Consider the following 223214-nt stretch of genomic DNA (forward strand, 5'->3'; position numbering starts at 1 on the left):
GTAAATAAATAGTTTTATCTTCTTCACTTTCCTTCGAGGAAAATTTATTTTTTCCCGAACCTGGGGGGGAAGGGGTAGCTGTGCCTTCTCTCAGAGGATATATTTCTAAATTTGGCCAAACCGGAACACACTGCTTGATGAACTGATTTTTTTTGGCCACTGTGATCTTTTTGTTACAACTATTTACCACACTCAGTATCATGCCCAGACACCCAAAATTAAGGATTAATTTCAGACATCAAGACAAGCCTTTTCGTAGAAAAGCTGATCAGGCAGACAAGTTCATTCCTGGCAGATACGGGGTGTTTATCTCTCCACATAAGTAGATCTCTGTTTACTCTGCTCATAGAAACTGCTCTGATCAGGCACTGCCTGACTGCACTTCCTCTGTCTCCAGCAGACTCGATTTCATCACAGATTTACTGTAAATGAATCACTAAACCAAGGGGTTTTTTTTACTTTAAGCCTCATGGTGTGGTGCCATGCACACACACAACGCGACCAAAGGCTCTGGAAAGCCTGGCCCAGCTCTGAATTCACCACCAAACCCTAAATCCTGCACTAGGTCAGAACACAGAACACGCAGACCCAGGGAGGGAGGGGTTGCTTTCTTCCTTCCTGATCTCTTTGCGACCTCTCCTTTTGACAGGCACAAACTCTGTCACCTGAGCCTCTTGAAACCATGGAGTCCCAGACTGCTTGGGTTGGGAGGGGCCTTAAATCCCATCCAGTGCCAGCCCTGCCATGGCAGGGACACCTCCCACTGTCCCAGGCTGCTCCAAGCCCCAGTGTCCAGCCTGGCCTTGGGCACTGCCAGGGATTCAGGGGCAGCCCCAGCTGCTCTGGGCACCCTGTGCCAGGGCCTGCCCACCCTCCCAGGGAACAATTCCTGCCCAATCTCCCATCCAGCCCTGCCCTCTGGCACTGGGAAGCCATTCCCTGGCTCCTGGCCCTGAGTCCCGTTTGCTGCTGTGCTGGGAGTGGGGACGAGAACCTGCAGAGGATCCAGAGGGGCCCAGACCCTGCTGGGGCACCTTTGTATTAGCTGCTAGACAAACACAACTATTTCCCATTTTTTTGCTGGATATCAATGCTGACTGACCCTCCTGTGCCTGCAAACTCTTCCCCTGTGCTGCCACATGGAAATGCCAAGTGTGGCAGCTCCAACTTCCCAGTCAAAACTCAAACGTCTTCCCTGGGGTGACATATCTTCCTTAACCCTCTGTACCTGTACCTTTAGCTATGACACCTTCCAGGCCCTAAAGGGGCTCCAGGAGAGCTGGAGAGGAACAAGGCATGGGGGGGACAGGACAGAGGGAATGGCTTCCCACTGCCAGAGGGCAAGGTAGGACAGGAAATTGGGACCAAAATGTTTCTCTGAATTGGAGATGCCTCTTTACACATCTAAATAATTTTCCATCTACCTCCAAGAGGCCCCACATGGCCCATGAGGGTCCAGCTCATCCCAGCGCATCAGCAGAGCCACCACAGCAACGTTTGCAGCGGGAGGGTTTGCAGCTGACCAGACCAATATGGGTTTCTGTGAGAATTTTTTTCCTTCTCATGTCAGGCCCGCATCAAACAACTCAATTCTGTTTTTCTTCCAGGAAGAAGATGGAAAATCCAAGCAGCAAACACCAGGAGTGGCAAGGAATGAGGTAAGAGTTTGAAGAGCTCTTGGTACAGGCAGTCTGGAATTCGTTCAAGGATTTCTGAAGTGCGATGTGAACAGAACAGGGGATCCTTCCTGCTCTTCTTCATTGTTTCAGTTTCCTGACTGAGCTGCCTGTGGTTTTTTACACGAATAGAGGGATAACTGAGGAACACAAGGCAGGGGGCTGATTTCTCTCCCAGACCGCTGTGGTCCTAGAATTGTTCACATCCCGATCACAGCCTGGTGTGGAACTGGCCCTGGGTCTGGAAATGGATTCATTTCCCCTCTGTGTTATTTTTGGACACCTTCCTTATTTTTTGTAAATTCCATTTTTTTCCCCCCCAAGATTCTGTGCCAGAAATTTGGCTGCAGGAAAATCACGGGATCATTTGTCCCTCACTGTCTGATTTGACATCGACTTTGCTTCCTTCTCCCAAAGCTCAAAGATGAGAAAGCCAATACGCAGAACTATCCCTGACCTCCTGTAGGTTCTGCAGATTTCCTGGGTTATTGATATTATTTTCTTTATGATTGGATATTGCATTAGCTTCAGCTCTCTTCCCTCTGCCTTCATTAAATCACTTTACCCTCCATTCTCCCCAGTCTTCTTAAGCTCCCACTTTCAAGAAATCATCCCTCATCCACTGATGGTGAAAACCACATCTTCCATTAACCTTTTCTCACTGTGACCTCCCTCCTACCAGACAGGACTCCAGGAGAGTAATTTCTTGGGCTTTGACTTATTAGGAAGCTCCAGATAAGACAGAGCTGGGGCCAAAGCTCTGTCTGGGGCGAAACCAAAACCCTGCCCAAGTTTCCCCTCTGGTCTGGCAAAGGGCAAACAGACATGATGAGTTCTGGGATTTCGGTAACAAAGCATGTCCTTTAGCAGAAGGGAGGAGGGAAGCCCCACTGCTTAAGTCATAAGTCGAGTTTCTTTAATTTCAAGTTCCTCCACGTTTCCTTTGTCAATCAAAATCTCATTAATTAAGGTGCCCCTCAAATTAAAGTGCCCTCTGACTGCTCTGGTTTAATGTTCCTACTCAGCAAAGGCAGAGGTGTCACAGCCTGCCTTGGCCGCCTGTCCCTGAGTCACCCTGACCGCTGGAATTCCTCGCCTGCCCTCAGACGGGCGATTGAAGGATCTCTGTCAGCACAGGCCCGGCTCCAGGGAAATCCCGCAGGTTTCAGCAGAGCCTTGGGAGAGGTGTCACCCTTCCCAGCAGGGTTCGAGGTCGGGCAGGCTGGGTGCAGACAGGCTCAGGCTACAACTGCCTGACTCATCCCCCTCCACCCCATTTAATGCTGACAATCAATCAATCAATCAACCAACCAACCAACCCGCCGGCTTGTCAGTGTTTCCTGCTGCTCCCCTTTTTTGATGCCCCTTGCTGGCGTTCATCCTTCGCGTCAGCGTTAAACGCTGTGCCCGAGGTTCTCACCTGCCTCGTTGCTGCCCCGCCCTGCAAAGGCAGGAGCTGAGTCCTGGGAGCCCGGGCCAGGAGAGAGGCAGAAATCTCTGCCTCGATCGAGGAGGAGCTGAACTGCAGCGAAATCCAGTGATTCATCCATTCGGGAATCAGCGCTGCCCAGCCCTTACCGACTGACCTTGGGCTCTTGCTGTACCTGCCGCTTTTCTTTGGTCAGAAATCCCGTGGCAGCCGTGCAGGCTCTGCTCAGGGACCCCTCAGGCGGCCAAGCATCATCTGAATTCATTAAAGATGTTTTAAGTACTGTAACCTTGCTCGGTTTGCTCTGTTGGCAGTCCTGCCAGCCACAGACCTGCTGACATCATCATCTCATCATCATCATCGCACCAGATTTCCTTTGTGATGTGTTTAAGAGACAGTATTTCGACTGTGTTCAGGAGTCACGCAAAATACCCCTCTGCTTTATCCACTTTTAACCAAAGCAGTGTCGAGGCTCTTAAATCACCAGATCCCCGCCAGTGAATGATTTAGACACAATGACATCGTTACATCGCTTTCCAGTCTTTGGAAGGACGCAGCCTTGCTCACATTGGCATCAGGTGCAGGTTTGGGTTACTGTCACCACAGGCTGCAGGTGTGGGTTACTGTCACTACAGGCTGCAGGTGTGAGTTACTGTCACCATGGCCTGCAGGTTTGGGTTACTGTCACCATGGCCTGCAGGTTTGGGTTACTGTCACCACGGGCTGCAGGTTTGGGTTACTGTCACTACAGGCTGCAGGTTTGGGTTACTGTCACTACAGGCTGCAGGTGTGGGTTACTGTCACCACGGGCTGCAGGTTTGGGTTACTGTCACCACAGGCTGCAGGTGTGAGTTACTGTCACCACGGGCTGCAGGTTTGGGTTACTGTCACTACAGGCTGCAGGTTTGGGTTACTGTCACCACGGGCTGCAGGTTTGGGTTACTGTCACTACAGGCTGCAGGTTTGGGTTACTGTCACCATGGCCTGCAGGTTTGAGTTACTGTCACCACGGGCTGCAGGTTTGGGTTACTGTCACCACGGGCTGCAGGTTTGGGTTACTGTCACCACGGGCTGCTGCCACGCCTGGTGCAGCCGGAGAAACCCAGCAACTCCAACCAGTTCATGGCGAGATGTCCTCACATCAACCACAGGGACAAGGACAGGAATAGGGATAAGGGCTGGGGCAGGGACTGGGACAGGAAGCGGGGGCAGAAAGGGAGAGAAGCAGAGGCAGGAGCCGGGGCTGGAGAAGAGGAAGGGGCCGGGACAGCTACCCGGACAGGACAGGGGAAGGACCAGGGGCGGGAGAGGGAGCAGAAGGAGCCGAGGCCGGGACAGCGACGAGGACAGAGGCAGGAGAAGGGGCAGGACAGGGGTGAGGGCACCCCGAGGCACCGCGGCACACGCCACCCCGACACGGGGCACGGCTCAGGCCGCAGCCGCCGGAACCTCCGGCCGGGCCCAGCCCCTCGGGGGCGGTGCGAGGGGCGGTGCGAGGGGCGGTGCGAGGGGCGGTGCGAGGGGCGGTGTGAGGGGCGGTGTGAGGGGCGGTGCGAGGGGCGGTGCGAGGGGCGGTGTGAGGGGCGGTGCGAGGGGCGGTGCGAGGGGCGGTGTGAGAGGCCGGCCGGGAGCGTGTGGCCGCCGCAGCCCAGCGCAGCCCGGCCGGGGGAGCCGCGGCCGCTGCGGGCCCGAGCGGGGCCGGCGCTGCCTCTCGGGCCATGCGGGGCCGGGCGCCGCTCCGCTCGCTCCTGCTGCTGTTCCTGCTGCTGTTCCTGCTGCTGCTCATGCTGGGCTCGGCGCGGGCCACGGCCGCAGGTGGGTGCGGGGCCCGGGGGTGGATGCCGGCCTGGGGGCGATGCGGGCTTTGAGGGTTGCGGGGGCCCGGGTGGCTGCGGGCTTTGGGTATTTGCGGGTTTGGTGCGTGCGGGGTTTGTGTGGCCGCGCGGTGCCCGGGGCCGGCGGCTCCTGCGCCTTCACCCCCGGGTTTCCGGGCTCCGAGGCGGCCGCAGCCCCTGGGGCCGGGCCGGGGATGGGTCGGGTCTGTCCCGGGTCTGTCCTGCCCCGCCCGGGGATGCTGCTCCCAAAACCCCGCTGTGGGCTGGGCTGGCCCGGCTGCGGCTGGAAGCCGGGTCAGGCTGCAGGAGATCCATCCGGTGTTCGTGGTGTGGCTGAGGTTTGTGAGCTGGCACCGGTTCATTCATTAAAGGCCGTCTAAATGTGTGGATGGGCGCAAGTCTGGATTTAGGCTTGGTGGAAATGCTTTGCCTTGGCGGGGAGGTTTGCTCTGCAGGCTGAGTCTGCGCTAGGGCTCAGTGACCTCCAGGTGTGCCCCAGGGGAGCCCCTCTGCTCTGGAGCCAGGCTGGGAGAGCTGGGGGTGCTCACCTGGAGAAGAGAAGGCTCCAGGGAGAGCTCAGAGCCCCTTGCAGGGCCAAAGGGCCTCCAGGAGAGCTGCAGAGGGACTGGGGACAAGGCATGGAGGGCCAGGAGCCAGGGAATGGCTTCCCAGTGCCAGAGGGCAGGGCTGGATGGGAGATTGGGCAGGAATTGTTCCCTGGGAGGGTGGGCAGGCCCTGGCACAGGGTGCCCAGAGCAGCTGGGGCTGCCCCTGGATCCCTGGCAGTGCCCAAGGCCAGGCTGGACATTGGGGCTGGAGCAGCCTGGGACAGTGGGAGGTGTCCCTGCCATGGCAGGGGTGGCACTGGGTGGGCTTTAAGGTCCCTCCCAACCCAAACCATTCTGGGATTGAATGAGGTGTGCACAGAACGTGGTGCTCACTCAGGCACTTGGGTTCTCCATGAGTTCAGCATGTCCCATGTCCTGGTGGTGGCCAAGGTTTGGCTGGCCAGCCTGGCACTGGTGAGCCCTGTGGGGCTCTCTGGCTGTTCCAGACCTGCTTGACTGGACCGAGGCAAACCAGGGCAGGGCCTCCTGCAGTCAGCATTGCCCAGTTTCATCCCATCAGCAGCCATGGGACTTCCCAGGGAGCTCTTGGAAACACAGAATCCCAGTTTGGTTTGGGGGGGACCTTACAGCTCCTCTCATTCCACCCCCTGCCATGGACAGGAACCTTCCACTATCCCAGGTTACAAGATGAGAAGCCACTTTGGTGCACTAGAGCAGCAAAAGGCCACACCAAATTGCCCAAACCACAGATTCCTTTTTTGCCCATGTAGCAGAACGGTTGTTTGGGGCTGATACAGGGGAAGAGATCGGGAATCCCTGAGAAGCAGCAGGAGCTGGGACACCGGTAGGTCACCCAAGCCAAGCTGCTTTCACTGGCTGTGACTTGTGGCTTCACACTCTGTTGTGTGAAAGCTCTGACTTGTTTATGAAATGTCAGGAAGTCTCTGCAGCAGGAAAAAACAATCTGAGCCTTCTTAGGCTGCTGCTCTGAAAGAAACAGAGAAACAGTGAGAACCCCTTCCAGGCAGAAAGGAAGGATGGGACCTCTCTGCCTTCCCGGCCTGAGGGAGTTTGGGTTTCCGAGGATACTTGGATCTGTGGGTGCTCTGTTAGGAGTGTTCATTTTGTTGTTTTGGGTCATGCAAACTGGAGATCAGTAGGAAGCTGTGTGATTTCAGCAGTTGCAGTTACTGCCCTGTGAGGGAGGGACCTGACAGAAATTCAGATTTCCCTTGGTGTGTTGTGAAAGCAGCTCCTCAGCCTCGTGGCACCCTCGTGTTCAGCTGCAGAGACAGAGGGCTGATAAGCCCTGCAGTGTCTTTGATAAGATCTGCAGTGTTTTGATGCTGGCAGGGTAAATGATGCGTTTCTGAATGCAAAATAATCAGTGTGCAGTCATGGGATCCCAGACTGGGCTGGGTTGGAAGGGACCTCAAAGCCCATCCAGTGCCACCCCTGCCGTGGCAGGAACACCTTCCACTGTGCCAGGCTGCTCCAAGCCCCAATGTCCAGCCTGGCCTTGGGCACTGCCAGGGATCCAGGGGCAGCCCCAGCTGCTCTGGGCACCCTGTGCCAGGGCCTGCCCACCCTCATAAGGAGGAATTCCTTCTCTACATCTCATCTCATCTCATCTCATCTCATCTCATCTCATCTCATCTCATCTCATCTCATCTCATCCTGTGTTTCATTGCTGTTTTCTTTCTTTATTTTTATTTATATATGTATTTATTTATGTTTTCTTTTATTTATTTTTAAGTGTGATGGGATTTGCTGCCTCTGCTGGTTTGTTCTGAGGGGTTCCTGGGATTCTGTAGAATGAGTGTGTCAGATGTTTGAGGGCACAGATGGTGTGAGATACCTCACCACGTGCCAGACCAGCACTGAATCCGTGTGACTGGAAAGTGAAAACTTCTCATGAATGAAGAGAAGGCTCCTTAGGGGCCTTCAAAATACCTTCGAGATGAATGGTTGAGGAAGCTGTAAGGAATCTCCAGCAGATTTGCAAAGCTGAATGAGCCACTTGTGGCCTAAGGCAATGTGTTTGTTCTGAGAGCACTGCTCAAGAGCTGAGACTAAGAAATTATTAACAGGCGTAATTAAACCTTTGAGAGAAACACAGACTGGCTTGGGTTGGGAAGGACGCTTAAGGTCACCCTGTTTCACCCCCTGCTGTGGGCAGGGACACCTTCCACTGTCCCAGGGAGCTCCAACCTGGCCTTGGATACTTCCAGGAATGGGGCAGCCGCAGCTTTTCTTGGAAAGCTCGAACTCAACTCATTATTTGGTGTTTTGGACTTAAGGTTTAATGCAGCTTGATGTAGAAATCAAAAAACCCCAAACTTTTTAATATGACCCCAAATTCCCAGGGAAACCTGGGCCAGAATTTGACTCAAGTGCTTGATATTCTGATCTCATCAATGTAAAAATTAACAAATTGTGTCTTAGGAGACTCTGTTCTTCAGAACAAAAAATGAACTGATGTGATATGGGATATCTTGTCATGGTTGTCTTTGTCAGGCCAGGCTGGATGGGGCTTGATCCCTGGAAGGTGTCCCTGCCTATGGCAGGGGTGGCACTGGGTGGTCTGAAAGTCTTTTCCAACCCATTGATTCTGTGATTCTCATGGTGTGAGGGAATCACTCCACAAAAGCACATCAAGTGCAGAAGGAAAACCTTCCTCCCTCTTGGCACAGGCCCCAGTGAAGCTGCTGCCCATCAAGGCAGATCCCTGGAGGTTCCAGGACGTGTCTGGAGAGAGCCCTGAGCAGAAAGGGCTGCTGGAGCTGGCCCTGCTTGGAGCCTTGGCCTTGTCCTCCAGAGGTTTTGGTTCTCCAGCTCCCCTCTCCTCCAGTTCCTCCCTCCCTTCTCCTCAGCCATTCTTTCTCTCCACTGCCCCCATTTCCCTCCCAGCTCTTTGCCTGTGACTTGGCTTCCTCCCCCCGTCCATGCCGTGGGTGAGTCTGTCCCTTTCTGGCCACGTTCCAGCCCCAGCAGCTTCCTCCTCCTTCTGCCTGGGCTCTCAGAGCTGTGGTTTTTCTGTTGTTCAGAGACAACTCTTCCCTCTTGGTTTGCACCGTCACCTCCTTCCCGGGAGCTCGAGGCCGATTGTGGCCCCTGTGCACAGCCCGGGGCTCCTGGAGTGACTCCGTTTGGGGGCCATCCCCACACACAGAGCTTCTGCCCTTTCCTGCCTCGTGAAATTGGTTCCAAAGTTGGCAGAACGCGAGGTTTGGGAGGGGATGTGGCACTACGTGTTCCTGAAGGGTTTTTTCCAGCTGGCTCCTGGAAAGTTTCACCAGAGTGACCTCAGCATTCTCAGTTAGCAGGAGGCAGGTGGGTGGGAAAAGTGCTCTGGGTTGTGCACAGAGGCAAATGTGAGGTGCAGAGGATTGAAACAGATAAGCTGCTGTAATCACCAGTGGTCAGAGAAGGGTCTGGAAAACTTGTCCTGTGAGGAGCAGTCTGGAGCAAAGGAGGCTCGGGGGGACCTTGTGGCTCTGCACAAGTCCCTGACAGGAGGGGGCAGCCGGGGGGGTCGGGCTCTGCTGCTGTGTCCCAAGGGAAAGGAGGAGAGGAAATGGCCTCAAATGGCACCAGGGGAGGCTCAGGTTGGAGATTGGAAACAATTTTTCCCTGCCAGAGTGGTGAGGCCTTGGGATGAGCTGCCCAGGGAGTGGTGCAGTCACTGTCTCTGGGAGTGCTCAGGAGGAGTCTGGATGTGGCCCTTGGGGACAGGCTTTGGGGTGCTGCTGCTGGGGTGGCACTGTGTTACAGCACGGATACTATAACACGCCTATATCAAACCAGGAGGCCCGTGGAAAGGAAATATATACGTGGACAGATTGTTGGTAGATGTTTCAGAGATGTTTATTTCCCCAGCCCATGGCCGGGGCTCTGCCGAGGAACCTTCACAGTCCGGGCTCAGGGTCCCTGCCCGCGCAGGGAACACAAACCAACCCATGGGAACGGGGCTGCCCAGGGGCAGGGAAAGCCCGTGTGTCTGTGCCCTCAGGGCCCCTCTGCCAGGGCTGCATGGCGGGGGGAGACCCCAACAGCACTGGGTGATCCTGAAGGGCTCTTCCCACCTTGGTGATTCTGAAATTCTGGGACCTTCATTTATGGCTTCATGGGTGGCTGGGTGGGGCTTACGGTTTTGCAGTGAGCTTGGTACTTGGAGCTTTATGTTCTCTAGGGAATGAATCGAAACAGGAAGTTGGAATTCATGGATACAGAGAATTCCACACTGGTTGGGGTTGGGAGGGACCTCAAAGCCCACCCAGTGCCACCCCTGCCATGGCAGGGACACCTCCCACTGTCCCAGGCTGCTCCAAGCCCCAATGTCCAGCCTGGCCTTGGACACTGCCAGGGATCCAGGGGCAGCCCCAGCTACTCTGGGCAATTTTTCCCAGGCCCTCACTGCTTGAATGTGCCAGAGCTCCTGGAAACAGAAGGAGGAGGAGGGGGAATGGTTTTACCTGCAAAGCAGTGAAAATGTAATGTATGGTGATGGAATTTAGAGACCAAAATTTGGTTACTGTGCACTTGAATGTTTCAATAATTATTTTTATTCCTCTTCTTCCTTTAGAACCCTCTCCCCATTTACCAGCACCAAAAGATGTGGCGGTTTATTCCTACAACTTCCAGAGTTTGCTGAGGTGGTCTCCTGTTCCAGTGGAGAATAGCTCGGTGTTATACACAGCCCATTACAGAACGTGAGTAAACAGCTCTAAAACCAACTCATTTTGTTCTTATCCAGGATAGCAACTGGTTTTAAAAACCCCAAACCCCTGAAAAGGAATAAGCACAGAACGAAAGAACGTTTTTTATCGCAGATGTTTTTATGCATCTCCAAGAGCAGCTCCTGCTGACTGACATCCCTTAGCCTGTGATGTGTCCTCTGAGCTGAGGAGAGATTCAAGCCCTGAGCACACCCAGAAATGTTGCACAGTTCTCTGAATAATTTTAGCCTTTCCTGATTGTCTCTGGCCAGTTTAAATTTCCCCAGATCCCGAGGGGATGGAGGAGCTGGAGGGCCCTGGGGTTAAACCCGTGTGAAGCCACAGTTTTGTAACACATGCTTATCTTACCAAAACTGAGTGGGAGGGGGGCGTTCCAGGTTTATTTAACTGGTTTATTTGTGTTTGTCCTGCTCTGCAGAGGGTTCTATGAGGAGTGGAGTGAGATGGGCTGTGCCCAGACCCCCCAGACCCAGTGCGAGTTCCCCCCGCAGATCCAGAGGCGGCGCTGGACGATCCTGCTGCGCGTGAGGGCCGAGCTGGGCCCCCTCACCTCGGCCTGGGTGCACACACCTCCCTTCGTGGCAGAGAGGAACAGTGGGTGCTCTTTGGGATGTCAGCCTCTCTCAGAGGGGATTTCTCTGGGAAAAACCATGTTGCCTGTGTAGACTTCCTTGGCTCTGTTGTGTGGAGCCCCAGTGAGAGGATTCAGGTGTTCTGTCCACAAAGGCTCCAAGGCCTCCCCAGGGTTTGGTTCTGCTCTGCTCTCTCAGGTGTCACCAGGAAAACCCCTGAGCCTCCTGGGGTGGTTGAGCCTTCAAAGAGCTACAATGTTCTTTTGCTGGAGGGTTTTCCATGTTCTCATTTCCCCGCTTAGCTCTGCCCACACACACACACACAAACCCTTGGGTTTGTGGCAGTCTGAGCAAAACCTGCTCTTTCTGCTGGACAGCTCCCTTTTCTGAGAAGGATAAATTGTCCTGCGAAATATAAATTGTCCTGGTAAATATAAATGGTTCAGATAAGTATAAATTGTCTACACTACAATGTTGAAGTGTCAAGGCCACACTTTAAATCACAGAATGGTTTGGGTTGGGAGGGACCTCAAAGCCCATCCAGTGCCACCCCTGCCATGGCAGGGACACCTCCCACTGTCCCAGGCTGCTCCAAGCCCCAGTGTCCAGCCTGGCCTTGGGCACTGCCAGGGATGGGGAGTCCACAACCCCTCTGCTGTGAACAAGTGTGGTGGTGTTGTTCTAAGATCTGCTCTTCGCCTTGCTATGCTTGGTTTTATGATTAGAAAAAAGTCAATGTTCAGGTTAAAAAGTACCTTTGAAATGGGAACTAAGCAGAAGAAGGGATTTGTGGACTCTTCAGTTCCTGATCTCCCAGACCTGCTGAGGGGCAGTGATGGTCCAGGCTCCAGAATCTGATGCTTCCCTGGTTCTAAATCCTGGATTTTCTCTGGCAGCAGAGTGAGGAAATGCCTGAATCCTGCACTGAACACTGATGTGTCCACAGCCTGTGGTGCAGGATTGGGAGTGAGATCCTCTGGGGGATGGGACAGCACTGAGCTGATGGAAATGTGTGACAAAGCAGAGGCTTGGGGTGGGAGAGGAGGAACATTCCGGGGTAATTATTGTGTCACTCCCATGGAAATCAGTTCCCAAATACCAATCCATGGGTTCCTCCTTTGGTGTTTGGATCAGAGTCACTGGATTTGAGGCATGATGAGGAAGAATTGGTGCACGCAAGGAGTTATTTTTGCTGTTAATGAGAACTTCTGGCAGTGCTCTATTGGTATTTTTCATGATTTACACCTTGGAGCACTTCACTAAAGGAGGTCAGCGTGTTTATCCTAAGGGAATCGTGGAGACATCAAAGCAAGGAGGGGAGAACTCGTTATTCCTCTTCCGATCTAGGGATCAAATAGTGGGGTTTTAGGGAGCATGGAATGTGTGGCAGGCTGATCAAAGGAAAAGAAAAGATAACAATTTTATGGCCAGTAACTGCAGATGAACTCAGACACTTCTGAGCATTAACTGTTGGTTAATATTGATAGAATTTCCAGGGAAAGATAAGCAAGCATTGTAAGCGCATTAAGGAGATGGGGAAATGCTTTCCCTTTCTTGAGCAAAAGCTGTCGATGTTTGGGGTGTGTGGTGAGAGTGTCCAGGGCAGGGAAGGGGCTGGAGCCCCAGGAGCAGCTGAGGGAGCTGGGAAAGGGGCTCAGCCTGGAGCAAAGGAGGCTCAGGGGGGACCTTGTGGCTCTGCACAAGTCCCTGACAGGAGGGGGCAGCCGGGGGGGTCGGGCTCTGCTGCCAGGGAACAGGGACAGGAGGAGAGGGAACGGCCTCAGGCTGGGCCAGGGGAGGCTCAGGGTGGACAGCAGCAGGAATTTCCCCATGGAAAGGGAGCTCAGGCCTTGGAAAGAGCTGCCCAGGGAGTTTTGGAGTGCCCATCCCTGGAGGTGTCCCAGGAAGGGCTGGAGGTGGCACTCAGGGCTCTGGGCTGGGGACAAGGTGGGCATTGGGCACAGCTGGGCCTGGCTGGGCTGGGAGGGCTTTTCCAGCCTCAGGGATCCCAGGATGGGTGGAGCTGGAGGCCGTTGTGCACTGCAGGGTTTCCCTGCCCTCTCTGTTTTTTTTCAGCCACGCTGGGCCCCCCCAAGGTGAACAGTGTGAGTGTCAGCCCTGACTCGCTGCTCATCAGCATCAGCCCCCCTTTCACCCCTGAAACCGAGGACATTCTCCACTATCACGTGTCCTACTGGGAGAACACAACAAGTCCTACAGAAAAAGTAAGAATCCTCTCGTATGTGTTCTTTGTGCCTGGGGACTGAGGGATGGGAGTCAGTGCCTCTTGGCAGGACAGCAGCTGGGGGCGGAGAATCTGCGTTTTGGTCCGGCGAGCGTCATCATGGCCTTGGCACAAGCAGCGCTGCTCTACCAAACTTAGAAACTTCTTTCCTCTGTATGGAAAGGGATTAAATCCCTCTGCAGATCCAGGGAGAGAAGTGGTGCCAAAGGTGACTTTTGATTCCAGAGTTTTCTCAGGCAATTTGGAAAACTCTGTAATCTCTCTCCTACTTTGCTGTGCTGGCAGCTGCAGGAGCAGCTGCTGGGGCATGATAGGCCTGGTTCCAGGGCAGGGAGAGCAGGAGTTGTTAGGAACATGCTGGGATGAGGTGCTCCTGTTCATCCTGAGGCTCAGAGGTTTTGGGATCATCGTGTGCTCCTGCTTCTGCCTGGGGCCCTGGGGAACTGTGCTTGGACAGGCCAGAGGTGCAGGAGAGGTATTAAGTCAGACTTAAAAAAAAAAGAGGAAGAAGCTTCCAAATGACGTGAATCTGAAGTCAAATGTTTAAAAAACAGAAGCAAAAAAAATTGTTTCTTTAAAACCCCCTTTTGCTTCAAAGTCCTTGGTAAATCGCCTCCACTTCCTTCCTGCCTTGCACCAACGTGTGTTTTTCTCACACACAGGATACCCTTCAGCTGAGAGCCAGGAGAGGAGTCAAACTGGTTTCATTTTCCCCTCCCCTTCCCTGGGTTTTGCTCCCTGCCTGAGCCGCTGCAGAAACTGCATCAAAACTCCCAGGAAAACTGAAATATTCCACAGCTTCTGTTATTTGGGAAAGCTGGTTGAGGAAAAACAAAATTTGAGCTTCTTGAATGAGCAACTTAAATGGGGGAGGAGTATTTGTGTTGAAAACTGGTCTGGTTTTTAAAGTAACACCTTTTTGTGTGTGTCTGTTTCTGTTCAACAGAAGCTAAGTGAAAGCAAGACACTATTCCAGATTGGAAATCTAAAGGAATCAACACTTTATTGCTTCAGCATTCAAGTGCAGTTGGAGATCTACTCGGGTCACTTCTTGGAAGGACAGCAGAGTGCCCCAGAGTGTCACAGAACTGCCCTCAGTGGTATGGAATGGGAATGTTATTTTTGTACTGAGTGGGATGGGGTAGGACACGAGTCCTGGATCAGCTGAGCTGGTCCCTTCCACACCCAGCTAGTCAGGAATGCTGAGAGCACCATGGGAGTTCACACTTGGCATTAGTGGCAAAATAATCAGGAATTTTCAGCCAGGGATGGAGGGTCTGTGTGGTACTTGGCCCCTTCTCTTTTCCTTCATAATCCTGCTGTAAAACAGGATAAAGGAATGTGGGCCCCTCTGGAATCCAAGATGATCTGAGGGCTGGAGCCAGGCTGGGAGAGCTGGGGGTGCTCACCTGGAGAGGAGAAGGCTCCAGGGAGAGCTCAGAGCCCCTTGCAGGGCCTAAAGGGGCTCCAGGAGAGCTGCAGAGGGACTGGGGACAAGGCATGGAGGGCCAGGAGCCAGGGAATGGCTTCCCAGTGCCAGAGGGCAGGGCTGGATGGGAGATTGGGCAGGAATTGTTCCCTGGGAGGGTGGGCAGGCCCTGGCACAGGGTGCCCAGAGCAGCTGGGGCTGCCCCTGGATCCCTGGCAGTGCCCAAGGCCAGGCTGGACATTGGGGCTTGGAGCAGCCTGGGCCAGTGGGAGGTGTCCCTGCCCATGGCAGGGGTGGCACTGGATGGGCTTTGAGGTCCCTGCCTGCCCAAACCAGTCCATGATTCCATAAATATGAACCTGCCATATGTATTTGGATTTTTTTCTTTCTTTTCCAGAGGCAACCCGAGCTGGAAAGATCATCCTCCTGTTTGCCATGGGGTTAGTTGTTCTAAATCTGGTGGCAACTGGATTGCTGTTTCTGTGGAGACACCACCAAAAAATCAAACATTGGTCTCAGCCACCTCTGCAAATCCCATCACACTTCGAGGAGGTGCGTGGGGACCTTGGGGTTTCTCCTGTAAAAGAGAAACTTGGGGGGAAACATCACCCAAAAGAGCTGTTGCTGAACAGCAATGGAGATAAGCAAGTGATGTCTCAAAACTGTGGCTTTTCTGATTTTAATCTCCCTCTTCATTCCTCTTTTGCTGAACTGAAGGGTCTTTCCTGTGCCCTGGGACACAAACCTGGCTGTGCATTCCTGGAAAAACCTGAGCCTGACTGAGCCCGTTGCTGTTCCTCTTTCTTTGCTCCTCTCAGGCCTCAAACTGGGGCTCAGTGGGAGCCAAGAGGTTTTGTGGAACAAGGACTGGAGCCAGGTCTGAGCAGGAATCAGATATGGAAAAGTAAACCTGGATTAGTTTTAATTAACAAACCCTGATTATTGGTTTTGATGCCTCAGGCTGATCTCAGGGGGACGTTCCTGGGCATTTCCTCTTTTGTTTTAGCAGAATTCAGATGAAAAACTCATCCCAGGGCATTTTCCTGCTGGTAGCTCAGACATTTCTGTGCTCAACCACGAGGTTTCAGTCCTGCTCTTCTTCCCCTTTCGGTCCTTACACAAGGAGCAGCCCTTAAGCCAGGCTTTGATTTCAAAGTTCTTATTCTGCAAAAGATTGTGGGTTTTTTAAAGCTTTTATTTGTGAGCAGCTGTTGGAAGTGGATTTATTTTGTCTCCCTCTGAGCACTCTGGGAGTCCTGTGGTTCTGGGAGTGGATTTCCAGCTTTTTGTAGCCATGGGGATGAATGAACCCAGAGTAAAGAATTTCCTGTCTTCGTGCTGCCTCAGCTGACATTTCATAGGGGTCACTTGTCAAGTGAAGTGTGTCTCATTTATGGGAAAAAATCTGTGTACATTGTCTTAAAATGGTAAAAAAATCCTTGTGCAGGGCATTAAAAGAATTTAAAAAAATCCTTGTACAGTGTATTAAAGTAGTAAAAAAAACCCCTCCCTGTAAGTATATTAAAATAGTAAAATATCCTTGTACAGGATATTAAAATAGTAAAAAAAAACCCCTCCCTATAAGAATATTAAAATAGTAAAATATCCTTTTACAGGGTATTAAAATATTAAAAAATCTTTGTACAGGGTATTAAAACAGTAAAAAAAAAATCCTTGTAGAGGGTATTAATATAGTAAAAAAAAAAATCTTGTGCAGGGTATTAAAATAACAAATAAAAAATCCTTGTGCAGGGTATTAAAATAGTAAAAAAAATCCTTGTGCAGGGTATTGAAAGAGTAAAAAAAAATTGTACAGTAATAGTAATAATAGTAATAATAATAAATAATATATATAAAAATATGTATTTGTTTATATATATAAATAAATAATAATAGTAATAATCATAATAATAAAAATCCTTGTACAGGATATTAAAACAATAAAAACCTCCTTGTACAGGGTATTAAAATAGTAAAAAAAAATGTGTAGAGTGTTAAAATAATTTTAAAATCCTTGTACAAGGTATTATTATAAGAATTAAAAAATAAGTGTGCAGGGTATTAAAAGAATAAAAAAATCATTGAAAGTGTATTAAAATAGTAAAATATCCTTGTACAGAGTATTAAAATAGTAAAAAAATCGTATAGGGTAATAAAAATAATTTTAAAATCCTTGTACAGGGTATTAAAGTAATAAAAAACTCCTTGTACATGGTGTTGAAATAGTAAAAAAATACTCCTTCTACGGGGTATTAATATAGTACAAAACTCTTGTATAGTGTGTTAAAATAGTAAAAACAATATCCATGTACAGGGTATTGAAATAGTAAAAAAAAATTTGTGCAGGGTATTAGAATAATTAAAAAATAATTGTGCAGGGCATTAAAAGAGTTAAAAAATCTTTGTAAGTGTATTAAAATAATAGAAAAATCCTTGTACAGGGTACTAGAATAATTTAATTGTACAGGGTACTAAAATAATCTTTAAAAAGTTGTGCCGGGTATTCAAGTAGTAAAACAATCCTTGTATAGGGCTTTAAAATGGTAAACAATTCCTTGTACTTTAAAAAATAATTGTCCAGGGTATTAAAATAAATAATAAATAAATGTTTTAAAAGATGATTTGCGAGGTATTAAAGTGGTGCAGCATTTCATGTCCAGGAGCTGCAGGCACTGAGCTCCTCCTGGAGGCACAGGATTAGTGTGGACCAGGAATGTGCAGCACCAGTGGATCCCCCGGCACAGGCTGGCCTGGGGCAGGGCTCTGCTCAGGGGCCGAGGGAAGGAAGGGAAGTGGCAGAATGGATAACAAGTGTATTTCTGGAAGGGAGCAGCCAGCCTGGGGCCTCTCCTGGCAGCCCCCACGGGGGAATGCCCAGTCACCCGAGGCAGGGCTGGGGGAACCCCGGTGGGTTGGCAGGACAGTCCTGGGCTTCCCTCATCCCAGCAGGCTCTGAGCTCTCAGGGTCTCACTTACAGGGAGCAGAAGGGCCAAGCTGAGGTTTGCTGGTGGCTGCAATTGGCTGAAGTGGATCTGTTTGGGGTTTTGGAAGAATAATCCCGTGGCTCATTAGCCTTGCTGTGCCTGCAGAGAAAGTGGGGCCTTAATGGAAATTCACCCTGATTTTTTTCTAAAGCTCCTTGCTTTGATTACTGTCTTTTATTTGATTTATTACCCTTGGAAAGGTGCTGAGTTAATTTTGGGGGGAAGGGGAGCACAGGGGGAGTCAAGGGAAGCCGTAAGTGCCAGGGCAGAATGTCAGGGAGGATCACTGGTGACAGAGGAAGCTGCAGCTGCCATTTGCCTGGCACTGATCACACCAGGGCCTTGGATCCCGTTTGCTCCATCACTCACTTGCTGGGTTCCTGCAGCTGGAGGATCTCCCAGCTGGGAGATCAGGGAGTGGTTTGTTCTTAACTCAAAGGAATTTGCTTGAACTGACGTGGAAAGATTGGCTGAAATTTATTACAAAAAAAAAAAACCCAAACACCCAACCAGGAACTGCAGCTGCTTTAACTCACTTGAAGGCATGTTGGAATAATTTATTTCTTTCCCCCCCCCAGAAATAATGCATTTTTAACCTTCTCCTTGTTTAGTGCAGTTTCAAGGAAGCCCAGGATGGAATATCCAGGGAGCTGCTCCTGCTGTGGATTCTGGGCTGGAGCAACTTGTTGGCTCTGGAATTTCTAACAGGGACTTGATCTGGTGTTTTCTGGTTTTTTTTCCAGTTCCTGAGGGACTCTGGCTTGGCTGGCTTGGAGGAGCTGCACAGTCCTGCTGAGGATGAGCCCCAGGCTGTTGAGGTTGGAGAAGGAGGTGGCCCGGAGAGTGAGGGTCCATCACCCCACCCCCAGGGACAGGGAAGCCACTGAAGGACCAGCCCAGTGAGTGTCACCTGCTCCAGGACTATCCAGAAGCTGCTCCTGTGGTGTGGCTGCTGGCAGGACAATCCTGAATCCCCTGGGATGTGCTCCAGGGGCTTCTGCCAAGCTCCCTCCATTCCTCGCTCTGCCAAAGGCACTGGGAAGAGGGAACGTGGAAGGGAAAGGAAAGGAACACTAAACTGCCTGAAGACAGGTGGATAAACGGGGTGAATTCCCACCCCAGGCTGGAAGTCTGGAGGAATAACAGCACTTTATTGATTAGGATAACCTGGGATTTTTCAGGGAGTGAAGAGCTGGAATGTGAATTCCACTTCTACTGGTTTTGTTTTTGTTGGCAATAATACTCCATTATACCCACCCCAGTCTGCTTTCCTGAATCATTTTAAGTGCAGGACAAACGAAAATTTGTGAGTACTCTCCTCAGGATGAACCTGTGCCAAGAACCCCTCCCAGAGAGGCCTGCTTGTCTCTGCCTCCTCCCACCCACCCTCCTGGAAGCATTAATCTGCTCCTGCAGCCAGGCCAGGGCCCTGCACACCACAAAGGACCTGTAATTAATTTTGCTCTGAGGTTTTACAGCATGTATCAGTCACTGTCAGACACTAAAACTTCTTGTGGACCACCAGCAGAAGAAAAGTTACCTGAGAGTTCTGGTTTTAGTGCCTTAAAGTAGAAGAGCCCAAGTTAAACACATCAGCCCCTGTGGGGTCTGCAAAGTGTCCAATAAAGCACAAAGAACAAGTGAACCTCTTCTTTACTAAAAAGATGGGGTTATATGATTTTTTTTTTCTGGGTTTGATACGAATTGTTTAAAAAAAAACCAACACGAAATGGTTTTTTTCTTTGGAAGTGCCTGGTTGGGAGTGCCCTGGCAGAGCTGAGGTGCCTCTGTCTCAGCCTTTCCAGGAACCCCCCAGGCCAGCAGCTGCCAACAGCTTCATCAGGTGCTTCCTTGTAGACTGGATCTAATCCCTTGGGATTAGACAAGCTGCTGACACAGGGAGCTTCAGGAAGCCTGACTCATGTGGGAACTGTCACGTCAGCACCAGCTCTGCTTTCATCACCCACGCTCCGAGGCTGGGCTGCGAGCAAAGGGGGACCCACAGCTCACAGAAGGGACAACCTCATGCACACAGAGGACAGAAATAAGGTTAAAACACCTCCTGGAATATCTGTATGTATTCCTGAATAAACCCTACTCTGCACTCGTGTCAGGGCTTGTGGTGTTAAATACTTGTAAACAAACAATTAAAAAGCATTTACTGGGAGTAACTGCAGGGTTGTTGTCACTGAGCCCTCCCTGTCCCCTTGGCTTGTGCTGGAGCTGCCAGAGGTGTAAAAGTGCCCTCTGGCACTGGGAAGCCATTCCCTGGCTCCTGTCCCTCCAGCCCTTGTCCCCAGTCCCTCTGCAGCTCTCCTGGAGCCCCTTTAGGCCCTGCAAGGGGCTCGGAGCTCTCCCTGGATCCTTCTCCTCTCCAGGTGAGCACCCCCAGCTCTCCCAGCCTGGCTTGTGTGTTCAAGTTCCAAGTGCAGGTACAAGATCCTGGCACTGGGATTAGTTATAGGGATTAGTTACAGGCCACACTCCTTCCTGACTTTCCCAACAAACATTCCCAAGCTCCTGGGCAAGAAACCTGACAGGCCTGAAGCCAAACCTGGCTTTACTGCGTGGTGCAAGCCTTGTGCAAAGGTGAGTTCCTGTACAACTACCCTGTGAATTCACTGTTCTGAGCACCTAAGACCACTTTTACTGCAGTTCTCTGGAATTCCAGCCAGTGAGCAGCCCGTGGCTCCTGTGGGATGAAGCCACTCCAGCCAGGGCACAAGGGCAGCTCCAGACCTGGCCCCATCTCCTGCCCCTGGAGCAGTTCCCAGCAGGAGCAGGTGATGACAAACAGTTTCCAGTCAGCAGCACAGCATTTCCACTCAGCACTCTGAGAGCCCTGAGGCAGCAGCTTTGAAATGGGGAAGTTGTAAAAGCCTTGGGACCCACAGGAGAGTCAAATGCTGTAAAAACCACAGAGACCTCACAAGAAGGACTCAGCCACAGCAAATGGATCCACAGGAACACTCCAGGGATATGAAACAGCCTTGGCCTCTCTTTCTGTTTCACTCCACTGAGATGAAATTGAATTTCAACAACTCATTAATGGAAAGAGCCATAAAATGTAAGAGATAAATACATTTCAACTGGGGCAATAGCAGCCCTAAAGCTGGTTATGAATCACTCCTAGAATTTATTGAACCTTAAAATTATTACAAGGTAGGACTGTGAACAATAAATCCATCCATATCCCACTTCCTTTTAAGCAGAGAGGGAACAGGTCAGGAGAAGTCACTTACCAGCAAACAGCTTCCCCTGCAGCCAATGACACTTGCCTGAGTAGCAAGAAGTTGCTCTGACTCATTTATCCTTTACACCAAGTACAAGTGGCATCAGTTTGTTGGAGTTTTTTATTCTAATATCAGGAAATACATTAAATAACAACTGGCATCTCTTACACTGAGCAGCATGAAATTAATTCCAAGGACTGTGGTGCCAGCAAATGTCCTTTGTGCCAGAGCCATCACAAGTCAGGGACACTTTGCTTTGCCATGCACAACCTGCTGAGTGTAGGGACTTGCTGAAAAACCCATAACCTTTTACCCAAAAAAAAAAAAAAAAAGCTACTTTTTATTTACCTGAACAATATAAAATTCTTAAAATCAGCTCTTATCCCAGCACGGCCCCTGGTCCAGGGATGGCCTCTGTCCTGTTTGCTCACTAATTGTTCACTGAAGCCTCGGACACAGGTGAAGGTTTGGAAGATGAAACTGATGGAAAGCCATGGATTTGAAGGAGAAAGCCTGGAGATTCCAGCAGGAAAGCCTGCCATTCCCTTTGAAATATACACAGTCCTATGTACATATTCACAAGTGTGTCCTGGGAAAAGAGGAGCTTCAGACAGAGCCTGGAATTGTCTCAGTTCCAACAGTTTGGGAAGCAAACCAAGAACAAAGGACTGTGAATTTATCTACATACAAGAACCACATGGCAACTATGGACCAGACCAGGAGTGAGCTCAGCCCCACAGCTCTTCTGTTCTCCCAAACTTGTAGATCAGAGTGCTAAGGGGGGGAAAAAAAAGAAATAAAAATCAGACCACACATGAAGTAACTTTAACAGTATCCTTAAATCTTATCCTGTGCAAATCAACAGCCCAGCCCTGAACTTTCAGTCAGGTCAGCATTTGGGTACAGTGTTTGTATTTGGTTTCCTGTGCATGGCTGGAACTGTGGGAGCAACTGAAGCTCAAATAAAAAATAACCAGTTTCACAGCCCTTCTGAAGGAAAAGCCTGGTATTTATGAAATTCAAGGAGTTCAGAGCAGCAGGTCTCACCCTGGCACCTGGGAATGAGCCCAACATGACAGGATTGCTGGGATAAAACCTAAACAATTCCATTTTTATGAGCAAATCAGAAAGAATATTGAGTCTGTAGTAGAGAATCAGATCCAAATTACAAATTGACTTCCAAAATTCCACATGTTGTGGCTGCCCCATCCCTGGCAGTGCCCAAGGCCAGGTTGGACAGGGTTTGGACCCATCTGGGAGGGTGGAAGGTGTCCCTGCCCATGGGGGACTGGATGGGATTATGGTCCCTTCCAACCCGAACTTTCTGGGATTCTAAATCAAACTAAAAATTTCAGGCACAAAATCTGCCTTCAGCAGTTTTCAATCCCAGAGGAGATTTAGGAGCTGCTGTTTCCTGCAGGAACATCACCCCTTTCCCAGAGCCCATCAATCCAGTCACTGCAAAGCATCTGGTGTGGGGCTGGGAGGAAAAGGATCAGCCAGTAGAAAGAAGAAAGGAGGTGAGATGAAACTTTCCAGTGACTGATCTTGGAGCTGACTCTTTAACACTTTAACACTTTCAGTGTCTTTTATTAATAAAATCCATGGATTGCAAAATGCATTCCACAACTAAAAAGAGTTATTACAGACACCAAATCCATTTCCCAGTGTTACAGGATAGATTTAACAATATTATTTGAAATTAATCCAGTGTGCTGCCACAAAACACACCACCATGCTCTTAGGAAAAGGAATTACCACCCTTTATAGCTGAGAGCTCAGCCAGTGAAAGGAGATACAGGCAACATCAACTACCAGAGAACTGAGCTATTGGTGTGAAATACTCTGGAAAAGGGGAACTGAATCCCCCACCTGGCTCTGCTGGGATGGAAGCTGAGGGATGTAAGACAGAGGTGAATGGTTGCCATTATCCAAAGACACTGGCAATACCTCATCCAGAAAACTCTGTACATCCCTGGCCATCACATTCCAGAGCTGCACATCCGGAGGGAGCAGAGAGCTGGACTGACAGGAGTGTGAGGGAGTGAGGAGCCCGGGCAGGGGCAAATCAAACCTTGTTTCTAAGCTCTGCAGCAAAGGGAGGAGAAGAGAGAGCTGCTTTTCCAGGAGTATCAATGTATGGAAACAGGAAAGTCCCTTTGGAAGGAGGGGGATTTGCCCAGGTAACTTACCTGAAAAATATCAATGCATTCTGGAAAAACACTGCTAATCCAGGGTACACGTTAGTGTCTGCAGAGGAGGAACAGAGGAAACAGTCAGTTCTTTAGTTCTGGCAGCTGGATTTGACAGGATATTCCAGTTACTGGGAGGTGGGTTTGACAGGCTATTCCAGTTATTGGGAGGTGGGTTTGACAGGCTATTCCAGTTACTGGGAGCTGGATTTGACAGGATATTCCAGTTACTGGGAGGTGGGTTTGACAGGATATTCCAGTTACTGGGAGCTGGATTTGACAGGCTATTCCAGTTACAGGGAAGTGGATTTAACACACTATTCCAGTTTCAATCCCAGACTAAAACCTGGATGGTGTGGCTCGGATTTTCCAGAGACCACAGGCTTCCATCCCTGTGGATTTCCTGTCAAAAGCTGGCAGGGAAAGTACTCTCCTAGAGGAGATAACCCAGCTTACTCTGTGTAACATATGCTCCAAAGAGGATCCACATGGAAGCAATGAGGGATCCAAACATCAACATGAAGCCGATGAAGAGCCAGATCCGAGCCCCTGCAGGGAAGAGGGAAATGTGGATTATTATCCATAGGCATGGGCAATCCAGCTGCTCCTCTGGGAGCATGGAATACCTGATCTCACTAAAGGCACAAGTGGAAAGGGTTAAACCCTGGATCAAGGACAAAATAATCCACCTGCCCAGTCACTGGGAAGGAAAAACATTCCTGTGCAAAGGTTCTCTAGAGCTGGATCATGAATGGCACACAAAAAAGCACCACAGGCCACTTCAATATCAGTACATCCCACCAAATTTACAAACCCCATGGACAAGGCTGCTGGGATCCATGTGGGAAATAGGAAGGGAATTATGAATAGAAGAAGGGAAAGGACAGCAGGTCCAAGGACACCCACAGCAGTGACACAGAGGAAATGGACACATTCCTAGGGAATGTCTGCTCCAGAGCACCCCCAGGCTGGAACTGATTTCTCCCAGCAGCTACCCAGGGTTTGCAGGGGAAATTTGGGAAGCCAAGACTTCCAGCAGTTTAATTTTTCCAAGTTCCCCTTTTTAACAAAGCCAGCACTTATCTGCAAGGGTTAATTCTGTAAAGGAATTAATTCACAACAGTCCTCTCCTACTCCTTATCTCCTGATTATTTCTTTCACCACCACTTGGAAAAAAAAAAAACCCAGCAGGTAAATGATGAGTCCTTCACCTGAGCAGGATTTGTAGAGTTAATTTACCTGTTCTTCCTAAGCATCCATCACTGTAGCTGTCTCCTCTCACCTGTGCATTTGATACAGCATTTATCCTGGAGACAAAAAAAAAAAGAGATACACTTCAGATTACAGAAAATCAGTTTAGAGTTCTACGTAAAACCCCAGATTTTTTTTTTTAAAGAAGTGACAAATTCTGAGAAATTCCTTGGCATCCTGAATAGTTACAGATCCCAAACCCTCCTTTTTTCTTGCCAGCATTGGATGATTCAATAAAAGTTGTTACTTCTATTTATGTCTCCATGACAAAAGCCAGGCTACTCTTACCCCTCCCATTTGAGGAAGTTTTGGGCAAGGAACAGCTGCAAAAGTTGTTTAAAAACGGGGGAAAGGTAGTCAATTGTTTCATATTGAGGCAAGTATTGGATTCTCCAGCCCTGGAAGTGTCCCAGGCCAGGCTGGACATTGGGGCTTGGAGCATCCTGGGACAGTGGGAGGTGTCCCTGCCATGGCAGGAGTGGCACTGGATGGGCTTTGAGGTCCCTCCCAACCCAAACCATTCCCCGATTCTCTGATTTATCCATACTGGACACATTGTCAGTAAACCCTGGGTTAGTTTCCTGTGTTCATGTGATGAGAGCTCCCTGTGTCCAACACTCACATGAAGAAGGCCAGCGTGGAGAAGACCCCACAGGTGTGGAAGGCGTGGTTCAGCTGCTCCGGCTTGGGATAAACCACGGCAGCATCGATCATGATCCACCAGCCTGTGAAAAACTGGGCACAAACACAGGGGATGAGGCTGGGAGGGCACAGGGACAGGCAGGGAAGCCAGGCCAGTGGTCCTGGACAGCACTGGGTTTAACTGGCTTCCAACAAGCACCAGCTCTTCTGGAAAGTGATTTAAGTGTCTTTGATTGGCAATGTCTGCACAAACCTCAATGTTCCTGTTTTCAGAGCAGTGTTTGAGAATCAGTCACACTTTCAGTTCAAATTAAGGAGCAGGGTATGGATAAATGTATGCCCAGAGAAGCTGTGGCTGCCCCATCTCTGGAAGTGGATACTGGGCAGGAATTGTTCCCTGGGAGGGTGGGCAGGCCCTGGCACAGGGTGCCCAGAGCAGCTGGGGCTGCCCCTGGATCCCTGGCAGTGCCCAAGGCCAGGCTGGACATTGGGGCTTGGAGCAGCCTGGGACAGTGGGAGGTGTCCCTGCCATGGCAGGGGTGGCACTGGGTGGGCTTTGAGCTCCCTCCCAACCCAAACCCCTCTGGGATTCTGTGAAGTTCCCTGTGCAATTTCTGTGAAATTCCCTGTTCCTTGTTCCCCTTAAGAACAAGAACCCAGACTCTGAAGACACACGAGACACAGATGATGCAGAACAGATCAGCTCCAACAGATCCAATTCTGCAGGAAATCCATGAGGAATTTTTTTCAAGAAAAGAGAGCAGAAATGGTTCGCAATCAGCAACGTCACAGGACTTGTGCCAACGCTGCTGGCAGTCCCACAGTGACCCTTGGAGGGAACAGGCTGGACTGGGGGCAGTTAAGAGGGAGAACTGACAGAACTGGAGGCAGGAGTGAGACTGCTGGTGGATTCCCAGCCCGTGTGCCCGGCTCACCAGCACCCCGGCCACGATGGAGGCGATGGCGTTGCGGCGCTCGCTCCAGTCGATGCACTCGCACTCCGGCCAGCGGAAATTGTCCAGGAACCCTGCCATGGCCACGGCTCACACTGCCCTGAGCTCTTCCATCAACAGCCCTGCCTGAGTGCCTGAAACACAGCCAAGGATGATGTCAGCATCCACCAGGAACATGTCGAGATGTTGGACAACTCCCATGAGTTACAGTCTGCGGGGTTTTACAGGATTCGGGTTTTTATCGAGAACCTTCCCGTGGAATCTCCCCTGCCCATGGCAGGAGAGGGAATGAGATCGTTTCGAAGTCCTCCCAACCCAAACCATTCCATGACAAACTCTGCTGATGCTGTATTGAGCTATATCCATGAAACAACCTCCCTTACACAGCATGACAATAGAAAACCACCACACAACCCAAAAGCTTATGGCAGAACTTGGTCTTCGAGTCATGTCAAGGAATCTCAATTAAATACTAATATTTCCAGTCTCCAATCTAACAGATAATGTAATTCAGTGCCTTTTTGAACACAGAGAAAAAGAGCCCAACTCAGCAAATCAACTGATTCTGAGGGTAAAGAAGGTCTTGCTGCACAGAGGGAAGGTCACAGGGAAACCTTCAATATGGGAAGAGGAAAGCAAAGTTAATTAACTGACTCACAACTGCTCTTAGCACCATTCTAATTTGGTTTAGTGTTGTCAACTCCTGCATTTCCCAACCTGCCATAACTCATCTCCAGCCACTTGGTAAAGACCAACAAAAATGTCCTTCACGATTGTGTTACAGCACAGACTGATGGAGAACATTTCCTGGTTAATAACAGCAGTGAGAAGTAAAATAAAAAGCCATAAATAAACAGTTTGTCCATGCTACAAACACAGGTCACCTCTTGTGAACAAGAGCAAAAAGTTTGTCCTCCAGAATCCAGCTCCAGAAACCCACACTTGAGATGCCACTTCAAACATCAAAATCAATCATCCAATTCCAAAGTTATTTTAATTTGTGCAGCACCTGGGCTCAGCCATCTGGTTATTCTCCTAAATGACACCTTTCCCTGGCAATGTCAGATCCCTGCTCTTCCCACAGACTTCACAGGGAATTGCAGCGCTGTGCTCACATGGAATTCCAGGATCACCAGGGCTGGAAGAGCCCTCCAGGATCACCCAGTGCCACCCCAGCAGCACCAGCAGCACCCCAAAGCCTGTCCCCAAGGGCCACATCCAGACTCCTCCTGAGCACTCCCAGAGACAGTGACTGCACCACTCCCTGGGCAGCTCATCCCAAGGCCTCACCACTCTGGCAGGGAAATTTTCTTTTTAATCTCTAATCTGAGCCTGAGGCCGTTCCCTCTCCTCCTGTCCCTGTTCCCTGGCAGCAGAGCCCGACCCCCCCGGCTGCCCCCTCCTGTCAGGGACTTGTGCAGAGCCACAAGGTCCCCCCTGAGCCTCCTTTGCTCCAGGCTGAGCCCCTTTCCCAGCTCCCTCAGCCGAATTACAACTGCACCTAAAGCCCTTCCTCATTTTCCACTCTTAAATGGGTCCAGCTGGACTTTCCTTGTTCCTCTTCAGACCATGGCTGTGTCTGTCCCTCTCCCTGCAGCAATTCCTGCTTTGCCCTCCCAGTTCCTCACCCACCCCCACTGGAACTCGGTCATGGTTCCTGTTGCTGTCCCCACTATGGAGCTGAGGGGCCTCACCCCGGGGTGGCTGCAGGCAAACATGGAATCATGGAATGGTTTGGGTTGGGAGAGACCTCAAAGCCCACCCAGTGCCACCCCTGCCATGGCAGGGACACCTTCCACTGTCCCAGGCTGCTCCAAGCCCCAGTGTCCAACCTGGCCTTGGACACTGCCAGGGATCCAGGGGCAGCCCCAGCTGCTCTGGGCAATGTGAACACAGTGCAGAGACAACCCAAGAGGGGTGGGCCAAAAGGTACTCAATAAATCCAGCTAAAAAATCCTGGATTTAATGCCAGAGGGAAGGAACGCACTGATACAGGGGAGGGAAGAGACCCTCCCAAGGGACCTCAACAGAACATCCCTGGGGGAAAAAAAGGACTTGAGCCAACAATGGACACCTGCAGTCAGAGAGCCAAAGGTGTCCTGGGCTGGGAACAAGAAGTAGGAAAGGGATGGTGCCCCTGTGCTCAGGTGAGAGCCCACCTGCAGAGCTGCCCCAGCCCTGGGGCCCAGCACAGGGAGGACGTGGAGCTGCTGGAGAGAGGCCAGAGGAGGCTCCAGGATGAGCAGAGGGATGGAGCAGCTCTGCTGGGAGGAAAGGCTGCCAGAGCTGGGATTGTTCAGCCTGGAGAGGAGAAGCTTTGGGGTGAGCTCAGTGTGGCCTTGCAGGGCCTGAAGGAGCTGCAGGAAAGCTGGAGAGAGACTGGGGACAAGGCATGGAGGGCCAGGAGCCAGGGAATGGCTTCCCAGTGCCAGAGGGCAGGGCTGGATGGGAGATTGGGCAGGAATTGTTCCCTGGGAGGGTGGGTAGGCCCTGGCACAGGGTGCCCAGAGCAGCTGGGGCTGCCCCTGGATCCCTGGCAGTGCCCAAGGCCAGGCTGGACATTGGGGCTTGGAGCAGCCTGGGACAGTGGGAGGTGTCCCTGCCCATGGCAGGGGTGGCACCGGACAATCCTTACAGTTCCTCCCAACCCAAACATTCCATGATCCGTAATTCTCAACACCCTGAGGAAAAAAAGTAAGAAAATAATAAGTTGCATTTAAACAAACCAGCCCCCCTGCGAAGCTGAGGCTCCATGGACAGCACAAGAGCCAGGCTGAAGTTTGTCCCCACCAGGACTAACAGGGACAGTTTTCAGCCCAGGTCCATCCTGCTGCACAGACACTGCTGGTGGAGGCTGACGCTTTCAGCTGGAACTCCCCACCTGGATAAAGGTGCAGAACTCACCCTCTGGTTTAAACTCTTACTTCCCAGGGAGGAAACAGGTACAGCCTTTGGCACTCCCCGTCCTTCAATGCCCTTCCCACCATCAGCCTCCTCCCCTTTTCCAAGGGCAGACAGGAACACTCCTCACTCGTGTCCAGCAAACAAAAACACATCTGCAGCAACAAACTGAAGACTCTGAGCAAACTGAGCACAACTGGAGCCGTAACAATCATCCTTGGCAGATGCCAGCATTGAGAATAAACCCACTGTTCTGTTACACAGACAGAAAACACAACAGCAGCTCAACATCTGCACCTGAAAATCAGCTTTTCTCTCCCAAGATGAGCTGATTTCACTTGAACAAAACACTGAAAGCAGTTGCAAGGAAATACAGAATGTCTGCAGAAATAAAAATGCCTTAACCTGGAATATCACTGGGTTAGTAACGAACAGAACCTCCTGCTCCCGAGGAAGAGAGGAAAAGACAGAAGGAGAAAGGGAAGAAATTTAAAGTCATAAGAATACTCAAGTTTTCCTTGAGGAAGACACACCTTCCACAAGCAACTCATTAGAATATCCTTTAAGTCACACATTTCTCCACATGCACAGAGGATGAAAAGTACATCAGAAGTTTTTGTGAACATTTCTGTTACACCCACTGTAATCTTTCCACTTGTTTCAGTAATTTCCTGCAATTTCACTTTCAGTTCTCCCTATTCCGCAGCCCTGGGTTCAGTTGTCCAATTTTTAAGTATTACAGAAAGACAAGAGCAGAGAAAGGAAGTTTTAAATTAATTTATACAAAAACAAGGCTGTGTGGCAAACTTATTAAAAAGCGATGTTATTATATTTACACTCCTTATGAGGCCCCCTCCCTGGCAGTGCCCAAGGCCAGGCTGGACATTGGGGCTTGGAGCAGCCTGGGACAGTGGGAGGTGTCCCTGCCCATGGCAGGGCTGGCACTGGATGGGCTTTGGGGTCCCTCCAACCCAACCCATCCCATGACTTATCCCTGTCCAGGAATGCGCTGCTCAGCCCCAGAGCTGCTCTCAGCGAGGCTTCTTTAAGAGCGCTGTTAAAGTTTGGAGATTTGAGGCGGCAGGGATAAAGCCCCCGGATTTCGCAATTCTCCAGAGGCCCGCTGGACTCCGTCTGCACCGCGTGCATCGCCGCTGGGCGACGGAACCGGCGATGACGGGGCACGATCAGCCACGACCCCGCGCTGCAGCTAAAGCCCCGCCAGTAATCGGCCCGACCAAACAAATTGCTATTTAGACAAAATAAGCAATTTTGTTCTTTAATTTCACCTACAGACCCCAAACTCTCCGCGGGGCACCGGCGGTGCGTCCCAAGGGCCGGACAATCCGTGACACACCGGGACGTGCCGGTGTCCCTGGGGACCGGCCCGGGGGTCCCTCACGGTCCGGGTCCGGGTCCCGCTCCCGCTCTCGCTCTCGCTCCCCATGCCGCCCCCCATGCCGCCCCCCATGCCGCTCCCCATGCCGCTCCCCATCCCGCTCCAGCCCCCGGTGCCGGTGCCGCCCCGCCCCGGCCCGGCCGCACGTACCCGCTCCTGGGCGAGACGCTTCCGCCTGCGGGCACCGAGTCCCCTGACTGACGCGCCCTCCAGCCAATCAGAACCGAGCGCTGCGCGTCAGCCGTGGGCCGGGTGAGGACGAAGCGCTGCTATTGGTTAAAGCGGAGGCTTCCGCCCAAGCTCCGCCCCACTCCGCTCGGGCGGGGCGGGAAGGGGCGGAGCCAAGGCGCTCCCGCGTTTCCCCTCAGGCCCCGCCCCTCTTCCCCTCACGGCCGGAGTCCCGCCCGCCATGGCGCGGCCCCTCACAGCCCCCTCACAGCCCCCTCACGGCCGGAGTCCCGCCCGCCATGGCGCGGCCCCTCACAGCCCCCTCACAGCCCCCTCACGGCCCCCTCACAGCCCCCTCACGGCCGGAGTCCCGCCCGCCATGGCGCGGCCCCTCACAGCCCCCTCACAGCCCCCTCACGGCCCCCTCACGGCCCCCTCACAGCCCCCTCACGGCCCCCTCACGGCCGGAGCCCCGCCCGCCATGGCGCGGCCCCTCACAGCCCCCTCACAGCCCCCTCACGGCCCCCTCACGGCCCCCTCACAGCCCCCTCACGGCCCCCTCACAGCCCAGAGCCTCCCCCCACACGGCCATAAATCACCGCCGTCCTTCTCCGCTGCCCCACCAGAACAGCACAACATTGTCAAGCAGGTCCCGCGTTGGAATAAACTTCACCCCGAAATGCTCTCAAGCGTCAGTCCCGTGTCCGGTTTAATGAAACCATACGGAATTAATAAACATAGATAAATTCTAATTCATAGGATGAATCACGGAATGGTCTGCGTTGGAAGGCAACCTAGTGGACAAGCAATATGGAGGTAACACGTCAATAAATCATTGCGGAACATACTCCATCTAAAACAGCAAAACGAGTGACAGGAGACAGATGTTGAATACAAGCCCTGGACAAACGAAAGGAAAAGAACTGGATCGAAGTCAGCATTTTGAGGATTAGAGGACACATCTCACAGATATGGAGTTGAAACAATCAGATTGGTTTGGGTGGGAAGGGAGCTCAAAGCCCACCCAGTGCCAGCCCTGCCATGGCAGGGACACCTCCCACTGTCCCAGGCTGCTCCAAGCCCCAATGTCCAGCCTGGCCTTGGGCACTGCCAGGGATCCAGGGGCATCATAAAGAATGTCCGTATAAATAATATCAACGTGCCAGTGCCATGTGGGGCACAAAGTGAGACAAGGAGCACTCTCAGAGAGGCCCAGAGAGATGCAACCAAATGGCCACAGAATATTAATTTTCTCCTGAAAAGACAACTGTGGCCACATGAAATCCCAGTAAAAGTTACACTCAAAGTCCTCTCTTCTTAGCCCCACTCCTTTTTTAAGCTTCACTTACATGTACGCACTGTGTCCCATCAAGTCCAGAGACACCATACACCCTGTTCCCTCAGAGTGGCACCTTCTCCCACCAAGAAAAAAGATTTATCATTTATGTGTTTCTTTTACAAGATGCCCTGCTCTTGCTTCTCCTTTCATTCCTTCTCCTCAGAGCCTTCTCTGAACCTCCATGTTCATCCCGAGATGTTACTACTCTGAAACAGAGAAATCCTCAGAACTCAACGGTGCCTACAGAAGGAAAGAACTTCTTTCCAATACCTGGTTTAAATATCTCCCTCAGCTTTAAGCCATTCCCACTTGTCCTGTTGGGCAAGAAGCTGATTCCTCACCCTGAGGAAAACTGATACCTCAAATACTGTATCTTAATAATAAATAAATAAATGCCATCTTTTATCCTCATATTAAGATGTCACTTAAGCCTTTCAAGCCACAAGGCATGTGGTCATTAGACCAACAAAGAGGAAGTTCTGGGAATAAGCAACATGGGTTTTGGATCTGGGGTCAGCAATGATTGCACCCCTTTTCCAGTCATAAAATAACATTTATCGAATTCAAATTAACAGTCCAGTGTCAGCCAGAAAAATTCCTTCTGAAGGCCATTCTCTCCTGGGTTTTCTGTATGCAGTAGTTGGTATTCCTAGGAACACTTCCTCTGGAAGTATTGACTAAATACTGCTCTTAAGATTTTGTGAGCTCAGAGCAACAAAATTATAGAGCAGCCCTGAAAAGCTGAACTCCCCCACACACCTGGGGAAAATAAAAGTGGGAATTATTTTTTCCATCATCACTGTAAATGTAGCACGAGTGGATTTTTGTGCCTGGCAGTTTTGGATTACATCAGTGCAAGGCTGATTTAAAGTGCCTCAGTCAGGTCACACCTGCCCCATTTCAACCCAACTGGTTTTAATAGGAACATAAAAATCCCCGTCTGCTGATTCACCCTTTATGGCACCTCCAGTATTGAAACTGCTGATGCTTCTTTGTGAGCTAAAGTAGGTCCCATTTATTGCAGCCTGGTTTCTGTTTACCCTTGTGCCGTGAGTTCAATCTGCTCTTGAAATCTCCCACTGGATTGGTTTGAACAGCAATGCAGATCCAATTCCTGCAGATCGTAATGAGAATCAAAATGTGGGGTTTTCAAGAGTATTATGTCAAAGGACCTTCAGAAATGTATCATTAATTAAGTTCTCATTATGAACAAGAGTAAATTATGGAAATAAACAGACATTCATACACAGAGCTGCTGGAGCCAGGCTGGCAGAGCTGGGGGTGCTCACCTGGGGAAGAGAAGGCTTTGGGAGAGCTCAGAGCCCCTTGCAGGGCCTAAAGGGGCTCCAGGAGAGCTGGAGAGGGACTGGGGACAAGGCATGGAGGGCCAGGAGCCAGGGAATGGCTTCCCAGTGCCAGAGGGCAGGGCTGGATGGGAGATTGGGCAGGAATTGTTCCCTGGGAGGGTGGGCAGGCCCTGGCACAGGGTGCCCAGAGCAGCTGGGGCTGCCCCTGGATCCCTGGCAGTGCCCAAGGCCAGGCTGGACATTGGGGCTTGGAGCAGCCTGGGACAGTGGGAGGTGTCCCTGCCATGGCAGGGGGCGTTCACCAATAAATAAATTTCCAAGACCTCCTTCTGCTCCTTCTGTGTTAAAGATGCAAAAATGGACTTGTGCACGTGTACAGTCCAAGTCCAGACATCCAGAATCCTCCCTTCATAGCCACTGAATTTAGCCTTAAAGAGGTGAATGTCCTTTTAAAAAGCATGCAGAGAACCTGCCAAAAATTCATGAGCTCTAAGTATTTAAAGAGGAGTGCAAAGGTGAAACAGAGCACAGCAAGAGGTTTGCCTCCACTTTATCTTTAATGTGTTTTTCTTATGCCCCGGTTTCCCCTTTGAAGTGATAAGAGACTGTAAAAGTGATTATGCTCTTTGCTGAAGTGAAGCATTAATCTGGATTTCAGCAGAAGGAAAACGACCTGCAAGAGAAGAACTGATTTGCTGCTGCTGTGGTTTAACCCAGCCAGCAGCTGCTCAGTGGTGGGGAAGTGTGAGGGGCAAAAAAGGTGCTGTGCAAGCCCTGCCCAGCAATAAAAACATGGAATGAGCAGCACTGCCTCCAGCTCAAATCCAACACATAGCTCCAGACTAACTATGAGAAAAATTAACTCCACCACAGCACAAGCTGGCACATTTAATTTAATAATATTTAAAAATAACTCAATTATTTATAATGCAAACATCCATCACACAACCAAATTTCCATTAACTGGGGTGACAGTGTGGATTTGACATTTTCAGTGAACCTGAAATTTGTCTAGTGCTACATTTCATTAATAAAGTGCATTCAAAACCTTGACAAGAGGAATTAGCATGAAATTACTTCAGTTTAAGTTTTAACCACTTAAAGAGAGAAGACTTCCACCCAAACCTTTTACCCTCTTCCCCCTCGTTTTCCTTCGTGTCTGAATCAGAAACCTTTTCCATGACAGCCTCGTAAGTCTTTTGTGCTCGGAGGATTTCCTTGTCCGTGCTGAAATGCACCATTTGCCTGCTCAGAATGGGCACGACCAGGTTGAAGTTGTCGACTCTCTTGTTTAATTTCCTGATGTCTTCTGCAAACTGCTCGCAAATCCGACCCCACTGCTTCTGCTCCGACAGCGTCATCGGCTCCCCGAGCTTCCTCCTGGAGGCCACGATGCTCTTCCTCAGCAGCTCAATGGTCTCCCGGATTTCCTTCTGCAGCAGGATCCACTCCGGCTGGTACCCATTGTCAATGAGGATCCTGTTCAGGTTGTGGGTCATGGGGTCGATGTGGGGGCTGTCCGAGAACTTCTGCAAAGGTTTCCCTTTGCCACTGAGGTTGTCGAAGTCTCCTTTGGCCATGGATTCCTGGATGAGGTCCTCAACCAGCCGTTCCACCGCCTGAGTTATCTTCACTTTCTTGCTCTGCCTCACATCCTTGGCTCTGCTCAGGTCGCTGCCGGCGTAGGGGTTCTCGAGCCTCTGCTGCCGGTACTGCAGCACCTGCTCGGTGGCACGGTCCACGCGGAACTGCATGTACTGCTTCTCCCTCTGGCTCGGCGTGCCGATGCCCACGCCCTCAAAGCTCAGGTAGTGTCTGTGCTGCAGGGATTTGGATTTGAACTGGTCTTCCTCCTCCTCGCCGGGATCCGATATCTGTTTGGCTGCCAGGTTGTTGAGCACAACCCTGTAGGCCTCCTCCACCCTTATGAAGGCCTTGGAATCGGCCATGCCGGAGCTGCTGTCCGGGTGGTATTTTTTGGCAAGATTTCGATAGGAGTTTCTGACATCATCGAGGGAACATCCTTCCTCGAGCCCCAGAATTTTGTAAGAGTCCTTGATGTCATTTTTGGGTTTGTAACCCGACAACATCCTGCAGAGAAACGGCTTCAGCTTCCTCGGCATCATGGCTCCCCGTCCCATGAAACAATGTCCCATGTTGTTACTCAGCATGACACAAAGCCACTGGGGATTTCTTCAGATGCAGCTACATCATAAACAACCTACAGACACATTTGTACAAAACCATGTTAAACACCCTTTTCTTTAAATAACTTCCAGGGCATAAGTCTTATCTTTAGCCTGATATATTAAAGAAATCCCTACTAAAATTCAGCAGTATTTTTTTCTTTTATAGACCAATATTGAAATCACAGAATCCCAGAGTAGTTTGGGTTGGAAAGGACCTTAAAGCCCACCCAGTGCCACCCCTGCCATGGCAGGGACACCTCCCACTGTGCCAGGCTGCTCCAAGCCCCAATGTCCAGCCTGGCCTTGGGCACTGCCAGGGATCCAGGGGCAGCCCCAGCTGCTCTGGGCACCCTGTGCCAGGGCCTGCCCACCCTCCCAGGGAACAATTCCTGCCCAATCTCCCATCCAGCCCTGCCCTCCTTAAGCTTAAAGCCATTAATTTACATTTCTAATTAATTACTATTGAAGTTGTAGTATTACAATGTAAATGAAATTTAATTCACAATTTACTTTTTTCCTGGTATGACAACAACAACACAGGTTTGTTTTGCACTGAAGAATTCCCAGGAAGCATTTTTTATTGCCTTTATTTTTTTATTATTTATTGTATTGCCTTTACTGCCTTTCAGCAAACTCATGCCAGTGTAAACTGGAAATAAGCTTGATGCTGAGCAGTAACTGCTGAAATAAATGCCTCCTTTCTCCTCTGCACCTACATTCAGCAACAGCTCAATGCCCTACTCCCATGGATCAATGCCTCAAGATTAACGACCTGGTACATTTGCAAAGGAGGTCATCCCAGCCCATTTTTGGTATTTCACAGCAACATCTGGATCCCCCCTCAGGTTACAGATTCACTTAGGTCAGCCTTTGTATCCCAGCAGTGGCCAAACTCCTTCGCTGGTGCCACACAGGGGCGTAAACCTGGAACTCAGAACAGATCAATAGCAGTCAGTACGTCCCTCTGCAGCAATTCCAGTGATTCTGGGTTATCTGGGGACACAGCAAAGGCAACACCTCAGCAGATGACAAAGTCAGTCTTTATGTAAAATCAAAGTGGAAGAATATAACACAAACTGGACACACCAGTTACACATCAGCCAACCTCTCTTCATTCCTGGGAATCCTTAGGGAAATGCTGGATCAGTGGAGCTCGACTCACAGAGGGCAACATCTTTTTTGCTCACTCCATTTCCAAACAAAAAACTAGGTCAAATCAACTCCTCAAGGTTAATTAAAGAATAAGCAGCATTTATGTCTTCTGCACACACCAAATTGCCCTTCTGCCCTAACACAGAGAAGGAAAAGGACAAGTACTTGGGACTGAATCAATTCTCAATGTTTTCAGCTGGCTTTGATCCATGTAAGGTTTTAAATCATCAGCTTGTGATAATGGAGCTCATTAACACTTTTTATCTATGATGCAGTGATTTCATTCCATCTGGGTGATGGACAAAGATAACAACTGATTTTCATACAGCCATAAAACCCCGTGTAACTACTACTTAAACAGAAGTATCAATAAATGCACTTCTTAAATTTAATTTTTGCTCAGAAAGCGACTTTCTCATAACTCGGTAGCCTCGATTTTAATAAACTTGTTCTTAAAGAACCATATGTAGAACCCTCAAGCCGCCGGGGGGGCCGGCTGGGAAAGGGGGGGTTACTCTCTGGCAGTGTGAACTGAGCGATCACCGCTGGGATTTGGGAAGGGGGGACGGACTGGGCCCCCCAGGAGCCGCCCCCTCTCCCGCCCTCCCTGCTCCGTAGGGCTCCCGCACCTGCGACCCCGGCCCGGCCCTGCCTCACCTGGTGCCGCCGCCCGGGCCTCGGGAACGGGCCGGGAACGGCGCCCGGCAGGAAGAGGAGGGGCCCGCGGGAAGAGGAGGGGACGGGCCGCGGCTTTGACCCTGCGCTCAAGGACGGAGGGAGGGCGGGAGAGAGGGGGGAAAGGGGGGACAATGGAGGAGGAGAAGGAATGAGGCAAGACGGGAGGGCCGGGGGAACGGGGAGTGAGGGAGATAGGGAAGTAGGGAAGACGGGCGGGGAGAGAGAGAGGGGAAAAAGGCAGGGAAGTGGGGGGGGAGAGAAGGTCTCGCCTGTCCCCGCTCACCGCCGGGGGGCGCCGGAGCGCCGCCGCAGCCGCGAGGGGCGGGAGCCGCGAGGGGCGGGAGCCGTGAGGGGCGGGAGCCGTGAGGGGCGGGAGCCGCGAGGGGCGGGAGCCGTGAGGGGAGGGAAGAAGCTGTGGTGGGGCGGTGAGGGGAGGTGCTCTGGTGGAGCTGGTCATGGTCACCACGGCGCAGGTGGGCTGGGGAGCTCTGCACCAAGGCAGCAGGGAGTGGGACACAAGACAAATCTCTCCCGGTTAATGCTGCGCTCTGTGATTGGAGTACTTGCTGTGAGAGCAGTGAGGACATGTCTCATCTCCGCCAAGCTTTCCAAATTGCTGCAAAGCGGGGGTTGATATCCAGCAGTTCCTGCTCCAAAATGAGACCTTTTCGTTCCGTTGCAGCTCCACAGGTCACGTTTTATCTCCCTGTGTATGAACCCAGGGGCTGACAAAAGTCAGGCTGGCCTGCACATGGAGCTGCCCCTGTTCTTTCAAACAGGAAAATGTTCCATGAAATAAGGAGGGCACAAAGTGGTTGTTGTTCCTGTGCTGTCCTTGGGTTATCCCTGTTACAGAACGCTGCTTCATGTGCCTTTCCTGCTGGAGGTGTCTGTCTTCAATGTCCTAGTGGGAAGAGGACAAAGAGTGGGAAGATGAACTAAAGAAAAAACAGGTGTGCCCAGGGGCAGATGACACCGAGGTCTCCCAAGGGGATAACAAGAGTGATTTGGAGCTGTTCCAAAGGGAAAATGACACTGAGCTCTCCCAAGGGGAAAAGCAGAATGACTGAGCCATCCCAGGGCCAAGACAAGCAAAAGAAAAACTGTCCCAAGGGGAGAGTGACAGGAACGAGGAGCTGTCCCAAGGGGTAACAGCAGCGACAATAAGCTTTCCCAAGACGAAAGCAAATATACACAGAGCTGTCTTTTGGGGAAGACTATAATGTCCAAGACATGTCCCCATGGGAAGTAGATGAGTGTTGCAGCGGGGATACTGCAACACGCATATATCAAACCAGGAGTCCCGTGAAAAAGAAATAAATATATACGGACGGATTCTTGCTAGATGTTTCAGAGATGTTTATTTCCCCAGCCGCATGGCCGGGCTCTGCTGAGGGACTCTCACAGTCGGGGCCCGAGCTGCTTTGCCCGCGCAGGGGAACACAAACCAACCCATGGGGAACGAGGCTGAGCAGGGGCAGGGAAACCCCGTGCCTCCCTCAGGGCTACAGGGCGCGGGGGAGGGACCCCAACATCTCACCCGTTTTATTTTAATAAAAGGAGAATGAAGACAATTGGATAAACATAACAAGAACAGTTTCAAAACAAAACAAGCCACCCTCCTGAGTCTTTAAATGTCCAAACAAATTCTGTGGAACATCTCAGGGCTGACAGAAGGGAGACAGAACTCTCTGGACATGCCTGTGGGGAAACTGAGGCAGGAGAGGGTTTAATTTCTTTCCTCCCCCTTTTCATCCCCCCATCGGCATCGGAAAGGGATTTTTGGGGAAACAATTGGCAAAGGCAGGGGTTTGTGAGGGAAACCATGGATGAAAAAACGGATTGGGAATAAACTGGGGATAGGGTAAACTTAGGAAAGGGTTCATATTGGGTATAGGGTAAAAGGGGAAATTAGGCTGTGGGTAGGGAAATTGCTGGAATGGATATTGTTTATAATTTTGTGCATAACGGCTGCCTTTGACGGGAATACCTCCAGGCCCAGTAACATTCGCTGCTTGTAAACCCTTCTTTCCTTGCACTATATCAAATTGAACAACTTCCCCATCTCCTACACTTTGCAGGTAATTTTTAGGGTTATTCCTTTTAATGGCAGTTCTATGGATGAATAAATCTTCCCCTGTATCATCTCGTGTTATAAATCCATAGTTGTTTTTCACATTGTACCATTTCACAGTTCCTGTGACTTTCGTTGCTAGAACGTCTCCTATCACGTGCTTGCATGTTCGTCGTGGGTGCCGGTCCCGCGTGGCCGCCGCCTCGCCGACTCCGACGTCTCGGTCAGGCCCCCGCGCCGCGGCCGCTCTGCGCTCTCTGCACGGCCCCGCTCCGGCGCGTGTCTGGGCTCTGCGCGGCTCCGCTCCGCAAACTCCACGCTGCTTTGAGAGCGGCCCCGTTTCGGCTCGGCGCTGCACTGCACAGCTTCTCGTGTCGCTGTGGAAACCGCCGCTTCTCCCTGCATAGGGCTCTCTGAGCCGTATGCACAGAGCGGGCTTCCACGCTGACCTCCGCTTCCTGGCTGCTCGTGGCCCACGGCACCCATGGCGCCTGCGGCATCGCTCCCTCACTCGCGGCCGCGTAGCCGGGGACCCCGAGACAGGGATGGGGTCCGCGATAAGGCGCGCGCTCCCGAGGGGGCCGGGCGCATCCAGCGCAGGCACCTCCGCTGGCACAGCTGCAGTCATACACTCCTGGGGTGGCCGCCACGCGGTCTCGGCCACGGGAGAAGTATGATCTTCTGCTTTAGGGGTAATGGGATCATACAGATGCTCCTGAAGAGCGTCACTGATTATAAAGGATCCACGGAGAGCTTCTATCGCTAGTCCATCCCTTAGCTTATCACAGATCTCGTTCCAGAAACACTCCTGAGAATATCCAGGAGGTTTGATATCAAAAAGTAAGTCTCGAGAAATATAGGGGAACTCTTTGAAAAGCCAGATAAAAAAGTGTTCAAGATCTCCCGGTTCCAATACTTTTTTGTTTTGTTGTTCAAGGATCCCTTTTACTTCTAGATACATTTTTTTCTGTGGCTCAGAGAGCCCCATTTCCCACGATTCTTCCATAGTCCAGATATGCAATAGCAAAACAAAACCAAGAAGAGGAATCCAAAGTTTCCAGGGTTTACTCACACAAATCAGTCACGGGGATCGTTCTGCTCGCAATCTTCCACCATATGTTGCAGCGGGGATACTGCAACACGCATATATCAAACCAGGAGTCCCGTGAAAAAGAAATAAATATATACGGACGGATTCTTGCTAGATGTTTCAGAGATGTTTATTTCCCCAGCCGCATGGCCGGGCTCTGCTGAGGGACTCTCACAGTCGGGGCCCGAGCTGCTTTGCCCGCGCAGGGGAACACAAACCAACCCATGGGGAACGAGGCTGAGCAGGGGCAGGGAAACCCCGTGCCTCCCTCAGGGCTACATGGCAGGGGAGGGACCCCAACAGATGAGGACAAAGGGCTCTCCCAATGCGAAGAAGATGAGGATGCAGAGCTCTCCCAGGGGGCAGATGACAGTTCCCAATATCCCAGTGGGAGGTAAACAGCATCCAGGGAGCTGCTTCCTGTCAGGAGGAAACAGCACCCTGGATCTGTTGCCCACCGACCACAAACACAAACCAACAGAGAGTCAGTTTATGCGGTGCTTTATTCAGGGCCCGGGGACCTGGGGACTAGTGTCCCAAATCAGGCTTCCCAAAGGCCTATCGTTTCACTCAGCTCTTTATACAGTTTCAAACATTGGCACACATACAAGATTTAATCTTCAAAGTAAAACATACATCACAAGGATTAACAATTGATAATCATACCCTAAGCCATATCTCTTCATGGTTGTCTAGTCTTAGATAATGCTCAACGAGCTCCTACCACTGAAATCCCCCTTGCATGCAACATATATCAACCCAGAACAATTTACTCTTAGACAGGTTCACCATGCCCAGCGAATTCACTATTCCTAACCTCCCCACCCAGTACATTCCATTCCTGTTTCCCCAGAGAACTATTTCTACACCTGAGGCCTTAAAGCCTAGCAGAGCCTTAGCCTTACTACTTCTAAAATCCAATATCCTATCCTTTTTGTAACAGATCTGTTTGCGCTAGAGGATGACAGAAATTATTGAGAAGATGGACGAGGAGAAGGGGACCCCTAATTCTCCTTTTGTTCTTTTCCAGAACAAAGGAGACTCCCGCAAGGGGAAATTGTTCTTGGTGGAGCTGTCCTGCAGGGCTCCAGCCCAGACGAGAGGCTTGGGGGATGTCTGGTGTGGTCCCACCTGCAGGTTGGCACGTCAAAGCAGTGTCGGGAGTGGGAAAATTTGAGACAAAATAGATTATCCAGAAGCACACTTGATCTGTCTCCTCTCACTCACCAGACCTGGAGGAGGTGCTGGATAAATGATGCGCGGCAAGGCGATGGAATCAGGAGTAACTCTGGTTTTACTCCTTGTGTGCCGCAGTGCAGCCTCGGAAAGGAGAGGGGCTTTGTGCACACGGGCACACGCGGCCGGAGCGTGTGACCCCGCGGGAGTCCCACACGGATCCTGAAGCCTTGTGCCCAGCTGTTGAGTTTTTCCCTGATGTTGCTCAGTTTTGCTTCAATGTTTCCAAAGTAAAGATCACAGGAAACAAATGTAAAAGTTTAAAAAGACAAGAACAACAACTGACAAAAGTGTGTAAGTATTTCATAGCATCATTTTTCTTTTACTAAATCTTTTGTCAGTAGAGATGTTGCTCTGAACTACCTCTTTATGACTTTTGACCCACATGTATTTCTAATTACACCTTTCTAGTATTGGTTATTAATTCTGAACCCCACGTACAACAGACGAGTGCCATCGATAGTAGTTTTCTCTCCCAAATAGGCTACAGCACTCGTTTCTTTCTCCCGAAGAGGCTGAACCCCGTGTGTTTCGCGTCCCATCGCACAGCCCGGCGCCGGTATCTGCACAGGGCATTTGGGCCCTGGGGCAGCCGTGTGGCGATGCTGCCGCAGCCGAGCCCAGCCCTTCGGGCCGCTGTCCGTGTGCATTTGGAAGCGCACGGACACAATTCCAGCCCCGTCTGGCTCTGTGCTTCGTGTTTGTGTTGCCTGTGCGGGCGGAGCGGGGCCGGCGGCAGCCGCGCTCCCCTCAGAGCCCCTGAGGGCGGCAGCAATGGCGGCGCCGCCCCCTCAGCGCCCGGGCCCGGCCCCGGCGGGCGGGGAGCGCTCGGCAGCGCCCTGGTGGCAGCGGGGCCCGAGCCCCGGCCCCGGGCTCTGTCCCCGAGGCGCCGCACGGGCGAGGGGAGACCTGGAGGAGTCGGTGCCTGAGGCATTGCCCCGACCCTGGGGCGGCACCTGGCCCCTGCCCTTGTGGGACCGCGCCAGCTTCTCGCGCTCCCACTTCTCAAGCTTGTCCAGGTGCCTGTGGATGGCCCCGGCCTTGCGCGGTGCCCCTGCCCCGCTCAGCTTCCCGTCCCCTGCAAAGGCGCCGAGGGCGCGCTCGGAGCCGCCGGCTGCCATTGCTAAAGGCGCTGACGAGCCCCGGAGCCCAGGCAGAGCCCTGAGGGACAGCCCTGGTCCCCGGCCTCCCGCGGGACGCGGAGCCACTGCCCACGAGTCCCTGGCACGTCCGTGCGGCCGATTCCTCGTGCCCTGCACAGCGCAGCCTGCAAACGCCGGGCTCTGCAGTCTGGGGCTGGGGCTGTCGTGCGGGAGCGTGGCCAAAGGCCCTCAGGGCTCTGGGCACAGCCGGGCCGCAAGGCCACGAGTCCGGGGCTGTTCCAAGCCAGTTCCTCTCTGCCCCGCTGTTGTTGCGGTGCCGGGGATGGCTCTTTGTGACCCAGGCGTGTGGTGTCAGGGCCCTTTGTGATGTGGGACATGGTGGTGGCCAGAGACCCTTGTGACATCAGAGAGCCCGGCCCTGGCTGAGGGTATCTAAGGGACGCAGAGCCCTGCGGTGCCCATCACAGGAGAGCCGTTCTCTGCAGAGGAAGCAGCTCCCTGTGCTCGTCTGCTCTAGAGAGCAACGGAGATTATTGAGAACATGGAGAAGAAGCGGAACCCCAACTCCCAGCCCGCCCAAGGCCAACTGCTGAGCCTGCGGAGGAGGCCAGGAGTGAGGGATGAGGCAGGAAGGAGAGGCCAGTGGACGGAGAGGGCCAGGATCTTTGCTCTGCCAAGGGAGCCCTTTCCGTCCCACGCCGCCTCCTCCTCACCGACGCACATCAAGCTGCCGCCAGTGCACCTCGGGCAGCCAAAGGTGGGACCCAGAAAGCTCCAACAGCTCAAGGTCCCACAGGTGGAGCTGGGGCAGCCGCGGGCAGCGCCGCAGGGCAGCCGGGGCCAGGCCCTGTCCCTCCGTGGGGACACGCTGCCACCGCTGCTGCCTCTGCCACAGCTGGCACCGCTGCCACCACGGCCCTGCCTGGTGAGCCCCAGGGACACTCGGAGCCGGGACACAGAGCTGGGGAGTGCAGGGGAGCCTCAGCCCCGCAGCCCCTGTCCTTGGCAGCCATACACGCCCGTGCCCAGGGTGTTCTTGCCCCCGCTCAGGGTGGCCCAGGAGGGCACAGCCCGAGTGTCCCCGAGCTCGCAGCTGCTGCCTGTGCCGCCCATTCCCTCGGGGGCTCCTGCCATGGAGTGCAGCGTGAGGGGCACGGCTCTGGAGAAACAGGATTCCCAAAGGGAAAATGACAGCGAGCTGTCCCAAGGGGAAAACAGCAGTGAGCAGGAGCTGTCCCCAGTGTCAGAAGACAGCGAGCGCTTCCCAGGGGACGGCACGAGTGACGAGGAGCTGTCCGAAGTGGAAGAGAACTTCGAAGTCATTACAGGGCGCAGCACAAGCGATGAGGAGCTTTCTGAAGTGGAAGAGCCCATTGAGGTCATTCCAGGGGACAGCCTGAGTGACGAGGAGCTGTCTGAAGTACAAGATGACATCGAGCTCTTCCCGGGGGACAGCAACACTGACCTGGAGCTGTCTGAAGTACAAGATGACATCGAGCTCTTCCCAGGGGACAGCAACACTGACCTGGAGCTGTCCGAAATGGAAGAGGCCATTGAGGCCATTCCACAGGACAGCACAAGTGACCAGGAGCTGTCCCCAGTGGAAGAGGCCATTGAATTCTCTCCAGGGGACAGCACGAGTGATGAGGAGCTGTCCGAAATGGAAGAGGCCATTGAATTCTCTCCAGGGGACAGCACAAGTGACGAGGAGCTGTCCGAAATGGAAGAGGCCATTGAGGCCATTCCACAGGACAGCATAAGTGACCAGGAGCTGTGCACAGTGGAAGAGGCCATTGAATTCTCTCCAGGGGACAGCACGAGTGATGAGGAGCTGTCCCCAGAGAAAGAAGCCATCGAGGCCATTCCAGGGGACAGCACAAGTGACCAGGAGCTGTGCCCAGTGGAAGAGGCCATCGAAGTCGTTACAGGGGGCAGCAAAAGTGACCAGGAGCTATGCGAAGTGGAAGAGGCCATTGAGGCCATTCCAGAGGACAGCACAAGTGACCAGGAGCTGTCCGAAATGGAAGAGGCCTTTGAGTTCTCTCCAGGGGACAGCACAAGTGACAAGGAGCTGTCCGAAGTGGAAGAGGCCATTGAGGCCATTCCACAGGACAGCACAAGTGACCGGGATTTGTCCCAATGGGAAGAGGCCATCGAGGTCACTCCAGAGGACAGCACGAGTGACGAGGAGCTGTCCGAAATGGAAGAGTCCATTGAGGTCATTTCAGAGGACAGCACAAGTGACCAGGAGCTGTCCGAAATGGAAGAGGCCATCGAGGTCATTTCAGAGGACAGCACAAGTGACCAGGAGCTGTCCGAAATGGAAGAGGCCATCGAGGTCATTTCAGAGGACAGCACAAGTGACCAGGAGCTGTCCGAAATGGAAGAGGCCTTTGAGTTCTCTCCAGGGGACAGCCCGAGTGACAAGGAGCTGTCCGAAATGGAAGAGGCCATGGAGGTCATTCCAGGGGACAGCCCGAGTGACGAGGAGCTGTCTGAAGTACAAGATGACAGCGAGCTCTTCCCAGGGGACAGCAACACTGACCTGGAGCTGTCTGAAGTGGAAGAGGCCATTGAGGCCACTCCAGGGGACAGGACAAGTTACCAGGAGCTGTCTGAAGCGGAAGAGGCCATTGAATTCTCTCCAGGGGACAGCACGAGTGATGCGGAGCTGTCCGAAATGGAAGAGGTCGTCGAGGTCATTCCACAGGACAGCACAAGTTACCAGGAGCTGTGCCCAGTGGAAGCGGCCATTGAATTCTCTCCAGGGGACAGCACGAGTGATGAGGAGCTGTCCCCAGAGAAAGAAGCCATCGAGGCCATTCCAGGGGACAGCACAAGTGACCAGGAGCTGTGCCCAGTGGAAGAGGCCATCGAAGTCTTTACAGGGGGCAGCAAAAGTGACCTGGAGCTCTCTGAAGTGGAAGAGGCCTTTGAGTTCTCTCCAGGGGACAGCACAAGTGACGAGGAGCTGTCTGAAGTGGAAGAGACCATCGAGGTCATCCCACAGGACAGCATGAGTGACGAGGAGCTGTCCGAAATGGAAGAGGCCATCGAGGTCATTCCACAGGACAGCACAAGTGACGAGGAGCTGTCCGAAATGGAAGAGGTCATCGAGGTCATTCCAGAGGACAGCACAAGTGACCGGGATTTGTCCCAATGGGAAGAGGCCATCGAGGTCATTCCAGGGGACAGCCCGAGTGACCCAGCACTGTCCCCAGTGGACGAGGCCATCCCCGACATGGACCGAGAGCTTTCCCGGTGGGCAGCTGCTGCCCCTGCTGGAGCTGCAGAGGAGGAGGAGCCCCCCAAGCCTCTCGCTCCGGAGGAGGAAAAGGCACCAACTCCTTCTGTAATGAGTGAGGAGCGGCCATCAATAGGGACACAGAGCGCAGCCAGCGTCCCCTTCCCCACCCCGGCCAGCAGCCAGGCTTCAGTGTACCAGGAGCAGAACATCACCGGGGAGATGCTGAGCCAGGCGCTGCTGGAGATGCTGGAGCTGAGGCAGCAGCGGGAGGAAGAGTATGCCCTGCAGCAATGGATGGCTGTAGGAGCAACAGGTACAGGCCAAGGGGAAGAGAGCCCGGTGCCTGCCCCGCACAGCTCCCCCAGCCCCTCGCCCGCCCCGCTGGGAGCCCAGGCCCTCAGGGAGCAGCAGGAGGGGACAGCAGCAGGGTCAGTGCTGGCAGTGCAGGAGAGGATGGAGGACTCGGATGAGGAAATGAAATATTGGCAGTTCCTGGATGAGCTGGAGCCTTTCCTGGTGAGAGACCCGGAGCTGTCCGAGGGGGAAGGTGAGGAAAAGGCAAAGCTGTCCCTGGGAGAAATTAACAACTCCCAAGAAATGTCCCAGGGGAAAGAGTGCCCTGAGCAGGAGCTGTCCCAGGAGGTGTCCGACTGGGAAGAACACTTGGAGCAAGGGCTGTCCCAAGGAGATGTCAAAAGCTGTGAAGAACTTTCCAACTGGGAAGAACACATTGGCCAAGACCTTTCGCAAGGGGAAACCCGCATTGGCCAAGACGTGTCCAGAGGGAACGGCAGCAGACCCTCAGCACAGTCCAGCTGGGAAGATGACAGCGACAAGGAGCTCATGCAGGAGATCTGGGAAGAGGAGGCCGAGCACGGCATCGGGACCAAGCCCTTGCACCCAGAGGACGACGAGCGGGACGAGCTGAGTGTCCTGGAGCTGCCCCCAGAAGAGCAAAAGCGGGGAGTTTTTGCAGCACTGGGGCTGCCAGTGCCTGTCCCCTGTGAGGCCTGGGTTGAGGGCCCGGCACCGGAGCCGTGCAGCCCAGGGCCGCTCTGTGCCTCGCCCGCGGCCCTGCAAGGCCAAGGCCCCGTGGGACACGCGGCTTCTCCTGCCCTCGAGGAGCCGGTGCCAGAGGCAGGGACAGAGAGCCCGGTGCCTGCCCCCAGGAAACGTCCCTCCCGCTTCAGGCGGGCGCTGCGGGCGCTGCGGGCGCTGTTCCGGTGCCCCTGCCTGGCGCCACAGCCCCAGGACTGAAACAGACAAGGAGGAAGATGAAGAAGATGAAGACAATGAGGAAGAAGACAAGACGAAGACGAAGAATCGGATGAAGAAGACGAGGACAACAAGGAAGGAGACGAAGAAGATGAAGAAGACGAAGAAGACGGAGAAGACAGAAGGGACTTATTTAACAATACATAGAAAGAGAATAGTAATAAGGATTTGAAAATACATAGAAGAAGAAGAGGAATGGGAATAGGAATAGGAATAAGAATAAGAATTTAGTTAGAATAAGAAGAAGAGTAATAGGAATAAGAATAAGAATTTAGAAATATATAGAAGAAGCAGAGAAGAAGAGGAGTAGTAAGAAGAAGAATAAGAAGAATAATTTAAGAATACAAAAGTGAAGATAAAATGTAATTGATAAGTAAAATTAGGAAATAGTTTCTTTTATTACATATTGCATCTTTATATTCCAGTCTGTGAAATAAAAACATGAATATCCACTTTGTTGTAATTGCAGTACATTATAATTTCCCAGGAAACAACCAAAGAAAGACAGGACACTGTTCCATTGCTGGAGAATTTGTGTATTTTCTAAGAAAGCGTGCAAGGCACGAGAAAAGAGTGGCCGGGTTTCACTTCTCGTCTCTCAGAGGGGCTGATGCATTTTCACACTCGGCCCCAGGGAGTCCCTGCGAGCAGCGGCTGCTCAGCCCCAGCGGCAGCGGGAGAGCTCCCGGCCGGGCCGGCAGGGCAGGGCCGTCCCTGCTCGCCCAAGGCGAACGAAAGCCGCCCGCGGAGCCCGGCTGGCAGAGAGCTGTGCTGGAAACGCCTTTGCAGCGGGGCTGCGCAGCCGGGACAGCGGAGCCGCCCCAGCCGCGCTCCGGCGCTGAGCACGGCCAGGGAGCCGAGCGGCCTTAGGAAGGCAGCGCGGGGGTGGCGTGGGCAGGGAGGAGCGGCTGCTGCTGCCCAGGCTCGCCGTGCCTGTGAAGTGCTGGGAAGGCTCTTCTCACCATTCGCACTTCTCTTCTGCACACAAAGAATCCACCGGAAGGAACTTGCAGGTGCCCCTGTGCCTAAAGCCTCGCCCCTCTGCTCCCCTGTCCTGGCCCAGGGCCCGCTCAGCAGAAAGCAGCTGTGGGGTCACTTCTGGAGCCCGTCCGACTTCTCCAGCCACAGAACGGGTGGCGTTGGCAGGGGCCTCGAAGCTCATGTGGTTCCAGCTGATTATCTCCGGCTCTGTGTCTCCCCCTCTCTGACAGGTGTTTGCTCTTTCTTTCTCCCTCCCTCCCTCCCTGCCGCTTCTTGAGAAATCAAGTCTGTGTGGTTGAGTAAGATCCCAGTGTTGCCGTCCTCTGGTCTCATTTGCCCTTAAGTGGGGCAGAGGCATCTGTCCCTCATCGGCTTGTGACACGTGGGCAGGGACACCTCCCACTGTCCCAGGTGGCTCCAAGCCCCAATGTCCAAGTTTTCTGTTGTTTTAGGATAACTTGCACAGAATCCCGGAATCCCTGAGGCTGGAAAATCCCTCCCAGCCCATGGAGGCCCAGCTGTGCCCGATGCCCGCCTTGTCCCCAGCCCAGAGCACCGAGTGCCACGTCCAGGGGCTCCTGGGACACCTCCAGGGATGGGCACTCCTCTTCAGCCCCTGCAGCAGCTCCGTGTCTGGCAGGAGGGTCAGGTCCTTCCCAGCCTTTGGGGCGCCGGTGACGTCCCGGTGAGGCTGCGCTCGGTGCGGCCCCGCGGCGCTGCCGGGTCCCGCTGTGCCCTTTGGCTGCGGGGCCGTGTCCCTGCATCCCTGCAGGTCCCTGAGCACGGGGCACGCGCGGTCGGTGGCTGCTGGTGGCCGCGCTGGTGGCCGTGTCCCCGCTGCTGGCAGGAGCCACCGAGGGTGCTGCCGGCAGCTTGGGGGCACCTGGCCTTGGTGGCCCTCCTGTGGCACCCCGAGGGGGGCAATGACACCCTCGCAGATTCGTGCCAGGGACGAGAACTGGTCTTGGAAACAAAGGCCTCGTGTTGGCATGAGGTGTTTGCTGGGTTTTTCATCACTTTTAGTTTTGAGTTGTGATTTTTGTTGTTCAGGGAACCAGCAGGGCCAGATAATCTTCTCTTTGTTCAGGAATGCTCCTCAGGAATGAATATCACTGTGTCTCTCCCTTTTTTCTTAGGAGATACAACCCAGCCTCTGTGCCTGAGCTGGTAGAATGTGATACGGGTTATGTTCTAGGCCAAAGTTTGATTCTAGCATTCTTATGGTAATTATTTCAATTTAATATCAATTTCTTGTTGCTCCGAGGGGCCATTGCTTAACATGGAGGGTGATAACCCTTTGAAAACGCAGCCTGAGAATAAATCGTAAACCCAAACCTCAGCTGTCTTCCAGCCCCACTGAGAGAGAGAAACATCAGGGAGGTGAGTGGCTACCAGATTTTGGGGAAATCTCCACCTTTGGGTTGTTTAGCCCAAGGGGGGACCTCATTGCTCCCCACAACTCCACTGCCAGGAGGGGCAGTGAGGTGGGGTCAAGCTCTTCTGCTGTGTCCCAAGAGGAAATGGCCTCAAATGGCACCAGGGGAGGCTCAGGTTGGAGATTGGAAACAATTTTTCCCTGCCAGAGTGGTGAGGCCTTGGGATGAGCTGCCCAGGGAGTGGTGCAGTCACTGTCTCTGGGAGTGCTCAGGAGGAGTCTGGATGCGGCCCCTGGGGACAGGCTTTGGGGTGCTGCTGGTGCTGCTGGGGTGGCACTGGGTGATCCTGAAGGCCTCTTCCAACCCTGATGAATCCATGACTCACATGAGTGTTTGGGACTGGATGTTCACCCATTTCTTCTGTGTACAGCAACAACCAAGTGTTTCCCTCCTCCCTTCCCGATATCCAACAGCAGAGAGTCCCTAGGCCAGCGTTCCTCTCTCTGGGAGCACCAGGAAGGAAGTTTGAGGACTTATCCAGCCCTGAGAGGGGAAGGCAGGAATTCTTTTTTTTCTTTCTTTTCCACACCAAAGGAGACTCCTGCAATGGGAAGAGGAATTGTTCTTGGTGGAGCTGCCCTGCAGGGCTCCAGCCCAGAGGAGAGGCTTGGGGAAGAACACGGTGAGGCGTACCAAGAGCTGTGGGAATGGGAAGAACGTGTGACAGCCCAAGAGGTGTCCCAGTGGGAAGCAAATGAGAGAGGGCAGCAGGAGTTGGAACGGGAAGAGGATGAGAGATGCCACGAGCTGTCCCTACAGAGAGATGTGAGAGCCCCAGAGGATTCCCAATGGGACGATGTCCGAGAGCTGTCCCAGAGGGAAGAGCGAGTGAGCAGCCAGGAGCTGTCCCCATGGGGCCCTGACATCAGCTCCAAGATCTGGGACAGACCCTTGAGCCCTGTGAGTGAGGAGGAGCCCCAGCCTTGTCCCCCCGAGGGGCCCGGCTCTCCCAGCCCCGTGGGCACAGCGGTGGCGGCAGAGGCAGCGCCTGCCCTGCCCAGCGCCTCTCCTGCCCCGGGCAGTGCCACGGAGGCCGAGCCGGCAGCTGCTGCCCCGGCCGGAGCTGCAGAGGAGGAGGAGGAGCCCCAGAGCGCAGCCAGCGTCCCCTTCACCACCCCGGCCAGCAGCCAGGCTTCAGTGTACCAGGAGCAGAACATCACCGGGGAGATGCTGAGCCAGGCGCTGCTGGAGATGCTGGAGCTGAGGCAGCAGCGGGAGGAAGAGTATGCCCTGCAGCAATGGATGGCTGTAGAAGCAACAGGTACAGGCCAAGGGGAAGAGAGCCCGGTGCCTGCCCCGCACAGCTCCCCCAGCCCCTCGCCCACCCCGCTGGGAGCCCAGGCCCTCAGGGAGCAGCAGGAGGGGACAGCAGCAGGGTCAGTGCTGGCAGTGCAGGAGAGGATGGAGGACTCGGAGGAGGAAATGAAATACTGGCAGTTCCTGGATGAGCTGGAGTCACTCACAGGACAGAGCACTTCCTCCAGAGAGGGGATCCCAGTGCTCGCCACCTGTGAGGCCTCGGCTGAGTGCCCGGCACTGGAGCCGTGCAGCCAAGGGCCGGTGCCTGCCCCGCACAGCTCCCCCAGCCCCTCGCCCGCCCCGCTGGGAGCCCAGGCCCTGCGCGGGCAGCCGGCTGCCCCCAGGAAACGTCCCTCCCGCTTCAGGCGGGCGCTGCGGGGGCTGTGCCCGTGTCCCTGCCCGGTGCCACAGCCGCAGGAGTAGCACAGACAGGGCACCCGCAGCAGGGATCGCTCCCAGAGCCTCCCTCCCTGCGGGGCTGCGGCACACCCGGGGCTGCCGGCACCACTGGGAGCTGGGTCACAAACAGCAACAGGAACGACGAGGACGAAGAAGACGAAGATGGAGAAGACAAACGCTAAGAAGACGATGAAGATATTGAAGAAGAGCAATAGGAATAAGAATTTAGGACGAAGACATGGACAAGAAGAAAGGGTACCCCAGCTCCCAGCTTCTGGAATCCAATGTTGTGGCATGGTCACTAGTTTGGTTGCAGCAGGAATCTGCACAAGGAGGCATTTTTACTGTGACAACAGGAGCAACTCTGATTTTGCTCCTTGCGTGCTGCCATGCAGCCTCGGAAAGGAGAGATGCTTTTGAGCACGTGGGAATCCTCCACTTGTTCCACATGGACTCTGAAGCTTTGTACCCAGCTGTTGGTGTTTTCCCGACCTTGCTCATTTCAGCTTCAACGTTTGCAAAAGAAAGCAGATCACAGGGAACAAGAAATTTAAACGTTTTAAAAAGCAAGAGCAACAAGTGACAGAACTGCAGAAGAAAGATTTTTTAATAGAATAGTTGTTCTCTTTTTGTATCTCTTGTCAGTGGAGATGCTGCTCCTAACTACCTCTCTATGACTTTTGAGCCACGTGTATTTCTAATTACACCTTTCTAGTATTGGTTATTAATTCTGAACCCCACGTACAACAGACGAGTGCCATCGATAGTAGTTTTCTCTCCCAAATAGGCTACAGCACTCGTTTCTTTCTCCCGAAGAGGCTGAACCCCGTGTGTTTCGCGTCCCATCGCACAGCCCGGCGCCGGTATCTGCACAGGGCATTTGGGCCCTGGGGCAGCCGTGTGGCGATGCTGCCGCAGCCGAGCCCAGCCCTTCGGGCCGCTGTCCGTGTGCATTTGGAAGCGCACGGACACAATTCCAGCCCCGTCTGGCTCTGTGCTTCGTGTTTGTGTTGCCTGTGCGGGCGGAGCGGGGCCGGCGGCAGCCGCGCTCCCCTCAGAGCCCCTGAGGGCGGCAGCAATGGCGGCGCCGCCCCCTCAGCGCCCGGGCCCGGCCCCGGCGGGCGGGGAGCGCTCGGCAGCGCCCTGGTGGCAGCGGGGCCCGAGCCCCGGCCCCGGGCTCTGTCCCCGAGGCGCCGCACGGGCGAGGGGAGACCTGGAGGAGTCGGTGCCTGAGGCATTGCCCCGACCCTGGGGCGGCACCTGGCCCCTGCCCTTGTGGGACCGCGCCAGCTTCTCGCGCTCCCACTTCTCAAGCTTGTCCAGGTGCCTGTGGATGGCCCCGGCCTTGCGCGGTGCCCCTGCCCCGCTCAGCTTCCCGTCCCCTGCAAAGGCGCCGAGGGCGCGCTCGGAGCCGCCGGCTGCCATTGCTAAAGGCGCTGACGAGCCCCGGAGCCCAGGCAGAGCCCTGAGGGACAGCCCTGGTCCCCGGCCTCCCGCGGGACGCGGAGCCACTGCCCACGAGTCCCTGGCACGTCCGTGCGGCCGATTCCTCGTGCCCTGCACAGCGCAGCCTGCAAACGCCGGGCTCTGCAGCCTGGGGCTGGGGCTGTCGTGCGGGAGCGTGGCCAAAGGCCCTCAGGGCTCTGGGCACAGCCGGGGCCGCAAGGCCACGAGTCCGGGGCTGTTCCAAGCCAGTTCCTCTCTGCCCCGCTGTTGTTGCGGTGCCGGGGATGGCTCTTTGTGACCCAGGCGTGTGGTGTCAGGGCCCTTTGTGATGTGGGACATGGTGGTGGCCAGAGACCCTTGTGACATCAGAGAGCCCGGCCCTGGCTGAGGGTATCTAAGGGACGCAGAGCCCTGCGGTGCCCATCACAGGAGAGCCGTTCTCTGCGGAGGAAGCAGCTCCCTGTGCTCGTCTGCTCTAGAGAGCAACGGAGATTATTGAGAACATGGAGAAGAAGCGGAACCCCAACTCCCAGCCTGCCGAAGGCCAACTGCTGAGCCTGCGGAGGAGGCCAGGAGTGAGGGATGAGGCAGGAAGGAGAGGCCAGTGGACGGAGAGGGCCAGGATCTTTGCTCTGCCAAGGGAGCCCTTTCCGTCCCACGCCGCCTCCTCCTCACCGACGCACATCAAGCTGCCGCCAGTGCACCTCGGGCAGCCAAAGGTGGGACCCAGAAAGCTCCAACACCTCAAGGTCCCAAAGGTGGAGCTGGGGCAGCCGCGGGCAGCGCCGCAGGGCAGCCGGGGCCAGGCCCTGTCCCTCCGTGGGGACACGCTGCCACCGCTGCTGCCTCTGCCACAGCTGGCACCGCTGCCACCACGGCCCTGCCTGGTGAGCCCCAGGGACACTCGGAGCCGGGACACAGAGCTGGGGAGTGCAGGGGAGCCTCAGCCCTGCAGCCCCTGTCCTTGGCAGCCATACACGCCCGTGCCCAGGGTGTTCTTGCCCCCGCTCAGGGTGGCCCAGGAGGGCACAGCCCGAGTGTCCCCGAGCTCGCAGCTGCTGCCTGTGCCGCCCATTCCCTCGGGGGCTCCTGCCATGGAGTGCAGTGTCAGGGGCACGGCTCTGGAGAAACAGGATTCCCAAAGGGAAAATGACAGCGAGCTGTCCCAAGGGGAAAACAGCAGTGAGCAGGAGCTGTCCCCAGTGTCAGAAGACAGCGAGCGCTTCCCAGGGGACGGCACGAGTGACGAGGAGCTGTCCGAAGTGGAAGAGAACTTCGAAGTCATTACAGGGCGCAGCACAAGCGATGAGGAGCTTTCTGAAGTGGAAGAGCCCATTGAGGTCATTCCAGGGGACAGCCTGAGTGACGAGGAGCTGTCTGAAGTACAAGATGACATCGAGCTCTTCCCGGGGGACAGCAACACTGACCTGGAGCTGTCTGAAGTACAAGATGACATCGAGCTCTTCCCAGGGGACAGCAACACTGACCTGGAGCTGTCCGAAATGGAAGAGGCCATTGAGGCCATTCCACAGGACAGCACAAGTGACCAGGAGCTGTCCCCAGTGGAAGAGGCCATTGAATTCTCTCCAGGGGACAGCACGAGTGATGAGGAGCTGTCCGAAATGGAAGAGGCCATTGAATTCTCTCCAGGGGACAGCACAAGTGACGAGGAGCTGTCCGAAATGGAAGAGGCCATTGAGGCCATTCCACAGGACAGCATAAGTGACCAGGAGCTGTGCACAGTGGAAGAGGCCATTGAATTCTCTCCAGGGGACAGCACAAGTGATGAGGAGCTGTCCCCAGAGAAAGAAGCCATCGAGGCCATTCCAGGGGACAGCACAAGTGACCAGGAGCTGTGCCCAGTGGAAGAGGCCATCGAAGTCGTTACAGGGGGCAGCAAAAGTGACCAGGAGCTATGCGAAGGGGAAGAGGCCATTGAGGCCATTCCAGAGGACAGCACAAGTGACCAGGAGCTGTCCGAAATGGAAGAGGCCTTTGAGTTCTCTCCAGGGGACAGCACAAGTGACAAGGAGCTGTCCGAAGTGGAAGAGGCCATTGAGGCCATTCCACAGGACAGCACAAGTGACCGGGATTTGTCCCAATGGGAAGAGGCCATCGAGGTCACTCCAGAGGACAGCACGAGTGACGAGGAGCTGTCCGAAATGGAAGAGTCCATTGAGGTCATTCCAGAGGACAGCACAAGTGACCAGGAGCTGTCCGAAATGGAAGAGGCCATCGAGGTCATTTCAGAGGACAGCACAAGTGACCAGGAGCTGTCCGAAATGGAAGAGGCCATCGAGGTCATTTCAGAGGACAGCACAAGTGACCAGGAGCTGTCCGAAATGGAAGAGGCCTTTGAGTTCTCTCCAGGGGACAGCCCGAGTGACAAGGAGCTGTCCGAAATGGAAGAGGCCATGGAGGTCATTCCAGGGGACAGCCCGAGTGACGAGGAGCTGTCTGAAGTACAAGATGACAGCGAGCTCTTCCCAGGGGACAGCAACACTGACCTGGAGCTGTCTGAAGTGGAAGAGGCCATTGAGGCCACTCCAGGGGACAGGACAAGTTACCAGGAGCTGTCTGAAGCGGAAGAGGCCATTGAATTCTCTCCAGGGGACAGCACGAGTGATGCGGAGCTGTCCGAAATGGAAGAGGTCGTCGAGGTCATTCCACAGGACAGCACAAGTTACCAGGAGCTGTGCCCAGTGGAAGCGGCCATTGAATTCTCTCCAGGGGACAGCACGAGTGATGAGGAGCTGTCCCCAGAGAAAGAAGCCATCGAGGCCATTCCAGGGGACAGCACAAGTGACCAGGAGCTGTGCCCAGTGGAAGAGGCCATCGAAGTCTTTACAGGGGGCAGCAAAAGTGACCTGGAGCTCTCTGAAGTGGAAGAGGCCTTTGAGTTCTCTCCAGGGGACAGCACGAGTGACGAGGAGCTGTCTGAAGTGGAAGAGACCATCGAGGTCATCCCACAGGACAGCATGAGTGACGAGGAGCTGTCCGAAATGGAAGAGGCCATCGAGGTCATTCCACAGGACAGCACAAGTGACGAGGAGCTGTCCGAAATGGAAGAGGTCATCGAGGTCATTCCAGAGGACAGCACAAGTGACCGGGATTTGTCCCAATGGGAAGAGGCCATCGAGGTCATTCCAGGGGACAGCCCGAGTGACCCAGCACTGTCCCCAGTGGACGAGGCCATCCCCGACATGGACCGAGAGCTTTCCCGGTGGGCAGCTGCTGCCCCTGCTGGAGCTGCAGAGGAGGAGGAGCCCCCCAAGCCTCTCGCTCCGGAGGAGGAAAAGGCACCAACTCCTTCTGTAATGAGTGAGGAGCGGCCATCAATAGGGACACAGAGCGCAGCCAGCGTCCCCTTCCCCACCCCGGCCAGCAGCCAGGCTTCAGTGTACCAGGAGCAGAACATCACCGGGGAGATGCTGAGCCAGGCGCTGCTGGAGATGCTGGAGCTGAGGCAGCAGCGGGAGGAAGAGTATGCCCTGCAGCAATGGATGGCTGTAGGAGCAACAGGTACAGGCCAAGGGGAAGAGAGCCCGGTGCCTGCCCCGCACAGCTCCCCCAGCCCCTCGCCCGCCCCGCTGGGAGCCCAGGCCCTCAGGGAGCAGCAGGAGGGGACAGCAGCAGGGTCAGTGCTGGCAGTGCAGGAGAGGATGGAGGACTCGGATGAGGAAATGAAATATTGGCAGTTCCTGGATGAGCTGGAGCCTTTCCTGGTGAGAGACCCGGAGCTGTCCGAGGGGGAAGGTGAGGAAAAGGCAAAGCTGTCCCTGGGAGAAATTAACAACTCCCAAGAAATGTCCCAGGGGAAAGAGTGCCCTGAGCAGGAGCTGTCCCAGGAGGTGTCCGACTGGGAAGAACACTTGGAGCAAGGGCTGTCCCAAGGAGATGTCAAAAGCTGTGAAGAACTTTCCAACTGGGAAGAACACATTGGCCAAGACCTTTCGCAAGGGGAAACCCGCATTGGCCAAGACGTGTCCAGAGGGAACGGCAGCAGACCCTCAGCACAGTCCAGCTGGGAAGATGACAGCGACAAGGAGCTCATGCAGGAGATCTGGGAAGAGGAGGCCGAGCACGGCATCGGGACCAAGCCCTTGCACCCAGAGGACGACGAGCGGGACGAGCTGAGTGTCCTGGAGCTGCCCCCAGAAGAGCAAAAGCGGGGAGTTTTTGCAGCACTGGGGCTGCCAGTGCCTGTCCCCTGTGAGGCCTGGGTTGAGGGCCCGGCACCGGAGCCGTGCAGCCCAGGGCCGCTCTGTGCCTCGCCCGCGGCCCTGCAAGGCCAAGGCCCCGTGGGACACGCGGCTTCTCCTGCCCTCGAGGAGCCGGTGCCAGAGGCAGGGACAGAGAGCCCGGTGCCTGCCCCCAGGAAACGTCCCTCCCGCTTCAGGCGGGCGCTGCGGGCGCTGCGGGCGCTGTTCCGGTGCCCCTGCCTGGCGCCACAGCCCCAGGACTGAAACAGACAAGGAGGAAGATGAAGAAGATGAAGACAATGAGGAAGAAGACAAGACGAAGACGAAGAATCGGATGAAGAAGACGAGGACAACAAGGAAGGAGACGAAGAAGATGAAGAAGACGAAGAAGACGGAGAAGACAGAAGGGACTTATTTAACAATACATAGAAAGAGAATAGTAATAAGGATTTGAAAATACATAGAAGAAGAAGAGGAATGGGAATAGGAATAGGAATAAGAATAAGAATTTAGTTAGAATAAGAAGAAGAGTAATAGGAATAAGAATAAGAATTTAGAAATATATAGAAGAAGCAGAGAAGAAGAGGAGTAGTAAGAAGAAGAATAAGAAGAATAATTTAAGAATACAAAAGTGAAGATAAAATGTAATTGATAAGTAAAATTAGGAAATAGTTTCTTTTATTACATATTGCATCTTTATATTCCAGTCTGTGAAATAAAAACATGAATATCCACTTTGTTGTAATTGCAGTACATTATAATTTCCCAGGAAACAACCAAAGAAAGACAGGACACTGTTCCATTGCTGGAGAATTTGTGTATTTTCTAAGAAAGCGTGCAAGGCACGAGAAAAGAGTGGCCGGGTTTCACTTCTCGTCTCTCAGAGGGGCTGATGCATTTTCACACTCGGCCCCAGGGAGTCCCTGCGAGCAGCGGCTGCTCAGCCCCAGCGGCAGCGGGAGAGCTCCCGGCCGGGCCGGCAGGGCAGGGCCGTCCCTGCTCGCCCAAGGCGAACGAAAGCCGCCCGCGGAGCCCGGCTGGCAGAGAGCTGTGCTGGAAACGCCTTTGCAGCGGGGCTGCGCAGCCGGGACAGCGGAGCCGCCCCAGCCGCGCTCCGGCGCTGAGCACGGCCAGGGAGCCGAGCGGCCTTAGGAAGGCAGCGCGGGGGTGGCGTGGGCAGGGAGGAGCGGCTGCTGCTGCCCAGGCTCGCTGTGCCTGTGAAGTGCTGGGAAGGCTCTTCTCACCATTCGCACTTCTCTTCTGCACACAAAGAATCCACCGGAAGGAACTTGCAGGTGCCCCTGTGCCTAAAGCCTCGCCCCTCTGCTCCCCTGTCCTGGCCCAGGGCCCGCTCAGCAGAAAGCAGCTGTGGGGTCACTTCTGGAGCCCGTCCGACTTCTCCAGCCACAGAACGGGTGGCGTTGGCAGGGGCCTCGAAGCTCATGTGGTTCCAGCTGATTATCTCCGGCTCTGTGTCTCCCCCTCTCTGACAGGTGTTTGCTCTTTCTTTCTCCCTCCCTCCCTCCCTGCCGCTTCTTGAGAAATCAAGTCTGTGTGGTTGAGTAAGATCCCAGTGTTGCCGTCCTCTGGTCTCATTTGCCCTTAAGTGGGGCAGAGGCATCTGTCCCTCATCGGCTTGTGACACGTGGGCAGGGACACCTCCCACTGTCCCAGGTGGCTCCAAGCCCCAATGTCCAAGTTTTCTGTTGTTTTAGGATAACTTGCACAGAATCCCGGAATCCCTGAGGCTGGAAAATCCCTCCCAGCCCATGGAGGCCCAGCTGTGCCCGATGCCCGCCTTGTCCCCAGCCCAGAGCACCGAGTGCCACGTCCAGGGGCTCCTGGGACACCTCCAGGGATGGGCACTCCTCTTCAGCCCCTGCAGCAGCTCCGTGTCTGGCAGGAGGGTCAGGTCCTTCCCAGCCTTTGGGGCGCCGGTGACGTCCCGGTGAGGCTGCGCTCGGTGCGGCCCCGCGGCGCTGCCGGGTCCCGCTGTGCCCTTTGGCTGCGGGGCCGTGTCCCTGCATCCCTGCAGGTCCCTGAGCACGGGGCACGCGCGGTCGGTGGCTGCTGGTGGCCGCGCTGGTGGCCGTGTCCCCGCTGCTGGCAGGAGCCACCGAGGGTGCTGCCGGCAGCTTGGGGGCACCTGGCCTTGGTGGCCCTCCTGTGGCACCCCGAGGGGGGCAATGACACCCTCGCAGATTCGTGCCAGGGACGAGAACTGGTCTTGGAAACAAAGGCCTCGTGTTGGCATGAGGTGTTTGCTGGGTTTTTCATCACTTTTAGTTATGAGTTGTGATTTTTGTTGTTCAGGGAACCAGCAGGGCCAGATAATCTTCTCTTTGTTCAGGAATGCTCCTCAGGAATGAATATCACTGTGTCTCTCCCTTTTTTCTTAGGAGATACAACCCAGCCTCTGTGCCTGAGCTGGTAGAATGTGATACGGGTTATGTTCTAGGCCAAAGTTTGATTCTAGCATTCTTATGGTAATTATTTCAATTTAATATCAATTTCTTGTTGCTCCGAGGGGCCATTGCTTAACATGGAGGGTGATAACCCTTTGAAAACGCAGCCTGAGAATAAATCGTAAACCCAAACCTCAGCTGTCTTCCAGCCCCACTGAGAGAGAGAAACATCAGGGAGGTGAGTGGCTACCAGATTTTGGGGAAATCTCCACCTTTGGGTTGTTTAGCCCAAGGGGGGACCTCATTGCTCCCCACAACTCCACTGCCAGGAGGGGCAGTGAGGTGGGGTCAAGCTCTTCTGCTGTGTCCCAAGAGGAAATGGCCTCAAATGGCACCAGGGGAGGCTCAGGTTGGAGATTGGAAACAATTTTTCCCTGCCAGAGTGGTGAGGCCTTGGGATGAGCTGCCCAGGGAGTGGTGCAGTCACTGTCTCTGGGAGTGCTCAGGAGGAGTCTGGATGCGGCCCCTGGGGACAGGCTTTGGGGTGCTGCTGGTGCTGCTGGGGTGGCACTGGGTGATCCTGAAGGCCTCTTCCAACCCTGATGAATCCATGACTCACATGAGTGTTTGGGACTGGATGTTCACCCATTTCTTCTGTGTACAGCAACAACCAAGTGTTTCCCTCCTCCCTTCCCGATATCCAACAGCAGAGAGTCCCTAGGCCAGCGTTCCTCTCTCTGGGAGCACCAGGAAGGAAGTTTGAGGACTTATCCAGCCCTGAGAGGGGAAGGCAGGAATTCTTTTTTTTCTTTCTTTTCCACACCAAAGGAGACTCCTGCAATGGGAAGAGGAATTGTTCTTGGTGGAGCTGCCCTGCAGGGCTCCAGCCCAGAGGAGAGGCTTGGGGAAGAACACGGTGAGGCGTACCAAGAGCTGTGGGAATGGGAAGAACGTGTGACAGCCCAAGAGGTGTCCCAGTGGGAAGCAAATGAGAGAGGGCAGCAGGAGTTGGAACGGGAAGAGGATGAGAGATGCCACGAGCTGTCCCTACAGAGAGATGTGAGAGCCCCAGAGGATTCCCAATGGGACGATGTCCGAGAGCTGTCCCAGAGGGAAGAGCGAGTGAGCAGCCAGGAGCTGTCCCCATGGGGCCCTGACATCAGCTCCAAGATCTGGGACAGACCCTTGAGCCCTGTGAGTGAGGAGGAGCCCCAGCCTTGTCCCCCCGAGGGGCCCGGCTCTCCCAGCCCCGTGGGCACAGCGGTGGCGGCAGAGGCAGCGCCTGCCCTGCCCAGCGCCTCTCCTGCCCCGGGCAGTGCCACGGAGGCCGAGCCGGCAGCTGCTGCCCCGGCCGGAGCTGCAGAGGAGGAGGAGGAGCCCCAGAGCGCAGCCAGCGTCCCCTTCACCACCCCGGCCAGCAGCCAGGCTTCAGTGTACCAGGAGCAGAACATCACCGGGGAGATGCTGAGCCAGGCGCTGCTGGAGATGCTGGAGCTGAGGCAGCAGCGGGAGGAAGAGTATGCCCTGCAGCAATGGATGGCTGTAGAAGCAACAGGTACAGGCCAAGGGGAAGAGAGCCCGGTGCCTGCCCCGCACAGCTCCCCCAGCCCCTCGCCCGCCCCGCTGGGAGCCCAGGCCCTCAGGGAGCAGCAGGAGGGGACAGCAGCAGGGTCAGTGCTGGCAGTGCAGGAGAGGATGGAGGACTCGGAGGAGGAAATGAAATACTGGCAGTTCCTGGATGAGCTGGAGTCACTCACAGGACAGAGCACTTCCTCCAGAGAGGGGATCCCAGTGCTCGCCACCTGTGAGGCCTCGGCTGAGTGCCCGGCACTGGAGCCGTGCAGCCAAGGGCCGGTGCCTGCCCCGCACAGCTCCCCCAGCCCCTCGCCCGCCCCGCTGGGAGCCCAGGCCCTGCGCGGGCAGCCGGCTGCCCCCAGGAAACGTCCCTCCCGCTTCAGGCGGGCGCTGCGGGGGCTGTGCCCGTGTCCCTGCCCGGTGCCACAGCCGCAGGAGTAGCACAGACAGGGCACCCGCAGCAGGGATCGCTCCCAGAGCCTCCCTCCCTGCGGGGCTGCGGCACACCCGGGGCTGCCGGCACCACTGGGAGCTGGGTCACAAACAGCAACAGGAACGACGAGGACGAAGAAGACGAAGATGGAGAAGACAAACGCTAAGAAGACGATGAAGATATTGAAGAAGAGCAATAGGAATAAGAATTTAGGACGAAGACATGGACAAGAAGAAAGGGTACCCCAGCTCCCAGCTTCTGGAATCCAATGTTGTGGCATGGTCACTAGTTTGGTTGCAGCAGGAATCTGCACAAGGAGGCATTTTTACTGTGACAACAGGAGCAACTCTGATTTTGCTCCTTGCGTGCTGCCATGCAGCCTCGGAAAGGAGAGATGCTTTTGAGCACGTGGGAATCCTCCACTTGTTCCACATGGACTCTGAAGCTTTGTACCCAGCTGTTGGTGTTTTCCCGACCTTGCTCATTTCAGCTTCAACGTTTGCAAAAGAAAGCAGATCACAGGGAACAAGAAATTTAAACGTTTTAAAAAGCAAGAGCAACAAGTGACAGAACTGCAGAAGAAAGATTTTTTAATAGAATAGTTGTTCTCTTTTTGTATCTCTTGTCAGTGGAGATGCTGCTCCTAACTACCTCTCTATGACTTTTGAGCCACGTGTATTTCTAATTACACCTTTCTAGTATTGGTTATTAATTCTGAACCCCACGTACAACAGACGAGTGCCATCGATAGTAGTTTTCTCTCCCAAATAGGCTACAGCACTCGTTTCTTTCTCCCGAAGAGGCTGAACCCCGTGTGTTTCGCGTCCCATCGCACAGCCCGGCGCCGGTATCTGCACAGGGCATTTGGGCCCTGGGGCAGCCGTGTGGCGATGCTGCCGCAGCCGAGCCCAGCCCTTCGGGCCGCTGTCCGTGTGCATTTGGAAGCGCACGGACACAATTCCAGCCCCGTCTGGCTCTGTGCTTCGTGTTTGTGTTGCCTGTGCGGGCGGAGCGGGGCCGGCGGCAGCCGCGCTCCCCTCAGAGCCCCTGAGGGCGGCAGCAATGGCGGCGCCGCCCCCTCAGCGCCCGGGCCCGGCCCCGGCGGGCGGGGAGCGCTCGGCAGCGCCCTGGTGGCAGCGGGGCCCGAGCCCCGGCCCCGGGCTCTGTCCCCGAGGCGCCGCACGGGCGAGGGGAGACCTGGAGGAGTCGGTGCCTGAGGCATTGCCCCGACCCTGGGGCGGCACCTGGCCCCTGCCCTTGTGGGACCGCGCCAGCTTCTCGCGCTCCCACTTCTCAAGCTTGTCCAGGTGCCTGTGGATGGCCCCGGCCTTGCGCGGTGCCCCTGCCCCGCTCAGCTTCCCGTCCCCTGCAAAGGCGCCGAGGGCGCGCTCGGAGCCGCCGGCTGCCATTGCTAAAGGCGCTGACGAGCCCCGGAGCCCAGGCAGAGCCCTGAGGGACAGCCCTGGTCCCCGGCCTCCCGCGGGACGCGGAGCCACTGCCCACGAGTCCCTGGCACGTCCGTGCGGCCGATTCCTCGTGCCCTGCACAGCGCAGCCTGCAAACGCCGGGCTCTGCAGTCTGGGGCTGGGGCTGTCGTGCGGGAGCGTGGCCAAAGGCCCTCAGGGCTCTGGGCACAGCCGGGGCCGCAAGGCCACGAGTCCGGGGCTGTTCCAAGCCAGTTCCTCTCTGCCCCGCTGTTGTTGCGGTGCCGGGGATGGCTCTTTGTGACCCAGGCGTGTGGTGTCAGGGCCCTTTGTGATGTGGGACATGGTGGTGGCCAGAGACCCTTGTGACATCAGAGAGCCCGGCCCTGGCTGAGGGTATCTAAGGGACGCAGAGCCCTGCGGTGCCCATCACAGGAGAGCCGTTCTCTGCGGAGGAAGCAGCTCCCTGTGCTCGTCTGCTCTAGAGAGCAACGGAGATTATTGAGAACATGGAGAAGAAGCGGAACCCCAACTCCCAGCCTGCCGAAGGCCAACTGCTGAGCCTGCGGAGGAGGCCAGGAGTGAGGGATGAGGCAGGAAGGAGAGGCCAGTGGACGGAGAGGGCCAGGATCTTTGCTCTGCCAAGGGAGCCCTTTCCGTCCCACGCCGCCTCCTCCTCACCGACGCACATCAAGCTGCCGCCAGTGCACCTCGGGCAGCCAAAGGTGGGACCCAGAAAGCTCCAACACCTCAAGGTCCCAAAGGTGGAGCTGGGGCAGCCGCGGGCAGCGCCGCAGGGCAGCCGGGGCCAGGCCCTGTCCCTCCGTGGGGACACGCTGCCACCGCTGCTGCCTCTGCCACAGCTGGCACCGCTGCCACCGCTGCCGCCTCTGCCACAGCTGGCACCGCTGCCACCACGGCCCTGCCTGGTGAGCCCCAGGGACACTCGGAGCCGGGACACAGAGCTGGGGAGTGCAGGGGAGCCTCAGCCCTGCAGCCCCTGTCCTTGGCAGCCATACACGCCCGTGCCCAGGGTGTTCTTGCCCCCGCTCAGGGTGGCCCAGGAGGGCACAGCCCGAGTGTCCCCGAGCTCGCAGCTGCTGCCTGTGCCGCCCATTCCCTCGGGGGCTCCTGCCATGGAGTGCAGTGTCAGGGGCACGGCTCTGGAGAAACAGGATTCCCAAAGGGAAAATGACAGCGAGCTGTCCCAAGGGGAAAACAGCAGTGAGCAGGAGCTGTCCCCAGTGTCAGAAGACAGCGAGCGCTTCCCAGGGGACGGCACGAGTGACGAGGAGCTGTCCGAAGTGGAAGAGAACTTCGAAGTCATTACAGGGCGCAGCACAAGCGATGAGGAGCTTTCTGAAGTGGAAGAGCCCATTGAGGTCATTCCAGGGGACAGCCTGAGTGACGAGGAGCTGTCTGAAGTACAAGATGACATCGAGCTCTTCCCGGGGGACAGCAACACTGACCTGGAGCTGTCTGAAGTACAAGATGACATCGAGCTCTTCCCAGGGGACAGCAACACTGACCTGGAGCTGTCCGAAATGGAAGAGGCCATTGAGGCCATTCCACAGGACAGCACAAGTGACCAGGAGCTGTCCCCAGTGGAAGAGGCCATTGAATTCTCTCCAGGGGACAGCACGAGTGATGAGGAGCTGTCCGAAATGGAAGAGGCCATTGAATTCTCTCCAGGGGACAGCACAAGTGACGAGGAGCTGTCCGAAATGGAAGAGGCCATTGAGGCCATTCCACAGGACAGCATAAGTGACCAGGAGCTGTGCACAGTGGAAGAGGCCATTGAATTCTCTCCAGGGGACAGCACAAGTGATGAGGAGCTGTCCCCAGAGAAAGAAGCCATCGAGGCCATTCCAGGGGACAGCACAAGTGACCAGGAGCTGTGCCCAGTGGAAGAGGCCATCGAAGTCGTTACAGGGGGCAGCAAAAGTGACCAGGAGCTATGCGAAGGGGAAGAGGCCATTGAGGCCATTCCAGAGGACAGCACAAGTGACCAGGAGCTGTCCGAAATGGAAGAGGCCTTTGAGTTCTCTCCAGGGGACAGCACAAGTGACAAGGAGCTGTCCGAAGTGGAAGAGGCCATTGAGGCCATTCCACAGGACAGCACAAGTGACCGGGATTTGTCCCAATGGGAAGAGGCCATCGAGGTCACTCCAGAGGACAGCACGAGTGACGAGGAGCTGTCCGAAATGGAAGAGTCCATTGAGGTCATTCCAGAGGACAGCACAAGTGACCAGGAGCTGTCCGAAATGGAAGAGGCCATCGAGGTCATTTCAGAGGACAGCACAAGTGACCAGGAGCTGTCCGAAATGGAAGAGGCCATCGAGGTCATTTCAGAGGACAGCACAAGTGACCAGGAGCTGTCCGAAATGGAAGAGGCCTTTGAGTTCTCTCCAGGGGACAGCCCGAGTGACAAGGAGCTGTCCGAAATGGAAGAGGCCATGGAGGTCATTCCAGGGGACAGCCCGAGTGACGAGGAGCTGTCTGAAGTACAAGATGACAGCGAGCTCTTCCCAGGGGACAGCAACACTGACCTGGAGCTGTCTGAAGTGGAAGAGGCCATTGAGGCCACTCCAGGGGACAGGACAAGTTACCAGGAGCTGTCTGAAGCGGAAGAGGCCATTGAATTCTCTCCAGGGGACAGCACGAGTGATGCGGAGCTGTCCGAAATGGAAGAGGTCGTCGAGGTCATTCCACAGGACAGCACAAGTTACCAGGAGCTGTGCCCAGTGGAAGCGGCCATTGAATTCTCTCCAGGGGACAGCACGAGTGATGAGGAGCTGTCCCCAGAGAAAGAAGCCATCGAGGCCATTCCAGGGGACAGCACAAGTGACCAGGAGCTGTGCCCAGTGGAAGAGGCCATCGAAGTCTTTACAGGGGGCAGCAAAAGTGACCTGGAGCTCTCTGAAGTGGAAGAGGCCTTTGAGTTCTCTCCAGGGGACAGCACAAGTGACGAGGAGCTGTCTGAAGTGGAAGAGACCATCGAGGTCATCCCACAGGACAGCACGAGTGACGAGGAGCTGTCCGAAATGGAAGAGGCCATCGAGGTCATTCCACAGGACAGCACAAGTGACGAGGAGCTGTCCGAAATGGAAGAGGTCATCGAGGTCATTCCAGAGGACAGCACAAGTGACCGGGATTTGTCCCAATGGGAAGAGGCCATCGAGGTCATTCCAGGGGACAGCCCGAGTGACCCAGCACTGTCCCCAGTGGACGAGGCCATCCCCGACATGGACCGAGAGCTTTCCTGGTGGGCAGCTGCTGCCCCTGCTGGAGCTGCAGAGGAGGAGGAGCCCCCCAAGCCTCTCGCTCCGGAGGAGGAAAAGGCACCAACTCCTTCTGTAATGAGTGAGGAGCGGCCATCAATAGGGACACAGAGCGCAGCCAGCGTCCCCTTCCCCACCCCGGCCAGCAGCCAGGCTTCAGTGTACCAGGAGCAGAACATCACCGGGGAGATGCTGAGCCAGGCGCTGCTGGAGATGCTGGAGCTGAGGCAGCAGCGGGAGGAAGAGTATGCCCTGCAGCAATGGATGGCTGTAGGAGCAACAGGTACAGGCCAAGGGGAAGAGAGCCCGGTGCCTGCCCCGCACAGCTCCCCCAGCCCCTCGCCCGCCCCGCTGGGAGCCCAGGCCCTCAGGGAGCAGCAGGAGGGGACAGCAGCAGGGTCAGTGCTGGCAGTGCAGGAGAGGATGGAGGACTCGGAGGAGGAAATGAAATATTGGCAGTTCCTGGATGATCTGGAGCCTTTCCTGGTGAGAGACCCGGAGCTGTCCGAGGGGGAAGGTGAGGAAAAGGCAAAGCTGTCCCTGGGAGAAATTAACAACTCCCAAGAAATGTCCCAGGGGAAAGAGTGCCCTGAGCAGGAGCTGTCCCAGGAGGTGTCCGACTGGGAAGAACACTTGGAGCAAGGGCTGTCCCAAGGAGATGTCAAAAGATGTGAAGAACTTTCCAACTGGGAAGAGCACATTGGCCAAGACCTTTCGCAAGGGGAAACCCACATTGGCCAAGACGTGTCCAGAGGGAACGGCAGCAGACCCTCAGCACAGTCCAGCTGGGAAGATGACAGCGACAAGGAGCTCGTGCAGGAGATCTGGGAAGAGGAGGCCGAGCACGGCATCGGGACCAAGCCCTTGCACCCAGAGGACGACGAGCGGGACGAGCTGAGTGTCCTGGAGCTGCCCCCAGAAGAGCAAAAGCGGGGAGTTTTTGCAGCACTGGGGCTGCCAGTGCCTGTCCCCTGTGAGGCCTGGGTTGAGGGCCGGGCACCGGAGCCGTGCAGCCCAGGGCCGCTCTGTGCCTCGCCCGCGGCCCTGCAAGGCCAAGGCCCCGTGGGACACGCGGCTTCTCCTGCCCTCGAGGAGCCGGTGCCAGAGGCAGGGACAGAGAGCCCGGTGCCTGCCCCCAGGAAACGTCCCTCCCGCTTCAGGCGGGCGCTGCGGGCGCTGCGGGCGCTGTTCCGGTGCCCCTGCCTGGCGCCACAGCCCCAGGACTGAAACAGACAAGGAGGAAGATGAAGAAGATGAAGACAATGAGGAAGAAGACAAGACGAAGACGAAGAATCGGATGAAGAAGATGAGGACAACAAGGAAGGAGACGAAGAAGATGAAGAAGACGAAGAAGACGGAGAAGACAGAAGGGACTTATTTAACAATACATAGAAAGAGAATAGTAATAAGGATTTGAAAATACATAGAAGAAGAAGAGGAATGGGAATAGGAATAGGAATAAGAATAAGAATTTAGAAATATATAGAAGAAGCAGAGAAGAAGAGGAGTAGTAAGAAGAAGAATAAGAAGAATAATTTAAGAATACAAAAGTGAAGATAAAATGTAATTGATAAGTAAAATTAGGAAATAGTTTCTTTTATTACATATTGCATCTTTATATTCCAGTCTGTGAAATAAAAACATGAATATCCACTTTGTTGTAATTGCAGTACATTATAATTTCCCAGGAAACAACCAAAGAAAGACAGGACACTGTTCCATTGCTGGAGAATTTGTGTATTTTCTAAGAAAGCGTGCAAGGCACGAGAAAAGAGTGGCCGGGTTTCACTTCTCGTCTCTCAGAGGGGCTGATGCATTTTCACACTCGGCCCCAGGGAGTCCCTGCGAGCAGCGGCTGCTCAGCCCCAGCGGCAGCGGGAGAGCTCCCGGCCGGGCCGGCAGGGCAGGGCCGTCCCTGCTCGCCCAAGGCGAACGAAAGCCGCCCGCGGAGCCCGGCTGGCAGAGAGCTGTGCTGGAAACGCCTTTGCAGCGGGGCTGCGCAGCCGGGACAGCGGAGCCGCCCCAGCCGCGCTCCGGCGCTGAGCACGGCCAGGGAGCCGAGCGGCCTTAGGAAGGCAGCGCGGGGGTGGCGTGGGCAGGGAGGAGCGGCTGCTGCTGCCCAGGCTCGCCGTGCCTGTGAAGTGCTGGGAAGGCTCTTCTCACCATTCGCACTTCTCTTCTGCACACAAAGAATCCACCGGAAGGAACTTGCAGGTGCCCCTGTGCCTAAAGCCTCGCCCCTCTGCTCCCCTGTCCTGGCCCAGGGCCCGCTCAGCAGAAAGCAGCTGTGGGGTCACTTCTGGAGCCTGTCCGACTTCTCCAGCCACAGAACGGGTGGCGTTGGCAGGGGCCTCGAAGCTCATGTAGTTCCAGCTGATTATCTCCGGCTCTGTGTCTCCCCCTCTCTGACAGGTGTTTGCTCTTTCTTTCTCCCTCCCTCCCTCCCTGCCGCTTCTTGAGAAATCAAGTCTGTGTGGTTGAGTAAGATCCCAGTGTTGCCGTCCTCTGGTCTCATTTGCCCTTAAGTGGGGCAGAGGCATCTGTCCCTCATCGGCTTGTGACACGTGGGCAGGGACACCTCCCACTGTCCCAGGTGGCTCCAAGCCCCAATGTCCAAGTTTTCTGTTGTTTTAGGATAACTTGCACAGAATCCCGGAATCCCTGAGGCTGGAAAATCCCTCCCAGCCCATGGAGGCCCAGCTGTGCCCGATGCCCGCCTTGTCCCCAGCCCAGAGCACCGAGTGCCACGTCCAGGGGCTCCTGGGACACCTCCAGGGATGGGCACTCCTCTTCAGCCCCTGCAGCAGCTCCGTGTCTGGCAGGAGGGTCAGGTCCTTCCCAGCCTTTGGGGCGCCGGTGACGTCCCGGTGAGGCTGCGCTCGGTGCGGCCCCGCGGCGCTGCCGGGTCCCGCTGTGCCCTTTGGCTGCGGGGCCGTGTCCCTGCATCCCTGCAGGTCCCTGAGCACGGGGCACGCGCGGTCGGTGGCTGCTGGTGGCCGCGCTGGTGGCCGTGTCCCCGCTGCTGGCAGGAGCCACCGAGGGTGCTGCCGGCAGCTTGGGGGCACCTGGCCTTGGTGGCCCTCCTGTGGCACCCCGAGGGGGGCAATGACACCCTCGCAGATTCGTGCCAGGGACGAGAACTGGTCTTGGAAACAAAGGCCTCGTGTTGGCATGAGGTGTTTGCTGGGTTTTTCATCACTTTTAGTTATGAGTTGTGATTTTTGTTGTTCAGGGAACCAGCAGGGCCAGATAATCTTCTCTTTGTTCAGGAATGCTCCTCAGGAATGAATATCACTGTGTCTCTCCCTTTTTTCTTAGGAGATACAACCCAGCCTCTGTGCCTGAGCTGGTAGAATGTGATACGGGTTATGTTCTAGGCCAAAGTTTGATTCTAGCATTCTTATGGTAGTTATTTCAATTTAATATCAATTTCTTGTTGCTCCGAGGGGCCATTGCTTAACATGGAGGGTGATAACCCTTTGAAAACGCAGCCTGAGAATAAATCGTAAACCCAAACCTCAGCTGTCTTCCAGCCCCACTGAGAGAGAGAAACATCAGGGAGGTGAGTGGCTACCAGATTTTGGGGAAATCTCCACCTTTGGGTTGTTTAGCCCAAGGGGGGACCTCATTGCTCCCCACAACTCCACTGCCAGGAGGGGCAGTGAGGTGGGGTCAAGCTCTTCTGCTGTGTCCCAAGAGGAAATGGCCTCAAATGGCACCAGGGGAGGCTCAGGTTGGAGATTGGAAACAATTTTTCCCTGCCAGAGTGGTGAGGCCTTGGGATGAGCTGCCCAGGGAGTGGTGCAGTCACTGTCTCTGGGAGTGCTCAGGAGGAGTCTGGATGCGGCCCCTGGGGACAGGCTTTGGGGTGCTGCTGGTGCTGCTGGGGTGGCACTGGGTGATCCTGAAGGCCTCTTCCAACCCTGATGAATCCATGACTCACATGAGTGTTTGGGACTGGATGTTCACCCATTTCTTCTGTGTACAGCAACAACCAAGTGTTTCCCTCCTCCCTTCCCGATATCCAACAGCAGAGAGTCCCTAGGCCAGCGTTCCTCTCTCTGGGAGCACCAGGAAGGAAGTTTGAGGACTTATCCAGCCCTGAGAGGGGAAGGCAGGAATTCTTTTTTTTCTTTCTTTTCCACACCAAAGGAGACTCCTGCAATGGGAAGAGGAATTGTTCTTGGTGGAGCTGCCCTGCAGGGCTCCAGCCCAGAGGAGAGGCTTGGGGAAGAACACGGTGAGGCGTACCAAGAGCTGTGGGAATGGGAAGAACGTGTGACAGCCCAAGAGGTGTCCCAGTGGGAAGCAAATGAGAGAGGGCAGCAGGAGTTGGAACGGGAAGAGGATGAGAGATGCCACGAGCTGTCCCTACAGAGAGATGTGAGAGCCCCAGAGGATTCCCAATGGGACGATGTCCGAGAGCTGTCCCAGAGGGAAGAGCGAGTGAGCAGCCAGGAGCTGTCCCCATGGGGCCCTGACATCAGCTCCAAGATCTGGGACAGACCCTTGAGCCCTGTGAGTGAGGAGGAGCCCCAGCCTTGTCCCCCCGAGGGGCCCGGCTCTCCCAGCCCCGTGGGCACAGCGGTGGCGGCAGAGGCAGCGCCCGCCCTGCCCAGCGCCTCTCCTGCCCCGGGCAGTGCCACGGAGGCCGAGCCGGCAGCTGCTGCCCCGGCCGGAGCTGCAGAGGAGGAGGAGGAGCCCCAGAGCGCAGCCAGCGTCCCCTTCACCACCCCGGCCAGCAGCCAGGCTTCAGTGTACCAGGAGCAGAACATCACCGGGGAGATGCTGAGCCAGGCGCTGCTGGAGATGCTGGAGCTGAGGCAGCAGCGGGAGGAAGAGTATGCCCTGCAGCAATGGATGGCTGTAGAAGCAACAGGTACAGGCCAAGGGGAAGAGAGCCCGGTGCCTGCCCCGCACAGCTCCCCCAGCCCCTCGCCCGCCCCGCTGGGAGCCCAGGCCCTCAGGGAGCAGCAGGAGGGGACAGCAGCAGGGTCAGTGCTGGCAGTGCAGGAGAGGATGGAGGACTCGGAGGAGGAAATGAAATACTGGCAGTTCCTGGATGAGCTGGAGTCACTCACAGGACAGAGCACTTCCTCCAGAGAGGGGATCCCAGTGCTCACCACCTGTGAGGCCTCGGCTGAGTGCCCGGCACTGGAGCCGTGCAGCCAAGGGCCGGTGCCTGCCCCGCACAGCTCCCCCAGCCCCTCGCCCGCCCCGCTGGGAGCCCAGGCCCTGCGCGGGCAGCCGGCTGCCCCCAGGAAACGTCCCTCCCGCTTCAGGCGGGCGCTGCGGGGGCTGTGCCCGTGTCCCTGCCCGGTGCCACAGCCGCAGGAGTAGCACAGACAGGGCACCCGCAGCAGGGATCGCTCCCAGAGCCTCCCTCCCTGCGGGGCTGCGGCACACCCGGGGCTGCCGGCACCACTGGGAGCTGGGTCACAAACAGCAACAGGAACGACGAGGACGAAGAAGACGAAGATGGAGAAGACAAACGCTAAGAAGACGATGAAGATATTGAAGAAGAGCAATAGGAATAAGAATTTAGGACGAAGACATGGACAAGAAGAAAGGGTACCCCAGCTCCCAGCTTCTGGAATCCAATGTTGTGGCATGGTCACTAGTTTGGTTGCAGCAGGAATCTGCACAAGGAGGCATTTTTACTGTGACAACAGGAGCAACTCTGATTTTGCTCCTTGCGTGCTGCCATGCAGCCTCGGAAAGGAGAGATGCTTTTGAGCACGTGGGAATCCTCCACTTGTTCCACATGGACTCTGAAGCTTTGTACCCAGCTGTTGGTGTTTTCCCGACCTTGCTCATTTCAGCTTCAACGTTTGCAAAAGAAAGCAGATCACAGGGAACAAGAAATTTAAACGTTTTAAAAAGCAAGAGCAACAAGTGACAGAACTGCAGAAGAAAGATTTTTTAATAGAATAGTTGTTCTCTTTTTGTATCTCTTGTCAGTGGAGATGCTGCTCCTAACTACCTCTCTATGACTTTTGAGCCACGTGTATTTCTAATTACACCTTTCTAGTATTGGTTATTAATTCTGAACCCCACGTACAACAGACGAGTGCCATCGATAGTAGTTTTCTCTCCCAAATAGGCTACAGCACTCGTTTCTTTCTCCCGAAGAGGCTGAACCCCGTGTGTTTCGCGTCCCATCGCACAGCCCGGCGCCGGTATCTGCACAGGGCATTTGGGCCCTGGGGCAGCCGTGTGGCGATGCTGCCGCAGCCGAGCCCAGCCCTTCGGGCCGCTGTCCGTGTGCATTTGGAAGCGCACGGACACAATTCCAGCCCCGTCTGGCTCTGTGCTTCGTGTTTGTGTTGCCTGTGCGGGCGGAGCGGGGCCGGCGGCAGCCGCGCTCCCCTCAGAGCCCCTGAGGGCGGCAGCAATGGCGGCGCCGCCCCCTCAGCGCCCGGGCCCGGCCCCGGCGGGCGGGGAGCGCTCGGCAGCGCCCTGGTGGCAGCGGGGCCCGAGCCCCGGCCCCGGGCTCTGTCCCCGAGGCGCCGCACGGGCGAGGGGAGACCTGGAGGAGTCGGTGCCTGAGGCATTGCCCCGACCCTGGGGCGGCACCTGGCCCCTGCCCTTGTGGGACCGCGCCAGCTTCTCGCGCTCCCACTTCTCAAGCTTGTCCAGGTGCCTGTGGATGGCCCCGGCCTTGCGCGGTGCCCCTGCCCCGCTCAGCTTCCCGTCCCCTGCAAAGGCGCCGAGGGCGCGCTCGGAGCCGCCGGCTGCCATTGCTAAAGGCGCTGACGAGCCCCGGAGCCCAGGCAGAGCCCTGAGGGACAGCCCTGGTCCCCGGCCTCCCGCGGGACGCGGAGCCACTGCCCACGAGTCCCTGGCACGTCCGTGCGGCCGATTCCTCGTGCCCTGCACAGCGCAGCCTGCAAACGCCGGGCTCTGCAGTCTGGGGCTGGGGCTGTCGTGCGGGAGCGTGGCCAAAGGCCCTCAGGGCTCTGGGCACAGCCGGGGCCGCAAGGCCACGAGTCCGGGGCTGTTCCAAGCCAGTTCCTCTCTGCCCCGCTGTTGTTGCGGTGCCGGGGATGGCTCTTTGTGACCCAGGCGTGTGGTGTCAGGGCCCTTTGTGATGTGGGACATGGTGGTGGCCAGAGACCCTTGTGACATCAGAGAGCCCGGCCCTGGCTGAGGGTATCTAAGGGACGCAGAGCCCTGCGGTGCCCATCACAGGAGAGCCGTTCTCTGCGGAGGAAGCAGCTCCCTGTGCTCGTCTGCTCTAGAGAGCAACGGAGATTATTGAGAACATGGAGAAGAAGCGGAACCCCAACTCCCAGCCCGCCCAAGGCCAACTGCTGAGCCTGCGGAGGAGGCCAGGAGTGAGGGATGAGGCAGGAAGGAGAGGCCAGTGGACGGAGAGGGCCAGGATCTTTGCTCTGCCAAGGGAGCCCTTTCCGTCCCACGCCGCCTCCTCCTCACCGACGCACATCAAGCTGCCGCCAGTGCACCTCGGGCAGCCAAAGGTGGGACCCAGAAAGCTCCAACACCTCAAGGTCCCAAAGGTGGAGCTGGGGCAGCCGCGGGCAGCGCCGCAGGGCAGCCGGGGCCAGGCCCTGTCCCTCCGTGGGGACACGCTGCCACCGCTGCTGCCTCTGCCACAGCTGGCACCGCTGCCACCACGGCCCTGCCTGGTGAGCCCCAGGGACACTCGGAGCCGGGACACAGAGCTGGGGAGTGCAGGGGAGCCTCAGCCCTGCAGCCCCTGTCCTTGGCAGCCATACACGCCCGTGCCCAGGGTGTTCTTGCCCCCGCTCAGGGTGGCCCAGGAGGGCACAGCCCGAGTGTCCCCGAGCTCGCAGCTGCTGCCTGTGCCGCCCATTCCCTCGGGGGCTCCTGCCATGGAGTGCAGTGTCAGGGGCACGGCTCTGGAGAAACAGGATTCCCAAAGGGAAAATGACAGCGAGCTGTCCCAAGGGGAAAACAGCAGTGAGCAGGAGCTGTCCCCAGTGTCAGAAGACAGCGAGCGCTTCCCAGGGGACGGCACGAGTGACGAGGAGCTGTCCGAAGTGGAAGAGAACTTCGAAGTCATTACAGGGCGCAGCACAAGCGATGAGGAGCTTTCTGAAGTGGAAGAGCCCATTGAGGTCATTCCAGGGGACAGCCTGAGTGACGAGGAGCTGTCTGAAGTACAAGATGACATCGAGCTCTTCCCGGGGGACAGCAACACTGACCTGGAGCTGTCTGAAGTACAAGATGACATCGAGCTCTTCCCAGGGGACAGCAACACTGACCTGGAGCTGTCCGAAATGGAAGAGGCCATTGAGGCCATTCCACAGGACAGCACAAGTGACCAGGAGCTGTCCCCAGTGGAAGAGGCCATTGAATTCTCTCCAGGGGACAGCACGAGTGATGAGGAGCTGTCCGAAATGGAAGAGGCCATTGAATTCTCTCCAGGGGACAGCACAAGTGACGAGGAGCTGTCCGAAATGGAAGAGGCCATTGAGGCCATTCCACAGGACAGCATAAGTGACCAGGAGCTGTGCACAGTGGAAGAGGCCATTGAATTCTCTCCAGGGGACAGCACAAGTGATGAGGAGCTGTCCCCAGAGAAAGAAGCCATCGAGGCCATTCCAGGGGACAGCACAAGTGACCAGGAGCTGTGCCCAGTGGAAGAGGCCATCGAAGTCGTTACAGGGGGCAGCAAAAGTGACCAGGAGCTATGCGAAGGGGAAGAGGCCATTGAGGCCATTCCAGAGGACAGCACAAGTGACCAGGAGCTGTCCGAAATGGAAGAGGCCTTTGAGTTCTCTCCAGGGGACAGCACAAGTGACAAGGAGCTGTCCGAAGTGGAAGAGGCCATTGAGGCCATTCCACAGGACAGCACAAGTGACCGGGATTTGTCCCAATGGGAAGAGGCCATCGAGGTCACTCCAGAGGACAGCACGAGTGACGAGGAGCTGTCCGAAATGGAAGAGTCCATTGAGGTCATTCCAGAGGACAGCACAAGTGACCAGGAGCTGTCCAAAATGGAAGAGGCCATCGAGGTCATTTCAGAGGATAGCACAAGTGACCAGGAGCTGTCCGAAATGGAAGAGGCCTTTGAGTTCTCTCCAGGGGACAGCCCGAGTGACAAGGAGCTGTCCGAAATGGAAGAGGCCATGGAGGTCATTCCAGGGGACAGCCCGAGTGACGAGGAGCTGTCTGAAGTACAAGATGACAGCGAGCTCTTCCCAGGGGACAGCAACACTGACCTGGAGCTGTCTGAAGTGGAAGAGGCCATTGAGGCCACTCCAGGGGACAGGACAAGTTACCAGGAGCTGTCTGAAGCGGAAGAGGCCATTGAATTCTCTCCAGGGGACAGCACGAGTGATGCGGAGCTGTCCGAAATGGAAGAGGTCGTCGAGGTCATTCCACAGGACAGCACAAGTGACGAGGAGCTGTGCCCAGTGGAAGCGGCCATTGAATTCTCTCCAGGGGACAGCACGAGTGATGAGGAGCTGTCCCCAGAGAAAGAAGCCATCGAGGCCATTCCAGGGGACAGCACAAGTGACCAGGAGCTGTGCCCAGTGGAAGAGGCCATCGAAGTCTTTACAGGGGGCAGCAAAAGTGACCTGGAGCTCTCTGAAGTGGAAGAGGCCTTTGAGTTCTCTCCAGGGGACAGCACAAGTGACGAGGAGCTGTCTGAAGTGGAAGAGACCATCGAGGTCATCCCACAGGACAGCATGAGTGACGAGGAGCTGTCCGAAATGGAAGAGGCCATCGAGGTCATTCCACAGGACAGCACAAGTGACGAGGAGCTGTCCGAAATGGAAGAGGTCATCGAGGTCATTCCAGAGGACAGCACAAGTGACCGGGATTTGTCCCAATGGGAAGAGGCCATCGAGGTCATTCCAGGGGACAGCCCGAGTGACCCAGCACTGTCCCCAGTGGACGAGGCCATCCCCGACATGGACCGAGAGCTTTCCCGGTGGGCAGCTGCTGCCCCTGCTGGAGCTGCAGAGGAGGAGGAGCCCCCCAAGCCTCTCGCTCCGGAGGAGGAAAAGGCACCAACTCCTTCTGTAATGAGTGAGGAGCGGCCATCAATAGGGACACAGAGCGCAGCCAGCGTCCCCTTCCCCACCCCGGCCAGCAGCCAGGCTTCAGTGTACCAGGAGCAGAACATCACCGGGGAGATGCTGAGCCAGGCGCTGCTGGAGATGCTGGAGCTGAGGCAGCAGCGGGAGGAAGAGTATGCCCTGCAGCAATGGATGGCTGTAGGAGCAACAGGTACAGGCCAAGGGGAAGAGAGCCCGGTGCCTGCCCCGCACAGCTCCCCCAGCCCCTCGCCCGCCCCGCTGGGAGCCCAGGCCCTCAGGGAGCAGCAGGAGGGGACAGCAGCAGGGTCAGTGCTGGCAGTGCAGGAGAGGATGGAGGACTCGGAGGAGGAAATGAAATATTGGCAGTTCCTGGATGATCTGGAGCCTTTCCTGGTGAGAGACCCGGAGCTGTCCGAGGGGGAAGGTGAGGAAAAGGCAAAGCTGTCCCTGGGAGAAATTAACAACTCCCAAGAAATGTCCCAGGGGAAAGAGTGCCCTGAGCAGGAGCTGTCCCAGGAGGTGTCCGACTGGGAAGAACACTTGGAGCAAGGGCTGTCCCAAGGAGATGTCAAAAGCTGTGAAGAACTTTCCAACTGGGAAGAGCACATTGGCCAAGACCTTTCGCAAGGGGAAACCCGCATTGGCCAAGACGTGTCCAGAGGGAACGGCAGCAGACCCTCAGCACAGTCCAGCTGGGAAGATGACAGCGACAAGGAGCTCGTGCAGGAGTTCTGGGAAGAGGAGGCCGAGCACGGCATCGGGACCAAGCCCTTGCACCCAGAGGACGACGAGCGCGACGAGCTGAGTGTCCTGGAGCTGCCCCCAGAAGAGCAAAAGCGGGGAGTTTTTGCAGCACTGGGGCTGCCAGTGCCTGTCCCCTGTGAGGCCTGGGTTGAGGGCCCGGCACCGGAGCCATGCAGCCCAGGGCCGCTCTGTGCCTCGCCCGCGGCCCTGCAAGGCCAAGGCCCCGTGGGACACGCGGCTTCTCCTGCCCTCGAGGAGCCGGTGCCAGAGGCAGGGACAGAGAGCCCGGTGCCTGCCCCCAGGAAACGTCCCTCCCGCTTCAGGCGGGCGCTGCGGGCGCTGCGGGCGCTGTTCCGGTGCCCCTGCCTGGCGCCACAGCCCCAGGACTGAAACAGACAAGGAGGAAGATGAAGAAGATGAAGACAATGAGGAAGAAGACAAGACGAAGACGAAGAATCGGATGAAGAAGACGAGGACAACAAGGAAGGAGACGAAGAAGATGAAGAAGACGAAGAAGACGGAGAAGACAGAAGGGACTTATTTAACAATACATAGAAAGAGAATAGTAATAAGGATTTGAAAATACATAGAAGAAGAAGAGGAATGGGAATAGGAATAGGAATAAGAATAAGAATTTAGAAATATATAGAAGAAGCAGAGAAGAAGAGGAGTAGTAAGAAGAAGAATAAGAAGAATAATTTAAGAATACAAAAGTGAAGATAAAATGTAATTGATAAGTAAAATTAGGAAATAGTTTCTTTTATTACATATTGCATCTTTATATTCCAGTCTGTGAAATAAAAACATGAATATCCACTTTGTTGTAATTGCAGTACATTATAATTTCCCAGGAAACAACCAAAGAAAGACAGAACACTGTTCCATTGCTGGAGAATTTGTGTATTTTCTAAGAAAGCGTGCAAGGCACGAGAAAAGAGTGGCCGGGTTTCACTTCTCGTCTCTCAGAGGGGCTGATGCATTTTCACACTCGGCCCCAGGGAGTCCCTGCGAGCAGCGGCTGCTCAGCCCCAGCGGCAGCGGGAGAGCTCCCGGCCGGGCCGGCAGGGCAGGGCCGTCCCTGCTCGCCCAAGGCGAACGAAAGCCGCCCGCGGAGCCCGGCTGGCAGAGAGCTGTGCTGGAAACGCCTTTGCAGCGGGGCTGCGCAGCCGGGACAGCGGAGCCGCCCCAGCCGCGCTCCGGCGCTGAGCACGGCCAGGGAGCCGAGCGGCCTTAGGAAGGCAGCGCGGGGGTGGCGTGGGCAGGGAGGAGCGGCTGCTGCTGCCCAGGCTCGCCGTGCCTGTGAAGTGCTGGGAAGGCTCTTCTCACCATTCGCACTTCTCTTCTGCACACAAAGAATCCACCAGAAGGAACTTGCAGGTGCCCCTGTGCCTAAAGCCTCGCCCCTCTGCTCCCCTGTCCTGGCCCAGGGCCCGCTCAGCAGAAAGCAGCTGTGGGGTCACTTCTGGAGCCCGTCCGACTTCTCCAGCCACAGAACGGGTGGCGTTGGCAGGGGCCTCGAAGCTCATGTAGTTCCAGCTGATTATCTCCGGCTCTGTGTCTCCCCCTCTCTGACAGGTGTTTGCTCTTTCTTTCTCCCTCCCTCCCTCCCTGCCGCTTCTTGAGAAATCAAGTCTGTGTGGTTGAGTAAGATCCCAGTGTTGCCGTCCTCTGGTCTCATTTGCCCTTAAGTGGGGCAGAGGCATCTGTCCCTCATCGGCTTGTGACACGTGGGCAGGGACACCTCCCACTGTCCCAGGTGGCTCCAAGCCCCAATGTCCAAGTTTTCTGTTGTTTTAGGATAACTTGCACAGAATCCCGGAATCCCTGAGGCTGGAAAATCCCTCCCAGCCCATGGAGGCCCAGCTGTGCCCGATGCCCGCCTTGTCCCCAGCCCAGAGCACCGAGTGCCACGTCCAGGGGCTCCTGGGACACCTCCAGGGATGGGCACTCCTCTTCAGCCCCTGCAGCAGCTCCGTGTCTGGCAGGAGGGTCAGGTCCTTCCCAGCCTTTGGGGCGCCGGTGACGTCCCGGTGAGGCTGCGCTCGGTGCGGCCCCGCGGCGCTGCCGGGTCCCGCTGTGCCCTTTGGCTGCGGGGCCGTGTCCCTGCATCCCTGCAGGTCCCTGAGCACGGGGCACGCGCGGTCGGTGGCTGCTGGTGGCCGCGCTGGTGGCCGTGTCCCCGCTGCTGGCAGGAGCCACCGAGGGTGCTGCCGGCAGCTTGGGGGCACCTGGCCTTGGTGGCCCTCCTGTGGCACCCCGAGGGGGGCAATGACACCCTCGCAGATTCGTGCCAGGGACGAGAACTGGTCTTGGAAACAAAGGCCTCGTGTTGGCATGAGGTGTTTGCTGGGTTTTTCATCACTTTTAGTTATGAGTTGTGATTTTTGTTGTTCAGGGAACCAGCAGGGCCAGATAATCTTCTCTTTGTTCAGGAATGCTCCTCAGGAATGAATATCACTGTGTCTCTCCCTTTTTTCTTAGGAGATACAACCCAGCCTCTGTGCCTGAGCTGGTAGAATGTGATACGGGTTATGTTCTAGGCCAAAGTTTGATTCTAGCATTCTTATGGTAATTATTTCAATTTAATATCAATTTCTTGTTGCTCCGAGGGGCCATTGCTTAACATGGAGGGTGATAACCCTTTGAAAACGCAGCCTGAGAATAAATCGTAAACCCAAACCTCAGCTGTCTTCCAGCCCCACTGAGAGAGAGAAACATCAGGGAGGTGAGTGGCTACCAGATTTTGGGGAAATCTCCACCTTTGGGTTGTTTAGCCCAAGGGGGGACCTCATTGCTCCCCACAACTCCACTGCCAGGAGGGGCAGTGAGGTGGGGTCAAGCTCTTCTGCTGTGTCCCAAGAGGAAATGGCCTCAAATGGCACCAGGGGAGGCTCAGGTTGGAGATTGGAAACAATTTTTCCCTGCCAGAGTGGTGAGGCCTTGGGATGAGCTGCCCAGGGAGTGGTGCAGTCACTGTCTCTGGGAGTGCTCAGGAGGAGTCTGGATGCGGCCCCTGGGGACAGGCTTTGGGGTGCTGCTGGTGCTGCTGGGGTGGCACTGGGTGATCCTGAAGGCCTCTTCCAACCCTGATGAATCCATGACTCACATGAGTGTTTGGGACTGGATGTTCACCCATTTCTTCTGTGTACAGCAACAACCAAGTGTTTCCCTCCTCCCTTCCCGATATCCAACAGCAGAGAGTCCCTAGGCCAGCGTTCCTCTCTCTGGGAGCACCAGGAAGGAAGTTTGAGGACTTATCCAGCCCTGAGAGGGGAAGGCAGGAATTCTTTTTTTTCTTTCTTTTCCACACCAAAGGAGACTCCTGCAATGGGAAGAGGAATTGTTCTTGGTGGAGCTGCCCTGCAGGGCTCCAGCCCAGAGGAGAGGCTTGGGGAAGAACACGGTGAGGCGTACCAAGAGCTGTGGGAATGGGAAGAACGTGTGACAGCCCAAGAGGTGTCCCAGTGGGAAGCAAATGAGAGAGGGCAGCAGGAGTTGGAACGGGAAGAGGATGAGAGATGCCACGAGCTGTCCCTACAGAGAGATGTGAGAGCCCCAGAGGATTCCCAATGGGACGATGTCCGAGAGCTGTCCCAGAGGGAAGAGCGAGTGAGCAGCCAGGAGCTGTCCCCATGGGGCCCTGACATCAGCTCCAAGATCTGGGACAGACCCTTGAGCCCTGTGAGTGAGGAGGAGCCCCAGCCTTGTCCCCCCGAGGGGCCCGGCTCTCCCAGCCCCGTGGGCACAGCGGTGGCGGCAGAGGCAGCGCCTGCCCTGCCCAGCGCCTCTCCTGCCCCGGGCAGTGCCACGGAGGCCGAGCCGGCAGCTGCTGCCCCGGCCGGAGCTGCAGAGGAGGAGGAGGAGCCCCAGAGCGCAGCCAGCGTCCCCTTCACCACCCCGGCCAGCAGCCAGGCTTCAGTGTACCAGGAGCAGAACATCACCGGGGAGATGCTGAGCCAGGCGCTGCTGGAGATGCTGGAGCTGAGGCAGCAGCGGGAGGAAGAGTATGCCCTGCAGCAATGGATGGCTGTAGAAGCAACAGGTACAGGCCAAGGGGAAGAGAGCCCGGTGCCTGCCCCGCACAGCTCCCCCAGCCCCTCGCCCGCCCCGCTGGGAGCCCAGGCCCTCAGGGAGCAGCAGGAGGGGACAGCAGCAGGGTCAGTGCTGGCAGTGCAGGAGAGGATGGAGGACTCGGAGGAGGAAATGAAATACTGGCAGTTCCTGGATGAGCTGGAGTCACTCACAGGACAGAGCACTTCCTCCAGAGAGGGGATCCCAGTGCTCGCCACCTGTGAGGCCTCGGCTGAGTGCCCGGCACTGGAGCCGTGCAGCCAAGGGCCGGTGCCTGCCCCGCACAGCTCCCCCAGCCCCTCGCCCGCCCCGCTGGGAGCCCAGGCCCTGCGCGGGCAGCCGGCTGCCCCCAGGAAACGTCCCTCCCGCTTCAGGCGGGCGCTGCGGGGGCTGTGCCCGTGTCCCTGCCCGGTGCCACAGCCGCAGGAGTAGCACAGACAGGGCACCCGCAGCAGGGATCGCTCCCAGAGCCTCCCTCCCTGCGGGGCTGCGGCACACCCGGGGCTGCCGGCACCACTGGGAGCTGGGTCACAAACAGCAACAGGAACGACGAGGACGAAGAAGACGAAGATGGAGAAGACAAACGCTAAGAAGACGATGAAGATATTGAAGAAGAGCAATAGGAATAAGAATTTAGGACGAAGACATGGACAAGAAGAAAGGGTACCCCAGCTCCCAGCTTCTGGAATCCAATGTTGTGGCATGGTCACTAGTTTGGTTGCAGCAGGAATCTGCACAAGGAGGCATTTTTACTGTGACAACAGGAGCAACTCTGATTTTGCTCCTTGCGTGCTGCCATGCAGCCTCGGAAAGGAGAGATGCTTTTGAGCACGTGGGAATCCTCCACTTGTTCCACATGGACTCTGAAGCTTTGTACCCAGCTGTTGGTGTTTTCCCGACCTTGCTCATTTCAGCTTCAACGTTTGCAAAAGAAAGCAGATCACAGGGAACAAGAAATTTAAACGTTTTAAAAAGCAAGAGCAACAAGTGACAGAACTGCAGAAGAAAGATTTTTTAATAGAATAGTTGTTCTCTTTTTGTATCTCTTGTCAGTGGAGATGCTGCTCCTAACTACCTCTCTATGACTTTTGAGCCACGTGTATTTCTAATTACACCTTTCTAGTATTGGTTATTAATTCTGAACCCCACGTACAACAGACGAGTGCCATCGATAGTAGTTTTCTCTCCCAAATAGGCTACAGCACTCGTTTCTTTCTCCCGAAGAGGCTGAACCCCGTGTGTTTCGCGTCCCATCGCACAGCCCGGCGCCGGTATCTGCACAGGGCATTTGGGCCCTGGGGCAGCCGTGTGGCGATGCTGCCGCAGCCGAGCCCAGCCCTTCGGGCCGCTGTCCGTGTGCATTTGGAAGCGCACGGACACAATTCCAGCCCCGTCTGGCTCTGTGCTTCGTGTTTGTGTTGCCTGTGCGGGCGGAGCGGGGCCGGCGGCAGCCGCGCTCCCCTCAGAGCCCCTGAGGGCGGCAGCAATGGCGGCGCCGCCCCCTCAGCGCCCGGGCCCGGCCCCGGCGGGCGGGGAGCGCTCGGCAGCGCCCTGGTGGCAGCGGGGCCCGAGCCCCGGCCCCGGGCTCTGTCCCCGAGGCGCCGCACGGGCGAGGGGAGACCTGGAGGAGTCGGTGCCTGAGGCATTGCCCCGACCCTGGGGCGGCACCTGGCCCCTGCCCTTGTGGGACCGCGCCAGCTTCTCGCGCTCCCACTTCTCAAGCTTGTCCAGGTGCCTGTGGATGGCCCCGGCCTTGCGCGGTGCCCCTGCCCCGCTCAGCTTCCCGTCCCCTGCAAAGGCGCCGAGGGCGCGCTCGGAGCCGCCGGCTGCCATTGCTAAAGGCGCTGACGAGCCCCGGAGCCCAGGCAGAGCCCTGAGGGACAGCCCTGGTCCCCGGCCTCCCGCGGGACGCGGAGCCACTGCCCACGAGTCCCTGGCACGTCCGTGCGGCCGATTCCTCGTGCCCTGCACAGCGCAGCCTGCAAACGCCGGGCTCTGCAGTCTGGGGCTGGGGCTGTCGTGCGGGAGCGTGGCCAAAGGCCCTCAGGGCTCTGGGCACAGCCGGGGCCGCAAGGCCACGAGTCCGGGGCTGTTCCAAGCCAGTTCCTCTCTGCCCCGCTGTTGTTGCGGTGCCGGGGATGGCTCTTTGTGACCCAGGCGTGTGGTGTCAGGGCCCTTTGTGATGTGGGACATGGTGGTGGCCAGAGACCCTTGTGACATCAGAGAGCCCGGCCCTGGCTGAGGGTATCTAAGGGACGCAGAGCCCTGCGGTGCCCATCACAGGAGAGCCGTTCTCTGCGGAGGAAGCAGCTCCCTGTGCTCGTCTGCTCTAGAGAGCAACGGAGGTTATTGAGAACATGGAGAAGAAGCGGAACCCCAACTCCCAGCCTGCCGAAGGCCAACTGCTGAGCCTGCGGAGGAGGCCAGGAGTGAGGGATGAGGCAGGAAGGAGAGGCCAGTGGACGGAGAGGGCCAGGATCTTTGCTCTGCCAAGGGAGCCCTTTCCGTCCCACGCCGCCTCCTCCTCACCGACGCACATCAAGCTGCCGCCAGTGCACCTCGGGCAGCCAAAGGTGGGACCCAGAAAGCTCCAACACCTCAAGGTCCCAAAGGTGGAGCTGGGGCAGCCGCGGGCAGCGCCGCAGGGCAGCCGGGGCCAGGCCCTGTCCCTCCGTGGGGACACGCTGCCACCGCTGCTGCCTCTGCCACAGCTGGCACCGCTGCCACCACGGCCCTGCCTGGTGAGCCCCAGGGACACTCGGAGCCGGGACACAGAGCTGGGGAGTGCAGGGGAGCCTCAGCCCTGCAGCCCCTGTCCTTGGCAGCCATACACGCCCGTGCCCAGGGTGTTCTTGCCCCCGCTCAGGGTGGCCCAGGAGGGCACAGCCCGAGTGTCCCCGAGCTCGCAGCTGCTGCCTGTGCCGCCCATTCCCTCGGGGGCTCCTGCCATGGAGTGCAGTGTCAGGGGCACGGCTCTGGAGAAACAGGATTCCCAAAGGGAAAATGACAGCGAGCTGTCCCAAGGGGAAAACAGCAGTGAGCAGGAGCTGTCCCCAGTGTCAGAAGACAGCGAGCGCTTCCCAGGGGACGGCACGAGTGACGAGGAGCTGTCCGAAGTGGAAGAGAACTTCGAAGTCATTACAGGGCGCAGCACAAGCGATGAGGAGCTTTCTGAAGTGGAAGAGCCCATTGAGGTCATTCCAGGGGACAGCCTGAGTGACGAGGAGCTGTCTGAAGTACAAGATGACATCGAGCTCTTCCCGGGGGACAGCAACACTGACCTGGAGCTGTCTGAAGTACAAGATGACATCGAGCTCTTCCCAGGGGACAGCAACACTGACCTGGAGCTGTCCGAAATGGAAGAGGCCATTGAGGCCATTCCACAGGACAGCACAAGTGACCAGGAGCTGTCCCCAGTGGAAGAGGCCATTGAATTCTCTCCAGGGGACAGCACGAGTGATGAGGAGCTGTCCGAAATGGAAGAGGCCATTGAATTCTCTCCAGGGGACAGCACAAGTGACGAGGAGCTGTCCGAAATGGAAGAGGCCATTGAGGCCATTCCACAGGACAGCATAAGTGACCAGGAGCTGTGCACAGTGGAAGAGGCCATTGAATTCTCTCCAGGGGACAGCACAAGTGATGAGGAGCTGTCCCCAGAGAAAGAAGCCATCGAGGCCATTCCAGGGGACAGCACAAGTGACCAGGAGCTGTGCCCAGTGGAAGAGGCCATCGAAGTCGTTACAGGGGGCAGCAAAAGTGACCAGGAGCTATGCGAAGGGGAAGAGGCCATTGAGGCCATTCCAGAGGACAGCACAAGTGACCAGGAGCTGTCCGAAATGGAAGAGGCCTTTGAGTTCTCTCCAGGGGACAGCACAAGTGACAAGGAGCTGTCCGAAGTGGAAGAGGCCATTGAGGCCATTCCACAGGACAGCACAAGTGACCGGGATTTGTCCCAATGGGAAGAGGCCATCGAGGTCACTCCAGAGGACAGCACGAGTGACGAGGAGCTGTCCGAAATGGAAGAGTCCATTGAGGTCATTCCAGAGGACAGCACAAGTGACCAGGAGCTGTCCGAAATGGAAGAGGCCTTTGAGTTCTCTCCAGGGGACAGCCCGAGTGACAAGGAGCTGTCCGAAATGGAAGAGGCCATGGAGGTCATTCCAGGGGACAGCCCGAGTGACGAGGAGCTGTCTGAAGTACAAGATGACAGCGAGCTCTTCCCAGGGGACAGCAACACTGACCTGGAGCTGTCTGAAGTGGAAGAGGCCATTGAGGCCACTCCAGGGGACAGGACAAGTTACCAGGAGCTGTCTGAAGCGGAAGAGGCCATTGAATTCTCTCCAGGGGACAGCACGAGTGATGCGGAGCTGTCCGAAATGGAAGAGGTCGTCGAGGTCATTCCACAGGACAGCACAAGTTACCAGGAGCTGTGCCCAGTGCAAGCGGCCATTGAATTCTCTCCAGGGGACAGCACGAGTGATGAGGAGCTGTCCCCAGAGAAAGAAGCCATCGAGGCCATTCCAGGGGACAGCACAAGTGACCAGGAGCTGTGCCCAGTGGAAGAGGCCATCGAAGTCTTTACAGGGGGCAGCAAAAGTGACCTGGAGCTCTCTGAAGTGGAAGAGGCCTTTGAGTTCTCTCCAGGGGACAGCACAAGTGACGAGGAGCTGTCTGAAGTGGAAGAGACCATCGAGGTCATCCCACAGGACAGCATGAGTGACGAGGAGCTGTCCGAAATGGAAGAGGCCATCGAGGTCATTCCACAGGACAGCACAAGTGACGAGGAGCTGTCCGAAATGGAAGAGGTCATCGAGGTCATTCCAGAGGACAGCACAAGTGACCGGGATTTGTCCCAATGGGAAGAGGCCATCGAGGTCATTCCAGGGGACAGCCCGAGTGACCCAGCACTGTCCCCAGTGGACGAGGCCATCCCCGACATGGACCGAGAGCTTTCCCGGTGGGCAGCTGCTGCCCCTGCTGGAGCTGCAGAGGAGGAGGAGCCCCCCAAGCCTCTCGCTCCGGAGGAGGAAAAGGCACCAACTCCTTCTGTAATGAGTGAGGAGCGGCCATCAATAGGGACACAGAGCGCAGCCAGCGTCCCCTTCCCCACCCCGGCCAGCAGCCAGGCTTCAGTGTACCAGGAGCAGAACATCACCGGGGAGATGCTGAGCCAGGCGCTGCTGGAGATGCTGGAGCTGAGGCAGCAGCGGGAGGAAGAGTATGCCCTGCAGCAATGGATGGCTGTAGGAGCAACAGGTACAGGCCAAGGGGAAGAGAGCCCGGTGCCTGCCCCGCACAGCTCCCCCAGCCCCTCGCCCGCCCCGCTGGGAGCCCAGGCCCTCAGGGAGCAGCAGGAGGGGACAGCAGCAGGGTCAGTGCTGGCAGTGCAGGAGAGGATGGAGGACTCGGAGGAGGAAATGAAATATTGGCAGTTCCTGGATGATCTGGAGCCTTTCCTGGTGAGAGACCCGGAGCTGTCCGAGGGGGAAGGTGAGGAAAAGGCAAAGCTGTCCCTGGGAGAAATTAACAACTCCCAAGAAATGTCCCAGGGGAAAGAGTGCCCTGAGCAGGAGCTGTCCCAGGAGGTGTCCGACTGGGAAGAACACTTGGAGCAAGGGCTGTCCCAAGGAGATGTCAAAAGCTGTGAAGAACTTTCCAACTGGGAAGAGCACATTGGCCAAGACCTTTCGCAAGGGGAAACCCGCATTGGCCAAGACGTGTCCAGAGGGAACGGCAGCAGACCCTCAGCACAGTCCAGCTGGGAAGATGACAGCGACAAGGAGCTCGTGCAGGAGTTCTGGGAAGAGGAGGCCGAGCACGGCATCGGGACCAAGCCCTTGCACCCAGAGGACGACGAGCGCGACGAGCTGAGTGTCCTGGAGCTGCCCCCAGAAGAGCAAAAGCGGGGAGTTTTTGCAGCACTGGGGCTGCCAGTGCCTGTCCCCTGTGAGGCCTGGGTTGAGGGCCCGGCACCGGAGCCGTGCAGCCCAGGGCCGCTCTGTGCCTCGCCCGCGGCCCTGCAAGGCCAAGGCCCCGTGGGACACGCGGCTTCTCCTGCCCTCGAGGAGCCGGTGCCAGAGGCAGGGACAGAGAGCCCGGTGCCTGCCCCCAGGAAACGTCCCTCCCGCTTCAGGCGGGCGCTGCGGGCGCTGCGGGCGCTGTTCCGGTGCCCCTGCCTGGCGCCACAGCCCCAGGACTGAAACAGACAAGGAGGAAGATGAAGAAGATGAAGACAATGAGGAAGAAGACAAGACGAAGACGAAGAATCGGATGAAGAAGACGAGGACAACAAGGAAGGAGACGAAGAAGATGAAGAAGACGAAGAAGACGGAGAAGACAGAAGGGACTTATTTAACAATACATAGAAAGAGAATAGTAATAAGGATTTGAAAATACATAGAAGAAGAAGAGGAATGGGAATAGGAATAGGAATAAGAATAAGAATTTAGAAATATATAGAAGAAGCAGAGAAGAAGAGGAGTAGTAAGAAGAAGAATAAGAAGAATAATTTAAGAATACAAAAGTGAAGATAAAATGTAATTGATAAGTAAAATTAGGAAATAGTTTCTTTTATTACATATTGCATCTTTATATTCCAGTCTGTGAAATAAAAACATGAATATCCACTTTGTTGTAATTGCAGTACATTATAATTTCCCAGGAAACAACCAAAGAAAGACAGAACACTGTTCCATTGCTGGAGAATTTGTGTATTTTCTAAGAAAGCGTGCAAGGCACGAGAAAAGAGTGGCCGGGTTTCACTTCTCGTCTCTCAGAGGGGCTGATGCATTTTCACACTCGGCCCCAGGGAGTCCCTGCGAGCAGCGGCTGCTCAGCCCCAGCGGCAGCGGGAGAGCTCCCGGCCGGGCCGGCAGGGCAGGGCCGTCCCTGCTCGCCCAAGGCGAACGAAAGCCGCCCGCGGAGCCCGGCTGGCAGAGAGCTGTGCTGGAAACGCCTTTGCAGCGGGGCTGCGCAGCCGGGACAGCGGAGCCGCCCCAGCCGCGCTCCGGCGCTGAGCACGGCCAGGGAGCCGAGCGGCCTTAGGAAGGCAGCGCGGGGGTGGCGTGGGCAGGGAGGAGCGGCTGCTGCTGCCCAGGCTCGCCGTGCCTGTGAAGTGCTGGGAAGGCTCTTCTCACCATTCGCACTTCTCTTCTGCACACAAAGAATCCACCAGAAGGAACTTGCAGGTGCCCCTGTGCCTAAAGCCTCGCCCCTCTGCTCCCCTGTCCTGGCCCAGGGCCCGCTCAGCAGAAAGCAGCTGTGGGGTCACTTCTGGAGCCCGTCCGACTTCTCCAGCCACAGAACGGGTGGCGTTGGCAGGGGCCTCGAAGCTCATGTAGTTCCAGCTGATTATCTCCGGCTCTGTGTCTCCCCCTCTCTGACAGGTGTTTGCTCTTTCTTTCTCCCTCCCTCCCTCCCTGCCGCTTCTTGAGAAATCAAGTCTGTGTGGTTGAGTAAGATCCCAGTGTTGCCGTCCTCTGGTCTCATTTGCCCTTAAGTGGGGCAGAGGCATCTGTCCCTCATCGGCTTGTGACACGTGGGCAGGGACACCTCCCACTGTCCCAGGTGGCTCCAAGCCCCAATGTCCAAGTTTTCTGTTGTTTTAGGATAACTTGCACAGAATCCCGGAATCCCTGAGGCTGGAAAATCCCTCCCAGCCCATGGAGGCCCAGCTGTGCCCGATGCCCGCCTTGTCCCCAGCCCAGAGCACCGAGTGCCACGTCCAGGGGCTCCTGGGACACCTCCAGGGATGGGCACTCCTCTTCAGCCCCTGCAGCAGCTCCGTGTCTGGCAGGAGGGTCAGGTCCTTCCCAGCCTTTGGGGCGCCGGTGACGTCCCGGTGAGGCTGCGCTCGGTGCGGCCCCGCGGCGCTGCCGGGTCCCGCTGTGCCCTTTGGCTGCGGGGCCGTGTCCCTGCATCCCTGCAGGTCCCTGAGCACGGGGCACGCGCGGTCGGTGGCTGCTGGTGGCCGCGCTGGTGGCCGTGTCCCCGCTGCTGGCAGGAGCCACCGAGGGTGCTGCCGGCAGCTTGGGGGCACCTGGCCTTGGTGGCCCTCCTGTGGCACCCCGAGGGGGGCAATGACACCCTCGCAGATTCGTGCCAGGGACGAGAACTGGTCTTGGAAACAAAGGCCTCGTGTTGGCATGAGGTGTTTGCTGGGTTTTTCATCACTTTTAGTTATGAGTTGTGATTTTTGTTGTTCAGGGAACCAGCAGGGCCAGATAATCTTCTCTTTGTTCAGGAATGCTCCTCAGGAATGAATATCACTGTGTCTCTCCCTTTTTTCTTAGGAGATACAACCCAGCCTCTGTGCCTGAGCTGGTAGAATGTGATACGGGTTATGTTCTAGGCCAAAGTTTGATTCTAGCATTCTTATGGTAATTATTTCAATTTAATATCAATTTCTTGTTGCTCCGAGGGGCCATTGCTTAACATGGAGGGTGATAACCCTTTGAAAACGCAGCCTGAGAATAAATCGTAAACCCAAACCTCAGCTGTCTTCCAGCCCCACTGAGAGAGAGAAACATCAGGGAGGTGAGTGGCTACCAGATTTTGGGGAAATCTCCACCTTTGGGTTGTTTAGCCCAAGGGGGGACCTCATTGCTCCCCACAACTCCACTGCCAGGAGGGGCAGTGAGGTGGGGTCAAGCTCTTCTGCTGTGTCCCAAGAGGAAATGGCCTCAAATGGCACCAGGGGAGGCTCAGGTTGGAGATTGGAAACAATTTTTCCCTGCCAGAGTGGTGAGGCCTTGGGATGAGCTGCCCAGGGAGTGGTGCAGTCACTGTCTCTGGGAGTGCTCAGGAGGAGTCTGGATGCGGCCCCTGGGGACAGGCTTTGGGGTGCTGCTGGTGCTGCTGGGGTGGCACTGGGTGATCCTGAAGGCCTCTTCCAACCCTGATGAATCCATGACTCACATGAGTGTTTGGGACTGGATGTTCACCCATTTCTTCTGTGTACAGCAACAACCAAGTGTTTCCCTCCTCCCTTCCCGATATCCAACAGCAGAGAGTCCCTAGGCCAGCGTTCCTCTCTCTGGGAGCACCAGGAAGGAAGTTTGAGGACTTATCCAGCCCTGAGAGGGGAAGGCAGGAATTCTTTTTTTTCTTTCTTTTCCACACCAAAGGAGACTCCTGCAATGGGAAGAGGAATTGTTCTTGGTGGAGCTGCCCTGCAGGGCTCCAGCCCAGAGGAGAGGCTTGGGGAAGAACACGGTGAGGCGTACCAAGAGCTGTGGGAATGGGAAGAACGTGTGACAGCCCAAGAGGTGTCCCAGTGGGAAGCAAATGAGAGAGGGCAGCAGGAGTTGGAACGGGAAGAGGATGAGAGATGCCACGAGCTGTCCCTACAGAGAGATGTGAGAGCCCCAGAGGATTCCCAATGGGACGATGTCCGAGAGCTGTCCCAGAGGGAAGAGCGAGTGAGCAGCCAGGAGCTGTCCCCATGGGGCCCTGACATCAGCTCCAAGATCTGGGACAGACCCTTGAGCCCTGTGAGTGAGGAGGAGCCCCAGCCTTGTCCCCCCGAGGGGCCCGGCTCTCCCAGCCCCGTGGGCACAGCGGTGGCGGCAGAGGCAGCGCCTGCCCTGCCCAGCGCCTCTCCTGCCCCGGGCAGTGCCACGGAGGCCGAGCCGGCAGCTGCTGCCCCGGCCGGAGCTGCAGAGGAGGAGGAGGAGCCCCAGAGCGCAGCCAGCGTCCCCTTCACCACCCCGGCCAGCAGCCAGGCTTCAGTGTACCAGGAGCAGAACATCACCGGGGAGATGCTGAGCCAGGCGCTGCTGGAGATGCTGGAGCTGAGGCAGCAGCGGGAGGAAGAGTATGCCCTGCAGCAATGGATGGCTGTAGAAGCAACAGGTACAGGCCAAGGGGAAGAGAGCCCGGTGCCTGCCCCGCACAGCTCCCCCAGCCCCTCGCCCGCCCCGCTGGGAGCCCAGGCCCTCAGGGAGCAGCAGGAGGGGACAGCAGCAGGGTCAGTGCTGGCAGTGCAGGAGAGGATGGAGGACTCGGAGGAGGAAATGAAATACTGGCAGTTCCTGGATGAGCTGGAGTCACTCACAGGACAGAGCACTTCCTCCAGAGAGGGGATCCCAGTGCTCGCCACCTGTGAGGCCTCGGCTGAGTGCCCGGCACTGGAGCCGTGCAGCCAAGGGCCGGTGCCTGCCCCGCACAGCTCCCCCAGCCCCTCGCCCGCCCCGCTGGGAGCCCAGGCCCTGCGCGGGCAGCCGGCTGCCCCCAGGAAACGTCCCTCCCGCTTCAGGCGGGCGCTGCGGGGGCTGTGCCCGTGTCCCTGCCCGGTGCCACAGCCGCAGGAGTAGCACAGACAGGGCACCCGCAGCAGGGATCGCTCCCAGAGCCTCCCTCCCTGCGGGGCTGCGGCACACCCGGGGCTGCCGGCACCACTGGGAGCTGGGTCACAAACAGCAACAGGAACGACGAGGACGAAGAAGACGAAGATGGAGAAGACAAACGCTAAGAAGACGATGAAGATATTGAAGAAGAGCAATAGGAATAAGAATTTAGGACAAAGACATGGACAAGAAGAAAGGGTACCCCAGCTCCCAGCTTCTGGAATCCAATGTTGTGGCATGGTCACTAGTTTGGTTGCAGCAGGAATCTGCACAAGGAGGCATTTTTACTGTGACAACAGGAGCAACTCTGATTTTGCTCCTTGCGTGCTGCCATGCAGCCTCGGAAAGGAGAGATGCTTTTGAGCACGTGGGAATCCTCCACTTGTTCCACATGGACTCTGAAGCTTTGTACCCAGCTGTTGGTGTTTTCCCGACCTTGCTCATTTCAGCTTCAACGTTTGCAAAAGAAAGCAGATCACAGGGAACAAGAAATTTAAACGTTTTAAAAAGCAAGAGCAACAAGTGACAGAACTGCAGAAGAAAGATTTTTTAATAGAATAGTTGTTCTCTTTTTGTATCTCTTGTCAGTGGAGATGCTGCTCCTAACTACCTCTCTATGACTTTTGAGCCACGTGTATTTCTAATTACACCTTTCTAGTATTGGTTATTAATTCTGAACCCCACGTACAACAGACGAGTGCCATCGATAGTAGTTTTCTCTCCCAAATAGGCTACAGCACTCGTTTCTTTCTCCCGAAGAGGCTGAACCCCGTGTGTTTCGCGTCCCATCGCACAGCCCGGCGCCGGTATCTGCACAGGGCATTTGGGCCCTGGGGCAGCCGTGTGGCGATGCTGCCGCAGCCGAGCCCAGCCCTTCGGGCCGCTGTCCGTGTGCATTTGGAAGCGCACGGACACAATTCCAGCCCCGTCTGGCTCTGTGCTTCGTGTTTGTGTTGCCTGTGCGGGCGGAGCGGGGCCGGCGGCAGCCGCGCTCCCCTCAGAGCCCCTGAGGGCGGCAGCAATGGCGGCGCCGCCCCCTCAGCGCCCGGGCCCGGCCCCGGCGGGCGGGGAGCGCTCGGCAGCGCCCTGGTGGCAGCGGGGCCCGAGCCCCGGCCCCGGGCTCTGTCCCCGAGGCGCCGCACGGGCGAGGGGAGACCTGGAGGAGTCGGTGCCTGAGGCATTGCCCCGACCCTGGGGCGGCACCTGGCCCCTGCCCTTGTGGGACCGCGCCAGCTTCTCGCGCTCCCACTTCTCAAGCTTGTCCAGGTGCCTGTGGATGGCCCCGGCCTTGCGCGGTGCCCCTGCCCCGCTCAGCTTCCCGTCCCCTGCAAAGGCGCCGAGGGCGCGCTCGGAGCCGCCGGCTGCCATTGCTAAAGGCGCTGACGAGCCCCGGAGCCCAGGCAGAGCCCTGAGGGACAGCCCTGGTCCCCGGCCTCCCGCGGGACGCGGAGCCACTGCCCACGAGTCCCTGGCACGTCCGTGCGGCCGATTCCTCGTGCCCTGCACAGCGCAGCCTGCAAACGCCGGGCTCTGCAGTCTGGGGCTGGGGCTGTCGTGCGGGAGCGTGGCCAAAGGCCCTCAGGGCTCTGGGCACAGCCGGGGCCGCAAGGCCACGAGTCCGGGGCTGTTCCAAGCCAGTTCCTCTCTGCCCCGCTGTTGTTGCGGTGCCGGGGATGGCTCTTTGTGACCCAGGCGTGTGGTGTCAGGGCCCTTTGTGATGTGGGACATGGTGGTGGCCAGAGACCCTTGTGACATCAGAGAGCCCGGCCCTAGCTGAGGGTATCTAAGGGACGCAGAGCCCTGCGGTGCCCATCACAGGAGAGCCGTTCTCTGCGGAGGAAGCAGCTCCCTGTGCTCGTCTGCTCTAGAGAGCAACGGAGATTATTGAGAAGATGGAGAAGAAACGGAACCCCAACTCCCAGCCTGCCGAAGGCCAACTGCTGAGCCTGCGGAGGAGGCCAGGAGTGAGGGATGAGGCAGGAAGGAGAGGCCAGTGGACGGAGAGGGCCAGGATCTTTGCTCTGCCAAGGGAGCCCTTTCCGTCCCACGCCGCCTCCTCCTCACCGACGCACATCAAGCTGCCGCCAGTGCACCTCGGGCAGCCAAAGGTGGGACCCAGAAAGCTCCAACACCTCAAGGTCCCAAAGGTGGAGCTGGGGCAGCCGCGGGCAGCGCCGCAGGGCAGCCGGGGCCAGGCCCTGTCCCTCCGTGGGGACACGCTGCCACCGCTGCTGCCTCTGCCACAGCTGGCACCGCTGCCACCACGGCCCTGCCTGGTGAGCCCCAGGGACACTCGGAGCCGGGACACAGAGCTGGGGAGTGCAGGGGAGCCTCAGCCCCGCAGCCCCTGTCCTTGGCAGCCATACACGCCCGTGCCCAGGGTGTTCTTGCCCCCGCTCAGGGTGGCCCAGGAGGGCACAGCCCGAGTGTCCCCGAGCTCGCAGCTGCTGCCTGTGCCGCCCATTCCCTCGGGGGCTCCTGCCATGGAGTGCAGTGTCAGGGGCACGGCTCTGGAGAAACAGGATTCCCAAAGGGAAAATGACAGCGAGCTGTCCCAAGGGGAAAACAGCAGTGAGCAGGAGCTGTCCCCAGTGTCAGAAGACAGCGAGCGCTTCCCAGGGGACGGCACGAGTGACGAGGAGCTGTCCGAAGTGGAAGAGAACTTCGAAGTCATTACAGGGCACAGCACAAGCGATGAGGAGCTTTCTGAAGTGGAAGAGCCCATTGAGGTCATTCCAGGGGACAGCCTGAGTGACGAGGAGCTGTCTGAAGTACAAGATGACATCGAGCTCTTCCCGGGGGACAGCAACACTGACCTGGAGCTGTCTGAAGTACAAGATGACATCGAGCTCTTCCCAGGGGACAGCAACACTGACCTGGAGCTGTCCGAAATGGAAGAGGCCATTGAGGCCATTCCACAGGACAGCACAAGTGACCAGGAGCTGTCCCCAGTGGAAGAGGCCATTGAATTCTCTCCAGGGGACAGCACGAGTGATGAGGAGCTGTCCGAAATGGAAGAGGCCATTGAATTCTCTCCAGGGGACAGCACAAGTGACGAGGAGCTGTCCGAAATGGAAGAGGCCATTGAGGCCATTCCACAGGACAGCATAAGTGACCAGGAGCTGTGCACAGTGGAAGAGGCCATTGAATTCTCTCCAGGGGACAGCACAAGTGATGAGGAGCTGTCCCCAGAGAAAGAAGCCATCGAGGCCATTCCAGGGGACAGCACAAGTGACCAGGAGCTGTGCCCAGTGGAAGAGGCCATCGAAGTCGTTACAGGGGGCAGCAAAAGTGACCAGGAGCTATGCGAAGTGGAAGAGGCCATTGAGGCCATTCCAGAGGACAGCACAAGTGACCAGGAGCTGTCCGAAATGGAAGAGGCCTTTGAGTTCTCTCCAGGGGACAGCACAAGTGACAAGGAGCTGTCCGAAGTGGAAGAGGCCATTGAGGCCATTCCACAGGACAGCACAAGTGACCGGGATTTGTCCCAATGGGAAGAGGCCATCGAGGTCACTCCAGAGGACAGCACGAGTGACGAGGAGCTGTCCGAAATGGAAGAGTCCATTGAGGTCATTCCAGAGGACAGCACAAGTGACCAGGAGCTGTCCGAAATGGAAGAGGCCATCGAGGTCATTTCAGAGGACAGCACAAGTGACCAGGAGCTGTCCGAAATGGAAGAGGCCATCGAGGTCATTTCAGAGGACAGCACAAGTGACCAGGAGCTGTCCGAAATGGAAGAGGCCTTTGAGTTCTCTCCAGGGGACAGCCCGAGTGACAAGGAGCTGTCCGAAATGGAAGAGGCCATGGAGGTCATTCCAGGGGACAGCCCGAGTGACGAGGAGCTGTCTGAAGTACAAGATGAGAGCGAGCTCTTCCCAGGGGACAGCAACACTGACCTGGAGCTGTCTGAAGTGGAAGAGGCCATTGAGGCCACTCCAGGGGACAGGACAAGTTACCAGGAGCTGTCTGAAGCGGAAGAGGCCATTGAATTCTCTCCAGGGGACAGCACGAGTGATGCGGAGCTGTCCGAAATGGAAGAGGTCGTCGAGGTCATTCCACAGGACAGCACAAGTTACCAGGAGCTGTGCCCAGTGCAAGCGGCCATTGAATTCTCTCCAGGGGACAGCACGAGTGATGAGGAGCTGTCCCCAGAGAAAGAAGCCATCGAGGCCATTCCAGGGGACAGCACAAGTGACCAGGAGCTGTGCCCAGTGGAAGAGGCCATCGAAGTCTTTACAGGGGGCAGCAAAAGTGACCTGGAGCTCTCTGAAGTGGAAGAGGCCTTTGAGTTCTCTCCAGGGGACAGCACAAGTGACGAGGAGCTGTCTGAAGTGGAAGAGACCATCGAGGTCATCCCACAGGACAGCATGAGTGACGAGGAGCTGTCCGAAATGGAAGAGGTCATCGAGGTCATTCCAGAGGACAGCACAAGTGACCGGGATTTGTCCCAATGGGAAGAGGCCATCGAGGTCATTCCAGGGGACAGCCCGAGTGACCCAGCACTGTCCCCAGTGGACGAGGCCATCCCCGACATGGACCGAGAGCTTTCCCGGTGGGCAGCTGCTGCCCCTGCTGGAGCTGCAGAGGAGGAGGAGCCCCCCAAGCCTCTCGCTCCGGAGGAGGAAAAGGCACCAACTCCTTCTGTAATGAGTGAGGAGCGGCCATCAATAGGGACACAGAGCGCAGCCAGCGTCCCCTTCCCCACCCCGGCCAGCAGCCAGGCTTCAGTGTACCAGGAGCAGAACATCACCGGGGAGATGCTGAGCCAGGCGCTGCTGGAGATGCTGGAGCTGAGGCAGCAGCGGGAGGAAGAGTATGCCCTGCAGCAATGGATGGCTGTAGGAGCAACAGGTACAGGCCAAGGGGAAGAGAGCCCGGTGCCTGCCCCGCACAGCTCCCCCAGCCCCTCGCCCGCCCCGCTGGGAGCCCAGGCCCTCAGGGAGCAGCAGGAGGGGACAGCAGCAGGGTCAGTGCTGGCAGTGCAGGAGAGGATGGAGGACTCGGAGGAGGAAATGAAATATTGGCAGTTCCTGGATGATCTGGAGCCTTTCCTGGTGAGAGACCCGGAGCTGTCCGAGGGGGAAGGTGAGGAAAAGGCAAAGCTGTCCCTGGGAGAAATTAACAACTCCCAAGAAATGTCCCAGGGGAAAGAGTGCCCTGAGCAGGAGCTGTCCCAGGAGGTGTCCGACTGGGAAGAACACTTGGAGCAAGGGCTGTCCCAAGGAGATGTCAAAAGCTGTGAAGAACTTTCCAACTGGGAAGAACACATTGGCCAAGACCTTTCGCAAGGGGAAACCCGCATTGGCCAAGACGTGTCCAGAGGGAACGGCAGCAGACCCTCAGCACAGTCCAGCTGGGAAGATGACAGCGACAAGGAGCTCGTGCAGGAGATCTGGGAAGAGGAGGCCGAGCACGGCATCGGGACCAAGCCCTTGCACCCAGAGGACGACGAGCGGGACGAGCTGAGTGTCCTGGAGCTGCCCCCAGAAGAGCAAAAGCGGGGAGTTTTTGCAGCACTGGGGCTGCCAGTGCCTGTCCCCTGTGAGGCCTGGGTTGAGGGCCCGGCACCGGAGCCGTGCAGCCCAGGGCCGCTCTGTGCCTCGCCCGCGGCCCTGCAAGGCCAAGGCCCCGTGGGACACGCGGCTTCTCCTGCCCTCGAGGAGCCGGTGCCAGAGGCAGGGACAGAGAGCCCGGTGCCTGCCCCCAGGAAACGTCCCTCCCGCTTCAGGCGGGCGCTGCGGGCGCTGCGGGCGCTGTTCCGGTGCCCCTGCCTGGCGCCACAGCCCCAGGACTGAAACAGACAAGGAGGAAGATGAAGAAGATGAAGACAATGAGGAAGAAGACAAGACGAAGACGAAGAATCGGATGAAGAAGATGAGGACAACAAGGAAGGAGACGAAGAAGATGAAGAAGACGAAGAAGACGGAGAAGACAGAAGGGACTTATTTAACAATACATAGAAAGAGAATAGTAATAAGGATTTGAAAATACATAGAAGAAGAAGAGGAATGGGAATAGGAATAAGAATAAGAATTTAGTTAGAATAAGAAGAAGAGTAATAGGAATAAGAATAAGAATTTAGAAATATATAGAAGAAGCAGAGAAGAAGAGGAGTAGTAAGAAGAAGAATAAGAAGAATAATTTAAGAATACAAAAGTGAAGATAAAATGTAATTGATAAGTAAAATTAGGAAATAGTTTCTTTTATTACATATTGCATCTTTATATTCCAGTCTGTGAAATAAAAACATGAATATCCACTTTGTTGTAATTGCAGTACATTATAATTTCCCAGGAAACAACCAAAGAAAGACAGAACACTGTTCCATTGCTGGAGAATTTGTGTATTTTCTAAGAAAGCGTGCAAGGCACGAGAAAAGAGTGGCCGGGTTTCACTTCTCGTCTCTCAGAGGGGCTGATGCATTTTCACACTCGGCCCCAGGGAGTCCCTGCGAGCAGCGGCTGCTCAGCCCCAGCGGCAGCGGGAGAGCTCCCGGCCGGGCCGGCAGGGCAGGGCCGTCCCTGCTCGCCCAAGGCGAACGAAAGCCGCCCGCGGAGCCCGGCTGGCAGAGAGCTGTGCTGGAAACGCCTTTGCAGCGGGGCTGCGCAGCCGGGACAGCGGAGCCGCCCCAGCCGCGCTCCGGCGCTGAGCACGGCCAGGGAGCCGAGCGGCCTTAGGAAGGCAGCGCGGGGGTGGCGTGGGCAGGGAGGAGCGGCTGCTGCTGCCCAGGCTCGCCGTGCCTGTGAAGTGCTGGGAAGGCTCTTCTCACCATTCGCACTTCTCTTCTGCACACAAAGAATCCACCGGAAGGAACTTGCAGGTGCCCCTGTGCCTAAAGCCTCGCCCCTCTGCTCCCCTGTCCTGGCCCAGGGCCCGCTCAGCAGAAAGCAGCTGTGGGGTCACTTCTGGAGCCCGTCCGACTTCTCCAGCCACAGAACGGGTGGCGTTGGCAGGGGCCTCGAAGCTCATGTAGTTCCAGCTGATTATCTCCGGCTCTGTGTCTCCCCCTCTCTGACAGGTGTTTGCTCTTTCTTTCTCCCTCCCTCCCTCCCTGCCGCTTCTTGAGAAATCAAGTCTGTGTGGTTGAGTAAGATCCCAGTGTTGCCGTCCTCTGGTCTCATTTGCCCTTAAGTGGGGCAGAGGCATCTGTCCCTCATCGGCTTGTGACACGTGGGCAGGGACACCTCCCACTGTCCCAGGTGGCTCCAAGCCCCAATGTCCAAGTTTTCTGTTGTTTTAGGATAACTTGCACAGAATCCCGGAATCCCTGAGGCTGGAAAATCCCTCCCAGCCCATGGAGGCCCAGCTGTGCCCGATGCCCGCCTTGTCCCCAGCCCAGAGCACCGAGTGCCACGTCCAGGGGCTCCTGGGACACCTCCAGGGATGGGCACTCCTCTTCAGCCCCTGCAGCAGCTCCGTGTCTGGCAGGAGGGTCAGGTCCTTCCCAGCCTTTGGGGCGCCGGTGACGTCCCGGTGAGGCTGCGCTCGGTGCGGCCCCGCGGCGCTGCCGGGTCCCGCTGTGCCCTTTGGCTGCGGGGCCGTGTCCCTGCATCCCTGCAGGTCCCTGAGCACGGGGCACGCGCAGTCGGTGGCTGCTGGTGGCCGCGCTGGTGGCCGTGTCCCCGCTGCTGGCAGGAGCCACCGAGGGTGCTGCCGGCAGCTTGGGGGCACCTGGCCTTGGTGGCCCTCCTGTGGCACCCCGAGGGGGGCAATGACACCCTCGCAGATTCGTGCCAGGGACGAGAACTGGTCTTGGAAACAAAGGCCTCGTGTTGGCATGAGGTGTTTGCTGGGTTTTTCATCACTTTTAGTTATGAGTTGTGATTTTTGTTGTTCAGGGAACCAGCAGGGCCAGATAATCTTCTCTTTGTTCAGGAATGCTCCTCAGGAATGAATATCACTGTGTCTCTCCCTTTTTTCTTAGGAGATACAACCCAGCCTCTGTGCCTGAGCTGGTAGAATGTGATACGGGTTATGTTCTAGGCCAAAGTTTGATTCTAGCATTCTTATGGTAATTATTTCAATTTAATATCAATTTCTTGTTGCTCCGAGGGGCCATTGCTTAACATGGAGGGTGATAACCCTTTGAAAACGCAGCCTGAGAATAAATCGTAAACCCAAACCTCAGCTGTCTTCCAGCCCCACTGAGAGAGAGAAACATCAGGGAGGTGAGTGGCTACCAGATTTTGGGGAAATCTCCACCTTTGGGTTGTTTAGCCCAAGGGGGGACCTCATTGCTCCCCACAACTCCACTGCCAGGAGGGGCAGTGAGGTGGGGTCAAGCTCTTCTGCTGTGTCCCAAGAGGAAATGGCCTCAAATGGCACCAGGGGAGGCTCAGGTTGGAGATTGGAAACAATTTTTCCCTGCCAGAGTGGTGAGGCCTTGGGATGAGCTGCCCAGGGAGTGGTGCAGTCACTGTCTCTGGGAGTGCTCAGGAGGAGTCTGGATGCGGCCCCTGGGGACAGGCTTTGGGGTGCTGCTGGTGCTGCTGGGGTGGCACTGGGTGATCCTGAAGGCCTCTTCCAACCCTGATGAATCCATGACTCACATGAGTGTTTGGGACTGGATGTTCACCCATTTCTTCTGTGTACAGCAACAACCAAGTGTTTCCCTCCTCCCTTCCCGATATCCAACAGCAGAGAGTCCCTAGGCCAGCGTTCCTCTCTCTGGGAGCACCAGGAAGGAAGTTTGAGGACTTATCCAGCCCTGAGAGGGGAAGGCAGGAATTCTTTTTTTTCTTTCTTTTCCACACCAAAGGAGACTCCTGCAATGGGAAGAGGAATTGTTCTTGGTGGAGCTGCCCTGCAGGGCTCCAGCCCAGAGGAGAGGCTTGGGGAAGAACACGGTGAGGCGTACCAAGAGCTGTGGGAATGGGAAGAACGTGTGACAGCCCAAGAGGTGTCCCAGTGGGAAGCAAATGAGAGAGGGCAGCAGGAGTTGGAACGGGAAGAGGATGAGAGATGCCACGAGCTGTCCCTACAGAGAGATGTGAGAGCCCCAGAGGATTCCCAATGGGACGATGTCCGAGAGCTGTCCCAGAGGGAAGAGCGAGTGAGCAGCCAGGAGCTGTCCCCATGGGGCCCTGACATCAGCTCCAAGATCTGGGACAGACCCTTGAGCCCTGTGAGTGAGGAGGAGCCCCAGCCTTGTCCCCCCGAGGGGCCCGGCTCTCCCAGCCCCGTGGGCACAGCGGTGGCGGCAGAGGCAGCGCCTGCCCTGCCCAGCGCCTCTCCTGCCCCGGGCAGTGCCACGGAGGCCGAGCCGGCAGCTGCTGCCCCGGCCGGAGCTGCAGAGGAGGAGGAGGAGCCCCAGAGCGCAGCCAGCGTCCCCTTCACCACCCCGGCCAGCAGCCAGGCTTCAGTGTACCAGGAGCAGAACATCACCGGGGAGATGCTGAGCCAGGCGCTGCTGGAGATGCTGGAGCTGAGGCAGCAGCGGGAGGAAGAGTATGCCCTGCAGCAATGGATGGCTGTAGAAGCAACAGGTACAGGCCAAGGGGAAGAGAGCCCGGTGCCTGCCCCGCACAGCTCCCCCAGCCCCTCGCCCGCCCCGCTGGGAGCCCAGGCCCTCAGGGAGCAGCAGGAGGGGACAGCAGCAGGGTCAGTGCTGGCAGTGCAGGAGAGGATGGAGGACTCGGAGGAGGAAATGAAATACTGGCAGTTCCTGGATGAGCTGGAGTCACTCACAGGACAGAGCACTTCCTCCAGAGAGGGGATCCCAGTGCTCGCCACCTGTGAGGCCTCGGCTGAGTGCCCGGCACTGGAGCCGTGCAGCCAAGGGCCGGTGCCTGCCCCGCACAGCTCCCCCAGCCCCTCGCCCGCCCCGCTGGGAGCCCAGGCCCTGCGCGGGCAGCCGGCTGCCCCCAGGAAACGTCCCTCCCGCTTCAGGCGGGCGCTGCGGGGGCTGTGCCCGTGTCCCTGCCCGGTGCCACAGCCGCAGGAGTAGCACAGACAGGGCACCCGCAGCAGGGATCGCTCCCAGAGCCTCCCTCCCTGCGGGGCTGCGGCACACCCGGGGCTGCCGGCACCACTGGGAGCTGGGTCACAAACAGCAACAGGAACGACGAGGACGAAGAAGACGAAGATGGAGAAGACAAACGCTAAGAAGACGATGAAGATATTGAAGAAGAGCAATAGGAATAAGAATTTAGGACGAAGACATGGACAAGAAGAAAGGGTACCCCAGCTCCCAGCTTCTGGAATCCAATGTTGTGGCATGGTCACTAGTTTGGTTGCAGCAGGAATCTGCACAAGGAGGCATTTTTACTGTGACAACAGGAGCAACTCTGATTTTGCTCCTTGCGTGCTGCCATGCAGCCTCGGAAAGGAGAGATGCTTTTGAGCACGTGGGAATCCTCCACTTGTTCCACATGGACTCTGAAGCTTTGTACCCAGCTGTTGGTGTTTTCCCGACCTTGCTCATTTCAGCTTCAACGTTTGCAAAAGAAAGCAGATCACAGGGAACAAGAAATTTAAACGTTTTAAAAAGCAAGAGCAACAAGTGACAGAACTGCAGAAGAAAGATTTTTTAATAGAATAGTTGTTCTCTTTTTGTATCTCTTGTCAGTGGAGATGCTGCTCCTAACTACCTCTCTATGACTTTTGAGCCACGTGTATTTCTAATTACACCTTTCTAGTATTGGTTATTAATTCTGAACCCCACGTACAACAGACGAGTGCCATCGATAGTAGTTTTCTCTCCCAAATAGGCTACAGCACTCGTTTCTTTCTCCCGAAGAGGCTGAACCCCGTGTGTTTCGTGTCCCATCGCACAGCCCGGCGCCGGTATCTGCACAGGGCATTTGGGCCCTGGGGCAGCCGTGTGGCGATGCTGCCGCAGCCGAGCCCAGCCCTTCGGGCCGCTGTCCGTGTGCATTTGGAAGCGCACGGACACAATTCCAGCCCCGTCTGGCTCTGTGCTTCGTGTTTGTGTTGCCTGTGCGGGCGGAGCGGGGCCGGCGGCAGCCGCGCTCCCCTCAGAGCCCCTGAGGGCGGCAGCAATGGCGGCGCCGCCCCCTCAGCGCCCGGGCCCGGCCCCGGCGGGCGGGGAGCGCTCGGCAGCGCCCTGGTGGCAGCGGGGCCCGAGCCCCGGCCCCGGGCTCTGTCCCCGAGGCGCCGCACGGGCGAGGGGAGACCTGGAGGAGTCGGTGCCTGAGGCATTGCCCCGACCCTGGGGCGGCACCTGGCCCCTGCCCTTGTGGGACCGCGCCAGCTTCTCGCGCTCCCACTTCTCAAGCTTGTCCAGGTGCCTGTGGATGGCCCCGGCCTTGCGCGGTGCCCCTGCCCCGCTCAGCTTCCCGTCCCCTGCAAAGGCGCCGAGGGCGCGCTCGGAGCCGCCGGCTGCCATTGCTAAAGGCGCTGACGAGCCCCGGAGCCCAGGCAGAGCCCTGAGGGACAGCCCTGGTCCCCGGCCTCCCGCGGGACGCGGAGCCACTGCCCACGAGTCCCTGGCACGTCCGTGCGGCCGATTCCTCGTGCCCTGCACAGCGCAGCCTGCAAACGCCGGGCTCTGCAGTCTGGGGCTGGGGCTGTCGTGCGGGAGCGTGGCCAAAGGCCCTCAGGGCTCTGGGCACAGCCGGGGCCGCAAGGCCACGAGTCCGGGGCTGTTCCAAGCCAGTTCCTCTCTGCCCCGCTGTTGTTGCGGTGCCGGGGATGGCTCTTTGTGACCCAGGCGTGTGGTGTCAGGGCCCTTTGTGATGTGGGACATGGTGGTGGCCAGAGACCCTTGTGACATCAGAGAGCCCGGCCCTAGCTGAGGGTATCTAAGGGACGCAGAGCCCTGCGGTGCCCATCACAGGAGAGCCGTTCTCTGCGGAGGAAGCAGCTCCCTGTGCTCGTCTGCTCTAGAGAGCAACGGAGATTATTGAGAAGATGGAGAAGAAACGGAACCCCAACTCCCAGCCTGCCGAAGGCCAACTGCTGAGCCTGCGGAGGAGGCCAGGAGTGAGGGATGAGGCAGGAAGGAGAGGCCAGTGGACGGAGAGGGCCAGGATCTTTGCTCTGCCAAGGGAGCCCTTTCCGTCCCACGCCGCCTCCTCCTCACCGACGCACATCAAGCTGCCGCCAGTGCACCTCGGGCAGCCAAAGGTGGGACCCAGAAAGCTCCAACACCTCAAGGTCCCAAAGGTGGAGCTGGGGCAGCCGCGGGCAGCGCCGCAGGGCAGCCGGGGCCAGGCCCTGTCCCTCCGTGGGGACACGCTGCCACCGCTGCTGCCTCTGCCACAGCTGGCACCGCTGCCACCACGGCCCTGCCTGGTGAGCCCCAGGGACACTCGGAGCCGGGACACAGAGCTGGGGAGTGCAGGGGAGCCTCAGCCCCGCAGCCCCTGTCCTTGGCAGCCATACACGCCCGTGCCCAGGGTGTTCTTGCCCCCGCTCAGGGTGGCCCAGGAGGGCACAGCCCGAGTGTCCCCGAGCTCGCAGCTGCTGCCTGTGCCGCCCATTCCCTCGGGGGCTCCTGCCATGGAGTGCAGTGTCAGGGGCACGGCTCTGGAGAAACAGGATTCCCAAAGGGAAAATGACAGCGAGCTGTCCCAAGGGGAAAACAGCAGTGAGCAGGAGCTGTCCCCAGTGTCAGAAGACAGCGAGCGCTTCCCAGGGGACGGCACGAGTGACGAGGAGCTGTCCGAAGTGGAAGAGAACTTCGAAGTCATTACAGGGCGCAGCACAAGCGATGAGGAGCTTTCTGAAGTGGAAGAGCCCATTGAGGTCATTCCAGGGGACAGCCTGAGTGACGAGGAGCTGTCTGAAGTACAAGATGACATCGAGCTCTTCCCGGGGGACAGCAACACTGACCTGGAGCTGTCTGAAGTACAAGATGACATCGAGCTCTTCCCAGGGGACAGCAACACTGACCTGGAGCTGTCCGAAATGGAAGAGGCCATTGAGGCCATTCCACAGGACAGCACAAGTGACCAGGAGCTGTCCCCAGTGGAAGAGGCCATTGAATTCTCTCCAGGGGACAGCACGAGTGATGAGGAGCTGTCCGAAATGGAAGAGGCCATTGAATTCTCTCCAGGGGACAGCACAAGTGACGAGGAGCTGTCCGAAATGGAAGAGGCCATTGAGGCCATTCCACAGGACAGCATAAGTGACCAGGAGCTGTGCACAGTGGAAGAGGCCATTGAATTCTCTCCAGGGGACAGCACAAGTGATGAGGAGCTGTCCCCAGAGAAAGAAGCCATCGAGGCCATTCCAGGGGACAGCACAAGTGACCAGGAGCTGTGCCCAGTGGAAGAGGCCATCGAAGTCGTTACAGGGGGCAGCAAAAGTGACCAGGAGCTATGCGAAGTGGAAGAGGCCATTGAGGCCATTCCAGAGGACAGCACAAGTGACCAGGAGCTGTCCGAAATGGAAGAGGCCTTTGAGTTCTCTCCAGGGGACAGCACAAGTGACAAGGAGCTGTCCGAAGTGGAAGAGGCCATTGAGGCCATTCCACAGGACAGCACAAGTGACCGGGATTTGTCCCAATGGGAAGAGGCCATCGAGGTCACTCCAGAGGACAGCACGAGTGACGAGGAGCTGTCCGAAATGGAAGAGTCCATTGAGGTCATTCCAGAGGACAGCACAAGTGACCAGGAGCTGTCCGAAATGGAAGAGGCCATCGAGGTCATTTCAGAGGACAGCACAAGTGACCAGGAGCTGTCCGAAATGGAAGAGGCCATCGAGGTCATTTCAGAGGACAGCACAAGTGACCAGGAGCTGTCCGAAATGGAAGAGGCCTTTGAGTTCTCTCCAGGGGACAGCCCGAGTGACAAGGAGCTGTCCGAAATGGAAGAGGCCATGGAGGTCATTCCAGGGGACAGCCCGAGTGACGAGGAGCTGTCTGAAGTACAAGATGAGAGCGAGCTCTTCCCAGGGGACAGCAACACTGACCTGGAGCTGTCTGAAGTGGAAGAGGCCATTGAGGCCACTCCAGGGGACAGGACAAGTTACCAGGAGCTGTCTGAAGCGGAAGAGGCCATTGAATTCTCTCCAGGGGACAGCACGAGTGATGCGGAGCTGTCCGAAATGGAAGAGGTCGTCGAGGTCATTCCACAGGACAGCACAAGTTACCAGGAGCTGTGCCCAGTGCAAGCGGCCATTGAATTCTCTCCAGGGGACAGCACGAGTGATGAGGAGCTGTCCCCAGAGAAAGAAGCCATCGAGGCCATTCCAGGGGACAGCACAAGTGACCAGGAGCTGTGCCCAGTGGAAGAGGCCATCGAAGTCTTTACAGGGGGCAGCAAAAGTGACCTGGAGCTCTCTGAAGTGGAAGAGGCCTTTGAGTTCTCTCCAGGGGACAGCACAAGTGACGAGGAGCTGTCTGAAGTGGAAGAGACCATCGAGGTCATCCCACAGGACAGCATGAGTGACGAGGAGCTGTCCGAAATGGAAGAGGTCATCGAGGTCATTCCAGAGGACAGCACAAGTGACCGGGATTTGTCCCAATGGGAAGAGGCCATCGAGGTCATTCCAGGGGACAGCCCGAGTGACCCAGCACTGTCCCCAGTGGACGAGGCCATCCCCGACATGGACCGAGAGCTTTCCCGGTGGGCAGCTGCTGCCCCTGCTGGAGCTGCAGAGGAGGAGGAGCCCCCCAAGCCTCTCGCTCCGGAGGAGGAAAAGGCACCAACTCCTTCTGTAATGAGTGAGGAGCGGCCATCAATAGGGACACAGAGCGCAGCCAGCGTCCCCTTCCCCACCCCGGCCAGCAGCCAGGCTTCAGTGTACCAGGAGCAGAACATCACCGGGGAGATGCTGAGCCAGGCGCTGCTGGAGATGCTGGAGCTGAGGCAGCAGCGGGAGGAAGAGTATGCCCTGCAGCAATGGATGGCTGTAGGAGCAACAGGTACAGGCCAAGGGGAAGAGAGCCCGGTGCCTGCCCCGCACAGCTCCCCCAGCCCCTCGCCCGCCCCGCTGGGAGCCCAGGCCCTCAGGGAGCAGCAGGAGGGGACAGCAGCAGGGTCAGTGCTGGCAGTGCAGGAGAGGATGGAGGACTCGGAGGAGGAAATGAAATATTGGCAGTTCCTGGATGATCTGGAGCCTTTCCTGGTGAGAGACCCGGAGCTGTCCGAGGGGGAAGGTGAGGAAAAGGCAAAGCTGTCCCTGGGAGAAATTAACAACTCCCAAGAAATGTCCCAGGGGAAAGAGTGCCCTGAGCAGGAGCTGTCCCAGGAGGTGTCCGACTGGGAAGAACACTTGGAGCAAGGGCTGTCCCAAGGAGATGTCAAAAGCTGTGAAGAACTTTCCAACTGGGAAGAACACATTGGCCAAGACCTTTCGCAAGGGGAAACCCGCATTGGCCAAGACGTGTCCAGAGGGAACGGCAGCAGACCCTCAGCACAGTCCAGCTGGGAAGATGACAGCGACAAGGAGCTCGTGCAGGAGATCTGGGAAGAGGAGGCCGAGCACGGCATCGGGACCAAGCCCTTGCACCCAGAGGACGACGAGCGGGACGAGCTGAGTGTCCTGGAGCTGCCCCCAGAAGAGCAAAAGCGGGGAGTTTTTGCAGCACTGGGGCTGCCAGTGCCTGTCCCCTGTGAGGCCTGGGTTGAGGGCCCGGCACCGGAGCCGTGCAGCCCAGGGCCGCTCTGTGCCTCGCCCGCGGCCCTGCAAGGCCAAGGCCCCGTGGGACACGCGGCTTCTCCTGCCCTCGAGGAGCCGGTGCCAGAGGCAGGGACAGAGAGCCCGGTGCCTGCCCCCAGGAAACGTCCCTCCCGCTTCAGGCGGGCGCTGCGGGCGCTGCGGGCGCTGTTCCGGTGCCCCTGCCTGGCGCCACAGCCCCAGGACTGAAACAGACAAGGAGGAAGATGAAGAAGATGAAGACAATGAGGAAGAAGACAAGACGAAGACGAAGAATCGGATGAAGAAGATGAGGACAACAAGGAAGGAGACGAAGAAGATGAAGAAGACGAAGAAGACGGAGAAGACAGAAGGGACTTATTTAACAATACATAGAAAGAGAATAGTAATAAGGATTTGAAAATACATAGAAGAAGAAGAGGAATGGGAATAGGAATAAGAATAAGAATTTAGTTAGAATAAGAAGAAGAGTAATAGGAATAAGAATAAGAATTTAGAAATATATAGAAGAAGCAGAGAAGAAGAGGAGTAGTAAGAAGAAGAATAAGAAGAATAATTTAAGAATACAAAAGTGAAGATAAAATGTAATTGATAAGTAAAATTAGGAAATAGTTTCTTTTATTACATATTGCATCTTTATATTCCAGTCTGTGAAATAAAAACATGAATATCCACTTTGTTGTAATTGCAGTACATTATAATTTCCCAGGAAACAACCAAAGAAAGACAGAACACTGTTCCATTGCTGGAGAATTTGTGTATTTTCTAAGAAAGCGTGCAAGGCACGAGAAAAGAGTGGCCGGGTTTCACTTCTCGTCTCTCAGAGGGGCTGATGCATTTTCACACTCGGCCCCAGGGAGTCCCTGCGAGCAGCGGCTGCTCAGCCCCAGCGGCAGCGGGAGAGCTCCCGGCCGGGCCGGCAGGGCAGGGCCGTCCCTGCTCGCCCAAGGCGAACGAAAGCCGCCCGCGGAGCCCGGCTGGCAGAGAGCTGTGCTGGAAACGCCTTTGCAGCGGGGCTGCGCAGCCGGGACAGCGGAGCCGCCCCAGCCGCGCTCCGGCGCTGAGCACGGCCAGGGAGCCGAGCGGCCTTAGGAAGGCAGCGCGGGGGTGGCGTGGGCAGGGAGGAGCGGCTGCTGCTGCCCAGGCTCGCCGTGCCTGTGAAGTGCTGGGAAGGCTCTTCTCACCATTCGCACTTCTCTTCTGCACACAAAGAATCCACCGGAAGGAACTTGCAGGTGCCCCTGTGCCTAAAGCCTCGCCCCTCTGCTCCCCTGTCCTGGCCCAGGGCCCGCTCAGCAGAAAGCAGCTGTGGGGTCACTTCTGGAGCCCGTCCGACTTCTCCAGCCACAGAACGGGTGGCGTTGGCAGGGGCCTCGAAGCTCATGTAGTTCCAGCTGATTATCTCCGGCTCTGTGTCTCCCCCTCTCTGACAGGTGTTTGCTCTTTCTTTCTCCCTCCCTCCCTCCCTGCCGCTTCTTGAGAAATCAAGTCTGTGTGGTTGAGTAAGATCCCAGTGTTGCCGTCCTCTGGTCTCATTTGCCCTTAAGTGGGGCAGAGGCATCTGTCCCTCATCGGCTTGTGACACGTGGGCAGGGACACCTCCCACTGTCCCAGGTGGCTCCAAGCCCCAATGTCCAAGTTTTCTGTTGTTTTAGGATAACTTGCACAGAATCCCGGAATCCCTGAGGCTGGAAAATCCCTCCCAGCCCATGGAGGCCCAGCTGTGCCCGATGCCCGCCTTGTCCCCAGCCCAGAGCACCGAGTGCCACGTCCAGGGGCTCCTGGGACACCTCCAGGGATGGGCACTCCTCTTCAGCCCCTGCAGCAGCTCCGTGTCTGGCAGCAGGGTCAGGTCCTTCCCAGCCTTTGGGGCGCCGGTGACGTCCCGGTGAGGCTGCGCTCGGTGCGGCCCCGCGGCGCTGCCGGGTCCCGCTGTGCCCTTTGGCTGCGGGGCCGTGTCCCTGCATCCCTGCAGGTCCCTGAGCACGGGGCACGCGCGGTCGGTGGCTGCTGGTGGCCGCGCTGGTGGCCGTGTCCCCGCTGCTGGCAGGAGCCACCGAGGGTGCTGCCGGCAGCTTGGGGGCACCTGGCCTTGGTGGCCCTCCTGTGGCACCCCGAGGGGGGCAATGACACCCTCGCAGATTCGTGCCAGGAACGAGAACTGGTCTTGGAAACAAAGGCCTCGTGTTGGCATGAGGTGTTTGCTGGGTTTTTCATCACTTTTAGTTATGAGTTGTGATTTTTGTTGTTCAGGGAACCAGCAGGGCCAGATAATCTTCTCTTTGTTCAGGAATGCTCCTCAGGAATGAATATCACTGTGTCTCTCCCTTTTTTCTTAGGAGATACAACCCGGCCTCTGTGCCTGAGCTGGTAGAATGTGATACGGGTTATGTTCTAGGCCAAAGTTTGATTCTAGCATTCTTATGGTAATTATTTCAATTTAATATCAATTTCCTGTTGCTCCGAGGGGCCATTGCTTAGCATGGAGGGTGATAACCCTTTGAAAACGCAGCCTGAGAATAAATCGTAAACCCAAACCTCAGCTGTCTTCCAGCCCCACTGAGAGAGAGAAACATCAGGGAGGTGAGTGGCTACCAGATTTTGGGGAAATCTCCACCTTTGGGTTGTTTAGCCCAAGGGGGGACCTCATTGCTCCCCACAACTCCACTGACAGGAGGGGGCAGTGAGGTGGGGTCAAGCTCTTCTGCTGTGTCCCAAGAGGAAATGGCCTCAAATGGCACCAGGGGAGGCTCAGGTTGGAGATTGGAAACAATTTTTCCCTGCCAGAGTGGTGAGGCCTTGGGATGAGCTGCCCAGGGAGTGGTGCAGTCACTGTCTCTGGGAGTGCTCAGGAGGAGTCTGGATGTGGCCCTTGGGGACAGGCTTTGGGGTGCTGCTGGTGGCACTGGATGATCCTGGAGGCTTCTTCCAACCCTGATGAATCCATGACTCACATGAGTGTTTGGGACTGGATGTTCACCCATTTCTTCTGTGTACAGCAACAACCAAGTGTTTCCCTCCTCCCTTCCCGATATCCAACAGCAGAGAGTCCCTAGGCCAGCGTTCCTCTCTCTGGGAGCACCAGGAAGGAAGTTTGAGGATTTATCCAGCCCTGAGAGGGGAAGGCAGGAATTCTTTTTTTTCTTTCTTTTCCACACCAAAGGAGACTCCTGCAATGGGGAGAGGAATTGTTCTTGGTGGAGCTGCCCTGCAGGGCTCCAGCCCAGAGGAGAGGCTTGGGGAAGAACACGGTGAGGCGTACCAAGAGCTGTGGGAATGGGAAGAACGTGTGACAGCCCAAGAGGTGTCCCAGTGGGAAGCAAATGAGAGAGGGCAGCAGGAGTTGGAACGGGAAGAGGATGAGAGATGCCACGAGCTGTCCCTACAGAGAGATGTGAGAGCCCCAGAGGATTCCCAATGGGACGATGTCCGAGAGCTGTCCCAGAGGGAAGAGCGAGTGAGCAGCCAGGAGCTGTCCCCATGGGGCCCTGACATCAGCTCCAAGATCTGGGACAGACCCTTGAGCCCTGTGAGTGAGGAGGAGCCCCAGCCTTGTCCCCCCGAGGGGCCCGGCTCTCCCAGCCCCGTGGGCACAGCGATGGCGGCAGAGGCAGCGCCTGCCCTGCCCAGCGCCTCTCCTGCCCCGGGCAGTGCCACGGAGGCCGAGCCGGCAGCTGCTGCCCCGGCCGGAGCTGCAGAGGAGGAGGAGGAGCCCCAGAGCGCAGCCAGCGTCCCCTTCACCACCCCGGCCAGCAGCCAGGCTTCAGTGTACCAGGAGCAGAACATCACCGGGGAGATGCTGAGCCAGGCGCTGCTGGAGATGCTGGAGCTGAGGCAGCAGCGGGAGGAAGAGTATGCCCTGCAGCAATGGATGGCTGTAGGAGCAACAGGTACAGGCCAAGGGGAAGAGAGCCCGGTGCCTGCCCCGCACAGCTCCCCCAGCCCCTCGCCCGCCCCGCTGGGAGCCCAGGCCCTCAGGGAGCAGCAGGAGGGGACAGCAGCAGGGTCAGTGCTGGCAGTGCAGGAGAGGATGGAGGACTCGGAGGAGGAAATGAAATACTGGCAGTTCCTGGATGAGCTGGAGTCACTCACAGGACAGAGCACTTCCTCCAGAGAGGGGATCCCAGTGCTCGCCACCTGTGAGGCCTCGGCTGAGTGCCCGGCACTGGAGCCGTGCAGCCAAGGGCCGGTGCCTGCCCCGCACAGCTCCCCCAGCCCCTCGCCCGCCCCGCTGGGAGCCCAGGCCCTGCGCGGGCAGCCGGCTGCCCCCAGGAAACGTCCCTCCCGCTTCAGGCGGGCGCTGCGGGGGCTGTGCCCGTGTCCCTGCCCGGTGCCACAGCCGCAGGAGTAGCACAGACAGGGCACCCGCAGCAGGGATCGCTCCCAGAGCCTCCCTCCCTGCGGGGCTGCGGCACACCCGGGGCTGCCGGCACCACTGGGAGCTGGGTCACAAACAGCAACAGGAACGACGAGGACGAAGAAGACGAAGATGGAGAAGACAAACGCTAAGAAGACGATGAAGATATTGAAGAAGAGCAATAGGAATAAGAATTTAGGACGAAGACATGGACAAGAAGAAAGGGTACCCCAGCTCCCAGCTTCTGGAATCCAATGTTGTGGCATGGTCACTAGTTTGGTTGCAGCAGGAATCTGCACAGGAGGCATTTTTACTGTGACAACAGGAGCAACTCTGATTTTGCTCCTTGCGTGCTGCCATGCAGCCTCGGAAAGGAGAGATGCTTTTGAGCACGTGGGAATCCTCCACTTGTTCCACATGGACTCTGAAGCTTTGTACCCAGCTGTTGGTGTTTTCCCGACCTTGCTCATTTCAGCTTCAACGTTTGCAAAAGAAAGCAGATCACAGGGAACAAGAAATTTAAACGTTTTAAAAAGCAAGAGCAACAAGTGACAGAACTGCAGAAGAAAGATTTTTTTAATAGAATAGTTGTTCTCTTTTTATATCTCTTGTCAGTGGAGATGCTGCTCCTAACTACCTCTCTATGACTTTTGAGCCACGTGTATTTCTAATTACACCTTTCTAGTATTGGTTATTAATTCTGAACCCCACGTACAACAGACGAGTGCCATCGATAGTAGTTTTCTCTCCCAAATAGGCTACAGCACTCGTTTCTTTCTCCCGAAGAGGCTGAACCCCGTGTGTTTCGCGTCCCATCGCACAGCCCGGCGCCGGTATCTGCACAGGGCATTTGGGCCCTGGGGCAGCCGTGTGGCGATGCTGCCGCAGCCGAGCCCAGCCCTTCGGGCCGCTGTCCGTGTGCATTTGGAAGCGCACGGACACAATTCCAGCCCCGTCTGGCTCTGTGCTTCGTGTTTGTGTTGCCTGTGCGGGCGGAGCGGGGCCGGCGGCAGCCGCGCTCCCCTCAGAGCCCCTGAGGGCGGCAGCAATGGCGGCGCCGCCCCCTCAGCGCCCGGGCCCGGCCCCGGCGGGCGGGGAGCGCTCGGCAGCGCCCTGGTGGCAGCGGGGCCCGAGCCCCGGCCCCGGGCTCTGTCCCCGAGGCGCCGCACGGGCGAGGGGAGACCTGGAGGAGTCGGTGCCTGAGGCATTGCCCCGACCCTGGGGCGGCACCTGGCCCCTGCCCTTGTGGGACCGCGCCAGCTTCTCGTGCTCCCACTTCTCAAGCTTGTCCAGGTGCCTGTGGATGGCCCCGGCCTTGCGCGGTGCCCCTGCCCCGCTCAGCTTCCCGTCCCCTGCAAAGGCGCCGAGGGCGCGCTCGGAGCCGCCGGCTGCCATTGCTAAAGGCGCTGACGAGCCCCGGAGCCCAGGCAGAGCCCTGAGGGACAGCCCTGGTCCCCGGCCTCCCGCGGGACGCGGAGCCACTGCCCACGAGTCCCTGGCACGTCCGTGCGGCCGATTCCTCGTGCCCTGCACAGCGCAGCCTGCAAACGCCGGGCTCTGCAGTCTGGGGCTGGGGCTGTCGTGCGGGAGCGTGGCCAAAGGCCCTCAGGGCTCTGGGCACAGCCGGGCCGCAAGGCCACGAGTCCGGGGCTGTTCCAAGCCAGTTCCTCTCTGCCCCGCTGTTGTTGCAGTGCCGGGGATGGCTCTTTGTGACCCAGGCGTGTGGTGTCAGGGCCCTTTGTGATGTGGGACATGGTGGTGGCCAGAGACCCTTGTGACATCAGAGAGCCCGGCCCTGGCTGAGGGTATCTAAGGGACGCAGAGCCCTGCGGTGCCCATCACAGGAGAGCCGTTCTCTGCAGAGGAAGCAGCTCCCTGTGCTCGTCTGCTCTAGAGAGCAACGGAGATTATTGAGAAGATGGAGAAGAAACGGAACCCCAACTCCCAGCCCGCCGAAGGCCAACTGCTGAGCCTGCGGAGGAGGCCAGGAGTGAGGGATGAGGCAGGAAGGAGAGGCCAGTGGACGGAGAGGGCCGGGATCTTTGCTCTGCCAAGGGAGCCCTTTCCGTCCCACGCCGCCTCCTCCTCACCGACGCACATCAAGCTGCCGCCAGTGCACCTCGGGCAGCCAAAGGTGGGACCCAGAAAGCTCCAACACCTCAAGGTCCCAAAGGTGGAGCTGGGGCAGCCGCGGGCAGCGCCGCAGGGCAGCCGGGGCCAGGCCCTGTCCCTCCGTGGGGACACACTGCCGCCTCTGCCACAGCTGCCACCGCTGCCACCGCTGCCACAGCTGGCACCGCTGCCACCACGGCCCTGCCTGGTGAGCCCCAGGGACACTCGGAGCCGGGACACAGAGCTGGGGAGTGCAGGGGAGCCTCAGCCCCGCAGCCCCTGTCCTTGGCAGCCATACACCCCCGTGCCCAGGGTGTTCTTGCCCCCACTCAGGGTGGCCCAGGAGGGCACAGCCCGAGTGTCCCCGAGCTCGCAGCTGCTGCCTGTGCCGCCCATTCCCTCGGGGGTTCCTGCCATGGAGTGCAGTGTCAGGGGCACGGCTCTGGAGAAACAGGATTCCCAAAGGGAAAACGACAGCGAGCTGTCCCAAGGGGAAAACAGCAGTGAGCAGGAGCTGTCCCCAGTGTCAGAAGACAGCGAGCGCTTCCCAGGGGATGGCACGAGTGACGAGGAGCTGTCCCCAGTGACAGAAGTCAGCGAGGTCTTGCAAGGGGACAGCACAAGTGATGAGGAGCTGTCTGAAGTGCAAGATGACATCGAGCTCTTCCCAAGGGACAGCCTGAGTGACAAGGAGCTGTCCCCAGTGGACGAGGCGATCAAGGTCGCTCCAGATGACAGCACAAATGACACGGAGATATCTGAAGTGGAAGAAGCCATCAAGGCCATTCCAGGGGACAGCCCAAGTGATGAGGAGCTGTCCAAAGTGGAAGAGGCCATTGAGGTCATTCCAGATGACAGCACGAGTGATGAGGAGCTGTCCGAAATGGAAGAGTCCATCGAGGTCATTCCACAGGACAGCACAAGTGACTGGGATTTGTCCCAATGGGAAGAGGCCATTGAGGTCATTCCAGGGGACAGCCCGAGTGACCCAGCACTGTCCCCAGTGGATGAGGCCATCGAGCTCTTCGCAGGGGAAAACAGCAGTGACGAGGAGCTGTCCCCAATGGAAGACGCCAGTGAGCTCTCCAAAGGGGACAGCACGAGTGACGAGGTGCTGTGCCCAGTGACAGAAGACAGCAAGCTCTTCCCAGGGGACCGCACAATTGACACAGAGATATCTGAAGTGGAAGAGGCCATCGAGGTCACTCCAGGGGACAGCCCAAGTGACGAGGAGCTGTCTGAAGTACAAGATGACAGCGAGCTCTTGCAAGGGGACAGCACAAGTGATGAGGAGTTGTCCCCAGTGGACGAGGCCATCGAGGTCATTCCAGAGGACACCATGAGTGATGAGGAGCTGTCCGAAGTGGAAGAGGTCATCGAGGTAATTCCAGAGGACAGCCTGAGTGACCCAGAGCTGTCTGAAGTGGAAGAGGCCATTGAGGCCATTCCACAGGACAGCACGAGTGATGAGGAGCTGTCCCCAGTGGAAGAGGTCATTGAGGTCATTCCAGGGGACAGCCCAAGTGACGAGGAGCTGTCCAAAGTGGAAGAGGCCATTGAGGTCATTCCACAGGACAGCCCAAGTGACCCAGCACTGTCCCCAGTGGACGAGGCCATCGAGCTCTTCGCAGGGGAAAACAGCAGTGATGAGGAGCTGTCCCCAATGGAAGACGACAGTGAGCTCTCCAAAGGGGACAGCACGAGTGACGAGGAGCTGTCCCCAGTGACAGAAGACAGCAAGCTCTTCCCAGGGGACAGCACAAGTGACACAGAGATATCTGAAGTGGAAGAGGCCATCGAGGTCACTCCAGGGGACAGCCCAAGTGACCAGGAACTGTCCCCAGTGGAAGAGGCCATCGAGGTCATTCCAGAGGACACCACGAGTGATGAGGAGCTGTCCGAAGTGGAAGAGGTCATCGAGGTAATTCCAGAGGACAGCCTGAGTGACCCAGAGCTGTCTGAAGTGGAAGAGGCCATTGAGGCCATTCCACAGGACAGCACAAGTGATGAGGAGCTGTCCCCAGTGGAAGAGGCCATTGAGGTCATTCCAGGGGACAGCACAAGTGACGAGGAGCTGTCTGAAGTACAAGATGACATCGAGCTCTTGCAAGGGGACAGCACAAGTGATGAGGAGTTGTCCCCAGTGGACGAGGCCATCAGGGTCACTCCAGATGACAGCACAAATGACACGGAGATATCTGAAGTGGAAGAGGCCATCGAGGTCATTCCAGGGGACAGCCCAAGTGACGAGGAGCTGTCCAAAGTGGAAGAGGCCATTGAGGTCATTCCACAGGACAGCCCGAGTGACCCAGCACTGTCCCCAGTGGACGAGGCCATCGAGCTCTTCGCAGGGGAAAACAGCAGTGATGAGGAGCTGTCCCCAATGGAAGATGACAGTGAGCTCTCCAAAGGGGACAACAGGAGTTACCAGGAGCTGTCCCAGGGTGAAGAGAAGAATGAAGAAGAGGTGTCCCAAGGGGATAACTACGAGGATGAGAAGCTTTCCCCAGAAGACGACAATCATGACACAGAGCTGTCTTTTGGGGGAGGCTATGATGTCCATGCCATGTCCCCATGGGAAGAAGATGACGACAAACAGTTCTCCAAGTGGGAAGAAGATGAGGACAAAGAGCTCTCCCAATGTGAAGAACATGAGGATGAAGAGCTCTCCCACTGGGACGAACATGACAACGAAGAGCAGATGAGGAGGATCCTGCTCGGTGGTATGGGGAGAGATCAAAGCTCATCACCAGAACTGCCAGAACTGGAGGAGATGTCAAGCCATCAGAAGGTGCTGGAGTGGCTGGAAGCCAACTTCCCCGATGATTATGGACTTGAGGATGAGGAAGCTAAGAGACAACAAAGACTGGCCATACAGAAATGGTGGAAGGACAAGTTGGCGGCCCCACAGCACAACCCATTGGACTCCATGTCATCTCTTGCATTCAATGTCGGTGGCAAAATGCTTTCCACATGGAGGCACCTCCGCTTCCAAGAGCTATTCCAAGCGGAAGATGCCATCCAGGACATCTGGAGCGAACCCTTGAGCCTTGTGGATGATGAGGACTCCCTGGAGGGACCCAGCTGTTCCAGGCATGTGGGTGCAGAGGTGGCAGCAGAGGCAGCCCGTGCCCTGCCCAGCGCCTCTCCTGCCCTGGGGCATCACACGGATGCCAAGCCAGCAGCTTCGGAGGAGGAGGAGGAGGAGCCCCAGCCTCTCACTCCCGAGGTGACAGAGGCACAGAGCCAGGTCTCCAGGAAACGTCCCTCCCGCTTCAGGCGGGCGCTGCGGGCGCTGCGGGTGCTGTTCCGGTGCCCCTGCCTGGCGCCACAGACGGAGGAGTAGCGCCCGCACCAGCGCCAGGCCGGGCCTGGAGGTGGAGGCAGAGCAGCCCTTGGGCGGGACAAACGTCCCAGCTGTGGTTCCTGGAGATCAGCACAGCCCAGCACAGCAAGCGCAGGAATCGGGCCAACGAGTGGCCACGGATCGTAGGGGGGATCAGGAGCACCAAAGACCCCCAAAGGCACCGACCCTTTCCCAGAAGGGTCTGAAAGAACGGACTGTGCAAGAGACCCCATTTGCATGGAGGTGAGAAACCCATTGCAGGGTGGGGAACCCAGTCCAGAAAAGGGTACCCCCACCAAGCCCATGACCCTGGACATCCCAACAGCTGGATTGTGGCTGGAACCTGGAGTGACATCCCCTCATCTGGAACCACGCTGGAACCTGGAGTGACATCCCCTCATCTGGAACCACGCTGGAACCCGGAGTGACGCCCCTCATCTGGAACCACACGGGAACCCGGAGTGACATCCCCTCATCTGGAACCACTCTGGAACCTGGAGTGACGCCCCCTCAGCTGGAACCACGCTGGAACCTGGAGTGACGCCCCTCAGCTGGAACCACACGGGAACCCGGAGTGACGTCCCCTCAGCTGGAACCATGCTGGAACCCAGAGTGACGCCCCTCATCTGGAACCACACGGGAACCTGGAGTGACATCCCCTCATCTGGAACCACGCTGGAACCTGGAGTGACGCCCCTCATCTGGAACCACGCTGGAACCTGGAGTGACGCCCCCTCAGCTGGAACCACGCTGGAACTGGTGCCGTGAATATTTTTGCCTTTTCTTTTATACCCCTGTTATAGCTTTTTACAGCTCCTGTATTCTTAGTGCTTTTCCCCTACATTCTTGGCCTTGTTCGTTAAGCTAGGAGACGAAACATTTGAGAAGCTTCGTAGTTAGGGGTCAGTGTGCCCCAGAGCCCAAGGTCCTCTCCAGAACACATTTTGTAAATTAAGACAGAACCATCCAGGGGAAGGTTCCTTGGGGAGCGGGGGCTCATTCGAGCCTCTCCTTGGGGAATTTTTGATAGATTAGTAATTAGTAAGACCTATAATGTTACACCAGATCTTTTGGGGTGGGCATTGGGGTGCGCATGGAGGTGCATTCAAACTGCACGTAGTGCACCTAAGGATCCTTCAAAGAGATACCAAGGTTGAAACACAGATATCGAAGGAAACATTTAAGACTCTAATATTTTAGTTAAAGATAAGTTTTGCTAGAATTAGTTAGAGGAAGTAGGTCCACCTGAGACTAATTAAGAGTTAATAAGAGTTAAGTTAGAAACAAGCTTTTAAGTTGCAGATAATTAATTGTCTTTTTATATTTGTTTAGCTGTGTTTATAATAAGAACCAGAAAGCAGTGATAGATAGAGCTAAAGAAATTTAAAACAATTGCTAATTTTTCCCATCTGGATACTATTCAGAAGCCATAAGGAAGAAACTGGATGTTCCCCAAGAGGCCATTTGTATTGTCAAAACCCAGGGGGGTGGAAAGTTCAGGTGAGGAAGAGCATTATTCCTTCATCTTCAAGACCACTCCTCAATTAATAATGATCCAATTTAAAAACTATACTAGGCATGCTGAATGACATTAAAGCTAATTTCCATACAAAATGGAGAATAGGAGGGGTCATTGCTATAAATATGTATTTGTATTTTGGATATTCATAACTTTTGTGGATAAATAACCTCTGTAAGCGTTCATACCTGGGCACTGCGCATTAGGAAGCTGTTCCACGCCGCTGTCTGGCGCCAGTAAAACATTCACTTTCTAACTCTGAACTGAGAGCTTTTGTCCATCTCAGTTGGGTATTGATACTAGATCAATATTCATATTTGGGTACATCAAGGTAAAATCCCTTTTTCCCTTCTAACCGTGTCTCACTCTTGATTTTAAGACCAGGAAAAGGCATCAGAACCAGGAATGACGTCCTCTCATCTGGAACCATGCTGGTGTTATAAATAAAGTATGTAATTCGTGCTATTATATATAAAACTAGAATGTAATCAGACCATGTAGAGACAAAGTTTCAAACCCCCCCCCCCCCACCGGCTTGGCTGAGAGAAAAATTTCACAACACCAAAAGAAGTTCCTCACAATAAGTGAGGATTCGACCTCGGTGGGGTTGGATCTTATCACCGGGACATTTGCACTATGACGATTTGATCAACACCTTCTGGTATCTACATCTCATCTGATAAGGAATCGGACATTCCGGGAACTAAAAATAACTGTTCCAGGAACCCAAGATGGCCCATCCATCAGCAGAAATGACCCACTCATCACCCAGGATGGACGATTCATCAGACCCAGGAAAGGCTTTGTGCAGCCCAACTCCAGGACAGGAAAACTTCATGAATACGAGAAGAATAGAATTAATTCGGACTTCACCCAAAAACTGTATAAGAAGGGACCAGCCAAAGCAGCAGTCGTGAACTTGGTAGGTCTGGTGCGATAGAGATCAGATCTATGCGTGTTCACCCAGCTCCGACGCCGGGCTCGGAGCTGCTTTTCTCGATCGTGGCTTTTGAAACCGATATTTTGGTCGCATAATAAGTGTCATTTCTTTATAAATTTTGATTGGGCAATTTTGTTTATCTCACTGGGAACAAGGGTGACCTCCTGTCAGCCAGGACCATGCTGGAACCAGGAGCCATCATCTCTTTTTCTCCCTCTTTTCTTGTCTTTCTTTCTCTCTCTGCCCCTCTCTAATTCACCCCTTCCTTTGTCTCTTCCCTTTCATCCTTTCCCTTTATCCTGTTATAAATGAAGTCTGTAATTCGTGCTGTTATGTATAAAAATGAACTGTAATTAAACTATACAGAGCCAGAGTTTCAACCCCCCCCTCCCCACCAGCCTGGCTGAGAGGAAAATTTTACAACACTGGAGCAGTTGAAAAGGAAGTTCTTTCAGCACAGATGTAATCAATAGGTGAGGATTCCACCCCAGGTGGGGCTGTTAATGTCGCCAGGACATTAACACTGTGAGGGCTTGATCGCTATCTTCTGATATCCACCTCTCAGCTGATAAGGAATTGGACATTCCGGGAGCTCCATTGAGGGCTCCAGGAATCGAAGACAGACAAATTCATCACCCAGGATAGACAATTCCTCAGACCCAGGAAAGGCTTTGTGCAGCCCAACTTCGGGACAAGAAAACTTCATGGATGTGCCAAACTGCGAGAAGAATAGAATTAATTCGGGCTCTGCCCAGGAGCTGTATAAGAAGGGACCAGCCGAAGCAGCACCCGGGACCTTGGGGGTCTGACGCGACAGAGGTCGGATCTGTGTTCACCCAGCTCCGACCCCGGGCTCGGGGCTGACCTTTTTCTGATCGTGGCTTTCTCTGTGACCGATCTTTCGGCCGCGGAATAAAATCTATTTCTTTATTAAATTTAATTTGGCTGAATTTCTTTAGTTCAATCCCAAACTCACTGCCACGTGTTTTCATTGTAGGTCAGGGACTAGTGTAGCAGTTGTGTAGAAATAAGTAAAATTAATGAAATATTCATATATTAATAAAAATAAGAGTGTTGAAGAAAAGTTTCTGATTATTTTGTGGACACTCCAGCTTTTATCGCTCCTTTCATCCCTGAGCATTTACGATTCTTGGGTGCTTCCCTCCCCTTAGGGGTGGGTGATCACAACACGTTAATAAAAGCTGCTGCTTCTTACATTGTGCTTGTCTGTGCCTGGTCCACATCGGGAGCAAGGCGGGTGCTGGCAGCATAAAAAATCCTGGAACCATGGAATCTGCTCTGCTGGAAGGGACCCACAGGGATCACCCAGTCCCACCCCTGGCCCTGCCCAGACCCCCCAGCAATCCCAGCCTGGGCATCCCTGGCAGCGCTGTCCAAACGCTCCTGGAGCTCTGGCAGCCTCGGGGCCGTGCCCATTCCCTGGGGAGCCTGGGCAGTGCCCAGCAGCCTCTGGGAGAAGAACCTTTCCCTGCTCTCCAGCCTGAGCCTGCCCTGGCCCAGCTCCAGCCGCTCCCTGGGGCTGTCCCTGTCCCCGGGAGAAGGAAAGGCTGGGAACGTTGCAGCTTGCCAGATGTTAACCAGAGGAATTCAGTCTATCCTGGATGGATTTGGCTGTCCAAGATGATGGAGTAGGAAGCACTGGAGAATAAAGTAATAGTTCTTATGTATGTTGTACTTCTGGCACTGCTTGTATTGAATTTGTAAAGGTAAAAAGGGCTGTAATGAAGGGGGGGGGGCACATTCCAGTGTGTGCTGGATAGTAACATAACCTTTATTTATACATTTCAAGCTGTGTTCCGTGAGAAAGAACAGGTCTGTGTGTGCAGGTTTGGCTGGAGTGTTTCTGTCGAGCTGGACCCTGTACCAGTTGTGCTTTGTCTCCATCTCTGAGGTCCTTCCCCTGGCAGGGGATATAAAGTTGCTCTGGCATGGGATCTGAGTGACGAGCGCAGCTTTGTGACACATTGTAGCGGGGTTGTATTTTTTCCCTAGGGTTGAATCCTATTTCCATGGTCAGACGGTCTGTTGGGAGGAGCTATTTGTGCTGTTAACGAAGGAAGACGGAGACAGAGGAGGATCCACGGTGTCGAGGGTGTGGGGAGGACTTGAAGGGTGGGAGGCACTGATGGGATGCTGCTGGCCATCCGCCGGTGAGGGTGGAGGATCAAGGGGGACAGGGCAGCTGCAGGTCTGGCTGCCTCTTTCACTCTCTTATCCTTGGCTTTAGGAGATCAGAAATCATTTGGATCTGAAGCAGGAACGGGAGGAAGATCCTTCTGGAGGACTTCTTAGCCTTTTGTGCAAGCAAACAGCAGGGTCTGACACGGTAAGGGAAAATAATTCCAGTGAGATGTCCCTCTCCACAGCGTTTCTTCCAGGACCAACTATCCTTCCAGCATACTCTGTCCCTCTCTTCAGCCTTCCCTCCTGGACCAACTGACTCACCAAATTTCCTCTCTTCCAGCACGCTTTTGCTCGGCTTTGCAAAAAACACCCTTAGTGTCCTCACTGGGAGGTAGAATGGAAAAGTGAATTTTTCCCCAAGTACTGGAGGCACTGCCCACTTTCACTCTTCTTCCCAGTTCAGAACTTTAATTCATTCTGCTTTAGAAAACTTAATGGAATTGTGAAATTATTGGACGGGGGAGGGGGGTGAAATTGCTTTTAAAACCACTTTCCTTTTCATTGATGACTGCTGTACCGTGTTGGAGCCTCGAAGGGGACGTCGGTGCTTTTGTTAGAGACAGAGCAGTTGTAACTCATTATCTTCACATTCACAGCCGCTTCCAGCGATTATTTGTCAGGCAGTGACAAAAGGAAGGACAAAGCCTGACACTCTGGGTTGTTATCCAACATGATGCCTAAGAAACGTCTTTTGCAAGGAAATCTGTCCCTGGTAGAGCATTAAGCACTTGCTCTGTGTTTGTACACCTAGAGCACAACAGCTAAAATTGAAAATCAAATAACCCCCAAAATTCTGCAGTTCTCAGGGTTGGGCTGTGAGAATTCCTGACATCGTCCTTGGGCAATTCAAGAACGATGAAATAGACAGAGCTAAATTGGATTTTGTAGTGGGTTAAGGTGGTGGAATCCTGTCTCAGGATCTCCAAGCGTGATTCTTGATGGGTCACAGTTCTATGAACATCTTGCCTGGAATATTCTCCCTCAGTGTCACCATTTAGCTCCCGTTTGCCTTTGGAAGCTGCGCAATGAATTAAACCCAGTGGCTGACGTTCCTCAGGAGAGTGCAGCGGAACTTGCTGGTGTCTGTGGTATCTTTAATTTATGACCTCTCTCCTGGGTAAGGACTGGTTTCTCCATTAGCACCTCCCTTAAAGGTCACGCTCTGGGGTGGATATTTCTCTCTGACATTTGTCCACATTCAGCACACAGGGAGAAATTAAGTTTGCAGATATGACCTATGATAACGTATCTGAAATAAAGCAAAACAAATCTGCTGGGAAATATTGCTGAGGAACTGCTTGAAATGTCAGTGTGTCAGTGAGATGAACAGTTGTCTTTTTACTGAATGTGCTGCTCTGCTGAAGTGTCCTCCTAGCAATTGGCAGTGTATAAAGTCTGTCCCAAAATCTGCCTTTGCCATTTACTGCCGGGAATGTCTGCACTCTTAAAAGCTTCTAGACCAACCACAGCATTCAGACTGAAATATATTTATTAAATATAAAGGAGTTGAATAATTACATTTTAATTTTTGTATATTTATTATATATTTATTCGTTATATATGAGCTATATATGACATATTATATATGTATGATATATATGATTATATATGAAAATCATATATGATTATATATGATATATAAGATTATATATGATACATAAGATTATATATTATATATATTATTATATTATATATATGATTAAATGAGATATATATGACTTCGTTCTGTTGTGTATATTTGATTATTGCTTATTATAATTTTATATAATTCGTTTATATAATTGTATATTTGTATAGAAATAAATACATCCATAACATATAAAATATATAAAAATATTTTTCTAGAGCATTTGTATGACACTTTTAGTCCTGTCCTGTGTAGTTGTGCAAAGAACCTGATGAGACATACTCAAGGCAAGATTACTTCATGTCTGTGGGTGCTTAAGAGATGAAATCTCGACTCTGCTGGAACAAGTGGGGACAATTCCCAGTGGATTTGTTGTCAGTATTTAAACCAGATGTGACCGATGCATCCATCCAGAGGCACTGCTGGCACAGCCACCGTGACCCGTAGCCTACAAGCACCTTTCTGACACAAACTGGGTTAATATTACTTAAAAGCTGTAGCAGTGAGATGGAATTCCTCTGTTGTTGCTTCTTTTGGCCCGGGTTTGTGAAGTCGGTGGTGCTCCAGGGGCTGCCTGTGCTTCCCAGGGGCCCATGGCTGAGCGGGTGCTGGTGATCGGCAGCGGAGGCAGAGAACACGCCCTGGCCTGGAAGTTGGCCCAGTCCCCCCACGTGAAACACGTGTTTGTGGCCCCGGGAAATGCAGGGACAGCTGACAATGGAAAAATCTCCAATTCAGGTAAAAAGGGCGGGTTCAAATCCTGGGCCGAGCAATCAGTGCTGCAGCACCTGAGACAAACCCACTGGGGAGGTACCAGTTGCTCTTCTTTTACTGGTGCCACAAATGACTGAAGGCGCAGATTTATTTTTTATTGTGTGTTTTGTTTCTGGATTTCAGAGCTGCCTCCTAAAACTCCCTGCTCTATTTATTTTTAGCCTTGCTTCGTAAGCTAGTGGGGCTCATAGGAGACCATATTTCTAAACCTCATCTCTTCCACTTTTGTGCTTGAATTCAGTGACCAATTCCAGTGAAATTTAACCTAGGAACAGAGGGCCCAGAGTTCTTAATTCTGAATAGAAACATCTCTGTGTCTCCCCAGGCTGCTCAGCTAAATTTAGCTACATCATCCAATGCTTTGAATAAATCTTTACTCAGCTGTTGAAATTGAGTTTCTTTCCAAACTTAAAGTTTTATTTTTCAAAGTTGTTATTGTTGTGATAAGCAGCTTTTAATAATATATCTTGATTACATGGGGCAAATAAATCAGTTAGCAGATGTGTATTAAAAAGAGTAGTGCAAATTTGAGTTGTTCCCTGTTCCTTTTGGACTCTGTTATTATCACACTGATGTTTCAATTTGCCCTTCGTGGGCTCTTTCATGATTTTAACCACACTTTTAGGGAGATGGAAAAATGAGATTCTCATCCCCTGCTCCTTTTTAGGCTTTACAGTGATCATTTAATTATCTTTCCTTTTCAGCTGTATTAGTGAGCAATCACACTATTGTTACCCAGTTCTGCAAAGATCATAACATTGGGCTTGTGTTAGTTGGCCCGGAAGCTCTTTTGGCAGCTGGTAAGTTGATCAAGGACTTAAATAAACCTAAGTTGACAGAAAAATATGTAAAAATGAGATGACAATATTATAATGTAACAAAAATAATATAATAATATCAAATAATATAATTAAGTTGACAGCACCTTGAATTCTGCTTTAAAATGGAGGGGTAACTGTGAGAGTGCTTAGTAACTAAAGAGCCTTAAAACTGCAGGCTGAGAAGGGTCAGTGGATATTCAGAACCTCGTTTTAAGGATGAATGAGTTATCTGAGACAAAGGAAAGCGTAACAAAGGTGTGATGGGAGTTTCCTTTTGTCAATGGCTCGATGTCCCCAAGGAGCCCCCTTGGTGCTTGTGCTATTTCTGTGATCAGGGATTGTTGATGACCTGAGGGCAGCAGGAGTTCGGTGCTTTGGGCCCTCTGCCAGGGCAGCCCAGCTGGCCTCCAACAGCAGCTCCAGCAAAGCCTTCCTGGATCGGCACGGGATCGCCACGGCCCGCTGGAAAGCCTTCAGCAACCCGCAGGAAGCCTGTAGGTTCATCATCAGGTAAATGTGCTGCCACTGGGGGCTCCTCTGAGAGTTACTTGTGCCTGTGGCCTTCACTTAGGGCTCGGGAACTTCTCACCTCTTGTTCTTCTCCAGAAGGTGCTGAATTAATGAGCTCTGTAATTAGAGACAGGTAATGAAGGTGCAGGTGTGGAGCTGCTGGAGCCCCTCTGCCCTGGAGCCAGGCTGGGAGAGCTGGGGGTGCTCACCTGGGGAAGGGAAGGCTCCAGGGAGAGCTCAGAGCCCCTTGCAGGGCCTAAAGGGGCTCCAGGAGAGCTGCAGAGGGACTGGGGACAAGGCATGGAGGGCCAGGAGCCAGGGAATGGCTTCCCAGTGCCAGAGGGCAGGGCTGGATGGGAGATTGGGCAGGAATTGTTCCCTGGGAGGGTGGGCAGGCCCTGGCACAGGGTGCCCAGAGCAGCTGGGGCTGCCCCTGGATCCCTGGCAGTGCCCAAGGCCAGGCTGGACATTGGGGCTTGGAGCAGCCTGGGACAGTGGGAGGTGTCCCTGCCATGGCAGGGGTGGCACTGGGTGGGCTTTGAGGTCCTTCCAACACACACATTCCATGATTCCATGATTCTGTGAACTGCAGCAGGTTGATTTTTCTGTTCTCAGATTCCAGCTCTTTCTTTCCATCTGCTCCTTCAGGATGCTCGATAAGCCATTTAAAAGACAAAAAATTACAGTGGAGAAAAATATTTCAATGAATCTTTCTGTTAGTTAAGGGTTAATTATCATTTCTACCCAGACAGATACAGCAAAATGCTCTCTGACGATGATTTGGAAGGTTCTGGTCAAATATTCATAACTAAAGAGAACAGTTCAATTTCTGTGCCTGTGGGTTGTGTTCCCAGACTCCTTGTCTTTGCTGGCAAGTGTTCCATGTGGGATAAACTCGTGGAACCTGCAGGGTTTCTCTGATTAAAACCAACCTTTTCCCTGGTTTTGCTCTGTAACAATGTCCAGTTTATGTTGCTGCCCATGGAGCCAAGGCCAACACCTTCTCTGCCTGTCAGCAAGTGCAAGGCTCCAAAGGGAAAACTGTCCCAGGTCTGCACAGTGAGATGGGGAGGAAGGGAGCCTGGTGTGAGCCTGCATGGGTATAAACTGGGGGTGAGCTTTAACCTAATAGAAATCATAGTGTGGGAAGGAGAGGAAGGTGTTATTTCAGGAAACAGGAATTTCGTGTGCAGAATCAGCCGTTCAAAAAATGTTTTGTTTGGCTGTTCACGAGCCAGACGGTGACTGGGTAAAGTTAAAATTCATTAATTAGCATGGTGATGCTTTGTTCTTTTTTAATGTCTGGATTTGGTTTGTGTTTCAGAGTAAGTGAGGAAATTCGGGAGGTAGAGTGGGATAGGATTTATCAGATCCTTTACGTGCCAGACCTGACTCAGCCTTAACCTCACAACCCCGAGTGTTTAATGGGATTGTGAGCTGTAATGTGGTGTTGTAAAACTACAAATCACCGAGGAGTTCAGCTTTCCAAGCCTATGGCAGGAATAAAATAACAGCCTGGAAAGAAACTGGGAGGTGTTAAAAGTTCAGTGACCTATCCAAGGATATCCATTGAGTTGGTGTCAGAACCAGCAGCAGAATTCCTGCATTTCTTGTTCCCAGAGGGCTCTGTGTCCTTCACCTGCAGGACAGGATGGGCTAGCAGGGAATGTGTTTTCCTGATGGGTTATTCTTCAATCCCTTGGGGAAAAAAGGGAGGCTGTGGGAGGCATTCAGGAGCAAACTGCTGATTTCCCTGGATCCCCTGGATGCAGTAGGGATGCCTGACCCCACTCTGCTTTCCTTAAAGCACAGACTTCCCTGCCCGAGTGGTGCGGGCGCGGGGTCCAGCGGCCAGGAAAGAAGTGACCGTTGCAGCCAGCAAGGAGGAGGCCTGCAGAGCTGTCCAGGAGATTATGCAGGTGGAGAAATCCTTAATTAATCCCTGGCAGTCCAAGTCTTGGTGTTCTGTACTCTGGGAGTTTGTAATTCCAGCTACAGGAGACAAGTATTATTGGGAGAAACTTGTTCATTCGACTCAGGAATTTCCCTGGGTCTCCTCAGATTCCTCCTGTGTGCCTCAGGCAGAGCCTGGAGGTTTTGTGACTGAACTCCTGTTCCAGCCTTGAGTCCCACTGCCCTGCCCCTCCAAATTTTATTTTTTCCTTGTCTCCCAGGCCTGATAAGGAGTATATCAGTGTTGCCTTATGTCCAAATGAAATTCCATTGGCCTTCCCCACTGGCATTCAAGCAAGCTGGCACTTCTCACATACATTGATTTTTCTGTTAAAAGAAAACGAAGAGAGGATTTAGGCAGTGGATTCATGTCTGCTAAATGGGGATGTATTTTGTTTTGTTTTTTATAGGACAGAATGTTTGGAGAGATGGTTGTTATTGAAGAACTGCTCCAAGGGGAAGAACTTTCTGTATGTGATTGATGGTGTGATGTTGTGCTTTTACTCTTTGGCATTATTGCTGTGCTTCTGCAGACACACCCAAGTTTATTGTTTCAAATTTCAAATGTTTTTTTTTTTTGTTTATTTGCACTTTGAGAAATAGAAATATATTGCATATATATAACATGCAATCTAAGCCCTGTGTCATGCTAATCAATGCATGTTGTTAGTAGATTTGTCTTCTACATTAACAATGATATTGCTTATATGGTGATTATTTTAGGGGGAAAATGATTTTTTTTTTTCCCTAAAGTGACCCAAAACATGTTTTTATGGACTTTGCCTTGTTATTTCTTGTTACATCAATAACTTTGTGCTAATGTTTAGTGCCTCTTTTAGACTATTCACATGCCAGAGGACTGGCATGTGTCCATGTGACTGACAGGTCAAAATCAGATTCATCAAAAGGGAATTGTAATGAGAGCCACCATTTCTCTTGGTTATTTAAACATGAGAAAGAAACAATGAATCCCTCAGGCCAATGAGCTTGTAACAGAAATAAATGGATTCTTTATTCAGAGGGTGGGCAGGCCCTGGCACAGGGTGCCCAGAGCAGCTGGGGCTGCCCCTGGATCCCTGGCAGTGCCCAAGGCCAGGCTGGACATTGGGGCTTGGAGCAGCCTGGGACAGTGGGAGGTGTCCCTGCCATGGCAGGGGTGGCACTGGATGGGCTTTAGTGTCCCTTGCAGTCTGGGCTTTTGCAATTCCTACATTTCCCGGCAGAACTGAGCCTCAGCCTGTGCCCAGCAGTGCTGTCCCCTGGGCCAGGCCATTGTGGCCTCTTGTGGCCATTGTGGCTGCTGTCGCCGCTGTCACCGCTGTGACCGTGCCTCTCCCCGCAGTGCTCCTGTTTCACCGACGGTGTCACCGTGGCCTCCATGCCCCCGGCTCAGCCCCACAAGCGGCTGCTGGACGGGGACCAGGGCCCCACCACAGCAGGGATGGGAGCCTATTGCCCCGTGCCTCAGGTACGGCCCCTGCTGCTCCCCAGCCTCTGCTCAGCACAGCCCCTTTAGGGCCCCCTCTGCTTCCATCCCGCTGTCTCCTGGAGGGGATTCCAAGGCTCAAACCTTAACAGTAATTTTTTGGGGTTTGAGCAGCCACTGTTCTCTGGAGCAGATCTCTTTTAGCTCTTCCCTTACTCCTAAACTTGGTGTTCCTCTGCTCCCATTCGCACCACGTCAAAAACCCCTGCAGAATTCCGTGTGTGCCTGGGACCTTTGTGCCGTGAACATAACCTGGGGGTTCTTGTTGGTTCTTAAAGCACTGCTCTAAATAAGCTGCTCCAACACATCAGTGTGGGTTTGTCCAAGGACAGAAACACTGACTGTGTTCAGCCCAGGCTGCCAGTCCCAGACCTCCTTACGAACCACCCAAACCACCTCGGGAGGCAGAGGAGTGGAATTTCCATCCTCCAGGCAGCAGCACCCCGAGGGAAGGAGCAGGGTTGGGCTGGAACAGCAGCAAAGAGCTCAGGCATCTGCTCACTCCAGGCCTCCCAGCAAGGCCAGCAGATGCCAGCACTGCCTCAGTGGGTTTGATTTGGTTGTCAGGTTCCCGAAGCTCTTCTAGAGCAAATCAGGGGTGCAATCCTCCAGCATGTCGTGGACAGCATGAGACAAGAAGGAGCAGCCTATGTAGGTGAGTGAGCACCTGAAAGCCAAGGTAAGCCCCTATCCAGGTCAGTTCCATTGTCAGAGGCTGCTTCTGAGTTCCAGATGATATTTGTATAAAAAACCCCAGCAGCAGCTCATTTTTCATGCAGTGTTAAGCCTCACTCATTTGGTTCACAGCTCTTTGTTTGGGAGAGAACTTTGGTCTTTTCTCCTAAAAGCACAATGATTTTATTAAATATTTCTAAATCAGATTTATTTGCAGTTCAGGGCATAACAGATACTTCAGTCCTGCTGTACTGCTCACTCCCACATACAACAATGTTGTCCATTTTCTTCAAGTCTTTATCCAGAGGCTGTTTTGGAAAAGGCAGGTGATGCCCACAAGTGTCACATAATGCCAAGGGCTGCTGTTGGACTGAAGAGATCTCAGACCTCTAAGAGCTGGGATCCAACCCACATCTTTAGTTTCTGCTTTTTGGGGCCTTTTTTTACAATGCCTGAGTAAGAGTGGAGTGGGAGCTGAGTAAGAATGGAGTTGGGTGCAGGATGCCAGAGAACCTTTGCTTTGTGGGGTTTGAAATGTGGTGCCCTGTTCTCAGGTGGCTGCTTGTCACTTTTGTGGGTATTGAGGAATTATTATGACTTGCATCTAAGTGCTTGCAGGACCCTTGCTCCTAACGCCTTCTGATTTGCAGAAATGAATCCCAAACTCCAAAACGCTCTGTTTCATTTAAAGAAGTTCTTGAAAGAAAGAAAGAAATGTTTAAGTTCGTTTGCGTGGCTGTGCTCTTTGTGTCCAGGTGTGCTGCAAACAGGTTTGATGCTGACCAAAGAGGGGGTGAAGATTTTAAACTTTAAATGCCAGTTTGGGGATCCCCAGTGCCAGGTGAGTGGAACACACTGGAAAATTAAAGATGCTCCATTCTTTTACCTCTTACTGTTGTAGTTTATTCCTAGGGAAAGATCTGGATGTGAACATCTTAAACAATGTCTGAGGTAACTTAAAATTTTGGCTCATCAGCTCCTGTGAATTATTAGTTAAAGGTTTTAAGTTAAAACACTGTCCCTCAGATCCTGTGGTTCTGGATAGAAGCAGAATGGGAGGGGCCTAAATTTGTGTTCCTTCTACATAAGCTCACACCTTGTGTTTCTAAATTAATGATTGGCGCCAAAACATGCTGCAAATGGAATGCTCACCCAGAGTTTCCAAATCTACTGGCTTGGCATACACAGGTTTTATTCTATCAATTGAATTTTCCCTAAGGTGAATTTCAGCAAGCCAGCAAAATAAAAGTTAACATCCATCACTCTGAAAACTTTCTACAGGTAATTCTCCCTCTGCTTAAAAACGATTTTTATGAAGTGATTCAAGCAACAATTGATGGCAAACTCTGCAGCTCCATGCCAGCCTGGTCAGAGAACAGAACTGCTGTGTGTGTGGTCATGGCCAGCCCAGGATACCCAGGAGACTGTGACAAAGGCATGGAGGTAACAGGTAACTCTGGCAGGTTGTTCATTATTTAATTACAGCCTAGTCCTTCCGTGGGTTTGGATCTCTCTCTGCTCCCAGAGGTCTGTACAGCTCCCCTGGATCCCCCTCTGAGCCTGCCTTCCTGCCTTGCTCCTTGGGGCAGGAACACTCCTCACTGAGATCTCTCACCTGCAGCGTTAAATCTGCTCTCAGCTGCTGCTGCTGCCACAAGGAGGTGATGGGGAAGGATGGAACTGTGTCATCCTGGAGCAGCTGTGCCATGGGGAGCACTGGCACAGAGTGCCGGCAGCCTGAGGCAGTGCTGGCAGCACACCTTTCCTGCCTGGGGCCAGGAGGCCACGTGAACTCAGCCAGAGCCCGACCTGGGGGACAGGGTGGGACCTGAGGGGCTGTGACCTTTGAAACAGGAGCAGTGCAGCCTCCTCTGTCTGCCCTGGGATCACCAGAGTGGGGCACCTTCCTCACAGGGCTCCAGGGGCTGGGGAAGGTGGGCACAGGGATATTCGGTATTCACACAGGTATTCAATATCAACTTAGATACTAGATATAGGTGTTCAGTATTCATATAGGTATTCAATATTAACTCAGATATTAGATATAGGTGTTCAATATTCATATAGGTATTCAATATTAACTCAGATATTAGATATAGGTGTTCAGTATTCATATAGGTATTCAATATTAACTCAGATATTAGATATAGGTGTTCAATATTCATATAGGTATTCAATATCAACTTAGATATTAGATATAGGTGCTCAATATTCATATAGGTATTCAAGATTAACTCAGATATTAGATATAGGTGTTCAATATTCATATAGGTATTCAATATCAACTTAGATATTAGATATAGGTGTTCAATATTCATATAGGTATTCAAGATTAACTTAGATTTTAGAGATAGATATTCAGGATTCATACAGGCATTCAATATTCATTTAGATACCAATATCCATTTGGGTATTGGATATATCAGAACCCCTTGAGCCCGTGGCAAGGAGAAAACTCTGCTTGGTTTTCATTTTCCCAGGTGGTGGCAGCAGTTCCTCCTCTTCCCTTATCCTCCCCTCCAAACAGGAATCTAAAAAAAAACCCCAAAACCCTGAACAGTTTTGCTTCCCTGTGTCAGACCTGTGAGTGTTTGTGGGGCGCCAGCTCCAGGTGTTTGTAGGGAATTGTGTTGAGTGGGCAGGAGGGAATAGTGGGGGAGTGCTGAGGTAACATCAGCATTGATGGTTTAACGTTGAGGAGAGGGGAGAATCCAGACAGGAAATGGCTGTGGATTGTGATTTCCTACAGGAAAGCCCTGCACAAATTATTCCCAGTTCCCAGAGAGAGCACAGCTTTCCTGGCACAGGGTAGGGATATGTCCTGTGGTGGCTTCTGGATCCCTTATTTCTGTTCCTGTGTGATTTCTTTGTTTATGTTTGGGGTGCCCCAGATCCGTGGACATGTAGGAGAGAGGCCAGAGGAGGCACTAGGATGAGCAGAGGGATGGAGCAGCTCTGCTGGGAGGAAAGGCTGCCAGAGCTGGGATTGTTCAGCCTGGAGAGGAGAAGTTTTGGGGTGAGCTCAGTGTGGCCTTGCAGGGCCTGAAGGAGCTGCAGGAAAGCTGGAGAGAGACAATTGCCAAGGGCTGGAGGGCCAGGAGCCAGGGAATGGCTTCCCAGTGCCAGAGGGCAGGGCTGGATGGGAGATTGGGCAGGAATTGTTCCCTGGGAGGGTGGTCAGGCCCTGGCACAGGGTGCCCAGAGCAGCTGGGGCTGCCCCTGGATCCCTGGCAGTGCCCAAGGCCAGGCTGGACATTGGGGCTTGGAGCAGCCTGGGACAGTGGGAGGTGTCCCTGCCCATGGCAGGGGTGGCACTGGGTGGGCTTTAAGGTACTTTCCAGCCCAATCCAGTCTGGAATTCCATGGTGTTTTACTGGATGGCTCAGAAGGGGATTCCTGGGGCCAGTGCAGTGGGCTGCCCTTCACTGGTGATGCTGTTTCTCAGAAGAAAGGAAAGTTGGGAACCTTTATTGTTGTTCTCCCTTGACTGATAAAAGGACTTCAATCTTCAGTGTTTTATCCACAGAAGGGACTGGAGCTGGGGAAGGATCTGGAAAACCCATCCTGGGAGGAGCAGCTGAGGGAGCTGGGAAAGGGGCTCAGCCTGGAGCAGAGGAGGCTCAGGGGGGACCTCACTGCTCCCCACAAGTCCCTGCCAGGAGGGGCAGTGAGGGGGGGTCGGGCTCTGCTGCCGTGTCCCAAGGGAAAGGAGGAGAGGAAATGGCCTCAAATGGCACCAGGGGAGGCTCAGGGTGGAGATTGGAAACAATTTTTCCCTGCCAGAGTGGTGAGGCCTTGGGATGAGCTGCCCAGGGAGTGGTGCAGTCACTGTCTCTGGGAGTGCTCAGGAGGAGTCTGGATGTGGCCCTTGGGGACAGGCTTTGGGGTGCTGCTGCTGCTGCTGGGGTGGCACTGGGTGATCCTGGAGGGCTCTGCCAGCCCTGATGATTCTGGGATTGTCAACAGAGAATGTGATTCAAAATCCCCAGAGGATTCCTTTTGTTTTTGCAGGGCTTCTGCAAGCCAAGGAGTTGGGGCTGCAGGTGTTCCATGGGGGCACAGCGCTGAAGGATGGCAGGGTGGTGACCAGTGGTGGCAGAGTCCTGTCTGTCACTGCTGTCAAGCAGGACCTGATGGAAGCCCTGGGAGAAGCCAACAGGGGCGTGGCCACCATCCACTTCCAGGGGGCCACGTTCAGGAGGGACATCGGGCACCGGGGCCTGCGGCTGCTCCAACAGCCCCTGTACGTGAGCACAGGCCCTGGCACGGGGCCAGCCCAGATGTTCCTTCCTGCCCCTCACATCTGGGCCGTCTCTGATGGGCCCTGCAGACAGGGTCACTGCTGCTGCCAGCACGTCCTTCCCTCCCCACAGGGCCCTGATGTACAAGGACAGACACGTGGGAGCTGCAACCAGGGACGCTTTGAGTCATCTGCCACCAACATCAGCTGTGAAAGGCACCAGGGCAGGTAGGACTGGGAAGAATCTGGGAATTCCCTCAGAACATTGGCTCTTTTCTCCCTGAGAGGTGAGCAATGCTCTTGTGGCATTAAAACTGAGCTTGGGAAACTGGGCTGGGATCAGCACAAAGAAAGAAAATTCATTTCTTTCTTGTGACTCTTCTTATGGTTAATTAAGAAATGCCTGCCTTGCTATGGAGGTGGTTGTGCTTCCTAGAGGTGCAGAATGGAGAGGAATATAATGGGAATACCATAAATAAATAAATAAATAAAATAATAGTAATAGAAACCCTGCAGAGGAGCAGGCTCAGGGGGGACCTTGTGGCTCTGCACAAGTCCCTGACAGGAGGGGGCAGCCGGGGGGGGTCGGGCTCTGCTGCCAGGGAACAGGGACAGGAGGAGAGGGAACGGCCTCAGGCTGGGCCAGGGGAGGCTCAGGGTGGACAGCAGCAGGAATTTCCCCATGGAAAGGGAGCTCAGGCCTTGGCAAGAGCTGCCCAGGGAGGTTTGGAGTGCCCATCCCTGGAGGTGTCCCAGGAAGGGCTGGAGGTGGCACTCAGTGCTCTGGGCTGGGGACAAGGTGGGCACTGGGCACAGCTGGGCCTGGCTGGGCTGGGAGGGCTTTTCCAGCCTCAGGGATCCTGGGATTCTGTGATAATTTGCAGTTCTTGTCTTGGTGAGAGTTTTTGGGTCTTTTTATTTCCCATAAATCTGATCCTTGCCATGTTTGTACTTGGCAGGCAGTCGCTCAGAAGGAGGAGGCTTTGCTGCTTTCTTTGACCTGAAGGCATCTGGTTACGATGATCCCATCCTGGTGTCCCAGACCAAGGGCCTTGGACCCAAACTGCAGGTAATTGGCAGCCCCACTGCAGCAAAGCTGATGGCACCTGCCAGGGCTGTTTCAGTGCCACAGCCAGTCCCACCACCTGCACCCTCCTGAGCTCTACAAACACTCCTGAGTCCACTGCAATGGGCACCTGAACTTTGTAAGTGGTTATTTGTGCAAGGTCCGGGCATGGTGTGTTGAGAATGTGGATATTTTGGGATGAAATGATAATAAACCAAGAATTTAGCTGAACACTTGAGGCACTTAAACCCAGAATTTCTGCTATACAATAGAGGGTCCATTGGCTTTGAGAAAGATCTGTGTGGAGGAGCACAGGGAGGTGTTGAAATGAGAACTGGCAGACTCAGCCTAATAAATTGTGTGTGGAGAGGGAGCACAGGTACCTCTGTCAGAGCACTGGGGAAAGGAAGGATGGAAAAAATAAACATTAAAGGGGATCAGAAGCCAAGAGATAAAGAATTTTAATTAGCCAAGAACACACAGGATAAGCTGAATTAGGAATTATATTTATGTACTGAATTAGGATAAATGGAGCCAGATATATCGATGTATCAAATCAGGATAAGCTGACCCGGAGATTTATTTCTATATTAAATCAGGAGGTTTTCAGCCATCAGGAGAGTGGAGATCTGAAGCTCCTTTCACTGTCAAGCACAGCCATATCCCTGTTTCAAATGGTTTCTGCCTGTAATGCCAGGATAACAAACAGCAGGAGACTGAGCAGAGTCATTCCAAAGGTCTTTTGCAGTCTTACATCCTGGGACACCTCTGAGCATGAAAAAGTGATTGGTGCTGGCCCTTGTGAGTCTTTGTTCCAACTGCTTGGCACACAGACATTCCCAACTGTGTTTCCACAGACTGTTCCCAAGGTTCTTCCTTGGCCAAGGAAAAGTTGGCCGATGCCTGCCCGGATTGTTCCTGGAGCAGTGGGAGGGAGGTGTTGTCATGCAGCAAAGGCCATGGGATGCCCATTTCCCATTTAGCTCTTCTAAATCCAGCAGCCAGGGATATCAATCAGGAATCCAAGCCCAGACTTTGGGTGCTGCTCCCTCATCATTTGGAATCCAGTGATATTTATCCACGTTTTCCCCTCACCCATCCCTCTCTCCTGGGCTTTTCTGCACAGGTGGAACTGTGTCACTAAAAGGTACCTCCTTGAAAATTTATTCATTGATGATCTTCAAGGTCTTTTGCACCCTAAATAATTCTATGATTTTATAATTCTGTGATCTGTGTGCAATCTTTGTCCCTCTGCAGCCCCATGAGCTGAGCAGGATGCTCCAGGGTATCCCTGAGAGCTGGAAATGTCAGCACTTTATGGAAGCCACACCACCAGGTTTTACTACTTGTGAAATGCAGACACCTTGAGGACTTCTTCTGAAACCAAACAGCAACTTCCCTGAGGGAACTGTTTGTGCTTTATTAAAGACCTTGCAGGGCCTAAAGGGGCTCCAGGAGAGCTGGAGAGGGACTGGGGACAAGGGCTGGAGGGCCAGGGCACAGGGAATGGCTTCCCAGTGCCAGAGGGCAGGGCTGGATGGGAGATTGGGCAGGAATTGTTCCCTGGGAGGGTGGGCAGGCCCTGGCACAGGGTGCCCAGAGCAGCTGGGGCTGCCCCTGGATCCCTGGCAGTGCCCAAGGCCAGGCTGGACATTGGGGCTTGGAGCAGCCTGGGGCAGTGGGAGGTGTCCCTGCCATGGCAGGGGTGGCACTGGATGGGCTTTAAGGTCCCTTCCAACCCAAACCATTCCATGATTCTGTGATAATATTCCAAACAGCAAACAAAAAACCCCACCCAAAATTACACTTTGTGGGTAGCTGTAGCTGGAATTTGAACTAATGTTCCAAGAAAAAGGCAAAATAGATTTTTCTGTTTTTTTTTCCCTGTTCTATAAGAAAATGAGCTGTTTTGTCTTCGTTTAAACCAGGAAATGCACCAGGTTCTGTTCTCCATGAAAGTCCTGTAGTGATTCCTTTCAGAGAAAAGAAGGTTTCTGCTGATTTCAGTGATTACTAATTGAGTTCTGCCTGTTTCTCGTTCTCACCATGTTTTGCAGGTTGCCCAGGTCTGTAAAAGACACGACACCATCGGGCAGGACCTGGTGGCCCTGTGTGTCAATGACCTCCTGGCTCAGGGAGCTGAGCCCCTCTTCTTCCTCAGCCACTTGGCCTGTGGCAAATTCGATGCTGAGGTGATGGAAACAATAAAAGAAGGAATAGCTGAGGCTTGCAGGAGTGCAGGGTGTGCTTTCCTGGGTATGGACACTCCTCTCCTCTGGGATTTGAAGGTTCTGAGGTTGAATTTATCACCAGAGAAATGGACTTGAGAGGCAGAGGCAGAATGTGGCCCTGGAATTGTTGGTTTCTGTTTGGTGGAAAAAACAGTTGAGAATTTGTGCTCAAATTCCTCCTTGTCTGTAAAATGGGTCAGCACAGGAAGAAGGGGTTTAGTATTTGTGCATTTGGATCCTTGTTCTTCCTTCTTTATCCCTGAACAAAGGAGAACAGAGCTGGAAGCCTGACATTCTTCAACGTTAATGTTTTCCTTCCATCCTCTACACTCAGTCCTAGCAGGGAGGTGCCACATGAGTACCAGAAATAATAATGATAAAAATGCTTCTTCTTTCATGAAGCTTTGGTTTGTTGGAGTCTTGAGGTGAAGTAAGGAACCAAGAAGGATTTTAAAAAGAGATCTGAAAGTTCTTAGGCTGTGTGTCCCTGCATATGCTGCACACTTTAGGAGATGCCATAAATTTAAAACGGTGTTACAATAATGGCTTTGAGCTGAGGGAGGGCAGGGACAGATGGGAGATTGGGCAGGAATTGTTCCCTGGGAGGGTGGGCAGGCCCTGGCACAGGGTGCCCAGAGCAGCTGTGGCTGCCCCTGGATCCCTGGCAGTGCCCAAGGCCAGGCTGGACATTGGGGCTGGGAGCAGCCTGGCACAGTGGGAGGTGTCCCTGCCCAGGCAGGGGTGGCACTGGGTGGGCTTTGAGGTCCCTTCCAACCCAAACCACCCTGGCATTCTGTGACTCTAAAATGAACACGAACCCCACTCCAGGAGGTGCTGACCCCTCTCTCCCTCGTAGGTGGGGAGGTGACAGAAGTGGCGGCCCCGTGTCCCTCTGGGCACTGTGACCTGGCCGGGTTCGTGGTGGGAGCGGTGGAGCGAGGCCAGCGGCTGCTGGGGCTGCAGAGGGCTGAGGAGGGGGATGTGCTGCTCGGGCTGGGCTCTCCCGGCATCCCCGGCCGCGGCTTCGGCGTCGTGCGCAAGATCCTGCTGGCGTCCTCCCTGCACTGCTCCTCGCCAGCCCCGGGCAGCCGCGGGGACACCACTCTGGGTGTGCTATCCTTCTTCCCAAGGGATTCACATGGCAGGGGCTGCCAAGGGCTCTTCCCATCAGCCTGGGTTAATCAGTCTTTTGGGCCGGGCTGGTGTCCACTGCTCTGGGAGAGTGCGCAGCACTTCTGCCTCCTTCCCAAGGCCTGCTGCAAGGACTGAGATAGAACCTGTTCAGGGAAGCATTCCCACAAAACACCCCACCTTTGAGACAAATTCATTGAATTCAGCCTGGAGAAGGGAAGGCTCCAGGGAAACCTCAGAGCCCCTTCCAGGGCCCAAAGGGGCTCCAAGAGACCTGGAGAGGGACTTGGGAGTAGGGGATGGAGGGACAGGGCCAAGAGTAATGGGTACAAACTGAAAGAGGGAGAATTTAGGCTGGATATTGGGCAGGAATTGTTCCCTGGGAGGGTGGGCAGGCCCTGGCACAGGGTGCCCAGAGCAGCTGGGGCTGCCCCTGGATCCCTGGCAGTGTCCAAGGCCAGGCTGGACATTGGGGCTTGGAGCAGCCTGGCACAGTGGGAGGTGTCCCTGCCATGGCAGGGGTGGCACTGGATGGGCTTTGAGGGCCCTTCCAACCCATTCTGGGACTTTTTGATTCTAACTGAGCTGACACTGTTGTTTGCAGGAGATGTTTTGCTGACCCCAGGGAAAATGTTCAGCCCAGCTCTGCTGCCCGTCCTTCGCTCGGGGCACGTGAAGGGCTTTGCCCCCACAGCTGAGGGGCTCCTGGGGGGCATCTCCAGGGTCCTGCCCGAGCACGTCAGCGCCGTCCTGGGTAAGTGCCTGAGGTGTTCCTGTGTGACAAAGCTCGGGCACAGCATGGCCTTGGCCTTTCAGCTTCAGCTGTGGAACCCTCAGAAATGTCCCTGCAGACTTAGAGACTGAACAGCCCCAAGTGGTGCTTTCCAAGGGGCTGCCAAAACCACTCCTGTTCCAAGCCATGAGCACCACTCTTCACAGAAAAAGGGAAATTCCAGAGGAGTTTAAGGGCAGCACATCTCTAGGACAAAAGGTGTTGGAGAAGATTGTGTGTTCCTCGTGACACTTCTCCATACAAAATATTTTGACCAAACAGTGAGGCTTGGTGGGAGAATTAATTTGCACGGTTTGCTCCACATACACACATTTAATGCACTTTCTTGGTAGCTTCCCCACAACATCTGACATCTGTGAGTAAGGGAGAACTTTTTTCTGATGAAGCCAAAATTGGGCAAAGAATTCAGAAGTTTGAAATAGTAAAGAAAACCATGTTCATGTGAGCCTAAAAATAGAGTGGGGATGGAAAGGGGGAAGGAAGGGGTGTGTGTGTTGGGCTGTATTTCTCTAGAATGAAATTGGAAAGGAAAGAAGGAAATTTCCAAGGCCGGGTTGGACAGGGTTTGGAGTAACCTGGGATAGTGGAAGGTGTCCCTGCCACTGGCAGAGGGTGGATTGAGATGGGCTTTAAGGTCCCTTCCAACCCAAACCATTCAGGTTGGACACCAGAAGCAATTTCCCCATGGAAAGGGAGGGCAGGCCTTGGCAGGGGCTGCCCAGGGAGGTTTGGAGTGCCCATCCCTGGAGGTGTCCCAGGAAGGGCTGGAGGTGGCACTCAGTGCTCTGGGCTGGGGACAAGGTGGGCATCGGGCACAGCTGGGCCTGGGCCTCCCAGCTGGGCTGGGAGGGCTTTTCCAGCCTCAGGGATCCTGGGATTTTGTAATAGCAAGAACTGGGTTCTATCAGCTCTTGTAACACACCACTGTCATCGCAGATAATAAATAAAAAATAATAAAAAAAAATTTGTGCTGCCCACACACAAATTTCAAACTTTTCCAGATGCTCTCAGCTGGAAGATCCCTGAAATCTTTTGCTGGCTCTACAAGGAGGGGAACCTCTCTGCAGAGGAGATGGCTCAGACCTTTCCTTGTGGGATTGGGGCTGTCTTGGTCGTGCAGAAGGACCTGGCCCAGCACGTTCTCCAGGACATCCAGAGGCAGCAGGAGGCCTGGCTGATTGGGAAGGTGGTTGCCCCTTGTCACACAGGTGAGCAGGTGTCCTTGTGGGACTGAACAGACTCCCTGTTCCTGTTGTGCAGTTCACACCATTTCCCAGTTGTTTCACCAGGCTGGAGGCTACTGGACACCTCCACATCAACATTTCAGGACTAAATAAATGAGCAGTGAGTTCTTGTTTCAGAGTGGCAGCACCTGGATAACCTCTTCCCCCTCCCTGAGGCTTCAGGATATTCCTGTGCTGTCTGTCCCAAACATCAGTGGATATTTTACCACACTCATGGAGATCAACTCCCCTCCTGTCCAGCCCCTTCCCAGCTCCCACAGATCCATGTGAAGGTTGAGGGTAGGCCACAGCTTTGTACAGTCATGTGTGATGATGGTCAGTCTGAATCCTGGTGTGTCACTGATGGATATCCAGCAGGACATGAACCAAAATCCCTCTGGAAACCCAACAGCTTGGGCAGCCAAAATATCACCTCAGCTCCATCAGCATCATTTTTAGTGTCCTCTTGCATCATGAGAGGTATAAAAGATGGGGCTAATCCTTGAGAAGGTCTCTGTGAACAACTCTGTGAGTGGGTAACACAAGAGATGAGCACAACTCCTGCAGGTTGGGGTGTTCCAGCAGGGAATCCCTTTGGAGCTCCATCATTGCTGACATAAATTCATTGCTGATGCATTTTCTTGTCATTGAAACATTATTAATGAACTATACAAAGTAAGTTTAGAAGGAAAGGTAAAATCTAACACTTTCCTCATGTGTTTGGAGCAGGTTCTCACATTGAAGTGGAGAATCTTGCAGAGGCCCTGCAGCTGAGCAGCCCCCAGCAGCTGCTGAACGACACCACTGCTGAGAGCCAGCCCCAGCCCAGGAAGAGAAAGGTGAAAGTGGCAGTTCTTGTCTCTGGAGCAGGTGAGCTGTCACTTGTCCTGGCACACAGAATGTCCTTACACAGGAGAGGCTGGATTCAGGTGTGTCCACCTGGCCTTTCTTTCAGTAGAGTCCATGGACCTTCAAAGTCCAGGTGTCACTCTGACTACCAGTCAAGGGGTTGTGTTGCACTGCTTAAAACTTGGTGTCCCCACCCCTCAGTCCTGTTTGTGGACCAGCAGATCCTTGTTAGAGCAGCAGCTGAGAGCCCCTCCCAGGGCTGTGGGTGCTCATCTGTCCCCCAACCTTTGCTCTCTCCCTGCTGGAGGCACGACCCTGCCTGCGCTCATCAGCTCTGCCAGGGAGCCGGGCAGCTGTGCCCAGCTGGTCCTGGTCATCTCCAACAAATCTGGAGTGGAGGAGCTACGGAGTGCAGCCCGGGCTGGAATTCCCACCAGGGTAAGGACACATTCCCTTCTCTTTTTATTCCCTGCTGCTGAGCCCGTGGATGGTCAGGAAATGACTGCTGAGCACTGAGGTTTCACTTCAGTGTGAAAATTTCCCCGTGGATGGAGCACAGAGCTGGAAGGAGAGGCAGATCTGGAAGTCCCCACTGGGCTCTGGGAGCCTTTCCCAGCTCAGCAGTGAGTGCTACATCCCAGGGAAGGGATTTAAATGGATGGATTGGGTCTGAGACTGCAGCCCACGAGCCTCAAGCTTTGGCTGAAATCAGTCAAACTTCAGGTTCTGCAAAGCACAGAAATGTGTTGTCTCCTGGATTTACCCCTCCTTAGAATCACAGAATCCCAGAAGGGATTGGGTTGGGAGGGACCTCAAAGCCCATCCAGTGCCAGCCCTGCCATGGCAGGGACACCTCCCACTGTCCCAGGCTGCTCCAAGCCCCAATGTCCAGCCTGGCCTTGGGCACTGCCAGGGATCCAGGGGCAGCCCCAGCTGCTCTGGGCACCCTGTGCCAGGGCCTGCCCACCCTCCCAGGGAACAATTCCTGCCCAATCTCCCATCCAGCCCTGCCCTCTGGCACTGGGAAGCCATTCCCTGGCTCCTGGCCCTCCATGCCTTGTCCCCAGTCCCTCTGCAGCTCTCCTGGAGCCCCTTTAGGCCCTGCAAGGGGCTCTGAACTCTTCCAAAGCCTTCTCTTCTCCAGGATGGAAACCTGTGTCCCACATTGTGCCCAGTCCCTTTCAGTGACATCACACAAGTCTTTTCTTCTGCCCGTGGGCCACAGAGCAGCTCCTTGGGAGAGGAATTTGTCCTGGTTTGTTCCATAAAATCCCCTGGCAAGGACCATCAGCATTGTCTGAGAACACTCCATGACTTGGGATGGCAAATGCAGGAACTCCCCCTTCTGCCATCGAGTGGGTTTGAGCAGCTGTTTTTACAGCTGTGCACAGATGGAAATAAACCCTGCTAGAGGCTGTCCCTGCATGGGAAGGGTTCAGCAGCTTCTTCAGCCCCTGAGCTGGATTCATGTGACATTTTTCTGACTCATCGTTAAAAAAAAGTGATCTCAAACTTCAGTCACACTTTCACAATGAACATGAGACTTTGTGAGCCCCTTGTCTGAAGGCCCTCAGGAGAGTCAGGAATCAGCGCTCACCTGGGGGCTGAGAATGAGGTGGCGTAGAAATAAAGGAGCTCCTCCTCCCCTTGCCCAGAGGGTCTGGCCAGTTGACTCCACCACCTCCCTGGGCAACTCATTCCAATGCCTGACCACTCTTAAAAGGGAAAAATGATTTCTAATCTCCAATCTGAACCTCCCCTTGGGCAATTTAGTGCCGTTTCACCCTTTCACTTGGGACATGGCAGAAAACACCGACCCCACCTGACTGCACCCTCCTTTCAAATCACAGAGTGGCCTGGATTGAATCCAGTTTGTTTCTCTTTGTTGCCCAAGCAGCTGCTCTCAATCCCACTGAGTTGTTTCCTTGAGGTGGCTTTTGTTTCACTGTTCCAGGTGATTGATCACAAACTGTACGGGAGCCGCTCGGAATTTGACAGCACCATTGACCGAGTCCTGGAGGAATTCTCTGTGGAGCTGATTTGTCTGTCAGGATTCATGAGGGTTTTGTCCAGCCCTTTTCTCCGAAAATGGAAAGGTAAGGAATGAAATGTAAAAGAGAAACTGAACCAGGGGTGGTTGGTCTCCCCAGGATTCCACTGTCAGAGCTCTTTGTCCTTTGGTTAAATCCCTCAGCCCTGCTGGCACTGCTGCCCTGTGCTTCCATTCCCTCTGCAGTGGGACTGTGTTGGGATTCTGCCTGAGGATTGCCAGAGGAGCCCCTTCTGCTGCCTCAGCAGTGAGAGAGGGGCAAAATGGGGGTGTGGGGTGGGTCTGTACCTTCCCCAGGGACGGAGTTTGATCCCATCCTTTGCCAGGGGGCTGTGCTGGGGAGTCCTGCTGAACTCACCTCCTGCAGTTCCCACTCAGAGAAAAATGGGAGAGAGGTGGATTCCTCCATTCCCCTCCCTCCTGTGGTGCCCTGCACACCCTGGCACAGCTCCATGTGTGCCCCAAGTGAGTGAGGGGTGAGCAGTGAGTGAGTGCCAGCTCCTGAGGCCTTGCTCAGGAGTTACTCACTCACTGAGCAGCTTGGACAGGCTCCTTTGGGAATGCTGCTGCACCTGTGCTCCTGGAAGAGCAGAATTCCCTCACATCAGAGCAGCGCTGCTCAGGGCTTTGAGTGATGATCTAATCTCATTTTATTTTTAAGGAAATTCTGTTCAGATTATCAATTTCTTTTTCTCCTCTCACACTGATGCCCAGGGAAAATTTTGAATGCTTCTCCATCACTTTTTCCACGCACCAAGGATGGAAATGCCCATCAAGAGACACTGGAAAGTGGATTCAAAGTCTCAGGCTGCACTGTGCATTTTGTCCTGGTGAGTGGCCTCAGAACTGGGACGTTAGGAAAATGTGGAAATTAGGAATTTGCTTTTTTTCTTTTCTTTCTGAGGGTAGAAACAGGCAGGGGTAACAGGAATGAGTGGGAATCTCAGGATTGTTACCAGTAAAACCCAGGAAGACTCGCGGTTGCGTTTGGGCTTGCTTGAGGTCCCGCCTTCTTCCCTTGCATTTTGGGGTGGTCTATTCCCGTTTCTCCTCCTCCCAGAATGAGCCAGCCCCGCTCTCCTCCCGCGGTGCCCCCGAGCTCCATGGAGCTGTCCCCTGTCTGGCTGTCCCTCGAGCCTCCCTCCCACCCCCGGCCCTGTGCTCCACCCACAGCGCCCAGAGCCGTCCCGAGCCGTTCCGCAGCCCCTGAGCCCGTCCGTCCCCCCGCAGGAGGAGCCCGGCGCCAGGGCCGTGATCCACCGGGAGCCGGTGCGGCCGCGGCCGGGGGACTCGGAGGCCGCGCTGGCGGAGCGGCTGCGGGAGGCCGAGCTCAGCGCCTTCCCCCTGGGCCTGCAGCTCGTGGCCAGCGGCGCCGTGCGGCTCGGAGCCCACGGGGCACCCTGCTGGAGGCGGGAGAGCCAAAGGCTGAGCCCTCAAGAGGAGCAGGGACACGGCTCGTCCTCTGCCGCGGCTCCGCAGCCTCCGGAACACGGGGGGCCGTGGGCAGGTCCTTGAGGGGCTGCGGCGATGCTCATCTTCCCTCCCTCCTCCTCCCTCCTCCTCCCCCCTCCTCCCCCCTCCTCCCCCCTCCTCCCTCCTCCCTCCTCCTCCCTCCCTCCTCCTCCCTCCCTCCTCCTCCCTCCCTCCTCCTCCCTCCTCCTCCCTCCTCCCTCCCTCCTCCTCCCCCATTCTCCCCCGTGTGCTTCTCTTTGACGTCTCAGTATCCCAAGTTTCCCTTCCCGTCCTTTTCCCTGAGCTCGCAGCTTTTGTTACAGCCCTTTGGAAAATTCATGGTGGGAGCCAGGCTGGCTTTTCAGGTTTGGAATTCCTTTGTTCTGGTTTTGAACCTGGAAAGGAGAAAATGTGTTACAAGGAGGGGGCTCGAGCTGTAAAACTGGTCTGGTGCTTCCGAGGGAAATTCATTCTTCCAAGGGATCCATTTCTGTGGCAGAGCACTGGGAGCTTCCCAGAGCAACCCCAAACAGGACCAGCTGCTGCAAGAGTGGGACAACAAACTCATGGAGCTGCTGGAGAGAGTCCAGAGAGCCCCCGGAGCTGCTCCAGGGCTGGAGCCCCTCTGCTCTGGAGCCAGGCTGGGAGAGCTGGGGGTGCTCACCTGGAGAAGAGAAGGATCCAGGGAGAGCTCAGAGCCCCTTGCAGGGCCTAAAGGGGCTCCAGGAGAGCTGCAGAGGGACTGGGGACAAGGCATGGAGGGCCAGGAGCCAGGGAATGGCTTCCCAGTGCCGGGAGGGCAGGGCTGGATGGGATAGTTTGTGTTTGGTGTATTGTAACTGTGGAGGAGCTTCCTGTTGTACTTGGTTTGAATTGCTCGATGGAGTGTTCCGAAGTAACAAATAAAATGTTAAAAGAGGGTGCAGGCTGTGCTCTGCCACGTCTCCGTGTCTGGAACAAGCTGGTCCCCATGGCTGGAACAACTCAGGTGCCTCTGTGGTCCTGGCACCCCTCTGAGCTCGGCTGTGGGGACAGTGGTGAGACTTCACTTAATTATTTGTTCTTTATCCAGTCGGAATTGAAGCAAAGCCCAGATCCAGCTCACCAAGACATTTCTTTTTATGCATTTGTAGAAAAACAGAGATGTGAGAGGGACTGGGGACAAGGGCTGGAGGGCCAGGAGCCAGGGAATGGCTTCCCAGTGCCAGAGGGCAGGGCTGGATGGGAGATTGGGCAGGAATTGTTCCCTGGGAGGGTGGGCAGGCCCTGGCACAGGGTGCCCAGAGCAGCTGGGGCTGCCCCTGGATCCCTGGCAGTGCCCAAGGCCAGGCTGGACATTGGGGCTTGGAGCAGCCTGGGACAGTGGGAGGTGTCCCTGCCCAGGCAGGGGTGGCACTGGGTGGACTTTGGGGTCCCTCCAAACTCGTGTGACTCTGTGAAATCCCATTTCAGATCAGCTTTACACGACAAAATATCAGTCTGGACCAAGGTACCTCTGATGGAGTGGGATGTTGGATTTGGGACAGATCTCCCTCTGTTGGCCTCTCTGGCAGTGATCCAACTGCTCCAATCAATAATGTGATATTTATTCCCTGCACAGGCACTGATTTCACCCCTCCAAGTCTTTATTTCCTCTGCCTTCCCTGGCTGGAGCTGTGTGACCTCCCCTCTGACCCACAGCCCCACACTGTGTACAGCCCCTTTCCTCCTCCCCCCAGAGCCCTGGGAAAGCAATTCCAAGAAAATAGTTGTAGATTGAATTTTTTTTAAACTTTATTAGGCTTTATTTCAAATCCCAAAGGAGGTTATGCCAACATGGGAGTACCATCAGAACATCAGAAAATCAGCTTTCTCTGTGTTAAAGGGGACCTCTAAACCACCTCATCTGCTTCCTGTGTGGGAAACCTGATCCTTTGAGTAAGAACATTCAATGGTTTCATAACTATACCAAAATATTAAAAGAAAACCACAAGTGTTGAGCTGCACAAAAACCCCAATTGTTTTCCAAATGTTCATAATTCCTGGGTGTCCCTCAGTGTTATTCCAGGTGAAAACACTGTTCCAAGAATAAAGGCACTTCAGAATTCCTGAGGAATGCTTCACCAGCCAAGGATGTGTTTTGTGTCAGGTCTTTCTGCTCATGTAAAAAAATAAAAACCCAAATCTGAGGTGAATTCATGGGAATGCTGAGGGAAAAAGGGGCAGCAGACACTGAATCCTGCTGGCATCTGATGAACAGCAGGTTCAGGGTTGGAAATGCCAGGGTTTGTGAGGGGTCTGGGCCAGACAAGATCTATCACCATCAAACCAGGAAGCAAATGGAAAAAAAATCCAATAATTGGCATTTTGGGAGGCCAGTTTTTCCTGGTTTGATGAGGTTTTCAGAGTGGAGGATTCTGCCTTTGTCTGTCTCTTCCATTGTAGTTTCCCTCAGCAACACTGCCCAGCACAGGGAGGGTCCCCATTCCAGGCTGAGGCTCTGATAGGGAACAGCCCTGATGGCCTCGAGTCCATCCCGGGGCTGCTCAGGTTCCCTGGGAGCACCGGGCTGGATTTGGGTTGTTCGGAAAGCGATGGAGAACGGAAATGTTGGCCAAGGAAGTGAGTAAATTAGGAAGCACTTACAGCAGCCATTGCTGCACCCTCTGGGAACGGCCCCACGATTCCCACCGGCGGCTTTGCCGGGATTTGAATCTTTAACCCTGTGAGCGAGAGCAGGACAAGGCGGGCGGAGGGAGCGGCCTGTGCCCGGCCCGTGCCCGGCCCGTGCCCGGCCCGGCTGCCCCGTGCAGGCCGGCCCTGGCCACAGGGCCCTACTTCCAGTAGATCTTGCCCGCCTCGCCCACGCGCACGGCACCGCTGGCCACGAGCTGCAGGGCGGCGGGGAAGGCCCTGTGCTCGGCCTCCTTCACCCGCTCCGCCAGCGCGGCCTCCGTGTCCCCCACCTTCACCGGCACGGCCTCCTGGAAGATGATGGCCCCGGCATCCACCTCCTCCTGCAACGGCAACAAACAGAGTGGGGGTGGCACAGCCGGGAAGGGCCCCCGGGATCCCCCGGCTGCCTCGGGGATCGTGGGGTTACAGGGAACCGGGATTTGGGCTGGTGGGAGGCGGCAGAGCAGCTGCTGGGACTGACCTTGGCCTGGGAAGGGTGCAGAGGAAAAGAGGAGGGAGGCAGAACACCAGGGAGCAACAGTCCTGCTCCAGAGAACCCCGTTAGCCAGGGACAGGAGGGGCTGGGCTGGGCAGCACGAGGACATTCAGTCCAGAGGGGGAGTGAGCCCAGGCCTGGCACAGAGCCGGGACAGGGATCCAGCAGATCTTCCCTGGCACCCTGCTGGGGCAGATCCCTGCTGGGCAGGGGTTGTTTCTCAGGAGCTGCCACAGAGAAACCCCAAGTCATGGCATAGAAAGAAGAATTAAGTTTTCCCTTCTATCTGGAAAAATAATTCTACTCTCTTTTTCCAAGAGAAAGCAAAAATCCTGAGGACAGATTCCAGAAGCAGAGGGAGAGGGGAGCCAGAGGAGAGGAGACCTTTGAACCCTGGCAAGTGACCAAAAGGGAACCAATGATCCCTGGCCTGATAAAAACGTGGCCCTAAAGCTGAGAGATCTCTGCCCTTTCTCTGCTCAGGGTCTGACCAACATAAATTATCAGGTTTTTCTCTGTTCCCACAAACACTGGATCATTCCTTAACAAATCCTGTGCCATTTCCAGTGGGGTTTTTTTTCTTGTTGTTGTTTTGTTTGTTTGTTTCTATTTTTCCTTTTTGTTAAAAGCCAGAAACAAGGCAGGTTGTAGGATAAACTCCAGGAAGCTGGGGCTGTATTTGATAAAGACTTTGGCTTAGCCAAGGCCTTACGTGAACTATTCCCCCACTCCAATGGGTGGAAGGCAGCAGTGGGAAGAAGTTCCCTTAGGGAAAGCTTAAACTCCTGGACAGATGATTCATTTCCATTCCTTCTCCAGAGTCAGCAAACTAAAGCACTGCATTGTCACAATAAAATCTCTATCATTGCTAGAGACAAGGTTCTGAATGCACAAAGGAGGCCAGGTGATCAAACACGAGGGTTCAAGGGCATCCCCAGCAGGCTCTGAGGTGAAAATGCTCAAACTGAAGGATGGCAGAGAGCCAGGGAGGTGAGAATGTTAACCCTGGAGGATCACAGAGCTGCAGGAGGGGCAGCAGGTACTCACAGCCACGAAGTGCACGGTGCAGCCCGTGACCCTGACCCCGGCCTGCAGCACCAGCTTGTGCGCGTTCGCTCCCTTGAAGGACGGCAGCAGGGACGGGTGGATGTTCAGGATTTTCCCTGGGAAAGCACAAGGGAGGTTATTGGCTTTCAGCACTGACCAGGCTGTTCATGTCCCATAACCAACAGAGGAACAAAATCATTTGTGAATAAGATTTTTCACAAGTTTTGAAGACACTGGCAGCCAGCCCCAAGTGCTGCAGTGTCTGAAACACCACTGACTGCAGCTACAAGTGATGGCAAACACATTTCCCCAGGGATTAATAATGACTGATTGGCTGATGGAGCTGTCCCTTCCCTCAGCACCTTGTCTTTTTTAGATCACAGAATCCCAGGATCCCTGAGATTGGAAAAGCCCTCCCAGCCCAGCCAGGCCCAGCTGTGCCCGATGCCCACCTTGTCCCCAGCCCAGAGCACTGAGTGCCACCTCCAGCCCTTCCTGGGACACCTCCAGGGATGGGCACTCCAAACCTCCCTGGGCAGCTCTTGCCAAGGCCTGAGCTCCCTTTCCATGGGGAAATTCCTGCTGCTGTCCACCCTGAGCCTCCCCTGGCCCAGCCTGAGGCCGTTCCCTCTCCTCCTGTCCCTGTTCCCTGGCAGCAGAGCCCGACCCCCCCGGCTGCCCCCTCCTGTCAGGGACTTGTGCAGAGCCACAAGGTCCCCCTGAGCCTGCTCCTCTGCAGGGTTTCTATTACTATTATTTTATTTAGGTAGTTCTGTTATTTCCATTCTACTCTTCTCTGGTCCTGGCAGCACCTCGGGGACTCCCTGCCCTCCTTTGGAGAGCTGGGTAAGTTACAGGAGGCAAATGTCCCCCCTGAGCTCCAGCAATGTCTCAGACACACTTTGTATCTCAACAAAACCCTTCTTGAGAATCAGCATCTCCCTCCCTCCTGCTTGAGCCCAAAAGGTATCAGGGACAGTGGGCTGGAAACACCACTCTGCTCTTCTGCCTCCATTTCCCATCAGAATGGGATGTGGCTTCCTGTCTGCTTGGGTTTGTTTGGTTCTGTTTTAACCTGTCCTTTGTTAACAGTCATAATTCACACTTCAGGGCTGTGAAAGCAAGAAAGAGTTTCACAGCTCACTTCATACTCAGTGTCCTTGTCACTGTGAGAAAAGGAAAAAGGAGCAGCTTTGACCAAAGCAGCAGCAGCAGGAATTGATTCCTCCTGGATAATTTGGGGGGGGGGGGTCAGTGCCCAGGCATGGCCAGGGCAGGGTCCTGTGGGTGGCCCAGCTCCCTGAGCTGAGCTCAATGTCTGAGCTCACATCCCACAGTCCCAGCTGAGGTTTTCAAGCTCAATTCAGTTCTGGACATTTAAAAAATGAGTTTAACCCTCCTGTCCTTTTCTCTCACACCAGTCATGCAGGTAAAGCAAATCCTGCACGGTGCAGGGCAATGATCAGTGCTCTGTCCCTAAATCAGAAGGCACTAAAATCCTGTATTTGCTCAAGATTCTGCACTAGAGAAAGTTCTTTTCCACCCTCTACAGAGATTCTCTGCTCCAAACCCATTCCCTGGAGTGAGGGATCCTGTCTCCTCCTGACAGCTGCCCACAGCACAGGCATTTACATCTCCAGACCCTGAATGGAGACAAACAAAACCCACTCACCTGACTGGCTCCACCTGACAGCTTCAGAACCACAGCAAGGCCACTCAGGAGTGCCTGCTTTGCTCCACTGACTTTAAAGAAAGCTTTGAAAAGTAGTTCAGGTGTGAAGTGTCCCAGAGACACCCAGGGGAACACAAAAGTCACCAAGTAAGCAGTGAAAGCTGCAAGGTACAGACTGACCAGGCTGTGCCTGCTCTGGGCAGGTTTAGGTAAGCCTGGTCCCAGAGCAGAGCAGACAGCAGCTGCTCCATGTGTTCAGGACTCCCTGGGAAGCACAGAAGGAGAGAAAAGTAACAGCTGGAGGAGGCAGAGAAGCCCTGAAGGTGTCACCAGCCTCTCAGAGAGCTGGAAAACTGTAAAAGATGAGCAGAGTCTGAACATTCTGGGCAAGCACAGCCTGGATCTGCCTGTGGAACACCCCACCCATGGGCTCAAGCAGCTCCTGATGTGTGGCCTGGGACTGGCCAGGGCTTGGTACCCAAAACTGCAAAATGCTGCCCAGTCTGGTGGTTTCACAAGGATGCAGAGCAGCTCCTGTTTCAGGGGAAGGAATTCTCAGTGGCTGGGTGCTTGCCTCTCCCCAGCCAACACCTGCCCTGCATCTCCTCTCTGCAGAGACCCAAAGTCTTCACAGCCTTATTTTAAATATTTTCTAAGAAATCAAAGACTACCAGACCTGTGTTTGCCCCAGGCTTCCTTCAACCTCTGCACAAGGGATGGAGGGAAGGGGGAAATGGTGCCTTTCCCTCTCATCCTTTTCCTTATGAGATGGGAAGAGTCTCATTTCACAGAATCACAGGATGGGCTGGGCTGGAAGGAGACCTTGAAGATCATCTCATTTCCTTCAAACCCAGAATGCATCTGGTGCCATCTCTCTTTTCCCTCGTGACAGCCTCTGAAATGCCTTTGTGTCCATGCACGCCCCCCAGCCGTGCTCACCTTCCCATTTCTTGACAAAAGGGCCCGAGAGGATCCTCATGAAGCCCGCCAGGCAGATCAGCTCCACCGAGAACTCCTCGAGGACTTTGTCCACGGCGCTGTCGAACTCGGTGCGGCTCTGGTACCTCGTGTGCTCAATCACCTGGGGCAGCCCAAGACAAGGAATATGGATGTGGTGGGAATTCCAGCAGGAAGAGCAGCTCCCAAATGCACAGCTGACAGAGCGGAGTCTGCGCTGTGCCTCACACAGAGGGATCTTTGGGATAAATAAGTTTGGCTGGATAAGCCCACAGCTCTCGGCCCCAGCACTTGGACACCACGGAACAGCCTACAAAGGCAGGGATTTAAGCTATCCTAAAGTCTTCCAAAGATTGCACCCATTTTAAAGCCTCCGGCAATTAATGCCAAAAATTATACCAGAAAACCTTGAAAAAAAGGCTGATCACAGACTCCTAAACCAATCCCTACTGCATAATCATGGAATCAAAAAATCCCAGACTGATTTGGGTTGGGAGGGACCTTAAAGCCCATCCCATCCCACCCCTGCCATGGCAGGGACACCTCCCACTGTCCCAGGCTGCTCCAAGCCCCAGTGTCCAGCCTGGCCTTGGGCACTGCCAGGGATCCAGGGGCAGCCCCAGCTGCTCTGGGCACCCTGTGCCAGGGCCTGCCCACCCTGCCAGGGAACAATTCCTGCCCAATCTCCCATCCAGCCCTGCTCTCTGGCACTGGGAAGCCATTCCCTGGCTCCTGGCCCTCCATGCCTTGTCCCCAGTCCCTCTGCAGCTCTCCTGGAGCCCCTTTAGGCCCTGCAAGGGGCTCTGAGCTCTCCCTGGAGCCTTCTCTTCTCCAGGTGAGCACCCCCAGCTCTCCCAGCCTGATCTACGTGTTTTTCCATCCAGGATACATCCCCTAATTAAACAGGAAGAAGGCAGAACCACCGAATTTAGAGCATCCAGTCTTAATCAGAAGCACCTGTTAATGCCCACCAGAGTCACGGGGCTGGTTTGGGAAAAGCCAGGGCTGGTCAGGTGACAGGGACAGCAGGAACTGGGAGCAGAGCCCAGCCCGGCCCTGGGCTGAACCAGCCCCTGCCCCGTGCCTGTTCCACCTCTCCCTCCACACCTTAACCCCCAGGACCTCTCCCACACTCTGGTTTTTCCATGATACAAACCTGGGAGTTGGAACTGGATGGGCTTTAAGGTCCCTTCCCAGCCAAGCCACTCCGGACTGTGATTCTCTGTGTGCTCTTCACAGCACGGCCACATTTCCCCTGTGCCCTTTGTGTCCTCCCAAGGAGGAGCTGCAGCACCAGGACAGATCCCAGCACTGTTAAAGGAGCAAAGCCTTGGGCCCCAATTTGCTTGTGTCTGTACTGAGCAGTGAAAAGTGACTGTAAAAGGTTTCTAAGTGACAACAGGATCATTTCAGACCTGCAATACAAAGGCAAGGCAGCACAAGATCCATGGAAACTCAGGGAGCGCTTGGAATGATTCCTGGAGAGCCTGAGTCAATATCCAGGGAGTCAGTGGAAGGTCCCACTGACTGTGACCCCTCTATTCCATTCAAATGAACCACTAGGTCGTTTTGAAATTAAATTCTGATAAAATGGGTTGTTACTTCAGTGTCAATGCACTGCAGTCAAATAACTGACACAGTTTAAGCTGTAACTGTGAAAGTTTTGTGCTGGTTTAAGGTAACAATTGCTCCCAAAGCATCAGGATTGCTGGCAGAGAAGCAGAAAAGGAAGGATTTTGCTGTCAGGTATTTTGCCCCGGGCACAAGTTTACAACAGACCGAAACAGAAAAGCCAAGGCTCCCTCTCAGCCCATCTCTTACCCCACAAAACTCATCAGCACCTTCCTGCTGCAGTCACAGCTAATGGTGGCTAATTACAAAAAGGAAATGCTCACCCTTGTAGGAATCCCAGCTCTCTCAGCTTTCCTCAACCCCTCCACACCAGCTTTGTTGGAGATAACCAGAACTATCTGTGCAAAGCTGGTGTCTTTCTTTGTGCTGTTGATGAGGGCTTCCAGGTTTGTGCCTGGGGGAGAGAAAATAACTCATGGATACCAAGAATAAATACAGGGAACAGCTGGAAGAGGCTTTAAATAAGCAGCAGCGTAGGGGAGACCAAACCAAACAGCTCTGATGTAACATTAATCCTCTTTTAATTGATCTTGCTGGGAGCTGATTCAGACAGCTGAAGGCCTTTCCTGGCAGCTGCACTTGGCACTGTAATTTATAGCACTGGAATGATGGCCTTAGTAATTGGGAATACTGGAAATAGTCAGAGTGCCTACATGGCAAGAAGAAATTCTGATCTATCCTTGATAGGGTGCTGCTGTTCCTACAGGGCACCAGAGTGGGAGCCTGAATCTGGACACGTGCAGAGCTCTGGAGATGAACTGAACACAGATGCAATTCACAGATTGCAGCAGAGGTTAAAAGAGGTTTGTGACTGACATCAATCCAGGGACAAAATCTCTCCTGTCTGTCAGAAGCCTATCAGAGTGTCCATGGAGAACTGCAGGGATTTTAAATCCAAGCTGAAGTTCCTTTCTCCACAGTCTGGTTTCCACTGCAGCAAAGAACAGAGCTCTCACCTGTTCCAGAGATGAGAACAGCCACCTTCACTTTGCCTGTCTGGATCTTGCCCTGGATATGGCTGTGCACACACAGGGACCTGTTTGCCTGCAGGGCCCGATGGAGATTGAGGACTTTAACGTTGTCAGAGCCTGAGCAGGAACAAGGAAAAACCCAAAAAACGACAAAACAAAGTGTCAATAAAGGGAGAAAGTGAGAGAGGAGAAAAGCACCCATGGAAGAGATGAATGAACTGTCAGTTCAATACCCCCACAAAAAAGTCAGGGAGGTGCCAGGGAAGAGATTTTCACCTCATGAAGACTCACCAACGAGGGCATTTCTCTCTGCTTTTTCTTTCTGATTTTTTCCCCCCAAGGAAAATCAAGCTGCAATCACCTTTCTGTAGGGACACCACGTTGCCAATGAGCCAGGCAGTCTCCTGTCCCTGGATGTCCCTGAGGACCTGCTGGGCCATCTCCTTCTGAACCACCAGCACTGCTCCAACCCCACAGTTGAAGGTCCGAGCCATCTCCTCCTCAGAGAGGTTCCCTTCCTTGTGGAGCCAGCAAAAGATTTCAGGGATCTTCCAGGTAAGAGCATCTGAAGAGAATTGGAAATACAAACCAAGAGTGGAAATCGTTATCAGTGGACTGAAATTACTGGGGTATTGAGAGGCAAAATCTGTCACAAAAATCTCCCACTGCCCCAGTTCCAACCAGGTGAAGATGACTTGCAGCAGCACAAAAATGCTTCTGGACAAAACACTGTAAAGGAATTCCAAGGACAGGAAATTTCTTGTCATGTTCTCTTTTAAAATGGCCCTATCCCAATTTCTACAGAATCAGGGAATCCCAGACTGGTTTGGGTTGGAAGGGACCTCAAAGCCCATCCAGTGCCACCCCTGCCATGGCAGGGACACCTCCCACTGTCCCAGGCTGCTCCAAGCCCCAATGTTCAGCCTGGCCTTGGGCACTGCCAGGGATCCAGGGGCAGCCCCAGCTGCTCTGGGCACCCTGTGCCAGGGCCTGCCCACCCTCCCAGGGAACAATTCCTGCCCAATCTCCCATCCAGCCCTGCCCTCTGGCACTGGGAAGCCATTCCCTGGCTCCTGGCCCTCCATGCCTTGTCCCCAGTCCCTCTGCAGCTCTCCTGGAGCCCCTTTAGGCCCTGCAAGGGGCTCTGAGCTCTCCCTGGATCCTTCTCTCCTCCAGGCAGGACATTCCCAGCTCTCCCAGCCTGGCTCCAGATCAGAGGTGCATATACACATGAATATATATCAGTGGACAAGTGGAAAATGATTTATGTGCAGTTCTGGCATTCAGAACTCCCTATGAACTCCTTATTTTATTGTACAACCCCATGAGCTGTCACAACCTGTGTCAGCCAGTTCCCTTCCCATACCTCACCTTCCCCACCAGTGAAACCCTTTCCAGCACACCTGAGGGGAGGGTGCTGAGGATTAATGAAGTCAAGTAGCAGGAGCTGTCCCTGAGCTCATAAGCACCTCTGAATGCTAAGTGAAAACTTCATGAGTATCATTTAACTCGCAATAATTTTGTAGGGAGTTGCAAATGGTGACAGCTGACTTGGGATTGCTGGTAAGGTTGTTTTGTTTTTGCAAGTGTCCTAAGAAATCCAATCCCAAACACCACCAGGGAAGGGAATTCAATGGGGAGCAGTCTTTCCACCACAAAGTGTTTTGCCTGGCTCTGGTTCAAGTACAAGGAAAAACTCAAACATTTCAAGACAGGCAATTCCAGCTCCTACAGCACAAATCAGCTGGTGTGGCCCTATGTCCACAGGCTTCCACAGCAATCCACATTAACATGAGGATTTTTCCAAAGCTTTCCTTCTCTCTCACCTAAAACGACACCAAAGGACTCTGGGAGAACTCTGGGAATGTTTTCCAGCAGGCCCCCTCCAGTGATGTGGGCGTAGGCTTTGACGTGGCCCGAGCGCAGCACAGGCAGCAGAGTCTTGCTGTAGAGTTTAGTTGGGGTTAACAGGAGTTCTCCTGTCCATGAGAGAGGGGAAAAAGCATGGAGAAAAATGTGAATCAATGTAAAATCAAGGAAACCTCAAATTAGCAATTTGTGGGATATTATGAGCATTGTTCTAGAGAGAAACACAAAGTTCTACCTTTTTTTTAGCACATAATTAATTATTTATCCCCCTCCCTTTGTTTCTTCCCTGCACATGTGACTCCCAGGAAAAGATGAAGAAGAAAATATGCTAAAGATGAATATTTTTGGTGCCTGAGGGAAGTTTCAAAGGCCCAGACAAAATAACTGTGTCAAGTGTTGGGAAGCTCAGAGGAAAGCAGTACCCAGTGTCTGATCCCCGGAGACCCCGACGCGGGAGGAGAAATCCAGGGAGGACTTCTCCACGATCTTCCTCACGAGGCTGAAGCCGTTGCTGTGGACCCCAGAAGATGCCACCCCAATGACCACGTCCCCCTCAGTGATCCTGTCCAGCTGGGGCAGCATCTGCCCTCGCTCCACGGCCCCCACGGCGAAGCCAGCCAGGTCGTACTCCCCGGGGGGATACATCCCTGGCATCTCGGCAGTTTCTCCTCCTGGGGAACCAAAAACACAGCAAAGAGCTGTTAAAAAAGCTGTCTTTTAATCATAAAATCCCAGAATGGTTTGGGTTGGAAGGGATTTTAAAGCTCATCCCATTCCACCCTGGCACAGACACCTCCCACTGTCCCAGGCTGCTCCAAGCCCCAATGTCCAGCCTGGCCTTGGGCACTGCCAGGGATCCAGGGGCAGCCCCAGCTGCTCTGAACAAAATCCTGCCTTTTTCTCTCCTCTTCCCACTTTTCACTCCCTGCCTTGTGCTCCAGCTTCAGCTGCTTTTTTCAGTCCTGGGGTTTCAGCTGTATTTAATAAGGGCTCAATCAAATGGAGGATGGAGAAGCCAAGAGACAAAATGGGGAGAAGTGGTTGGCCATCCAGCATTTAAATCCATGGTTAATTGTGCAAAACCAAGCAGGAGATGAGCCCTCACCCCTTCACTATCAGTGGGGTGATGAGTTTCATTTGTTGAGCTGAAGATTCAGCTCTTGCAGAAAGGCCTGTGGAGTTTGAAAGTCTTGAACTGGAAATTAAATCTTGACATTTTGGTGAGCTCATCACAAGGGCTCCCCTAACACAGACCCTGCTGCTGCATGAATGGGGTGATTATATTTGATAAATGCAGAGAACACCTTAAAACAAACATAAAGCTGACCAACAGTTCATGCAGGAAAAAAAGTAAATGAGGGCATAAAGAGCCTCTTGTTCAAGGCTTGTAAATGGCCCCAAAACTACACATTCCCACTGAGAAAGGACTTGTGTTCCTGACTTCCCTAAAAAACTGAAATAAAGGACAGAACCTTTTCCCAATATCCAACCTAAATCTGTGCCTAAATCTAACCAAAATTTAACCTAAATTTTTAAAGTACTGTCTCCTTCCCCTGTGATTTAGAGAGATTAGGTTCCCTGAAAGCAAAGACAGGGAACACTTTTGGTTTTTACTCCTCCCAGATTCTTCCATAGAGTAGGAACCCAACCACATTAAAACCAACTACAAAGACCTTGCAGAAGGTTTTTCATATCCCCCAGAGGAGAGTGTTCCTACCCAAAAGAGCACATCCAGCTTTCCTGCAGGCATCAGCTATTCCTGCAATGACACCTTGAGCCACTTGCACGTCGAGTTTGCCGCAGGCAAAATAGTCCAGGAAGAAGAGGGGCTCTGCTCCCTGAGCCAGGATGTCATTGACACACATGGCCACCAGGTCCTGCCCGATGGTGTCGTGTTTCTGGCACTCTTGTGCAATCTGCAAGACACTTGGGATCAGCTCTGGGCCCCTGGAACATGAGCCAGGGTCTGGAAGGGACTGAAATCATGAGCGGGGTCTGCAAGCAATGGACCAAAATCCCACTGTCCCTCCAGGCGTTCTTGGAGGAGCAGCTTTGTTTATTATCATCCCCTAACTCTCTTCAGGAATTATTCTTGTCTCCACTGGCAAATCCAAAAGGCACTGAGAAGGAAACTCTGCTGAAAGGGGTTTCCTTGCAGCCCAAACACAACAGCAAACCTGGGATTAAATGTTTTTCCCCATGAATAATCCTTTTGAGGGTGGAGATGCTGCCTTTGTGAAACAAAATTCCTGATTACATCCTTAATATAGGCATCATATCAACTCCTGGCTATTTACAGGTATTTAATTCTTTTGCCTTAAGAAAGGCAATTTCAGATTTCATCCCCTTTTTAGAAAGGCCAATAGGTATTTTTACAAGACAACTGCTATTTTCTGATAGAATATTTTCCCTTCTGTGCTGTTTTTCCTTCTTTGCCGTGGATTTCCACCTTACCTTGAGTTTTGTGCCGACGCCATCGGTCCCAGACACCAGGATGGGATCTCTGTAACCAGCTGCTTTCAGGTCAAAGAGCCCAGCAAAGCCTCCAAGCTCTGCATTGCAGCCTGTCAGCCAGGAAACAGGAGAAACAGCCCAGCTTTACTTCCAGGGCCTTCTGCAGGATCTCCACCAGAAATTCTCTCCAAGGATTATCAACATGACTTCGCTTTGTCACCAGGAAACTTTTCTCTGGCATTTAGAACCTCTTCACTGAGGAGCTCCTAATCTGCTTAGATTGCTTTGTCTTTTTAATTCATCATTAGCCTAAGCCTAAAAATCCCCAACTTTGTGACTGAACCATCAGTAACTCCTGTGACTGACAGATTTCCCCCTCGCACTGAGGGCTTCTCTGAAAAACAGGAGGAACTGTGGTAAGATTGTTGTACTGGTGTGAGAACATCTATATTTTCCCCTCTCTGTATATCTGACTTTATTAGAAGGGTCTCAGTTAATTTGAAATAAAAGGGCCATTTCATGATATTTTAAATGATATTTTAAATCTGTCCAAAGAATTACAAGGACTTGGTAGAGCAAGATGTGCCTGAACCCCCCCAAAAGGATGAATCATTGCTGGTTTCACCAAGCAAAAGGTGTGTGTTCCCCATCTATGTCAGGAATCCTACATCTCATAACCTTCCTAAACATTCATCCCCCCAAATGATAGAGTTCACCGTGCAAGAAATAACAATCCATGGAATCAAACCCAGCAGGAAATGGTGGGATTTTTGTTTGCATTTATCCTTGTACAGTGCTGAACTGTGCTCTCCAACACTCCTGGCATTCAGGAGATGGAGTTTAGAGCCATTTGGGGATTAAAAGCTGTGCATTTGGACTAAAATCCCAGGCATTTGCTTACCACAGATTTTCTTGTGTCATCTGGAAACAGACAGGGCACATAAATATGAGCTTCTTATCAAGATCAGGATCAACTGATAAACCTCATTGCCAAGAAGTGACCAAAAGGTTCTTGTCTTACCTGACCTTGATGTGGCTGCAGCCAAGGGCTTGATCTTCTGCACCAAAGTGTTCCCTGCTTCAATGTCCACCCCACTGTTCTTGTAAGTCAGGCCTCTGGAAGAGTGGGGAAAAGGAGATGGCAGCTGATTACTGAATGTATTTTCAAATAATATTTACTTCTTTACATCCCCGAGTGGATTAACTGTGCAGAATCCCATCCTGCTGTCTGAGGAGGGGCTGCCAGGAGCAGTACATGGATAATTCCAGAGTCTTGAAGATGACATCAGAGCACTGGGATCATATGGTCAAATCCCAAGATAAAACCAACAACCAAACCTCTGACAACAAGGTGAAATAGGCAGCATAGATCTGATTTTGCAAGGTTTGAATCCCTGGGCCAGATACAGAATCCCAGAATCACTTAGACTGGAAAAGACCTCAAGCTGTGACTGATCCCCACCTTGTCACCAGCCTGGGGCAGGGAGTGCCCCGTCCAGGCCTTGAGGTGTCAGTGGGAAAGCTCCCAAACCAAAACAGGCACAAAAATGCACGGCTGGGTCAGAGCAGGGCTGAGCTCAAGTCTCTTTTCCACCCACAAGTCTCAGGTAAATCAATAACCTCCAGGATATTTCCAGAGTTCCAGGATATTTCCAGAGTTTTACAGCTGCAGCTTAAAAGCTGCCTCTCCTTATCACCAGAATGATCCCCCCACAAAAGCAGCCACTCCTCTTTCTTACTTCAGTGGGCTTTCTAATAAAGAATATGCTTCATATTTCCTTAAAAAGACCCAGGTTCCTCAATGGGGGTTAGGAATCTAGGAGGAGATGCCTGCAATCTCTGGGTGGGGTTTATGTAAGATCCACACACTGGAAGTAACTGGTGTCACCTGTGTGTCCCCACAGCTCCCTGGGCACACGAAGCACCAGCCCACATTTACAGAGGGACCTTTCCATTTTGGGGACAGGGACTTTAATGACTTTTCACTCCAGCAAACACAGCTCGTGCCAGTTAAGCAGTTGTTATTCCCAGGCTGTCAATGGCATGAACCAGGTGCATCCCTATTTTAGGTCCACCCCTGTTTTCTCTCTCCTATTGATGGGATGCAGCCTGAAGTTTCAATGCCAAGGGTGAAACACAGTGGTGATTAACAAGGACAAATACAACAACTGAAACCCATTTATAATTGACTCAGCTGAACAAAAAAAAATCAGTTAATCCACAAAACCCATCTCAGCAACCAGGTCAAGAATTCAGCAAACATTGAAAAAGTCAGAGACAGACACAAATGTCTACAATTGCATTAAATGGAGTAAATATTTTTGTACTCTACTAAATCCTATTTTAGGATGTGGGAATTTTTTTTTAGTGCTAAGGATGAAAGGTATTTCTGTTGTGAAGATCATTGCTGGAACATCTGGAATTGATAAGACTTCAAATGCCAGAACAACTGGCCCAGGAGCTGTGCTACCAGGAAAATCCAAAGGTGTCTGCACTCACAGCATATCCCTGCCCAAAGACTGGCAAGAGGACAAGAATTACCACAGGCAGCTGTTCAGGCTGTGAATAACACTCAAGGAAATACTGGCCTGCAACAACCAGAGATCAAAGTCAGTCCCTTTCAGTCTGAATATGATAAATGTTCCCCTGATTTTCACCATGTTTGTAGGAGTATTTCAAATTTGGTTTGGGTTTTTTTTTTTTTTTTGGTATCTGCTTTGATCCTTTAAATGAATCTCTGATTTTTAAAATTTTATGGAATACTTTTTATTGAGCATTCTGGCAATTTTCATGAGGTGCCTCAGGACTGAATCCTTCCAGGCTGCCAAGAGGAAGTAAGTCCCTGAATTTCCAGAGCCATCCCCTTTCCTTCACTGAATCCAAAGGGGACGGGGCTTGGAGCAGCCTGGGACAGTGGAAGGTGTCCCTGCCCATGGCAGGAACAGGATGAGCTTTAAGGTGCTTTCCAACCCAGCCCAGGATGGGATTCTGGGACTGAAGCATCCCAACTCCCCTCCAGGAGCAGAACTTGGAGCAGCCTCCAGGGCTCCTCCCAGGCAGGCATTCCAGGCAGGAAACCTGCTGGCTGTGGCTCAGGAACTCGGTGTGGGAGGGAACTGCTCAGCAAAGTGCCTCCTCTTGCCTCACTGACCTGATTTTTTTCTACTGCAAATCCCAATTCCACATTTTCACATCAAATTGTCAAGAGGTGCAGAGCACTTAGGAGAGAAAGAAGACTAAATACCAACACCCTTGTTCTTTTAGGAAGTTTATTGATCATAATTTTACAAAATACTTATCAGGATACACTGCCAGCAGCAACAGAACTGTCACTGATGTGCTTCCCAGACTACAAAACAGCCCCTTGGGAAAAGGTATGTTTGGAGCTCATTGGAGCAGAGCAGTTTCTTATTAGGTAAAAACGAGTCTAAAAACCTGCAAGAAGCTTTCAGGAACATTAAAGAGACAACAGGACTCCCTGCTATTAAAAAAACCCCACACCCATATCATCTCCAGAGTCTTACAGTAAATACTGTGACAATTAAAGGAAAGAGAGTGTAAAGAAGTGATGAACCCTACCCTGTTCTTAGCCAGCTGTCCCAGTAAAATGTAAATCCCAGCAAGGTGGGGGGCTCAAGGTAATTTAAACCATTTCTAAAAACTAAAAAGAGCCAATAAGCCAGCTTGAACTTTGTTCATGTATAAAATCACAGAATCTCCTGGGCTGGAAGGGACCCACAGGGATGATCCAGTCCCACCCCTGGCCCTGCCCAGACCCCCCAGCAATCCCAGCCTGGGCATCCCTGGCAGCGCTGTCCAAACGCTCCTGGAGCTCTGGCAGGTTGGGGCTGTGACCACATTTCATGATATTAAGTATTACACTTCTGGACAGGACAAACCCAGAGCAAAAGCTGTGATCCAAAGTCCAAGAAGCAGAAGTTCACCTTCCCTAAACCAGCCCTAGCAACTGCAGCAGCACAGATCATTCCTGTGTGCTTGTCACTGTAGTTTAACTCAGGTTTAGGAGAGTGAGAACATGGATCAGGCATTCAAAATGTTCCTCCCTTGGCTGGTCTTGCTGAGGTTGATTACAAGGATGGGGTTAAAACTTGTCAAGAGTTACACAGAATATCAACACCGGTTATTAATACTAACCAGGGATGTGCTTAGCTCCTTTTCACACCAGTTATTCCCACTTCAGGGATTTGCAGTATCTACCTGGATTGCCTGAGGAAGGCTATGGCCCGGTAGCCAATGTCCCTCCTGTAGATGGCCCCCTGGAAGTGGATGGCAGCCACGCCCAGGTTGGCCTCCTGCAGCGCCGCCGGCAGGTCCTCCTTGATGGCCGTGACTGTGAGCACTCTGCCCCCACTGGTCACCACCCTGCCATCCTTCAGGGCTGTGCCTGCGTGGAACACCTCCAGCCCCAGCTGCTTGGCCTTGGCAAGCCCTGTGGGTATTGTTAAAAACATGTTAGAATGTTAGAATGTTCTCAGTGAAGGGGTATCAAGTATCTAGAAACCACAGTCAAAGTCAGGGTGATCCTGCTGGGAAATGGGAATAAATCTGTAAAAACTGCCTCTGAAGGAGAGACAAGTCACCTGTGTGCTCAGGGATGTGGGAAGAGGCATTTAGCTGACACACAGCATCTAATTCCAGCTGGGTTTTTATGCCTCAGTGACATCCAGAGCACAAAACATCAGCATCAATGTGACCCGAGAACCCAATCAGAACCACCTGACTGTAGCAGGTATTAAATATCAGTGCTGTGCCAATACCAAATAACAACACGGTGTGGAGAACTGAAAATGCACCAAAATAAACTGAGATGTGTGAAAATCCAGCTGTTCTTGCTGACCCAGAACCAGAGTTTCTACGAACCTCAGTTCTAGTGATTCACCCACATGCAGCAGGAGAGAACAGGGAGAGGCCAGGGGGGAATGAGACTCCTGCAGCTCCTCCTGCTCTATTTACCTGTTATTTCCAAGCCCTTGGGATATGCCCCTGGATAGCCTTGGCTAGCCATGACCACAGTCACAGCTGCACTGTTCTCTTTCCAAACTGGCATGGAGCTGGCCAGCCTCCTGTTGATCACTGCTTGCAGAACCTCGTACAGGTCACTCCTCAGCAGGGGCAGGATCACCTACACAAACACACAGCAGCAAATCAAACAAGGGGTTCTTGCATTGCCTTCCCTGGCCTTGAAAGCACATTAATGCAGCTGTAAAAACAGCATTAAATATCTCCACATGTTGCACTTTCACACATTATACATACAGTGTGTCATCTGTGAGCCCTTAAAAATACTCTTCCTTAAAGAGAATTTCTGTGGGTAAAAGAATTGTTACACATGGAGGGGAAAGGGTGAGGACAAAGAGCCTAATTTGTTCTGAAGAATAGAAATTAAGAGTTTTGCTCCTCTTGTCAACAGGGAGCAAGGAAAAATCCAGAGTCCATTCCAGAAAAGACAGGGAAGTGCTGAGCTCTCCTCAAGCTGACCCTTGCAAAGCCCAGGTTTGAGTCCAGCCTACTGGAATCCTCTTTGGAATGGAACAATTTCCTAACAGACCTTCTCCCTTGAACAAACAACCCAAATATTTTAAATCTTGGTGCAATGAGCTGATTGTTCACCCCAAAGCTGGTTACCAGTAGTGGTAGATGGTCACAGATTTTACTCCCCCCATAATGCCAAATCATACAAAATAACCCACCTGACACTCTGGGTCACCAAATCTGCAGTTAAATTCCAGAACTTTAGGCCCATCTTTGGTGAGCATTAATCCAGCATAAAGCACACCTAGAACAACAAATGATACAAAAAGATATCTCAGGAACTCACTTGTTTCGAATCTGTTGATAGCAGGGCTCAGTGAATTTGAGAAATGGTAAAAATAAATTTAAAAAAAAAAGAAATAGTTGTGGTCACAATTTTGCAGCTTATTTTTGAACATTTTCCTTTCTGTTCTTCCTCACTTGAGGAATTATCCCCTGTTCATGAAATGACCTCTGTTGATTTCCATGGACCCTGAATCAAGCCACTGATACCAAACCCAGTTCCCATAAATCAAAGCTGTTTCCCTTAACTTCCTGTGTGAGACAGGCAACAAAGAGGAAAAAGCAAAATAAAAAGTTGTTCTCCTGATGGTTAAAAATCCCAACGTTTTGTACATACCCAAATAGGGGACACCTTCCTTCCTCATGCCATCCACAGTCTTCTGAAGAACAGTCTCTCTTATCTTCTGCAGCAAATCTTTAGAAATCTAATGAAAAAGGATTAGAAACCAGCGTTTGTAAAAAGGGAGGGATTGATTTTGTGTTTTTAAGAGCCAAGCAGAACTCTTGGATGGTCTCTTTCCCACTCCAATGGAAAGCTAAGAAAGTTTTTCTCCCTATTTCTGCCAATAGAAGTTCCCTATCAAGCAGACCCCAAAATACCTTAAGCCACAGCCAACATTCACCATTAGCTTTGTTTGGCACAAGATCAAACTGTGGGTTTAAGCACTTGGTTCTAATGAGCAGCATTTCATAACACTTCAATCCCAATCAAATATAAGCTTGCAGAAATAACACTCTCCCTTTATAATTCCAAGTAATTCAGTAGAGGTATCCTCCTCTTCAGAGAAATTGGTGAAGCTGGGGATTTTAGTTGGCCATGTCTGCTTTAAGCAGCTCTTTCCATCCAGCTGAGCCCATTCCCTCCTGCTCCTCTTGCTGGAATTAAACATCCCCACAGGCTTTCAGTGATGGCTGTGGTACAGCTGGAGTGAAACATCCCATTATCAGTCCATTTTCCCATCCTTATCAATGCATTTTTCCCTTCCTTATCAATCCATTTGCACCTGAGGAGCTGGGGAATAAGCTCCCATCCCTCCTGTGTTGGGGCCTTCATCTCCATCCATCAGCCTCTTGTGGTCCTGGGCCGGGGGCATGGGAGCAATGGTGACCCCATCACTGAAACACAGGCACTAAAAACAAGGAAAAGAGTTAAAATTCAAGTGCAATTAGTGCAAATATAGATGGTTTTCACTGTGACAAAGGGATTTTCAAGAGGATAAACTCTGCCTCCCTGATAAAATAAATGATGGGGTTCTAAGCATTTGCCTTTTCCTCAGGAAGCAGGGACTCATCTTGTGTGACCTTCCTTCAGAAATTGCCTTTAATAAAACCTAGAAAAATGATACCATCAGCAGTTGCACTGAAAAGAAACACTCCAAAGGTTTAAAAAAATTAATTAATTAAAATACTCCATGATGGAAATGACTTCTTCATTTGCCTTCCCAGCCCGTGTCCTGGAAGGAAGGCATTACATTCCTTCCAAGACTTCTTTTTCCTTGCTGATAAAGCTATTTACTTGTGAAATATTTATAAATTATGTATATAGCAGTTGCTTTTATCCTCAATATCTTCAGAACAACAAGCCTGCTGGCGTCTTCTGGAACTGGATGATGTTGTGCACTCAAACTGGGTAACGTTGTTCCCTGTCTGGACTGATGGGAGCAGTACTCAAAACCATTTTATAATCTAATTATAAAACCAGCAGGGATCCAAAATAAGCCACAATATTAATCTACTAAAAAATAAGTCATTTGTGGAAGGTGAATTATTTTGCTGGGCAAGGCAAGCAGTACATTTCCTTCCTAACTGCCAGTCAGCAGAGCAAAAATCCCACCTTCAACTGCATGTTTGGATTATTGTGTTACATTGCAATAGATCTGCTTGGTATTCCAAGGAATATTTAGGAGCATGACATATTTCCCACCAGAGAATGAAGGGCTGGATAATCCCTTGGTTCCTAAACAGGTCTAGGCAAGCAGGAGGGAATAAAGACACCCAATATGTGCACATCCATTTCTCCCTGTGGGCAGGAAAGTCTGACCATGCAGAGATGGCAAGAGTTGGGGCTGATTGACTTTGTAACCACCACAGCTCCAAGAGGAATGTTCCCAACTTCCAGCACAAGCCCATTCCAGCCCCAGGACTTGGAGAACCCGAGCTGGAGCTTGGCTGTTGTCCTTTGTGTGCTGCAGGTGTCGAGTTGCCCAACCCTGGGCTTCATTTTCCTTCCCTCCTTCCCACTCTGACATTTAAACCTGGTCCAGATTTTAAATGAAGGAGCTGAATCAGCTTAGAATGAAGAAAGTGTTCTGTGTCTGCAGATAAATCAACACTGTGAAAATACTGAGCTGTCAGAAAATCCTAACACAGATCTGGGCCCTCCATGACACTAAAAGTGTTAAGATTCGGGTTTTCTTTTCCATGTGGCACCAGTTATTCTGATTTCATTTGATTTAATTTAATTTAACAGACCACAGGAAGCTTGGTTCTTAGCACAGCTGTCTTTAACCAATACAATTGTATTTATAAGCAGGAAATGGTTTTAATTTAGCTAAGAAAATCCTCCTCTTTGTAGGTGAAGGTACTTGGTGAATCCCAAACAATTCAGAACAGGTAGAACCAAAGTGTTACAGCAAGATGCACTTACAGAAATTTCTTCTCCTTCAAGAAGTTCTTCAACAACAACAGTTTCCCCAGCTGTGCCAAAACTCTTATCCTACAGTAAAACAAAATCTCTTTAGTTCTATTCCAGTTTTAAACTACTGAAAATGCAACAACAAATATGTATTTTTAATACAGCAAAAATGCAGCACAGGTTTGAGACTATAAATCCATTCTCCCCTCAGGGATGTCAGCAGTGGTAAAATCCCTACTCCTCCTTTCTGCTTATTCTCAAATAAGGGCAGGGTTTATCACTGAATCTTTTCAAATGGCAGAGGGTATTTGTGATTACTGAGCAATTCCTCATGCTCTACATTCTGAAATTCACCCCAACAGCAATGACTGCACTTTCACTTGATAAAGAAGTGCAATTTTATACAACACATGGGAAGGGAGCAGGATTTTCGTATCCCAGTGCAATGTTTGAACCCTGGCTGCATATTCTGGGTAATTAAGAAATTAAGAACAACCAGCCCACACTGCCAAGGTGATTTTGGGGATCTCTAGAACTCTCTAACTTGCTGGTTTTTTGTACACATGAATCATCCAGTGACCATAGGCCCCCCAAAATGTGACTGCAGCCCCCATGTTCTGACTCTTGGAGCACAAGTGTGTCAGATAATGTCTCCCATGGATTAGCAGAACTCCATGGAATTTTAGGATGCTGTGCTGCTGACACCAGCTGAGGGCCAGACCTGGGAGCCTCAGCTCTGTGTTCCTCACTGGTCAGATAAAATTACTTCATTTGGCCTCACTTCAAATCTTGATGCTCCAAATATATTTGTGCAATACCCTTCCTCAATGTGAATTGCACTTGAAATAATCCCACTAGAATCTGACTACACATTTAAGTGCTGTGCTTAGTCCAAATGGTGCTTGTAAAGATCACCTCAATCACTGAGTTCGTGTTCCTGCACTGTGGGACCTGCTGGACTGCAGAAGTCTCATACAGTGATAAAAAAAAAAAAAAAGGAATTGCATATATGAGTAAGTGAAGTAAGGGTGGGTTTTCATGAAGAATGGTTTTATTTTAGCCTAAAGGAACTCTGCCTCAAGCAATAAATACAACAGAGTTTCATGGCTGGCCAAATAAAAGGGTAAAAGATTTGATGTCTGACAGCCAAGTTCCTGTTACATGAAAGGAGGAGTATCTGTGATGCTCTGAGGTGCTGAACAGCTGATTTGGTGCTGACATTCCTGCTCACCTGCATGATTTCAGTGACAGCTCTGCAGGCCTCTTCCTTGGTCGAAGCCACGATGACTCCTTTGCCAGCTGCCAGGCCACTGGCTTTGACAACCAAAGCAGGGAAGTTGGCACTGCCAAGGCACAGGACAGACACTCCACATGAACAGCCCTTGCAAAGACACTTTGAACGTTTCAAGAATCGAAAGACCAAAGTACTTTTCAGTTTTCACAGCAACCTTATTGAGTAACACACAAATCACACCAGGCTGCTCTCGTTATGCTCTGCCTGAGAAGGGTTTCAGCTTCTTTTCCCCACCAGGGAATTTCCTGACTGTACATTACTGCTTTCCATTCGTGAATTTACTCTTGTGTCATCTGGGGTCACCTGGGTTGTACTGTGATGAGCAGATCATCAGTTGCTGAGTAATTCCCCAGGTTTTTTTGGTGGAGAAGAGGGACAAGAAGCCAGCACAGATGGCTCTGGGCTGCTCCCTGCCTTTCCCCAGCAGGCAGACTGGCAAAAGAATAACAGCCTGTCCTACATTCTCCTGTGAACTGAACACTGAACTTCCATTTCATTTTAGAGCAGGAGGAACCATTTTTCTCAGACCTGCTGCAGACTTTGAGAGAGTCGTGGTGGGTGACCCTGTGAAACCTTGGCAGATGTTCTATCCCAAAGGTGTTGATACATGAGCAATTGTTTGATTGGTTTGGATATCCAGCACACTGTCAGTAAGAATATGTCTAAAATGACAGGAATTGTACCTGTTGATGAAGCCACATGCTGCTTTGGGATCAGTGAAGGCTTTCCATCTGGCAGTGGGGATCTCATGACGATCCAGAAAGGCTTTAGTAAAGCTCTTGCTGGACTCCAGCTGAGCTGCCTTTGCTGTGGGGCCAAAACACCTGATCCCAGCTGCTGTCAAGTCATCCACAATTCCTAAACACAAAACATGTTATAAATCTCCAGATGATTTATGGGAGTCAGGCCAGCCAAGTCCAGGGGTGCACGATTCCTTGGAGCAAGAATGCCAGGAACAAGAAGTGATCTGGATGTCTGCAGTGCCTGCTTTCCTCACTGGAACCAGGAGCAGGGAACCCTGCACCACTGGAGGCCCCCAGGATGTGCTGGGTTTGGGAAAGGATTACAATCCTCCCTTGGTTTAAGACACCTTTGAGCTAAAAGGTCAACATGAGTCTTCCGTGAAGATGACAAATGGTTTAAGCAGAAAAACTATCAGTATGTTTATAATTAGTTTTTTTTTACCAAGACTCAAATTATAATTATTTCAAAACATGAAAACTCCATAGGAAAACCAAAACTGGCTTTCTTGCTCACACACTTCAGAAATTCCTTTTCACCTCAGCATGACTCTGAATTTCAGGGAAACTGCCCCAGAGGATCTGTTTCCATTCAGACTGGAGACACTGTTGAGTGATGCACAGATGAGGACTCAAATTTACTTTTCTTCCTAAATGCTCAAGGCTGTGATTTCCAGCTTGTTTCTCTTACCAGCAGCAAGAGGAACCTCGGGACCAACCACCACCAGCCTGATGTCCTGATCTCTGCAGAACTGGGCAACGGCAGCATGGTCACTGACTGGAACAGCTGTTGGAGACACAAAACAGGGGAAGATCCCGTCCATGGGTGCTCCTCTGAGTTGTCACAGAGCACTCACCAGCCTCACCTTCTGGGCTGCCAGGTCACTGGGAACCTAGAAGAGTGAAGCCCACACTGGCAGAGACTCACCCAAAACAGACCCCCAAACCCCAGGCAAAGGCTCTGGTTGGACATCCACCTTCATAGAGTCATAAATCATGGAACCATGGAATATCCTGAGTGGGAAAGGACCCCCAGGATCACCCAGTCCCACCCCTGGCCCTGCCCAGACCCCCCAGCAATCCCAGCCTGGGCATCCCTGGCAGCGCTGCCCAAACGCTCCTGGAGCTCTGGCAGCCTCGGGGCCGTGCCCATTCCCTGGGGAGCCTGGGCAGTGCCCAGCAGCCTCTGGGGGAAGAACCTTTCCCTGCTCTCCAGCCTGAGCCTGCCCTGGCCCAGCTCCAGCCGCTCCCTGGCTGCTGTCCCTGTCCCAGGAGCAGAGATCGGAGCTGTCCCTGTGCTGCCCCTCGGGAGGAGCTGCAGCCCCGGGGAGCTCTGCCCTCAGGCTCCTCTGCTCCAGCTGGACAAGCCAAGGGACCTCAGCTGCTCCTCGTGGGGCCCCTCCAGACCCTTCCCCACCTTCATAGCCTTGTCAACCCACCTTGCTCTTGAAGGTGAGATAAAAAGCTCTGGGATCCCCTGGCCTGCCAGCCAGCAAACCGGTCTGACCCCCTTGTGTTTGCCAGCACAAGCCACATTGCAAAGAATCCAAGAAAAAAAAACTCAAAGGGAAAAAAAAATTATTTCCAGCAAGTTTCCTCCCTGAAGATGGTCACCATGGAGCTTTACAGATGTAAGACCAGGTCGGTCACTGGGGCTTGGAGCAGCCTGGGACAGTGGAAGGTGTCCCTGCTCATGGCATGGGCTTTAAGGTCCCTTCCAACCCACACCATTCCACAATTCTGTGATTTTATGATTTTGGTGCCAGGAGGGTGTTGGGGATGAAACAAACGGTTGGTGGTAGAATTTCAACTCATCTATTTTCTTTTTTCTTTCTTTCTGTAGTGCCAGTTAAAATTGCACCAAACTGAGCCCTCTGAAACCAAGGGGAATCAGAACTTTTTTTAATATTATGGTGAACTTAAATTAAGAAGGACACTGTGCTGTCACTATGGCTGAGGATATGTGGGCTCAAGTTGTTACAACCATGATCTTTCCAAAAACAAACATTCAGTGTGATGACACTTGGAATGCCCCAAACTGAGCAAACAAAAGAAACGTCCTACACCAAAGACAATAATGTCAATCTCATGATCCAAAAGTTACGCAAAGCTCTGCAATTCCACTGCTTTTATCATGAATAAATAAAGCCAAGGTCTGCAGAGGATGGGAACACGGATCCAGACAGCCAAAAAAGAGATGAGCACAGCATGGATTGGCTGCTTATGCAGGGAGGAGACTGAGCACACCAGGGCACAGGGCTGGCAAAGGGAGAACAGAATCCCAGGATCACCAGGGCTGGCAGAGCCCTCCAGGATCACCCAGTGCCACCCCAGCAGCACCAGCAGCACCCCAAAGCCTGTCCCCAAGGGCCACATCCAGACATGTCTGGGACACTCCCAGAGACAGTGACTCCACTGGGCAACTCATCCCAAAGCCTGACCACTCTGCAGGGAAAAAATGTTTCCAATCTCCAGTCTGAACCTCCCCTGGTGCAACTTAGGACCATTTTCTCTCATCCTTTCCCTTGGGACATGGCAGAACACTGCCAATACACTGGGAGCTGATGGTGTCTCCAGTCAGTTTCTGGGAAGTGACGAGAGAGGAAGGAGAGAACAGGATTTTGTGTCTGTGCCCATTGTGTGCTCCCCATCCTGGATGAATAAATCCATAGAATCACAGAATCCCAGACTGATTTGGGCTGGGAGGGACCTTAAAGCCCATCCAGTGCCACCCCTGCCATGGCAGGGACACCTCCCACTGTGCCAGGCTGCTCCAAGCCCCAATGTCCAGCCTGGCCTTGGGCACTGCCAGGGATCCAGGGGCAGCCCCAGCTGCTCTGGGCACCCTGTGCCAGGGCCTGCCCACCCTGCCAGGGAACAATTCCTGCCCAATCTCCCATCCAGCCCTGCCCTCTGGCACTGGGAAGCCATTCCCTGGCTCCTGGCCCTCCAGCCCTTGTCCCCAGTCCCTCTCCAAGCAGAGAAAGGAAAGACCCTGGAATTCACCCCAGATTTCTTGCTGCAGGTCTGATCTACTCATGATATGAACAGTGAGTGTGGCACAAGATTTACACAATGGGGAAATGTCCTGTCAACAAACAAGAAGGAATAAATCATGTTGATTATCCATGATTTTACTTCCCTCCCAAACATCATTTTCCTCAGGTTGCTGACTGAAAGGGGACCTTTCTGTAACTGTGTTTGCTTAAAACAACAGCTGAACATTCCTTCGGAACAGACAGGAGGACCTTGGACCAAGGCTTTCAAAGGTGGAGCTTAGATTCAAGAGTACAAGTTGCACTGAGAAGTAAAATGTGACAGAAGGAGGTGTCAGGATAGTGAAGCCCACTCACAGACACACCTATGTCTGTCTGCATTCAGCAAGCCATTGTCCGTGCTTCTGCACCAAAACTGCCCTGATAATCCAGTCTAAATTGAACATAAACCTGTATTTAGGCACTCAGCCTAAATCCCTCTTTATTGCTGGAAACAATTACCAGCTTAGATCAACCACAAATTTTTTTTTTTACTTGAATGCAGGCAAAGTTTGAAAGATTTAAGGTTATTTATCATTTTCAGCTCACTTTTTCACGTTTCAGTAATCACCCAAGACCCAGAGTTGCAATGTTAATTAAAGGCAATTCCATGACCCACGAAGGCAGAACAAACTTTCAGAGCCAAATCTTGATTATACCAAAAAATCCCCAGGAAGTAGGGAAGGAGTTTCCCAGACATTCCCAGATTTCCCAGGTATTGTTGCCCACATAACACAACAAGGCTCATGTGGTTCTGTAAAGCTGTTTCCCATTTTCCACCCTGAGTTAAATCAAGGCCCCAGTGACAGCACTGAAATTCCTGAACAGGTGAGCCAAATTCTTTCCTTAAAAACCCACATAAGTCAAACTCTTCACAAATTCTAGATTCTTCCTGGGCTGGTGAAGATTTCTCTCCCACAGCACAGGTGAGCCCATGTGCAGAGCAAAACAATTTATTCCACATGGGAGATTTCATGGACCTGGCTCGAGCTCAACCATCATCCACTGGTGGGTCAAAGTTTTTTTATGGAATGAAAGAGAAAAAAGAACAGTGGGGGTTTAAAAAGGCACAGCTTGAAAAAAAACCCCTGGAATTCCCATTCCACAGGCCCTGCAGCCTGGCCATGACCCCATTTAGGACAAAGGTAAAGGGGTTTTTTTCACTTTCTGGTCCTGTCAAGCTCTTCCTTCCAGGCCTCTCCTCAGAGGCCCAACAGAGCAAAACACTACTCATGATGCTGTGACTGCTCAGAGAAGTTAAGGACAAAGTTCTTTAAAAAGCCTGTAATGAAGCATTCCAATGGAATTCTACAATAATTCCCTGCTGTACAAGAACCTGACAGGACTCAGGTTTCCACAGGAGACAGCAACACACAGAGCTGCTCCCACACCAACACGAGTGCAGAAAATGGATGTGTATGACCCACACTCACATGCATCCTGTGTTAACTCGAATTCTGTATCTTAGCACACGTTCTAAAGGGAAAACTGAAGTCTTAGGTGGGGTAAAGCCCCTCATTCAGGATCCAGTATGGAAAGGACACAGGAATCTCTGTGGTTTGGACTGATTCCCTGGGTGCCAGCACCTCAGGGCAGGTTTTGTTGAAACGCAGGACCAAATTTTGGATACTCAATTTGCAATACCTGAAGCTTGATTTCTCAAAACCAAAAACGATGAAAAGTTTCAGTTACAGCCAGTCAGAGCCTAATATGTTAAACTAAGAGCTCAAACCAGGCAGCCAGTACACAGAGAGAAATATTGGAAAATAACCTTGATTTCTTAAGGTCACTAAGACAAAGGAATGAATTTATGTTCACAGTGACAGAGTGCTCTTGTCACGGGTTGTGGGGATCATGGGGTTTCAATGCAATTCTGAGAACAAAGGAGGAAACTGAGGTGGGAGCCACAGCAACTATCCTGAGCTGAATTCCCAGAGGAACAGCTCTGGCTGAATCCTCCAAACCCAAGCATAAAGAATGAGATATCATAGCTGAGATCTTATAAAATTAATGACACAACTTACACAAGGCTTTGCTCAGACTTTTTTTTTTCTTCTTAACTGCATCTAAAATATATTTTACATGCCCAAAACCTTAAAAAATGGTAATCCATCATCATCATCATCTCACCATCATCACCATCATCATTTCACTATAATCATCATCCTTTCACACTACCAGCTGTGATTCAGCTCAAGACTTTCCTGGTTGAGTTATCAAATTTAAAAATGGTATTTTTTTGTTTTCACCTGAATTGGAGATTTTTCCATTGTCAGCTGTCCCTGCATTTCCCGGGGCCACAAACACGTGTTTCACGTGGGGGGACTGGGCCAACTTCCAGGCCAGGGCGTGTTCTCTGCCTCCGCTGCCGATCACCAGCACCCGCTCAGCCATGGGTCTGCAGGAAAACCAGGACACAAGGAAAACAGCTGGAATTAGCTGGGGGAGGTGGGGAAAGCAAACTGCAGGCACCACAAAGTGCTGGAGAACTTCATCAGATGTGATACACACTAAACCTCCAAGGCTGAACTGCCCCAGAGCATACCAGGAACCAGAGAGGAAAACCATCCTGGGGTTGATTTTGCCACATTGGAAACTGCTCCTACTCATACAGGAGTCTGGGATAGAGGAAAAACCATGATGAGTGACCAGGCTGGGATTTGCAGCCTAGAGAATCACAGACTCCCAGAAGGGTTTGGGTTGGAAGGGATCTTGAAGCCCATCCAGTGCCACCCCTGCCATGGGCAGGGACACCTTCCACTATCCCACATTGCTCCAAGCCCCATCCAATCTGGCCTTGCACAGGATGGGGAGTCCACAGCCTCTCTGACCAACAATTCCTTGGAGAATCCAAGTCTGCAAAGGTCAAAGCCCTTCTGAGATGCACCCACTGCATGAACACAGTGTTTGGAGCTGGATGGGGCCACTCAAGAGTTTTTAGAGGCACTGCCTGAAAAGTTCTGAACACCTCATGGAAATGAAAGGCTCCAGCAATGAGACATGGAAATAACTTCCAGCTCTGGCTTTCCTGGGAGAGAACAACCACGAGGCCAGCAACAGGTGGCATTAATAAAGGAGCTCACTCAGACAACGTAGTGTGGGGTTTCCACTCCACTCTCCCGTTCCAGTGAGGTTTGGGAAAAGACATGGACATGCTGCTGGCCAGTGGGAGCGGGTCCATGGGTGACCACGTCATCACCCAGGTGTGCACACACAGCTTACGCACACGGGGCTCCCGGCAAAAGTACAGCGTGTTCTCTGAGCAGCTCTGGAAGCCTCTGCTCTCTGAGATTTACTTCTGTGTGCACTCTCCACACACTTACTGATGGAAGAGCTCACTTGCACTGACAAAGCCCACTGGAATTCAGAAAATAGTAAAGAAAGGAAGGAAGGATGAAGTTTATAAACTAATTATATATGTCCTTATTTGGACCTAAAATAATAGCCAGTTTGGTTTGGGAGGTATCTTAAAGCTCATCCCATTCCAACTCCCTGCCAACCACCTTCCACTGTCCCAGGCTGCTCCAAGCCCCAATCCAGGGATCCAGGGGCAGCCCCAGCTGCTCTGGGCACCCTGTGCCAGGGCCTGCCCACCCTGCCAGGGAACAATTCCTGCCCAATCTCCCATCCAGCCCTGCCCTCTGGCACTGGGAAGCCATTCCCTGGCTCCTGGCCCTCCATGCCTTGTCCCCAGTCCCTCTGCAGCTCTCCTGGAGCCCCTTTAGGCCCTGCAAGGGGCTCTGAGCTCTCCCTGACCCTTCTCTCCTCTAGGTGAACACCCCCAGCTCTCCTAGCCTGGCTCCAGGGCAGAGGCTGTAGGGATCCCCTCCCATTCTCCCATTGCCCAGAGGAGGAACAGAGCCCAGATAAGAGTTTAGGACAAAAGGAACCACGAGTGTCCCTGATGTAATCCCAGCACACACAACACACAAGCAGGGCCACCCTCTTCATGCAGCTGGTCACTGACCCGCACTTGTCCAGTGCCCCAAGGTGAGCTCAGAGACCTCTCCTTTGCAGGAGGACAAGAGAGGACGACAACACAAAATGTATCTTAGAAAAGGGGAAAAAAACCCCACAAAACCTAAAAGATTTCTAAGGGAAAAACAAAAATGATCCAAAGCAGATTTTCAGATAGGACAGGGATGTGCCTTTCCTTCACATCAGCTGCTACAGCTTGACTTGAGTAAAGACGCCCTGATGAGGAAAAACATCTGGACTAGGCAAAATATCCAGGTAGAATAAAGTCAAAGTAAACACAGATAGAAGGATAAAATATAGAAAATTAACACTGAGTTGTTCACTATCAACTCAAGACACCAGAGCTAACATTTAATGGTAGTTTCATGCTGGGGGACACCAACAGGTTTCTAATCCAGTGTTGGGCGAAATACAGATATTGCAAAGTTGCAGACATGTTTTAGTTTTAAAACTCCATGATCACTTGCAATAAAAAAATCTCAGGCTAAAAATGATCAGTTTTGGTACAGGTATTTGGGAAACCCCATTATAATCAACTCTTTTATATTACAACTCAAGAAAGAAGAAAAGGTAAAAGAATGAGGGATAGAACAAAGGGATGAATTAGATAAAGACAGTACTATAATAGTAATATAGAAGAGCATTTATCACATAGCAGGCAGCCGTCTCCTTGAAGTTAAGGAGCATTGTCAGTGGTGTCCAGAGCCAGTGGCCACTAAACAGTATTTTTAAGGCAAGTTTTATCAATAGTAAGTTGAACTATACACAACATAATTTTCTGAAAAAATATTTTAAATTTTAACTTTTAAGATGTTACTATTTTTAAATTTAATAATTTAAAATCTTTAAACCAGAATGATTTAAACCCAAGAGAGCCCATACTCACTCTGTGCTATGTGTACCAGGCTGAGGAGAGCAGGACTCAGGAGCTCAGAGGCACAAAGAGAGCAGAGATTGGCAGCCCCTGGTTAAAATGTCCCTGCCCCAACATTCCCGCCCCACTGATGACCCTGCAGGCAGCCAATGGTCAGGGAACTCCGGCCATTCCAGCTGGGAATAGGCAACAGAAGCTTCCCTACAAATGCTCTAGGAGTGAGAGGCAAAAGCTTTGCAGAAGAGGAGCAGCTCATCCTGTTGTTTCTAAACATGCAAAATAAATTCTGTCCCATCCCAGGTATTTTTTTTTTAGTTAAAAAATGTTCATTAATCAGCTTGTGAACATTCTCTTTTTATCTAAAAATCAGGATCTGCAGTTTTACAATAAATAAAAATTAGTCTATATAATCAATAGTATGAAAAGTAAGGGGTATGATGCAAATTATCATGGAATGGTTTGGGTTGGAAAGGACATTAAAGTCCATCCAGTGCCACCCCTGCCATGGGCAGGGACACCTCCCACTGTGCCAGGCTGCTCCCAGCCCCAATGTCCAGCCTGGTCTTGGGCACTGCCAGGGATCCAGGGGCAGCCCCAGCTGCTCTGGGCACCCTGTGCCAGGGCCTGCCCACCCTCCCAGGGAACAATTCCTGCCCAATATCCCATCCAGCCCTGCCCTCCTTCAGCTTAAGGCCCTTAAGAAATTCACACTCCACTAAGCCCACACTGCTGATCAGCACAGCCTGAAGACCCAGTGACACTGTGGCCACCTCAAGTGACTCACCACAATGGCAACTCACTCAAAGAATCACCCCCTTTTCTTCCCTGAGGTAACATATTCTGGGGCTACTGTCAGCTGAAAGAATTCATCACATACAGGACAAAGCTTTATATGGGAGCATAAATAGAACAAGCCATGTCTGATATTTTCAAATAATATTTAATCATTTTATATCAAAATGTGAGTGAAAATTAAGTTTCACACATTTGTTTGGAAGGTCAGTGTTATTTGTGCATCCCACTATGGTATCCTAGCAACTTTTATTTAGGAATGTGGCTTGAGAAGAATTTGTGGTGGCAATGCCAGTTTAGGAGGCTCGGATGTAGCCATGGCAGCTTCTGTTTTACACTGACACTCAAACATGTCACAGAGGCCCCTCTGCTGCCCAGCAGGACCTCACTTTAAAAATGAAGATTCCAAGAGGCAACATTCCTTTTTATTTGTTACTAATCCAGCAGTCAAAACTTTGTTCTCAAAAGACCTAAAGTCATTCACAAGGTAGATATTTACTCTGTGAGGATTATCACACCCCCGAGATTTTTGGAAGCAACAGTGAAATCCTTAAAGATTCCAAACCACGGGATATCATTACCTTCTGCAACCATTGTCTGCTTTGGTAAAGAAGGAGGAGATGTTTGTTTAAAAGATGTTTTAAAATGAAGGTAAGTGACATTTCAGGAGAGGGTCTGTTGTTAGGTCCTTATAAGAAGTGAGAACAGGAAAGAAGAAACGAGTTAATCACTCCATGTATCCAGGAGGAGAGGAGGCAAGGATAGAGTGAAGACAAGGAGATTCCCAGAGCTTATCCCCGAGGATGCCAGGACAAAGTCAGCAGGGATGAGCATCAGCCCAGAGACCTTTATCCTCACTGCAGGAAGGCAGCTGGGGCTCACCAACAAACCAGGGAACTCCTCCTCTTGACCAGGGCCTGTGGAGCACAGAAAATCAAGTGAGGGAGGCAAAGCCCACAGTCCTGAGAGCCTTCCCCATCCCGACTCCTGCACAGGGCACGGAGAGGTTCCACATACAGGGAGCAGTGACATGAGGCTACTCAGGTGCTGTCCCTCCCCTGTGGACAGGCCAGGGACAGGAGCCACTGACCTTCCCAAACTTACCCTGTGCACAGACCTGGGAGTTACACTCAGTTCCTGGGCTGCATTTATGAACAGAACTCTGTAAGAAAACATAAACTCCTTAAGCAATTTATTCTCAAGTGTGATGCAAGATACCTAAATATTTAATCTCAGCTGGGTGGAGTATTTCAATAAGGCAGTGCCTTATCACTTCACCTCAAACTACAGCAGGAAAGGTGCAACTAAAATCAGATCTCTGCACTTCAGCACAAACAGCAAAGGCTCTGACTGAAGCTTGCTGCTTCAGACGGTGTATTTTTTTAAATTAAGCTCTGTGCTGTTGCTTTCCTCTGTGCTCCTCGGTATCTTTGCTTCCCAACACTGGAATTCAGGAAACCTGATGCAGGAATTCAAGTTTCTTTAGATCAAAGACATGGTCCTTGCCCAGAGTGTTCTTAATTCAGGGCCAGGTTGGACGGAGCTTGGAGCAACCTGGTCGAGTGGAGGGTATCCCTCAAAAGAGCAAGGGGTGGAACTGGATAAGCTCTTCCAACCCAAACTATCCCGGGATGCAATGAACTGCTATCCTTCTTAGAGCTGAGTCTGGAAAATGGCCCAGCAGTGGCGGCACTTTCCCAAACAGTGCAGACCCAGTGTCACTGTAAAGGTTCAAATCCACAACCCCCAGCCCCTGGAGGGGAGCTCTCAGCACTTGGCTCTGGGCTAAAGGACAAGGTTCATTCTTCCTCTTGAAGTCAGACAGGAGAAGAAAAAAAAGAATTCCACAGGAGTCAGGAAAAACCCCAAATTGGGAAGGCTGTGTAGTTCCCACCCCACTGAAGGCTGTGTGTTTCTGACCCCAGAAGTCTGAGCTGTTTATGAGTTTTAGGGGTTTTTTCATAGACCTGTTATGGGATAAAATAATCAAAAGAAGGGACTGGAGAAGAAGTCCAAACTTGGAACTTCCTCCTCCCACTTCAAACTTAAAACTTTCTCCTCTCAACTTCAATTCCCTCCGAGGACCCACCCTGCCATCCTCTACTCAGCTCCCAAACTCGCTCACAGCCAGGCTATGCAGTCCCAGACCCCCATGGGCTGAACCCAGCTCTTCTGCTCTCTGAATTAATCCACGGGTTGAGTCTCTCCTTAGGAGCTCACTGCACATTCTGAGTGCTCCCAGAGCTTGGCACTCAGGAGGGGAGCTCCGGGCTGGCCTTCCCAGGGAATCTCAGCCAGCTGCTGGCCCCTGTTCAGGCTCGGGATGCGCAAGCTGCAGGTTCAGCGACTGCGGGCGCACACGGGGCTGAGCTGCCCTTGCCTGGGGCTGCTCCCCATTGGTCCCACCAGCCTCTCCACCTCCAGGCTCTCCTTCCCTCTCCCTCCCGTGTGTGCCAAGGGTGTGCGGTCACTTGGATCAGGAAAACAGTGCTGGAAAGCTGACACCACAATGGTAACCAGTGCAGCAAAGTAAATATATCTGTATCTGTATGTATCTATAAAGGAAATACTCCCAGCTTGGCGAGCTGAGCTAGGTCCCCGAGGGATGAAGGATCAGGACAGGGAGCACAAGGGAAGCAGCAGCACAAGGCAGCCAGGGACGGTGAAGAGAGCAAACCCAGCGGTGCCCTCGGATCATCCCGACTGATGGAGCGACCAGGACACACTCGGTGGCTGCAAGTTTGCACTCCCACTCCCACCTCCTGCCCCAGCCTGTTCCTGCTCCCAGGGAGAGACACGGAATCAGGGGCTGGGGACGTCTCTCTGCATTTTTTTTCCTGTGTGGCTCAGTTTCCAGATGGAATTCACGGTGTCAAGTGTGCAGGCAGCTCTGAGGCACAACAAAAAACAGCCATGGCAACCAAACCTGCAAAATGGCCAGAATCCCACAAGAGAACTGCAAGGTTAGGTTGGGACAGGATTAGGCTCTGCCTGAAGGAAAAAACCACAGCCTTAGAAAACTTTTCATTTCCTCAGACTTCAATACACGAAGAGCTGCTGAAGTAGCTCAGAGGCCTCCAGAATCTGCTGGCAATTATGATTTTTAGTTAGATCTTTGGTTTAAATAAGCTTTTTCTGCTCATGTGTTTTATTTAGGATGAATTCCTGGCTCTCACCTGGACGTACAGAATCATGGACAGTTTGGGTTGGAAGGAAGCTTAAAAATCATCTCATTCCACCTCCTGCCATTCAGTGTGGTGTAGAAAACAAAATAAAAGAAGAAAAGTCATTATTTTATGTGTCCTTCATGACCCAAGCTGAGGCTCCACAAGACAGGCCCCTTGTGTCCATGTGTGATCCTCCAAACAGCTGGATTTGGCATTTTTCTAGGCAAAACATTCCCTCAAGTTTTGCTGCTAAAAATAAATAGGATCATAAACTTTTACAACCACCCTCAAAGTACTAAATTTGACACTTCAAGCAATGTAGGATGCTGGAAGCGCTCAGTGTTTTGTACCACCATGAGGGGGAAAAATATCCTTGAAACGCCCTTTCTGTGTTACCCTTCCAGGTACATACACAAAATACTGGAATAATTATTCACTCTGCTCATTAATTCCAATATCTACTGGATAGATTAAAAAATTCTAAAAAAACTTGGTAAGCCCCCAACTTTGCAAACAGCAGGGAAAGAACCCAAGTGAGTCAAAGTCCGAGACCAGAGAGGTTCTTAGTTTAATATTTACTTCAAGCAAATATTTCACCAGTTTGGCCGTGAGGGCCAAGCCGTGAGGGGATTGCTATGAGGGCAATGCTGTGAGGGCCAAGCCGTGACGGGGATGCCATGAGGGCCATGCCGTGAGAGGATGTGCCATGAAGGGGATGCCATGAGGGCCATGCCGTGAGAGGATGTGCCATGAAGGGGATGCCTTGAGGGCCATGCCGTGCGGGTACCGCTGCGGGGGTTATGCTGTGAGAGCCAAGCCATGAGGGGGACTGCCATGAGCGGGATGCCACGAGGGGACTGCCATGAGGGCCAAGCCATGTCAGGGATACCATGCGGGGGTGCCGTGAGGGTCAAGCCGTGAGGGAATCTGCCATGAAAGGGATGCCGTGAGGGCCAAGCCATGAGGGAACTCGCCCTGAAGAGCGGAGCTGCCGTGAGGGGTGCCCCGCCATGTTGCGGCGCGGGCTCGGGCGCACACGGCCCCGGGCCGCCCCCGCGCCCCCAGCCCGGCGCGGGCAGCGCGGGGGGCACCGGCAGCCACAGACCCCGAGCGAGCCGCGGCCCCTGCGCGGCTCCAGCGCAGCTGGGTCACTTACTGTGCTCCAGGGGGGACGCGGGAGCGGGAAGGATCCTCCGCCAGGCCCGGGACTACAGCATCCAGCGAGCTCCGCGGCACCGGCGCGGGAGGAGGGACCGGAGTGTGTGAGCAATGTCGCGACTGGGGGAGCCGTAGTTCCCTTTGGCACAGAAATCCCTCAAGTCTAGGAGTAAGAGGCGGGTGGGAAAAGGGGGATAGGAGGCCGAAAGACCTCCTGGATGTCCAGGTTGTTTCTATTTTATCCATCAGACAGTTGCCTCCGGGGCTGAGGGTGAAAGGAGTGAGAGAGATTTATCTTTACAAACCGTGGGTCTGCTGATAGGTAAAGCCAGATACTGAGGGATGAAGGAAGCGATGGGAGGAACCCTGAATTCCATCGGAAAGGAAAAGGGGGGAGGGGTATACATTAGAAAGGGGTCTGTATTTCGTGATTCGGGGAGTCTGTACCTCTCAAGTACCTCAGCTAGTGGGGAAAGAGAGAGGGAAATGAGGATAAAAAGGAGGCTGCGTCCTCCAAAACGGTTTGAGAGACCCCAGGGGAATGACCCATGGCCTTTCCCTTTATTCGAATAAAGTAACAGGACTCCTCTGTCTCCTTTTTGGACATAAACCTCTGGTGCTTGTGGATTAATTTTCCTGACATCTGTGAGGGCTGTGCAAAGGTGGATTTAGTCTCTATAGCCCTTGAAATACCACATAAGAGCAATTCCTTAGTTTGTCCCACATTTTAACTTTCTGCTTTATGAAAACAAAGAGTATTGGGCAACATTTAGTCTAATTTAGCATTATGATTGTGCTACAATACTGCTATTAAAACCAGATTTGATCCACAGTTTTCCTCCCTTCAAGAGCTATAATGCAAAAACATCACTGTTCTTTGTAAAATACCTTAGAAAATAATGTTTAATATTTTTTGCATATTTAAGCACATCCCACACTCTTGCTTTGAAAGAGAACAGTCGCATGAACAAATGCTCTAAGTAGTATTGATGATTGTAGCAGAACTACTGTTACTAAAGTCCCATAATGCTACTAATTGAACATTATCAGCAATAATCACTGGTCTTGACAAGATTAAAGTAAAATATTTAATTAATCTGAAAACTACCTGACACTGAAACTGAATAAAAGAGTTTAAATAAAGGGAGTTTATTGAGCAAGCAGAGATGGAGAGAACAGTTATTTTCCTGTGGGGATGTGGATCCTCATGTGTATGAGGAGGGACTTTTTGTAATTATCACATGATGTTTGTCTATAAGGAGTCAGAGGGAAACATGCAGCATACACTAAAGTCCTTCTCTGGCTTTTTGGGGGCACCTTTCTTCATGTTTTTCTTTGTAGAGACCGACATGCCTGGTTGAGACAAGGCCATTTGCATCAGCGAAATCTAAATATGTCTGAAATTGTTCAAGTGAAACACTTTCAGTCTTTACTTTGATACCAAAAATTACAGTGTTCTGCCAGTAAATCTAACATACATTAGTGTGAGCATGGCATGAACAGGTAAAAGGACTTCTTAACCGTAACTACTTTCTATTTTAAATGTAATAAATCAAGTGCGATATAAAAGTAAGGAAATTGATTCAAGTCTCTGATCCATTTTTTTCTCCAAAGTCAGTATTAAGGCAGATCAGCAGGACATAGTGAAGAATGATGCTGCTTTTAAGGAGTCTTACAAGTGACTATTAAACAATACTGACGTTGAAAATTGTTAGACCCCAACAGTAATCAAACAGTTATACTTGGGTTTTCGTAGAATCCCAGGATGGCTTGGGTTGGAAGGGACCTTAAAGAACATTTAGTGATTACCATGAGCAGGGATGCCACTCACCAGATCAGGTTTGGAGGTATTTTAAATTTATTTCAGGTCAACTAACTCCCCTTAGTTACTACTACAGAAACTGTGTGTGGCAAGAGTCTCCCAGCCGTAGGATTATTAGGTTTTACAGACTACTTGAACACCCATATCATTAAAATTTGATTTCGGGGCAGCACTGACGGGGTCCCCAAGGTGGCTGTACTCCGGACAAACTCATTTCGGTGCGTTCCATCACCGCCAGAAAAGCTCCGGCTTTCCAAGCAGGCAAAAGGCGCACTTTATTTATCCACCTCCCTTTGGTTTTCTCCCTTTGTTCCTTTAATTTTCGCGGCCCCGCCGCCAGCCCCCGGAGCACATGTGCGTGTCACCGCCGGGCCGTGGGGGAGGGAGGGAGCGCGGGCGGGCGCCTCTCGCATGGAGCCGGGGCTGAGGGCCCCGTGGTGATGCAGCAGCAGCAGCACCGCCCGTGTGCGGGCAGGGCCCCCTGAGAGCCGCCGCCCGCCCGGAGCACACGCGGGGCTCGGCCCCGCTCCATGGGCACCGATGGCATCGCTCCCTATCGCACCCGCCGGCGCCGCGCCTCAGCCCGCCATGGCCTCGGCCGGGTAAGTGGCGGCCGCCGCGGGGCCTCCGGCGGCGCCGGGGAAGGGTGGGCGAGAGCGCGGGGGGACAGGGCGGGCGGTCAGGGCCGCCGCGGTGCCTTTTCCTGCCCTCCGCGGGGCCGCGGGGCTCGGACGCGGCGTACGGGGCGCGAGAGGGGCCGCGAGCGGCGGCGGCGGGGCGGTGTGTCTGTGCGGGGAAGGGGTCTGCGCGAGGCGGCGGTGTGGGCGCGGAGCGCCGGGGACTGGTTTAATGCTTTCAGCGGGACACGGGGACACGCTCGGGGCGGCTTTGCCGGGGGCCGCGGCGCCAGGCGCGGATCGCGGGGGGGGCGGTGGAAGCGCCACAACATGGCGGCGGCGGCTGAGGGGACACGAGACCTTCCTCCCCCCCCCCCGTCGGAACCCGCCGGTGCTCTATGGCCCGTGCGCCGCGCTAGAGCGGCCGTTCGCAGCCACACGCCGCCTCGGCCAATGGCGAGAGGGCTTACAGCGAACGCAGCCAATCGGGAGGGGGCTTACAGCGAGGACGTCAGCGCGCGCCCGGGGCCGCGGTGCACTGTGGGATGCTGGAGGCCTCGCGTCGGGGCAGGAAGGAAGGGGGGGTGTCATGGCGACGAATATCGAACAGATCCTTCGCTCCTTTGTGGTCAGCAAATTCCGGGAGATCCAGGAGGAGCAGCAACAGCAGCACGGCGGGTAACGGGGCGGTGGGGAGCGGCGGGGAAGGGCGCAGGACGGAGAGAGACGGGCCGCGGCCTGAGGGTCTTGTCGGCGGCAACATGGCGGGGCCGCGGGGGTCGCGGCCGTGCGGGCGCCCTGAGGGAGTTACGGCCCGGGGTGCGAGAGAGGATGGTGGGGGGACGCGCCCACCCGCTCTCCCCCGGTTTCGGTGCTGTCCTCACGGCGGGGCAGGCGCCTGTATGGTTTGTCGGATTTACGGCTAAATTCGCCTAGTTGATCTCGTAAAAAAAAGGAAAAGCTTGGAAAGAGCAAGGAAAAGCTGGAAAAGAGCGAGTTGCATGTGTTTATTTTGCGGAGGGAACCCCAACAAGGTCGTACGAGCACGGGGGATGTGGCACATTCCAGAAAGTGTTTTTTTCTTCCTTGCGTCTCAACCTCAGCAGTCACAGAGTGTCCGGGTTGAATTAAGTAAAAATGAATCCAAAAGGAGACGTTTTCCTAAGAGCACGGCTTCTTCAGGAGGCTGGAATACTGGTCTGAAGGGCTGGATATAATAAATGGGTGTGAATGACAAAAAATGCCCAAAAAACGGTTCAGAATCACTTGTATTAAGTTGATTTGTTCTTGTTTTTTTGTTCGTTGTTTTTTTTTGGTAGTGCAAATGTGGAAGGCCAGCCCAATGGTGACACGATCCCAGCTGAGCAAGCCGAGCAAGCTGGGCCTTCGGAAGCCTCTGGAGCTGCTGGGAGTTGTCAGAGTGATCAGATAGTGCAGAAAATAGAGGAAGTGCTCTCCGGAGCCCTCGGGACAGAGCTGCAGTGCAACCCAGGTAATAGAACTCTCTCTGCCAAATCTCTTTGTGGTAAGAAGGTTGTGACTGTGCCATAAATTGAATCAGTTTTATAGAGATGAAAATGTGATTCTTGGAACTGTTCCTGTGACGAGTTGTGTGTTTGTTGTGAACTTACTAAATATTTTTTCCACTGTGATTTTACATCCAGAGGTGGATAGAGAAATACATAATTTAAAAGTTGAGCTGGTTGTTATCTGAAAGCGTTGGTATGGGGAAAAGTTGGTGTTTCGTTTTTTTTTCCAATATTGAAACAGATAAATATTTTCCATATATATACATATATATGTATATAAATCCAGGGGTTAGTGAACTGTTCTTAGCACCAAAGCTGATGCTGATAGGAGCAGTTTCTGTTTTGGGTTGGTTTTCAAGATTATTTCTAAAGAAATTTATTTCAAGACAGATTTGTGATGAGCTGTTCAGTCAGAAGATGATTTGCTGTTTTAAAATGTCCCTGTTTTTAAAGTGTAGGTACTCACATTGCAGCCTTGCAAAGGTTAAGCAATTTTGATGTGTCAATCTCAGATCTTGAATAAATTACAAGATTTTTTAAGCTAAAAAAGTCATATCTGAGTGTCCTCTCTCATGGGACTGGTCCTTGCTGTAAAATTTCTGACTCTGGAGGGTTGATGAGGTGTTGAAGGCTGTAGTTACTGCATTTCTCATTTTTGGGAGTTGAAACACAGGTGACTGCAATGTACTGGGTGAGTACAATTCCAGAGGCAGCACAGAAAATTGTTAATTTCAGAGATTCTGTTCGCAGGAGTTTGGGATTGCTTTGGGTTTTTATACTCAGTGGTTTGTGTACCTTGAGTGTTCTCGAAATTTTAACTTGTGCTGTACGAGCAGCACTTTAGGCTGACGTAGTGGGGGGGGGTTGTGTGTGGTTGGTTGGCTGGTGGTTTTTTGTTTGGGCTTGTTTTGATTGGTGGTGTGATTTTTATTTTCGTTTGTTTTTTGTTTTGTTCTTTTGTGGAGGACTGAGACAAAGTCACATGGTAATAAATAAGTGAGACCTGTTAACTTGGAAGCTAACAAACTTACCCTGTGGCAAATGTTTCTACTGTCCATCTCCAAAAAGGAGTTGGACAAGAGAGATTATCTGATTATCTGAATCTAATGAATTATCTTTGTAGAAAAGTTCATTTTATAGAATCACAGAATAGTCTGAGTTAGAAGGGACGCACAGGACGATCCAGTCCCACCCCTGCCCCTGCCCGGACCCCCCAGCAATCCCAGCCTGGGCATCCCTGGCAGCGCTGTCCAAACGCTCCTGGAGCTCTGGCAGCCTCGGGGCCGTGCCCATTCCCTGGGGAGCCTGGGCAGTGCCCAGCAGCCTCTGGGGGAAGAACCTTTCCCTGCTCTCCAGCCTGAGCCTGCCCTGGCCCAGCTCCAGCCGCTCCCTGGGTGCTGTCCCTGTCCCAGGAGCAGAGATCGGAGCTGTCCCTGCGCTGCCCCTCGGGAGGAGCTGCAGCCCCGGGGAGCTCTGCCCTCAGGCTCCTCCAGGCTGAGCTGACCAAGGGACCTTGTGGGGCCCCTCCAGACCCTCCACCATTTTCCTGTCCCTCTGGACACTCTGTAAGAGCTTTAGCTCTTTCCCAAACTCTGGTGCCCAGAACTGCCCCTGGTACTTGAGGTGAGGCTGCCCTGGCCAGCGATGCTGGCCCTGGTGTCCCCCAGGACAGGGATGTCCCTCCTGGCTGCCAGGGTACTGCTGACTCAGCTCCAGCTGGCCATGGACCAGGACCCCCAGGGCCCTTCCCACAGCTGCTCTCCATCCACACAGCCAGGGTTGTCCATCCCAGGTGCGGAATCTGGCACTTCCCTTGTTAAACTCCACACAGTTGGGGATTGCCAGTCTCTGCAGGGCTTCTCTGCCTTTGAGGGAGTGAACTGCTCCTCCCAGTTTAGTGTCCTCGGTACGCTAATTATCCCTTTGAGTCCTGTGTCCAGGTGGTTAGTGAAGATGTGGAAGAGAACTGGGCTGAGAATGGAGCCCTGCAGAACCCCAGTAGTGACTGGTGTCAGCCCAGTGTCACTCTAGTCACTGTCACCCTTTGTGCCCAACCTGTAGGCCAGTTGTTCACCCACTGAGTAACTCAGTTCTCCAGCTGTGTGCTGAACAATTTGTCCATAAATTTGTCTCTGCTTCACTGTTCTCTCTCAATGCATTCGCAGCCAAGTTGGTGCAAAAACTATTTCTAAGTTTCATCAAAATGTACCTGAGGTACTTGTTAGGAATCCCAAGTCACATTTATTTAACAGTATTGCAATTACCAGAAGCTTCTGCAAGATTTTGCAGTGTTCACTGGAAAATAGTGAGCTTTGAGATTACAGATTCTAATTGGAGGGTGTTGTTGCCCTGGCCTGTATAATTAGAATCACTGAAAGGAACATGCAACTAGACTCCAATGTACAGCTCATATTTCACAGAAATCCCAGCAAGTTGCATTTAAAGAAGTGCCTTTCTCCTGAAAACATGGCACTAGGTCTCCAGAAGGGCAAGAACCTAACAAAGGCTAAATCCAGAGGGGAGTGAGGTACAGAGTTAAAAGGTGGTGATGGAAACCTCAGTCTCCCTCTTGCCCTTCCCCATCAGTGATTTGCTTGTCCCCACAGTCGTCTGAATTTGTTGCTTTCCTGTTGGAAGCAAATGCTCTAATAGGAACATGCAGCTTTGCAGTGGCTCATGGCAGCTGCAGTCCTATCCCAGCCGCTGTTCCAGCCTGCAGTGCCTTAAAGTGGGTTTGGGATCAGGGACGTAGATGCTCTTTTCCCAAATCTGTTAGACCCTAGCGAGTAACTTGGTCAGTGAATACACACAGAGAATTTCTAACACAGTAACACTGGGCTCACTCAGGGGGTTAAAGCACAGCAGGGGGGAGTGGCTGGTCAGGTCCTGTAGTGTAAATCCCCACTTAGGTAATTTGTTAGGAAAATAGGAGTTCTTGTTCACCTTCCGTGCCAGCTTTGGGGGTTTGAAAGCACATCTCCAGCTTCCTGTTAGAATGTGTTGCCCCACTGAGTGTGGTGGAGGGACATCCAACCTGTCTGCCCCACTCAGGTGAGACCCCACCTGCAGAGCTGCCTCCAGCCCTGGGGCCCAGCTGTTCCATCCCTGGAAGTATTCAAGACCAGGCTTGGACGGGGCTTGGAGCAACCTGGGATAGTGGAAGGTGTCCCTGTCCATGTCAGGGGGGTTGGAACAAGATGATCTATCTACAAGGTCCCCTTCCAACCCAAACCATTCTATGGTTCCCCTTTGTCCTGTTGTTCCATCCCTTGGAAATAGTCTCTCTCCAGCTTTCCTGCAGCTCCTTCAGGCCCTGCAAGGCCACACTGAGCTCACCCCAAAGCTTCTCCTCTCCAGGCTGAACAATCCCAGCTCTGGCAGCCTTTCCTTCCAGCAGAGCTGCTCCATCCCTCTGCTCATCCTGGAGCCTCCTCTGGCCTCTCTCCAGCAGCTCCACGTCCTCCCTGTGCTGGGCCCCAGGGCTGGGGCAGCTCTGCAGGTGGGCTCTCACCTGGGCACAGGGGCACAGGGGCACCATCCCAATCCATTTCCTGATTCCCATGCTGGGGCTCAGCCCAGGGCACGGAGGGCTGTGGACTGGGGCAGCTCCAGCTCTCCCAGAGCTGCTCCTTCTGCTCATCCCAACCTGGATTGATCCCAGGGCTTGCCCTGACTCAAGTGCAGCACTTGGCCTTGTTAAACCTCAGGAGATTCACATGGAGCACTTTTGGAGCTTGTCTAGACCCCTTTGGATGGCCCCGTCCTTCAGAGGTGTCACCCGCACCCTCAGGTTACTGTTACCTGCAAACCTGCTGAGCGTGCACTTGATCCTTCTGTCATTAATGAAGATATTAAGTAACACTGGTTCATTAATGAAGCTGTTAAGTAACACTGGTCCCAATACAGGCTCCTGAGGGGCACCACTGGTCACTGATGTCCGTCAGGACTCTGAGGTTTTGACCTCTATCCACTGGATGTGACTGTCCAAACAACTGCTAATGCACCTAACAGTGCACCTGTCAAATTCTTCACTCCAGTTTGCAGAGAAGGATGTGGAGGCACCATGTCAAATACTTTACAGCTGTCCAGATAAATGCCATCTGTAGCTCTTCCCTTACCCACTGATGTAGTCAATCCACCACAGGTCAGACAGGATTTTCCCTTCATGAAGCTATGCTGGTTGTCTCAAATCATGTCCCTGTACTCCGTGTGCCTTAGCAGAGCTTCTAGGAGGATTTATTCCCTGATCTTCCCAGCATGGAGGTGAGGCTGACAGGGTGGGATTTCCCAGAATTGTCCTCTCTTCCCTTCTGAAAGGGAATGGCTTCTCACTGTCAGAGGGCAGGGTTAGATATTAGGAGGAGATTCTTCCCTATGAGGATGGGCAGGCCCTGGCACAGGGTGCCCAGAGCAGCTGGGGCTGCCCCTGGATCCCTGGCAGTGCCCAAGGCCAGGCTGGACATTGGGGCTGGGAGCAACCTGGGACAGTGAGAGGTGTCCCTGCCATGGCAGGGGTGGCACTGGATGGGCTCTAATGTCCCTCCCAACCCAAACCATGCCATGACTATGATACTACTTGGGAAGAAACGTGTTCCCACTGGACCTCTGTCCTGACCAGAAAAATTTGGGTAATTTTCGGAAAAAAGTGTTGTTTAATTACTTTAAAGTGACTCCTGCGAGGAAGGAAAGGGAGTGTGTGCTGTTTGTGTGTGTTAGCTTAATGAATCAAGCATGGTTTGCAAGTTTAGTTGTTTTGTACCTCTGTCCATGTACTTTGCAAGTACTCTGAAAGAATTTTTAAAATGCAATCATCCATTTTTACAAAGTAAATATCATTTTTTCTAGATGTAGACAAAAATACTGTGAAAAATAGTACTCAGTCTACAAAAAGGAGCTCTACTGGTGAAGATGAAATTCCTAGGAAAAAAGCAAAGAAAAACAAGAAACACAAAAGCAAGAAGAAGAAGAAAAAGAAGAAGAAAAGGAAGAAAGAGAAAAAGCATAAAAAGCAACCAAAGGAATCTAAGTTGAGTGCACGTCCTGGAGAACCGGCAGACGTGCAGCCGGCTCCTCACTTGATGCCAGAGCAGTCCAGCTCCCAACTGAATGTACAGCATGGAGTGTTTGCAGATGCAAACCTGGCTGGCCATGTGCAGCCAGAACTGTGCTCTAAACCAACTGAGGGGCTTGATAATCAAGCTTTAGGACTTGTTTCTCATTCAGTGACTGATTCTCAGCAATCTGCAGAAAATCTTGGAAGTGGGGAGGGGACTTTGTGTGCAACAAATCCTCCATTTAATTTAGAAAGCATCCAGTCTAATATCCCAGAAAATACTAGTATAGCTCAAACTAGAATTTGCACTAGCGAGGAACAAATTCAACAGTCCCATGAAAATATTTATCCTGTAGCTATTAATGCCAGTGTTGTTGATACTGGAAATTATACTTGGTCCAGCATCCCATCTGGAATTGTCAGTAAATCAGAGATTCAGAAAGATTCAGTAGAAGCACTAAGAGGTTCAGAAGTTACTCTGAAATCTCAAGGCACTGGGGAAGTAAAAGCTTTGGATGCAGCTCTTGAGCCTGAGACCATGGAGGTGTTGACTTACTCCGAAGCATCTGTGCAGTCTGTGTCTCAGAGGGGAGCACAGGGTACGGAAACAGCTTCAGAATCCATGTCCTTGGCAGGTGGTGTGACAACAATTCCTACACCTGCGAATTGGGCACATCCCAGTGCTGTGACTGTAGCTCACGTGGCTGTAGCTGGGCAAGAAGTGAAAATTCCAGAAACAACTGAAAAATCTGTGCATATGGGCAATGTGACAAATGTGGAGAGCTCTTTGGAACTGGGGGGTGTGAGCAGAACTTTGGAGCCAGCCCTGCAGCCCTCAGCTATATCTGGGAGTTTAAACGTGCCGCAGGGCAGCCCTGTGGAGGGTTCAGGTGTCCTGAAAGCAGGTGTACCTTTGCAACATCCTTTGACAATATCTGCAGCCACCCCTGTGACCCAGGTTGAAATAAAAAGTGCCAAAACACCCCACGCACCAGGAGCTGTTACAGAAATAAAGGATATGGAACCAGCTATGGGGAATGTGAAAGCTTTGGAAACAGCCATGGAAGCTGTGGGTGTTGTAGCAAAAGATGTTAGAGCAGCTCATGAAAGTCTGCAAGGCAAAAATGTGGAAGGTACCACAGGTCCTGCAACAGCACTGGGTGCATCAGGAACGTTCGTACAACATGGAGTCTTGACAGAAACTAGGAGTGTGGACAGAGCCCAGGGATCTGCGCTTCCAGCAGGATTGACAGGTGTGAATGTGGTTGCAGAGGCAAAAGGATTAAGAGCAACTTCAGAACCTGCAGCGGTTGTACAGACCTTCATTCCCCGAACAGCTCCAGAAGTCCAGATGGCAGAGGGTTTTAGAAGTCCACAAGCAAAAGATTCAGAAGGTACTTTGTTGCTCAGAGAATCAAGACCTGAGGGTGAATCACACGTGAGAGGTTTGGCATCTGCCCTGTCTTTGCAGAAGGAAAACACACAAGGTCCAGGAGGAGTCCTGAGACCAGTGGCTGTGGTGGAAGCAAAAACTTCTACAACAGCTTCAATGTCCTTACAGGTGGAAGGTGTGAAAGCTTCAGAAGAAGCTCTGCATTGTGGGACTGTTGCAAGTCCAGTACTTTTTGCCTTAGAAAGGACTCCTGAACCTGTAGTTGCGCATGAAAGTGTGGAACCAGTTAGAGAGGCTGAGGCATTGGCAGGGGTGATGCCGTGGCAAACCACAGCAGAGAGAGAACCTCTGCGTTCAAGCCAAACAGAGAGTTCCATCATTTCACAGTCGCAGGTCATGACACACACGAGAACCTCACAAACTGAGGTGCTGAGGGAGAGAAAGGATTCAGAACGCGCTCCAGAAGCAGAGATAAGGAGCAGAGAAGCAATCCTAGAACCTGTGCAAACTTCAGAAACCAGTTCAAAATCTGTTCAGGAACAAATCGTAGGTGATTCAGCAGCAGTATTGGAGTCTTTGCCCAGAGTGGAAGAAAACAGTATGGCATCAGGAGTACTGACAGAATTGACAGATGCGCAAACTCAGGGATCTGCTGTAGAACATGGAATTGCAGCAGGGAGGATCAGCACACAAGGAAATGAGCCCTCAGAAATGGAGAAAGCAAAATATCTGGAGCCAGCATCAGAAGCTGGAGGAGTGAGGTGGTTGGAGAGCATGAAAGAGTCTGCAACAGTAGAGGCGAAAGGTTCTGGAGCAGGTAAAGAGCTTGAGGTACCCATGAGTGATGCTTCAGCAGCTGTTCCAGAATACTTGCGCACTGAAAAGCAAGAAGAGCTTCAAGTAGTTCTAGAAGCAAAACCTGCTGCAGAATGGAAGAGTTCAGAAGAGGCTCCAGAAATCTTGGGTGCTTCTGAAACAAAGTCTTCTGAACCAGTACCAAAACCAGGGGATGTGAAAGGCCTGGAAACAACACTGGAAGAACATGAAGTGGCAGCCGAGGTACAATATGTAGAAGGAGTGCAGAGTCAGCAGGTGGAGGATATGCTCATTGAGAAGGAAGATGTGGAGCAGACTCAAATATCTGAGCCTATAGGAGCAGAAACAGATTTTAGTTCTTCACATGCAGCAGAGGAAAAAGGTTCAGCAGAGACTCCTGTAGCAGAAACACAAGATTTGGAAACAGCTCCTCAGACTGATGTAGAGCTGAAAGATGCAGAAGCAGCTGTAGGGTTGGGGGCAGAGACAAAAGACTTGGAAGCAGCTCCAGTACCTGACACTGATGCAGAAACAGGTCCAGAACTTATAGAGGAAGGCCAGTTGGAAGACACTCCAGAGGCTGAGGATATCAAAGAAGCAACTCCAGAAGAGGACTCAGAGAAAAGAGACTCAGAAACATCTGATGTGCAACCTGATGTGGCAGCACGAATGAAGGAGACTCTCATGAGGCTTGAGAATGTTATTGAAAAAAGTAGTCATAGAACCAGTGAGAAAAAACATGATTCAAAGAAACAGAAAAGGAGCCGTTCCAAGTCACAGTCCAGGTCTAGGAAGCGGAAGAAAAAATCAAGGTCACGTTCTACTTCCAGGCGTTTGACCTCTAAAAGAGCACGTTCTAGGAGCAGAAACTATTCAGTTTCCAGAAAAAAGCATTCCAAATCTAGGTCCCGATCTGTGGAGAAGAGAGAGAGAAGAATGTCTTCCCGGCGGTCCAGGCGCAGACGTTCCAGGTCATCTGACCGTTACAGGTCTAAATCCAGATCTGCAGAAAAGAGATTGTCCAGACGGAGACGTTCCAGGTCATCTGACCACTACAGGTCTAAATCCAGGTCTGTGGAGAAGCGACTGTCCTCCCGAAGGTCCAGACGCAGACGTTCCAGGTCTTCTGACCGCTACAGATCCAAGTCGAGGTCAGTGGAGAAGCGACTGTCCTCCCGAAGGTCCGGGCGCCGACGTTCCAGGTCTTCTGACCGCTACAGATCCAAGTCACGGTCAGTGGAGAAGCGACTGTCCTCCCGAAGGTCCGGGCGCCGACGTTCCAGGTCTTCTGACCGCTACAGATCCAAGTCCAGGTCAGTGGAGAAGCGACTGTCCTCCCGAAGGTCCGGGCGCAGACGTTCCAGGTCTTCTGACCGCTACCGATCCAAGTCACGGTCAGTGGAGAAGCGACTGTCCTCCCGAAGGTCCGGGCGCAGACGTTCCAGGTCTTCTGACCGCTACAGATCTAAGTCACGGTCAGTTGAAAAGAGGTTGTCCTCCTGGCGATCCCGCCGCAGACATTCCAGGTCCTCTGACCGTTCAAAATCTAGATCCAGGTCTTCAGAAAAGGGAGGAGGCAAAGAATACTCCTGGAGGTTCAGACATCGGTCTGGTTCCTCTGATCGTTCAAAATCCAGGTCGAGATCTGTTGAGAAAAGAGGTCGGAAGGCATCTGTACGGAGGTCCAAACGTCAGCGCTCGAAGTCCTCAGATCGCTACAAGTCTCGATCCAGGTCGGTAGAAAAAAGAGATCGGAAGCAATCATCACGGAAGTCTAAACGTCAGCGCTCCAAGTCCTCTGACCGTTACAAGTCTAGATCCAAATCAGTGGAAAAAAAGAAGGAATCCTCACGAAAATCCAAGCGTCGACGCTCAAAATCTTCTGAACGTTACAAGTCTAGGTCTAGGTCTGTTGAAAAAAAGCGCAAGGAGTCTTCAAAAAAATCCAAACGGAAACGTTCCAAGTCCTCTGACAGTGTTAAGTCAAGGTCCAAATCTGTAGAAAAAAAAGATAAGTTATCCTCAGCGAAGTCCAGTAGCAAGCATGTGGAGTCTTCTGAACTTCAGGAGTCAGCCAAAGATCTTGATAAAGATGTTCCTCAGTCTTCTGGAAGTGAAGGTAAATCCTCTAATGGTCCCACATCAGTAGCTTTGTCTGATGAAGGAGTAAACGGCCCAGTGCTGCCGCCATCATTTGGAAGTGGATTTTCCAAAACTTCGGAGAGCCTTGAGGAGAGCTCCTCATCTGTTGAAAAAACAGCGGATCTGCAGCATTCTGCAGCATCTGAATTTGATACCTCCAAAACCCCAGATGACCAGGAATTGAAATCCACATCTGTGGAAAAACCACAGGATTCAGAGCTGTCTATGACATCTGAAAATGGATCAACTGAAAAAACAGCAGCTCCGGAGTCTTCGCTGCTACCTGAACTTCCATACTCCACATCCAAGTCCAGATCCTCCTCTGTTGAAAAAAGGGGAGATCTAGAAACTTCTTCCATAGCAGAATTCCATCTCTCTGCATCCCGTGAAGATGAGTCCCGAACTGCACCTCTCAGAGAAGTAGAAGGTCCAGAGCTTCCTCCAACACTTAAAAGAGACACGCAAGTTCAGTCGTCTTCTCTCCTGTCTGAAGCTGGGCTCTCCAACTTGTCTGATGGTCACGAATCACGGCATATCCCTGGTGAACACGCAGAGCTTTCACAGGTTCTGCAAGTACCTGAACGTGAGTCTTCCCACCTGGCTGACAGCCCTGGAGCAGTGGAAGCTCAGAGGCCTTTCCTGCCACCTGAAATGATCTGCCCTGTGATCCCTGATGGCTGTGAGTCGGGCCAGATGCAGGAGCCTTCTCTGGCTTCTGACAGTGGACATTTCATGTCTTCTGATGGACGTGGATCAGGATCCAGCTTTGCTGCACCAATAGAGGAGCTTCCATTGTCTGTAGGCGAGTCCTTTAAGTCACCACATGGAAATGAACAAAGATTTTTATCTGTTGAAAAAGTCAAAGCACCAGATGTTTCCCTCACATCTGTGTGTGGTTCTGTTGAGGTGTCTGCCGACCTTGTTTCAGTGTCTTCTTTTGAAGTTCACGAGTCCAGATCATCTATTGACAAAGGTTTAGATGGTCCAACACTTCCACAAGTCCTTGAGGTTGACTGCTCCAGATCTTCGGAAATGCACGAGTCGAGGTACCTAACTGGAAAAATAGATGGTGCAGGATCTTTGGTGATGTCTAAAAGTGGGATTCCCATATGCCACGATGGCCACAAAGCAAAGTACAATTCCTTTGAGCAAACGGAGAGTGCAGAACTGTCAGTGGCATCTGAGCTCCGGTGTTCCATCTTTCCTGAAGGCTATAAATTGACATCTGCTGCAGTTGAAAAAGTGGAGATCCAGAAGCCTGCTCTCTCACTGGAAAGTGGGTTCTCCGTGTCTGCTGATGGTTGTGAATCGGTGGGCACACCTGAAAAACTACAGCCCCCAGTGACTGCTCTGACATCGGAAGGTGGGATTCTGCTGTTGCCCGACAGTCACGAACTGAGACCCGTTCCTGTGGAAAAAGAGGTGCTGAATTCATCTGAAGTGAAACACCTTGCATCCCCCGATGGCTACAAGCTGAGATCTGCCTACAGTGAAGAAATACAGGTGAACCTGGAAAGCAGGTGTTCTCTTGCCTCCGATGGTCATGAGTTGGCGTCCACCTGTTTTGAAAGAGCTGAGGAGCCTTCTGAAGTGTCTGAAAATGAGTACACGATAGGGCTTGATGGCCCGGAGTTGACATCGACCCCTGCTGAAAAAGCAGAGCTGCGGAAGCTTTATCAGATGCCTGAAGAAAGATGTCTGGAGTCCATTGACAGCCAGGACCTGCGATCACCCTCTGCTGAAAACACACAGGTGCAACAGCCTGCTCCCGTGTCTGAAAATGAGTATGCCGTGTCCTGGGTGGGCCAGGAGTTGAGGTCCAGCTCTCCTGAGAAGGCAGAGGTGCAGGAGGAAGCTGTGGTTCCTGACAGTGCTGTGTCTTCTAAAGATCACGGATTGCCATCTTTCTTGGCTGAAAAACCAGAAGTGCAGGAGTGTTCTCTGCTACCTGAAAATGAATATGGTGAGTCTTCTGAGGGCCAGGAGGTGATGGCCAGCCCTGCTGAGAAGGAGGTGCAGGAGCCTTCTCTGATACCTGGCAGTGAATATTCCATCTTCTGTCAAGGCCAAGTACAGCAGTCTGGCCTCGCTGAAAGCACAGCAGTGCAGGAGCCAGTGCTGGTCCCAGACAACCAATACGCTGCATCTCCTGAGGGGCAGGAGCTGCTCTGTGCTTACACTGAAAAACCAGAGGTGCAGGAGTGTTCTTTGCTGTCTGAAAACGAGTATGATGCATCCCCCGAAAGGCGTAATTTGAGATCCAGTCCTGTTGAAAAGGAAGAATTGGAGGAACCTTCTGAAGCCTCTGAAAGTGAAAGTTCAATATCCACCGATAGCCAGGAGGTGCAGTCTGCTGTTGCTGGAAAAACAGAGGTGCAGGAGCTGTCCTTGTCTGAAGGTGAATGTCCCATGACCCCTGAAGGTCAGGAGCTGCAGTCCAGCCCTGCTGAAAGAGTAATAGCCAAGGAACCTTCTCTGACATCTGAACATGAGATGTCACCCGAAGAGTATGAGTCAAGATTGGCACACGCTGAGAAAACAGAGGGTGTGGATTCTGCTTTGACAGCTGAACGTGACCATCTCTTTTTTGAGAGCCAGGAGGTGAGTTTCACCTCTCTCCAGAAAGCAGATGTGCGGGACCATTCTCCAACACCTGAAAGGGAACATGGAGCATCCCCTGATGGGCAGGAGTTGAGATTCACCAGTGCTGGAAAAGTAGACGGTCTTGAACCTTTGACACTGAACGATAGAGCCTCCATGTCCCCTGATGACAATGACTTGAAATCCATCCCTGTTGAAAAAATGGATCATGCAATGCCCGAAGGTGGGCGCTCGGTGTCTCCTGATAACTACAGTGTGAGGTCGGGCCCTGGTGAAGAAACAGGGGATCTGGAGCCCTCTGTGAGATCTGAGCGTAGGTACTCCACATCCTCCTATCAGGAAGGTCACGAGCTGAAGTCTCCCATGGAGGAAGAGGGTCTGGAGTCCTCTGTGACTTCTGAACATAGACGATCTGTGTCCCCTGAGGGTCATGACCAGAAATCTACTGTAGATGAAGAAATGGATGATCTGGAGAGGCGTTCCACTTCCCCTGATGAGCACGAGTCAAGATCTAGCATTGGTGAAGAAGCAGAGGATCTGGAGCAGCCTTTGACAACAGAACGTAGGTGCTCTGAGTCCTCTGATGAGCATGAGTCAAGGTCAACTACAGGAGAAGAGGCAGAGGATGCAGAAGGCTCCTTGCCAGCTGGAAGAAGAGACTCCGTATCCTCAGACGACCGTGAGTCGAGGTCTGCTGCTGGGGAAGATGCAGAAGATGGGGAGCCCTCCTTGACTGCTGAACGTAGACACTCCACATCTTCTGATGACCGTGAGTCAAGGTCTACAGCTGATGAAGAAGCAGAGGATTTGACAGCTGAACATCGCTCTGTGTCTCCTGATGGACGTGAGTCAAGGTCAACCGTTGGCGAGGAAGCAGAGGACCAGGAGCTCTCTCTCACAGCTGAGCGTAGACACTCCACATCTTCAGATGAACACGAGTCAAGGTCTACTGCTGGTGAAGATGCAGAGGATGTGGAACCCTCCTCTGCAGCTGAACAGAGAGATTCCACTTCATCAGACGAGCAAGAGTCAAGGTCTACTGGTGGTGAAGAAGCTGAGGATGTGGAACCTCTGACAGCCGAACACAGACGTTCTGCATCCCCTGATGGCGCTGAATCGAGGTCTACCACTGGTGAAGAAGAAGGAGAGGATGCAGAGCCCTCATTGACAGCTGAACAAAGAGAGTCCACATCATCAGATGAGCATGAGTCAGAGTCTTCCAGTGGTGAAGAGGAGGGAGAAGATGCGGAGCCCTCTTTGGCAGATGAAGAAAAGCAGGATTCCATGCCTCTTGAGCAGTCAGAGGAACAGGACTCTTCCTTTGTCCCTGAAAGCAGACGTTCTGAGTCTTCCGAACGTGAAAAATCCAGATCCAAATCTGTTGATAAAGCTTCTGACAAAGAGTCTCCGCAGAGATCTGTAAGCAGACACTCGAAGTCTCCTGCTCGCCAGAAGAGTCGATCCACCTCTGTAGAAAAAACAGCAGACAAAGAGTCCGTGCGGAGGTACAGACGGAGGCGCTCCAGGTCCACGGCTCGCCAGAGGAGCCAGTCAACATCTGTAGAAAAAACAGCAGACAAGGAGTCCTCGCGGAGGTCCCGGCGGAGACGCTCCAGGTCCGCAGCTCGCCAGAGGAGTCAGTCCAAGTCTGTGGAGAAAACAGCAGACAAAGAGTCATCACGCAGGTCCAGAAGCCGACGCTCCAGGTCCTCCCAGCGCAGGTCCAAGAGATACGATACAGACTCGCGCTCCAGACGGAATCGCTCCAGGTCAGCAACACGGAGAAGGGCGTCAAGATCTCGGTCCAGCTCGTTGTCGCGTTCCAGGCACAGGAGGAGGAGCAGGTCAAGGTCGGCATCACGAAGGCGGCGTTCCTTGTCGAGAGACAGGCGCAAGAGGTCTCAGAGAAACAGGTCAAGGTCTACTGACAGGAGAAGGAGAAGATCCGACTCTAGAGACCGTAGGATATCGCTCCGATTGCGGAGCAGGAGTCGGACCCCTCTTCGCCAGAGGCGGTCGCGGTCCAGGGGAAGGAGGCGGAGCTCCAGCAGGTCCCCGATCCGACTGCGGCGCTCGCGGTCCTCGGGGAGAAGGCGCTACAGCAGATCCCCCGACCGGCGCAGGTCCAGGTCCTCGGAGTTCTCCAGCAGATCACCCAAACGTCTTACAGACCTGGGTAAGTGACTGCTTTATTTACAGTAGTTCGTGGTGAGGTGGTCGTGGGTGGATTTGCGTAGTCTGATTTTAGCTCTGCAGCGTTCATAAGGAATTTCTTGGAAGTCACTCTGTGCATTAGTTTTAGGCAGTGACTTCCAGTAGGAACTTTTATGTTGGGACAGAATCAATGCTGAGCATTTGAATGAAAACCTCTTTAGAGCCAGTTTTACCTTGGTTCTAGAGCTTTTGTACAAAAGTAGCGTGTTTCAGTCTTGAGAACACTCTGCATGGTAATAGGGAAGGCCAAGTACTTGTATGTGAGAAAATTTCGAATTTCTACTTCTCCTGAGAACAAAGGTCATTCAGGTGCCAGTTGGAGAGTCCAAGCTCTGTTGTCAGCTTTTCCCAGTACTCTGTCTTGCCTCTTTCCCATGGTAATAACTTGAAGAAAAGAGAGACTTATTTCTGAAAATAGTCCCAGACTCAGCAGATCAGAAAATAAAATCTTATGAGCTGCATCTTTTCTCTGTGCTTGGAGGAAGAGAGGCTGTGTTGTTTCCTTGGGAAAGAAGGTTTGAATTGGGAGCTGAGCTTTTTGCACAGTGTGTGAGGAAACCTGTGGTGGACTTAAGGTTCTGAACCTTGCAGTCCTGCCTCAGAGTTACCATGGAAGCCTTCCAGTTAGGGAGTTATTTGCAAACTGGCAGAAGGCTTAATTCATTTTCATTTCCTATTTCTGTGTTAAGGCTGTCCTTTTCTCCTTATAAAGCAAAATCTGTTTTAGTGACAGTTTTGCATCTGACTGTATTTTAAGGAAGAGCACATTTTATTCAGCTTGTTTTTCTGTTTGGTGGTTGTCAGTAGCTTTTGGGCTATGTCTGGGGAGATGGGATTTCCTCCAGAGCTTTGAGAGCTTTTCAGAGATAGTTAAGGAGGAAACTCTGGACTTTATGCTGTATAGGAAGGACTCAGTATTGCCAAAACTGGAATGAATCTGAAGTAAGAGACATCAGAACTTGAGGGGTTGGGGGATGTTGGATGCTGTCATTGGGACTGCTGTGCTTTGGGTTACATTTGCCTTCTGCACAGACCAGGCCTAAAGTCTGAATCCACTCAGTACAATTTTAGTTATTTTCACAGAATGTAAAAAATGCACAGTACAGGTAGAATCTTGTTTAGTTTGCCAAAAATGCTTCTTTATTATTAAAACAAGAATCTATAAAAATAGTAACTTTTCTTTTAAAAAATAAATCTTTTTAGACAAGGCCCAGCTACTTGAAATCGCCAAAGCCAACGCGGCCGCCATGTGTGCGAAGTCTGGCGTGCCCTTACCCCCGAGCCTGATGCCTCTGCTGTCCCAGAAGAAGGATGACAAAGCCAACCAGAAGTCCTCAAGGGACACCTTGAAGGAGCTCACTGAGGTGAGGGAGAACAGCAGCATCAGACCTGACAGTGCCCACACTGTGGGAAGTTGTCACTGCGTGCTCGTGTCCCCTGGGAGCTGCCTTGTGTGCAGAATTCCAGGATCCCTGAGGCTGGAAAAGCCCTCCCAGCCCAGCCAGGCCCAGCTGTGCCTGATGCCCACCTTGTCCCCAGCCCAGAGCACTGAGTGCCACCTCCAGCCCTTCCTTGGAGGATGGGCACTCCAAACCCCCCTGGGCAGCCCCTTCCAAAGCCTGACCACCCTTTTGAGCCCTTATTCTCAACACAGGTTTTTTTAAGTCATCAGAACTGGTGTTTTTCATTCCGTGGAAATGCATGAATTTCAATTCTTCTGCTTTTTCTTATTTTAGGTTTTGATTCTGCTCTAATTTTGCACATATAGGTAGTTCTCCCCGCAGTCCTGCCAGTGAAATCCAAAGCTTTCACTCCTCATTTTTGTTCTGGTGGTGTTAGTTACAGAATTCCAGGTTTGAGTCGGAAGGGACTTGAAAGCTCAACCTGTCCCACCCCCTGCTGTGTGCAGGGACACCTTCCACTGTCCCAGGTTGCTCCAAGCCCCATCCAGCCTGGCCTTGTACTTCCCTCAGAATGGAGAAAATCTGGAATAGACAAGTGCCTTCATTTTTCTTTTTTTAATTGCATTGTCAGTGTGACAGTTCTGGAATTGTGTTTATAGAAATAATCTGAGATGAAGCAGTGTCCAAGTGCTGAGAAATAATCTGCAGTTGTGCCTGGGGGCTGGAGGAGCAGGAGTACTGAATAAGAGCTGAGTTGGTGCAGGTGCCCTGAGCTGACATCCTGGATGGTTTTTCACATAACCTGACCAAGATCCAGCATAGCTTGTGCTGATCTGGAGGCCCCAAACCTCCCCTCCTTTCCCTTTCCGACTTGGGGAATCTATTGGATGATGTTTCTGTTCTTTTGACTGAAAACTGGCCATAGAAGCAGTGCAGGTGGTAGGAAATCAGTGAAGATGTTCCAACCATAAAATCTTGGCCTCTCAAGAAAGTCTTTTTGTCTTTGTCCTTTTCTTCCTCTCTTTTATTTTTCCCCCTATGGAGGCTCCTCCCAGTATGACTGTGGTATCCCCATAACACCTCTGTGTTTTACGTTTAATTCTGTTGCATAGCTGGCCACCACCACAGTACTCCAGAAGAATCTGAGATCTTCTGGAACCTTCACTTCTGACAAGGTCCCTGCACTACCAGAGAACTGAGTCAGTAACCAAGAAGTGCCTGGCAGAGCCATGGTAGTGTTGGATAATTTGTGTAGAATATCCAAAGTACATCTATGGATGCTGTTGCTAAAAGATTTTCCACCTCCTGGTTTAGTAAAGAAAATTTTTCTTTATTTTTTTGATAAAAATATTCTTTGTGAGTTTGGATTGAAAGTTCAGGTTTACTCAGAGCTGACATTTCTCTCTGTTGTATTTTTCAGAAATGCAAGAAGATTGCTCAGAGCACTGATGATGTGATAGTGAACAAGCCTCATGTTTCTGATGAAGAGGAGGAAGAACGTCCCTTCTATAACCATCCTTTTAAACTGAGTGAACCCAAACCCATTTTCTTCAATTTAAGTGTGAGTGCTACTTTAGTTTCCAATGCTTTAAATCCTGGTTCTTTTTAAATAGTGCACATAGTTCTACAGAAGTTTATCAGGGTTTATAATCTTGGTGAAATTTGGAGTATTTGTTTTATCAATTTAAAGAAACCCTCCCAATTCCATCAAGATTAAATTGATAATCTTGGTGAAATTGTGAGTGTTTCTTTAAATGCATCTGGGAATCAAATGCTTTGAAGCATGGATTAGAATTTGTTTGAGTTTTGGTGGGGTTTGAGGTTTTTTGGGGTGGTGGGTGGGTTTTTTAAAATTTTTGGGGGGGGAGCATTGTGCCTATGATCATCTGTTCTGATTTTGCAGGATATAAAGCACTAAAAAAGCTTTAATATGCTCAGCAAAAATAGAAATAACATTCCTGTTTTTGTATAAATATGTATAGCTTGTGGTGTACACAAAATAGGCAGTAATGCACATTTACATAAGGTGCAAGGTAGAAATGGATTTAGATTTTGTATTGTATTGTTAGAAAAGGCTACAGTGAAACTCAAGAAACCTTGGAATTCTTCCAGGCTCCGAGGAGGAATATTCTATAGTGGTTATGGGCTGCTCTGCCTCTTGGACAGGTTTTTGACCCTTTCAGTTTTGTTCTTTCTCTCTCCTACTCTTAAAACCATTCCCATCCATATTCCTAGGGGTTTATCCGATATTATCCAATGCTGCCAGCTGTGTGTGCTGCTGGGAAGGGAACCTGGCAGGGATTTCTGCAGGTTTTTAATGTATTAACAACACCAGGCACAACAAGGCCATAGACGTTGTCTGCTCAGGCTGCTGCTAAAAATAGCCCAGAATTAGAAACCCAAATGCTGAGAGCTGCTTTCTCTCTGCTCATGTGGAGCTTTTGATCACAGGCAATGTTTTGCCACCCAGGATTTTTACCTTGGAGCTTTCCATACAAAGTACCTGTGTGGCAGGTGGAGATTGTTCTTGTGATGGTGTTAGTTGGGAGAGGGGGGGTCAGGGATTTTGGGTTGTTGAGGTTGGTTTAAGCGATTTTTCATCTTCTCTTACAGTGCAATTTGTGGGCCACTTGTGCCAAAATGATTAATTACAAAGGCTTATTACTCTGCAGTAAGAAGGATGAGTGTTCTGTGAAAACCAAATCCCAGGTGTTTGCAACAAAACCACCTCGTGACTCTTGTGTGTTTTCAAGTCTTAATTTTTTCTCATTTTATCTCTTTCAGACTCCCAGCATAAAACCAGCACCACCACCCCAACCAAAAAACCAGGTCAGCCTGTCCAAGGAATTCCCTGTTTCCTCTGGGTCTCAGCATAGGAAGAAGGAGGCAGACAGTGTGTATGGAGAGTGGGTTCCCGTGGACAAAAACGGCAAAGACGACGGCAAGGATGATGTTTTCCCCAAGCCAGCCATTGAGGTAAGGAAGGCAAGGAAAGCATATCATATAAGAAAACCAAAACCATCCCCTGGGCAGTCTGGTACCAAATTGCAGTCTGGGAAAAAAACCAAAAAGGCACTTAAAAGGTAGTGCCTAACATGCACTAAGCTGAGGAGCTGAGCTCTGCAAACTGGGGATGCTCATGTGGGCAGTGGTGGAAACAGCCTGTACCCGTCTTGCTTCTGGCAACTGGTGACTTCTTGGTCTCAACAGAACTTAAACTATAGCTAGAAGATGAAAAAAACTTCCTTATTCAGTTTCCTGCAGAGGTTACTTAATAATACCTTGAGATTTGCACAATAATGTACATAGTGCTAATTACAATTGTCCCACCAGTCTTAGAACAAGAACATCCCATGGCAATGTAATCCATTAAAAATTGTAAGTAGTTGCTAAAACTTTCACTTCCTCTGGATGTATTGATTTTTTAGTTTTTGCAGTCACATTTTCTCCCATGGCTGTCTTGCACGTGGCCTTCCAAAGGAGAATCTAATTGTATGGATAATAAACTAAAAAAACCAAAGCGAGTGTTTTTCCCCTTGAAATTTCTTCCAAAGAACTTTTTTTTGGGGGGGGAGGGGGGAGGGAAGGGTTGTAATTAAGTAAATATTTAAGAGAGGTGTTAATATTTTTGGGTTGATGTTACCTCAGTGCACCTGAAGCCTTGTTCTCACACCTTCCAAAGCCAAACCCCAGAGCCTTCCCATCAATTTCTGCCAAAGCCATCTCGGCACTTGGTGCGTTTTGTTTCTCAAGACCTTTCTGATGTTCTACAGGCACAGAAGGAATTTTCTTCTGGCTCTTTCACAGCACCAAAAGCACAGAGAATATTAATTATATATATAGCATTTTCATGGAATCCCTCAGAATTTGATGGTTGGGCACCCAATTCCTTGTTCCCTCAGCGCAGGTGGGAGCTGCACTTTGGGCTCTCCTGCTCCAGGGAGACACTGAGATGTTTGTGCAGAATGTCATTCCCAGTTTCATTGCAGTAAATATATTTAACATAACTTCCTTTCCTTCCTGTTGTGTGTACCTTTATAAATGCCTGTAACTATGTTGTCTGTTTTTATATTTTGTAAATAAATATTTTTATTTGCCTTTACCTTAACTTGGTTTGTGTTAAGGGTGATTTCAGGGGCGTTAGCTCCCAGCAGGCTGTGCCATCCCCTGGGGTTTGGGAAGTGCAGGTACAGATTGCTGTGTGTTTCTCCAGGGAGTTTGACAGGTAACACAGTGCTTCTCTGCTTAATTCTTTCAGTGCTCAGGAGGACTCTGTGGTGGAAATGGCTCCCTTGGAGCAACATGAGGCAGATCAGCTCCTTTGCTGGGGGTGCAGAGAGCTGGGGGTGCTTGGAACTTTAGGAAGTTTCACCTAGAATTGACCTCCCTTCATTGTTGCTGATTTTGCAATACTGTGACAGTTCTGCTGCAGGTCTTGACATCAAACCCCACACAATTGGTTTTATTGCTGTGTTTTAATTCACATATTAGTTACAGGCTTAGTCTGAAACAACCCTGCTAATACATGACAGCTTGTTTTAATAAAACCTGGTGCCTTCCAGTAGTTGTGTGTGGTAGTAGGAGATGGAGGGGAAGGTCTGGAGTGATCTGAAGGCTCAGCATGTCTGTAGCAGGCAGAGAGACCTCCGAGGAAGAAGTATTTGGAAGTGTAGAATGGCAGGGTTGGATTATCCCAGGTGACTCGTGCAGAGATGCTGTTGGGATCTGAGGGTGCAGTAAATGCACCTCTAGAGTGTGTAAAACACCTGCTTTTTATTGCCAGCCATGTCCTGCTTGCTTCAGTATTTGTGATTTGTGGGGGCAAGTCTGAGAAAGGGGGATCAGCCAGGAGGGCTCTGGGAGAGAACAGCACCTCACTTGCAACTGTTTTCCTGACTCAGTAATAACAACAACTTATACTTCAAGCAGAGATCTATTTTTTTTTTCAAGATCCAAAGCTGCCATCGAGTGTCTTGACATAACACAGAGCCCTGATGGTCTCCAAAATGGAGAAGTGTTTGGGAGTTAACTCAGCAGGGAGTGTTGCTAGGCCCCAGTCCGGTAAAGCACTGATAGACCTGTTTGGCATGGCAGTGGTCCCCTGTGGTTTCATGGACTGCTTCCATGCCTTTGTGTATTGCTGGATTGAAACTTTTGGTGAGTAGAAGAACTTTTTATTTATCTCCTGGACCAGTTTCACAAACAGAAAATTAAAGAACTATTTAAAGTATGTGAGAGAAACTTAAAAACTCAGCCAGTGTACATTTTAAACAGGCATTTTTACATCCATGCTGTTGTGTGAGGGGATTGTTAGGTGATATTTTAATTCTTCTTGTGCCTTTTTTATGTTCTTTGTGACAAGAAAGAAGCACTGAAGTCAGTCCATAGGCACCTGGGCTTGTGGGATTTTAGCTCTGTCTTGGTCAGTGCCAGATACTCCAGCAATGATCTTTCCAACAGAAACACTTTTTGTCCTAAGTACCAGCAAAAAACCTCACATCTTAAAATCAGATTTTATAGAGCACAAAAGCAATTCCTGTGTTTGGTGCCATTGTAGATATTCACATCTGTCTCTTCCTTTCAGTATTTATTAAATTCTTAAGCAGGTTCCTGGGACTCTGGATTGTGGTTTAACAGTGTTTGTTTTGTTCAGCAGAGTCAGTTTTAAAGAAGTTTCAGTTTCTCCTGCTGGCCCTTTAGTACAAAATGGGTGAGAGGCTGAGGTTGAGATAGTGATAACAAAAGAGGCAAAGCCTTTACAAAGCAAATGAAAATGAAGTTCACATTAACCCATCACCTTGATGTGCATGTGCCAGCTGCTGTTCTGATCATTGGGTTTCTTCTGTGCCTCAAACAGTCCCAGCCCTTCCAGCTTCTGTCACATCTCCAGAAATTCCATTTGTCTTTGCACACTCTTCCCCTTCTGCTTTCCAGTGAGAATGATCCATAAAATGCACGTCCTTTGAGGAGCAGGGCACAAAGATTTTATAAAACAGCTGCACACCAGCCAGAATTTGTTATGTTTTTACAGCCCCAGATGTTTTGGATTTCTGTCCTGATGGCTTTGCCCAGAGTGAAGGTTTGCAGGGAGCTCCTTGTGAATTCCATGTTTTCACCAAGTCACTCTGCAACATCGTTTCAGATTTATTTTTCTTTATATTTTGTTGTGGTTCAGCAGCACAGATGTAGATAATTCTTTCCAAAGCAGTGGATTCTGTGAGCTCACAGCCTGGTTTTACAGAATCCCTGAGGCTGGAAAAGCCCTCCCAGCCCAGCCAGTCCCAGCTGTGCCCGATGCCCACCTTGTCCCCAGCCAGAGCACTGAGTGCCACCTCCAGCCCTTCCTGGGACACCTCCAGGGATGGGCACTCCAAACCTCCCTGGGCAGCTCTTGCCAAGGCCTGAGCTCCCTTTCCATGGGGAAATTCCTGCTGCTGTCCACCCTGAGCCTCCCCTGGCCCAGCCTGAGGCCGTTCCCTCTCCTCCTGTCCCTGTTCCCTGGCAGCAGAGCCCGACCCCCCCGGCTGCCCCCTCCTGTCAGGGACTTGTGCAGAGCCACAAGGTCCCCCCTGAGCCTCCTTTGCTCCAGGCTGAGCCCCTTTCCCAGCTCCCTCAGCTGCTCCTGGGGCTCCAGCCCCTTCCCAGCTCCGTTCCCTCCTGGTTGACTCTGAAGATGGAAGTTTGAAACACTGAAGTCAAGATTGTGGAATGCATCTGATTCATGCTGGAATTATTTTTATACAGACAAGTTTTTGGTGTGACTTAATAGCAGAGTGCTGATGTGAACAACTCTGCCTGAATTTCTAGTTAAATTGCATTTAATTCTGTTGGTTAAGAAGATCTCCTTGGGCAGTAAAATGCTTCTCTGTTTATTGCACACCAGAATTTTTTGTGACAAATAGTTCTTAGAAGATTAGTCATTGGATGTTTTGGGTGTACAGGTGATTTTAAATTACCAGGGTGTTAGAGTTTAAATTCAGATTTGTCTTTGTTCAGGAAAGCCCATCTTGTGTGGATTTAAGTAGTCCCAGGGTTTTCATCACATTGCCTATTTCTTTGCCAAACCAACTATTCACTGTGTAACCCCAGTTGGTAGCACTGATTCTCCCACAGCTTTTTCCAGCTCAAGTGGACGTTGTTGTGCTCTGCTGTGTTTTCACAAGTGCTCTTTTTCCTCCTAGTGCGTGGACATAACCACAGCCATGAACGACAGAGCAGTGGCCCAGAAAAGGCTCAATGAGAACTCCTTTGACCTGGAGGCCATGTGCATGTTGAACCGGGCACAGGAGCAGGTGAGGGGGGCTTTCAGCAGCATTTTGGGGAACTTGAAGAAAATCAGTGTTTTCCTTTCATGGCAGCTGGTTTTTCTCACCTGTTGAAGTTTGGAAACCCAGTTATGGGTCCGTGTTTCGAAGTTCTGCCTTGGTTTTGCACTTACTAACTGAGTTTTGCTGAGCTTCTTCATGTATTCCATGTTTTCGCCCAAGTCACTCCAAAACATAGTTCCAAATTTATTTTTCTTTAAGTTGTACTGTAGTTCAGCAGCACAGATGTAGATAATTCTTTCCAGAACAATGGATTCAACAGTTTTGGGAATGAGGAAACCATGAACTCACTGGAATTGGAGCTCAGGCTTCAGGGTGACCATTCAGATGCTCAGATTTTGGGAGCACCTGCTTTCATCTGAGTGTCAGCGAACACACCAAATATCAACAACATGATGTGAAAATTACTGAGAGACGACAGAGAATTGCAAAGGAAAGTGTGGGAATGCTTATGTTGGTCTTACACTGGGTTTTGCTGTTGCAGATCGACGCCTGGGCTCAGTCCAACTCCATCCCAGGGCAGTTCACGGGGAGCACCGGAGCGCAGATCCTGTCCTCGGACGAGCTCACCAACAGCGGGCCCCAGGCGTGGATCCGAAAGGTAGAAGTGACACAGACACTCCTGTCTCAGCACCACACTCCACAGAGCAGTCAAGGATTGCAAAATGCTGAACAAGTGCCTTACCCTGTGGCAGAGCATGTGCCCAGTGCAGCAGGCCGGGCTCAGTCCCTGTCTGTGCTGGGTCGAAGCCCTCGGTGTCACCGAGGCTGTGACGGTGCCCAGCGAGGTGTGCCCGGCGAGGCACAGCCTGCCACTGACAGGACATGGCTGGTGCTGCTGTGCTGGCAGTGGCAGATCCTTCACTGCCTCACTGGCACTGGGACACATCAGGCAAGCTTTGATCCCGCTGCTGTTGAAGTCAGCGGTTTTTGGCATCGGCTTCAGCGAACCAAGTCCCAAACTGCCCTTGTGTTTGCCTTGGTTCTCTCTGGTTGCTCCTTTGCCTCTCTCTGGATCACCAGGGTTTTCTGGGAGCCAGAGATGTGGAGGGTTAAAGGAGGAATTGCAGTTAATAAGTCACTATCACCCTGCTATTATTTATATATAGTGCCGTAGTTCCCTCTTGCTGTGGGTTATCAGTGGCTGATTTGGGGTGTGGTGCGTCCTCCATCCGTGTGGTTTATACATTATACTCAAGCTGCATCTTTGCCAGTGAACACTGTTGTGGTGCTCTGTCAGGAAGTAAACTGAGGAATTCAAGCAACATCCACCTTCCAGGCACAAGGAATAATGAGTTAAGCTGGTCAGCCTTGCAGGTGATGCAACTGAGTCTGTATCTGGTTGGGTTAGGACACCCTCCCAACTGAGGTCAGATTTGAGGCTTAGGTGGAATTCTCCATAAAAATTGGTGTCAGCTGAACACAAAAGTCTGGAATTATAATATCCTAAAAATAGAAAGATTTTTTCCAGGTTTCACTAACTTGTTTTTCCACTTCATACCAAGCAGTGCAGAGAGCCAGGGAACACAGATTTGAGTCACTGGCCAGATGGGAATCTTTTGGGATCTTGTCAGTATTGATGCAGAATGTGCATGATAAAATCAGATTTTAACAATTATGAACAACTGAGATTGTAACAAAACGCTGCCTTTGGTGCAGACAATCCTTGTCCTTGGCAGAGGAACTTAGAACTGCAAAGCACAGGGATGTGTTGGTGAGGAAGGAGCTTTTCCACTGGGAGGCTTGGAAAGGAGATCAGCAGGGCTGTGAGGGGAGGGTTCTCCCTGTCTGCAGCACCTGCAGTGGGTTCCCAAGGCCGTGAAAAGGGAGCAGCTCTGAGCAGCTCTTTCCCAGACCTCCTCCCTGGGGTCTCCTGTGATGGCAGTGACAGGAGGGGCTGCTCACAGAAGGGAAGTGGAAAGGGCCAGGTGTGTTTTCCTGGTTTTCCAGCTTCACTCTGGGATCTGCTTTAAAACAACCCAGCTAAACAAACCAAAACAGCAGCCAAAAAACCAAACACAAACCCAACAAAATGCTTCATGGGGAGAAAATGGGAGAAGAGTGTGGTCTGTGCTTGTGGACACGACTGCTGTGAGGAGCAGAGCAATGCTGGAACATTTTGTTGGATCTGGGCATCAGTGAGCCAGTAGCAGCTCTCCTGCCCTTCCCAGGGCTGGGAACGTGCTGTGGTTGCAGTGCAGGCTCTGGGGTTGGGCACAGAGGAGGCTCCTGTTGGGAACAGGAGGAGTTGGTGGGTGAGGGAGGCGAGGACAAAGTCCTCTTCCTGCTCTGGCATTCCTCAGCTGCTCTGCCAGGCTCCCCTTCTGTGACAGCCCAGAGGGCCCAGAGCTGCTCAGGAGTGCCCTGGGGCTTCAGGAGTGCCAGGGCCTGGGAAAGCCTCAGGCACCTTCCTGTGGAGTCCTCCTGTGGCTGCAGGAGGATTTCACAGGAAGAAGTAGGGATGTGGTTCTGAATCCATGTTATCTTTCTCAGGGACAGGAATGCAAACCACCCATGAAATGCAAAGTACTGGTTGTGTGTTATTTGGGCACCTGAAGTTGTGTAAGAATTGTCAGTTACTGAGTGTAGCACTGAGAAGTCAGGCTTGTGCTCCCTTTTTGGCCTAAAAATTGCATCTTAACATTAAAATAACCTTGTATTTTTCACTCGGGCCAGGAGTTGGACTTTGATCCCTGTGGGTCACTTCCAACTCGGGATATTCTGTGTTTCTGTGATTTTTATCTGCAGGTAGGGCTGTGGAGTTCCTTGGGGGATGTTGTGTCTGTGAATTAATGCACATTTCTGGCTGAGGCTGTTTGCTGAAGGCATTTCCCTTGGGAATTTGCCATGAGAGGAGCTGTGACCATCCAGCAGAGACTGAGCCCGTGGCAGCCACTTAATTTGGCTCTGAGGAAATAAAGAATTAGAGCAAGCACAGACACTGGGTGTGACAGAGGTCACCACAGCACCAGGGAGGTGGAACAGGAGAGCTGAGTCAGGAGGGCGGGAAGAGGAAGGGACTTGGGGAATTTGTTGGCTGAGCTCTGTCTTCACTTTGCATTTCGTGGATTTGACCTTTTTTTGTCCTTTCCCAATGACTCTGGAGAGGTAATATGCACTCAAACCAAACTCTGCCTGGAATCTCAGTTTGGCAATCAGGTACTGCAGTGCTTCATGTGGAGCACTGGGGTGGGGACACCAAGTAGGAATAAGGTTTATGTTTTTAATTTGGGGACTAATTCATGGTGTTCACGTGCAGGGGCCTGAGCAGGGTCCATAAAGGAGTGGTGTGGTGTTAGATATAAAGCATTTAGGAGCAATCTCACCTTTCTCTTTTGAAAAGTGGCTTCTGTTTCAGTTTGTCACCATCAGTGTAATCAGTTCACAAATGTGACTCATCTTTTCTAAAGGTTGCTTCTATTTTTATTCCCTTCTTCCTTCCAAACACACTGTGCTGCTGAAGAAATGTCAGAGCAACTGGTCAAATATTTTTTTATTTCCAAGCAAATTCTGTTGAGGTCTATTTACTCCCCCTTTCCCAGACTCACCACTTGGTTCTGGATTTATCTATCAGCTTAATTCTGGAGCCTGAACTTGCTCCCCGGGGTTGTACTCAAGGGTGGCCCTGGGGAGCTGCTGGGTCACTCACTTGTGCTGGGGTGCAGAAAGTTCTGGAAAGTGCAGGTCTCCCTTCCATTCTTCCAGGCACAGCAGAGCAGAACTCCTGTCAGGGTGGAAGTAAAGCTGAGCCTTGTGGCTGCCCCTTGCAGGACTGCTGAGCGTCCAGCCAGGCCCCTCAGCCAGACCTGGTGTTCCTGCTGGGAACAGGGAGCTTTCCTTGGGAGCCAGGGTCACCTGGCAAAGCAGAACAGCTCTGTGCTCATTAGATACTGGATATGGGGAAGGAATTGTTCCCTGGGAGGGTGGGCAGGCCCTGGCACAGGGTGCCCAGAGCAGCTGGGGCTGCCCCTGGATCCCTGGCAGTGCCCAAGGCCAGGCTGGACATTGGGGCTGGGAGCAGCCTGGGACAGTGGGAGGTGTCCCTGCCCATGGCAGGGGTGGGATGGGATGATCCTTAAAATCCCTCCCAACCCAAAGCATTCTGGGATTCCATGGGATTCTGAAATAGTTCTGTTGGACTGGTTCCCCCCAGTCCTCTGACTGCTGTTTTTCCCAGCCATTCCTTTTTCCCCTGCTGTTGTGCAAAAGCTGAGAGCAGCACCTGCAGGTGCTTGGAACACAGGGCTTGTGAGGCATCTGCTGGGAGTCTTCAGCAAGGGATTTCTCCTTCTGCCTGTGGGAGGGAATGTGGCTGCTGCTGAAAGGGCCAGAGCATCTTCAGTTCAGCACCCAGCCCAAATTCCCTTCCTCAGGATCCCCACAAGGCGCCACAGGGATCAGCTCTTGGTCAGAGCTCCAGGAGCATTCGGGCAGTGCTCCCAGGGATGCACAGGCTGGGATGGCTGGGGTGTCTGTACAGGGCCAGGAGCTGGGATTGGATGGTCCTTGTGGGTCCCTTCCCACTCAGAGATGCTGTGATTCCATGGGAAATTCTGCTGCCTGGCACAAGTTTTTCCAAAGCGATGCTTGTTCCTGGAACTTGAACTTCCTTGGAGTTCAAAGCAGCCTTTAGTGCAGCCCTGTGCTGTACCTGAACTGCCACCCCCGCCCTGCCTCCAAGGCTTTGTTGTCTTTGCTTCCAAAATTGTTGCTCCAAAGAGTCAGCCTGAAGAATCAGGTAGAAAGTTAATCAAAACTGCTCTAAACCCTCTGAAGGAGTCAGGTTTTGCCTTCTCTTTAAAGCAAGTGCTGACACAAGAATGTGGCCCTTTAGTGTCTCCATGTGCTGGTGGAATGGAAGCGGGATTTCATGGAATTTAGAGCTCAAAATAAAAGGAAAGAGGTATCAGATTGTCTTGCAGGCTGTCTCAAGATTAGTGAGTAAAAGAGAAGTGATTTTGTAAATAATGAGTTACTTCTGACAGCAATAACCAAATGCTCAGAAACCTGGGGGTTCTTCTGTTCTGTCCCCTTTAATTTGTATTTGCAAAAGGCCAGAGCTGCTCAGGAGTTTTGGGAGACTCAGCCTTGGATGGTTTTTAAAATTAGAAGAATTGTGGCTCTCGCTTCCCGGCTTTTGTGAACATTTCTGTTACTTCTGTGGTTTCCAGAGTTCCAAACCCAGCACCAGTTTTACCCCCACTCATTAAATCATGGGCTGAGGGGAGTTTCTGTCATCAAATTATAAAGAAATACAATGTACAGGTGGCATTAGAAGGTTACTTTCACTTTGTTATTAATAGAAAAAAGCCAAACCAGAATCAAAATGAAAGAACCTTTTCCTTGCTGCAGACCTCTGCCTCCTCAGTGAGCTGAGTCCAAGTGGGCTTCTCGTGGCTCCTTTCCCACTGGTACCAGAATTCTTTCCTCTAGCCTTTTAGTGGGATGCACAAGTATTTGTGTATTCTGGAATTAAATTATTATTAATAATAATAAATTTGGAAGTCATTGTTGTCCTGGTTCTGTTGGTGAAGTTGAAGAGTCAGCAGAGTGTACAAAATTCCTGCTGAAGTACCCTGCCAGAATCCTGAATTCACCCCTGGAGGAGGTGCTTTAACAAACTGCCCTCTGGAGCTTAGAACTTTCCATTTCCAGCTTGTGGAGTTTGTTCAGGCTCTGGTAATTCCTCTGTAGGAGCTCAGGGCTTGGATTTTTGACCAGGAACAGGCTGTTTTGGTTCTGTTCTGTCCTCGCTCCAGCCCTGAGTCAGGACATGTCCGGGTGTTTGGGAAAGCCGTGTGAGCCCGCAGTGACCTCAGCAGGAGCTTGCGCTGTCCTTTGTGAACTGAACACACGCCCGTGGTGCTGGAACAGCCGGGGATCCCAAATCCTGCCCTGCCCAGCAGGAGCCAGCCCAGCTCCAGAGCCTGCCTTCGTGTTCTGGGAGTGCTCCTCTTACGGGATGATCCTGGAGAAGAGGGGAGGAGGGACTGGGAAGTGAGGGGCAGGCTGTGGAGGGGTGTAGACGTTGTGTTCCAGGGGCTGGGTCTGCACCAGCCTGAGCTCTGCTCCTCCAGCCACGTGGATCCGTGTGGATCCAGACAGAGATTTCCTGGGCATAGGCAGAGATTTGGAGCATTCCTGGCACAGCCTCCAGCAAGGCTTTCCTGTCACACTTCCTGCCAGCCTCCAGAGCCGGGGCTGGATGCAGTTGTGTGTTGGAAATCCCTGACAAACACATGGTCTGCCAGAGGAATGAACACCTGTGGCGTTGTTACCTGCAAATGGAAACCAGGCACCTGGGAGTCCTGGGAATCCAGGGATCCATCAGTGCTGGGGTGGTGGCAGCCCCAGGCCTGTGCTGAGCTCCAGGAGCGTTGGGACAGCGCTCCCAGGGACGCCCAGGCTGGGACTGTTGGGCTGTCTGTGCAGGGCCAGCAGTCGGAGTCCGTGGTCCTGATGGGTCCCTTCCAGCTCAGGACGTTCCATGATTCTGTGAACTCTGGGAAACTCCTGCTCTTGCAAGCACGGCTCCAAAGGAAGCAGAAACCCGAGTGTTGTGTGAATGTGCCTTGGCAGTGAGCGAGCCCTGCCCAGCTCTGCGGGGCCGCCTCTGCTCCGGGGCCGCCTCTGCTCCGCGCAGTGTCCGACGGCCGCCCCGTGCCGGGCTCTAACCTTGTGTCTGGGAAGGCAAGCAAGGTTCTGCTGTGATGGAAATGCTTGACTTGCTTATGGGGTCAGCGGGGGGGCACGAGAGATGATAGTTCACAGAATAACCTGTGAACTTTCACCCCTCTATATGGAAACTTGTTTCAGGGTCAAATCCTTGTAGCCGCCTTCTTGCCACGGTCAGTGCCAGCCCTACTATTCACAACACTGCGGCCAGCGAGGCCTAGGTACGTAACATTTAAGGAGTTTTTACAGTTCTTTACATCAAAGCAGATGTTTAAACTTTCTGTTGATAAGCTTTCACCGTTTAACAACTTTTGTTAATGCTCATTTGAAAGAATGTGACGACTGCTGCTGCTAAACTGGGGGGCCAAGCGCCTTTTTCCGTTAAAATAAAGAGAGGGGAAAGCAAAACCTGTTTGTTCCATGTGGAATTTCAGAGTAGAACTTGAATATGCAACTGCTGTGTAATAAATCAGGTGGGGAGAGGGTTTTTTTTAGATTTAAATACGCCTAAACAGCCTGTGAATGTCATGACTAAATGTGCTTGTGTTCTGTTGGACAAGGAGGTGCCCCTGGCACAGCTGTGCCGGGGATCAGTTCCCACTTCCCGAGCTGAGGAGATCTCTGGGATCAGAGCAGAGTGTTTAGAACCGGACGGTTGTCGCTTGATTAAACACATCTGTCTGCAAAGGGTCACTGCCACTTTGGGATCACCTTAGACTTTTCCTAAGTTGTTCTTTTTTGCCAAACATTGATTTGTGTCTCGTGTGTCCGCGTGAATTCCGGGTTCCACGCACTGGTTTGGGCTAAAAATCCACAGAGCTCAGGTGGATTTTTTTTTTTTTTTTTTTAATTGAGTCTGTGAAAAGTTGTTAGAAACATTTTTTGGAAGTTCCCACTTCTTATTTAAAATCCCAGCACTAACTTTAGGCCTTGTTTTACTTCTCTTTTTCTGGATAGGATCAGTTCTTAAGAGCAGCCCCTGTAACCGGAGGAATGGGAGCTCAGCTGATGAGGAAAATGGGCTGGAGAGAAGGAGAAGGGCTTGGGAAGAACAAGGAAGGCAGTGTCGAGCCCATCATGGTGGATTTTAAGACAGATCGGAAAGGTGAGTCCTGCCTTAAAAATGTCTCGTGGCTTCTCAGCTCTTGTGGCTGCCTGGAGATGGCAGAGGCCCTTGGAAGTCAGAGGTGTTTTCTGGGTGGCTTCACTGGAACATGAACAGATTCTGGGATTTTGCCTCAGGTTTGCCAAGGCCTGGGCTTTGTCCAAAGCTTTGTCCTTGTGGAAAAACCACAGTGGTTGGTCTGGAGAAAGTGGCTGGAGCAGGAACAGGGGCTAGAAGATGGGGTAGTGGGGTCAGTTCTACACTGGCGTGAGGACAGAGCTGAGAGCCCAAAGCTGAGCTTTGTGAGTGTCTCACACTCAGGGATTTGGGACTTCCCTGTGGATTCTGGTCCTTTGTCTGTTCCTCATTTCCCTGCTGCTCATCTCCAGTCTGATCCTGCTGAAGGCATTTCTGCACATGCTCAGGGCTGGTTCCAGAGGCAGCTTTAGCCTCCACTTTACATGGAAACCTCAGCTGTTTTCCATGGTTTCCCGTCCATGGCCCCAGGGCAGAGCTCACTTGATCCAGCAGAACCATGCAGTGAATCCCAGGCAGTGGTGCTGCTCCTTCAGCTTGGCCACTGTGGTTTGTGTTCTGAGTGCTGGTGGAAATTTCCCATCTGAAACACCTCTCCATGTTCTGACTGCTTTAACTCCAAGATGCAGAATTCCAGCAGTCAGGATTTCTGATTTAACTGTTCTGCTGTGCATGGAACAAAACAACAACTCCACACTGACTGTGGGTCAGACTCCTGCTGTTCTGAATATATTTTCTCCACTGGGAACCTTCAATCCCATCTCATATCAAAGGATGGAAATACTCAGAGTTTTTATTGCAAGGCCAGGCTGGACATTGGGGCTTGGAGCAGCCTGGGACAGTGGGAGGTGTCCCTGCCATGGCAGGGATGGCACTGGGTGGACTTTAATGTCCTTTCCAACCCAAACCATTCTGGGATTTCAGGGCTTGTGTTGGCTTTTGTCACTGCTCAGAACTGAGCTTGGAATGGCCAAACTTCTCACACGTTATTCTTCACAACCTTTCTGTGTAAAGAAAGAAATGAAACCCCAAAGGTGGCTGGTGACAGTGATTGCCAGGGATTCCTCCTGGTCTCTGAGAGTCATCTGAACCCAGGGATAACCTTAAGGCAGCTGGGCTCTGCTTTGGATTTCCTGCTTTTGAAATAGTTATGCTCACCTGCAGCTTTACCTGATGGTTGCCACACAGGTTGTGCCTGGATGCAGAATTCCCTCTGCTGTTGGGCCAGCAGCTCTGTGGCACAGGGAGACGAGGGGCAGGAGGTTTCCTGCTCACAGAGAAGCAGCTGGAAAGGGATCATGTATTTAGGACAAGTAGTTCTTCAGACATCCATGTTCTTGGGTGATTAAATGCCTAAAAAATACTTCTCTTTTTTTTTTTTTTTTTTAACTTCTGTGTAGTTTTAAAGAAAAGTCAGGAATGTTTGGCAGGAAGGCTGTTATTAACCCACCACCCAGGTTTGTTTTGTAAGGAATTTATTATACATTTTTTGACTTACTCCCCCAATAAAATACAATTCCTGGTCCCGGGCATGTGCAGTGTGCCATGGAGTGACTCAGGAGGCTGCAGCTTGTTTGAAATTCCCTGTTGAGGTCCCAGAGACAAGAGGTGGAGTTTCAGTGACTCAGGCACAGGGAGAGAGCTTTAATGAGAAGGATGAGAATCCCTTGGTTGGCTTGGGTTTAAAATGCTATGAGGGGGAAAACCCTCAGCCTTTCCTTCAGGGATTGTCTCTGAGGGCTTTGTGCCCCTTGGAAAGGCCCTGCTTAGGAGCTGCAGGAATACTGGGATGAGGATCTGGTAAGGAGGGAAGGATTTTCCTGTAAAGCAAAACAAACCCAAAGGCCACCCAAAAAAGCTGAAGGAGCAGGAAGACACTGGTAGCAATTGCAGTATCTCCCTGTCTTTATTCACCAAAGCCACAGCAGGAAAACTTGAGGTAAGAAACAAAGGAATATTGAAGGGTTGAAGTGTGAGAGTGGCAAAATCCCTGGGGAGAAACTTGAGTTTCTCTCAAGGACGGTCACTGGAGTTTCAGACACTTCTGGCAATTCTTCATTTTATTTCTTAGTCTTGTAAGATTTTCAGAAGAAGAATGTTGAGTTTTGGTGTTTGCTGGTGACTCCAGGAGAGCCTGTGCTCCCTGCATCCCTTTGGGGCTGTTTGCTCTGCTGCTTTGTTCCCAGATGGGATGGAGGCCACAGCTTGGGCTGCTGGAACACTGGTAAATGCAGAGAGCCAAGGGATCCGGGTCCGTGGTGTCATTGCTGGCAGGAGGGGCACACAGGGACATTGCTGGGTAATGGGAACCTCACGTGCTCCCTGTGTTTGAGGCAAACTGAAGGCAGGGGGTTGCTCTGGGTTGCACAAAACAGCAGGAGAATGTTCCTCACTTTCTCTCTTGTTCGTTGTTTCTCCAAAGAGGGCGTGGAAAACCAGGTTTCCATGGAAAACCAGGTGTTCTCTGGCTTGCGGAAGACTGCTCAGAGTTTTCTCCTCTTGGCTTGTTCAGTCTTCCTGGAGCCTTTGGGAGGAATGGGATGAGTGGAATGGAGGGAAAAAGGTGGAGGGTTGAGAGTTGGGTGGAGTCTCCAGGTGTCCCCACTGATCCCCGTTCCTGCTTTGCTGGTGAGACCCGGGAATCAGGTGGGAATCAGGAATGTCAGTGTGCCTGTGTTGCTTGCAGGGCTCGTGGCTGTGGGAGAGAAGGCCCAGAAGAGGTCCGGCCATTACGTGGTGATGAAGGATCTTTCAGGTGAGATTCTTGTCTAGAATAGAGCAATTCCCAGGGGCTGCTTGGATATTAACCCTGGGATGTCTGTGTGCCAGGGAAGCACCCGGTGTCTGCGCTGATGGAGATCTGCAACAAGAGGAGGTGGACGCCCCCCGAGTTCGTGCTGGTGGACGACAGTGGGCCTGATCACCGCAAACATTTCATCTTCAAGGTGGGTCTGGGCTGCCCTGTGCTGCTTCCTGTGTGCCAGGGATGAAATCCATGTTTCTGTTTGATAGAAACACCTCACGGGGCTGGCTGAGGATGGTGGAGCCGTCTCGGTGCTGGAATGTGCAAGTCCTGTTTCTGGAACGGCCATATCGGGTCCCTGGAGCACTTTAATCTGGGAACTGGGAAGAGTTGACCCCAGGGTTGGAGCCCCTCTGCTCTGGAGCCAGGCTGGGAGAGCTGGGGGTGCTCAGCTGGAGCAGAGGAGGCTCCAGGGAGAGCTCAGAGCCCCTGGCAGGGCCTAAAGGGGCTCCAGGAGAGCTGCAGAGGGACTGGGGACAAGGCATGGAGGGCCAGGAGCCAGGGAATGGCTTCCCAGTGCCAGAGGGCAGGGCTGGATGGGAGATTGGGCAGGAATTGTTCCCTGGGAGGGTGGGCAGGCCCTGGCACAGGGTGCCCAGAGCAGCTGGGGCTGCCCCTGGATCCCTGGATTGGGGTTTGGAGCAGCCTGGGCCAGTGGGAGGTGTCCCTGCCATGGCAGGGGTGGGATGGGATGAGCTTTAGGGTCCCTTCCAACCCAAACCACGGTGGGATCCCCTGAAATGGCCGTGCTGTCAGCCAGCCATGGATTGTGTGTCCCTGAAGGGGAATTGCCCGGAGGGTGCCTGAAGTAGCCGTGCCCCCCTCACTAACCCCTGGTTCCCCTGTGCCAGGTGAGAGTCAATGGCAACGAGTACAGGCCCACCTTTGCCAGCCTTAACAAGAAGCACGCGAAAGCCACGGCGGCCACGGCGGCGCTGCAGGCCATGGGACTCGTACCAAAGGAAAGCATGGTCAATACCACCATGTTCAGGAGTGCCTCACACCGCTAAGCTTGGCTTTACTGGGACACTGGTTCCGAGCATTTTACTCTGCACAAGAAATGGTATTTGCCCCTCTCATGTTGTAAATACATCGGCGATTCCCACCTTGTAAAAACTGTACAGACACCCACAGGTTTTTCTTTTGTACCATCCAAATGTATTTAAATCATACTTAGTTTTTGGTATGTTTATATTGTTTACATTAGTGATGTAATTATTTCTTAAATGACTAAATCAGATGACAGACTCTGGAGGCATCAGAAATCCAGATCCTTGGCTGAAGCTCCTGCAGTTCCTCTCCCAGCAGAACGTTGACCCTTTGACACAGTTTGGTAGTGGCTGCAGAGTTCCCTGGGCGCAGGAGGTGCTGCTGGGCGGGTCCGGGGACCCCCAGGGCCGTACCCGGGCTCTGCCCCTCGGTGCCACCTGTGCCCCAGGACAGCCGGACGAGCCCGCGGGCGCTTCCAGAGGAACGCGGAGATTCGGACATGGCCCGGCACCGCCTCCTGCATGTCCCCAGGAGGGGGGCCTGGGGCTGCTCTTCCCAACCAGTGAATCCACTGCCTGATGCTGATTGTACGGATTTGTGGTTCATGTGACTTTTAAACTCTTAACAGATCTACAACTGGATTTGGGGGGAGGGAGGGGGTAGAATGACGCTTCAATTGTTGTACCCAACTTGGTCAATAAAGCAGCACAAGTTCATAATCTTCACCCCTGGTCAGTAAACGGTAATTCCAATGGATGCCAAGCCAGGAAACAGGAATTCAAGTACGCCAAAATGCCTTCTGCAAGAAACACACACAGTCTAGGAGTGGCTTTGTGAGGATTCTCAACAGCTGTTGGGATGGCAGGAGCAGGGCTGGTTATTTTTGGTTGCTTTGAACTTGTACAAAATAACTCCTTAGGATGAAGTGTTTCCATAAGGATTGTCTGCCCTGAAGGAGCCTGATCAGAGTTTGGGCAGCTGGACAGCGGAGAGGATGTAGAAAGCTTTTCCTGCTTTTAATTTTATTTTTTATTTAAGAAGCATTATTCTTTGATCTGTGTGCTGTGGGGTTGCAAAGGGCAGCGCACACTCCCCGGCGGACCCGAGGTAGGAGCAGCTGCCAGGATTTCTGCACTGGGCTCGTTCAGGTGCGTGTCCCAGACAAGTCTTTGAGGTGTGAGCCTGAGCTGGGTCTGGGGCAGGAACAAACCCGGCGAGGCTGCTCGGGCCTCACCTGAGGGGCCTTTGGCCTGAGGAATTCCCGGCACCTAAAGCCGTGTGTATCCCATCAGTGTCACGGAACACGGAGTCTCACTGCTCTGCAGGGACAAAGGTCGGTGTCTCCTGTGCAGCAGAGAATTGGGGTTGGTTTGGAGACAGAAAAGCCCCTCCAAGTCTGTCCAGGCGCTCTGGAAATGCTTCAGCTGATCTTCATTTCATGGACGTTGTTGTCTTGAATTAAACTTTTTTCCCTTTGGCATCTCGCCTTCGGTCTCTGACTAAATGTGAGGAGCTTGTCCTCGCCCTGTGAACTGCTCGGGAGGTGTGAAATCCCCGGGAACTGTGGGAGGATGCACTCTGGGAGTGCTGGGGGAGGGTCTGCCTCCACCCCGGGGGCGGGAGCAGCTCCTCACCACACTCAGTGGCTTGGCAGAGCTCAAACCTCAGAGTTGTTGAGGGTTCTCTTCAATCCATGCTGTCCATGGCAGCTCCAGATTCACAGGTGGACACAATCAAATTTGGGAACGTACAACCCCCTGCACTTGTTTTGTTCCTTTTTCTGTGTCCCTGTTTCCCATGTATAAGGTAAAGACCTGAGTTCTCTCCCAGCAGCAGAGAAATCCAGTCCCACTAAAAACTCCATTTAGAAAATAGCGATTAGGAAAGGTCTGGATTTCGTGCCTTAAAGGTGGGGGTCTGTGTGTTCCTTGGAGCCACATATCCTGCAGAAACAGCCCTGCGTCCTGCAGCTGGGAGCAGCTGGAATTTGCTCCTGGAGTTCCAGGCAAAGCTGTGGCCTCAAACAAGGATCAGCTCCAGCTCGGATACTGGTGCAGAGCAGGTGAGAAAGAGCTCCGTGGGCAGTTCCTGAAATGAAATAGTTCCAGACTGCAGCAATGGAATTGTAATTCCAGTGTTTTTAAATGGCTGCCAGCTGTTAGCTGGGTCAGAGTCCCTGCAGAACTCACAGGCTGGGGGTGAGATTGGTCACAGCATCACGGAATATCCTGAGTGGGAAGGGACCCCCAGGGATCACCCAGTCCCACCCCTGGCCCTGCCCAGACCCCCCAGCAATCCCAGCCTGGGCATCCCTGGCAGCGCTGCCCAAACGCTCCTGGAGCTCTGGCAGCCTCGGGGCCGTGCCCATTCCCTGGGGAGCCTGGGCAGTGCCCAGCAGCCTCTGGGGGAAGAACCTTTCCCAATATCCAACCAGGCTGACAGTACTCGGCATGGCATTGCCTGGAACAGGCCACAGGGCACAGATCCAGTGGGGATGGGCTGGATTAGAATTGCTCCTTCAGGTGAAAACTCATTTCCAGCAGGAGCAGAGGCTGGGGCTGTTGCAGAGTCACTGACGTGTCATTCACACCCAAGCCCAGGCTGCTGCTGTCCCCCATGCTGCCATTAGTGCTGGATTTTCACTCCTGGTGTCTGGGACTAATCAAAGGTGAAAAGTTCATTAATTTGCTTCTAGATCAGTTAGGGCCTAGTGTAAAAACCAGCTGATTTTGCATTGTGCTGCCCTGAACTCCCCAGAGTGTGATGCTCTCAGTGTTTAGTGCTCCAAGCTGTGTCCTAAGGGAGGGCCTGGATAGGGTTTAGCTCAGTGTATCCCGAGGCTGGCATGGCACAGCAGATCTGAAAGCCACAATTAAACACCAAGAATTCCAGCAGAACTGCATTCCTGCTGCATCCCTGGGGCAGGACACTTCCCATGGTGTGGAGGAAAAGGATCTGGAGGCAGAGGAAGCTTTTGCTGGCCCAGGCTCAGGGGCTGCGCTGTGCCCATGTTCAGGTTGCAGGGGTTTGCTCGGTGATCCCAGACCCTGAGGGGCACCAGCAGGGAAAGGCTGCCCACAGCTTCATTTCCAGTGAGAAACCAGATTAGAAATGAGGCTGGAGAGTACAGGCACGAGGGGGTTCTACTCCCGCAGCTGTGGGGCTCCCTGCTGCAGGAATGTGCTCACCCAACAGCTGTGGAAAAGTGACACGTGCCCCAAAAGTACCTGTGACCCTCTACAGGGAGACACTCAGAGCACCGGGTCAGACCCTTCTCCTGCTGGAGCACACAGCACCTCCTTTCTCTCTCTTTGATCCCAGAATCCCTGAGGCTGGAAAAGCCCTCCCAGCCCAGCTGTGCCCAGCTGTGCCTGATGCCCGCCTTGTCCCCAGCCCAGAGCACCGAGTGCCACCTCCAGCTGTGGGAGCTCTGCTGAGCAGCTCTGGGGAGTCAGATCCAGCTGCAGCCACAACTCCAGGTCCCCCTGACCTCCATCCTCCCTGGGGAGTTCAGAGATGAC

At 53.0% G+C, this 223214-nt stretch overlaps 6 protein-coding genes across 9 annotated transcripts; 3 read left to right on the plus strand and 3 right to left on the minus strand.

Annotated features, from left to right (window-relative positions):
• The first annotated feature begins 4735 nt into the window (after positions 1 to 4735).
• On the plus strand, positions 4736 to 19592 carry IFNGR2 (interferon gamma receptor 2). The gene is given in 8 exon segments (XM_069005173.1): positions 4736 to 4920; positions 10095 to 10221; positions 10667 to 10842; positions 12897 to 13045; positions 14012 to 14165; positions 14892 to 15046; positions 18223 to 18338; positions 18340 to 19592. Coding segments are annotated over 8 exon segments (1017 nt in total). The 5' UTR covers positions 4736 to 4823; the 3' UTR covers positions 18383 to 19592.
• Positions 19593 to 20814: 1222 nt separating this feature from the next.
• Positions 20815 to 30271, minus strand: TMEM50B (transmembrane protein 50B). Its single transcript, XM_069005313.1, has 7 exons — positions 30201 to 30271; positions 25733 to 25884; positions 24778 to 24890; positions 24144 to 24211; positions 23361 to 23453; positions 22905 to 22962; positions 20815 to 21486 (listed from the first exon to the last, which is right to left on the minus strand). Exons 2-7 carry the CDS (start codon positions 25829 to 25831, stop codon positions 21441 to 21443), a joined length of 477 nt encoding a protein of 158 aa, XP_068861414.1. The 5' UTR covers positions 25832 to 25884; positions 30201 to 30271; the 3' UTR covers positions 20815 to 21440.
• Positions 30272 to 33739: 3468 nt separating this feature from the next.
• On the minus strand, positions 33740 to 37202 carry DNAJC28 (DnaJ heat shock protein family (Hsp40) member C28). Its single transcript, XM_069005432.1, has 3 exons — positions 36863 to 37202; positions 35826 to 35977; positions 33740 to 35085 (listed from the first exon to the last, which is right to left on the minus strand). Exon 3 carries the CDS (start codon positions 35033 to 35035, stop codon positions 33938 to 33940), a length of 1098 nt encoding a protein of 365 aa, XP_068861533.1. The 5' UTR covers positions 35036 to 35085; positions 35826 to 35977; positions 36863 to 37202; the 3' UTR covers positions 33740 to 33937.
• An 86045-nt stretch (positions 37203 to 123247) lies between these two features.
• Positions 123248 to 143995, plus strand: LOC138105578 (trifunctional purine biosynthetic protein adenosine-3-like). The gene is made up of 21 exons (XM_069005732.1): positions 123248 to 123392; positions 124133 to 124228; positions 124585 to 124759; positions 126567 to 126678; positions 127123 to 127182; positions 128055 to 128180; positions 128766 to 128853; positions 129629 to 129714; positions 130155 to 130323; positions 132885 to 133116; positions 133247 to 133341; positions 134073 to 134182; positions 136237 to 136435; positions 137267 to 137518; positions 138146 to 138295; positions 139336 to 139542; positions 140287 to 140427; positions 140714 to 140844; positions 142361 to 142502; positions 143171 to 143286; positions 143687 to 143995. The coding sequence occupies exons 1-21, from the start codon at positions 123248 to 123250 to the stop codon at positions 143969 to 143971; spliced, it is 3117 nt and encodes a 1038-aa protein (XP_068861833.1). The 3' UTR covers positions 143972 to 143995.
• Positions 143996 to 145663: 1668 nt separating this feature from the next.
• On the minus strand, positions 145664 to 181261 carry GART (phosphoribosylglycinamide formyltransferase, phosphoribosylglycinamide synthetase, phosphoribosylaminoimidazole synthetase). Of its 2 annotated transcripts, XM_069005639.1 has the most exons (24): positions 181168 to 181261; positions 177949 to 178006; positions 177691 to 177761; positions 173450 to 173598; positions 168857 to 168952; positions 168109 to 168283; positions 167363 to 167474; positions 166144 to 166212; positions 164501 to 164626; positions 163834 to 163921; positions 163373 to 163458; positions 162636 to 162804; positions 161880 to 162111; positions 158683 to 158777; positions 157662 to 157771; positions 156925 to 157123; positions 155630 to 155878; positions 155165 to 155317; positions 153700 to 153903; positions 153324 to 153455; positions 152631 to 152761; positions 150718 to 150859; positions 148107 to 148222; positions 145664 to 146904 (listed from the first exon to the last, which is right to left on the minus strand). In XM_069005639.1, exons 4-24 carry the CDS (start codon positions 173592 to 173594, stop codon positions 146722 to 146724), a joined length of 3012 nt encoding a protein of 1003 aa, XP_068861740.1. In that variant the 5' UTR covers positions 173595 to 173598; positions 177691 to 177761; positions 177949 to 178006; positions 181168 to 181261; the 3' UTR covers positions 145664 to 146721. The 2 variants fall into 2 exon arrangements, with proteins under 2 accessions (XP_068861740.1, XP_068861656.1); XM_069005555.1 differs by lacking the exons at positions 177691 to 177761; positions 177949 to 178006; positions 181168 to 181261 and adding an exon at positions 176065 to 176170.
• Positions 181262 to 183356: 2095 nt separating this feature from the next.
• On the plus strand, positions 183357 to 220418 carry SON (SON DNA and RNA binding protein). 3 transcript variants are annotated; one of them, XM_069005870.1, is made up of 12 exons: positions 183357 to 183593; positions 184928 to 185100; positions 189983 to 199318; positions 200560 to 200720; positions 202180 to 202320; positions 203544 to 203735; positions 207941 to 208051; positions 208569 to 208685; positions 215717 to 215864; positions 218587 to 218655; positions 218730 to 218845; positions 219555 to 220418. In XM_069005870.1, exons 1-12 carry the CDS (start codon positions 183532 to 183534, stop codon positions 219711 to 219713), a joined length of 10785 nt encoding a protein of 3594 aa, XP_068861971.1. In that variant the 5' UTR covers positions 183357 to 183531; the 3' UTR covers positions 219714 to 220418. The 3 variants fall into 3 exon arrangements, with proteins under 3 accessions (XP_068861971.1, XP_068862020.1, XP_068861919.1); XM_069005818.1 differs by lacking the exon at positions 183357 to 183593 and adding an exon at positions 184130 to 184286; XM_069005919.1 differs by lacking the exons at positions 183357 to 183593; positions 215717 to 215864; positions 218587 to 218655; positions 218730 to 218845; positions 219555 to 220418 and adding exons at positions 184127 to 184286; positions 214901 to 215700.
• The last annotated feature ends 2796 nt before the right edge of the window (positions 220419 to 223214 follow it).

Source organism: Aphelocoma coerulescens, chromosome 1, assembly GCF_041296385.1.
Source record: "Aphelocoma coerulescens isolate FSJ_1873_10779 chromosome 1, UR_Acoe_1.0, whole genome shotgun sequence".
Taxonomy (NCBI): domain Eukaryota; kingdom Metazoa; phylum Chordata; class Aves; order Passeriformes; family Corvidae; genus Aphelocoma; species Aphelocoma coerulescens.

What these genes read in the sequence shown, in the direction of transcription:
- TMEM50B (XM_069005313.1), bottom strand. Translation starts at nt 25,831, where the DNA reads ATGGCAGGGTTCCTGGACAATTTCCGCTGGCCGGAGTGCGAGTGCATC. An exon ending in TCCACGCTGGCCTTCTTCAT is followed by an intron (nt 24,212 to 24,777) that starts GTGAGTGTTGGA and finishes TTTTGTCTCCAG; the next exon opens with GATAAATGCTGTATCAAATG. An exon ending in TGGATGCTTAGGAAGAACAG is followed by an intron (nt 23,454 to 24,143) that starts GTAAATTAACTC and finishes TCTTCCCTGCAG; the next exon opens with GGGCTCGGATCTGGCTCTTC.
- DNAJC28 (XM_069005432.1), bottom strand. Translation starts at nt 35,035, where the DNA reads ATGCTGAGTAACAACATGGGACATTGTTTCATGGGACGGGGAGCCATG.
- LOC138105578 (XM_069005732.1), top strand. Translation starts at nt 123,248, where the DNA reads ATGGCTGAGCGGGTGCTGGTGATCGGCAGCGGAGGCAGAGAACACGCC. An exon ending in TGGAAAAATCTCCAATTCAG is followed by an intron (nt 123,393 to 124,132) that starts GTAAAAAGGGCG and finishes TTTCCTTTTCAG; the next exon opens with CTGTATTAGTGAGCAATCAC. An exon ending in GCACTGTGCATTTTGTCCTG is followed by an intron (nt 143,287 to 143,686) that starts GTGAGTGGCCTC and finishes GTCCCCCCGCAG; the next exon opens with GAGGAGCCCGGCGCCAGGGC.
- GART (XM_069005639.1), bottom strand. Translation starts at nt 173,594, where the DNA reads ATGGCTGAGCGGGTGCTGGTGATCGGCAGCGGAGGCAGAGAACACGCC. An exon ending in GGAAGGTGTCCCCTATTTGG is followed by an intron (nt 163,459 to 163,833) that starts GTATGTACAAAA and finishes TTGTTGTTCTAG; the next exon opens with GTGTGCTTTATGCTGGATTA. An exon ending in TTGGTGACCCAGAGTGTCAG is followed by an intron (nt 162,805 to 163,372) that starts GTGGGTTATTTT and finishes GTGTTTGTGTAG; the next exon opens with GTGATCCTGCCCCTGCTGAG.
- SON (XM_069005818.1), top strand. Translation starts at nt 184,198, where the DNA reads ATGGCGACGAATATCGAACAGATCCTTCGCTCCTTTGTGGTCAGCAAA. An exon ending in CAGCAACAGCAGCACGGCGG is followed by an intron (nt 184,287 to 184,927) that starts GTAACGGGGCGG and finishes TTTTTTTGGTAG; the next exon opens with TGCAAATGTGGAAGGCCAGC. An exon ending in CAAACGTCTTACAGACCTGG is followed by an intron (nt 199,319 to 200,559) that starts GTAAGTGACTGC and finishes AAATCTTTTTAG; the next exon opens with ACAAGGCCCAGCTACTTGAA.